Genomic DNA, 288,358 nt, shown 5'->3' with positions numbered 1-288,358 from the left:
TCAATTGAGATAACACTGTGTTTTTTTTCTTTCATTCTGTATAACATTAATTGTTTTCTTCTGTACAATCACCCTTACCAACCACAGATAAATCCTGTATGATAGTGGTTTATGATTCTTTTAATGAGCTATTGGATTTGGTTTGCTAGCATTTTGTTGATGAATTCTGAATCTATATTCATAAGAGATATTGGTCTGTAATTTTCTTTCTTTTTGGTATCCTTATCTGGCTTTGGTGTGAGGGTGATATTGGCCTTGTAAAATGAATTAGGGAAAATTTTCTACCCTTCAATTTTTGGAAGCATTGGAGCAGGGTTGAAATTAATTCTTGGAATGTTTGGAAAGATATCCCCATGAAACCCTCTAGTCTCAGACTTTCGTTTATTGGGAGGTTTTTGATTATTGATTCAATCTCTACCAGTTATTGGTTTGTTGAGATTTTTTTTTTCTTGAGTCAGTTTAGGTAATTTGTGTGTTTCTGTTTCTAGGAATATGTCCATTTGTTTTAGTTTCCTGGACTGCTTAAGTAAATATCATGAAATTGGTTGGGTTACACAATGGGAATTTATTTGCTCACAATTTTGAGGCTAAATGAAAGTCTAAGTCAAGGTGTAATCAATGTAATGCTTTATCCCTGAAAACTGGTATTCTGGGGTTGACTGCTGGCAATTCTTTGTCCTTAGCTTGCTACATGACAAGGCACATGGTAGTGCCTTTGGTCTCTCCCTTCTCTTCTGGGTTCTGTTGATGTTCATCTTCTTGCTTCCTGTGGCTTTTTTTCTCTCTCTCTGTATAAATTTCATTCCATTTATAAAGGACTCCAGTAGTAGGACTAAGACCCATCCTGAATGGGCTGGTCTCAGCCTTAACTGAAGTAATCTCATCAAAAAGTCTGACTTGCAATGGGTTCATAACCACAGGTTAGATTATATTTAATACCCTGTTTTGGGGATACATACAGCTACATACCACCACCCCATTTCATCTAAGTTGTCTAATTTGTTGGCATACAGTTGTTCATAGTACCCTCTTATAATCCTTTTCATTTCAGTGAAGTTGGTAATAATGTCCCCCTTTTCATTTCTGATTTTAATTATTTGTGTCCTCTATTTTTATTCCTCATCCTAGTTAAAGTGTTGTTGAAGTTATTGATTCTTCCTAGAAAAACTTTTGCTTTTATTTATTTTCTCTATTTTTTGTTTTGTTTTCTATTTCATTTACCTCCACTCTAGTCTTATTACTTCCTTTCTTCTGCTCACTTTGGGTTTAGTTTGTTCTTACTTTTCTAATTCTACCAGTATTGAGGTTAAGTCAGATTTGAAATCTTCCTTCCTTTTTAATGTAAGCATTTACAGGTAGAAATTTCCCTCTTAGCACTGCCTTTGCTTTATCACATAAGTTTTGGTATGCTATATTTTCTGTGTTGTTCAGATTGGGTAATTTCAATTTTTTGCTGATGGTTTTCTGCCCCCCTTGTCTTCTTGTTGTACCAGTGTAGTGGATATTTATTTCATTTGTTTTATTTTAACTTCCAAATTCTCCATTTTTAAATTTTCTTTCTTTGCTGAGACTTTCCATTGTTTCATTTGTTTCTCACACGCTTATTATTGTTCTTTGAAGTGCTTTAATGGTGACTGCTTAAAAGCCTTTGCCCAATAATTCTAACATGTCTTTCCCCTTAGTGTTATCTGTGGATTGTTCTACCTCATTCAATTTGAGATCAACCTTGTTCTTTTTATTGTGAGTGATTTTTGATCAAAATCTGGGGGATCTGTTTTTCTGGAGAGTCCTGATTAATACATTGCACAAGGTAGGAGGCCCAGCTTCCCTCTAGACTCCCAGTTATACTTCCCTTCTAGGAGGGGTAGGAAAGGCTCGTGACTGCTCTCCATATGGCCTCCATTGACACCAAAGAAGAGGTGACCATGTTACCACTGGTTGGAGATGAAAATCTGGAGACTCCATTAGACCTCCTCTGGCACCAGCCCAGTGGGGAGAGGAAGTTGTGCTTCATTATAGCTGAGTGATGTGGAAGTCCAGGCTCCCCACATGGGCTCCATAACACTGTGGAGAGGGGATACTTTGTGATGGGATGAACTTTTGGCTTCCCTTTGGTCTAATCTGATATTACCTTAATGGAGAAGGAGTTGGGTGCCTCATTAGAGCCTCACAAAGACAGAAGCATAGGCATCCTCTCAGTCTGTGTTGGTGTGGGTGTTTGGCTAGACTGGAATGGTTATTTTCTAAAAGTACTCAATTTTGTGAGGTAGCCCCTTTCCTGGTCCTTCGGCTGGAGAGAATAGGCTTCTGTTGGGGCAATTTTGTCTGTCTGTGTTTCCAGATTTCTATCTCCTTTAATTCCAAGTATGGGATATATAAGGTAAAAAGGAAGCCATAGAAATCACTGCCATGTTGTTCCTAGGGACTCAAGACCCTTCACTGGTCTGTCTCCTTCTCTCCACATTTTAGAGTCTTCTAATGGTTGTTCATCTAATATCCATAGTTTTTAGCTGTACTTTGACAGAGGAATAGGAAAAAGCACGTCTATTACATCTTCCTGGAAGTGGAAGTCCTCTCATATGATTTTGGTATGGTGGTCTGCACAGCTCATGGATTTTAGCCAAAAAACATGGAGAAATCTTTGATTCTGTGTTTTATTTCATTCTAGCTATATTAGTTTCCTGTGGCTTCTGTGACAAATTACCACAAACTTAGAGGCTTACAGCAACACAAATGCATTCTCTTATAGTTCTGCAAAGCAGAAGTTTAGAATCAAGGTCTTAGCATGGCTAATTTACTTCTGGAGGCTTTAGGGGAGAATATTTTCCTTTGCTTTTTTCAGCTTCTGGAGGCCATCTTCATTTCTTGGCTGATGGCCCCTTCCTCTTATCACTTTAAGCTCTCGCTTCCACCATCACATCTCCTTCCACTAACTCTGACCCTCTGGCCTCCCTCTTACAAAGACCCTGGGGATTGCATTGGGTCAACCTGGACAGTCCAGGATAATCTTCTCCTCTCAAGCTCCTCAACTTATTTCCATCTGTAAAGCCCCTTTTACTATCTAGGGTAACATGCACAGATTCCAGGGATTAGGATGTGGGCAACTTGGGGGGTGGGGAAGGAGGTTATTCAACCTACCACACCCTCTACCATTACCAAATCTCATAGACCATCCTCCACATATCAAAGTTTCCATTCTCCATCTTCATTTTTACCACCCTGATGCAAGCCATCACTTCTCACCTTGACTACCGCCACCAGAGGTTTTATACAGCAGTACATGTTACAAATTAGAAAACTGGAAGACTTTGGGAGCAGTTGAGATTAGAGATCAATTTAAAATGCTATTATAAGCATCTCATTGTATATAGTCATTTCAATTATTGGTCATTTGATGTAATTCAAATCACATTGAGTGTTTACTACAGGTCAGACCTTAACCTTGCAATAGATTTGAACAGGTAAAAATGGGAAGACAGCAGATGTGTTAAAACTTCTGGGAGGAAACTTGCATGGCTGTTATACTGGAATGTTTTATGAGGTGAGGGTTTGAGAGATGGGTAGACATTGATCAGAAAGAAAGGAAGAATGGCATTTTATGAAAAAGGAATTTAATTTAATTCCAGTAATCTTGATTGAGCATGCATTATATGTCAAAGTGTTGGCTAGGGGTAGATTCAAACATAGTAAGAAAATGATATAACACATATATAAATCAGATAAAATTTATAATTAATTTCAATAAATTCCCTAAAACATTTCTAGCATGATACTATAAATAATCTAGGAAAATTGTGTAGAAGTTCCTAAAGGATTTGCACACAGATCACCCTATCTAGTCATTTAGGGAGATATTAATTTTTCTGTTAGCAGAGAGATGGACAATGTGGGACATATATAGGAAGCAATGAAAAAGAATAGTTACTTGATTACCATAAAATTATAGTGAAAATCAGATATCAGTAGTGTGTATAAGTAGACAAGCTGACACTCCAAAACAGCCACCCCTACAACTTAGGAGATAAGGATGCAGAGGGTGAGGAATAAGAAGAGTTGAAGATAATTTAGACATTTTTATAATCAAAATTGTCTGTAATATTCTTCTTCAATTTAAAAAAAATGTAATTTTGGTTTCTTAGGAAGAGTGGTATGTGGAGATCCTTCTGAAGGAATTAGAAATGTGTCTGATTTTATTAATATTATATTGATACGAATTTTCAATTTTCCCAACCTTTTCCATCAAGGTATAGCTAAATTATGCTTTTGTGTCATAATATCAACTCCAACATCAGAAAATTAAAAGATCAGGTTTTAAATCAATTTTAAGTTGGTATAATGCAAATTATTGAGTCATAACCTATATTAAACTAATATTTGTCTACAGAACTGATATAAAAATTTCTAGTTTTTCCAAAAATGTGGTAATTTGTTTCCATGTGCACATTTTACTGTTTCCACAACCTTTTAAGTTCTAGGAAAGATGAGCAATTGATCAAAAAGTGCTTATAATCTGGAGGTTTGAGTGGTCCATTTTTGGTACAGAAATTGATGTAAGACTCATCAAATATCATATATATTAAAAATCTTCCTTTAAACTTTGATTTTATAGTCTTAACTACATTTGTCTATATATTGGATTTAGAAGTGAGCCATTTTCACCTGCTGGGAACTGGCAGGATGGATTGTCACTGGCACTGAATACTCTTAGGAACTGTAGTAATTTATGTTCCTTTGGCAGGGCATGTACCCTCCAGTAGCAAAAAAAATTATTGGATCTTAGCAGGAGAAAACTATTAACATTTTTTCTTCTTCAAGAGAACAAATTTATAATTTCAGTGTTTTAGTAGAGGGGAAGATTAAGAAAAAGCAATTAATTAGACCCAGAGAACTATACAAGTTCATTATACACTAAAACTGTTTTGCAAATTTCACAAATTGCAAAGTTGATTGATAATTAGAACTGATTACTATTGCCCTCTTTTTAAAAAAGAGTACTTTAATAAATCAGAGTGGTCTATTAAAATATAACACTCTTCCTGTCACACCACTAGGAAAATACCTGGTTTGATTCTTAATAAAGGTATATATTTGAAACTAAAGAGTATTTGGATAAGGAAATAACTGAATATTAAAATCTGAGAGATAAAGTTGCCAAAGTCTACACTTACCCCATGAGACCCAGGGCATCATTTGGCAAAGTGTATATTGAACTATTTAGCTGATATTGCACAGACCTACCTTGAAACTGTTGATTCCTTTTCTGGAATAAGAACCATGACAAAAGGAAGTGACAATGGATATAGAGATATCAATATGGATTGGTATAAAAAATTGCCATGGATATAGAAGCTTCACTGGCCTAGAAGCGTCACCTCACTCCTCGCCTAACAAAAAAAAAATCAGTCTCCTACAATAACTCCATAAGCATAGCTTCTAATGCCCCAACAAAGGACTTGCCCAGTCACAATATATCTCACACGAAAAAGCCCAAACATATGGCCATCCCATTCTGTAGTTATAGTTATCCCTGAAAAGAAGGAATTTACCTATCATGGGCAATTTTTATCATAAGCAACACTGTAACAAATGCTTATCAGTTTCCAGGGAAACAGAGGTAGGAAATTAATCAAAGGACACATTTTCGTGAAGAAGGAGAAAATTTTCCTTTATTATAAATGTGCTGAATTACATTCTTTGATTTCTTAATGTTAAATTAAACTTGCAATCATAATATGTCTCATTTTTGCTGTGATATATTATACTTCTTATTTAATGATAGTTTTGGTTTTATATCATTTTTGCCACTCTGTAAACGAGACATAATTAGTCTATAATATTTTTTTTTAAATGTCATTGTCAAATTCTTTTCTGAAAATTCTAAAATTTCTAAATTAGAGTTATGTTGGCATCAAAAATGAGGGGGAGCATATTTCTTTCTTTATATTCTAAAAGAGTTTATGCATTATTGAATTGTACTTTTAGTTTTTGATGGAATTTGTGCTTTGAGATTTTTTTTGTACCCATGAGAATGATTTACTTCCAAATTTCATTTCTTTAAGAGATAAATCCAATTAAAAAACCCAAATTCTTGTATTTATGAGTTTTGTTTTTTTTTTTTTAAAAAAAAAATTCATCTATATTTGTATTTAAGTTATCTAAGAATTTGGCAGAAGATGCCCAAAATACATTAGTGATACTGAATATCTTCTGATATTAGTGATTTTTATTTTATCTTTTTTAAACTTTCCTTTATCAAACTCATTAAGGGTTTACCAAATATTTTAATCCTCCCAAAGAACCAACTTTTGGGTTCTTTGATTTGCTTTGCTGTTAATCTGTTTTCTTTTATTTGATTTCTGCTGTTACTTCCATTATTTCTTCCTTTTGACAATATTTTGGTTTAAATTTCCTTGCTTTTAATAGCTTCTTAAGGTATGAACTTAGATACTGATTGTAAACCTATTTTGTTTTCTAGTATAAAGCTTAAAGCTGCATCCCACAAATTTTGATATAGTTTTCACTAATGAATTTTTTCAATATTAATAATTAATATTTTTCAATAACAATAACATTATTTTGCTGTACTTTCTAATTTCTTTTATGATTTTTCAGTGTTAAGTTCCAAATATTTAAGACTTTTTCAGTTGTTTTTTAGCTTTTAATTTTCTAAGTTAATTCCGTTATAGTATGAGGATTGTTCCAGTTTGCTAATGTTGCCATTACGCAAAATACCAGAAATGGATTGGCCTTTATAAAGGGGATTTATTAGGTCACAAATTTATGGTTATAAGGCCAGAAAAGTGTCTGAACTAAGGCATCAACCAGAGGATACCTTCACTGAAGGAAGGCTGATGGCATCTGGAATACCTCTGTCAGCTGGGAAGGCATAAGACTGGCATCTGCTGGTCCTTTGCTCCTAGGTTGTGTTTCAAAATGGCTTTCTCCAAAATGTCTCTGGACTTTGTCTTAGCAGCTCTCTTTCAGCTCCTGTATGTCATTGCTTCTTTCTCCCAGGGCATTTCTCTCTAAGCATCTGGGGGTCCTTTCTGCTTCTTCAGGGCAAACTCTGGGCTTCATCTCTTAGCATCTCCAGATGTCTTTCTGTCTGAATCTCCAAGTGTCTGGGTCTGTGTCTGCTCTTAGCTTCTCCTGGGGGCAAACTGTGGATTACATATCTTAGCTTCTCTCCAAAATGTCTCTCTCAGCTTCTCTTGGGGGCATTTTGTCTTCTCTGCTGTCTGTGAGCTCTCTTAAAGGATCACAGTGATCTAATTAAGACCCACCCTGAATGAGTAGAGTAATACCTCTGTGGAAATAATCTAGTCAAAAGGTCTTACCTACAGTTGCGTGAGTCACATCTCCATGGAAACAACCTAATCAAAAGGTTCCAACCTAGTGAAAAGACTAATAAGTCTGCCCCCACAAGATTTCATTAAAGAACATGGCTTTCTGGGGGGACATAATAGATTCAAACCAGCACAAGGATATACTCAATAATTGTTTCAATTATTTGAAATTTATTGAGAATTGTTTTCCAGCACAGCTTATAGCCCATCGTGGTGAATGTTCCATAGGCCAAAGATAGTGAATAGCCTATGTTTGTTCCAGGAAGTATTCCATAAATATCTATTAAATCAGTTTGGCTGAGAATTTTTCAGATTTTATACACATACACACATACACATGCATGCATTTAAGTATTGTCAGAAAAGTCTGATATAATAATGCAAATCAAGTGATATGTGAATGGGAAAAAGGAATAACTTTAATATTGATAAGATCATTAATATGAATCCTGCCTCATACTTAGCTTATTATCCCCCCTCCCAACACTGATGAACTGGTAGTTATATAGATAAATAACATCACAGATTTGTAGCCACACACCTCTTCTAGGCCTCAATGAGAGGCAAAGTTTGGTGGAGCCCAAGGGTGACATATGAGAATCATACAAGCTAGCACTGGGCTTTCTTTCACACTGCTTCCCTGTGGTTCAGTACAGTTATCATCCTTGAGAGGAAATGAACATGGCATTTGAGTTTTATGGATTTGGAGATTGTCCATAATTACCAAGTTAAACTAAGGGCAAAGAAAATGTTTCCATGGCAAGTATTGTCTATGGGTTATTTATTATCTTTTTTTCTGTTTGTTTTCAGGACAGAACTTGGAGAGATCCAAAAACAATGATGTTGCCCCAGCCACCCTCCCCACTAGTTGATGTCATGTCTTGGTCCTCTCTTCATCTTCAGTCCCTCCCACTGTGTCTGTCTAATAACTCAAACATTGCTTGAAGGAATAGCTATAGACTTAGGAGAAAACCCAGCATAAAATAGTGTCATATAAAAAGAGGGAAGGAGAAAAGAGTGGTTGTTAATATCAAATGAACAAGAAGGCTCCAGTAAGAAAAGACATGGAGACAGCTCATTGTCTTTGGCAATTTAGAGGTCATTGATGGCTCTTAAAGAATTAGTTTCAGTGTGGAAATAGAAAGCAACTCCAGTTAGAATGACCAGAGTTGTTGCCTCCAGGGCACCACCTCTTGGTGACTCAATTTCTGAGAGCACTCACTTGAATAAGTGAGAAAAAATGAATATGATTCTGCATTTAAAATGTATTCTATTTAGAAAAAAAATGAAACGAGGAAACAAAAAGATCAATTTTTGAAACTAACTTGGATATTGAGATGAATATATATGAATATAAATAAGAATAAATAAAATATACATGTATCTGTGGGGATCAAATACTTATTTACGCTACACATTTCTGTCTTATTTCTTATTCAGAACAATGTATTAGGAATATTATTCTATTTTAGAACCAGGCACACATAAAAAATTTTCAAAAGGTATTTCAGATTTTGGTGGACTGTATGATTGAGTTTCTGGTGATCTCTTCAAAAATTAACCTGTTCCTTCCATTCTTTTATGAGAGCCAAGACATTGTGGAAATGTTTGCAAGAATTATCTTGGAGTTATCATGTTGTTTAGCAAGCAGGAATGAGGGAGTGTATTAGAGATGAAGCAGAAAGCTATGGTTTTGAGCTTGGAGTTATGTGGATCCTATCCCTAAATGGGGATGTTCATTATTCAAAGATATAACAGATGTGAATTTTCTTCCACCATATTCAGAAATGTTCACTGTTACATGCATTTATTTTTAATTAAATTATATATGAATCTGAGTTCTCATTTAAAGATTGCACAAAATTCAATCTTAGACATTTTCTGGTTAACCTCTCTCAAGACTAACATATGGACAGAGGTGGCTTACTTGTCAGCCCTATGTTGGTCATTTTCAGTGCCTAGATTGTCTTTCTCAAAAGAAACAGTTCTCCAAACCTCTGAAGTTTGGACAATCGCTCACTTACTTCTGCAGCAATTCCACTGAAATCCATAAAAAAGGAAAACTAATGACACAGGTCTCAGAATTTTGGTAGACTTTTTGGAGAGAATGGAGGAATTTATGTCCATTTTTTTCCTGATTTTTTTTTAGCAGGGAGAAAAACACACACACCTCAATAAATTGTCTTGCATATTTATAAACTTTTACTAGTTACATTCTATGAGGACCATATTTAGCTTCCTGAATTTCCATAACGTCACCTTTAAATTTTTCAAGTAAGGTTATAAGCAGGGGGTATTTAATAGAACCAATATAGTACCTGAAAAATTATAAGTACACAGAAAGCATTAAAATTATCTTCTTTTCCCTGTACTCTTTCCTCTGGTACATTTAAAATCACTAGTGTATTCTCCTAGTAATTTGGTTTACATTATTCAAATGATGGAGTCACATATAATTCCAAACACAATATAGTTACATGTTATTAAATTAATACCACTTACAATTTTTAAATTAGTGGTAGGCACTAGGCAATATTTTAAGTATTTTGCATATATCATTTCACTTAATGTTTATATTAGCCCTGAAAGTCAGATTTTATAATCCCTATTTTGCAGATAAGAAAATTGAGTTTAGAGATGATAAGTAAATTTTCCAAGGTACTTCCTCAATGAAAATTGAATCTGAAATTTGAACTAACATAGAGATGTCTTCATTTAATAGCAGATAATGATTCTTAGTTGAATCAAAAGTAGCATGAGTTAATAAATTGCACAGCAAATAGAGCCTTAGATTAAAAAAAGAACTATAAAACTACATTAATAGTGGTAAGAATGTTTTGAATGTATTCTTCCAAATTAAGACATTTTTCACATGGGATCAAGTACACATTTATACATATATATTGTGCCTGCTAAATTCTATGCACTACCTATTAATTGGACAATCAATATGTTCTTTGGTCATAGACCTTTAAAACCTAGTGGGGATGGTAGAGAATATAAAATAATAAATGAATAATTTTATAATCAAAATGATAACAGCTATGAAAGATATAATCAAGATAATGTGCGGCTATAGAAGGGTATGAAATTAAAATAAAAAGAAAACAAGTAGTGTTTATTTATCCATTCATTTTTCACTCAACAAATCCTGCCCAATTACTAGAATTTAGGCAGTGTGGATGACTATTTAGAGGACAGCGAGAAGAAAAGACAGACTCTAGGGTCTTCAAGACCCCTCAAATATTGAAGAAGAGATAAATTCATTTGCAAATAAGAAGCAATCAATGTCATAAGAATATGGATGTAAATTTCTATTGGAGTCTAAGAAGAGAGAGATCCTTTTAGGTTTGCTTGATCAAGGAACTTCCAAGCAGAAAGAATAAAGACACACACACACACACACAGACACACAGACACACACACACAAATGTACATGTGAATACTCAGGTTTACCATAAACAACTGAGGGATAACTTAAGAAACATCAGTGCCAGATCTTGATCATGTTACATAGAGAACCACTGACTTCCCTCTGTTTTGATCTTACTTAATGCAAAAAATGAGACTCTGAATTTAGATAAATGATGATGGACTAAGGGACAGAGAACTGGTGAAAAATACTGAAAGAGAAAAACTAAGTAGTTTAAAATTTTGTGTGCACTGTCCTTTGGGAGTTTCAGTGTCAGATAAATTGGGAAAGAATTAGAGGGCATACAGTACTCAAGATTAGCTAACTGAGGCACTTACTCCTCCATCAGCTCTCACGCTATTGAAGGAAACCAAGCTATGAAAGATAACTGTTTTAAAATATTCCAAATCTCTTACATCTGAGGAATGACCCTTTCTTGGAATTTTTTTTCCTCTGGTGTCCATAAGGTGGATGACAGCCAGGATGGACTTCTAACCTTAACAGTATAATATGTGTATTTGTCCTCCAGAAAGTGATGGGACATTAAGAGAGTGCAAATGAGACATTTGACAAGTATGATCTCAGTTTTAAAATTTATTCATGAAAAATTGTATGTCCATAGAAATTGTCTTAACTTATATAAGGCAAATTACATAAGTTATTTAATTATTTTTGTAATACATTGTTCTCAGATTAGCAATTTAACATTAATTTGTCTCAAAATTCTCAACACTTCCTGGTTTAGTTTTCATGGCTAATTTTCTTTACTGACTTCTCTGATCTCTGCTTATGTTCTTAACACAGAAGGAATAACGGGGTTCTATCTGAGATGGTCAAATGAACACATATTTACTTCCTTGATCATAGTTTAAGGGTTTCCCTAGCACTTTGAAAAGTAAGTCAAACTTAATATTTTCTTTTCTGTGTTCTTAATCAAATATGCATAGGCAAAAAAATGCTTACAGCTATACTTTATAGTTAGCACTTTAGGGTACAAATATATGACTTGAACTATTATAAGTGCAATTTTATTTTGGTTCATTTTCAAGGTTTAACAAAAATAGTACATCTGCCCATAGAATGACAGCATGTTACTTTTTATCTCCACATACAGCAAAATTGCACACTATTAAGTTATAAATGGCTCAAAGCTCTTTCAGTGTTAACACATTACAGTTATAGTACTTTAAAAATTATCTACACAGCTTAAACATTGAAAGCATCTATTAATTACTTGTTGAAATTCAAAATCTCTTATTTGACCTACTGTGAGGAGAATAAAATCATACCAACTAAGTACTTACCACCTCCATGAGTCTATGCATTTTAAACAAATGTGTCATTATCTAAACGTGGATGTTTTTGGTTTCAATTTCAACACCATTGGTTTCAACTTCAAATCATTGAAAAAAAAAATTGGAAAAACTGAAAATAAATGAATTTTCTTGGACCTATCAAAGAACTAAAAACACAAGGCAAACTTACACCCCCAGATCTGGAGAGACAGGCAAATCCAGAAATCATAGCCAAGATCAGCTTGCATGCAGCAGAAGTCCGTGGAGCCACAAGCTGATAGGAATATGTAAATGGTAATGTTTATGAATGGCTGGGGTTTAAATGTGGACTCACAGGAGGATGGTAAACTCCTGGGAGCTGCAGTCTTACCGTGTCCCCCACATGTTCCTGGGCTTTACCTGAAAAGAGTCACACCAGATTCTCACAGTGAGGATCTAAGAGTATCCCCTGCTGACCCTGGCAGGGGAAAGGGAAGAGTAACCACTGTGAAATGTGCCAGAACCATCTCCATAACAAAGGCCTATTCTCCAGGGGCAGAGACTTTATCAGAGCCTTATCCCAGAGCTAAGGGGGAAGGGCACCTGTCACTCCAACTGCTTCTGGCTTTCTCATCATACCTAATGAGAGAGGGGAGGGTTGAGAGGCTATACAAGGGAAATATTTGTGCAGGTCAAAGGCCAGGAAATAGACTCACTAAAGGACTGAAATTTAACTGAAAGATTATAGAATGCTTCCTCTTCCCCACATCTTACCATCACACCAACAGGGACCAGGTAAAATAACAGTTAATTACAGTTGGAAGTAGAGTAAGACACAGACTCTGTGATGAGAATGAATTATGCAAGGCCAGAGGCAAGAATGCAAACAAAAACACTATAGGAATTTGAAATCTACAGTTACAGCAAAAAGTTATCAAAACCCAGCTCTTAACCGGTTTAACATAAATCCTCACACTAAAGGCTTATTTACCTCAGTTCTTATTAGCTGATACAAGATGTTTAGATTTCAACAAAAAATACAAGGGACTCCAAAAGGCAAGGAAAAGACTGTATGATGAAAAAACCAAGCATCACAAACAAATTCCAAATCAGCCCAAATGTTGGAATTATTGCACAGGGGATTTAATGTAACTATGCTTGAGTGACAGACTAGAAAAGGCAGAGTAGGGAGTTTCAAGAATTGGACCCTCCACAGAAAGAATTATTAAACAGACAAAAACTGCCAGTGTCAACTTTTTCAGAACCCTTGATAAAATTTAAAAAGAGAGAAAAATATAGCAACCAGGGGAGTGCTTAATGAAGAATGAGGCTGCAAATTTTCAGTAAGAAAGTGTTATAACGTCTTTGCTCACTTGCCCATCATGTTCTATTTGCAGCTTGGAGGCAGCCATGGGGATGACTGGTGTGGCTTGTGCTAGGGAACGGGGAAATAAAGACCTCAACCTCAAATAAACATGTGGTTATGCAGCATGATCTGTCTGGCAGTTCCCTGAGGGACCAGCATAGAGGTTTGATTTTGTTTCTCACCCTCAGACTCGCATGTCTTTCTGGGAAGCACTTGTTGCAAGCACTTAAAGAAATATATGATCTGGAGTGGCCTGGGGCAAGGGGAAATGGATGGGGCAATCATCAGACTTACTTAGAAGTCTGTGAAGGAGGAGTCTGAGGAGGAAGACACTTGAGAGAATAAGAGCAAGGAGGGTCTGTCGTGTGTACTGGTGATCTGAAAAGCAACATGAATGCCTAGGACCAAGTGTGTACACAAAAAAGACCTGATAATATCCTAAGCTTCTACTTCTGGCTGATCTTCAGGCTTCACAGAAGCATGAGGTGAAGGCTAAGACCAAGTTGTAGGTAACCAGGCTTAACATTGATGAAATACCCCAATGGAGAGCCAATCTGCAAGGCAATAGGCATTTCTCCTTTTTTGGTCCTTTTCACTCCCAAGTTTGGGAAAATCTTTGTCAGGTCTCTGGATATCTACTGAGATAATGGAACAGGGAATTTGGTGGCCACACACAACAATGAATACAGTCTTTGCAAAATAATAGGTTTGCAAAGTCACTACATAAATGAACAATTGCAGCCATCAATGAACAAGAACAGAAAACCTTGAGGAAAGGAGAGACTCTGATTTCTGGATTTATCATATTATTATATTCACAATGCCCAAATCCCCCCCCATTACAAAGCATACAAAGAAATCAGAATGTATGACCCATTCACAGGAAAAAGACATTGACAGAAACCATCACTGAGGAAGATCAGACATTGCACTTTCTAGAAAAGACTAAATCTATTGTCTTAAGTGTGCTAAAGAGAGCTAAGGAAACCACTGGCAAAAACTAAAAGAACCAGGAGAATGATGTTTCAACAAATAGATAATATCACTAAAGAGATAGAAATTATAAAAGTGAACCAAATAAAATTTTGGAGCTGAAAACTACAATAGCTTAAATAAAAATCATTAGTGTAGTGCATCAGCAGATTTGAGCGGGCAGAAGAAAGAATCAGTGAACTTGAAGATAATAGAATTGAAATTATCCAGTCCTAAGAGCAGAAAGGAAAAAGAATGCAAAACATTGAACAGAACTTGTGGTACATGTAGGACACCATCAAGTATGCATATATATATCTTATGGGAGTCCCAGAAGAGAAGAGAAAGACATGGAAAAAAACATTTAAAAAATAAGGGCCATAAACTTCCAAAATTTGACCAAATACATACATCTTCACATTCAAGAAGTTCAACATAATCCAAGTGGAATAAACTCAAGGATATCTACACCAAGATGTATTATAATAAAACTGTCAAAAGCAACAAAGGGGGAAATCTTGAAAGCAACAAAGAGACAGCTCATTAAGTACAAGGGATTGTAAATATGATTAACAGTCAATTTCTCATCAGAAACCATAGAGGTCAGAGGGAGTGGGATTATGTTTTTAGTCTTGAAATTAAAAAAAAAAAATTCACAAAGAATTATATAGCTGGCAAAACTATCCTTCAAAAACAAAGGAGAAATTAGAGAATTCTCAGATAAACAAAAGCTGAGGGAATTCATCACTAGTAGACCTGCCCATGAGAAATGATAAAGGGAGTCCTTCAGGTTAAAATGAAAGAAAGCTACATAGTTTCTAAACCATATGAAGGAACAAAGAATTCCACAAAAGTAACTACATAGTTAAACATGGAAGCCAGTATTATTGGATTTGCTTGTTTGTAAGTCTTTTTTCTTTTTTTTTTTTTTGTTTCTGATATGATTTGAAAGACAATGGTGTAAAACAACAATTACAAATCAATTTAATGGGTACAGAATATAAAGATGTAATTTGTGTCAATAACAACATAAATTTGAGGGACAGAGTTGTATAGTAAGAAAAATATTGTATATTATTGAATTTAAATTTATATCAATTCAAATTACATTGTTAAATATTTATGCTGTTAATTTTAATTTCCATGTTAACCACTAACAAATTGACTAAAAATATCCAGGAAAGGAAATGTGAAGTGAATCAAAAAGATACTCTAAAATAATATGTCAATCAGTATTGGAAATATTGAGGAAGAAGAAAGATATGCTATATTGTGGTAGTTTTAAGTTGTATGTCTCACAGAAAACATGCTATTAAATTTAATCCATTCCTTCAGTGCAAAACCATTGTAAGTAGAACCTTGTGATGAGGCTACTTCAGTTGAGAAAAGGAGATCAGAACGGGTTTTAACCTTATTACCAGATAAGCAGAATAAAATTCAGGCAGAGGGAAGAAAGCCACAGGAATTAATAAAACAAAAGAGAAGGAAGGTTCTAAAGAGAAGAAGATTCTAAAACAGAACCCAGAAGAGAAGGAAGAGATCAGGAGGCACTGTCATGTGTGTTGCCATCTGGCAGAGAGCCAAGAATTTGGGCAGCCAGCCCCAGAATGCCACCGTCTTTGGGAAGAAAGCATTGCCTTGATGACATCTTCATTTGGACTTTCTTTTAGACTCAAAACCATAAACCAATCCCTTCCCAGTGTTTAAGACAACCCATTTCATGGTATTTGCTTAAGCAGCCTAGAAAACCAAAACACATGTAGAAAATACATAGCAAAAGAGCAGAAGCTGGATCTTTTTAGCAGTAATCACTTTAAACGTTAATGAATTCAGTTTACCAATTAAAAGACAGAGAACAATTCAAGGATTTTTAAAAGATTCCACTATACACTTTCTTCAAAAGACTCAGAAAGACACAAATAGGTTGAACTTAAAAAAAAAAGATGTTCCATGCAAATAGTGATCAAAAGAGAAATGGGTGGTGATGCTAATATCAGAAAAAAATATGCTTCAGGTAAATAATTGTTAGAGAATGTAGAGAAGGACATCATATAATAATAAAAGGTCATTTGATCAGGAATATATAATGATTATATACATATTCACACCAAACAACAGAGTCATATCATATATGAAGAAAACAGTGGCAGACAGTCCTACAATAATAGTTGGAGACTTCAACACCACTTTCAATAATGGAATAAACATCTAGACAGAAGATTGATAGGGAAACCACCATATAACAATCTTAAAAGCCAGATGCTTTTTTTTTAAAATTTAAAAAGCGATGAAGGCTGGACTTTCTACTGTCCTTCCCACAGCCGGTCATCAGTTCCCCTCCATAAAGGGCCACCATTTTCTCAAATCTCAAGAGTCTTTCTACAGATCTTTCTTTCCAGCTTGATTTTCTTTTTAAAATTTTTGTTACACTTACCTTTATCACATTTTTTTTTTGTCAATTCACTGAATAACATTCTTTGTAGTAATACTTTCCTTCAGTACAGGATTTGATCAAGGATCAGATCTTCATCTGGTTGTCAGATCCTGTACTCCATTACTCTTTCCCCAGCTCTCTTCACCTTCATGCTTATTGCAGTGTGTGGGAATCTGTATCTTTGTTGGATTTTTGTTTGTTTGTTTCTACTTACAGGTAATTTGGAGATTGCAGTGTTCCCTATTTCCTGAAATTGTGAGTCACGTGCAACTTTACTTGTAGTCCCTGATGATTTTAAGGGTGTCTTTGGTTTTGTTGTTTCATTTGTTGGTTGTTTATTTGCATGTGTTTCTTTTTGAAGGCAGGAGCAGGGAGGAGGAAAGAGATTCAGAAGCAAGCACTGACCACGTGCAGTTTTTGAAAAAAAAATACTCTGCAATGTGAGCTAGTACTTGATATTCCTGTTTCATGCTGTTCTTATTACATTTCTGATGCCTTTGTGATTTTGGCTGAGTTCTACCAACTATTAAATAAATCTTCCCAATGACCTCTAATCAGTTATTTGTTGTATGTTATATTTACTGTATTTATTAATCATAGTTAGAGAAATATTACAGTGACTCAAAATTCATTCTGCTTCAAGTATATATGTTCCAAATCACTCACTTGCAAGAATTTTGTGCTTAGCTTGACTAATCTCTTTGCTAATTAACACTTTTCAGAACCCACTTGCTTCCCATGTGTCTCAAGGTTAATTCAAGGGTTATTTGTTTCTTTATGACCTGAGATGAAAACTTTATACACTTAATCTATTGTAACATAACTTTCTCATGTCAATTAAATGCCATTTATTGTGTGCTATACCTTGTACCAAGAGTTTTCCATACATGACTTCACTTAATTATTACACATTTTAATGAGATAAATGTTAGTACTGACATTGGGGTACAGATTAGAACTGAAAAAAGATTCAAAAATCCAAGCTCTTAGAACTTCTAATGTCTTCACTTCTTAATATTTTATTGTATATCTTGAGATTCATTTGATGGCACATTAATTATATTAATCATAATATTATTATATCAAAAGTGGAACCAGAAGACTGAATCAAAAGTCACATCCTTGACTAAAGATCACATAAGCCTTCTCTGGAAAATAATAGCTCAAAATCTTGAAATGGAATTATGGAGAAATTACAGTGTGCTAGCTTTCTTCTTGTCCTTTCAGATCTGCTCTTCTCCCAACTCCACTTGAGAGACTGAGCCATATAGATGACATCAGCAGGTTCTTCTGCTTCTGGCTGGATTTAACCAAAGGTAACATGTGATGGAGAGTGGAAGTGAGATTGAGATTTCTACTATCCAGGATCTTTTTTTCTGTGGAGTCATCCCAGGTTGACTGCATTCCTCAACCAAAAGTATCATCTTCTCTCAATATAGCCCTTCTCCTGACTTTTCATCTATATTCTGATAAAATCTCCTCTTCTTGTCTACAGGAGCCTACAGGATTTAACAGTCCCACTAACTCTAGGGAATTGCACTAGCTCTTGGGGTTTCCTTACATTCTGCTAACATCTTTGAACTGAGGGGTTTTATTAAATCCTCCCTGAATTAGAATAACCTGAGTATGCCAAACTTCACCTTGGTCTTTACAGAACCCCTTATGAGCGGTTAAGGGAGGAGGACAAAGCAGAACTACGGTTTATGAGTGGAACCATAGGGAAGCTTGCACTAATCTGGAGTGAATGGCTGCTGCACCAGAGGCCATATGCGGGGAGCCCTGAAGAAAGTGAGGAACTGCCTATTCAATTCCAATACTTTGCTATTTACTGTAATTACATAATGATTGCTGATATCTTATTGTATGTCATCTTCAACCTAGTTCTACTCAACATTGCCTTAGCTGTTCATTATTTGCATATAAATTTTAGAATCATCTTGTCAATTTACTCCCCCAAACACTGCTGAATAGGATTCCACTGAATATATTGTTAAATTTGGAGATAACTGATATTTTAACAATATTGAAGAATTTTGTGAAATAATGATAGTTTATCTTTAATATATTTTGATTTTATTCTGAAAATATTGACAATTTTGTTTTTTTCCAATACTTATAAATTTTGTTTATTTTCAAGACTTGTTGAATTGGCTAGGATGTCTAAGAAAATATTTATTAATCTAACAATCTAATTCTGTCATATTTATTAGGCTATGTTTGTCACCATGCTTGCCCAATATTCCTTCCAGAATCTGGCATGCAGTTTTCAAAATATTCTGCCATGCTAGTTCCTATTTGTCCTTTAAGACTCTAGACAAAGGACATTTCTTATGATACCCCCAATCTCATTCAAAAATACTATATGTAATTATGTGGGACAAGACAGATCTGCATATTGAAATAATTTGAAAATACTCTGTATGTACATGTATCCTGAAATATATGATGATGGCTTCAAGGTAGATGAATGCTGTTTCAGTTTTCTAAAGGTGCCAAAAGGCCAATTACCAAAATGGGTTGGCTTTTACAAAGGGGATTTATTAGCTTACAAATCTGCAATTCTCGGGCTATGAAAATGTCCAAATTAAGGCATCAACAGGATGATACCTTCTTTGAAGAAAGACCACCAGCATCTGGGACACCTCTGTCACCTGGGAGGGCACATGGCCAGCATCTTCTGGTTCTTCTTTCCCAGGTTTCATTGCTTTCAGCTTCTGGCTTCAGTGGCTCCCTTTCTCAGCTTCTGGGTTTTTTTCCTTGTCTCTTGGCTTCTCTCAGGCCTTTCTGAGCTTTCTGGGCTTTTTCTATGTCCTTTGACTCTTATAAAGGACACCAGTAAGGAGATTAAGACCCACCTTGAACAGAGTGGGTCACATTTCAATTGGAATAACCTAATCAAAGATCTTACCCATAGTAGGTCTGTACCCACAGGAATGGATTAAAAGAATATGGCCTTTTCTGGGGTACACAAGGGCTTCTAACTACCATGGATAGTAATAAAGAAGAGGAAACAGCTTGAGCTGTAACTGTTGAGAGACTTCATAGGACAGTTAAATTTTGGACTGGATTTGAAAACTGATGATCTGTATAGAAATAGAGATACCTTATGCTGCAGTTTAAAAAGCCAGTGCAGGCAAATCTACATATTGCAATTCTTCTACCTCTATCAGAACGATTTTAGACAAAATTTTTACTCTTTCTAAGACTCAATTTCCTCGTCTGTAAGTTGGGGATAATAATACATATAACACATAGTCTTTATGAAGATTAAATATGTTAATACTTGTAAAGAAGGCAACATTGAGCATGGAATCTGGTAAGTACTCAGAAAACCTTAGTTCTTACTGTTAGCTTATTACTACAGTGGGATTTATATTTGATGCTTGAACTTAACCTAAGAATTTAGACTCTGGAAAGTATGCTTCTGTTAACAATGGTGAAAGAAAACACATAAAAATGTAGTTGATCAAATGAGTCTTGGTTTGAAGGTAGGTGAATTTTCATGAGCACATTTTCTAAATATTATTTTTAAAAGAAAGTGCTGAGCTTCTATCATTTGCTTTCAAAAAATAAGCTTGCCTTGAATGATTGAGCACCATCTGTTTTATTTTATTTTATTTTTTTTTTATTTTTTTATTTTTATCATCATTTTATTGAGATATATTCACATACCACGCAGTCATACAAAACAAATTGTACTTTCGATTGTTTACAGTACCATTACATAGTTGTACATTCATCACCTAAATCAATCCCTGACACCTTCATTAGCACACACACAAAAATAACAAGAATAATAATTAGAGTGAAAAAGAGCAATTGAAGTAAAAAAGAACACTAGGTACCTTTGTCTGTTTGTTTGCTTCCCCTACTTTTCTACACATCCATCCATAAACTAGACAAAGTGGAGTTTGGTCCTTATGGCATTCCCAATCCCACTGTCACCCCTCATAAGCTACATTTTTATACAACTGTCTTCGAGATTCATGGGTTCTGGGTTGTAGTTTAATAGTTTCAGGTATCCACCACCAGCTACCCCAATTCTTTAGAACCTAAAAAAGGTTGTCTAAAGTGTGCGTAAGAGTGCCCACCAGAGTGATCTCTCGGCTCGTTTTGGAATCTCTCTGCCACTGAAGCTTATTTCATTTCCTTTCACATCCCCCTTTTGGTCAAGAAGATGTTCTCCATCCCACAATGCCGGGTCTACATTCCTCCCCGGGAGTCATATTCCACGTTGCCAGGGAGATTCACTTCCCTGGGTGTCTGATCCCACGTAGGGGGGAGGGCAGTGATTTCACCTTTCAAGTTGGCTTAGCCAGAGAGAGAGGGCCACATCTGAGCAACAAAGAGGCATTCAGGAGGAGACTCTTAGGCACAAATACAGGGAGGCTTAGCCTCTCCTTTGCAGCAACCGTCTTCCCAAGGGTAAAACTTATGGTAGAGGGCTCAACCCATCAAACCACCAGTCCCCTATGTCTGTGGTCATGTTAGCAACCATGGAGGTGGGGTAGGCGAATACCCCTGCATTCTCCACAGGCTCCTCAAGGGGGCACTACATCTTTTTTTTTTTTTTTCCTTGTTTGTCTTTTTTTTTTTTTTTTTTTTTTTTTAACTTTCCCTTCTTTTTTCAAATCAACTGTATGAAACAAAAAGTTAAAAAGAAAACAAACATACAATAAAAGAACATTTCAAAGAGACCATAGCAAGGGAGTAAGAAAAAGACAACTAACCTAAGATAACTGCTTAACTTCCAACATGTTCCTACTTTACCCCAAGAAAGTTACATAATATAGCAACATTTCAGTGAACTTGTTCCTACTACATCCATCAGAAATTAACAGACCATAGTCATTTCTGGGCATCCCCAGAATGTTAAATAGCTTATCTGTTCTTCTTGGATTATTGTTCCCCCTTCCTTAATTGCTCTCTACTGCTAGTTCCCCTACATTCTACATTATAAACCATTTGTTTTACATTTTTCAAAGTTCACATTAGTGGTAGCATATAATATTTCTCTTTTTGTGCCTGGCTTATTTCGCTCAGCATTATGTCTTCAAGGTTCATCCATGTTGTCATATGTTTCACCAGACCGTTCCTTCTTACTGCCGCGTAGTATTCCATCGTGTGTATATACCACATTTTATTTATCCACTCATCTGTTGAAGGACATTTGGGTTGTTTCCATCTCTTGGCAATTGTGAATAATGCTGCTATGAACATTGGCGTGCAGATATCTGTTCGTGTCACTGCTTTCCGATCTTCTGGGTATATACCGAGAAGTGCAATCGCTGGATCGAATGGTAGCTCTATATCTAGTTTTCTAAGGAACTGCCAGACTGACTTCCAGAGTGGCTGAACCATTATACAGTCCCACCAACAATGAATAAGAGTTCCAATTTCTCGACATCCCCTCCAGCATTTGTAGTTTCCTGTTTGTTTAATGGCAGCCATTCTAACCGGTGTTAGATGGTATCTCATTGTGGTCTTAATTTGCATCTCTCTAATAGCTAGTGAAGCTGAACATTTTTTCATGTGTTTCTTGGCCATTTGTATTTCCTCTTCAGAGAACTGTCTTTTCATATCTTTTGCCCATTTTATAATTGGGCTGTCTGTACTACTGTCATTGAGTTGTAGGATTTCTTTGTATATGCAAGATATCAGTCTTTTGTCAGATACATGGTTTCCAAAAATTTTTTCCCATTTTGTTGGCTGCCTCTTTACCTTTTTGAGAAATTCCTTTGAGGTGCAGAAACTTCTAAGCTTGAGGAGTTCCCATTTATCTATTTTCTCTTTTGTTGCTTGTGCTTTGGGTGTAAAGTCTAGGAAGTGGCCTCCTAATACAAGGTCTTGAAGATGTTTTCCTACATTATCTTCTAGGAGTTTTATGGTACTTTCTTTTATATTGAGATCTTTGGTCCATTTTGAGTTAATTTTTGTGTAGGGGGTGAGGTAGGGGTCCTCTTTCATTCTTTTGGATATGGATATCCAACTCTCCCAGCCCCATTTGTTGAAAAGACCATTATGGCTCAGTTCGGTGACTTTGGGGGCCTTATCAAAGATCAGTCGGCCATAGATCTGAGGGTCTATCTCTGAATTCTCATTTCGATTCCATTGATGTATATGTCTATCTTTGTGCCAGTACCATGCTGTTTTGGCAACTGTGGCTTTCTAATAAGCTTCAAAGTCAGGGAGTGTAAGTCCTCCCACTTCGTTTTTCTTTTTTAGAGTGTCTTTAGCAATTCGAGGCATCTTCCCTTTCCAAATAAATTTGATAACTAGCTTTTCCAAGTCTGCAAAGTAGGTTGTTGGAATTTTGATTGGGATTGCATTGAATCTGTAGATGAGTTTTGGTAGAATTGACATCTTAATGACATTTAGCCTTCCTATCCATGAACATGGAATATTTTTCCATCTTTTAAGGTCCCCTTCTATTTCTTTTAGTAGAGTTATGTAGTTTTCTTTGTATAGGTCTTTTACATCTTTGGTTAAGTTTATTCCTAGGTACTTGATTTTTTTAGTTGCTATTGAAAATGGTATCTTTTTCTTGAGTGTCTCTTCAGTTTGTTCATTTCTAGCATATAGAAACATTACTGACTTATGTGCATTAATCTTGTATCCCGCTACTTTGCTAAATTTGTTTATTAGCTCTAGTAGGTGTATCGTTGATTTCTCAGGGTTTTCTAGATATAAGATCATATCATCTGCAAACAATGACAGTTTTACTTCTTCTTTTCCAATTTGGATGCCTTTTATTTCTTTGTCTTGCCGGATTGTCCTGGCTAGCACTTCCAGCACAATGTTGAATAACAGTGGTGACAGCGGGCATCCTTGTCTTGTTCCTGATCTTAGAGGGAAGGCTTTCAGTCTCTCACCATTGAGTACTATGCTGGCTGTGGGTTTTTCATATATGCTCTTTATCATGTTGAGGAAGTTTCCTTCAATTCCTACCTTTTGAAGTGTTTTTATCAAAAACGGATGTTGGATTTTGTCAAATGCTTTTTCAGCATCTATTGAGATGATCAATTGATTTTTCCCTTTCCAGTTTTTAATGTGTTGTAATACATTGATTGTTTTTCTTATGTTGAACCATCCTTGCATGCCTGGAATGAACCCAACTTGGTCATGGTGTATGATTTTTTTAATGTGTCTTTGGATTCGATTTGCAAGTATTTTTTTGAGGATTTTTGCATCTATATTCATTAGGGAGATTGGCCGGTAGTTTTCCTTTTTTGTAGCATCTTTGCCTGGTTTTGGTATTAGATTGATGTTAGCTTCATAAAATGAGTTAGGTAGTGTTCCATTTTTTTCAATGTTTTGAAAGAGTTTGAGTAAGATTGGTGTCAGTTCTTTCTGGAAAGTTTGGTAGAATTCCCCTGTGAAGCCATCTGGCCCTGTGCATTTATTTGTGGGAAGATTTTTGATGACTGATTGGATCTCTTTGCTTGTGATGGGTTGGTTGAGGTCTTCTATTTCTTCTCTGGTCAGTCTAGGTTGTTCATATGTTTCCAGGAAATTGTCCATTTCTTCTACATTATCCAGTTTGTTGCCATACAGTTGTTCATAATATCCTCTTATAATTTTTTTAATTTCTTCAGGATCTGCAGTTATGTCACCTTTTTCATTCATTATTTTGTTTATATGGGTCTTCTCTCTTTTTGATTTTCTCAGTCTAGCTAGGGGCTCGTCAATCTTGTTGATCTTCTCAAAGAACCAACTTTTGGTGATATTTATCCTTTCTATTGTTTTTTTGTTCTCTATGTCATTTATTTCTGCTTTAATCCTTGTTATTTCTTTTCTTGTACTTGGTTTAGGATTGGTTTGCTGTTCATTTTCTAGCTTCTTCAGTTGATCCATTAGTTCTTTGATTTTGGCTCTTTCTTCCTTTTTAATATATGCGTTTAGTGCTATAAATTTCCCCCTTAGCACTGCTTTTGCTGCATCCCATAGGTTTTGGTATGTTGTGTTCTCATTTTCATTCGTCTCTATATATTTAGCAATTTCTCTTGCTATTTCTTCTTTAACCCACTGATTGTTTAGGAGTGTGTTGTTTAACCTCCAGGTATTTGTGAATTTTCTAAGTCTCTGATGGTTATTGACTTCTAATTGTATTCCATTGTGGTCAGAGAATGTGCTTTGAATAATTTCAATCTTTTTAAATTTATTGAGGCTTGTTTTATGTCCCAGCATATGATCTATTCTGGAGAAAGTTCCGTGAGCACTAGAAAAGTATGTGTATCCTGGTGATTTGGGATGTAATGTCCTGTAGATGTCTGTTAAATCTAATTCATTTATCAGATTGTTTAGGTTTTCAATTTCCTTATTGGTCTTCTGTCTGGTTGATCTATCTATAGGAGAGAGTGATGTGTTGAAGTCTCCCACAATTATTGTGGAAACATCAATTGCTTCCTTTAGTTTTGCCAATGTTTCTCTCATGTATTTTGTGGCACCTTGATTGGGTGCATAGACATTTACGATTGTTATTTCTTCTTGCTGAATTGCCCCTTTTATTAGTATGTAGTGGCCTTCTTTGTCTCTCAAAACATCCCTGCATTTGAAGTCTATTTTATCTGAGATTAATATTGCTACACCTGCTTTCTTTTGGCTGTAGCTTGCATGAAATATTTTTTTCCATCCTTTCACTTTCAGTTTCTTTGTGTCCCTGTGTCTAAGATGAGTCTCTTGTATGCAACATATTGATGGTTCATTTTTTTTGATCCATTCTGCGAATCTATATCTTTTAATTGGGGAGTTTAATCCATTTACATTCAACGTTAAAACCGTGAAGGCATTTCTTGAATCGGCCATCTTATCCTTTGGATTATGTTTGCCATATTTTTCCCTCTCTCTATTAATATCCTTTATTGTACCCATACCGAATCTCTTTAGTACTGAACCTTTCTCCAAGTCTCTCTGTCCTGTCTTTGTTTCTCTGTCTGTAGGGCTCCCTTTAGTATCTCCAGTAGGGCAGGTCTCTTGTTAGCAAATTCTCTCAGCATTTCTTTGTCTGTGAAAAATTTAAGCTCTCCCTCAAATTTGAAGGAGAGCTTTGCTGGATAAAGTATTCTTGGCTGGAAATTCCTCTCACTCAGAATTTTAAATATATCGTGCCACTGCCTTCTCGCCTCCATGGTGGCTGCTGAGTAGTCACTACTTAGTCTTATGCTGTTTCCTTTGTATGTGGTGAATTGCTTTTCTCTTGCTGCTTTCAGAACTTGCTCCTTCTCTTCTATGTTTGACAGTGTGATTAGTATATGTCTCGGAGTGGGTTTTTTTGGATTTATTCTATTTGGGGTTCGCTGAGCATTTATGATTTGTGTATTTATGTTGTTTAGAAGATTTGGGAAGTTTTCCCCAACAATTTCTTTGAATACTCTTCCTAGACCTTTACCCTTTTCTTCCCCTTCTGGGACACCAATGAGTCTTATATTCGGATGTTTCATATTATCTATCATATCCCTGAGGTCCATTTCGAGTTTTTCAATTTTTTTCCCCATTCTTTCTTTTATGCTTTCATTTTCCATTCTGTCATCTTCCAGGTCACTGATTCGTTGTTCAACTTCCTCTAGTCTTGTACTATGAGTGTCCAGAATCTTTTTAATTTGGTCAACAGTTTCTTTAATTTCCATAAGATCATCCATTTTTTATTTAGTCTTGCAATGTCTTCTTTATGCTCTTCTAGGGTCTTCTTGATTTCCTTCATATCCCGTACTATGGTCTCATTGTTCATCTTTAGTTCTTTGAGTAGCTGCTCTAGGTGTGTCTCTTCTGGTCTTTTGATTTGGGTGCTTGGGCTTGGGTTATCCATATCGTCTGGTTTTTTCATATGCTTTATAATTTTCTGTTGTTTTTGGCCTCGTGGCATTTGCTGAACTTGATAGGGTTCTTTTAGGGTTTGTAGACCAGTTGAAGTCCTTATCTCTAATTTATCAGATCTACAGCTTCGTGGAGTACACTTTCTCTAACTAACCAGCAGGTGGCGTCCACGAGCCACCTGTTCTCCACAAGCCAGATCTCCCCTGCTTAGCCTTTTTGGTGAGTGGGGGAGTGAGTCTTGTGGGGCCCAATTGGTGTACCAAGCTTGTGTGTGTAGTTGGTGTTGCCTGCCCTGTATGTGGGGCATGTTTCTGGGCAGTCGGGGAGGGGGGGTGGCCCTAACAATCAAATCTCCCTGATGATCCTAGAGTTTTAAAGCTACTGCAATAGTCTAATCCTTCAGTTCAGTCCTGCCACAGTTTGTCTCTGCTACTGACCCACAAGTCTTTGGTATTGGCGTATGGCTCCTGAGACTTGCAAGTGGGCCCCTCTTCCAGGCTGTGCACCCTGGGTCCTCTGTTGAGGGATGACTGTGCTATGTCACAGGTGAGTGCCGTCCCCCCAGGGCAGTTCTGGGCTGCTGGGCTGTGTTGGGAGGCTCCCAGTCTGCTCAAATGATGGCTGAATGGGGCTCTGTTAATTCACACTGCTCCCCCTTCCCAGCTCTGGGACATTCAGCTGAGGTTGCAGGGAAGGCTAATGTCCACGCCCAGTTTTGTGGTGTGTGCCTGTTATTTGAAGCACTTCCGTCACACTGGGTTGTCTGGGGCAGCTCTGGGCTATGGGGCTGGCGATGGGCAGGAGTGTTTCCTGTCCACCAGGATGGTGGCTGTGAGCGGACACCCCCCTTTTCTTGGGAAGTTGTGTTGTTTAGTGAATTTTCTCAGCCACTGGATTATTGCCTTTTGTCTCAGAGCTCTCTTAGTTCTGCTCTTGACTTGACGTGCCCAAATTTCAATTCTTTGAAGCTTTCTGTATTGAGCTTCTTAGAGTAATTGTTTTAGAAAAAGCAAAAAGGATTTAAAAAAAAAAAAAACAAAAAAAAAAAAACGGCCCTCCTCAGAGATCTAATGGGTTATTGAAATGCTAATAGACAAAGCAACCAGGGCCATTAAGGAAAGGTGCACAGGGCAGAGAGATCAGCCTTGCTTCTGGATTTGCATATGCGCCTCAAGGCCTGATCTCCACCCTTCCCCTTTCTGTGTTCACCAGAACTCCAAAAATCCTCTGCTTTTATTTTGGAGTTTTTCGTGTTGTTTTTTTTCTATGCCTGTCTCCTCTCTGCTGGGCTGGCTGCTCTCAGAGTCTCTGGTGTCTGGTCTCAGTCTATCTATGGTTGGAGTTTGAATCAGTAGAATGAGTTTCCGATAAGAGCAGCCACTGCAATTCTCCCTTCTCCTTCCTGGAGCTGACAGCCCCTCCTCCCCCGGGACTGAGCCTGGCAGGGAGGGGCGCGGGTCCCCTGGCCACAAAAACTTACAGATTTCGCTGATCTCAGCAGTTCCACGTTTTCATGAGTGTTGTATGAAGTATGCCCAAAGACAGATTGCTCTGTGGTGTCCAGTCCACGCAGTTCCTGGCTTTTTACCTACTTTCCTGGAGGAGTAACTAAAACATACAGCTCACCAGTCTGCCATCTTGCCCCGCCTCCCGAGCACCATCTGTTTTAAATTGTTAAAATGTTATCTGAAAAGTCAAAAGTCAACAAAGCTTGTCCATGTTTTAGAGAACCTAGGTTTTTTTTACAGTGCCATGACTCTGGTTCAGTGATGAGAAAACATTCAATAGAACATTGTGTCTATGCAGAGATTTAGAGTAGGAACAAAAATTCACCTTTGACAGTATTGTATGGGAATTTTGGTGGTGTTGGATTTGAATAATAGTTAACTTTAAAAAACATTTTTATTCATATTTATTCTCATTGATCTCATACAGGGAATTTGCTTTGTGTTTCGTTTCCTTCCTATTTATTCAAATAATGTGGATTGCAAGTATGTACACTAGAATATTCCACTAGAATATTCCACCTAATCATACCAATAATTAGGAAGTTGTGCTGTCATCAGTCTACAGAAGGACTTCCCACAATTTCAAGTTAATGTAGATGCCTTCCTACCACAAATAAACTATCATAAGATGAATTCTCCTGTCTCTATGCCCCTGAGGTCACTAAGGAGCAGGAAGGAAAAAAAATCATCTAAGTAAGTGATGAGAAATTGTATAATTGTATTAAATCAAACTGCCTTGGGGAATCAGAATTAGCAACAGTGAAGTCTACAATCCATGAGCCTTATAAATTCTATTAGAAATGTGCATCCAATGGTGCCACCCAAACAGGTGTTAGAAGAGAGTTTTTAAACTTTCTAATTTGTATCCAGATTTGTAATTGACTAGAGCAAGAAATCTTCAAATACAATATTTCATATTATTTATCATTTTATTTCTCCTTATTCACAATTTTCTTCATTTTTTCTTGAGTAACATATATCCAATTCTTCAAGTGTCAAATTCATTCATATTAATTACATTCAAAACATTGTACTAACATTGCCACTATCCATTACCCCAACTTTCATCACCTCAGACAGAGACTCTGCACCAATTAAGCAATAACTATCCTTTCCCCAAATCGGCCTTGGCCACTGGAAGCATATAATCTACATCCGTTTCCGTGAAATGTATTTACTCTACGTATTTCGTATAATCTAGATCATTCTGACTCATTTCACTCAACATGATTGTGCTGGTTTGCATATATTATGTCCCCCAGAAAAAGCCATATTCTTTAATGCATTCTTGTGGGGGCAGATGTATGTATTAGTGTGGATTAGGTTGGAACCTGTTGGTTCAGTGCCCATGGAGATGTGACCCACCCAGCTGTAGGTGATAACTCAGATTGGATAATTTCCATGGAGGTGTGGCCCCATCCATTCAGCATGGGCCTTGTTTAGTTTACTGGAGCACTATATAAGCTCAGACAGAAGGAACTCATAGCTAGCTGGAGCTGAGACAGACATATTGAAGATGGCCCTTGGAAGCTGATGCAGACATTTTGGAGAACGTCATTTTGAAATGCAAGCTGCGAGCAAGCAGACACCAGCCACATGCCTTCCCAGCTAACAGAGGTTTTCCAGATGCCCATGGCCTTTCTCCAGTGAAGGTACCCTTTGTTATGGACACTTTATGGTCTTAAGACTATAACTGTGTGTTCTAGTTTGCTAATGCTGCAGAATGCAAAACACCAGAGATGGATTGGCTTTTATAAAGGGGGTTTATTTGGTTACACAGTTACAGTCTTAAGGCCATAAAGTGTCCAAGAAAACACATCAGTAATCAGGTAGCTTCACTGAAGGATGGTCAATGGCGTCCGGAAAACCTCTGTTAGCTTGGAAGGCACGTGGCTGGCATCTGCTCCAAAGTTCTGGTTTCAAAATGGCTTTCTCCCAGGATGTTCCTCTCTAACAAGCTTGCTCCTCTTCAAAACATCACTCACAGCTGCCCTGAGTTCCTTCTCTTTGAGTCAGCTCATTTATATGGCTCCACTGATCAAGGCCTACCCTGAATGGGTGGGGCCATGCCTCCATGGGAATATCTCATCAGAGTCATCACCCACAGCTCGGTGGGGCACATTCCAAGCAAATCTAATCAGCACCAAAACGCCTGCCCCACAAGACTACATCAAAGGTAATGGCGTTTGGGGGACACAATACATTCAAACTGGCACACTGTGTAGCCAAATAACCCCCCTTTATAAAAGCCAGCCCATATCTGGTGATTTGCATTCTAGCAGCATTAGAAAACTAGAACAATGATGTACTCAAGGTCCAAGCTTCATCCACAATGTAATATGTATGAAACTTCATTCTTTTTATAAGTAATATTCCATACCACATTGTGTTTATCCATTCATCTATTGCTGGACATTAGGGTTGCTCCCACCTTTTGGCTGTTGTGAATAAGGGTGCTATAAACATTAGCTTGCAAATATCTTTTCAAGTCCCTGATTTCAATACTTTTGGATATATTCCAAAAAGCAGGATTGCCTGGTTATATGGCAATTTTATGTTCAGCTTTCTGAGGAGCTGACAAACTGATTACTGCAGTGGATTCATCTTTTTCATTCCTATTTCTCTGAATTCGCATCAACATTTAATTTATTTTCTTAAATAACCCACTAGTGAGTGTAAAGTAGTATTAATTTGTATTTCCCTGATAACTAATGATGTTGAACATCTTTTCATGTACTTATAGGTCATGTTTATATCATCTTTGGGAAAATGTTTACTAAAGTCCGTTGCCCATTTTTAAATTAGAATGTGTGTCTTTTTCCTATTGAGTTGTAACAGTGCTTTTTATATTCTGGATATTAAGCCATTATATGGGGAGTAATTATTTTCTCCCATTCTGAAAATTGTATTTTCACTTTCTCAGTAGTGTCCTTTGATGTACAAAAGTTTTCAGTTGTGATGGAAGTATGTTTAATCTATTTTACCTTTGTTTCTCATGCTTTTGATTTCATATCTGAGAAATCTCTACCAAATCAAAGTTCAGAAGTTTCCCCCTAAATTTTCTTCTGAATTTTATGTCTTTAGCTCTTATACGTAGGCCTTTGATCCAATTAGAGTTAATTTTATTTTTGTATATGGTGTTAGGTAGGGGTCCAAGTTCATTGTTTGACATGTAGATATACAGTTTTCCCAGCACCATTTATTGCAGAACCCATTTCCTGCACAATTAATGTATTTGGCACCCTTGTGAGAAATAGGTGGTGTATAGATGTATAGTTTTATTTATGAACTCTCAATTCTATTCCATTGGTCAATATGTCTATCTTCATGCCAGTGCCATAATGTTTTGATTACAGCGGCTTTGTAGTAAGTTTTGAAATTTGGAAATGTGATACCTCCAACTTCTTTTTTCCTATGCAATATAGATTTGGCTAATTGGGGACCTTTGCAATTCCATATAAATTTTAGGATTGACTTTTCCATTTCTGCAAAAAGGGCTGCTGGGATATTTATAGGTATTGTGCTGAATTTGCAGATCACTTTGGATAATATTCACATCTTGTTAATATCAAATAGTCCTATCTATGGACATAGAGGATCTTGACATTTATTTAGGTCTTCTTGAATTTCTTTCAGCAGTGTTTTCCAGTTTTCAGTGTACAAGTGCTTCAACATCTGTTCTGCTTTGCTAACGCTGCCCTTTTGCAAGACACCAGAAATGGATTGGCTTTCATAAAGGGGGTTTATTTAGTTACAAAGTTACAGTCTCAAGGCCATAAAGTGTCCAAGGTAAGGCATCAACAAAGGGTACCCTCACTGGAGAAAGGCCATTTTTTTCCCTCTATTTTATTTGTCTCTGCTCTAATCTATTTCTTTCCTTCTACTTGCTATTGAGTTTGACCTTTTTTTCCCTAGTTCCTCCAGATGTGAAGTTAATTTATTGATTTAAGATATCTCTTCTTTTTACAGAGGTCATTCATAGCTATAAATTTCCCTCTGAGCATTACCATCACTGCGTCCTATAAGTTTTGGTATGCTTGTTTTCATTTTCATTTGTCTCCTAATATTTCCTAATTTCTCTTGTGATTTCCACTTTCATCCATTGATTGTTTAAGACTGCATTGTTTAATATCCATTTATTTGTGAATTTTCCACTTTTCCTCATGTCATTGGTTTCTAGCTTCATTCCGTTGTGGCTGGAGAAGATGTTTTGTATAATTTCAATCTTTTATATTTATTGAAAATTGTTTTTTGGCCTAATATGTGGTTTATCTTGGAGAATGACTCCTGTGCACTTGAGAAGAATGTGCATTCTGCTGTTGTGCAAGGAATGTTCTGTATATGTTTGCTAGGTTGTTTGTTTGTAGTATTGTTCAAGTCCTATCTTTCTTTATTGATCTTCTGTCTCGATGTTCTAGCCAGTATTGAAAGTGGTGTATTTAAGTTTCTAATGATTGTAGAATTGTTTCTCCATTTAGTTTTGTCAATGTTTGCTTCATGTATTTTGAAGCACTGTGATTAGTTGCATATGTTTAAAATAGTTATATCTTATCATTGGATTGACCCTTTTAATAAAATATAATGTTCTTTCTTGTCAGATTTTTTTTTTTTTTTGGTTACTATTTATATGAAATATTTGTTTCCATCCATTCCCTCTCAATCTAGTTGTGTCTTTGGGTCTATGGAGAGCTTCTTGTAAATAACATATAATTGAATCATGCTTTTAATAGATTCTTCCAATAGTATATTTTGAATATGATTTTAATCTATTTATGTGCATAGCAATTATTGATAAGGCAGGACTTACTTCAGCCTTTTTGTCCTTTGTTTATTTTACATATTATACCATTTTGTTCCTCTTTTCCTGCATTGCAACCTTCTTTTGTGTGTAGTTGATCTTTTATAATGAAACATATTGACTCCATTCTGATTTCTTTTCTCTGTATATATTGTAAATGTTATCTTTGTGTCTCCTATGAAGTTTATTTTTAGCATCTTAAATAGAAAAAAAATACTATTTTGAAATGATAGCAACTTAACTTCAATAATATATGCAAATTTTGTGCCTATATCCTTCTGTAGCCTCTCTTTATGTTGTTCATACATTACTTCTGCATATTTTGTGGGCCCAATAACAAAGAAACATGATTATTTCTAATGCAATTGCATTCTAAATCTTGTATGAAATAAACAGTAGAGTTACATACTTTGAATACGTTAACACTGCAATTTGTATTTACTCATGTGGTCATTTTTAACTGAGATCATTATTTATGATTCCAACTTACTATCATCATTTTTTTTTTTTTTGAACCTGAAGAACCCCCTTTAGCATTTATTTTAGGAAGGACTAATTATGATGAACGCTCTGAACCTTTTTTGTTTTCTGGGAGTATCTTAAATTTTCCCTCATTTTTGAAGAAATGTTTTGCTGGATACAGAATTCTTGGCCCACAATATTTCTCATTCAGTTCTTTAGATATATCAGCCAACTGCCTTTTCAACTCTATTGTTTCTGATGAGAAATTGGACTTAAGACTGAATGATTTCAATCATGCTGCCTCCTTGTTTATTGATTCTTTCTTCTGACTTTTCAACTCTGCTATTTAAGTCCTCTAGTGTATTTTTAATCTCTGTTTATTGTGTTTTAATCCCCTAAATTCTGTTTGGTCCCTCTTTAAAACTTCTAATTCTGCTTTTTGTTCATGAACCATCTTCTTGATTTCTTTTAGTTCTACGTTAATGCATTGAACTTAATTAGGAAAATTGATTTAACATCTGTGATTAATTGTTCCAATGACTGTGCTTCCTCTGTTTTACTATGTTGTTCCTTTGAATGGGCCATTTCTTCCTGTTTCTTTGCATGTCATGTGATCTGTGGTTGAAGTCTGGGCATTTGACTATTTGGATATGCTAATTCCAGAAGTCAGATTCTCCTCCTCACCTAAGATTTTCCTGTAGATTGGCTCCATGTTGAAGTTCTTCTTAACACTTAACCAAGTTTTTACTGCTTGCCCTGGCCATGCACAATAAATTTCAAGAATTCCCCAGTTTGTGCAACTGTTTCCCTTCTAAGAAAGAAGTTACTCTCCTCAGAATCTCCTCCCAGGGCATAGGCTGTGACTTTTGTTTTAATTCCAGTTTTTCCTCCCCATCAGCTCTGGCCAGTTCAACTCCACTCTCCACACTCTGGTCTGCCTTTTCTCTCCAGCTTTCAGCACAGTTTCTGTTCTATTGCTTTGCAGATTAGCTTCCCCTTTCTGTGCTTGTTTTCTACCTCTGCTAACTTCTGATTTAGAGGTCCAATACCCATGCCCTGAGTCAGTTCTCCATGGAACTGGTTGGGGCCAATGTATAAAGACACCTGATATTTTCTTTTAGGTGCACCAGTAATTGGATCCCTGAGACCAGCTCTTAAACGTGCATGGGCCGCACCGCTGTTGCATTGAGTCAGTTAGGCCTCATGGACCTAAACTGGAGTGTGCATGGGCCAACAACCTGATCACTGCTGATTGATTGGGTCCCAGGGAACCACATTTGAATGCATGGGCCACTGAGCCACTGCTATGTGGTTCCAAGTGTGGGAGAGGGACCCAGACTGTTAAATTTGTTTCACAGCTTTTCTACTGCTTTTATATATTTTTTTCAGATTCAGCATTCATTGAGGGATTCTCTAGTCTCTATCATCTTCTAGAGTTCTGAGAAACTTTATTTGCCCCTTGTTCACTGTTTCTGAGGGGGAGTATTCACCAGAACGTCTTACATGGCTGAATTGATAACACCATTTCTTATTCATAATTTTTAAGAACATTTAGATGCTAAAAGTTTGCAAAAGCAAGTTATAAAATAATTTTCATTTTCCAATGAATTTACTACTCTTAGAATTTCCCAAGGGAAAGGAGAGAGGTAGTATATTACTATAAGAAAAATAGCAATATGGTCAAACTCTTATACCAGCATTTCTAGTTGGGTATTTAGTCACAGGGCTACCTTTCTTCTTAACTTTTGTAGATTAGCAAGAATAAAAATTATTAGTATTGATGATATTTACATGCTCATTTTATTTTAATTATGGTCCTCCTGTACCAAGATCAGACTATATAGCTTTTTAAAAAAAATTTTGACTTATTATTGCATCAATAAAATTAAATTAAGGTGAAGTAATCTATAAAACATAAGTGATTAAATAAATGTTACAAACAAATAGCCCCCCACTCTTGAAAAATGAACACTTAAATATCCTAATTTTTCTTCACCCAGCTTCATTAACAACGACAACAGCAACAAAAAAAAAAACACACTACTTCAGTATCTTCACTATACATTTTATTCCCACCATTTAAGAAGCTACATGGTCTATCCCAACTTTGCATTAATCCGTGATGCTTAACAGATCAGGAGTGTGGTTCACAGAAATTACTTTTATGTACACCAGGTTATATGGAAAAAGTGACAATTAAGAAGATACATGGTCTGTGGGTAGTAATAAAGATCACCATATATCCTCTATGATAAGCTCCATGAAGGCTTCTTTTAATTTCCTGATTCCCACTACAACGTCACATAGTGGACATTCAATCCATGCATGCTGAATGAATAACAGCAGAGAAGAGGGTCCAAGAACTTTCTTTCACTGCACTTTGATAAAAGGCCAGTGCAGAGAAAAAAATGTAATGAAACATAATACCTTATTCATAGCACTTAATGTTTCCTGACTATACTTATTTTCTGCCTATCTCACAGTAAAATGAGTCCCTAAGTGGGCAAGGCCATATTCTACTTTCCTCAGTGTTGCAATTTCATTTGTTAGAATAGTAGTATTCTTATGGCAATATATCTCCATGCTATGACAGGAGATAAAGAACTAAGGACTAAGGATTCTAATAACAATAATGTTAATAATAATATTAAGATGCTCATGAGGGAAGAGTAGAAATTATTGGATAGATTATTGAAATAAATTATTATGCATCAAGATGAATGCTTGTTGTCAAGTTAAGTTATTTTCTTTAATTTAAAGTTACAAGCTCTATATGATATGACTACAAGTATTAGGGTGGACTACCCTCCCGAAATCCACTCCCCCAATTGTGTAATTCTAATTGCCCGTGAAAGCACGATTTTCCACAAAATGCTGTCAGGAAGCCACCAATTGGAAATGATTAACATGTGAAATTTTAGTTTGGTGTTTACATACAGCAGACACTCCCTAAATATTGTTTCCCTTTTTTTTTTTTTACCCTTCTAAATTGCATTCAGTTAAAATATATTAGCAGAGTAGCTCATTTCCAAAGTTGATGACTTAATGTGAAAAGTAGATAGAAATTGTACTTGTGACTTGTGCATATATAAAATAAGCAATTTATAAGCCCCGTAATAATATACAACACAAAACATACAGCACAGGCTGAGGAATCAGACAGGCTTAGATATGAATATAGAGGCCATATTTATTAATTGATTAACCTTGGATGTTTTCATTCATAGTTTCTTAATATGCAAAATATTGATGATAATGTTATTGACATCATAGAGAACAAAAAGGAGTGGTGTGCATCTTGAATTATCCAATACAGTTAATACATTTTGGTCAACCTAAATAGTAGGAAGCCATTTCTAGAAATGTCACTAATTTGGCAAACATTTCTGTTTATTGCTGTTACTGAATGTGATCTTGATACACTAAGATATCCCTCATGTTACCAGGAAAGATCATATTTTTCAGTATTGCAATGCATTGACTCAAGAGGTAGATAACATGAGTGCTCTGTGTAGAAAGAGAATCTGTATCCAGATGGTAATATTGTTAACAAGGTCATATGTCATATAAAAGAGATGAAACAGGAACTGCATTTTCATGTCTAGGTAAAACATGGCTGCAAAATTCTTCAAATCAAATGCCCCATTGGGTTTGGCCATTCTAGTAAAAAATTTGGTAGGGATTGTCATGGCAAAAGTCAACAAAATAAGACAATTCCAGTTCTCAAATTATCCCTTAAGCAACAGTTTATGTTTATATAAAACTTTCTTTAAAAATGAATTTAAATATATTAAATACTGTTGTAGATTGCAGATTTGGAATATTCTTGCTGCATTAGCACTGTGCTTTATTAATCAAAGAAAATGTGTGAGGTATAGATTATCTCCCATTTTTATGTGGCACAAATGGCTGGAAATGAGTAACCATGTATATCCTGACAATGGTTCTCACTTGGCAAACTGTCTCAACAAGATACAAAAAAATTGTTATATAAGGTCCACTCATCCATAAGGTGCTAGTAATATTGTTATAATAACCATATGCAAATGCATAAGTTCAATAATAGCTCTCTCTTACATGATATGTCTGAGGAATAATGCAGTAATTCACTGTTAAACAGGATTCAGAAGAAAAAACAGCTTCTTGGAATTAAGTTGTAAGGAAAGAATAGGTAGAATACATGGGATTGGTTAGGAAGGAAGTGGGAGTGAAAATGTTTGTGAGCAATCACAAGAAGATGCACAGGTAGAAATACACTTTATGCATTTAAGAGCCGACAGGTAGATTGATCTAGAATGATGGTTGAGGTAGGGAAATGAGGAGCAGTGGGTTTGATGAAGATGGTTGGATGTTAAAATGCAAACAGAGAAATTTGAAAACCATGTTCAGTACTTTGTTTTGTCACCTTTAAAATTAATGAACAAAGGCATAGCACAAATAACTACATGTTTGTTCCCTTTAGAAGTTTATCCAGTGCCAAATGAATTGGAATAAGGCATGACAAAAACAGGAGGACTGACTGGGAGATGGTGACATAACAAAAGTGCCCTACTCCAATGCCCTCTGAGAAAGGAACCACCCAACTGCTAGCTCCATTCCCACACACTTAACCCCTCTAAAGGGAAGTCTTTGCTCTTGGACCCCCAGCGTACACTGGAAGGGATCCTGCCAGATCTGCAATGAAGTTGGATGGTTCCCACCACCCAATCATGTTTCATTCCATTTCCTTCGCAAGGTGTTACTTTCAAAATATCAGCAGCTTCTTCCCAAAGATTTCAGCCTACAATGTAGACTTTTGTTTCTAGGCATAAGGTCACTTAAAGGTTAAATTAGGGTGTTACTATGGAACTGGAAAAGGAGAAAGAAACTATATTTTGAAGCAAGAATGGACAGAACTTTAAGCTAGGATATGGGAAAATATCTAGCAATATTCAAGAATACGAAAGTATGCCTTGACCTTTTGTTGATAACAGGGAATTTTTGACTTTTCAGATGATTGCCGAAATAGATTTTACTAATGATCAGAAAGTAGAATTTTATCAGACCATAGCAGTTAAACAGTTCTTTCACAGAGAAAGCATTTTTATTAATATATTGAAAGAATAATATACTGGAAATTCTCTATTTTTTATACAGGTCATTACTTCTTGCTCCTTCGTAATAGGGGATAAAAGGCTATAGTATTTCTCTCTTGAACTGGAACTTATAATTCAAAAGTATGCAATTCACTTTATTGCTCAGTAAAATTGAATAGTTTTAAAATACCTTGAATTTGTTATTAAAGTATACAAATGCCACTTGCTGTGATTTTCTTTAGGAAGTCATCAATGAAAATACATTTATAATATATAATTTTACAGTATTTCAGGATCTTTCCACTGTATCTATATGGGAATTACTTTATAATAATATTCAGACCAAATGGATACAGTATTGAAATAATATGATTAATATAAAATACCTGCAAACAATGAAATGTAAAATGCACATTTACTTTTGGATTTTTTATTTTAAAATTCTCCGTACACATTTTTCAACTAGATGCTATGCTGGTTTGAAGCTGTTATGTACCCCAGAAAACATCATGTTCTTTTGGATGCAGACCTATTCTGGGTGGGACCCTTTGATTAAGTTGTCTCAATTGAGCTGTGACCTACCCAATTCAAGTTGGGTCTTAATCCTCTACTGGGGTCCTTTATTAGAGGATGAAAGACAGAAAAAGCCAAGAGAATTCAGAGAGAGCAACACCCAGAGAGGGTTGGAGAAAAATCAGAGAGAAAAAGCCCCCAGAAAAGCAGAGAGAGAAAGTCATTGAAGCCAGAAGGTAAAAGTAACAAAACCAAGGAAAGAAGGACCAGCAGATGCCAACCATGTGTCTTCTCATGTGACAGAGGTGTTCTGGATGCCAACTGCCTCTCTTCAGAGAAGGTATCTTCATTTTGATGCCTTAATTTAGACATTTCCATGAGTTTAAAACTGTAAATTTGTAAACTAATAAATTCCCATTATAAAAGTCAACCCATTTCCGGTATATTGCATCCTGGCAGCTTTTGGAAACTGAAATAGATTTAGATGCCAGAAGAGTGGGATGCTGTGATTTTCAAATCCCAAAAATGCTGGAATGATTTTATGAATGGATAAGGAGATGATTCTGGAAGAATTGTGAGATGCTTGATAGAAATGGCCTAGATCACTTTGAAGAGACTATTGGTAGAAATACGGATGCTAAAGGTACTTCTAATGAAGCCTTAGACAGATTTGATGAATGTGTCATTGCCAACTGGAAGAAAGGCAATTCTTGTTTTTCAGAGTATTTAGCAAAACTGAGTCCTGATGTAGGATGGAAGGTAGAATTTGAAAATGATGAGCTAGGATACTTAGCTGAGGAAATTTCCAAACTAAATGTGTAAAATGCAGCCTGGCTTCCTCCTTGTAGTTTATAGTAAAATGTGAGAGGAAAGGGATAAACTGAGACCTGAACTCAGGTACAAAGAAACTAGAAATTGATAGTTTGTATAATTCTGAGCTTTGGGGAAATGGGTCCCCAGAGAATACTGCCCCATGTGAGGATTTAACCAAACCTGGAACCAGTCAGTCATTTCAGGACAAGTCAAGATTGGAAATGCAGCTACCTAGAAAGGATTTGTGGAATGTCCCATTGTTTGATGCTTGGGAACACTGTGTGTTGCCTGTGAAACTGATGAGTTTTTGCAATATCTTTATGAACAGAACCACTGCCAGCCTAGACTAAAAGGAACAAAAAAGGGACAGGTTGAAGAGAAAATGACTTCAAAGGCAGAGCCACAGAAACTGAGGTCTGGAGCAAAGAAACCTCAGGCCAGGAGAGCGGACCTACCCGTGCACATGGAGAGGGTGAGTTTGCCCCAGAGTTTGCAGGGAGAGGCCTTCCTCTTCATTGCTCAGGAAGAGTGCTGCTGCCCCAGGGCTCTCAGATGTCTGGGGAATTGTTGGGAGCTCATCTGTCCTGTAGTTCAGGGGAAGTGCTGCTGCCCCAGGCTTCACAGTGGGTGAAGTGCATTCCTTGGGGACTGGGGAGAGCCTGGCCACCACCTCATTGTTCTAATGGCATGGGGCCTGTGCCCTGGAGATGGCAGAGAGTACAGCTGCCACCCAGCTGCTTGAGAAGTGTGGTACCAAGAATCCAATGCTTGGAGATATTGGAGCCTTCACCCTAGTGTTTGGAGAGAGCAGGGCTGCTGTGAGAGTCCCTGTAAAAGGTGGGACTCCTGCTCTCTCAGGCTCCAAGGACAAAACATTATTCTATATATGACTCTCAGATTTAAAATCTAATTAATTTGCCAGGAAGGATTTTGGAACTGTTTTGGGAACTTTGTCCCCTGTTTTCCTTCCAGTTTCTCCCTATGGAAACTGGAATGTTTATCCTATGACTGTCCCTCCTTTGTATATTGGAAGAAGATGACTTGTTCTAAGTTTCACAACTTAACAATCAGATGAGAATTTTGCCTTAAGATAGACCATGGCTGAAACTGATTTTGATTTAAGGCTTTTGTGATATTGTTATGGAATGAATGTATTTTGCATATGGAAAGAGCATGTCTTTTGGGGATCCAGAGGGTGGAGTGTGATGGTTTGAGGACCTTCCCATTTCTTTAGGTATAAAATGGTTCCCCTTTGCATGTCTACAAACATTTTGATAAAGTGTCATTCACAGAACTCTTCCCATATGACTTATATTATATTTATTGGCATATCCATCTATTTCCCATCAAAATGTCTAATTCAATTCTGGATTATGGTATATTCATATCCTGCCAGTTGACCTTGAGTTCTTTGCACATTTTCATTATGAGGTAAGTGCCAAATGCCCAGGCTATGTTGGAACAACTAACATTCTTTTATTCTTAAATTTAGACTTAAAATTTACTTCTAGATACTATTTAATACTGAATGTTATGCTTGCATTTACTATTAGACAGGAGTTGAGATTTAGATCTGTTTATTAGATTTCTCATTTCATATACTATTTTGCTAGTAAATTTTGCTTTCATGTTTTGCTAGCAAAATTTTGCTCTCTTGCTTATTTTGATTTCTTGTTTCGCTTAGAACTTTCATTGATTTTAATAACCAAAGGGCCTCAGAAGATAACAGCTGTACACAGAGAGAATTTAAAAATATTTGTAAGTACAGAAGCATGTCCTTTCCTTGATTTTGATAACATTAAAGGTTTTGAGGAGAACTGGTCAGGCATTTTGTAAAATACACCTCAATTAGGGCTTGTCTGATATTTTTCCTTCATGTTTGACTAGGGTTTTGTATTTTGGGGAGGAAAACTACAGAGGTAAGTGACATTCTCAACACATCATGCCAAAAGTACTTATTATTAGCACAACTTATTATTGATAATGTTGATTGGATCACCTAAGATACTTTTTACTAGATTCCTCCACTGTAAAATTATGATCCCACCCCCCAGTTCTGCACTATACTCTTTGGAATGATGTCAAAGGCACAGCCCACACTTAAAGGGCAGAGAGTTATGCTCCACCTCCTTGAGGCAGGGAATACCTGCATAAAAAATTTGGAGTTTTTCTCTGTAGGAGATTGGTCTTTTCTCCCCCATTTGTTTATTTATTCAATCATTTATTAGTGTCAGAATAGAATCTTTGTTATTTATTTTATAATTTGGGTTATAGTTCAATATACTTTACTTTCTTGCTCAAAATTTTCCAGCTTTGGTCATCGGGGGCTCTTTCATTTGGCTCTTGTGTCCCTTGGACATACAACCATCATTTTGTGTTTTGAGCACTTCCATAATTTCTGGCACTACAAGATGCCCCAAGCTCATTTTATATAATCCCTGGCTCATCCCTGGATTCAGTCAGTTATCAAAGGAGCCTTGATTTTTAAACTGGAGAATGGTATTAAAATCCAAGATCTGGGTTTTGGATGTTGCTACTGGGATGTTGTTTCTAGGACTTTTCAGTGGATACAACTAAAGAATGTATGTATTCAAAATAGTCATATATACACACATGTACACACAAACACAATTTCCACATATCCATTAGTATCTACTTAAGCTAAACATGAGTGCATATGGATGTCTCTGATTCTAATCTGGTATCCCATGGTTAATTCTAGCCTTTCCCCTTTCTCTCTCCACTGAGTGATCTTCTAAATACGTAATTCAGAAAATCCCTCTTCTATGCTTATAACCTACAAACTTTTCCACCTCAAGATAAAATCCAAATTTCTAACTGTGATCTATAAGGTGTTACAATACATTGGATGAGCTAAGTTCATCTCATGTTTTATTAGCAATTAAGGACTATACTTAAGAGACTAAAACACTTATTTACTTATATCTTCATGCATGTTATGAGAAAATTATCCCATGAATTGAAATAAAGAAAATATCATATCCTTTGTTTGAATTGCTCATTCCAGTGCCAAATATTAATTATTAATTGCACAGATAATTGTAAGTAATGGATTGAAGTAAAATTAAACTGATATTAAATTTGAAGTAATGTCTCTCAAACTTGTAGTCACCATCAATCAGTTATTAGTGTTTGCTCCAAACGTGAGACAGCAAATTTAAGGAAAATCAAACAACGGTTTAATATGTGTTTCAAATTGTGTGTGTGTTTGTGTATGGGGGGTATACACAAAATAAGTTATACTGCTTACAATATTTTTATAATATTTTTTTATTATAGAAGTTGTAGGTTTAGAGAACAATCATGCAGAAAATACAGCATTCCAATATAAATCCATTTTTTTTAAACTTTTGAATTAGTGTTGTGCCTTTTTACAACTGGTAAAATAACCTTATTATAATTGTAATATTAAGTGTAGTCCATGGCTTACATTAAGTGCCATTTTTTGTATTGTACAATTCTGTGATTAGTGTTTTTAAATTTTTATGGTAGTAACATAAGCACAGCGTGAAATTTCCCCTTCTGACACATTTAAACATGTAATTCACTTGTGTTAATTATATTCAGAATGTTGAGGTAGGGAATGGGTAGTGAATGCTTAATTGGTACACAATTTCTGTTTGGGGTGATGGCAAAGTTCTGATGATGGATGGTAGTGAAGGTAGCTTGCAATATTGAAACATGTACCTATAGAAAGCTAATAAGAGAGACTTAAGTAGTAAGTAAGGTTTAACATGCTATTAGTTTCTCTAATTGCTCATAATTTAAAGTAGACATTTCCAACACATAATTCTACTTTCATGAAAAAGAAAGGAGGATTTTAACACTTCAGGAAACAGTGCTGGAAACTCAGATTAGCCTTTGGTTCAGAAACTTTGAAGACATTTTTATGAGTGGCTATATTTAAAATTCTATCATATCCTCAGTGGATGAGTGAATAATGCACAGAAATTGGAAGCTTAAAATTTAAACTTGAAAAAGGAAAAGGAAGGATTTCCCAACACCTTTTTGATTGCATTATGGTCTGGAATACATTTCTCCATGTTTTGTTTTTGAATTTTGACCTGGGTTGAAAAGACAACAACTTGGGAAATCTCAGTGATTTAATTACCAAACAGCTGCACCTTTTGATTTCCTAAGAAATAATGATAGCTCTTCTTCAATATTAAAATCAAAACAAAAAATCAAACTTCCATTTCATCACTGAAGTGAGAAAGTCACTCTTTTCTGGGTACCCAACATACACTGAAAGATGGATCAAGTTATTTAAATTTGCACAACTGATACTTACTGCAATTATTACCCTTCTGAAGACACTTTTTAAGATTCTTCCTTTGCATTGATAAGTTTAGTGTGCACCTGTCTCCTGAACCAAGCACATGTTTAGCTGTGTGAAACAGACTTGAATTAAAGAGTCATGTATTTGGTTTGCCACCGCTCATACACTCTAACATTTCTTTCAACCATAAGTATGTTATTCATCCCCAATTGTTGTCTGTGAATAAGACAGGAGAGTGGATTAGCAGTGGCATCTTTTCCAACTGCACATAAAAATGGGGCTCTATCAAGGTGTTTGTATTGATTTTAAGATATTATTTTCAGTCTCCGCTATGGCTGACAAAATAATACCTCAATAAATTTTTTAAAATCCCATTCTCACTCAGTAATAAAACACTAAGCACTCTCCCTTAAATGATTACCAAATGTATGTCAAGAGCTGATTCATGTTTTCTCTTTGCTTCATCCAACTAAGTAAAAGTAATTATTCTTCCACTGATACACAATTTCTACAGTGTCATATGGTAGATTTGCCAACATTCATTCCAATTTTTTCCCAGTCATAAGATTTGTTTTATTAACTTTGGAACCAAAAACTTCTCAGTAAGAGCTTTAGTTGGACAAGTTTTTATGATGGCTAATAGAACTTTAAATGATACTTCTTTAGTTTCAGCCTCTTGTGAGTCTTCAGAGGCAACAATTAAGCCATTTGCTATAACATAATATGCTTTGAGACTATGCTAGAAAACCAGAATTTTCTGAAAATGACAATGATACAAGCTGGGATGGCTTTCTTCTATTTTTCTGACAAAATTTATAAAAGATAATGCATAGAAATGCAGAATATGACTCCCGGGGATGAATCCAGACCCAGTGTCATGGTATTGAGAACATCTTCTTGACCAAAAGGGGGATGTAAAATGAAACAACATAAAGGTTCAGTGGCTGAGAGATTTCAAATGGAGTCAAGAGGTCACTCTGGTGGGCAGTCTCATGCACTATATAGATAACACTGTTTAGGTTTTAATGTATTGGAATAGGTAGAAGTAAATACCTGAAACTACCAAACTCCAATCCAGTAGCCTTGACACTTGAAGACAACTGTATAACAATGTAGCTTACAAGGAGTGACAGTGTGATTGTGAAAACCTTTTGGATGGCACTCCCCTTATCCGGTGTATAGATGGATGAGTAGAGAAATAGGGACAAAAACTAAATGAGAAATAGGGTGGGATGGGGGGATGATTTGGGTGTTCTTTTTTATTTTTATTTTTTATTCTGATTCTTTCTGGTGGAAGGAAAATGTTCAAAAATAGAGTGGGTTGATGAATGCACAACTATATGATGGTACTGTAAACAGTTGATTGTACACCATGGATGATTGTATGCTATGTGAATATATCTCAATAAAACTGAATTTAAAAAAAAAACAATGAAAAAATATTCATACATAAGCATTCATTCATTTTGGGGTGGGGGAGGAAGGGATAAAGCATAGAGAACTAGAGATTTTTGACACAATGAAAACAATTTTTAGATAAATATTATTAGGCTTTCTACTTAATTTTATTTTTCAGCTGTCTGTGTGAAGTCATAACATTTAAATATTTGCTTCTAACCTCACATTCCATGAATCATGTTCTCCATTTATATTCATACTGTTTTCCTCATTCCCTTGTTTTTATATTTTATATTTTCTTTACAAGTAATTACTTATTTTGCTTAATGAATCCTGTTGAACTAGTGATCCACATTAGAGGAATGATGGGAAAATGAAACAATATTGCAATGAGAAAATGTAAATTTAACCAAAGTGAGACATGATGTGTGGCTAAAGTGAAATAGATTTCCCAGGATGAATGACATCTAAATAACTTAAGGTTGGCATGAACCAATTGAGTTACTAGTAATGATTAATACTCTCCTTATGTGAAAAATAAGGGGACAGCATGAAACAACTCAGCAATATACATAAATAAGATTTTAATGCAATATTTAAAAAAATAAAAATTATAATGCAAAAAGCCATCATGAACAAAATATTAAACATTTAAAGTAAAATGGGATCAGCACAGAAGATTTTTCTTTTTGGCTTTGTTCTCCTCTGTTGCTCGTTAGGGTATGGACAGACATAATAAATTCTATGTAAAACTGTTCACAAGACAGACATGCAGGTTGGATATGGTAAACAAATTGCCTGTGCCTTTTCTAAATGGGAAAAGGGGTTAAAACCATTTCATGGACAACAGGGGACCACAAGCAGATTATATTTTTTAAAACTCATTGAGAAAAATCTATCCCTTCCATGTTTGTGTTCTCTGGAAAGATGCACACTTTGTGATTTTTCTCGTAGTTAACCAGGGTAATGTTTGTGAGTATCTTCATTAACTGTGAAGCCGTGGCCACATGTAAGCTGTTTCCATTGTACTTAGGAAAGGATTTTACCTCCATTTGCAGAGATAACTAGGAATACCATAAAAATGGATTCAAATCCCCATCAACATATAAATAGACTTTTATTTGCCTTACCAGCCATAACCATGTGAAATGGAAAATGAAACATCAAAGTTGTATTTAAATTATCTTTACTTAGATTTGTTCCTAAGTGGATCCATCCATATCAAGGTGAAATAGGTGAGATTTTAATGGTAGAAGTGACCTAGGCCCTGTAACTTTGAAACAGCATACCGGTGTGATATACTCAAGTCTGGACTATATTCAGAAATGCTTTTTGGCATGTTCTAAAATATGTAGTAATAGATCAAACATTTTAACTTCAAGCTCTAGATTTCCTACATCAAAGGCAAAATATTTTTCAATAGCAAATGAAATGTTTATGATTCCTAAGCAAATGAAATTGGTTAAGAGATTATGTATGCAACCTAGTAAATGTGCTGGAAAAAGTACAGAGAAAAAAATACAATAAAGCATAAAAAAATCCCACATTATAAAAAATATGAGAGCTGTTTCAAAAATTCTTTCAGCTATGACAGGGGCTGGTGCACTTGCTTTAGAGCACATGGGGTGTTCTCACAGAGGTTAAACCACAACATTTCCTTACCTCCAACTCCACTTCACAGGAGCTCTGGGAGTTGCTTGAATATTGGGTAGCTACTTGCAGGCCTAGGTTTTGAAATGTGAAATGTTTATGGGAAGCCATCAGTTCCCTGATGTGAGGTTCCCTGCAACAGAAATAGAAGTGGGTCTGAGAAGACTATGTCAAAGCTCCTTACTTGTAAGTCAGAAATCCACTTTTCTAAACAAAAAGATGTATCCTTTCATTTGGATTAAATTTATAGAGCAGGCATGCTGAGAGCACTGAAGACACTTCTGCTTGAAATAATTTGGCGTATGTTTTCCCCTTTCAATTGGTTTATTGTCTTGAGGACATATCAATTCAATAAAAGGTTACTAACTCAATAAGCAATTAACATGACGGCACTGTGAACAGTTGATTGTACACCATGGATGATTGTATAGTATGTATGTGAATATATCTCAATAAAACTGAATAAAACAAGCAATTAGCATCAATTATCACCTGAAAAAGATGTCAATGCAAGGCACACATAATAATGTCAGCTGAAAAAATATAAGCACTTTGGCATAATTTGCAGATTAATATTTTGAGAGAAAACCGATTTCAGTGCTTCATTTTTAGCAGTTTTAATGTTGTCAAGCTAATTCAAAAGATGTATTTGCAATGCAAAAAAAAAGAAAATTAAAAAGATAAAGATTGATTATTTTTTTAAAGATAAAGTTTCTTTAGCTGCTTCATGCTTCCCAGGAAATCAGTGAGGAAGGTTGAATGGGAAGATTTTCTGGCTTTATTTCACTGATTTAATTTTAGTATTCTACTACCCTTTGAATGATGAATGAGAAACATAAACTTGGACTTGTTTACATCAGGGAGATAGAAACTAATAGAGGAAGAGAGATGATTTTCAGCTTTGTATGGAAAATTGTCAATGACCTTGAGGGAGACACAGACAACATGAACAAGAGGCTTAAAGTGGGCTGATAAACACCAGGTTTGGGAGATTTCAGTGGGGATACAGAAGAAATATATCTCTAATTAGTGAAGCAATGGTATGACAGGAACAAGTCCCTTTAAAGTGGATGGAATATAAATGATAATTATGTCTCTTTGGGAAGATAGAGTACTCAGTGCATGGTAAGTGGGCTTTTGTTTAAATCACTAGGTTTTTCAGTCAAGAAGAGAAGAGACAAAAACTCGATCAAAAGGAGTTTTATTGGCCAGCCATGCACAGATGGGCTGAAGCATAAGAAAATGGTGACAGCCCTGAACCAAGGGACAGCAGGGCTTATAAAGGATGGTAAAGGATGGTTGGTGGGAAGTCTTGGGAAAGGGAAGCTGGCTGGTCTAGGTTGGCCGTTTCTCAGTGGCTAATTTGGGGAAAGGGGTTAGCTGGCAGGTTTCCATTGGCCAGTTTGAAAGCAGGGGCCTGGGAGCAGGAAAGTTTAAAATTGTAACATTCCAGATTCCTAAGGGTGGGTGTAGTGGCTTATTGCAGGCCCACAATGTTCCTGGGGTGGGGGCAGTGACTTATTGCAGATCTGCAGGGTTCCTAGGGAGGGGCAAGAGGTGGTGGCTCTATAGCAAAATTCCTAAGGGGAGAGGTGGGGTGAGGGCCCAGGATCTAAACCTAACAACTACAAGCTGCTAGTCAACGAAACAAAACTAAGATTGCAGTTGATAGTTACTGATAATCAATTCAGGACCATTCTGAGAAGATGCATGAGCATATTAGAAGAAAACAAAACTCTGGTACATTATTTTGCATCAGCTTAATAAGGAGATAAGAACAAGAACATCAGTCTTCAGAATAAAGGTGAATAATAATAATAATGAAGTTTTATTTTGTTTTAGTTTTTTTGTTGTTGTTGTTCATACCAGAAAGAGATGTTTGGTGTAGGAGATTTATACATTTGTTTATTTACCTATTTTTTTCCAGAAGGCAATTGCTTCCTTTTTGTAATCTGCAGATTGTGTTGAGATATACTTACAACCCATATATTCATCCAAAGTATATAATCAATGTCTCACAGTATCTTCACTTAGTTGTATGATTACCATCACACTCAATTTTAGACCATTGTCATTGCTCCAAAAAGAAAAAATATCACATAGATTAAAAAAAAAAAAAAAAGAAATCCTCAAATACCCCATATCCCTTATCACCTGCATTATTGACTCCTATTACTGATGTGGAACAACAGTTACTGTTGATGAAATACTATTAAGGTATTACTGTTAACTACAGTCTGTAGCTTGCAATAGGTAAATTTTCCCCATATACCATGCTATTATTAACTGTTTGTACAAGTGTCATACATTTGTAGTAGTTCATGCAAAAGCCTATTTATATTTATAGTGCCAATCAGAGACATACATGACTCTAAAACAACTCCTTTCAACCAAATTCACCTACAATACAGCACTATTCTTTATATTCCCATTAATGCACTACCCTTGCCTCCATTCATTTCTAAACAGTTAACTTAAACCTTATTAAAAATTCTGTACATCATAGGCAACTGCTCCCCGTTCTCTAGATTCTGTCTATCTCCAGGTACCCTATACTCTATGTTTAAGACTGAGTTTACATATTCTAGTTAGTTCATACTGGTGAAATGATATAATAGCTGTCCTTTTGTGTCTGGCTTATTTCACTCAGCATTATGTCCCCAAGGTTCATCCACGTCGTCACATGCATGAGTACCTCATTCCTTCTCACTGCTGAATGATTTCCATCATATATATATATATACCCCTTTTTGTTTATCAGCTCATTTGTTGATGGACACTGGGATTGTTTCCATCTTTTGGGAATTGTGAATAATGCTGCTATGAACATTGGTATGCAAATGTCTGTCTGCGTCCCTGCTTCAGATCTTCTGGGTATATATTGAGTAGAATTTCCAAGTCATAAGGCAACTCAATATTTAATCTTCTGAGGAACCACCAAACCATCTTCCACAGTGGGTGTATCATTTTGCATTCCCACCAGCAGTGAATTAGTGCTCCAATTCCCCCACATCCTCTCCAACAGCTTTATTTTCCTGTTTGTTTAATAGTGGCCATTTTTTTTTATAGGTATGAGATGATATCTCATTGTGGTTTTGATTTTCATTTCCCTAATAGCTAATGAAGAGGAACATTTTTATGTGCTTTTTAGACATCTGTTATTTGGAGAAATGTCTGTTCATATATTTTGCCCATTTTATAATTGGGCTGTTTGTCCTTTCATTGTTGAGTTGTAGGATTTCTTCATAATAACTGGATATCAAACCCTTATCAGATAAATGGTTACCAAATATTCTCTCTGATTGAGTGGGCTGTGACTTCACCTTTATGACAAACTCCTTTGAAGCACAGAAGTGTTCAAACTTCAGGAGTTCCCACTTATCAATTTTTTCTTTCATTGTTTCTGCATTGGGTGTAAGATCTAAGAAACTATTCATTTTACTCAAGTGCTCATGGAGTATTCTCCAGTATAGACCACATATTGGGTCACACAGGAAGTCTCAATAAATTTAAAAATATTGATATTTATGCAAAACACTTTCTCAGATCATAATGGAATGAAGTTGGAAATCAATAAAAGGTAGAAGGCCAGAAAATTCACAAATAAATGGAGGTTAAACAATACACTCTTAAACAGCCAGTGGGTCATGGAAGAAATTAAAAGAGAACTAGTAAATGTCCTGACATAAATGAAAATGAAAACACAATATATCAAAACTTATGGGATATAGCAGAGGCAGTACTGAGAAGGAAATTCATTGCCCTAAATGTCTGTAATAAAAAAGAAGAAAGAGCAAAAATGAAGAAATTAACTATTCACCAGGAGGAAGTAGAGAAAGAACAGCAAACTAAACCCAAAGCAAATATGAGGAAAGAAATAACAAAGATTAGAGCAAAAATAAATGAAGTTTGGAAGATGAAAACAATAGAGACAATCAACAAAACCAGAAGTTGGTTCTTTGAGAAAATCAATAAAATCAATGGACCCTTAGCTAGGCTGACACAGAATAAAAGAGAGAGGATGCAAATAAATAAAATCATAAGGGGGGAAGGGGACATAACTACTGACCCCACAGAAATAAAAGTGATAATGTGAGGATATTATGAGCAACTATATACTAATAAACTAGAGATCTGAGACAAATGGACAGCTTCCCAGAAAAGCATGAACAACATTGGCCCAAGAAGAAATAGATGACCCCAACAAATCAATTACAAGTAAACAGATTGACTCAGTCATCAAAGAGCTCCCAAAAAAGAAAAGTCCAGGACCAGATGGCTTCACATGTGAATTCTACCAAGCATTCAAGAAAAAATTAGTACCAAACCTGCTCAAACTCTTCAAAAAAATTGAAAGGAGGGGAAGCTACCTAACTCATTCAATGAAGCCACTATCACCCTAATACCAAAGTCAGACAAAGATACTATGAGAAAAGAAAATTATAGACCAATCACTTTTATGAATATAGATGCAAATACCCTCAACAAAATTCTTGTATATCAAATCCAGAAGCACATTAAAAGAATTATACACCATGACCAGGTGTATATCCCATGTCAGAAAAATGGGATTTTTTCTAAGTATGCAAGACTGATTCAGCACAAGAAAATCAATTAATGTAATACACCACATCAATAAATCAAACAGGGAAAAAAAACACATGAAAGGGTATTGCTGACAGGGCGATGCTGAAATGAGACACAGACACAAAGTTAAGATTTAAGGGAGCAGGGGACCCACTGCATCATGTGCCAAGTGGGTGCTGATGCACCTGTGCTCCAGTTATTTATTCATTTGTTACACAAAGCTAAACTACACTACATGATCAAAAACATTCAGGGTCTCTCAGATATTAATCTTTACATCCTGCTGTGGATAAGAAGGAACAATCTGGGGTCAATGGTTAACGCTGCTGTCATAGTCACAAGACACACATCTTTACAGGGCGTGCCTACAATGGCATTCCATGTAGGCTTGTGACCCAGCTTTCTAGGTCACTACCCCGGACATGATCTAAGTGACATGAAAAGCTTGGTTCCCCACATGTCCCTCTTTTTGTTTCTTCAATGCAGACAGGATGGACCAAGTAGCTTCTTTCTGCTTTAGATCTGAGAGGGTTTTTCTTGGGCATCTGAGGACTAAACAAAGACATAAGATGATTAACAAAATTAGGAGAATACTACCTAGGAACCCACCACCAAGGGATTTAACCCATACTATAGGATTTAATTTTTCAAAGCCATTGGCAATACCTTGCATTGTCTCTGATTTTGATAGAACATTAAGATTAGCATTTTGGACATTATCTACTGTTTCCTGCAATTTTACAATATTCATGGTAAGATTACCATGATGTCTGATTAAATATCTCTTGACTCTATCCCATGTAAAATGGGTGTCATTATATTTATGGGGAGTGACACAAAATGTTGATGTATTCCAATCACACTGTAACTTAAACCGGTATCTTAAGTTCTCAACTTCCTCCCCTACAAGGAGAACAGCATTCTCTAGATCCAAGAGACAAGCATTAACTTCTTTGTCAATTTGTAACTGTTCCCCCCATGCTTTATTCGCATTTCTAAGCCATTTTTGAACAAATGCTGTAGTTTGAATAGATTGATGTAGTGCTGTTCCTGCAACAGCGGCTGTGGTTGCAATAGCTATTATGCCAATTAGAAATGCTATTAACAGTCCAAGAAATTTCTTTGTTCTTTTATATACCTTTTCTAAAATTTGTAGTAACATATGCATATCAGGTGACAATTCCCAAGGTCTGTGCTGTGAAACAGGGAGCCACAGGCCTTTGCATCATCTAAGAATTACAATAGTATTATTTTTAGAGTCTATGGTGTTATTCAAGCAAGTATAAAGTGAACATCTATTCTCCATACAATTAATTTCCTTAGTAATAATATTAATAGTGAGATTTCCTACCCAAAAGACATAAGGATCTCTAACACAGGCTTGTATTCCAAAAGTATCTATTTTTGTAAAATTTAGAGTATAATTAATCTTAACTGTATAATTCCCATTCCATCTGGAAATGTTATGCAAACTAATAGGGAGCCTCCAAAGTCTATCTTGAACATAAGAATTATTTAAAGTAGGTTTGGGTGGGGAACAGCCAATGCCATGCCAAATAATAGGATATCTTGCTGGGGTTTGAATACTATAAGAATGATTATAATTATGAACTTCCCATTTTAGTCTCTTGTAATCAGAGCACTTTGCATTAGTGCAATTCTGAACGGTATACCCCTTAGGGGACCAGTCAGTTACAATTCCATAGGAACCATTCTGCACCAACACTCCACTAACTGCTCTACAATTATCCCAATATACCCTTTGCATTTCTGGTGACCAATGTTTTGGTATGTAACAAATAGGGCATTGGGGAGCATGGTCCTGAATAGTAATATTTTCATTGTAGGCAAAACTATAGCCAGTTATTAGGAACAGGGATGCTTTGGAGACATTATTTCGCTTGGGTATGACTGATAACCATGCTTGCCAAGTCAGGGCCAGACATCCTTCACCCTGTCCCACACACAAAGGTAAATGTGTAAAAGCTAATGATTGAGAATAGTTCTTTCCTTCCTCCTCAGGAAACTGAGGAAGTCTTTCATCAATTGGAGGAGGCAGCCAAGTACCGTTGCTAAAATATACAGTGGGAGAGGGATGATCCCATTCTACAGGCTGTAGCAACAGAAGATTAGGAATGTAAGCCCAATAGGTATGATTTCCAGAATGAGCACATGCCAGAGATATACTCACAGCAATAGCAATTAAAGCCAACATTGCGGCCATCAGGTTAGGACCCGTCATAGGCAGCTGAGCTTGCTGAACTTGTTTTTCAGCATCCTGACACAGCTTTTTTATCTGTCCCCAAGTTGGGTGTCGGGCTTCCCTAGTTCGGGGTGTCGGCCCGATCACTGTCGTCTTCAGTGTCAGACCCTGGAACTGCATCACCGGTGGCTTGACGTCCCACAGGAATTCTCTTTTTCTTGTTGCTCCATGGTACGGCTTCAGTCGTCGGGCTGGTATCCAAAATGGGGTTTGTCCATCACCTGGGGAAACAAAAGCATAACCTCGTCCCCATGTTGGTAATTTTCCCATTGTCCATTCATTGATTAACACATCCTTCCACCATATGGGAGGTGCTTTCTGAGAGCGATGGTTTGGTGTTTTTTCAATTGGGAAATGCTGCTCTGCGGCAGTGCCGCCCAGTTTTTCATAAAAATTTAAAAAATTTAAAGTAAATAAGGCTTTTGATAATCTCTCATGGGGAGTTCCATCATCTCCCCCTTTTTGTTTCTGCAACTTAGTTTTTAATGTACTATTGGCACATTCAACAATTGCCTGTCCTTGAGGATTGTAAGGAATACCAGTAGTATGACAGATGCCCCAAGTTGTAGTAAAACTAGCAAATTTTGCAGATGTATAGGCTGGGCCATTATCAGTTTTTAAAGCATGGGGCAAGCCCATAGAGGCAAAACAGGCAAAGAGGTGAGCTCAAACATGACAAAATGTTTCACCTGTTTGTGCAGTGGCCCAAAGAAAGCCAGAGTATGTATCAATGCTGACATGAACAGCGGCTAAGTGGCCAAAGGAGGGAATAGGAGTAACATCCATTTGCCATAAATCATTAGGGGTTAAACCGCAAGGGTTGACACCAGGCTCCTGTAATGAAGGAGCAGTGAGAAGTTGACAATTTGGACAGGAAGAGACAATATCTTTAGCTTGTGCTCTAGTAAGGGGAAATCGAGACAGTAGTCCCTGTACATTAAGATAAGTAAGTGAGTGAAAGTGAGAAGCTTCTGAAATAACAGGTAGCAATAATTTATCTGCAGCATCATTACCAGCTGCTAGAGGGCCTGGAAGATTGGTATGAGAACGAATATGAGTGATATAAAAGGGAGTGATATGAGCACGCACAACTGATTGTAGCTCAAGAAAAAGGTTAAATAAACAAGGAGGCAACTGTTGCTTAATAGTTGCCATTTCAATTTTACTAGTTACATGAACAACATGGGCAGAATCAGATAAAATATTAACGGCTTCAGGAAAATCTGTTAAAACAGCTATTACTGCGGCCAGTTCAGCTTGCTGGGCAGAGAAATAAGGAAGATTTAAAACTTTGGACTTAGGGCCAGTATAGGCAGCTTGACCTTTAGATGATCCATCTGTGAACACAATGGGAGCATTAATCAAAGGTTCGCAAGAAGTATATTTTGGCAGTATGCATTGTGTATGGCGAATAAATTGGAAAAGGTCATTTTTTGGATAATGATTATCCAGTTGGCCAACATAGTCAGCTAGAGCAATTTGCCAAGCTAGATGTTGTTGCAAAATAACTGAGAGTTCTTTAGCTGTTACTGGGAGCACAATGAGGCAGAGGTCAAAACCATTAAGTTGCTTTGCTCTTTTCCTTGCTTGAGCAACCAAGGTGGCTAGAAGATCTGAATAAGGGGATATGGATTTTACTGAAGAATTAGGCAAAAATAGCCATTCTACAAGTTTTTCATTTTGCAAAAGCAAACCTGTGGGGTATTTTGGAGTAGAAAAGATAAGGAGAGACAAAGGTTGAGTGGGATCAACACGGGATATCTGGGCTTGTTGAACTTTAGCTTCCACTAATTGTAATTCCTTCTCTGCAGCTGAAGTTAAAGATCTAGGGCTGTTTAATTTAGAATCCCCAAAAAGGAGAGAAAATAGGTTGGAGAGCTCATAGTTAGCTACGCCTACTTTGGGGCAAAGCCAATTTATATCCCCTAGTAGTTTTTGTAAATCATTTAAGGTGGTAACAGCATCTCTGTGGAGTTGTACTTTTTGGGGTCGAATTGTAAGTCTGTCAATAGTGGAGCCCAAATACTGTACTGGTAAAATGCATTGCACCTTGTCAGCAGCAATATGCAATCCTACATCCTGTAAAGCCTTTTGAACAGCATAGAACAAAGCATCTACTTCAGTCTCCTGAGGTGCAGAGCACAAAATATCATCCATGTAATGGATGATGTAGGCTTTAGGAAATTTTGAATAGACCGGCTGTAAGGCACAGTCCACATAGTACTGACATATTGTAGGGCTATTCACCAAGCCCTGTGGTAAGACTTTCCACTGATATCATTTTGAAGGAGCTTTGTTGTTAAGTGACAAAATAGTAAATGCAAACTTTTCCTTGTCTTGGTTGGCTAAAGGGATGGAAAAGAAACAGTCTTTAATATCAATGATCACTAAGGCCCAGTTTTCAGGAATCATGCTAGGATTTGGGAGCCCAGGTTGTAAAGGTCCCATAGGCTGAATAACAGCATCAACACCTCTTAGGTCAGTTAACATTCTCCATATCCCAGATTTTTTATTTATTGGGAGCACAGGAGAATTCCAAGGACTAAAAGACTCTTCGATATGCTGCAAGGAAAATTGTTCTTGAACTAACTCATGCAAAGCCTCTGAACTATTAACCTGCTGGTGTATTGCTTCTTAGAGCTGGGCAATGAAATCTGGATATGATTCTTTTGGCCCTTGCAAAACCTTTTGAAAGGATTGTGCAGCTTGACCTTTAGCTTCAATTTTGTTCCAAGCTTGCAAACAACAACGGCGAATCTGCTCGATTGCCTGATCATTATAAACAGACTGTTTTTCAACAGTGGAATAATCTCCTTGGCCCAGTAACTGATCTAAATTTATATTTACCTTATTTTGCTGATTATGTGCAGCCTGTCATTCTGCATGCTCCACCCACCAAGTCCTAAATTGTAGATATTCGCCTGAGCCAAGGACTGTATGGGCTAACATGGTCCAATCTAGGGGAATTAGATGTGAATCTTCAGCTAAACTTTGCAATATGCCAACTGAAAAAGGGGAATGAACCCCATATGTTTGTACAGCTTTTTTCAATTCTTTAAGAACTGCAAATGGGACATGCTCATGGAAGTAAGTATAAAGTCCACCAGGATTATTAGCGTCTTGGCCAGGATGTACTTCAGGAATCGTAACAGGGAAGGCAACAGGACAACATATAGCCTCTAAATCTCCTTGCCACCTAGCCTCTGCCAGGCCCTGCTGCACGCCTGAAAGGTGAGGGCTTAAGTGCCTGGGTATTGCTAGGCACAGGAGGAAGTGGTGGAGGAGGAGGAGGCCATTCTTCTAAACAAGGAGCAGAAGGAGGTTGTGGGCATTGACAGGAATAAAAGACTTTAGCAGGTTTTATAGGATCTTTATCATCCTTCTCATCTTCAGAAAGAGGATTGGGACTAGGACTATCACTAGATTCCCTGTCCTCCTCCTCATCATCAGTTTTTAGAGGCTCAAGAACAGACTTAATTACAGACCATGTAGACCAAATAGTAACAGGTAAATCAACTCCTTGCATATGTTTTTGTTCCACTCCCAGTCATGCAATTCAAGAGAGCCAAAGGTAGGGAACCAAGAGCAGTATTTTTCAATAACCTGCAGCAATTCTAGGATTTGTGACTTCCCCACCTTGACACCGCCGGCCCGCAGCAGCTGCCACAAGAGGGAAATATATGGCACATATTTATTGTGTCCTTCAACATTACCCATTACCCTGCTTGAAATGCTTGGGGTCGTTCTACAAGGAACACATACAAAACACGGCCATTACCTTCCCCTCAGTCGTCCAAGCGATTCTTCTGTCAGGAACCAGGTCCTGTTCTTTGAGCCCCACGTTGGGCACCAGTTGTTGCTGATAGGGCGACACTGAAATGAGACACAGACACAAAGATTTAAGGGAGCAGGGGACCCACTGCATCATGTGCCAAGTGGGTGCTGATGCACCTGTGCTCCAGTAATTTATTCATTTGTTAGACAAAGCTAAACTATGCTACATGATCAAAAGCATTTAGAGTCTCTCAGATATTAATCTTTACATCCTGCTGTGGATAAGAAGGAACAATCTGGGGTCAATGGTTAACACTGCTGTCATAGTCACAAGACACACATCTTTACAGGGTGTGCCTACAATGGCGTTCCATGTAGGCTTGTGACCCAGCATTCCAGGTCACCACCCCGGACATGGTCTAAGTGACATGAAAAGCGTGGCTCCCCACAAAAGGGCATTTGACAAAATTCAACATCCATTCTTGATGAAAACACTCAAAAAGATAAGACTGGAAAGGACCTTTCTCAATATGGTAAAAGCAATATATGAAAAACCCACAGGTAGCATCATACTCAATGGGGAGAGACTGAAAGCTTTCCCTCTGAAATCACAAACAATACAAGGATGCCCACTGTCACCATTGTCATTCAGCATTGTGCTGGAAATTCTAGCTAGAGCAATTAGTCAAGGAAAAGAATTATAAGGCATCCAAATTGGAAAGCATGTAGTACAACTTTCACTGTTTGCAGATGACATGTTCCTATATGCAGACAATCCTGAAAAATATACATCAAAGCTACAGGAGCTAGTAAATCAATATAGCAAAGTGAAAGGGTACAAAATCAACATGCAAAAATCAGTAGTGTTCCTATACACTAATAATAAGCAACATGAGGAGGAAATCAAGGAAAAAATACCATTTATAATAGCAACCAAAAGAAACAAATATTTAGGAATAACTTAACCAAGACCACAAAAGACCACATAAAACTACAAGAAATTGCTAAAAGAAATCGAACAGGACCTAAATAAATGGAAGGACATACAATGTTCATGGTTTGGAAGACTAAATGTAGTTAAGATGTCAATTCTACCTAAACTGATTCATAGATTCAATGCAATTCCGATTAAAATCCCAACAACTTACTTTGCAGAAAGTGAAAAACCAATAAACAAATTTAATTAGAAGGGCAGGGTGGCCTGAATAGACAAAAATATCTTGCGAAAGAAGAATGAAGTGGGAGGTCTCACACTACCTGACTTTAAAGCATAGTACAAAACTACAGTGGTCAAAACAGCATGTTACTGGCATAAACATAATTATACTAACCAATGTTATCAAATTGAGTGTTCAGAAAAAGACCCTATAATCTATGGACAATTGATCTTTGATCAGGTGACCAAGCCATCACAACTGGGACAGAGTGGCCTCTACCATAAATGATGTTTGGAGAACTGGATATCCATACCCAAAAGAATGAAAGAGGACTCTTCTCTCACACTTTATACAAAAATTAACTTGAAGTGATCAAAGGCTTAAACATTAGTGCTTACTATAAGAATTTTAGAAGAAAATTTAGGGAAGTATCTTAAAGATATGATGATAAGAAGTGGTTTTCTAGATGTTACACCCAAAACACAAACAATGAAGGAAGAAATAGTTCAATGTGAACTCCTCAAAATTGAACACTTTTGTGTATCAAAGAATTGTCAAAAAAGTAAAAAGGCAGCCTATGCAATGGAGACAATATTTGGAAACTCCATATGAGATAAAGGCTTAATATCCAGAATATATAAAAAGATCCTACAACTCAACAACAAAATGACTAAGAACCCAATTAAAAAATGGGCAAAAGACATGTACAGACACTTTTCTGAAGAGGAAATACAAGTTGCTCAAAAACATGAAAAGATGCTCAACTTCACTGGCTATTAGGGGAATTCAAATCAAAACCACAATCAGACAACATCTCACACCTACTAGAATGGACATTATCAAAAAATAAAACAGAAAATTACATACGCTGGAGAGGATGTGGAGAAAGAGGTACACTTAGTCACTGTTCATGGGAATGTAGAATGGTGTAACCATTCTGGAAGTCAGTTTGTTGGTTGCTCAGGATGTCATATGATCCAGCAATCCCATTACTGGATATATACTTGGAGGAACTGAAAGCTAGGACTTTAACAGACATTTGTAAACCAATGTTTATAGTGGCATTATGCACAATTACTAATAAAATGGAAACAGCCCAAATGTCAAAACACAAGTAGATAAACAAACTGTGGTATATACATCTGACAGAATATTATGCAGCTGTAAGACAGAACAAAGTCACAGAGCATATAACAACATGGGTGGAACCTGAGCATGTTATGTTGAGTGAAATATTGTATGGTCTCACTAATAAGAACTAGCATTAATGAGCAAACTTTGAGAATTAAATCTGAGAACACAGGTTATCAGGAGATAGAAAGAGGGTAGAGATTGGGCGTTTGATGCTGAAGGAGTGTAGAATTTTCAAAAAGATCAATTGTATAGATCCAGTCATGGATAGCACAATACTGTGTGATGCTAACACACTATTTTAAGTACACTGGACAAAGATTGCTGTGAATATGGCTGAAAGTGGAAGGTTAGGGGCATATATGACACCAGAATGAGATAGAAGATGAAGACTGGGACTATGAAACGTAAGGAAAACTAGAGTTGTCAGGGATGGCAATGAAATGTACAAACATAAGAACATTTTTACAAAATGGGGAACAAATAAATGTCAACTTTGCAATGTGTTGAAAATGGGATAGTATTGGGGAAAAATGCAATCAATGTACACTAGAGTCTATAGTCAACAGTAACATAGTAATATGCTTCCATTAATTATAGCAAAGACAATATACCAAAGCTAAATGTCTCTAAGAGGGGGATATAAGGGAGGGGTATGGGATTCTTGGTAGTGGTGTTGTTAACTGACCTTTTTACTGTATTGTATTTTATTTTTATTTTTTCTTTTATTTTTTACTCACCATTTTTTCTTTTTCTTTTTTTTTTTTTTTCTTTTTTTCTTTTTTGTCCTCTTCCTCTTTCTTTGTGGAAGAAAGGGAAATGTCCTCATATAGATTGTGGTGGTGAATGCATAACTCTTATTACACTGGGAACCACCGATTATTTCCTTAGGAGGGAAAATGTGGTGTGTGAATGAACCTTAAAAAATAAACAGAGGGATACAAGTGCTGGAGAAAATGTGGAGAAAGGGATGTATCTAACCACAGTTGGTTGAGAAGTAGAATGGTGCAGCCCATCTGGAGGCCAGTGTGGTGTTTCCACAGGAAGCTAAGTATGGGGTTGCCGTATGGTCCTACAAACCTGTTTTGGGGTATATATGTGGAAGAACTGAGAGCAGAGACATGAATGGTCATTTGCACACTGATGTTTATGGTGGCAGTATTCATGATTTGCAATAGATGGAGGTGGCCTAAGGGTACATCAACTGATGAATGGAATAGTGAAATGTGGTGCATACATACAATGGAATATTGAGTGACTACAAGAAGGAATGAAGTTGTGAGGTATGCACCTAAATGAATGGAACTTGAGGACTGTATATTGAGTGAAATATACCAGAAATAAAAAGGCGAACATTACAAAGCCTCACTAATATAGACTAACTATAATATGCAAACTCTGAGAATTGAATTTGAGAGCATAAGTTATCAGGAGAAGGCTTATGGTAAATGTTCCTAGATGGTAAGCTCTTACAGCAGTTACATCTATTCCTGACTTGTAATGATTATTTCTAAATTCTAAGATTCTGAGCTCATTGTGTATAACCTGGTCATTCCCTGGAACTTTGGTTATCTGTGTGACACCTGGGATACAGAGCCAGAGTTCAGCATCTATGTATGTTAGCATTTTCACATACTGCAAATGTTAAAGAGGCTGTAAAGGATATCAGACTTCAATTACAGATATGAACAAAATGGATTTAGTTAGGAATAAGGTAAATCAGACTAAAGGGTAGAAGAATATATTGATGGTGTTCTAAAACTTAAACATCTGTGTGAGATCAAAGGAAGAAATGTTTATTTGTTGCAAAATCTATATTTTCTGTAGCACACTCTATAATTTAACTTGTATGGTCAGTTTATTCAAATGCCATAATTACACAGAATTTTAAATAGGGAGTGAGAGCTGGTTGGTTTGTACAGGTTAGCATCCAGTCCCAATACATCCCAGAGTAATTTGGGCAGAGAATAAAAATGTATTTGCAAAGTCCCCTTGAGGTACTGGGAAAAATGTGGAAATATTTAACTTCTCCACTTGGGGAATTACTGATATTCTCACAATCACTGGAGACTGCCAGTTTAGAAGACTGAGCCCTCAATCTTGAGGCTTGCCCTTATGAAGCTTGTTGCTGAAAGGAGAGGCTAAGCCTACTTATAATAGTGTCTAAGAGTCACCCCCAGAGAACCTCTTTTGTTTTTCAGATGTGGCCTCTCCCTCACTTCTCAGGTGAACTCACTGCCTTCTCCTTATGTGTGACATGACTGTCAGTGGTGTAAATCTCCCTGAAAACATGGTACATGACTCTCAGTGATGAGCCTGGACCTGGCATTATGGGATTGAGAAAGCCTTCTTGACCAAAAGGGGAAAGCAAAATGAAACATAAAATTTCAGTGGCTAAGAGATTTCAAATGGAATTGAGGGTTCATTCTGGAAATTATTCTTATGCATTATATAAATAATATAAATATCCCTTTTGAGTTTTTAGTTTATTGGAATAGCTAAGAGGAAATACCTTAAACTGTTTAAGTGCAACCCAGTAGCCTTGATTCTTGAAGATGATTGTATAACTATATAGGTGTGACTGTGTGATTGTGAAAACTTTGAGTCTCACATTCCCTTTATCCAGTATATGGACAGATGAGTAGAAAAATGGGGACAAGAATTTAAGTGAACAATAGGAGGGGATGGGGGATGGGATGTTTTGGGTGTTCTTTTTTACTTTAGCTCTTATTGTCTATTTTATTTATTTATTTATTTTGGAGTAATGAAAATTTTCAAAAGTTGATTGTGGTGATGAATGAACAACTATATGACGATGCTGTGAACAACTGATTGTACACTTTGGATGACTGATATGTGAATATACCTCAATAAAATTAAATTTAAAAAAATCTTGTATCCCACCACTTTGCTGAATTTGTTTATTAACTCAAGTAGCTTTGTTGTAGATTTCTCAGGATTTTCCAAATATAAGATCATGCCACCTGCAAATAATGAGAGTTTTACTTCTTCCTTTCCAATTTGAATGCATTTTATTTATTTTCCTTGCTAATTGCTCTAGCTAGAATGTCTAGCAGAATGTTGAATAACAGTGGTGACAGTGGGAATCCTTGTCTCTTTCCTGATCTTAGAGGGAAAGCTTACTTTTCTCACTGTTGCATATGGTATTGTCCTTGGGTTTTTCATTTATGCCCTTTATCGTATTGAGGAAGTTTCCTTAAATTCATTCCTTTTGAAATGTTTTTATCAAGACAGGATGCTGAATTTTGTCAAATGCCTTTTCCATGTCAATCAAGATTATCATTTGATTTTTCCCATTCAATTTGTTAATGTGTTGTGTTACATTAATTGATTTTCTTGTGTTGAATCCCCCTTGCATGCCTGGAATAAACCCCATTTGGTCATGGTGTATAATTATTTTAATGTGCCATTGGATTGGATTTGCAAGTATTTTGTTGAGAAATTTTGCATCTGTATGCATTGAGGGAATTGGCTCGTAGTTTTCCTTTCCTTTATCAGGTTTTGGTATCAGAGTGATGATAGCTTCATACAATGAATTAGGTAGTGTTCCATTATCTTCAATTTTTTTGAAAGAGCTTGAACAGGAATAGTAGCAATATTCTTGGAATGATTGGTAAAGTTGACTGAATCTCTTTACTTGTGATTGGTTTTTTGAGATCTTATTTCTTCTCATGTCAGTATAGGTTGTTCATGTGTTTCTAAGAAATTACCCATTTCATCTAAGTCATCTAGTCTTTTTTGGCATAAACTTGTTCCTAATATCCTTGTTCCAGTTTGCTAATTCTGCCCTTTTGCAGAAATTGGCTTTTATAAAGGGGAGTTATCTGGTTACAAAGTTACAGTCTTAAGGCATCAACAATCATGTACCTTCACTGAAGGATGGCCATTGGCAGCTGAAAAACCTCTGCTGGCTCAGAAGACATGTTGGCTGCTATCCATTTGCTCCCAGGTTGCATTTCAAAATGGCGTTCTCCAAAATGTCAGTGCCAGCTTCCAGTGGGTATCTTCAAACTGTGTCTTTCAACTGCAGATAGCTGTGAGCTTCTGTCTGAGCTTTTATAGGGCTCCAGTGAACTTTTCAAGGCCCATGCTGAGTGTGTGGGGCCATGTCTCCATGGAAATTATCTAATCAGAGTTATCATCTACAGTTGGATTGGTCACATCTCCATGGAAACAACCTAATCCAAAGGTTCCAACTTAATCAACACTAATAAGTCTGCCCCTACAAGAGTGCATTAAAGAATATGGCTTTTTCTGGGGGACATAATATATAGAAACAGGCACAATCCTCTTATAATTGTTTTTTTTATTTCTTTGGGGTCCTTGGTAATGACCCCCCCATCTCATTTCTGAGTTTATTTATTTGCAATTTCCCTCTTTTTGACTTTATTAACGTTGCTAAAGTTTTGTCTATATTGTTGATCTTCTCAAAGAACCAAATTTTGATTTTATTGATTTTCTATTTTTTTTGTTCTCCAATTCATTTATTTCTACTTTAATCTTTGTTATTTCTTTTATTCTACTTGCTTTAGGGTTATTTTGCTCCTCTTTCTCTAGTTTCTTCAGTTGTTCAGTTAGGTCTTTGGTTTTAGCTCTTTCTTCCTTTTAATACAGGCATTTAGAGTTATAAATTTCTTTCTCAGCACCACCTTTGCTGCATCCCATAGTTTTTAATGTGTTGTATTCTCATTTTCATTCATCTCCAGATATTTACTGATTTCTGTTGCAATTTCTTCTTTGACCCACTGATTGTTTCAGAGTGTGTTGTTCAACCTCCATAATTTGTGAAAGTTTCAGTTCTTCTGTTGTTATTAATTTCCAGCTTCATCCCATTGTGATCAGAGAAGGTGCTTTGAATAATTTCAATCTTTTAAAAATTATTAAGACCTATTTTGTGCGCTAGGTTGTGATATATCCTTGGGAATGTTCCATGAGCACTTGAGAACAATGTATATCCTGGTGTTCTGGGGTGCAATGAACTATACGTTTTTCTTAGGTCTAATTCATTTATCTTATTATTTACATTCTCTATTTCCTTATTAATCCTCTGGTTTTTCTATCTATTGAAGAGAGTGGGGGTGTTGAAGGCTCCTACACTATGGTAGAATCATCTGTTGCTCCCTTCAGTTTTGCCAGTGTTTGCCTCATGTACTTTGGAGCACCTTGACTGGGTGCATAAACATTTATGATTGTTGTTTCTGCTTGGTGAACTACTCCTTTTATTAATAGTGTCCTTCCTTGTCTCTTATGACATCTAATCATTTAAAGTCTACTTTCTCTGAAATTGGTATAGCTACCCCTGCTTTTTTTTTAACCCCTGCTTTTTTGAACACAGCTTGCATGGAATATCTATTTCCATCCCTTCACTTTCAACCTAGTTGTTTCCTTGGGTCTGAAATGAGTCTCATGTAAACAGCATGTAGATGGATCATATTGTTAAATCCATTCTGCCAATCTGTGCCTTTTGATTGGGGAGTTCAGTCCATTAATGCTCAAAGTTATTATTGGAAAGGTAATACTTACCTCAGCCAACATATCCTTTGGTTTTTATTTGTCAGATCTACTTATACTCCTTTAGTTATCCTTACTAATACACTTTAATTTTGTACCTTTCTCCAGACCTCTCTCTCCTGTCTTTTCTTTTCAACCAGTAGAACTCTCTTTAGTAGTTCTTTTACTGCTGGTCTCTTAATACTGATCTCTCTCAGCTTCCTTGTATATATGACTATGTAAAAGTCTTCCTCAGTTTTGAAGGCCATCTTTGCCATATAGCGAATTCTTGGCCAGCAACATTTTTCTTTCAGAATCTTAAATGTATCATACCACTGCCTTCTCTCCTCCATGGTGCCCAATAAGAAATCAGCACTTAACCCTACATGGCTTCAACCCTTTCATGGCTAGAGTAAAATATTACAACTAGGAAATTGGTGATAACACAATCCATTGGCTTTATCCAAATTTCATCAGTTTTACATGCCCTCATTTATATGTTTGTGTGTGTGTGTGCATATAGTTCTATGCAGTTTTTTCAAGTGTGTTTGTGTGAACATCACCACAGTCAGGATACAGGGCAATTCCCGAATAAGCATCCATTTATGTCCACTCCCCTTTACCCATTGTTAAGCCCTAGAAAGCTTCATGTTTGTAATCATCTTTTAAATAATATTATATAAATAAAATCAGAGTATATTACATTTGGGGATTGACTTTTTAACTCAGCAAAATACCCTTTAATATCCATCCAACTTGTCAAATGTCTCAATAGTTCCTTTCTTTTATTTGCTGAGTAATATTCCATGACATAGATGTAGCACAGTTTGTTTAAACATTTACTTCTTGAAGGGTGCATGGATTGTTTACAGTTTTAGGCTATTATGAATAAAGCTGCTATAAACATGCATGTACAAGTTGTTGTGTGTGAAGAAGTTTAATTTCTCTGGGATAAATGCCCAGAAGTGCAATTGCTGGGCCATATGGTAATCCCATGTTCAGTTTATAAGAAACTGTGAAATGTTTTCCAGAGTGGCTGTACCATTCTGCATTCCCAGCAAAATATATGTCTGATCCACCAGAATTTGGTGATATTATAATTGCCATTGTTGTTGTTATTACTATTATTTAGCCATTCTGATAAATGTGTCATAATATTTCATTATAGTTTTAAATTTTCATTTACCTTATGGCTAATGATATGAATCATCTTTTCATATGCTTAGTTTCCTTCTGCAAGTTCTCTTTAGGGGACTGACTGTCTGTTTATGCCTTTCACCCATTTTCTAATAGAACATTTTTTCTGCTTTCCTTCTGCTGAATTTTGAAAGCTCTTTATGTATTCTAGATATGAATACTTTGTGGAAGTGGGTCTTTTACAGAGTACAATTATTAATGTTTGATGACATCCAAATAAACAATTTTTCCTTTTATGATTGTGCTTTTGTTATCAAGTCTAAGAATTCTTTACCAATCTCTAGGTCACAAGGATTTTCTCCTATACTTTTTTCGTGCAACTTTCATAGTTGTCCATTTTGGATTAGCTTATTTATAAACTATGAGGTTTAGGACAATTTTGATGTTGTTGCTATTGTTATTTTTAATGTATGGAAATCCAATAGCTCCAGCACAATTTGTTGAAAATCTATTCTTTCTCTATTGAATTGCTTTGGCACCTTTTTAAAAATCAGTTGAACATGTTTCTGTGAATCTGTGCCCAGATTTTCTAGTCTGTTCCATTGATTGGTGTGTCTCTTTTTTCCTTTACCAGTATCACAGTATTGGTTACTGCAGATATACAGTAAGACTTCACACTCTGATTAAACCACTTTTATTTTTATTTTTAAAAACTATTTAACTGTTCAAGTATTATACCTTTCCATAAACATTTCAGGATAAATTGTCTATGCATGCAAAAAATTAAAAAAAAAAACTTTACCGGGATTTTGACAGAAATTTTACTGAACCAATAGATCAATTTGGAAGGAATTAAAATCTTTAATGTTGAGTATTCTGATCAATGAACATAGTTTTTTTTTCCATTTGGCTTATCTTTAATTTCTTTCATCAGAATTTTGTCTTTTCAGTATATAGATCCTGCACGTGTTTTGTTAGATTTATATCTAAGTATTTCAGACTTTTAGAATAATTATGAATGCTATTATTTTCATAATTTTTGTTCCATTTTTCTTTGTTAGTATATGCAAATGCAACTGAATTTTTAATAAACTTTTTATTTTGAAAAATTCTGAAGGCAGTTCAGAGAATTCCCACATTCCTCTCATGCATTTCACTCCACCATCAGTATCCCACAGTAGCATGGTACACTTGTGGAGTGATTTGTTATATGGTGCATTGTGGAAACACAGGCTCAGGCACAACAGAAACTTTCAGCAAATGATCCTTTTATTACTTACACAGCATAAAGTGTCCAAAAGAGCAGACCATCATGGCCAGTCTCCTAGAAAGCCCAATTGCTTGGATCAGGTTTGGTGAATGACAACCTCATGTGCCTCACTTTGCATCAGAGAGGAGTGCTGTTTGAGTCTTGAGTATTTATACATCCAAGGGGGTTGTCTGTGACTTCCCTGGCACTTTTCACCATCAATGATTCAAAATTAATACATTATTACCTACTAAATTCCAATCTTTACTTAAATTTCCTTAGTTTTTTCCTATGTTCCTGGATTTCATCCAGGATACTGCGCTACATATAGTTGTCTTGTCTCCTCAGGCTCCCACTACCCAACCCTTCCATTTTTGATGCTCTCGAGAGCTCTGAGGAAACCTGGTCAGGTGCTGTGATGGTTAGGTTCATGTGTCAACTTGGCCAGGTGACCCAGCTGTCTGGTCAAGCAAACACTGGCCTAACAATTGCTGTGAGGACGTTTGAGGATGGTTAATAAACCAACAGGCTGGTTTATTGGATCATCAGTCAATTGACTGCAGCTATGACTGATGACTCACCAAAGGGTGTGCCTTCCACAATGAGAGAATGCAATTGGCTGGATTTGATCCAATTAATCAGTTGAAGACTTATAAGCGAGACAGATAGAGGACCTTCGCTACTTCTTCGGCTGTCCAGTGAAGCATTTCTGAGGAGTTCGTCGAAGTTGCTGGTTCATTTCCTGAGGAGTTCATTGAACACATTCGTCAAAGATCCCAGTTCATTTCCTGAGGAATTCATTGAAGTTGCCGGTTTGTTTCCTGAGGAGTTCATTGGACATCTTCCTTGGAGTTGACAGTTCATTGATGGCTCCACAGAATTTGGACTCGTGCATACCCACAGTTGCGTGAGTCACTTTTACAATTTGATAATCAGAGACACCTCTCATTGATTCTGTTTCCCTAGAGAACCCTAACTAATACAACTTGGTACAGAATCTTAAAATGGGCTTTTATAATTTGTTTTCTACTCTGATTAGATTCAGAGGCACTAATGACTCTATTTCCAATAATCAAGAGGGCACTGACAGTCCATGGCATGAGTTGGCAAAGGAAATATGCAAAATAGCACCATTTGATTCTCCTAATCATACTCTAGCATGAAGCAAGGCTCTGGGTGACAGTGTTCTCAACACCATCACAGAGTTTTGCAGTATTAAGAGGTATAATGATGTTGGCTGGCTGCTCTTAGATACTTTGGATAAAGTTGTAAGAGAAAGGGATGAGCTAAAGGCTTCAAATTCAAAACTTCAATGCTGTATGACAGATGTAAAGGGTTCCATGTGTGCCCTGAAAGAAAATCTTATTTCCTGTGCCCGCAGACTCGAAGTTTCTGAAAACCAGACACAGTCTCTCATTGTGCGAGTAGCAAATTTACAACATAAACTAAAATCTCAACCTCTCAGGGTGTCTGCTGTTAAAGTAAAGGCATTGATTGGAAAAGAATGGGATCCGGAAACTTGGGATGGGGACATATGGATTGATAATAATGGCAGTGAGGACACTGGAACCCTGGATTCTGCTGGGTCATTGTTAGATTTACCTGTAGAGGGCTGTCCTGGGGAAACAGCTTCCCTACCTCCAGTCTGCCCTAAGGAGCCTGCCACCCAACCCGCACCTAAGGAGATTAACCCTTCAGTGCCTGCTAATCCTGTAATCACCTCCCCTGAGGAAGCAGCCCTCCCTCCTTTGTCTGGAGAGATTAATCCTGTTTTAAGAGATGAAAATGCAACAGAGTGTCCTGAGGTGAATGGCTTGAGAGATAATTCTAACTCTTTTCATGACCCACCCCTACCACCAGTTTTTGCTTCAAGACCTATAACTAGGCTCAAGTCCCAACAAGCCCCAAAGGGTGAGATACAAAGTGTGACCCATGAAGAGGTACGCTATACTCCAAAAGAACTGTATGAGTTTTCCAACTTATACTGACAGAAACCAGGGGAATACGTGTGGGAATGGATATTAAGAGTGTGGGATAATGGTAGAAGGAATATAAGGTTGGATCAGGCTGAATTTACTGATATGGGCCCACTAAGCAGAGATTCTGCATTTAATGTTGTAGCTCGAGGGGTCAGAAAGGGTGTTAACAGTTTGTTTGGGTGGCTGGCTGAAACATGGATCAAAAGGTGGCCAGCATTACCAGAGGTTGAAATGCCAGAACTGCCCTGGTACAATGTGGAGGAGGGGATTCAAAGGCTTAGAGAGATTGGAATGTTAGAGTGGATTTATCATGGAAGACCTGCTCACACAGCCCTGGAATGTCCAGAGGACACAACTTTACCAGGACTGTAAGTAATAAATTTGTGAAACTAGCTCCATCATCCCTGAAGAGCTCTGTAGTTGCCCTTCTCTGTAGGTCAGATATTACTGTGGGAACTGCTGTCACTGAGCTGGAATCCTTAAACACAATGGGGATAATCGGGTCCCGAGTCAGTAGAAGCCAAGTGGCTGCAGTTAATCGCCACAGACAAGGTGGGCATGGCTACCATAATGGAAAACAGGCTCAAAGCAGCAATCAAAATAATATGACTCCCAGAGACTTACGGCATTGGCTAGTGGATCATGGAGTACCAAGTAGTAAAATAGATGGGCAAACGACTAAATTCTTGTTTGAACTATATAGGCAGAAGAATTCTAGGTCACGTGAACAAAAGTCTCCCTTGAATTACAAAAACAGAGAGTCATGGCCCCTTAATCAATTCCCAGACTTGAGACAGTTTACAGATCCAGAGCCCCTTGAATGAAGAGAAGGCCAGGTACTCTTGGGGAAGGACCCTGTTAGACTGCCAAAAATTTATACTGTTAATCTTCCTTCCAGCCTTCCCCAGGGGGACCTACGGCCTTTTACCAGGGTGACTGTGCATTGGGGAAAAGGAAATGATCAGATATTTTGTGGATTATTAGACACTGGTTCAGAAGTGACATTAATTCCCAGAGACCCAGAACGTCATTCTGGTCCACCAGTCAGAGTTGGGGCTTATGGAGGTCAGGTGATTGATGGAGTTTTAGCTCAGGTCCATCTCACAGAGAGTCCAGTGGGTCCCTGGACCCATTCTGTGGTTATTTCCCCAGTGCCAGAATGCATAATTGGAATAGACATACTCAACAACAGTCAGATTCCTCACATTGGTTTCCTGACTCCTGGAGTGAGGGCTATTATGATGGGAAAGGCCAAGTGGAAGCCACTAGAACTGCCCCTGCCTAGCAAAATAGTGAACCAGAAGCAATACCAGATTCCTGGAGGGATTGCAGAGATTAATGTCACTCTTAAGGACTTGAAGGATGCAGGGGTGGTGATTCCCACCACATCCCCAGTCAACTCTCCTATTTGGCCTGTGCAGAAAACAGATGGGTCTTGGAGGATGACTGTGGATTATCGTAAGCTTAACCAGGTGGTGACTCCAATTACAGCTGCTGTCCCAGATGTGGTATCATTGCTTGAGCAAATCAACACATCCCCTGGTACCTGGTATGCAGCTATTGATCCGGCAAATGCTTTTTTCTCAATTGCTGTCAGCAAGGACCACCAGAAACAGTTCGCATTCAGCTGGCAAGGCCAGCAGTCTACATTCACTGTGCTACCTCAGGGTTATATCAACTCTCCAGCCCTATGTCAAAATATTGTCCACAGGATCTTGATCATTTTTCTCTCTCAAAGACATCACACTGATCCATTATATTGATATCATGTTGATTGAACTAGTAAGCAAGAAGTAGCAACTACTCTAGATTTGTTGGTGAGGTATTTGCATGGCAGAGGATGGGAGATAAATCCAACAAAAATACAGGGCCTTCCACCTCAGTAAAATTTCTAGGTGTCCAGTGGTGTGGGGCCTGTCGAGATATTCCTTCTAAGGTGAAGGATAAGCTGTTGCATCTGGCCCCTCCTACAACCAAAAAAGAGGCACAACGCCTAGTTGGCCTCTTTGGGTTTTGGAGACAACATATTCCTCATTTAGGTGTGCTACTCCGGCCCATTTACCGAGTGACCAGGAAAGCTTCTAGTTTTGAGTGGGGACCAGAGCAAGATGAGGCTCTGTGACAGGTCCAGGCTGCTGTGCAAGCTGCTCTGCTGCTTGGACCATATGATCCAGCTGACCCAATGGTGCTGGAAGTGTCAGTGGCAAATAGAGATGCTGTTTGGAGCCTTTGGCAGGAGCATCACAACGTAGGCCCTTAGGATTTTGGAGTAAAGCTTCACCATCCTCTGCAGATAACTACTCTCCATTTGAGAAACAGCTGTTGGCCTGTTACTGGGCCTTAGTAGAGACAGAACGCTTAACCATGGGCCACCAAGTTACCCTGAGACCTGAGTTACCTATCATGAGCTGGGTGTTGTCTGACCCACCGAGCCATAAAGTTGGGCGTGCACAGCAGCACTCCATCATAAAATGGAAATGGTATATACGAGATAGATCTCAAGCAGGTCCTGAAGGCACAAGTAAGTTACATGAGGAAGTGGCCCAACTGCCCATGGCCCCCACTCCTTCCACCTTACCTTCTCTTTCCCAGCCCATAGCTATGGCATCTTGGGGAGTTCCTTACAGTCAGTTGACTGAGGAAGAGAAGACTAGGGCCTGGTTTACAGATGGTTCTGCACGATATGCAGGCACCACCCAAAAGTGGACAGCTGCAGCACTGCAGCCCCTTTCTGGGATGTCCCTGAAGGACAGTGTTGAGGGGATATCCTCCCAATGGTCAGAACCTTGAGCAGTGCACCTGGTTGTTCACTTTGCTTGGAAGGAGAACTGGCCAGAGGTGCATCTGTATACTGATTCCTGGGCTGTTGCTAATGGTTTGGCTGGATGGTCAGGGACTTGGAAGGAACATGATTGGAAGATTGGTGACAAAGAAGTCTGGGGAAGGGGTATGTGGATAGACCTTTCTGAGTGGGCAAACATCATGAAGATATTTGTGTCCATGTGAATGCTCACCAGAGGGTGACTTCAGCAGAAGAAAGTTTTAATAACCAAGTGGATAAAATGACCCATTTGGTAGATACCAATCAGCTTCTTTCCCCAGCAACTCCTGTCACTGCCCAATGGGCTCATGAACAAAGTGGTCATGGTGGTAGGGATGGTGGTTATGCATGGGCTCAGCAACATGGACTTCCACTCACCAAGGCTGACCTGGCCTCAGCCACTGCTGAGTGTCCAATCTGCCAGCAGCAGAGACCCACACTCAGTCCCCAATATGGCACAATTCCTCGGGGTGATCAGCCTGCTACCTGGTGGCAGGTTGATTACATTGGACCAGTTCCATCATGGAAGGGGCAGTGATTTGTTCTTACTGGAATAGACACATACTACGGATATGGGTTTGCCTTCCCTGCACGACATGCTTCTGCCAAAACTACGATCTGTGGACTTACAGAATGCCTTATCCACCATCATGGTATTCCACACAGCATTGCTTTGGACCAAGGAACCCACTTCACAGCAAATGAAGTGAGGGAATGGGCACATGCTCATGGAATTCTTTGGTCTTATCATGTTCCCCATCATCCAGAGGCAGCTGGGTTGATAGAATGGTGGAATGGCCTGTTGAAGACTCAATTATAGCACCAACTAGGTGGCAATATCTTGCAGGGTTGGGGCAGTGTTCTTCAGGAGGCTGTGTATGCTCTGAATCAGCATCCACTCTATTGTGCTGTTTCTCCCATAGCCAGGATTCATGGGTCCAAGAATCAAGGGGTGGAAACAGGAGTGGCACCACTCACTATCACTCCCAGTGCTCCACTAGGTAAATTTTTGCTTCCTGTCCCTGCAAGCTTAAGCTCTGCTGGTCTACAGGTCTTAGTTCCAAAAGGAGGAGTGCTTCCACCAGGAAACACAACAATAATCCCATTGAACTGGAAGTTAAGACTGCCACCTGGCAACTTTGGTCTTCTTATGCCTCTGAATCAACAGGCAAGGAAGGGGATTACTCTACTGGCTGGGGTGATTGATCCTGACTATCAAGGGGAAATAGCACTGCAACTACACAATGGAAGTAAAGAACAGTTTTCCTGGAATACAGGCGATCCCCTAGGGTGTCTCTTAGTACTACCATGCCCCATGATTCAAGTCAATGGAAAACTGCAACAATCCAATCCAGGCAGGACTACCAATGGCCAAGAAACTTCAGGAATGAAGGTTTGGGTCACCCCACCAGGAAAAGAACCACGGCCAGCTGAAGTGCTTGCTGAGGGTAAAGGGAACATGGAATGGGTACTGGAAGAAGGTTGTGATAAATATGAACTATGGCCACGTGACCAGTTACAGAAATGAGGACTATGATGACATGAATATTTCCTCCTCATTTTGTGATGATTATGTTTGTATTTGTCTGTAAAGCAAATATCTTTGCTTTCTTCTCTGTCTTATCCCCTTATCATATGGCATAAGCTGTAATGTTCATTTTGAAGGTATGGTTTTAGGTGATGTGTATAACTGCCAAGTTGACAAGGGGTGGACTGTGATGGTTAGGTTCATGTGTCAACTTGGCCAGGTGACCCAGCTGTCTGGTCAAACACTGGTCTAACAATTGCTGTGAGGATGTTTGAGGCTGGTTGATAAACCAAGAGGCTGGTTTATTGGATCATCAGTCAATTGACTGCAGCTGTGACTGATGACTCATCAAAGGTTGTGCCTTCCACAATGAGAGAATGCAATTGGCTGGATTTGATCCAATTAATCAGTTGAAGACTTATAAGCGAGAGAGATCGAAGACCTTCACTTCTTCTTCGGCTGCCCAGTGAAGCATTTCTGAGGAGTTCGTCGAAGTTGCCGGATCGTTTCCCGAGGAGTTCATCGAACACTTCGTCGAAGATCCCAGTTCATTTCCTGAGGAGCTCATCGGACATCTTCCTTGGAGTTGACAGTTCATTGATGGCTCCACAGAATTTGAACTAGTGTATACCCACAGTTGCATGAGTCACTTTTACAATTTGATAATCACAGACACCTCTCATCGATTCTGTTTCCCTAGAGAACCCTAACTAATACAGGTACCATATTGATGTCTCCCAGCTAGAGGTAATGCATACAGGTATGGTGGTTTCAGAAATTTCAACCTCTACTCCCATAAAGAACTACTTCATCTCCTAGAATACAATGCTTATTCACAGTTCCTTTTGCCTTTAGTCTTACAGGCTCCACTCATTTCCAATGTTACCTTGGTCATCACACTTCCCCTAACCATTCAATGAGGTTGTTTAATATATTTATAATATATTCTGAATATTTTCACATTTTTCATTCCATCCTGGGACCTCTGACATCATAATCCTTTTAATTGCATGCACTAAAGTTCACTCTGTGTTGTAAAGTTTTATGGATTTAAAAAAATGTGTAGTTTCTTGTATGCATTTGAGTAGTCTCACACCTTAAAGCAATCCTCTGTTCTTCACCTATCAAGACTTCCCTTTCCTCATCTACTGGCAACCACTAATCTGTTTATCACCCCTATAGTTTTGCCTATTATGAGATTTATAAAGGGAATCATATAGTATATAGCCTTTTCTGACTGGCTTCTTTTACTTAGAAATATGGATTTATGATTATTGAATATTTTTGCATGGCCTGATAGGCTACTCTTTTTATCACTGAATAGTTGTATGAGGTACTCTGGACTGCATATCCATTCACCTATTGATGGACAGCTTGGGTGCTTCCAATTTTGGGTGATTATGAATAAAGCTGCGGCAAACACTAATGTGTGTGTTTCTGATTGGAGATAAGGTTTCAAATCAGTCAGGTAAATAACTAGGAACATCATTGCTGATTGTAAAGTAAGACTATGTTTAGCTTTGTAAGAAACTGTCAAATTGTCTTCTAATATGGCATTGCAATTTTGCATCCCTGTTAGCTGTGTATGAGCTTCCCTGTTGTTTGGTGTCGTTACGAACAATTGGAATAATCAGTTTGGGGACTTTAGTCATTCTAATAGGTGTGTAGTTGAGAAGTAAGGATCTTTATATGGGTAATAAGCTGAAACAAGAATGAGTGACACCAGAGATGTATGAGAGAGGTTTCTTAGTGCTCACAGTTCCTGGAACAGAGACGGCAGGCATGCCTTACAGGGTCACATGGGGAAACATGTCAACAGCATAGGTTCATCCAAGCAGGTGGGAAGGAAGGAACTATAGTGGTCTGTAAAATGAGGAGAGTTGAGAAGTTTGTATTTGACTCTCACAGGAGCATGAACCTCGGTAGGACATGAACAGGAGAGGGAATGGCTGTTTATCTTTTATTAGCAGGTTTTGGGGTGGTCTCTGCAGGACCTAACAACAGATGTTGTTAGCATCTTGGCAGTGTATTTTATTTCAATTCACTACAGTTGTGGAATTTCATTTTTTTAAAAAATTTGAGTTTCCCAAATGGTAACTGATGTTTAGCATCTTTTCACATGCTTATTTGCCATGTGTACATCTTCTTTGGTGGGTGTCTTTTGAGATGGTTGCTAATTATTTAAATTGGTTGCTTTCCTATTGTTAAGTTTCAAAATTTATTTCTATATTTTAGATTAAATTTGTTTATCAGATAAACATTTTTGCAAATATCTGGCTTGCATAATATTCTCAGTGTCTTTCATGTAGTAGAATGTTTAGTCTTAAGAAAGTTCAACTTTTCAAATTTTTCTTTCATGGATCATGTTTTTTGACATTGCTTCTAATAACTCATCAACCCAAAGTCACCTAGATTTTTTTCCTAAGATTTATTTTAAGAAATTTATTGGTTTATTCATATTTAGGTCTAGGATTCATTTTGGTAAGTTTTTGTTTATGGTGTGAAATAAGTTTCAGACTTTTTTCTTTTGCAAGTGGATGACCAGTTGTTCCCCAGCTTTTACTGGAAGATATCCTTTCTCCCTTGAACTGCATTTGTGCCTTTGCCAAAACTCATTTCTATATACTTGTGTGATCAATATCTGGGCTTTCTCCTCTGTCTTATTGATTTATGTGCCTAATCTTTCACCAATACCACAGTGCTAATTAATTTATAATCAGATTTATAACAAGTAGCATTACAATAAATCTTGATATCCAGTAGTATGAGTCCAATTTTGTTCTTCTGTATTGTATTTGTTATTCCAGGTATTTTGTCTTTCTTTATACATCTTAGAATCGGTTTGTTGACATCTACAAAAATTGGTCTGTTGATAGAATTTTGAGTAATATTGTGTTGAATATATTTATCAATTGAAAGATTTGAAATCTTAAAAATTTTGTCTCCCAAGCAATGAGTATTATTAGATCTTCTTTGGTTTCTTTTTTCAGTCTTTTTTTTCCCAGAGGTTATGACTAACTTTTTATTTGGTGTTATTATAAATTGTATTTAATTTTGAATTTCAAGTTTCAATTTTTTTGTTTCTAAATAGGAAAGCAATTTACTTTTGTATATTGAAATTGAATCCTTCAACATTGCTACATTTGCTATACTTCCAACAATGATTTGTAAATATATTGTGGTTTTCTACATAAACAGTCATGTCATCTGTGAATAAAAACAGTTTTATTTCTTATTTTTCAATCTGCACACTTTTATGTTTTCTTGTCCTATTGCACTAGTTAGGTTTAAAGTAAGATGTTAAATAGAAGAGGTAAGAGACACCATCTTTTCCTTTTCCCTGGTTGAAGGGAGAAATTGCCCATTCTCTCACCATCGACTGTGAATTTTTTTTTTTTTTTGCCATAAGTTTCCTGTGTATTTTTTTTTTTTTTTTTTTTTACCAAGTTGAGAATATCCCCTTTATTCCTATCTTGTTGAGGGTTTCCATGATGGAAAAGAGCCAGTTAGGTCTAATTGGTTCTCTGTGTCAGTTGTTATGACTATATGATTTTTCTTCTTTAGCTTGTTAATATTATTGATTACAATGTGTTTTCTTAAATGTTGAACCCATCTTGTGTAAGTGAAATAAATCCCACCTTGTATGGTATATAATTGTATTCACACATTGACAGATACAATTTGCTAATATCTTGTTCAGGATTTATGAATAGATGTTTATGAGAGCTATTGATCTGTAGTTTCCTTTCTTGTAATATTTTTATCTGGTTTTGGCATTAGGAAATGCTAGTCACATAGAACCGGTTCAGAAGTGGTCTATCCTTTTCTAATTTTTGGAAAGCAAGGAAGAGAATTGGTATTACTTCTTCCTTTAATGATTAGCATAATTCATTAGTCAAACTATTTGAGCATGATGCTTTATTTGGAGGAAGGATTTAAATTATTGAATCAATTTTGTTTTTAGCTATACGACTATTCATGTTATCTACTTTTCTTTGTGTGAGTTTCAAGACTTTGTGTCTTTCAAAGAAATGGCCAATTTTGTCTAAGTTATTAAAAATCTGGGCATATAATTGTGGTGTTCCATTATTATCCTCTATATATACATGAAATCAATCATGACTACCCCGCTTTTATTTTGATATTGGTAATTTGTGTCTCTTGTGTCTTCTTTCCCTCTCCCTCTCTCATTCTCTCCCCCTCTGTCTCTATCTTTCATTGGTTGCCCTGTCTGGGGGATTCTACTGATTTTGTTTTAAGAATCAGTTCTGGTTTAATTGATTATCTCTACTGGTTTCCTGTTTTAAATTTTATTAATTTATGTTATATTTTCTTCTGCTGGTGCTAGGATTAAATTTCTCTGTTCTCTCTAGATTCTTATGGTTAGTTGCAGTTTAAGATTATTTATTTTAGATAATTCTTATTTAATATATGAATTTAATGCTGTAAATTTCCTTCAAAGTACTTTTTTATGCATTCCCACATTTTAATTAGTCACTTTAATTTTTATTTGGCTCAAAATTTTTTTTTAATTTTTCTTGAGACTTTTGTTTGACCATTTATTATTTAGAAGTGTATTTTTAACCTCCAAAATTTTGTTGATTTTTCCACCTGCCTTTCTTTTATTGACTCTTAGTTTAATTCCATTGTGTTCTAAGAACATACCACATATGATTTCTGTACCTTTAAATTTGTTAATATAGGTTTTAAGTCCTAGAACATGTACAATAATTTTTTTGTGTTTTGATACTGTATATTGCAAACTTGCTGAATCACTATTTAGTTTTAGGGTATTTTTTTAGATTCTTTGGAGTTCTTTTTACTAGACAATCATATCATCTGCAAATAGAGGCAGTTTTATTCTTTCCTTTACAAATGCTATGCTTTTCATTTCTCTATCTTTCCTTCCTTGATGGCTAGACCTTCCAGTATTTCTTGAATAAGGGCAGTGAGAGTGCACATCTTTAACTTATTCCAGATCTTTGGAAAAACATTCAATCTTTAACCATTAAGTATGTAGTTAGGTGTAGGTTTTTAATAGATCCTTTTTCTTAATTTGGGGAAGTTCCCTTCTATACCTACTTTGCTGAGAGTTATCATCATGAATAGGTTTTGGACTTTCTCCCATGGTTTTCCCGCATGAGTTGGTATGATCATGTAATTTTTCTTCTTTAGCTTGTTGTTATGGTCAATTGCCTTCATTTAATTTCAATTATTTAACCTGTCTTCTGTAGGTGGAATACAATTCCCTTAGTAGTGGTTTATAAACATTTTAGAGATTCTGGCTTCAATTTGCTAATATGTTGTTGAAAAACTTTTGCTTCTCTGTTCATGAGTGATATTTGTAGTCTGTAGTTTTCTTTCTTTTTGTGTTCTTTCTTTTTATGATTTTGATTATGGGGTAAAGTAGCTTCATAAAAGGAATTGACAAGTGTTCCCTCATCTGAAGGCTTGTGTAAAATTGTCAATTCTTCTTCAAATTTTTGATAGAACTTCCAGTGAAACCAGATAGGTCTGATGATTTATTTTCTTTTTTGGAAGATTTTTAGTTATAAATTCAATGTCATTGTTCTAGTTTGCTAATGCTGCGGAATGCAAAACATCAGAGATGGATTGGCTTTTATAAAAAGGGGGTTTATTTGGCTACACAGTTACAGTCTTAAGGCCATAAAGTGTCCAAGGTAACACATCAGTAATCGGGTACCTTCACTGGAGGATGGTCAATGGCGTCTGGAAAACTTCTGTTAGCTGGGAAGGCACGTGGCTGGCATCTGCTCCAAAGTTCTGGTTTCAAAATGGCTTTCTCCCAGGACGTTCCTCTCTAGCAGGCTTGCTCCTCTTCGAAGCATCACTCAAAGATGCACTGAGTTCCTTCTCTTTGAGTCAGCTCATTTATATGGCTCCACTGATCAAGGCCCACCCTGAATGGGTGGGGCCATACCTCCATGGGAATATCTCATCAGAGTCATCACCCACAGCTGGGTGGGGCACATTCCAAGCAAATCTAATCAGCACCAAAACATCTGCCCCACAAGACTACATCAAAGTTAATGGCGTTTGGGGGACACAGTGCATTCAAACTGGCACATTCCACCCCCAGGACCCCAAAATGACATTATCTTTCCATATACAAAATACATTCATCCCACAACAATATCACAGAAACTTACATCATTTCAGTAAACAACAGTTAAGTACAAAATCCCATCAAAATCAATTTAGGTGTGGTCAATCCTAACGCATAACTCTCCTTTAGCTTTGGATCTGTGGACTTAGAACAAGTTATACGCTTCCAATATACAAAGGAGGGACATTCATTGGATAAACATTCCCATTGCCATAAGGAGATAGAGTAAGGAAAACAGGGTTAACAGGACCAAAACAGTTCCTAAAACTGCAGGACAAACTCCATTAGATTTCAAAGTCTGAGAGTCATTTACAGAACAACATTGCATCCTTGGGGCTTGAGAGAGTGGGAGCTAACACTTCCTAAGGGCCTTTGTGGCAGCCCTTTCCTCTCCAAATGCTTGGCTGAGTGCTCCAACATATCCACACACTGGGGAGACCACCTTCTCGGCCCCACCCTTCTCAAACATTGGGGCAGCTCCCGGATTCCCTTCTGTCTCCGGGGCACATGCTCAACCCCTTCAGAACAGTGTGGTGGCAGCCAGGCTCTCCCCAACTTCCTGGGAATGTGCTCCACCCTCTTTGGGACCTGAGGTGGCAGAACTTTTCCAGAGCATCGAGGTGGAAGGCCCACCCTCAACCTCCAGGGCAAACTCACCCTTTCCATGTGTGTGGGCCACTCTGCTCTCCCAGCCCAAGACCTCTTGACTCCCGACCTCAACCTCTATGGCTCTGTCTTTGAAGAAATTTTTCCTTCAGTTTGATCCTTGTCTGTCTTCTCCAGTCCGGACTGGCACATGGCTGGCGTCTGCTCCAAAGTTCTGGTTTCAGAATGGCTTTCTCCCAGGATGTTCCTCTCTAGCAAGCTTGCTCCTCTTCAAAATGTCACTCACAGCTGCACTCAGTTCCTTCTCTTTGAGTCAGCTCATTTATATGGCTCCACTGATCAAGGCCCACCCTGAATGGGTGGGGCCACACCTCCATGGGAGTATCTCATCAGAGTCATCACCCACAGCTGGGTGGGGCACATTCCAAGCAAATCTATCAGCACCAAAACATCTATCCCACAAGACTACATCAAAGATAATGGCATTTGGGGGACACAGTACATTCAAACTGGCACAGTCATTCATGTTTATAGGACTACTTAGGATGTCTATTTCATTTTAGCTGAGCTTTGGTAGTTTGTAGCTTTTGAGGAATTGATTCATTTCTTGTAAGTTGTCAGATTTATGACTATAAAATTTTTATTTTTTTAATTTTCTTTTTAAACTTTAGTGACTGCACAGTCTGTAATGGTATACCTTTTCTCATCCTGAAATCACAGATTTGTGTCTTCTCTATCATTGTCAGTATTGCTAGAGTTTCATCAATTTAATTTATTATGTTGAAGAACCAGATTTTGTTTCACTGATTTTCTTTATTATTTTCATATCAACCTTTTATTGATTTTTACTATTTTCATTATTTTCATCCTTTAATTTTCCTTGGTTTATTTTTCTCATTTCTCTGGTACCTTGCGTACAAATTTAGGTTTTTCATTTGAGGTCTTTCCTGACTTATAATATGAAAATTTAGTGCTGTGAATTTCACTCTAAGCACTGCTTTAGCTGCACCCTATATTTTTTGGCATGTCATATTTTAATTATATTTCAGCTCCATATATTTTTTTCCCTTGAGAATTCTTTGAATTTTGGATTAATAGATGTGTTTGGAGATGATCTGATTTTATTTCTGTTACTGATTTCTAGTTTGATTCCAATATTCTCAGAGAATATGTTCTCTATTATTTCATTTCTTTTAAGTTCATTTCTTTTTTTGTTTTTTAATTTTTTTTTCATTTTTATTGAGATTGTTCAGATACCATACAATTATCCAAAGATCCAAAGTGTACAATCAGTTGCCCCTGGGTATGCTCATACAGCTGTGCATCCATCACCACACTTAATTTTTGTTCAATTTTTAGAAACTTTTCATTACTCCAGATGAGAAATAAAGTGAAAGATAAAAAAAGAAAAAAAAAAAAGGAAACTTGAATCCTCCCCTATCCCTAACCAACCCCCCTCAATTGTTGACTCATGGTATTGGTATAGTACATTTATTACTGTTCATGAAAAAATGTTGAAATACTACTAACTGTAGTATATAGTTTGCAATAGGCATATATTTCTTCCCTATATGCCCCTCTATTATTAACCTCTAATTGTATTGTCATACATTTGTTCTGGTTCATGGAAGTGATTTCTAGCATTTGTACAATTGATCATGGACATTGCCCACCAAAGGATTCAGTTTTATACATTCCCATCTTTTGACCTCCAACTTTCCTTCTGGTGACATATATGACTCTGAGCTTCCCCTTTCCACTTCATTCACACACCATTCGGCACTGTTAGTTATTCTCACATCTTGCTACCAACACCCCTGTTCATTTCCAAACATTTAAGTTCATCCTAATTGAACATTCTGCTCATACTAAGCAACCATTCCCCATTCTTAAGCCTCGTTCTATGTCTTGGTACCTTATATTTCATGTCTATGAGTTTACATATTATAATTAGTTCCTATCAGTGAGACCCTGCAATAATTGTCCCTATGTGTCTGGCTTATTTCACTCAGTATATTGCCCTTGAGGTTTTGCCATCAACCCATTTTTTTTTTTAATATAGTTTTGTTCACTCACCATACATTCCATTCCAAGTAAATAATTGATGGTTCTCTGCATGGTCATACATTTATGTGTTCACCACCTTCACCACTATCTATATAAGGGCATCTACATTTCTTCCACAAGGCAGGAGGGAGAGTCAAAGAAGGTAGAGAGGCAAAAGAAAGAGGAAAAAAAATGGCAGCTAGGAAGCAGCAAAAGGAAAAATAACCTTAAATCAAAGTAGAATAAAGAATTAGACAATACCACCAATGTCAAGTGTCTAACATGCCTCCCCTATCCCCCCTCTTGTCTGCATTTACCTTGGTATTTCACCTTTGTTACATTAAAGGAAGCATAATACAATGATTCTGTTACAGTCTCTAGTTTATGCTGATTGCATCCCTCCCCCAATGCCTCCCCATTTTTAACACCTTGCAAGGTTGACATTTGCTTGTTATCCCTTGTAAAAGAACATATTTGTACATTTTATCAGAATTGTTGAATACTCTAGATTTCACCAAGTTACACAGTCCCAGTCTTTATCTTTCCTCCTTTCTTGTGGTGTCTCACGTGCTCCCCACCTTCCTCTCTCAACCGAATTCATCGTTATCTTTGTTCAGTGTACATACATTGTTGTGCTACCATCTCCCAAAATTGTGTTCTAAACCATGCACTCCTGTCTTCTATCACTCTGTAGTGCTCCCTTTAGTATTTCCTGTAGGGCAGGTGTCTTGTTCACAAAGTCTCTCATTGTCTGTTTTATCAGAAAATATTTTGAGCTCTCCCTCATATTTGAAGGACAGCTTTGCTGGATATAGATTCTTGGTTGGTGTTTTTTCTCTTTCAGTATCTTATATATATCACACCACTTCCTTGTTGCCTCCATGGTTTCTGCTGAAAGATCTGCATGTAGTCTTATTAAGCTTCCTTTGTATGTAATGGATCGCTTTTCTCTTGCTGCTTTTGGGATTCTCTCATTGTCTTTGACATTTGATAATCTGATTATTAAGTGTCTTGGCGTGGGGTTATTCATATCTCTTCTGTTTGGAGTACGCTGCACTTCTTGGATGTGTAACTTTATGTCTTTCATAAGAGATGGGAAATTTTCATTAATTATTTCCTCTGTTACTGCTTCTTCCCCTTTTCCCTCCTCTTCTCCTTCTGGGACACCAATGATACGTACATTATTGTACTTTGTTTCATCCTTGAGTTCCCAGAGATGTTGCTCATGTTTTTTCATTCTTTTCTCCATCTGCTCCTTTGCATGTAGACTTTCAGGTGTTTTGTTCTCCAGTTCCTGAGTGTTTTCTTTTGTGTCTTGAGATCTGCTGTTGTATGTTTCCATTGTCTTTCATCTCTTGTATTGTGCCTTTCATTTCCATAGATTCTACTAGTTGTTTTTTTTGAACTTTCAATTTCTGCCTTATATATGCCCAGTGTTTCCTTTACAGCCTCTATCTCTTTTGCAATATCTTCTCTAAACTTTTTTGAATTGATTTAGCATTAGTTGTTTAAATTCCTGTTGAAGTGTATGTTTGTTCCTTTGACTGGTCCATAACTTTGTTTTTCTTAGTGTAGGGTGTAATTTTCTGTTGTCTAGGCATGGTTTCCTTGGTTATCCAAATCAGGTTTTCCCAAACCAGAACAGGCTCAGGTCCCAGAGGGAAGAAATATTCAGTATCTGGTTTCCCTGTGGGTGTGTCTTAAAAAATTGCTCCACCCTGTGATGCCTCAGGTCACTGTGCTTTTCTGCCCAGCAGGTGACACCTGTTAGCCTATAATTCTTGACTGGTGTGAGGAGGTATGGCCCTGTTCCCCCAGGCTCTGGGGTCTGGTTCTGAATGGAAAGGGCCCCACCCCTTTCCTCTTAGAGAAGACAGACCCCCCAGGTGGAGGTCATTAGCATTTCAATGGTCTCACTCTCTGCTTGTGCTGTCTCCACCCTTCCCTGAGTCACAGCCCTGGAAACTGAAAATGACTGGCGCTTTCTCCCCTGAGCCGAAAAAGAAACAGTCCCCTTCAGACCCTGTCCAATGTGACCCTCTGGCTCTCCCAGGTCAGTCATCACCCAAAGCCTCTGTTTTTTGGGGATTCATACCTGTAGTGAGCAGTTCACACTTGCTACTTAAAACCCCAGTTGGAGCTCAGCTGAGCTATATTCGCTTGCTGGGAGAGAGCTTCTCTCTGGCACCACGAGGCTCTGCAGCTCAGACTATGGGGGAGGGGGTCTCACGACTTGGATCCGCAGGTTTTACTTACGGATTTTATGCTGTGTTCTTGGGCATTCCTCCCAATTCAGGTTGGTGTATGATGAGTGGATGGTCTCGTTTGTCCCCCCACGGTTATTCTGGATTATTTACTAGCTGTTTCTGGTTTTTTGTAGTTGTTCCAGGGGGACTACTTAGTTTCCACTCCTCTCTATGCTGCTATCTTGCCCAACTCTCTTAAGTTCATTTCTTTTAAGTTCATTTTTTTTTTTTAAGCTTGTCTGCTGTTTTGGGTGGTTCATATATGCTAATTACCTCTTGTTGGTTAGTTGGCTGGTTATGTTTTTCAGTTCTATATACTTGCTGATTTTTTGTCTAACAATTTTCTCAATTACTGAGTTGTTGAGTTACCAATTATAATTGCGCATTCATCTGTTCCTTCTTTTTGTGCTATCAGTTCTTGTTTATGTATTTTACAGTTCTATTTAGAGCATACCCATGTATGATTATTATGTACTCTGTTTGATCCCTTTGTTTTTTTCTATGTTATATACCCATTTGTGTTTATTAATTTTGTTGGCTTTGAAATATATTTTATCTGTATAACTATTCCTGCTTTTTTTTCCTTGCTGCTGGTTTTAATTTTCATATGGTATATTTTTATCTACCCTTTTATTTTCATTTACCTATGTAATCATATTTGAAGTGAGTCACTTGAGGACAGCATGTTGTTGGATATATTTTAACCCACTCTTAATATATGGCTTTTGATTAATGTTTGTTAATGGCTGCTATGACAAACGTCACAAGCTGTTTGACTCAAACAACAGGAATTTATTGTCTTATAGAGTTTTGAAGGTTGGAAATCTATCATCAAGATATCAGCAAGGCTTGCTTTCTGCCAGAAGCTGCAGCATTCTGGCAATCCTCTAACACATGGGAATCTCTCTTTCTCCTCTTTTCTGTTCTTCAGGTTTCACTAACTTCTGGTTTCTGCTGTCAAGTACATCTGAAATGTTTCTGCTTATAAGGATTCCATTCACGTGGATTGAGGCCCACCCTGATTCAAATTGGCCTCATCTAAATAGGATCTTCTGGGATTCTATTCACAAATGGGCCCACAGTTTAACTAATAATAATATCTTCAAAGGTCCTATTTACAAATGAATGTGCATACATACCCTGCCTCATCTTAACACATACAAAGATATTATTTATAAATGGGTTCACACCCACATGACCAGGGCTTAGAACTTGAATTTGTTTTGTGGGGAACATGATTTAACCATCAACAGTATATTTATATCATTTACATTTAATGTAACTATTGATATGTTATGGATTGTTTGTCATTTTATTTGTTTTCTGTTTGTTTCTTCTGTTTCTCATTCCTGTATTTCTCTTTTATTATCTTCAATTGAGTTGCTTGAAATTTTAAAACACAAAATCTTAATTTATATAGTTTTTAGATGTATCACTTTTTGTATAATTTTCCTAATGATTGGTATATATATTAAAATATACATGTGTATCCCAGTGTACTGGTATTGATGTTTTACCATTTTGACTCAAATTAGAAAGATTATTTCAATTTAAGACCTCTTACCATCCCAACTTTTTAATATAATTGTTTTAAGTATTTCATTTATATGTAATTAGTATCACTTCAGATGATGTTATCATTTTTACTTTGGCCATGAAACAATATGGAAACAATGCATTAAATATATATTTTTAAATATTTACTCCAATTTTTCCATTTCTATGTTCTTCTTTCCTTTCTGAGATTTTATCTCTTCTTCCTTTAAAATTTCTTTTCTGTTTCGAGAACTTCCTTTATACAGCTTTAAGATAAGGTTTTTTAGAAAAAAAAATCTTAGTTCTCCAATGTCTGATAGTATGTTTATTTTCAATGTATTCCCAAAGGAGTTTTTCCATGGTGTAGAATTCACAGTTGACAGTTTTTCTTTCAGTTCTTAAAAAATTTTGTACCAGAAGCATATTTGGAATGGCAACATAAGGAGCTCTTTGGATCCTCTTCCCAAAAAAAGAAAAAACTATATATATAAGTGAAAAAACTATTTTCAAAAACACAAGTCTCTTGAAATTGTTGTACAGCATATGGCAAAATATTTTTTAAGATAGTCCAGAAATCTCATTAACAACAATAAGAACCCACACCAACACCTGCTCCCACACTCTCCTCCATCCTCAGTTAAGTGTGATGAAAGCTCTTCTCCAGTTTCTCCCTGGAAAAGGCAGTTTACAGCAAGTCTCATTCCCCCTACTCTGGGTTGCTGAAGCTATATGTTCTGGTTTGCTAATGCTGCCATTTTGCAAAATACCAGAAATGGATTGGCATTTATAAAGGGGATTTATTTGGTTACAAAGTTAAACTTTCACAGCCATAAAGGTGTCCAAGGTAAGGCATCAACAATAGGGTACCTTCACAGAAGAAAGGCCATTGGCCTCTGGAAAACCTCTGTTAGCTGGGAAGACACATGGCTGGGGTCTGCGTGCTTCCAAGTTGTGTTTCAAAATGGCATTCTTCAAAATGTCAGCATCACCGTTAATGGCCATCTTCAAAATATCTATCTCAACTGCAGCTCTGAGTATCTGGGCCTGTGTAGCCCTTTTTAAAGTACTTCAGTAAACCAGTCAAGACCCGTCCTGAATGGGCAGGCCCAAACCTCCATGGAAACATTAAATCAGGGTTATCACCTACAGTTGGGTAGGTCACATCTCCATGGAAACACTCAATCAAAGGATTCCAACCTAATCAACACTTATACATCTGCCCCCACAAGATTGCATTAAAGAACGTGGCTTTTCCTGGGGGACATAATATATTCAAATTGGCACACTATACTCCAGGTAAGAGTGACCATAGGTCTGGGTCTCCCATTCTCCACTCTGTCCCCACTCATGCAGCACAAAATAAAAAGGTCAAAAATACTGAGCTCTGGTGATCCCACTCCCAGTCACATGAAGGGCAAGGTTCATCATTGGGAAAGGAAAGCTAACAAGATCCGGAACCATCACAATGACCCAGTTCCTTGCTCATAGAGCAAGGATATCTCTCTGTGGGGCTGGGACACTGTCCCCCAGTGGGAGAAGAAGGCCACCGGAACAGAGAGTTCTATAGCTCTTCTCAAGAGGGTTGCATTATTTAGATCAGGACTAGGATAAGTTGAAGCTTAAGGGTATTATTAAAAACAATGAAGAACAGTGAAGAGGAAGTTTGTATCTTCATTAGAGCAATAAGCTAAACCATAAACCAGCTAGAAGTTTACCAGAGTGTACCAAGGAAGGAAATAACTAAAAAGACCCCTCCTGGGTCCCAGCAAACCTCAAGGACTGACCTCAAAATCTATCCCTGTAAAAGGCCCCAACTTTAATTGGGTTGAATTGTGGAGCAACTCATGCCTATGATATTGTTAAAGACAATAAAGCAATCAGCTATCAACTAGAGGAGGCTAACAGCTGGGTGCCATATCCACAGTGGCCATCAAGACAGAAACTTAACAGAGAAATCAAAGGAAGGCCAATCCAAGAGATGCCAGCTAAAACCACCCTCATTCTTGTGAGGATCAGAGTAAGTGGGCACAAAACTAAGGCTCTGCCCTCTGAGGGCTGCTAAGGAGCAGCATCCAAGAAGGCACACTGGGGAAACAGACTTCACTGACCCTGTCCAGGAAAGCCACTAAACAAATCAACAAGCATTCCTAGATCAACAAGAACTGAGAGAATTGTTGCTACAAGACCTGCCTTCCAAGATAGTAAAGGAAGTTTTTCAGGCTGAGAGTAGGTAATTATGGAAAATAATTTAAAGCTACAATTAAAAATCAAGAAACAAAGAGTGCCAGTAAAGATAATTATGTAGGTTATTGTGCTGTTGTGTATATTTATGTCCCCCAGAAAAAGCCATATTCTTTAATGCATTTTTGTAGGGGCAGACATATTAGTGTGGATTGGGTTGGGACCTATTGGTTCAGTGTCCATAGAGATTTGACACACCCAACTGTAGGTGATAACTCTGATTGGATAATTTCCATGGAGGCATGGCCCCACCCATTCAGCATGGGCCTTGTTTAGTTTACTGGATCACTATATAAGCTCACACAGGAGCTCATAGTTAGCTGGACCTGAGACAGACATTTTGAAGATGGCCTTTCGAAGCTGATGCAGATATATTGGAGAACGCCATTTTGAAATGCAACCTGGGATCAAGCAGACACCAGCCAACAGCTAACAGAGGTTTTCTGGATGGCATTGGCCATTCTCCAGTGAAGGTACCCTTTGTTGATGGACACTTTATGGCCTTAAAACTGTAACTGTGTAACCAAATAAACCCCCTTTATAAAAGCCACTCAATCTCTCATATTTTGCATTCTGCAGCGTTAGCAAACTAGAACAGTTATTATAAAAGACAATTAACTACCCATTTCCCCTTCTTTATTCTCTTGGCTAATTTTTAAAGCACTTTGCATAATACAATTTGTTTATAATTGGTTGGATCTATAACATAAAGAAGTGTAATATTTTTGACAAAACAAGACAAAGAAGGAGATGGGAATAAGCTGTAACTGAGTAAGGAAATGATACCAAAGGAGAGCTCAAATACCCAGGAAGAAATGAAGAGAACTCAGAATGGTGAATTGGAGCATTAATAGAATAAGGACAATAAATATATGTTTGCTATCCAGGAGAACTGCATTATAAGAAATACTAAAGGAATTACAAGAGTATGAAGCTGATGGCATCAGATAGGAAAACAATTTCATACCCCAAAAATATATAAATAAAGATAATTATAACATATAGTTAAATTAAATATTTCTTCTCTCATCTTCTCTTACCTTAAGTAAAAATCAATTGCATACTGAAAATGGCAGTCAGTAGCACCAAAGACCTATCCCTTCACAGAAATAACAACAAACAAATCAAGCAAAAACTGCCAGAATAAACTTTCTCAGGACTCTGGAAAGCAGTCAATCATTTACAATAACTAAGCAGGAGTAGAATCAAGAAAAGGCAACTTAAAAATGGTAGGAAAGCTGTGTGTCACTTTTACTTTTTCCCACCCTCTCCCCAGCTGAGTAGTGGTCTTGAATACAGCCACCTGAATTCCTGGTATGGGACTCGAGTTCTGATTCTGCAGGGAGCAGAGCAGATGCCATTCTCAAAGAATTTTGTTCCTCTGTTCAAACCTATATGGAGGCTACATGAAGCAATGATGCAAGCCTCTTGATTTTATTTAATCTCACTCAGAATTTAGACTGGGAAAGTGACAGGCATTCTTGAACACATTGTAAGGTCAATGAAAACCCACAGCCATGTGTTGAGGAAAACCACAGAGTGCCTAAAGCCTGGGAAGAAACACTGGAGAGAGTGTTTCCTTTGACAATTTGGGCATTCCAAGGCACCAACATATACTGGGAAATTAGACAACCATGGGCATTGGAAGGGCAGGATGCATGTTCAGAAAAGACATGAGAAGTCCCTAAGCTTTCACCTCTGTCTGACCTCTAGGCTCAGCCTAAGCAAGGAGGAAAGGGTGAGTTATAAATGGCATGACTGAGGTGAAGGCATGAGCCAGCATGGAGGTAACCCTTTTTTCCTCTCTCTTACTTTTGGATCTTTAGGATACTGACATTAAATGTAATCTCTGTCAAAACAATAGCTGATCAAAAGGTGAGGGAGCAGAGACTTCAGAGACATCCTATGACCAGAAATACAGAGTTTGCAAAAGTGGTTTAGAACAGTCACTGAACAAATGGCTACATTCCACAAAGTAAGATATTATGGGATAAATTAAAGCTTAGGGAATTCTTTGATAGTCAATCTGCCTTACAAGAAATGCTAAAGGGAGTCCTTCAAGCTGAAATGAAAGGACATGAGACAGTTACCGAAAGCCATACAAACAAATAAGGAACACCAGGAATGGTAACTCTATAGAAAGATATAAAAGCCAGTTTGTTTTACTTTTGGCTGACTGCTCCTTTTGTTTTCTGTATGTTTTAATAACAAATGAATAAAATAATTATTATAAATCTTGGTTAATGGGCACAAGATGCAGAAAGATGCAATTTGTGATGACAACAACATGATGGGGTAGGGTTGACCTGTACAGGGGAGAAGGTTTTGTATGCTAATGAGGCTAAGTTGGTATCTGTTCTAGTTGCTAATGTTGCCAGGATGCAAAACACCAGAGAAGGATTGGCTTTTATAAACAGGGTTTATTTGGTTACACAGTTACAGTCTTAAAGCCATCAAGTGTCCAAGGTAACACATCAGCAATCGGGTACCTTCACTGGAGGATGGCCAATGGTGTCGGGAAAACCTCTGTTAGCTGGGAAGGCATGTGGCTGGTGTCTGCTCCAAAGTTCTGGTTTCAAAATGGCTTTCTCCCAGGATGTTCCTCTCTAGGCTGCAGTTCCTCAAAAATGTCACTCTTAGTTGTACTTGGGGTATTTGTCCTCTCTTAGCTTCTCTTGAGCAAGAGTCTGCTTTCAACGTCCATCTTCAAAATGTCTCTCATCTGCAGCTCCTGTGCTTTCTTCAGTGTCCCTCTTGGCGGTAGCTCCTCTTCAAAATGTTGCTGTCAGCTGCACTGAGTCCCCTCTGCCCATAAGCTCATTTATATGGCTCCACTGATCAAGGCCCACCCTGAATGGGTGGGGCCACACCTCCATAGAAATATCTCACACAGTTATCACCTACAGTTGGGTGGGGCGCATTTCCATGCAAATCTAATTAGCACCAAAACGTCTGCCCCACAAGACTGCATCTAAGGATATGGCTTTTTCTGGGGGACATAATACATTCAAACTGGCACAGTATGTATTTGTCCTCTCTTAGCTTCTCTGGAGCAAGAGTCTGCTTTCAATGGCTGTCTTCAAACTGCCTCTCATCTGCAGCTTCTGTGCTTTCTTCAAAGTGTCCCTTTTGGCTGTAGCTCCTCTTCAAAATGTCCCTTTTGGCTGTGGCTCCTTTTAAAAATGTCACTGTCAGCTGCACTGAGTTCCTTCTGTTTGTCAGCTCATTCATATGGCTCCACTGATCGAGGCCACCCTGAATGGGTGAGGCCACGCCTCCATGGACATTATCTCATCAGAGTCATCACCCACAGTTGGGTGGGGTGCATTTCCATGGAAACATTCAAAGAATTACAATCTAATTAACACTGATAGGTCTGCCCACACAAGATTACATAAAAGATAATGGTGTTTGGGGGACATAATACATTCAAACTGGCACATTCCACCCGCTGGACACCAAAATAGCATTATCTTTCCATATACAAAATACATTCATCCCACAATATCACAGAAACTTAAATCATTTCAGTAACAATAGTTAAGTACAATATTCCATCAAAATCAATTATAGGCATGGTCAGTCCTAAGGCATAATTTTCCTTTAGCTGTGGATCTGTGAACTTAGAACAAGTTATGTGCTTCCAATATACAAAGGAGGGACATTCATAGGATAAACATTCCCATTGTCATAAGGAGAAGCAGTAAGGAAAACAGGGTTAACAGGACTAAAACAGTTCCTAAAACCCAAAGGACAAACTCCATAAGATTTCAAAGTCTGAGAGTCACTTACAGAATGACGTTGCATCCTTGGGGCTTGAGGAAGTGGGAGTCTAACCCTTCCTAAGAGCCTTTGTGGCAGCCCTTTCCTCTCCAAACACTTAGGTGAGTGCTCCAACATATCCACACATTGGGGCAACCACCTTCTCGGCCCCACCCTCCTCAAACATTGGGGTAGCACCCGGATTCCCTTCCATCTCCAGGGCACATGCTCAACCCTTTCAGAACAGTGGGGTGGCAGCCAGGCTCTCCCCAATTCCCTGGGAATGTGCTCCACCCTCTTTGGGGCTTGGGGTGGCAGGACACTTCTTGTGCATTGAGGCGGAAGGCCTGCCCTTGACCTCCAGGGCAAACTCACCCTTTCCATGTGTGTGGGCTGCTCTGCTCTCCCAGCCCTAGACCTCCTGACTCCAGACCTCAACCTCCATGGCTCTGTCTCTGAAGAAATTTTTCCTTCAATTTGTTCCTTATCTGTCTCCTCCAGTCCAGACCAGCAATGGCCCTGTCTGTAAAGATCTCACAAAAATTCTGTTGGCTTCACATGAAGCACACAGGGGTCAAAGCTGTCAGACAGTAGGACTTTCCAGAAATCCTTTCTGCTTAACTCCTTTTCCAATCTTGGCTTGTACTGAAATGGTGGCAGGGTTCCATGTTTGGATACATCCTCACGTTGGGCTGTAGCTTCTGGGATTCCATCCCCTGGAAGCTCATAATTTTCAAAGCCATCAGCTTCTGGTTTCTTTGAACCCAACAGTTCAGTTCTAATTTTATCTCTCTCTGCTCACATTTTACTATAAGCTGCAAGGAGAAGCCAGGGTACTTCCTCCACACGTAGTCTGGAGATCTCCTCAGCTAAGTATTCCAGGTTGTCGCTGTCAACTTTTTCCTTCCATCTGACACCAGGACTCAATTTTGCCAAATTCTCTGCCACTTTAAAACAAGGATCACCTTTCTTCCAGTTCAAAACAACACATTCATCATTTCTGTTCAAGGCCTCGTCAGAAGTATCTTTAGAGTCCATATTTCCACAAATAGTCTCTTCAAAGCAGTTTAGGCCTTTTCTATCAAGCTCCTCACAATTCTTCCAGAATTTTCCCCTTATCCATTTAAAAAGCCACTCCAACATGTTTGGTATTTGCAAACTCAGCAGCAAAAGCACCCCACTTCTCTGGTTCCAAAATCTGTTCTAGTTTGCTAATGCTGCTGGAATGCAAAACACCAGAGATGGATTGGCTTTTATAAACAGGGTTTATTTGGTTACACAGTTACAGTCTTAAGGTCATAAAGTGTCCAAGGTAACACATCAGCAATCAGGTACCTTCACTGGAGGATGGCCAATGGTGTCCGGAAAACCTCTGTTAGCTGAGAAGGCATCTGCTCCAAAGTTCTGGTTTCCAAATGGCTTTCTCCCAGGACATTCCTCTCTAGGCTGCAGTTCCTCAAAAATGTCACTCTTAGTTGCACTTGGGATATTTGTCCTCTCTCAGCTTCTCCGGAGCAAGAGTCTGCTTTCAATGGCCGTCTTCAAACTGTCTCTCATCTGCAGCTCCTGTGCTTTCTTCAAAGTTTCCCTTTTGGCTGTGGCTCCTCTTAAAAATGTCACTATCAGCTGCACTGAGTTCCTTCTGTTTGTCAGCTCATTCATATGGCTCCACTGATCAAGGCCACCCTGAATGGGTGAAGCCACGCCTCCATGGACATTATCTCATTAGAGTTATCACCCACAGTTGGGTGGGGTGCATCTCCATGGAAACACTCAAAGAATTACAATCTAATTAACACTGATAGGTCTGCCCACACACGATTACATCAAAGATAATGGAGTTTGAGGGGACAGAATATATTCAAACTGGCACAGTATCCATTGAACTAAATTATTATAAGTTCAAGATAGTAATTGTAATCTCCAAGGTAACCACTAAGAAAATATCTAAAAAATATATATAAAAGGAAATGAGAAAAGAACCAAAATAGTGCACTAAAAACTCAAACATGAAAGAAGGCAGTAAAGGAAGAAATGAGGAACAATGGATGTATAAAACATGCAGAAAACAAATGATAAACAGGAAGAAGTACTCTTCCATATCAATAATTACTTTAAATTAAATGGATTAAACTCCCCAATAAATAATCAGAGAATGTCAGAATTCATTTAAAAAAAAAGGATGTCCAACCATATGCTGTCCACAAAGAACTCACTTTAGATCCAAGGAAACAAATAGGTTGAAAGATATTCCAAGCAAATTGTAACCAAAAGAGAGTTGAAATGCCTATACTATCCAACAAAATAGAGTTTAAAACAAAAATTGTTAAAAGAGTCAAGGATATTATATGCTGATAAAGGGTCAGTTCTGTAAGAAATGTATCAAAAATCCAATAGTCAAAGATACCACAAGAAAAGAAAAGTACAGATCAATATCATTTATCAATATAAATGCAAAAATCCTCAAAAAACACTAGCAAATCAAAGATGATATTACAATGAATATTACCCAATAACCAAATGAATTTACCCAGGCATGCAACTGTGGTTCAACATAATAAAATCAATCAGTGTAATAGTCCACATTAATAGAATAAAGAACAAAACCATATATGCATCTCAACTGAAGCAAAACAGAACAAAACAAAACAAAACCTGCAAAACATTTGACAAATCCCAGCAGCATTTCAGGATAAAAACATTCAAAAAACTAGAAATAGAAGGGACTATCCCAAACATGATGAAGGCCATGTATGAAAAATCTGTCACTAACATAATACCCAGTGGTAAAAGACAAAAAGCTTTTTGCCTAAATTAGGACCAAATTAAGGATGTCCACTTTCACCATTGCTATTCAAGATTGCATTGGGTGTTCTAGCTAGAGAAATTAGGCAAAAAAGACTTTAAAGATGTGCAAACTTGAAAAGAAGTAGTAAAATGATCTCTGTTCATAGATCTTTTATACAGAAAATCCCTGAGAATTCATTTTAAAAACTACTAGAACTAATAAACAAATCCAACAAAGTTAAAGGATACAAGATCAGTACACAAAAATAAATTTCTATATACATCATGAACAATCCAGAAAAGAAATTAAGAACACAATTCAATTTACAAAGGCACCCAAAATAATAAATTACTAGGAATAACTTAACTAAGGAAATGGAAGACTTTATACTGAAAATTATAAAAAAAAAAACTTTTTAAAGACCTAAATAAATGGAATGATATTCCGAGTTCATGAATTAGAAGACATATATTGTTAAGACAACAATATTCCCCTAAACATACTACAGATTCAATGCAATTGCTGTTAAAATTGCAATGGCCTATTTTCTCAAAAATAGAAATGCTTACCCTAAATTTCATATGGAATTTTAGGTACAGACACACATACACACACACACACACACACACACACACACACACACACAAATTATCTTTCTATCTACATACATACATATATATTTATACATAATTTCTTGAGATCGAACAAGCTATAACTGATTAGTTCCCAGAAAATTATCATCAGCATATGTTTGCAAATAAGAATTGCTTATTTTTAGCTTTAAATAGCAAGCATCTGCTAAAATTATTTGTGGGAGAACAAGTCATTTAAAGGGCAAGTAGATAATAAATCTTTCAGAAAAATAAAGTCATTGATTTCTAAATGGTGCAAATTTTATCTTACTTTGCTTTCCCCATTGAAGCAGTGATTCATACTATGTGAATTGGTTTTGTTTTGTTTTGTTTTGTTTTGTTTTTGAGGCATATACCTAGCCTCCTTTGCTAGAGGACTTTTTTTCTTTCATCGGTGGTAACATGGGTAAATAACCTTTTAACTCTTGTCCTACTCTTGGATTCTGTAAGGCAAAGCTTTGTGCTGGGTTCTTCACTGCAATGGCTTGCTAAAGCTATCACCCAAAAGAAGCACAAATTGCTAAACCAAACTGAACTGGCTATGAACCACAGGAACTCATCTGAAAATTAGAACACTAGCCCCAAAATAAGTTTTGGAGTAAGGTGCTTTATTTGTGTCAATGTGTGCAGTTCTTTTCTCCCCTAATGACACCCCACTACACCAGTTTAGCCTTAACCCTAACAGAAACCCTCACCAAAGAATCACAGTGTTGATTTTTCCAATGAAAGTGACTATACACCCCACACTTGGCTATATGGCCCTTCTCAGAAGTGTTGGAATTTTCAGTCTATTTAAAAAAATCATAGTCATTGCCATGACACATGAGCATCAAAGTTAATAATTACATGAAATAATGGACCTTGATTTCATATAAATTCAATCCATAATTTTGCCTGGACTGCTAGCAGTAAAGTATTTTCATTTGTACCTTGAGGCAATTCATCTTTAGATAACTAATTCCCATGACCAGCTACATAATTCTAAGAACATAATGGATTATTTAGGCATTGGCTAGGTGAAAAGCATTTATTTATGTATATTTTATTTATTCTCCCCCTAGTAAGGCTTTCTTTAGAAAACTTAGTTTTATTTTGTTTCATTCCAGTGTAGACCCAAAAATGAATTTATCAATTTTTGGTCTTTATAGAAATCCATTCTTTTCCTAAATGACAGAATGAGGAAAAGAAGAATTAACTTGTATTGCACTAAAGTGCCTTCATATTCTCAGACCATATTGTTCAAATCTTCTGTTATGTTTTGAATCATTAAAATAATCGCTTTGATAGTCCATCAGGCACAGCACGTTTATAGGTTTGTTCCAAAGACATCCTCAAAACAATGTCATATCATAAAATAATCAAATGGAACCTGAGCTGAACCTGGTTTAATTAGTTTTGCCTATTGGAAATCACCCGGGAGACTTGTAAGGAGCCTCTAATTTCTTCCTTCAAGGAAATATTACTTGGCCTTTGCACACAAGGAATTTTCTGTATCAAGTTATTAAAAATAGAAATGTAACTAGTAAGGATCACACTGTTTCTAGGGGATGCTCAAGTGTCATTTTAGAGGAGAGGTAATGGCTCACAGCAAGAAGAAACATTTTATAATGTTGATCTTCTGCACAACAGTTGAAAAGAGCACAGGCAGTGGTTGCTTCCTGAATACTCCTTCTGTTGAACATTTTATCTTAATCATCTCTGGCACTCCACACAATAAGGATTTTTGAGATCTATTTGGCAAGAGACAGATTTTAGGCATAAAGTAACTAGCACTTTATATTCTGCTTCTTCCATAGAAAGAAAAAAAAGTGTCCCTGCCATCCGGTCATAGCAGTTTTACTCCACCAAAATAATCATTTTATTCATTCCATGTGTATATTTCCAGAAATTTCCTATAGCTATGTGTGGTAAGATATACAAATTTACCATGTTTGCATTCATTTAGGAAAAATTATCTAAACAACCTTCTGAAATTTGTTTTCCTTTTCAAACAATAAATTTTGTCATTTAAAAATTATTTACATATAGATGTATTACATTAAAAATATATATGTATTTATATATTTAATACATATTAATGTTTAATAATATACATATATTACATATGCCAATGCACACATAATAATCTATACATGTATATTTGTGTGTCTGTATGTATATCAATATATACACATATATTTATATGTGTGTATATATATATACATATATATTTATATATGTGTGTGTATATATATATATGTGTGTGTGTGTGTGTGTGTGTGTGTGTGTGTGTGTGTGTGTGTATATATATTCTCCGTTATATAAGAGAAAGCGTATTTCTGTATCACTTTTCTACAAGTGAATATTTACGCTGGTTTTTAGATTTTTTGCTTTTAATAAATATTGTTTTAGTGAAATTATTGCACATTTTGTAAATTATATTGTAGGATAAATTTATAGAATGCAAATTGTTAGGTCAAAGAACATATACATTTATAGGTGAATAAATATGAGTGAATTGCCCTCTTAAAATTTTATATAACACATTTCCCAAAACATAGGGTTTCTCCATATATGTGCCAAAATTTGTTATGGCAAAGTGCTTTAAAATTATTTATTATCAATATATGTGAAATATCGTACTGTTTTGATTTAATTTTTTGAGATTACTACAAAGGCTTAACATTTTTCATGTTTATTGAACAAGCATTTTTTTGTGAGCTAAGAATTTTTCCCATTTTTAGAAAAACATATTGCAAAAGTAATTGGTGTGTAAAATAAATTAGTTCTATACCAATCCTATGTATTGCAAATATTGCACCATGTTCCAATTTGGTTAGTATGCAATTTTTATGGACTATCTAAAATATTTTATGCTATTAGCATTATAATATTTTTCATAAATTCTTGGTTTCTGCCATTCTAAGAAAATGATTATTTCATTCAAGGATTTTTAAAAATTATAACTTTCATACTATTTCATGTATATTTATATCTTTTATATGTATAATTTATTTAATATAAAAAGTGAAAAAATATTGTTTTATAAATCAATTTTGTTCACTAAGTTATTACTACATGATTCTACAAACTACTTTTTAAAATAATTTAGTTAAATTTTAGTATGTGGCATTTCTTTGCTCCTCCGTTTTTCCACTACTATATATTTTCAGCATTTTACTGGCTATTCTTCTTCATTTAAAATTAAATTTTAGAATAATTTAAATAACACTCACAAAAGGAACACTATGTTACTTTATTGAAATTGCATTTCTGAGTTAAGCAATTGTTATTCCAGAGCTCCTACATGGTTGTCCTGGCTTGGCTGGAGCTCCACTGCAGTTTGACTCTTCCTTCACCCATTTTGCCCCAGACACTTCCTTCTACAGGGGCTGAATGCTAGCAAACATTTTGTGACCTGCGGTCAGCAGCATAATGGCCCCTGAAGAAGTCATATCCTAATCCCTGTGGTCTTTGAATATGTCAGATTTTCTGTCAAAATGGACTTTGTGGATGTGATCAGATTGAAGGTTTTGAGATCGAGAGGTCATCCTGAACTAGCTGGCTGGGCCCAGTGCAATGGCAAGAGTCCTTATAAGGGAAAGGGGGAAGCAGAAGAGTCAGAAGAGGAGAAGATGGAAGTGAGAGCAAGTGAAGAGGTTGTGGTCTGAGGACTGGGAGCCAAGGAATGGTGGCAGGCTCTAGAAGCTGAAAAAGGCATGGAAACAGATTTCCCCAGGAGCCTCAAGAAAGAACACAGCCCTACTAATCCATTTCAGACTTGTGAACATGAGAACTGTAAGATAACTAATTTGTGTCACTTCAAGCCACCAACTTTGTGGTGATTTGTTACAGCAGGAGACAGAAACTGAGACACATCCCAAATTCGATGTCAGCATCTGCTTCCCAAGAACCCAGCCTATAGCAACATTGTATAGGGGCCTTAGCCAATGCACTGATTCATAGAAAATAGTAAGGATTGGGGAGGAGAAAAATAAAATGTCAGGATGAGTACATACATAGAAACAAAATCCACAAATAAACAACTTCAATTTAAGTGTGTTTACCAAGATTTGTGCCTACAAAACCAGTAGGAAAAAAAAACCCATCAATTGCATTTCTAAATAACATCAAAAATTTGAAAATACAGGTTTATAAAATGATACTAGGACCATTAAACAACAAATACCTAAAGCAAAGCATAGGAAAACCTATTGCAAAGGAATTTGAAAAACATTTCAGAGGAATTTTGCAGTAATTGAAGGACTTACTAGGCACATGAATTGAAAGACTCAACATTTATAAAATGTTATTTCTACTCATCAGTGCAATCTCAATGAAAATGTCAGCAGAATTTTCTCTGCATTTCATTAACTTTATTCTAAAATGTTTAAGGAAATGCAAAGGTCAAGAATAGGCAAATAAATCTTGAGGAAGGAGAAAAAGTTTGGAGTTCTTGCACTATCAAATATCAAGCCTATTTTAAAGCTAGATTAACCAGTGTGGTAGACCAGAAGACTAGGGGAAGAAGGAGAGACATTTTCATACAATGGATCCTGAGTGAATTTGCTATCCATATGGAAAAAAAATTACTTAGTCCTACCTCACATTGCACAAAAACTTCAATTACAATCGAAATATAAAAGGCATAAAAATTAAGTTTCTAAAATAAAATATCATGGAAGGATATCTCTATAATGGATTTTGTAAAACTATTTCTTGAGAGAACTTAAAGAGGCTTTAATTATTAAGAAAAGATTGGTAAAGTACTACATCAAAATTAAAATTAATTACTTCTGTTAATCAATATGTCACATAGAGAATATATTTTCACAATGAAATATGTTAATGCAAAATGAGAATAAATTATTTTCTAAGCAACAAAAAACATGAATCTCATGAACATAATGTAGACTGAAAAAAGCCAGACATAAAAGATAAAATGGACTCTAATTCCATTGATGTTAACTTTGACAACTAGCCAATGTAATCTTTGGATTTAGAAGTCAACATAGCAATTACCTTTGGGGAGCAGTGAGGATGGAGATCTGGGGTTTGTTTAAATGCTTACATTCCCTTTGTGATAATTCGTTTGTGTACTTTTCTTTTATGTATGGTATATATCAATCAAGAATAAGGTAGCCATTTGTTTCCTTATCTTTTAGAGCAGCAATTCAACTGTCAGTCTAAGTTAAAAGAGCAGAAAATAGAAATTGCACTATATCATCCAGAGTTATTAATCATCAGAGGAACTAAAAACAAAGAGTGGTATAGTACAAAGAGGAAAACATACTTGATATGCTAAAAGAAACATTATAAAGTAAAACATAATATAAAGAAATATATAACTAAAAGTAGACTGTATTATATTTAACAATGCTAAATGGAGTGAAATCTCAAAATAGGAAAAATAAATCTCTCAGGTTTGTTTTATAATGCATATACAGTACATGAGAAAAATAAATGTAAACATATACTGACTCAAAGTGTTGTAGAAAAAGTATAAGCAGTTACATTATATAAATGCAAACAAAGAACACAGTATTGACCATTAAAATTAATACAACTTAACATTTATACAAAAAAAATGGACAAAGTATACTAATAAAGGTTAAATTCCCATGTTAATAAAGATATTATTGCTATGAATTTAAATGTATCACATAAAATGCCCCAAAACACAAAAAGAAACTTCAGACATATAAATGAGAAATATAAACAGAATAATAGTGCAAAATTTTCATTCTCAAAGTGCAGTAGGCTTGCTTTAATCTACAGAAGTAGGTTGCTTGGATTGAACAATATTGTAAAAGATGATTGGTTTGAGACAAATTTTTAAATTTCATTTCTTTCTTTGCTTTGCTATTTGAAAGTCAACTTTTGGAGAAGAGAGAAAGTCATGTTAATATTTCAGAATAAATACTAGTTCCACAAATAGGAACACCTCAAATCCATGACATGTCACCAGCTGCACACGAGTTTCTATTTCTCCAAGGCCCCCTCTAATATTTTGTGTTATTAGTCTTCTAATTTGTCTTCATAATGAGTGTAATTTTTTTCATTTACCTGAAAAGTTTTTCATACATTTTTGGTGACTTTTGTTCATTTCAAGCCTGTCCTTGTCTGTAGAAATTGTTTATATGATTCAGATATGAATTATGTTTAAGTTATAAATGTGAATATACTTCATAAATTTTAAAAGTGGTAGACTGCTTTTTATCTTTTTAGTACTGTCATTTGGTGAGTAATAAAGTTTTAATTCATTGTGTTCTAATTTATTGGTCATATATATTATAATTGTTGCTTATTTATCTTATTTAACAGATTTGCTGGGCTAACAAAGATATTATCAGGTGTTTTCTTTTGGTTCAAAAGTTTATAATTCTTTATTTCTATGTCTAAATCTGTAAACCATCTCTAATTCATTTCTTTCCTAATTTATTTTTAGGTATGATATGAAAGAGTGCTTCAATTCTTTTGGTTTTCCAAATGAAATATTTTCAGAGCACAAGTTGAGCCTTTTCCCACTGACCTCCAATGTTACCTGCATCACAGAACAAGCTTGGATCTGTTTCTGGATCACTGAGCTTTACAAGAAATAGTATACCTTAGAGCAGAGATCACACCTGTTATCTTTCTGCAGGATTATGTTGGCTATTTTTCGCCTTCGACTTCTCCAACTACTGATTTCGTTTCTTTAATCATTTCAAGTTATTTCCAATTTCTGTTTCTTTTTTTGTCAACAGCAAAAAGTGATTATTTTTAGGAAATTTCCCAATTATTTAGAGTTTAGAGAAGATTGGTAATGTATTTTTTCTACTATATTTTTTATATTTTAAGCACTGTTGATTCTATGATTTTGCCATTTTTTTCATTTCCCCAAGTTGTTTATTCTATTTTTATTGATTTGTCTTGCTAGACATTGTTCTGCTTAATTACTCTTTTCAAGCAACTTTCGGATATTCTATATGGAGTGTATTATTTTCCTACATTAACTGTTCTTGTTTTTATTATATCTTTCTTCTGTTATGGGCCTATACTGATACACTGTTTGTTAAATTATTAGGCTGAAAATTTATTAACTTAAGTCCATACATAACTCAGATTTCCTTAGAATTTACCTGTCTTTTTCCAATTTCAGGATCTTATCCAGGATACAACACTAGTGGAGGTGCCAGTTTTTCAGTCTTTCCTTGTTTTTGATAATGCTAAGAGTTTTGAGGATCACTGGACAATTATTTTGTAGGATGTTCCTCAACTGAGATTAGTCTGATTTTTTTTTTTTTTTCAGGATTACATTGGGGTAATGCATTTGGGGGAGAAGGACTACAGAGGTAAAGTGCCCCTTCATCAAATCTTATTTAGGGTACATGCTATCAGCACAGTATAGTTCTGATAATGTTGACCGTGATCACCTGATTCAGGTAGTTTTGTCAGGATTTTTCATTGAAAATGTATCTTTTTCCTCCCTTTTCATAGAGTAATAATTTGAAGGATGTTTCTATGTGTAGCTCACACTTAAGGTATGTGGAGTTATGCTCCACTATCTTGAGAATGAAGTATCTATACACATTATTTGCAAGTTTTCCAAAGAGAAGATTTTAATTTTCTCCCCATTTAATTACTCAGTCATTTATTTATCTCAGCATAAACTCCTGGGTGGTTGCTTTATACTTTGAGCTATAATCCACTATTACATTATACATTTCTTTTGGTCAAATTGCTCCAGAATTGCCCATTGGGAGTTCTTTCAGCTAGATCCTACTGGAACATTTCAAGCACTTAATGACTTGTTGCCAAAAGATATTCCAGGCCCATCTTTTACATTTCCTACACTTTCTCTAAGGAATCTGACTCCTTTTATTAGACAATAGTATTGGAAAGCAGTTCTTGAATAGCACATAACCTTGTTGCTATGGAGGGTCATTGTTCTGGGTCCTCTCATTTGACAGAGCCAAGGCATGTATGTTTAAGTGCTAACCCATGGATATATACAACTCTATAAATATATTATATGTAATCATCTGTAATGATATTAAGCTAACATGAGCTCATGATGTCTCCAACTCTTATCGATTACCATATGAATAATTCTAGCCTTCTATCCTTGTTTATTGTAAATGTGCAATCAAATTGTAAGAAACTTGGGTCCCAACATCCACCTTGCATTTATTTAGGTTTTCAAATCCAGTGTACATGCATAGCAGTATCAGAAATGTTTACCCATATCCTTTATCTACTAAATTTTATCAACTAGAGTACTTATGTATAGATTATTTTGCTTTTAGTCATATAGACTCCACTCATTTCCAAAGTTTCTTATGTCAGCACCTTTCTCCTATACCCACTTTAGTGTGGTTGTGTTATACATTGTAGTACAGCCAGATAGTTCTAGTTTTTTTCACATTCTGCATAGAATTCTGCAATTCCCCCAAACTGCTACATGATTATTTAAATTTGCATACATCAGGGTTCACTGTTTGTGCTATGTTTTGACAAATGCATAGCATCATCTATTTAACAGTACAGTGTCATTACAGGCTAGTTCCACTGCCCTGAAAATCCCCTTTGCTTCAACAATTCAACCTTTCCCCAAGTCCTTGCCTACCCCCAGACAACTACTGACCTCTTTACTACTACTACAGTTTTGCTTTTTCCAGAATCTCATATATTTGAAATTATATGATATGCAGTCTTTTCAGATAGGCTTCTTTCAATTGGCAATATACATGTAAGATTCAACTGTGTCTTTTTGTGGCTCTATAAAATTTCTTTTTATTATGGAATAATATCACAATGTATAGATATGCCACAGTTTGTTTATCAATTCACCTATTGAAGGGCATCTCATTCACTTTCAATTTTGGGTGATTATAAATAAAGCTGCTATAAGCAATCATGTGCATTATTTTATGTGGTCTTACATCAAATAAATTGGATTAATACAGTTGATTCTCAATTTTCATGGTAATTATGTTCTATAAAGCCTCCAGGAATGCTGAATTAGCAAATGCTGAGCTATTGTTCATAGGGGAAATACACAGTTTGGTTCCTGCAAGCTTCTACTCACAACATATCCATTAACAGATCAATATATAGCCTTATTTTATGTGTTTCCTTTTATGTGTTTGATATATATTTTTGAAACATTAACATTGAACTCACACCCCACAGAACTGTAACTCATGCCTGAACAAGTTGAGAAGGTCTCCCTCTATTCCTAGTTTACTGAGAGTTTTTTTTTTTTTATCATGAACACGTTTTGGATTTTGTCAAAAACCTCTTTCTGAACTAATTAATATGAACATACGATATTTCTTCTTTAGCTTAATGAGGCAGTAGGATCCTTGGATTATATTTTCATATTTTCAAAACTTTTTTTTGTAGTAACAAATATACAACCGTAATTTTCACTGTTAACCACATTCACATATACAATTAAGTAGTATAAATTACATTCATAATATTGTACTACCATCATCAATATCCATCACCCCTAATTTTTTATCATCTGAAACAGAAACTCTTCACCCATCTAGCTATAACTCTCTCCTCTTGTGTCCCAAGCTGGCCTTGTCAGCCTATGAACTACTGTCTGTCTCAAAGAAATTTCCTTCTTGTAGTGAGACCACGCAATTTCCGTCTTCTTGTATCTGGCTTATTTCATTATGTCGTCAAGTTTCACATGACATGTGAAAAACCCCATTCCTGTTTATGGATGCATAATTTTCAACTGAGTATATATAATACATTTTTTATCCACTCATCTGTTGATGGACACTTGGGCGGCTTCTGCCATTTGGCTATTGTAAATAATGCTGCTATGAGCTCTAAACATCTCACTTTGGCCCTCTGTGCTCTCTCCTAAATGTCTCTGCCTTTTATCCCCTCATAGAGGACTCCAGCAAGGAGATTAAGACCCACGTTGAATGGGGAGGGTCACATCTCCCTGGAATAAAACTAATCAAAAGTTCGCCCCACAATAGGTCTGCCCTCACAAATCTGGATTAAAAGATAGTCTTTTCTGGGGTACATAATAGATCCAAACCAGCACATGGGTCATATGGTAATACTATATTGACTTTCATAGCAACCACCAAACTGATTTCCACAGAGGCTTCACCAGTCTACAATACAACCAGTGATGAATAAGGTTCATATTTGCACCAGTTTGGATGTATTATGTCCTCCAGAAAAAGCCATGTTTGTTAATGCAGTCTTGTGGGGACAGACATTTTAGTGCTGATTAGGTTGGAACCTTTTGATTGACTCGTGGAGATGCGACTAATAACACTTTTGATTAGGGTGTGACCTGTTGATAGGATTGTTTCCATGGAGGTGTGGCCCCACCCATTCAGCTTGGGTCTTGATTTAATTACTGGGGCCATATAAAAGCTCAGAAATAGAAGGACTTCAGAAGAGCTGCAGCTAAGAGAGGACAAAACACCCCAAGAGTGACATTTTGGAGAATGCCATTTTGAAATGCAACCTGGATTAAGCAGACACCAACCATGTGCCTTCCAAGCTAATGGTTTTCTGAATGCCAATGGCCATCCTTCAGTGAAAGTACCCTGTTGTTGATGGATTACCTTGGACACTTTATGGCCTTAAGATTCTAACTTTGTAACCAAATAAACCCCCTTTATAAAAGACAATCTGGGGAAGAAACTAAGATGGTGGTTAGGAGAGACAGGGCAAAAAGCACCTCCATTAAAAATACTAGATAAAAGCCAGAAAGTGACCCAGAACACCAGTTCCAGTGATGCACCAACTGGAAAAGTTCTGCTAAATCCACAGGGATGTGCATTTGGTAAAACCGGGAGTCTGTGATCTGAAATGAGTGAGTAAACCTGCTAAATATCTGGTGGCCACACTGCAGTGTGGGGAAACTGTGGGTTGGTGTTTGGAGTCAGACTAGTTGTTTTTTAAAAAACCCAAAAGAGGCTGCAGATATGGCAGCGAGAACCACATAGTGAAGCATGGCAGGAAAGGGCTGTGCGAACGCCTCAATATCTGGCATGGAAGATAGCCTTTCGCACACCTGCTGCTAATTGTCTCACAGCTAGTGTTCTAGTTTGCTAATGCTGCCAGAATGCAACACACCAGAGATGGATTGGCTTTTATAAAAGGGGGTTTATTTGGTTACACAGTTACAGTCTTAAGGCCATAAAGTGTCCAAGGTAACACATCAGCAATTGGGTACCTTCACTGGAGGATGGCCAGTGGTGTCTGGAAAACCTCTGTTAGCTGGGAAGGCACATGGCTGGCATCTGCTCCAAAGTTCTGGTTTCAAAATAGCTTTCTCCCAGGACGTTCCTCTCTAGGCTGCAGTTCCTCAAAAATGTCACTCGTAATTGCACTTGGGGTATTTGTCCTCTATTAGCTTCTCTGGAGTAAGAGTCTGCTTTCAATGGCTATCTTCAAAATCTCTCTTATCTGCAGCTCCTGTGCTTTCTTCAAAGTGTCCCTCTTGGCTCTAGCTCCTCTTCAAAATGTCACTCTCAGCTGCACTGAGTTCCTTCTGTTTGTCAGCCCATTTATATGGCTCCACTGATCAAGGCCCACCCTGAATGGGTGGGGCCACACCTCCATGGAAATTATCTCATCAGGGTTATCACCCACAGTTGGGTGGGGCACATTCCATGGAAACACTCAAAGAATTACAATCTAACTAACACTGATAGGTCTGCCCACACAAGATTACATCAAAGATAATGGCATTTGGGGGACATAATACATTCAAACTGGCACAGTGAGGAAGGCAGAGGTGAGTGCAAAGGGAAAAAAAATGATGCCCCTTGCAACCATCTTCCTGGAGGGCTGGGAATGCTCCTGCCTGGTGCAGGTGCCAAAGCCCAGAGCTGTGCAAAAAATCCCAGGGTGACAGGAAGTGTTTCCAGCAACACATGCACACACCCCAATAATTGGGTGTGGACCATAGCTTTTCATGCACCCGCAGCTAATTGTCCCAGAGCTGGGAAGGTGGAGCTGTGTGAAAAGGGGGAAATTAACACACCCCATTCAGCCATCCTTACAGCAGGCTGGAAATGTCCCTATACAGCCCAGCAGCCCAGAAATTCCCTTGAGGGATGGTGCACACTTGTGATGTAGCACAACCTTCCCTCAGCTGAGGCCCTAGAAGGGCACGCCTTGGAAGAGGGACCCACTCAGAAATCCCAGGGACCATACACCAATACCAAGGACTTGTGGGTCAGTGGCAGAGGCAATCTGTGACAAGACTGAAATGAAGGTTTAGACTCTTGCAACAGCCTTAAATCTCCAGGAACACCTGGGAGGTTTGATTATTAAAGCTGCCCTCCCTCCCCAACCACTCTGACACATGCCCCACATTCAGGGCAGACAGCACCAACAACACACCCAAACTTGGTGCACCAATTGGACCCCACAAGAATAAGACTCCCACACACCACAAAGTAAAAGTAGGGGAGAACAGATTTGAGGGGAATAGGAGACTCACGGATGCCATCTGCTGGTTAGTTAGAGAAAGTGTACACCACCAAGCTGTAGATGTGACAAATTAGAATTAGTCTTTGAATAATTCTACATATCTGAAAAGAACCCTATCAAGTAAAGAAAATGCCAAGAGCCCCAAAACAACAAAATTTTAAAGCATATGAAAAAACCAGATAATATGAATAACCCAAACCCAAACAACCAAATCAAAAGATAAGCGGAGACACAGTACTTGGAGGAATTAATCAAAGAACTAAAGACAATGAGAGCATGGCACAGGATATAAAGGAGATGAAGAAGACCCTAGAAGAGCATAAAGAAGAAATTGCAAGAGTAAATTTAAAAAGAAATAGATGATCTTATGGAAATAAAAGAAACTGTCGACCAAATTAAAAAGATTCTTGATACTCGTAGTACAAGACTAGAGGAAACTGAACAATGAATCAGCGGCCTTGAAGATGACAGAATGGAAAGATGAAAGAAGAAAAGAAAGAATGGGGAAAAAATTGAAAAAATCAAAATGGACCTCAGGGATATGATAGATAAAATAAAAGATCCAAATATAAGACTCATTGGTGTCCTGAAAGGGGAAGAGAAGGGGGAAGAGAAGGGTAAAGGTCTAGAAAGTGTATTCAAAGAAATTATTGGGGAAAACTTCCCAAACCTTCTACATGATAATAAATACACAAAGCATAAATGCCCAGCAAACTCCAAATAGAATAAATTCAAATAAACCCACTCCAAGACACGTTCTGATCAGACTGTCAAATACTGAAGAGAAGGAGCAAGCTCTGAAAGCAGCAAGAGAAAAGAAATTCACCACATACAAAGGAAGCAACATAAGACCAAGTAGTGACTACTCAGTGGCCACCATGGAAGTGAGAAGGCAGTGGTATGACATGTTTAATATTCTGAGAGAGAAAAGTTTCTAACCAAGAATACTTTATACAGCAAAGCTCTCCTTCAAATTTGAGGGAGAGCTTATATTTTTCACAGGCAAACAAATGCTGAGAGATTTTGCTAATAAAAGACCTGCCCTAACTTCAGATACTAAATGGAGCCCTACTGACAGAGAAACGAAGAGGGGAGAGAGAGATATAGAGAAAGGTGCAGTACTAAAGGGATTCAATATTGGTTCCTTAAAGGACAATAAGAGAGAGAGGAAAAAAATATATCTGACAAACATAAACCAAAGGATAGATGGCTGATTCAAGAAATGCCTTCACAGTAATAACATTGAATGTAAATGGATTAAACTCCCCAATTAAAAGATATAGATTCGCAGAATGGATCAAAAAATATGAACCATCAATATGTTGCATGCAAGAGACTCATAGAAACAGGGACACAAAGAAATTGAAAGTGAAAGGATGGGAAAAAAATATTTCATGCAAGCTACAGCCAAAAGAAAGCAGGAGTAGCAATATTAATCTCAGTTAAAATAGACTTTAAATGCAAGGATGTTATGAGAGACAAAGAAGGCCACTACATGGTAACAAAAGGGACAATTCAACAAGAAGAAATACAATCATAAATGTTTATGCACCCAATCAAGGTGCCATAAAATACATGAAACAAACACTGGCAAAACTAAAGGAAGCAATCGATGTTTCCACAATAATTGTGGGAGACTTCAACACATCACTGTCTCCTATAGATAGATCAACGAGACAGAAGACCAATAAGGAAATTGATAACCTAAACAACCTGATAAATGAATTGGATTTAATAGACATATATAGAACCTTACATCCCAAATCACCAGGGTGCACATTCTTCTCTAGTGATCATGGAACTTTCTCCAGAATAGACCATATGCTGGGACATAAAACAAGCCTCAATAAATTAAAAAAAAAAAATTGAAATTATTCAAAGCACATTCTCTGACCACAATGGAATACAATTAGAAGTCAATAACCATCAGAGACTTAGAAAATTCACAAATACCTGGAGGTTAAAAATGAGGGGGAGATGAAAACATTCCTGGATAATCAGAAGCTGAGGGACTTTATCACCAGTAGATCAGTCCTATAAGAAATGCTAAAGGGAATTATGCAGGCTGAACGGAAGGGACACTAGACAATTGACTGAAACTACATGAAGAAATAAAGATTTCCAGTAAAGATCACATGGTAAATATAAATACCAATACTACTGTATTTTTTATTTGTAACTCCACTATTTACTTCCTACAGGATCTAAAATACATAAAGTGTGATGATAAATCAGTGGTTTTGGACTCAATGTAAAATATGTAATTTTTGACAAGAACTACATAAAGGTGGGGGAATGGAGGAGTATAGGAACATAGTTTATGTGTCCTATTGAGGATAAGTTGGTATCAAAGAAAACAAGATTATTATAGATTTAGGATGTTAAATTTGAGACCCATGGTGAACACCAAGAAAGTATCAGAGAATATGATCATAGAGATGGAAAGTAAAATATGGGTTATGAGAAGTGAGGTAAGGGGCAATGGGGATTTAATAAGAAACGAGTGTAGGGCTTCTGGGGTGAACGGAAATTTCTAGTAATGGATGGTGGGAAGTTGATGGCATTGCAACATTGTGAATGTGATTAATCCCACTAAATGGAATGCTTGGGAGGGGTTGGAATGGCAAGATTTATGCTGTATATATGTTTCCACAATTGAAAAAAAAAGTCTAAATAGATAATGACAATTAAATGCCATAGATGATCCTAGATGAGATCAAAGAAGAAAAAAGGTTCAAAAGGTCACAACTGGGACATAAGAAAAGAATGAAATATAGAATGTAAGCTTTATATCAATGTTAAATTTCTTGAATATCTTAACTACACTTAATGTGACTGCATAAATGAATATTCTTGTTCATAGGAAGTGTGTATGTGAATTACATTATTTGTTAAAGGATGTGTGCAACTTGCTCTCATATGTTTAGAAGACAGAGCAATAGATGATGGATGATAGGGAGGGAGGGGGGTAAAAAAAATGGTACAGTGACAAAATATTAAAGTTGGTATCAGTGGAGGGTATTGGGGGTAGGCTGGACTTCTGTGTATGGGATTTGTATTATTTTTGCAACTGTCCTGTAAGTTTGAATTTATTCCAAAATAAAAAGTAAAAAAAAAAAAAATTAAAAAAAATAAATAAATCATTCCAGAAATATTAAAAAAAAAAAAAAGCGAATCCATTTCTGGTATTTTGCAAAATGACAGCATTGGCAAACCGGAACACTTTTCATTTTGTGCTATTTTTTTCAACATAGCCACCCCAGTGGATTTGAAGTTGTTTATCATTGTGGTTTTGAATTGCATTTCACTGATGATCAATAATTTTGAGAATCTTTTTATGTGTTTTTTGGCTATTCATATATCTTTGGAGAAATATCTTTTCAAGTTTTTCCATTTTAATTGGGTTATTTGTCTTTTGTTGTTGACTTGTAGTAATTATTTATATATTTTGGACATTAAAATATTTTTATGCATTTTTTGAGATATAATCACATAATATACAATCATTCAAAGTTTACAATCAGTTGTTCACAGTATCGTCGTATAGTTGTGCTTTCATCACTGCAATCAAATGTTGAACATATTCATTACTCCAAAAGGTAAAATAAAAAACATCCAAATCATCTCATTCCACTTCTTCCTCCATTGTTCATTTACTTATTTTTTAAATTTTATTTTATTGAGATTGTTCACAAACCATACAATTATCCAAAGATCCAAAGTTCACAGTCAATTGCCAATGGAAACATTATACAGCTGTGCAACCATCACCACAATTATTTTTTTCAGGTTTTAGAACATTTTCATTACTGAAGAAAAGAAATAAAGACAAAAAAGAAAAATCAATTCCTCCCCTACCCCTAACTACCCCCCCCCTCCATGTTGACCATTGTATTAGTACAGTACATTTGTTACTGTTGGTGGACAAATGTTAAAATATTGTTAACTGTAGAACATAGGTTTCAATAGGTATACATTTTTCCCTATATGTCCCTCTATTATTAGCTTCTAGCTATAGTGTCATACATTTGTTCTAGTTCATGAGATGTCTAATATTTGTACAGTTAATCATGGACATTGTTCATCACAAAATTCACTGTTTTATACATTCCCATCTTTTAACCTTCAACTTTCCTTCTGGTGACATACATTACTCTGAGCTTCCCCTTTGACCACATTCACACACCATTCAGCACTGTTAGTTATTCTCACAATAACATGCCACCATCACCTCTGTCCACTTCCAAACACTTAGGTTCAACCTAGTTGAACATTCTGCTCATAATAAACAACTGCTCCTCATTCTTTATCCTCATGCTATATGCTGTTAACTTGTATTTCATGTCTATGTGTTTAATATTATAATTAGTTCATATCAGTGAGACCATGCAATATTTGTCCTTATGTATCTGACTTATTTCACTCAATGTAGTGCCTTCAAATTTTCTTCATCAGCCTTTTTATTTTAAGACAGTTTTGTTCATCCACCATACTTTCCATCCTAAGCAAACAATCAATGGTTCAGTGTATAGTTGCATATTTATGTATTCACCATCATCACCACTATCTATATAAGGAAATCTCCATTTCTTCCACAAAGAAGGAGAAAGAGTCAAAGAAGGTAGAGACACAAAAGAAGAAGACAAAGAAGAAATGAAAAAAACATGACAGCTAAAAAGCAATGAAAGGAAAGATAGAATTAAACTAAAGTTGAATAAAAGAGTCAGACAATATCACCAATGCCAAGATTCACATACCCCTCCCTTATGTCCCCCTCTTACAGGCATTTAGCTTTGGTATATTGCCTTTTTTACATTAAGGGAAGCTAATATAAAGTTTCTGTTAACTATAGTCTCTAGTTTGCATTGATTGTATTTTTCTCCAATACCACTCTATTTTTTACACCTTGCAAGGTTGACATTCATTTGTTCTCCCTCATATAAAAACATATTTGTACACTTTATCACAATTGTTGAGCACTCTAGGTTTCACTGAATTATACAGTACCACGTTTTATCTTACCTCTTTCCTTCTGGTGACTCATGTGCTCCTAAACTTCCTCTTTCAACCATACTCAAAGTCATCTTTGTTCAGCATACTTACATTGCTGTGCTACCATCACCCAAAATTGTGTTCCAAACCTCTCACTCCTGTCTATAGTGTTCTCTGTAGTATTTCCTGTAGTATAGGTATCTTGTTCACAAACTCTCTCATTGTCTGCTTGTCAGAGAATATTTTAAACTCTCCCTCATATTTAAAGGACAGTTTTGCCAGATACAGGATTCTCGGTTGGCAGTTTTTCTCTTTCAGTATCTTAAATATATCACACCACTTCCTTCTTGCCTCCCTGGTTTCTACTGAGAAATCTGCACATAGTCCTATCAAGCTTCCTTTGTATGTAATGGGTCGCTTTTCTCTTGCCAATTTCAGGATTCTCTCTTTGTCTTTGACATCTGATAATCTGATTATTAAGTGTCTTAGCATAGGTCTATTCAGATCTATTCTGTTTGGGGTATGTTGCATTTCTTGAATCTGTAATTTTTGCCTTTCATAATCAAATTTTCATTGATTATTTCCTCTATTATTGCTTCTGCCCCTTTTCCCATCTCTTCTCTTTCTGGGACACCCATGATACATATGTTTGTGTGCTTCATGTTGTCATTTAATTCCCTGAAACACTGCTCATATTTTTCCATTCTTTTCACTATCTGTTCTTTTGTGTATATGATTTCAGATGTCTTGTTCTCCAGTCTTGAGTGTTTTCTTCTGCCTCTTGAGATCTGCTGTTGTATGTCTCCATTGTGTTTGTCACCTCTTGTGTTGTGCCTTTCATTTCCACAGGTTCTGCCAGTTGTTTTTTCAAACTTTAGCTTTCTACCTTATGTCCACTGAGTATTTTCTTTGTAGCCTTCATCTCCTTTTTTTATATCTTCCCTGAATTTGTTGATTTGGTTTTTGATTTGATTTAGCATATTTCTTTGAAAATCTTTAATAGGTTGTTTCATTAAATTGAAACAATATCTCAACTGTATCTTGATTGAGGTGTATGTTTGTTCCTTTGGGCCATATCTTCATTTTTCCTAGTATAGATTGTAGTTTTCTCTTGTCTGGGCATCTGGTTTCCTTGGTTACCCCAGCCAGATTTTCCCAGACCAGAATGGGTTCAGGTCTCAGAATGGGGTTATATTCAGGGTGTGTCTTAGAGGAATGACAGAATTTTCTGTGAGCTTTACAGTCACTGTGCTTTTCCCAACCTGCCCAGCAGGTGGTGCCTGGCAGCCTGTCACTCCCAACTGATGTAAGGAGATGTGGCCCCTTCAGTTTCTGGTTTGGCTGTTTCCCCCAGGCTCTGGGGTCTGGTTCTGAAGGGAAAGCTGGGCCCTACCTCCTCACTCTTAGGGAAGACACACTGCCTAGGGAGTTATCATCTGCATTTGAATAGTCTCTCTCACTCTGTCTCCACCCCATCTATGTCAGAGTACTGCAAACTGAAAAATGGCTGCAACTCTCCCTACTGAGCCCCTCTAGTTGAGAGAGATAAAAAGGGAGAGAAAGCCCCCTTTTGGAGCCAGTACACAGCCCCCCAATTCACTCATTGGCCTGAGGTAATAACCGGTCTACTGGGCTCCCCCTCCCAGAACAGAGGAGTCTTCTGTCTCTTTAAGGTCAGTCATCACTAAAAGCCTGTCTGCTTGTTGGGGGTTTGTAGCTTGTATTCAGCAGTCCACATTTGTTTATTAAAACAGCAGTTGGAGCTCAGCTGAGCTATATGCACTTGCTTGGAGATTGCTGCTAGTTTCTACCACAGTGAGGTTTTGCAGCTCAGCCTGCTATGGGGGAAGGGGCTCTTGGCACAGTTACACAGCTTTTACTTACAGCTTCTTTGCTGTGTTCTCAGGCCTTCCTCCCAATCCAGGGTGTTGTATGATGTGTGGACTGTCATGGTTGTTCCCAGCAGTTATTCCAAAGTATTTACTGGTTGTTCCTTTTTGTTTATTAGTTGTTCCAGAGGACTGACTAAATTCCACTCCTCTCTATGCCACCATCTTACCCCATCCCATTTACATATTTTAAAAATACAGTTCAATTGAGATACATTCACACACCCTACAGTCATCCACAGTGTACATTCAAGTATTCACAGTACCATCATACAGTTGTGTGCTCATCACCAGAATCAATCTTTGAACCTTTTCCCCACTCCAAAATTAAATTAAAATAAAAGCAAAAAAGAACCCCTAATGCTTTCCATTCCCTTCATCCCACCCTATTCTTCATCTAATTTTTGTCCCCATTTTTCCACCCATCTGTCCGTACTCTGGATAAAAGTAGTGTGAGCCATAAGGTTTTCACCGTCACACAGTCACAGTATGCAATCTTCATAGTTATGCAACTGTCCCTAAGAATCAAGGTCACTGGGTTGCAGTGTGACAACTTCAGGTGTTTCCCTCTAGCCATTCCAACACACCAAAGACTAAAAGGTGATATCTCTGTAGTATGTAAGAATACCCTCCAGAGTGACCTCTCAACTCCATCCCAAATCTCTCAGCCACTGGAACCTCATTCTTCTTCATCTGTCTTCCCCCTCCCAGTCAAGAAGACCTGCTCAATCCCACAGTCCTGGGTCAAGGCTCATCTCCAGGAGTAATTTCCCATGTTGCCAGAGGGATTCATACCCCTGGGAATCATGTCCCATGCAGAGGAGAGCTCAGCAAGCCCACCCACTGAGTGAGAAAGGGGGCCACATCCAAGCAACAAGGATGCTCTCTGGGGAGGACTCCTAGGCACAATTGTAAGAGGGCTTAGATTCTCCCCTGCAGTAACTAGGGGAAAGCCCCTTGATTGAGGACATGGCCCACCAAATTGGCAGTACTCAAGATTTGTTGGAAAATCAGCAATAGCCCAGGTGGGGAAGTCCAACACTTCTGCATTTCTCCCCAGTTCCTGGAGGGTGCAAAATACACTTAAACTCTCTGCCCATATCACTCTGGGATGTGTCAGTACCTCACCCCAACCTGCACAAACCCACCAAATCCCACTTCCCATTCACCACTCCCTGAATCTATGGTGTTCAAAGTGATCATACAGGTTAAATTATCTAGTATGCTAGATCCTGCACCAGATAAACACCTCCTCCCTTGGTCTAACACATAAGCTGTAGCCCTAAAACCCAGTCAGTATCAGCCTCCACCCCTTGGCCTGATTTTCCTTAGTCCCAATCATATCCACTTCATTCATATGTCTAATTGAGGTCTGAACTCTTTTTCAGCAATTTCAACAGTTGCCTTATGGGGTAATATTGAGATTCATTGCTGCCAAGTTCTAGCTCCAAGTCTCATGTGTCACACAGATATCCAAAGTTCCAAAGACCAACAAGGTTACACACAAGGAGCTCAGCATCTCAGGATCTAGAAATAAGAATTACAACTCAGGAATAGATGTGACTGCTGTAAGAGTTTACAATCCCGGGACCACCACAACAAACATTTCCCCAATAAGCTGTGCTCTAAGATTCAGTTCTCAGAGTTTACACACCATAGTCAGTCCAACCAGCATGGCATTATAATGCCTGTCCTCTAGCCTCTGGAGTGCTTCCCTCAAAATGTTGTACTCAAGATCCATTCACCCAGTTGCATGCCTCACAACCCCACTTCCTCCTGTAGGTGCTCAACTTTCCATTGTATGCACACACCACAGTTCGCTATTCCATTTACCAGTCAGTGCATTCCCAGGTCACCCCCATCTATCGCAATAGTGAATACTACCTCCACATACACTGGTGCACAAATGTCCACCCATGTCCCCACTCTCTGATCTTCCAAGCATCTACCCCATACTGAGGTTGCAGGACCTTAAAACCCCCACATACCCAGCTTCCTGTGGGACCACTGCACTGTCTTCCAGATAGGCTACATGATTTCACCTCCTCAACAATATGAATACACACATCTCTCTCCAAGTTCCCTCCAGCATCTGTGTCCCTACATTCACTTTTTTCCCTGCAATTTCACAGGGATATATTCAAATACCATACAATCATCCATTGTGTACAATCAATTGTTTACAGTAGCATTATTTGGTTGTGCATTCATCACCACAAATAGCACTTACACATGTTCATTACTCCAAAAAAGAGAATTGAAACAAAAGAATAATAAAAAAGATAAAAGGAAAGCTAAACATAAAATACAGCAATAAGGTCAGTAATAAAAAGCATAAAAGGAAAAGTAAAAATGAGATAAAATACAGACACAAAGAAAGAGGAAGAGGTGAAAAAGTGAAAAAAGAAAAAGGAAAAGAAAGAAAAACTGGCAACTAAACAGCCACAAAAGAAAATATTTAAATAAAATAAAATATCATTAAAAAGTGAGACAACAATCTTAATGACACGAATCCCATACCCCTCCCTTACATCCCCATCTTATAGGCATTCAGCCTTGGTTATTGCCTTTGTTACAATCAAAGAAAGTAAACTGCAATGTTACTGTTAACTATAAACTCTAGTTTGCATTGATTGTGTTTCCCCCTCAGTACCACCCCCTTTTCAACACCTTGCAAAGTTGACATTTGTTTGTTCTCCCTCATGCAAAAACATATTTGTGTATTTTATTCCAATCATTGGCCACTCTAGGTTTCACTAAGTCACACAGTCCCAGTCCTTATCTTCTATCTTTCCTTCTGGTGTCCTGCCTGCCCCTAACCTTTCCCTTTCAACTGAACTCACAGTCATCTTTGTTCAATGTACTTACATTATTGTGCTACCACCTCGCAACATTGTGCTCCAAACCTCTCTCTCCAGTCTTTTCCTATCTGTCTGTAGAGGAGGTATCTTGCTCACAAACTCTACCATTGTCTGTCTGAGAATATTTTAAACTGTCCCAAATATTTAAAGGACATTTTTGCCAGATATAAAATTCTTGGTTGGTGGTTTTTCTCTTTCAGTATCTTAAATGTATCATACCACTGCCTTTTGCCTCCATAGTTTCTACTGGGAAATCTGCACATTGTCTTATTGATCTTCTCGTATGTGATACATCACTTTTCTCTTGCTGCTTCCAGAATTCTCCCTTTGATAATCTGATTATGAAGTGTCTTGGTGTCAGTCTATTCACATCTATTCTGTTTGGAATTTGCTGCTCTTCTTGATTTATAATTTTATGTATTTCATAGGAGAGGTGAAGTCTTCAGTGACTATTTTCTCCATTATTGCCTCTGCCCCTTTTCCTTTCTCTTCCCCTTCCAGGACACTCATGACATGTACATTCATGTGCTTCATATTGCCACTCAGTTCCCTGAGATATTGCTCTTATCCCTCCATTCTTTTCCCCATCTGTTCTTTTGTGTGTAGGGTTTTAAATTTCCTGTTCTCCAATTCATCAATCTTTTCTTCTTCTTCTTGAAATCTGCTGCTGTGTCACCATTGTGTCCTTCATCTTTCATGTTGTGCTTTTTATTCCCATAAGTTCTGCCAATTGTTTTTTCAAACTTTTGATTTCTTCCTTATGTTCACCCAATCACTGAATTGATTTTGGATTGATTTTTTAATTGATTTAGGAGATTTGATTAATAAGTAGTTGTCTAAATTCCTGTATCTTAGTTGAAGTATAAGTTTATTCCTTTGACTTGACCATATCTTCATTTTTCCTAGTGTGATTTTTCATTTTATGTTGTCTAAGCATCTGGTTTCCTTGAATGCCCCAATCAGACTTTCCCAGACCAGAGGGGCTCAGGTATCAGCAGGAGAGAATATATTCAGTATTAGGTTTCCCTGAGGGTGGGTCCTAGAAGATTGACAGACTTTCATGTGGGGCCTCTATACTCTGTGCTATCCCTATCCAGCCTGGCAGGTGGCTCTTGTCAGCCCACAGCTCCCCGCTCCAGTGTAAAGAGGTGTGGTCCCATTAATTCACAGTGGATTCTGACCTGGTAAGGGGCAGAGAGTGTCAGAAGCAAAGCTTAAGTTGTTTCTTGTTTGTTTTTTTGTTTTCCCCCTAGACCTGAGGTCTGAATTCTCAGGGAAGGCAGCCACTTGAGCTAGTCCCACCCCTGTTTTCTTAGGGAACATACATCCCCAAGGGAGTTATCTTCTCCATTTGAATTCCTCCTTTGTATTTCTGGATCTATTAACCCCACACTTGCCTGGATCAGCACAGAATTGAAGATGCCTGAGGCTTTCTCTAATGGGCTGCTTAGAATGAGAGAAAAAAAATGGAAAAAGAGCAAAAGCCCCTTTTCAGAGCCAGTCCCCAGTCCCTCAGTTTTCTTGGGACACAGCTGTTTTCCAGTATTCTGAGGTCAGCCATCTCCAAAAGGCTCTGTTTTTATTTATTTATGTATTCTTTTTCCTGTCATGTCTGCCTCCTCCCTCCTGGGAGGAGTCTGCTTCCCTTCCTACTCCCTGTTTCTAGCTTGTATTTAGTAGTCCCAACGTGTTAATTAAAACCACAGTTGGAGCTTGGTTGAGTTACTTTCTCTGTAACCTGTTTCTTTTTTCCACATGGCAGTGTTTCAGCTTGGCCTGCCCTGTCTGAGAGGGAAGGGCATTCAGCTCCAGGTTTGTGGAGCTTTCCTTATGATTCTGTGCTACAGTCTCAGCCACTCCACCCATTCCAGACTAGTGTATGATGTGTGTGCATTCATGGATTCTCCCAAAAGTTGTTCCAGATTATTTACTAGTTGTTCCTGATTATTTACTAGTTGCTCTAGAGGACTGTGCCAGTTTGAATGTATTATGTCTCCCAAACACCATTATTTTTGATGTAATCTTGTGTCGGCATACCTATTAGTGTTAATTAGATTGAAATTCTTTGAGTGTTTCCATGGAGATGCACCCCATCCAACTGTGGGTGATGACTCCGATTGGATAATTTCCATGGAGGTGTTGGCCTGCCCATTGGGTGGGTCTGAATTAAATTACTGGAGCACTATATAAGATCAGACAGAAGGAGCAAGCTTGCTACAGCCAAGAGGGACACTTTGAAGAAAGCACAGGAGCTGCAGATGAGAGACAGTTTGAAAACAGCCGTTGAAAGCAGACTCTTGCTCTGGAGAAGCTGAGAGAGGACAAATATCCCAAGTGCAACCAAGAGTGACATTTTTGAGGAACTGCAGCCTAGAGAGGAATGTCCTGGGAGAAAGCCATTTTGAAACCAGAACTTTGGAGCAGATGCCAGCCACATGCCTTCCCAGCTAACAGAGGTTTTCCGGACACCATTGGCCATCCTCCAGTGAAGTGTCACCTTGGACACTTTATGACCTTAAGACTGTAACTGTGTAACCAAGTGTGATGGTTGGGTTCATGTGTCAACTTGGCTAGGTGGCCTAGCTGTCTGGTCAAGCGGGCACTGGCCTGACGATTGCTGTGAGGCTATTTGAGGCTGGTTAATAAACCAACAGGCTGGTTTGTTGGATCATCAGTCAATTGACTGCAGCTGACTGATGACTCATCAAGGGGCGTGCTTCCACAGTGAGAGAATGCAATTGGCTGGATTTGGTCCGGGTGATCAGTTGGAGGCTTATAAGCCGGACGGTTAGAGAAACCTTCACTTCTTCTTCAGCTGCTCAGTGAAGCTTTTCCTGGGGAGCTCGTCGAAGTTGCCAGTTCGTTTCCTGAGGAGTTCGTCAAAGTTGTCGGTTCGTTTCCTGAGGAGTTCTTCAAAGTTGCCGGTTCGTTTCCTGAGGAGTTCGTCAAAGTTGTCGGTTCATTTCCCGAGGAGTTTGTCGGACGTCTTCCTTGGAGTTGACAGCTTGTTGACGGCTCTGCAGAATTTGGACTCGTGCGCTCCCGCAGTTGCATGAGTCACTTTTACAATTTGATAATAAGAGACATCTCTTATTGATTCTGTTTCCAAGGAGAACCCTAACTAATACACCAAGTAAACCCCCTTTTATAAAAGCCAATCCGTCTCTGGTGTTTTGCATTCCAGCAGCATTAGCAAACTAGAACAAGGACTAACTAAATTCCACACCTTTCTATGCCACCATCATGCTGTACCCTCTCTAGATATTAAACTTTTATTGGATATATGGTTCACAGCTATTTTCTCCTATTGTGTAGATTGCCTTTTCACTTTCTTGTTTGTGTCCTTTGATGCACAAGTTTTTTTTTTTTATTTTGAGGAAGTCCATATTATCAATTTTTTCTTTGCTGCTCATGCTTTTAGTGTCATATCTAAGAAATCACCGCCAAATTCAAAATTATGAAAGTTCTTCCCTATGTTTCTCATAGGAGTTTTATGGTTTGGGCTCTTATGTATAAGTCCTTGACCAAGTTATAATTAATTTTTTATATGGTGTGGGGTAGTGGTACAAATTCCTTTTTTTGCAAGTAGATATCCAGTTTTTCCAGCACCATTTGTTGAAGAAATCCTTTTTTCCCAGTTAATGTACTTGGAGCACTCATCAGTAATCAGTTGGCCATAGATGTGTGGGTTCATTTCTGAACTCTCAATTTGATCCGTCAGTCTATATGTCTACCTGTCAGAATCATGCTGTTTCAATTATGTGGCCTTGTAGGAAGTTTTTAAATTGAGAAGTGTGAAACCTCCCACATTGTTCTTCCTTTGCAATATTGAATTTGCTATTTGGGGCTTTTTGCAATTCTATATAAATTTGAGGATTGATTTTCATTTCTGTTAAAAAGGACTGCTTTAATTTAGATAGGTATTGTGTTGAATCTGTACAACGTTTATGATACTTTTGACATCTCACTAATATTTATTCTTCCTATCCGTTAAAATAGTATGTCTAGGAAGTTTCAATTCTTTTTGCATAAATGCCTAGGAATGAGTTTGCTGAGTCAGTCATATTGTAAATGTATGTGTATATTATACATAATGGCCAAAATATTTTCCAAAGTCACTGTACCACTTTATATTCCCACTTGTTATCTTGGTACTGTCAGGTTGTTGTTGTTGTTGTTGTTGTTGTTGTCCTCTTTTGTTTTTAACATTGTAATAGATATGTAGTAAAATCCCATTGTGGTTTTAAAATGCATTTTCTTAATGACTAATCTGTGGAACATCTTTTTTATTTGCTCATTTGCCACCCATATATTTTCTTTGGTAAAATATCTGTGCAAATCTTCAGTCTATTTTTATATTGGGTGTTTTATTTTCTTATAATTGCTTGTTTTGAGAGTTGTTTCATATTTTGTTTAAAAGTACTTTTTCAGATAAATATTTTAAAAATATTTTTCCTAGTCTATTGTTTCTATTCTTTTCTCCTAGTGGTGTATTTTGAAAAGCATAAATTCTCAGTTAAGTCTAGCTTATTATTATTATTTTAAATGTTTATCCTTTTGGTATTGTACCTAATGAATCTTTGCTTAAACCAAGGTACAAATATTTTATCCTATGGTTTCTTTCAGAGATATATTAATTTGTATTAGATTTAGATGTGTGGTACACAGATATTTAATTATATTGGTAAATATGCCTTTCTTTTGTTCTTTCTTTCCCTCTTTAGTAGTTATGTCTTCAATAATGATATTTGAATATTTAGTATTTCATTGTTTTGGAAGACTATCCTTTATCTATTTAATTGCTATTTTTCACTTGTTAAAAATCAATTTACTGTGTATTCATGGTTATAGTTGTGGATTGTCTGTTCCACTACATTGTATCTATATTTTAGCTAATACTGCATGTCTGATCAGAGCTTGAAATCACACAGTGTAATCCAAATTTGTTCTTCCTTTTCAAAATTATTTTGATTACTCCAGTTCTCTTGCATTTCTATAAAAATTTTACAATAATCTTGTCCATTTCTACAAAAATAATGTGCAGTGATTTTTATTGAGATAGCATTGGTTCTCAGTAATTTATCCTTTATAAAGGTTGAGATTTCCTGTTCACAAAGGTGGAGTCTATCTATTCATATTCACTTAATTCTTCTTTGAATTTTTCATCAATATTTTATAGGCTTCAGCTTACATAATGTAAATATTTTGATACATACTATTTCCTCTTTTTAGTGTTACTATCAATAATCCTGTATTTAAAATATCAAGTTTCAATTGTCCATTTGTAATGTATGGACTATAATTTATTAATTTAATATTTATATAGTGTCCTGTGGCCTTGATAAACCCACTTGTCAGTTCTAGAGCTTTTTTTTGTATATGTTCTGTGATATTCTAAGTAGAGAATTATGTCATACGTGAATAGAGAAAATGTCATTTCTTCATTTCCAAATTGCATGCCTTTAATTTCTTTTTCTTGTGTTCTTTCAGTGCTTACAAACACTACCATGACGTTGAGTAAGAGTGGTGAGAGAGGACATACGTGCCTTGTTCCTGATTTTATGATGAGGAGGAAAATACTCAGTTATTCAAAAGTAAGTATGATATTATATATAGCTTTTTTTTTTGTAAATGTCCTTTATTAGGTTGCTAAAGTTTCCTTCTATTAAAAGTTTGCAGAGGGTTTTTATCACAAATGGCAGTTAGGGTTTTATTTCACATTTTAATTGCATTTATTGATACAATTAATCATATTTTAAATAAAAATGGCTCAAACTGGAAATACCTTTCTTCCTTCCTTATTGAACACCATAAGCACCCATTTTCACATACATTTCTCAGTTCTTTATAAATCTTAATTAACAAAAATTCCCAATTATTTTGATGTGTGAGCCTTTGACTTATACATTGGATCCCTGAGGTATAATATAATATTTATCTAGATTGAGGTCTACTGGGATTAGAATTTTACAAAGCAGTTTAAGGAAAATTACCATTGTTCTGCTCAGCAAATACCTCAGGTGCAGTCATCACAGGCTCTCTAATAAAGGCAGATACAAAATGAAGGACTTCAGTGACAGATCTGGAGGTTCAATGTGTTTGGTAATGTGCTAAGAGTCAACCAAATTTTCCTGAATATCATCATTTCTTGTCAGGATCCCAACTTGTCCCATCTTTCCTTAAATGTCACATGAGACAAGATAAGCTATATATTTAGCAATATCCAGGACCAAATTCTGTGACCAATTCTCTTTCTTTGTCCTGACACAAATATTTTAAATCATTTTGAGGCAGTTATAGAAACTTGGTCATTCTCTGATAATTATAGTCAAGAATTTAAGATTAAAACTTGCCATTTTTACTTATTTACCACTATGATACAGATAGAAATGGTCAGCCTATCCTACATTCCTGTATTGCACATTACCATCTTAATGATTAGTGGAACCAGTCACAGTCCAAACAAAGCCTTCTCTTTAAATGACACTTCATTCTAAGTACTGTTTCCCTACTGGCAAACAGAGCTTTGGGATATCTTATCACTCAATACTAATTTTTACTGGATTTAAATCACTTAGGCCTAATATGAAATCCCAGCTTCTAATACCAGTTACTGTACTGATCAAGTTTCTAAATGTAGACTACAAAATTTTCTTGTTGGATTAATCAGGAAGGAATTTCTTATTATTTTAATATACAAGAATGCTAAACCTTATGTATATATCAAATACAGATGAAATGATCAGGTTACTATTCATTTGTAAAAGTTGAAGAGGTATTACATGTAGGCATATGAATTTCATGTAATCAAAAAGATATTTTAGACATTTTAAATGAAACAAGTAGAACCATGGAAGGAAACTTACTTGTCAGTGCCTCTATAAGAAGGAATGCATCTCTGGCTTATAATGAATAGAAAATTGTAGTATATTTGTTTATTATTATATTTATTTTTGAAATATTTTTTGCTAGGAACTTTCATCACAAAATTATATTCAGGACTCTTTGTTTGAATTTTGGGTGACAAAGCATTTCAGAAACTGTACAAAGGATACGTTTTTATAGCATGGATACACACTGAAATCACTTACAGACACTAGCTGCAGCTAGCACACTGAAGATTTTAAAGCTTCATATTTATATTTGTTATTTCTTTCTTGGTTGAAATAGCTGAAACTGATGCTCTTTGATGTTGTCAAACAAACCTACCAACTTCCAGCATTAGTAAGTTTTCATTTTGTTCTGTTTCCTACTAACTCAGTTGATTATGCCTACTATCAAATATCTTATCAGTCTTTCTTTTTGACAGGGACATGGGTCAAATAAACACCCTCACCCAGGAATACTAAAAAAAAAGCAAGAGGAATAGTTGTTGTTGATCTTGATGAGAGAATATCTTTAGATCTCCCCATATAACAATGTTAAAAAATGCCTTGATGATTAAAGCTTAAGTATGTCATCTCTATGGTAAGAGAATAATTAACTCAAAATGTTCTATGTCCTTTTAAGGCTAAAATACTGTAAAGAGCAATAAATCATTCTAAATAATTTGAAAGAGAAAGATAAATGTGAATATTCTGGTGAAGTCACTTAAGCTACAAATGTCATCACGAAATAACAGAAAGGTGTAAAAAATTGATTTTTGAAACATATGGCCTTGTCAAAGAGGAACTGACATCACTCCTAGTGCTTCTAACTGAATAATTCAAGCAAACATGATAAGCTGAATAGGTTGAAAAATGCTGAACATTTGTACAAGCTCAAAATTTAGCTCTGGGCTGTCATCTAAAAAAGTTCAAATGTTAATGTTGGTATATGGAGTAGTGCTTCATGTGAGTAAGAATGTTTCAATCTTTGATTCTTGATAAAGTTTCTTAGAAACACAGTGCAAAATAGGGAAGGATATCATTTTTTTACTTTGCAGAAAACTTGAGTTGATCCCAGCTTGCTAAAAAGTGAGCTTCTACCATAGCAGAATGGGCTTTATATGTTCTCGTCAATCAAGAGACTCTTCAGTGTGTTAGAATTAATTTTACATGGGAAAGTTCTGAAGTTTAGATCATGTAAGACTACTATTTGAGTGTCATACATTATAGCAGCACATGTACAACCTATATAACTACTGCATTGTGATATTTAGTTATTAAAATTTTCTCTTCCAGTTTTCAAGAAAATCTTGGTTTCTATTGTTCATACTAAAAAAAGGCAAGAATAAGAAAATGCATTCTACTTGAATGTACTTTAAGTACATTTAAAATAGAGAAATAATACTACTCCTGGGTGATGTAGTTTATTTCTTGCGTAAGATGCTTAGTATTAACCATCCAAAAGAAAAACTGTCATAACTTACAGGTGTAAACCATCATGGTGTAAAACAGAAAACATAGAAATTAATCAAAGAATATCTTCACTGTGAGTTCTACTCCACACATAAATTTAATTTTTTCTTATTTTAAATTGAGGCTAAATTCACATACCACAAGTTAAATCATTTTAAAGTGTGAAATTAAGAGGTACTTTTATAGTCAAAATATTGTGCATCCACTACTTCTATCTAGTTCCAAAACATTTTAATTACCCCAAAAGAAAAACTTGTGCCCATTAAGTAGTTATCCCCTATTCCCCCCTCCCCAAGATTTTTAAGTCTGGCTTCTTTCTCTTAGCATAATATTTTGAAAGTTCATCTTCATTGTAGTATGTATCAGTACTTCATTGCCATTTATGGTGTGTAATAATTTATTGCATGTATATACTCCAATTTATATATCCATCATTCTTCAGGCATTTGCACAGTTCCTACCTTTTGGCTATTAGGAACAATGCTGCTATAAATATCTGTGTATAAATATTTGTTTGAGTACTGTCTTAAAATATTTTGGATAAATACTGAAGAGTAGAATTGTTGGTTCATATGGTAATCCTACGTTTAAACTTTTGAGGAACACTCAAACTGTTTTCCACAGTGGCTGAATGCTTTTATATTCCCACCAGTAATGCATGAGTGTTCCAATGTCTCCATATTCTTCCCAACACTTGTTAGTTTTCATATTTTTATTATTATTATAGCCATTCTAGAGGCTGTAAAGTATTATCTCATTGGTATTCTGATCTGCATTTCCCTAATGACTAAATATATTGAGCATCTTTACATGTGCTTATTTGCCTTTTGATTCTAATGCAAGATCTTGTCCATTTTTAATTGGATTACTTGCGTTTTTGCTAGTTTATAATATATTCTGAAGAGCAGAACCTTATAAGACTTATAATTTGAAAATATTTTCGTACATTTCCTACACAGTCTTTTTGTTTTCTCGATAATGTTATTCATTCAGATAAGTTTTAAAATTTTTATCAAGTCAATTTTATCTGTTTGTTGTTGCTTGTGTTTCTTGTTGCAGATATTTTTCTTTCCCCCATTGAATGGTCCTGGTGTGTGTTAAAAAAAAAATGGCCTTAGACATGGGAGTTTATTTATGGATACTCAATTCTATTCCTTTGGTTTGTATGTCTATCATTATGCCAGTACCACACTTTTTTAATTACTATAGCTTTGTAATAAGTTTTGAAATTGTTCCAGTACAAAGTGGTGAAAGCAGGAATCTTTATTTTGTTCCTTATCTTAATGGCAAAGCTTTCTGTCTTTCACCATTGAGTAAAATGTTAGCTGTGAGTTTTTCACAAATGCCCTTTATCAAGTAAGTTATCTTCTATTCTTAATTATCTCCATGTTTTTATCATTTTTTATTCATTCCAAGGTATTTTCTAATTTAATTTGTGATTTCCTCTTTGACACCTGGATGGTTTAGTTTCTACATATTTGTGAATTTTTGAGTTTCCCTTCTATTTTTGATTTCTAGCAGCATTCCATTGTGGTATGAGAATATACTTTGTATAACTTAAATATTTTAAAATTTATTGACATTATTTTGTGGCATGATTTATGGTTTATTCTGGGGAATGGTCCTTGTTCACTTGAGAAGACAGTGTATTATGCTATTCTTTGGTGACATGTTCTACATATATTGGGTTTGGTTGTTTTATAGTGTTGTTCAAGTCCTCTATTTCCTTAAAGATATCCTGTCTATATGTACTATCCATTACTGATATATTGAAATATCCAAGTGTTATTGTAGAAACATTTGCCCTTCAATTCTAGCAATGTTGGCTCCATATATTTTATTTTGTTTGCAAATGTTTAAAAATATTATATCTTATTGAACAAATTTAGTTTTAAAATCTATGTCTGGAGACAGAAGATGGTGGCATGGAGAGGAGTGGAAGTTAGCCCCGCTGGAGCAACAAATAAACATCCAGGAACAACTAGAAAATGATCTGGAATAACTGCTGGGGGACAACTGTGACTATCCACACATCATGCACCAGCTGGATTGGGAGGAATGCCTGAGACCACAGCATAGAATTTGTGAGTAGAAACTGCAGACCCAAACTGGGAGCCCCTCCCTCATGGCAGCCCAAACTGGAAAGCCATGCTGTGATAGAGAGCAGCCCTCTCTGAATAAGCAAATATAGCTGAGTCCAGCTCCAACTAGGGTTTTAATTAACAAATGTGGGCTGCTCAATGCAAGCTGCAAATCCCAAAGCAGACAGACACTTTTAGTGATGTCTGACCTTGAAGAGCCAGGGGACTTCTGTTTCCTGGAAGGGGAAGCGTTGAGGACTGGGTACTATCTCTGGCCAATGGGTAAAACAAGGACATGGACTGACCCTGAAAGGGGGCTTTCTCTGCTTTTTCTCTCTCCCAACCTGAGCAGCTCAGTGGAGAAAGTCTCAGCCATTTTCAGTTCACAGGGCTCAGACTCAGACAATGGTGGAGATAGCAGAGTCAGAGAGACAAAGAACCTATTTAAATGCAAATGAAAACTCTTTGGGGAGCTGTATCTTCCCTAAGAGGACAGAGGTGGTGCCCAGCTTTACTACCAGCCTTCCATTCAATACCAAACCCCAGGGCATGGGGGAAAACAATCAAACTAGAAACAACCTAAGCTGAGAAATAAAGGAGAGAGTTGGGAGCAACAGGCTGATGGGTACCACATGCTGGGCTGGTAAGGAAGAGCACAGCAACTTGAGGCATCACAGGGTGTGTTAATCTTCTAAGACAGGGAAACCTGGGGCTGAATATTTCCTTCTTCTGACACCTGAGCCAGTTCTGGTCTGGGAAAACCTAATTAGGGTAACCAAGGAAACCAGATGCCTAGATAACAGAAAACTGTTACATATACTAAGAAAAAACAAAGGTATGGCCCAGTAAAAGAAACAAACTTATGCTTCAACTGAGATACAGGAATTGAAACAACTAATTCTAGGTTAATTCAAAAAGTTTAGGAAAAGTATAGCACAAGAGACGAAGCATATAATGAAAACACTGGGCATATATGAGGTAGAAATCGAAAGTTCAAAAAAACAACTGGCAGAATCTATGGAAATGAAGGGCACAATACAAGAGATGAAAGACACAGTGGAGACATACAACATCAGCTCTCAAGAGGCAGAAGAAAACATTCAGGAACTGGAGAACAAGACACCTGAAAGCCTACACACAAAAGAACAGCTAGGAAAAAGAATGGAAAAACATGAGCAAAACGTCTCAGGGAATTGAATGACAACATGAAACACTTGAATTTACAGGTCATGGGTGTCCCAGAAGGAGAAGAGAAGGGGAAAGGGGCAGAAGCAATAACAGAGGAAATAATCAATCAAAATTTCCCATCTCTTATGAAAGACATAAAATTACAGATCCAAGAAGCACACACATACGCCGAAACAGAATAGATCCGAATAGGCCTATGCCAAGACACTTAATAACCAGATTATCAAACATCAAAGACAGAGAATCCTGAAAGCAGCAAGAGAAAAGTGGTCCATCACATACAAAGGAAGCTTGGTAAGACTATGTGCGGATTTCTCAGCAGAAACCACGGAGGCAAGAAGGAAGTGGTGTGATACATTTAAGATACTGAAAGAGAAAAACCACCAACCAAGAATCCCATATCTGGCAAAACTGTCCTTCAAATATAATGGATGTTTTAAAATGTTCTCTGACAAACAGACAATGAGAGAGATTGTGAACAAGATACCTGCTTTGCAGGAAACCCTAAAGGGAGCACTACAGACAGATAGTAAAAGACAGGAGTGAGAAGTTTGGAACTCAATTTTGGGTGATGGTAGCACAGCAATGTAAGCACACTGAACAAAGATGACTTGGAGTATGGTTGAAAGAGGAGGGTTAGGAGCATGTAGGACACCAGAAGGAAAGAGGAAAGATAAAGACTGGGACTGTATAACTCAGTGAAACCTAGAGTGCTTAATAATTGTGATAAAATGTATAATTTTCTTTCATGAGGGAGAACAAATGAATGTCAACCTTGCAAGATGTTAAAAATAGGGAGGTACTGGGGGAAAAATATAATCAATGCAAACTAGAGACTATAATTAACAGAAACATTGTATTATGCTTCCTTTTATGTAACAAAGGCAATATACCAAATCTAAATGCATATAAGAGGGGGACATAAGGGGGTGGGTATGAGACTCTTGGCATTGGTAATGTTGTCTGACTCTTTATTCTACTTTAGTTGGATGCTGTTTTTCCTTTTGTTGCTTCCCAGCTGTCATGTTTTTTTTTTCTCTTCCTTTTTCCTTTTTCTTTTGTCTCTCTGCTTTCTTTGACTCTTCCTCCTGCTTTTTTGGAGGTAATGGAAATGTCCTTTCATAGATAGTGGTGATGGTGGTGAATGCCTAAATAAGTTACTATACAGGGAACCATCAGTTGTTTACTTAGGAAGGAATGTATGGTGTGTGAACAAATCTGTCTTAAAAAAAATAGGTTGATGAAGAAACCTTGAAGGCACTATATTGAGTGTTGTAAGGCAGAAGCATAAGGACAAATATTGTATAATCTCACTTATATGAACTAATTATAGCATGTAAACACATAGACATGAAATATAAGTTAACAAGATGTAGAATGAGGCTAAATAATGGGGAACAGTTGCTTATTATGAACAGAATGTTCAACTAGGTTGAAATTAAATGTTTAGAAATGAACAGAGATGATGGTACCACATTGTGAGAATAAGTAACAGTGCCAAATAGTTCATCAATGTGGTGGAAAGACTTAAAATCAAATTTCTTAAATATGCTCAAATAGTTAAAAGAAACCATTGACAAGGAACTAAAATAACCTATGATAATGTTGTCTCAATAAATACAGAATATGAATAAAGAAATGGAAATTATAAAAAGCAAGAAAATAGAAACTTTGGAAGTGAAAAATAAAATAGATGAAATCAAAAATTTACTAGAGGGTTTAAGCAGAAAATTTGAGCAGGCAGAAGAAAGAGATTATCACTCTGAATATGGGATAATTGAAATTATCAAGACTGCTTAAGAGGAAGAAACAAAAAAAATGAAGAAAAATGTACAGAGCCTAAGAGAACTGTGAGACACTGCCAATTGTATTAACATAAGGATTATAGAAGTCCCAGAAGAGAAGAGAAAATACAGAAGTGATATTTGAATAAATAGTGGCCAAAAAAAATCCCAAATTTAATGAAAGTCATGAAGCCACACATTGATTTCAATGTCTGTTATATTTATTATTTTCCTCAGTTCCTCCATTATTGCTTTTTTTGTTGTTTGAACAATTTTTCTGATGTTTTTTTGATTCCTTCCTCATTTCATTTTCTGCATATTTTTTCGTTATTTTATTAGTGGTTACCCTTTGGATTACAATGATCACCCTATTTTTATAACAATCTTGTTTAAATTGATACCAACTTAGCCTCAATATCATACAAAAAGCCCAATCCTATACAGATCCACCTCACCCTTATGTTGTTATTTTGCAAATTATATTTTTGTATATCATGTGCCCACTGGTATAGATTTATAAATATTGCTTGCTTTTAAAACATGTAGGAACCAAAAAGAAGTGTGACAAACCCAAAATAAAATAATGGTTTTTATATTTACCTATGTACTCACCTTTATAGTGTTCTTTATTTCTTCAAATATCTTCACCCTATGTGTTATTTAATTTCATCCTGAAGGACTCCCTTCAGCATTTCTTGTAGGGCAGCTCTACTATTTACAAATTCCTTCAGCTTTTATGTTTGTGGGAAAGTCTTAATATCTTTCATTTTTGATAGATAGTTTTACTGGATACAGAATTTGTGGTTGGCATTTGTTTTTCTTTTAAGCACTTTAAATATGTCATTTTATTCTCGTCTGGCCTCCATGGCTTCTCGTGAGAACTCAGCCATTCATCATATTCAGACTTTTTATGTATAATGATTCACTTCTCTCTTGCTGCTTTCAAAATTCCTTCTTTCTCTTTGGTTTCCAACAGCTGGATTATCTTGCATGTTGGCATAGATTTATTTGTTTTTTTCCTACTTTGACTATGTTGTGCTTCTTGGATGTGTGGTTTCAGGTCTTTCATTAAATTTGGGATTGTTTTTTGGCCACTATTTATTCAAATATCATTTCTGTATTTTCTCTTCTCTTCTTCTGGGACTTCCATAATCCTTATGTTAATACAATTGGCAGTGTCTCACAGTTCTCTTAGGCTCTGTTCATTTTTCTTCATTTTTTATTTCTTCCTCTTAAGCAGTCTTGATAATTTCAATTATCCCATATTCAGAGTGATTAACTCTTTATTCTTCATGCTAAAATTTTCTGTTTAAACCCTCTAATAAATTTTTGATTTTATCTACTTATTTTTCACTTCCAAAGTTTCCATTTTTTTTCTTTTTATAATTTCCATTTCTTTATTCATATTCTCTATTTGTTGAGACAACATTATCATGGGTTATTTTAGTTTTTTGACCATGGTTTCTTCTAAGTCTTTGAGAATATTTAAGAAAATTGATTTTAAGTCTTTGAATAGTAAGTCCAATATACTGGCTTCCTCAGGGATGTTTTATATCAATTTATTTTTCCTTGTGAATGGACAATATGTTCCTATTTCTTTGTATACCTTGCAAATTTTGTTGAAAGCTGAACATTTTGATTCATATAATGTGTTAACTCTGGAAATTAGAGTCTCCTGTATCATTAGGGTTCACTGTTGTTGCCTATTGAGTGTTGCAGTTGTCATTTATTTAGTGACTTTTCCAGTCTGTTGTTTTGCAAAGAATGTCTTCTTTGCTGTTAATAGTCACTGAAGTCCCTACTTGATTTCTCTTTTCAACTTAGCGCTTGACTGAGAAGTTCTTAATGCCTGAAGTTAAAAAGAAAAAAAAAATGGAAACGGAAAACCTCCCCTAGGGTTTGCAGATTGGCTCTGAGCTGGGACAATCTTTTAATGCTTAGCCTGACTGCCTGCAATTCTGCCTTGGTCTCTTTTCCCTTCTCCTCTCACTTGGATGGAGCCCAAAGATGAGTCAGCAGTGCCAACCTAGGGTCCTTTCCTGGGCATGCTTGTTGCACTCTGGATTCCCTGGTAAATGCAGTGGTTCTTCTAAGCCTTTATTCCCTCTGTTGCCTTTCTAGATTTTTCAGTCTTTCTGCTACTTTTTCCATTCATCATCTCTTACCTCAGGCGGCTATATGTATCACACCTTTGAATGCTTTTGACAAATGCTGGTCCAGGAAGCCATTACAGCCTCAGAGTAGAGAAACAAAGGTAAGCCTCTTTGTCAGTCCCTCAGGGAACTGCCATCCAAGTCAAAATGCACAGACATAATCTTTTTTTTTTTTTTTTTGCCTTGAAGGAGCAAATTTATTTTCTCACAGTTCTGGAATCCCAAAGTCCAAAGTCAAGGGATTAGCAGGGCTGTGCTCCCTTTGACTGTGCTGGAGTTCTATTGACCAATGTCACCCTTGGCTTTGCTATGTTATGGAAAAATTCTCTTTTTTTAATTCACTTTTATTGAAATATATTCACAAACCATACAATCATCCATGGTATACAATCAACTGTTCACAGTATGATCACATAGCTATGCATTCATCACCACAATCTATTTCTGAACATTTTCCTTACATCAGAAAGAATCAGAATAAGAATAAAAAATAAAAGTAAAAAAAGAACACCCAAACCATCCCCCCATCCCACCCTATTTGTCATTTGGTTTTTGTCCCCATTTTTCTGCTCATCCATCCATTATAAGGCATGATAGTGTTTGCCTTTATTTCTGGCGTACTTCACTCAAATACTGTGTACAGGATCCATTCACCTTGTTGTGTCTCACAGCTTCACAACTTCTCTTAGTTGCTCAATATTCCATTGTATGCATACACCACAGTTCACCATTCTGTTCCTCAGTCTATGGACCCTTAGGTCACCTCCACCCATTGCAAATCATGATTACTGCTTCCATAAACACCAGTTTGCAAATGTCCATTCATGTCTCTGCTCTCAGATCTTCAAATGACATACCCCATAATGGGTTTGCAGGACCTTATGGTCCCCACATACTTACCTTTTTGTGGAACCACCACACTGAACTTCAGAAAGGCTACACCATTCTACATGCTCATCAACAGTAGATAGGTGCATCCCTCTCACCATGTTTTCTCCAACACTTTTAATCCTATATATATTTTTTCCTACAATTTTATAGAGTTATATTCATATACCATACATTTATCCACAGTGTACAATCAGTTGTTCATGATCTCATCATAAAGTTGTACATTTATCACCACAATCAGCACTTGAACATATTGATTACTACAAGAAAAACTGTTTGTTTTAGCAATAATAAAAAAGATGATAAAAAGAAAAATAACATGTAGTATAATACAATAGTAAGGACATAAAATAACACCACTACCAAGAATCCCATATTCCTCCCCTATATCCCCCTCTCATATACACTTAGCATTTGCATATTGCCTTTGTTACATTTAATGGAGGTATATTACAATGTTACTGTTGACCATAGACTCCAGTTTGCTTTGATTATGTTTTTTTCCAAATACCATCCCTTTTTCAACACTCTACATGGTTGACATTTATTTGCTCTCCCATATGCAAGAACATTTTTATATTTGTATGTTTAGTAACAGTCATTGGCCACTCTAGTTTTTGCTACCTTATACAGCCCAGTCTTTATCATCTCTCTTTACCTCTGGTGTCATACATTCTCCTATCCCACTTCTTTCCACTTTACTCACAGACATCGTTGTTCAGTGTACTTACAATGCTGTGCTTCCATCACACAGTGTTATGCTATCTATTTCTGGATCTATACAGCCAATCCTGCTAAATATTCTGTAGTCCTTCAGTATCAAATGCCTGATCTCTACCCTTTCTATCTCCTGGTCACCTGTGTTGTCAGCTTTTAACTCGCAAAGTTTGTTCATTAATGTCTGTTCATATTAGTGAGACCATACAGAATCTGTCCTTTTGTTTCTGGCTAACTTCACTCAACATAATGTCCTCAAGTTTCATCCATATTATTATATGATCCATGTCTTTGTTCTGTCTTAAAGCTGCATAATATTCCATCATGTGTATACACCACAGTGTGTTTATCCACTTGTCCATTGATGGACATTTGGATTGTTTCCATCTCTTGGCAATCATGAATAATGCTGCAATAAACATTGGTTTACAAATGTCTGTTTGTGTCTTAAGTTTTAGTTCCTCTGAGTATATACCTAGCAATGGAATTGCTGGGTCATACGACAAATCTATATTTAGCCTCCTGAGGAACCTCCACACTGTCTTCCAGAGTGGTTGCACCATTCTACATTCCCACCAACAATGAATAAGTGTGCCTCTTTCTCCACATCCTCTCCAGCACTTGTCATTTTCTGTTTTTTGGATAATGGCCATTCTGGTAGGTGTGAGATGATATCTCATTGTGGTTTTGATTTGCATTTCCTTAATAGCCATTGAAGTTGAGCATTTTTTCATGTTTTTGAGACATTTGTATTTACTCTTCAGAAAAATGTCTGTCCATGTCTTTTGCCCATTATTAAATTGATTGTTTGTCTTTCTGTTATTGAGTTGTAGGATTCCTTTATATTTTCAGGCTATTAAACCCTTATCTGATATGTGGTTTCCAAATATCATCTCCCATTGTGTAGACTGCCTTTTGACTTTTCTGACAAAGTCCTTTGATGTACAAAATGGTTTAATTTTGAGGAGATCCCATTTGTCTATTTGTTCTTTGGTTGCTCACGCCTTGGGTGTGAGGTCTAAGAAACCACCTCCTTTCACAAGATCTTTAAGATATTGCCCTGCATTTTCTTCTAAGAGTTTTATGGTCTTGGTGCTCATATTTAGGTCTTTGATCCATTTCAAGTTAATTTTTGTATAAGGTGTGAGATAGGCATCCTCTTTCATTCTTTTGGAGATGGGTATCCAGTTCTCCAAACACCATTTATTGAAGAGGCCACTCTTTCCCAGTTGCTTTAGCTTGACTGCCTTATCAAAGATCAGTTGTCTGTAGATGTGAGGGTCTACTTCTGAACACTCAATTCAATCCCATTGGTTGGTATATCTGTCCTTATACCAATACTATGCTGTTTTGAGCACTGTCGCTTTGTAATGTGCTTCAAAGTCGGGTAGTGTGAGACCTCCCACTTCGTTCCTCTTTCTCAAGATATTTTTGGCTATTCGGGGTACCTTGCCTTTCCAAATAAATTCAGTTATTGGTTTTTCTATTTCTGTAAAGTAAGATGATGGGACTTGAATTGCTATTGCATTGCATCTATAAATCAGTTTCGGTAAAATTGCCATCTTAACTATATTTAGTGTTCCAATCCATGAACATGGTATGTTATTCCATTTTTTTAAGGTCTTGTTCAATTTCTTTTAGCAGTTTCTTATACTTTTCTGTGTAAAGGTATTTTGTGTCCTTGGTTAAGTTTATTCCTAAATACTTGATCCATTTGGTTGCTATTGTAAATGGGATTTTTTTCTTGATTTCCTCCCCTTGTTGCACATTACTTGTATATAGGAACACTACAGATTTCTGCGTGTTGATCTTGTAGCTTGCCATTTGCTGTATTCATTGACTAGTTCTAGTAGCTTTGCTGTAGATTTTTCTGGATTTCCTGCATATAGAATTACATCATCTGCAAATAGTGAAAGTTTTACTTCTTCCTCTCCAATTTGGATGCCTTTTATTTCTTTTTCATGCCTAATTTCTCTGGCTAGAGCTTCCAGCACAACGTTGATAGTGGGCATCCCTGTCTTCTTCCTGATTTTAGAGAAAAAGCTTTCAGTCTCTCCCCATTGAGTGTGATGTTAGCTGTGGGTTTTTCATATATCACCTTTATAATATTGAAAAAGTTCCCTTCTATTCCTATCCTTTGAAGTGTTTTCATCAGGAAAGGATGTTGAGTTTTGTCGAATGCCTTTCTGCATTGATCAAGATGATCATGTGGTTCTTCTGCTTTGATTTATTGATGTGGTGTATTACAATAATTGATTTTCTTGTGTTGAACCAGCCTTGCATACCTGGAATAAATCCCACCTGGTCATGATGTGTAATTCTTTTAATGTGTTGCTGGATTTGATTTCAAATATTTTGTTGAGGATTTTTGTGTCTATATTCATTAAAGAAATTGGTGCATAATTTTCTTTTTTTTGTAGTATCTTTGTCTGATTTTGGTATTAGGGTGATGTTGGCTTATGGAATGAGCTAGGTAGTGTTCCCTCTTCTTCAATTGTTTTGAAGAGTTTGAGCAGGATTGGTACTAATTCTTTCTTGAATGCTTGGTAGAATTCATGTGTGAAACCATCTGGTCCTTGGCTTTTCCTTTTTGGGAGCTTTTGATGACTGACTCAATCTCTTACTTGTGATTGGTTTGTTGAGGTCATCTATTTCTTCTTGAGTCAATGTTGGTTGTTTATGCTTTTCTAGGAAGTTGTCCATTTCATCTAAGTTGTCTAGTATATTTGCATATATTTGCTCATAGTATCTTCACATTATCTCCTTAATTTCTGCAGGGTCAGTAGTTATATTTCCTTTACCATTTCTGATTGCATTTATTTGCATCCACTCTCTCTCTTTTTTTTTGTTAGCCTAGCCAGTGGTCCATCAATTTTATTGATTTTCTCAAAGAACCAACTTCTGATTTTGTTGATTCTCTCTATTGTTTTCCTGTTCTTAATTGCATTTATTTCTGCTCTAATCTTTGTTATTTCTTCCCTTCTGCTTGCTTGGGGTTAGTTTTCTGTTCTTTCTCTTATTCTTCCAGGTGAACAGTTAACTTCAATTTTTGCTCTCTCTTCTCTTTTAATATAGGCATTTAGGCAATAAATTTCCCTCTCAGCACCGCCTTTGCTGCATCCCATAAGTTTTGATAAGTTGTGTCTTCATTGTCATTTGCCTCGAGGTATTTACTAATTTCTCTTGTAATTTCTTCCTTTACCCACTGGTTTTCTAAGAGAGTGTTGTTTAGCCTCCATATGTTTGTGAATTTTATGACCTTCTGCCTTTTATTTATTTCCAACTTTATTCCATTATGGTCTGAGAAAGTGTTTTGCAAATATCAATATTTTTAAATTTGTTGAGATTTGCTTTGTAACCCAACATGTGGTCAATCCTAGAGAATATTCCATGAGCACTTGAGAAAAAAGTGTATCCTGCTGTTGTTGGATGTAGGGTTCTATAAATGTCTGTCAAGTCTAGTTCATTTGTCATAAAATTCAACATCTCCATTTCTTTAGTGATCCTCTGTCTAGATGTTCTATCCATTGATGAGAGCTGTGTACTGAAGTCTCCAACTATTATTGTAGAGGTGTCTACTTTTCCTTTCAGTGATCTCAGTGTTTGCCTCATGAATTTTGTGACATTCTGTCTTGGTGAATAAATATTTATGATTGTTATGTTTTCTTGATGAATTGATTCTTTTATTAATATATAGTGTCCAACTTTGTCTCTTTCAATAGTTTTACTTTTGAAGTCTAATTTGTCTGATATTAATATAGCTACTCCCACTTTTTTTCTGGTTGTTGTTTGTGTGAAATATCTTTTTCTAGTCTTTCACTTTCAGTCTATTTTTGTCCTTGTGTCTAAAGTGAGTTTCTTGTAGACAGCATATAGATGATTCCTGTTTTCTAATCCATTCTGCCAGTCTGTGTCTTTTTATTGGGGAGTTTAATCCATTTATATTTAGTGTTATTACTGTGAGGGCAGTACTTTCTACTACCATTTTGGCTTTTGGAATTTTTATGTCCTATCTTATTTTTTCCTCTCTCTCCTTTTACCTTTCCTGATAATCTTCATTTCTGCACTCTTCTCCAACTCTCTCTCTCCTGTCTTTTCCTATCAGCCTGTAGCACTCCCTTTAGTATTTCTTGTAGTTCACAAACTCTCTCAGTGTATGTTTGTCTGAAAATGTTTTAATCTCTCCCTCATTTTTGAAGGAAAGTTTTGCTGGATATAGAATTCTTGGTTGGCAGTTTTTCTCTTTCAGTATCTTAAATATATCATGCCACTGTCTTCTTGCCTCCATGGTTTCTGCAGAGAAATCTGTACATGGTCTTATTGACCTTCCCTTGTATATGATGGATCACTTTTCTCTTGCTGCTTTCAGAATTCTCTCTTTGTCTTTGACATTGGACAATCTGATCAGTAAGTGTCTTGGAGTAGGTCTATTGGGATCTATTCTATTTGGGGTACACTATACTTCTTGAATCTCTAATTTTCTATCTTTTATAAGAGTTGGAAAATTTTCAGTGAATATTTCTTCTATTACTCTTTCTGCCCCCTTTCCCCTCTCTTCTCCTTCTGGGATACCCATAACATATATTTGTGCATTTCATATTGTCACTCAGCTCCCTAAGACCTGCTCATATTTTTCCAGTTTTTTCACCATCTGTTCTTTTGTGTGTATGAGTTCAAATGTTTTGTCTTCCAGTTCACTGATCCTTTCTTCTGCCTGTTCAAATCTACTGCTGTCTTCCTCCATTGTGTTTTTCATCTCCTCCATTGTGGCCTTCATTCCCATGACTTCTGCCATTTGCTTTTCAAGTTTATGAATTCTTCTTTATGGTCATCTAGTGTCTTCTTTATATCCTTCATCTCTTTCACTTTATCTTCCTTCAGTTCACTGAATTTATTTAACATTAGTTGCCTCAAATCCTGTATCTTGGTTGAACTATTAGTTTGTTCCTTTGGCTGGTCCATATTTTCATGTTTCCTGGTATGGCTTGTTATCTTAAGTTGTCTCGGCATCTGATTTTCTTGATTATTTTATTCTGAAGCTTGTTTTCACTCTTTTACCGAGAGGTTTCTTGTTGGTTGGCTTTGTATCCTGGCCTCTATTATTCAGTTCAACTTATTCTAGACCTCTAACTTGTTTTCTATTTAGTTGATCAGAATTTTTCACCTCTTGTTTTTTCTGTTTCTTGCCCTGCCTCTATGTAGCCTTTTTGTGAGACGGTCTCCTCAGATATGGTCAACCCAAGTCAAATTTTCCAAGTCTAGAGAGACCCAAGTCTCATTGGGAGGGTATGGAGTTTTCCTGAGAATGAGACCCTCCTATGAGGCCTTTAGAATTGGTGCTTTTCCTCTCCTGTCCAGCAGGTTGCACTTGCCAGCCTGTAGCTCCCTCACCAGTGTAAGGGGGTATGGAAACTTTAGTTCTCCTCCTGACTCTGATCCTGTAGGGAGTGTGACTGACTGAAGCTGTAATCTGAATTCCAGCCCCTGGGGTCTGAGTTCCCAGATGGGGGACTACCAGTTGAGCTGGACCTCCCTCCACTCTCCCAATCCTAGGAACACCAGTTGTCTTTCAGGGGCACTATTCCTTTCTCCCCTCTCCTCTTTGGGGCATCTCCAGCTAGATTCCTTGGTCAGCCTGAGTTGCCAATTAAAGATGAGGGTGGAGAACTTCTTCAGAAGTGAATCTAGAACTCAAAGACCCTGTGGATACTCTGTCTGCCCCCAAGTCCAGCCTAGTCCCTCAACCTGGGCTTTTCTGATAGAAAATAACACATATGTTACTTTTACATTAAAAAAATAGAAAAGAAAAACAAGAAAAAGAAAAAAGAAAAAAAAAGGAGTCCCTTTTAAAAGTCTTTCCCCAGCCTGGAAGTTTTGTCAGTGTCAGAATAGAGCATTTAAAGATGTACTTTGGGCTATTGTCTGATAATTACTCTCCAACAGCTTCAATTCCACCCCTGCCTGGGGCTATTGCAATGCAAAAAGATAAAGAGTCAGTGAGAAGCCAGATGGAACAAAATGTAGCAGAAAAAAATGGCTTTTTTGGAGCCTGGGAATGGGTGCCCATTTTTATGTGCAACTCCTTCTTGGAGCCCAGCTCTTCTTTAGCACCCCCAGCTTCCAAAGTTAGTTAATTAATTTGTTAATTAATTCTGCAGTTGAGGCTGGGTTGAGCCCTCCTTCTTGCCCTCAGCAGATTGCTGTTTTCTGGTTTATTTTTCCCCCTTTCAGGGCATCAGCAGCAAGACAGTCTGTGAGGTCTGGGTGGGGAGGGGCGCCAGACCCCTGGTCTGGGGAACTTAAAATGTTCGCTGCAATCTCAGCTTTTCCTCCAATTCCAAGCTTGTGTCCACTGTTTCATATAGTTCTTGGGTAATTGCCAGCTGCTCTAGGAGAAAGACGAAATTCTGCCCCTCACTACTCTGCCATCTTGCCCCGCCCCCTCAGACATAATCTTTTGAGAAGAAGCTCCATGTTGACTCCTGGCACCAGCAAGTTTGACAGCGAATACTATCCACAATTGCATGGGGCTGCCAACCTGGAGAATAATAACGGTGGAAGAATAAGCAACAATACCACAGCACATTCTCATTGAAATTTAGCAGTCTCTCCCTCTATTAACCACTCTCTTGGTTATCATATGATTTTATTAGTATCTACAGTTCCAAAAACAGTTGTTTCTGTCCATTTTTGCCAGATTATTGGTTATTTCAATGGAGGGACCAATTCTTCATGCTGCCATTTTCCATAACATTACTTTTCCACCCCTAAGTTTTTGTTATGCAATACTTCTTGAATATAATGGTACTATTCAAAAATAATGATAATAAAATAATACTGATTATATAGGTTTTTAATGTTTTTTAATTTTTAATCTCTAAGTCAATGTAGCTTTGAATAATTAAATATCTACTTGCTCTCAGTGGATAGGCATCGTTCATAGCTTCTTATTTCTGGATCTTATTGAATTTTCAAGAGATCAATATGAGACATACATCTATCAATAATAGTATGTTGCTTAATATATTATAATTTCAGAATAAGGTAAATTGTCATGCACTGATTGGCTTTTCTGTATTTAAATATAGACAACTCACAACAAAGCAACAAACAGCGAAGTTCACAATAGTGAACTTTTCTATGCTTAATGTTAAAATAATTCATGATCTTGCACAGGGAAAAATTCCTCTTATTAGTATCAATTTTATTTTCCTGGCAGAAATTAAAGTTAAAATTAAATTCTGTCTGATAGAATGCCTAAAATATTTACTGACTCATGAAAAATAATTTTGAATCAGTTTTAAATCAAGTAATACACAGAAATTCAAGAAATACTATAATTTATTATTTGTCAAGCCCTCTGTTTTCTCCCACTGCTAAAAAGCTTGCATCTTTGCTATTATTTAAGCTAGCCTTAGAAATAGAAATATGAACAACTATATCACCAAATATATTAATCAGCATTACCAAATTGCATTATATATAAGTGCAGTGATGAATTTATTACCAAGATTTGGCAAATTTGAAGAATATAAAGCCAAGGAAACCTTTGTTAATAAGTGATATATGGTGGTTAGGATGTTTGGAAAAATGAAAACAAAGTTTTGACCTGAATAAAATATTTGGAGAGATTTTTTATATAAATAAACTAGTTAAACTTTATATATGCAAGTGTCTTAAAATGGGAATGACATTGTGTGTTGTGGTTGTTTAAGATAAGAGCAAAACAAACCAAAAATTCCTTTTTTGAGCAAGGCCATATTTTATCAAAGCTACTTTTTCTCATATCTATTCAAGTCTTTATAATAAGTATATTAATCAAAAAGAATTTTAAGATGCTTGAGGATTCACTTTTATGGGAAATGGAAAATCACCAGAACATCTTATAATATGTTCAATTTTAAAACTTCATAATGCTCTTAAGAATTTACAGACAAATCATGAAGAGATATGACATTTAAAAGAAAATAAAAATGTTGCTTACTATTTAATACATGTAAGAGTGGAAACTGGTAAGAACACAAAGAAATCATGCTAGGTTTCAAAAAAAGAGGAATGCCAAAGGGGTGCTGGGTGTGATAATATAAAAAACTGATTCAGAGGTGGTATTAGATGTATAAGACTATTTTCCCATCAGCCTGTTTTACTTACAGAATCAGAATATAAATGGAAACATAAAATTTTAATTTCTGCTAGTTCTCTGCATCTCTATCCCTGAATAAAGTAACTTTCAAGTAAGTATAAGGATGATTTTAACGAGGTGTTGTGTAGGAGTTCCTGAAAACCTGTTTTGGCACTTCTCATTGAAAACCTGCTGAAACAGTTATTTCCTACTTCATGTAATAATAATGGCCATCTGTACCTGATACCACCACTTTTTTCCCTTCTACTCCTAAAATACAAGAGTCCATCAAAATAGCTAAGTCTTAAGGGTTCTGTTGAAAGCTTATAAGAAAACTTCCCTTTTTATGTTACCTTTTGATAGAGGTACTTTAGTCATGCTATTTGAATCTCAGTTCCTAGTTGTGTGTGTGTGTGTGTGTGTGTGTGTGTGTGTATGTGTGTGTTTATATATAAAGTTAGTTTTTCTAATTTTGTTTACAGTCCCTTCAGTCAGACAGGGGTGTGGTGGTGAGCTCTGGATAGGAGATACATGAAATGAGAGGCACTGTACTTAGAACTGCTCCTCCTTTCCTATGCTAGGGCCCCCTTATTGAGTAGAGTTTATTGTTCCTTATCCTTTCCTCCCTTTGATAAGTTCACTTCAGTGAGGCTTTCTGGTTCCTTTGAAAATAAGTTTAAGGAGCAAGCTTGACCTGGAAGCTTGCCAGACATATTTGAATCAAACTGGGTTTTCTACTTCAAATGCTTTGGCAAGAAAGTGCTTCAATAAAATATCTGGACTTATATAATCTGTTAAAAACATTAAAATTTTGCTTTAAATTTTCTTAATGTAAAGAGAACACTTTTCAAAAAAATCTTCCTATGATTTTTATCAGCCAAATAATTACAGGGGTCAATAAATCTGTGTTCTCTCCTACCAGCTTTTCTAATGGGAACAGAACATACCTGTTCATATCAGTGTCATTTTCAAACCAGTTTCACCTTCATGCTTTATAATCAATCATCCCATCACTTCTAGGAGCATTTTAAGGAAAGATCAAGCAAAAATTACCATAATTTTGTTGAAAATAAACTGAGTTGCATTTATTTAGATAAGAATTGCTTCACTTATATTTTACTCAACTAGAGCTCTATAATGTTCCTTTGCTATGAAAGTTAAAGACTGATAGTAAAGTGAATGCTTCTCTTTAACAAAAAACAATCCCTATGTACTATTAAAGTCACATTTATTATACAGTAGTTTATTTGCATTCTTTGCTGTGATATACACATTATGGTTTCCTCATTCTTTTAATACCTTAAGTGGTTATAGAATCATTTGCTGACAGCCCTGGCTCCAGAACACAAAGACAATTCTTGTGAGGCTTAAAAGCATATTTTACCTTGTATCGCTGTTCCGTTTCTCCTTGAATCTCCATTACAAGTGTAATTTGGTACATGTTCTACTCATTCACAGGCTAATGGAGACTGTTACATTTTCATGTACTGAATAGTTAGCCCCATTTCAGTGGTTATGGATTTCCATTTGTGAGGTAGTTAAAATAATACCCTTGCTTTCCACAATCTCCAGTTGAATAATAGTTAAGCACTGATATAAAGTCATTTAATGGGGATGTTATTCAATATCTGATTTTTAAAAATGTAGGCTTTGTGAACATTTTTGGTGTGTATTCACTTTGATTTTAAAGCAAAAACAGTCATCTAAGAGCATGTTGGCACTTTCATTTTCCTATATTTTCCTGAAAGTCTTAATTTTGTGAAATCAATCAAAAAATGAGAAAGAACTTGAAGTCTGGTACTGAATTCCCTTGTGGTAACTTTGCATTACCCTATAATGGAGCCTTTCGTCTTCCATGTTTCCAGCTGAGGAAATGACAGAGGTAGAGGAAGTTATAAACCTCTCCTAGCAGTCTAGGCAACTCAGGCTAACACAATCATAAGCAAGACAAGTAGGAGGACCGTAAATTTGTTTATTAGCTTACACACAAATGGATCAGATTGGAGATTAACTCCCACTAACTAAACTAGCTGTATCCTATTAGGAATTAGAATGTCCCTGGTTGCTCAAGTTGACATTATGTAAATGTTGAAGTAAATAGAAAGATGCTATGATTTTCTCTGTGTTGTGTTACAATTATTTAACAATAATTATGTATAGAATACAAATTGTCTTTTGTAAGGCTTTTAAAATATAAATATAAGTTTTTAAAATATAAATTGTCTTTTATATAGCTTTTACAGCTGCAAAGCTGTAAGGTAGTATGTTTATGGAACAGAGAAGAAAGATATAAAAGAAATTCTCCCAAATACTTTGTAGACTTATAGATCCTTGTAGTCCAAAATTTCTGTGATGTACCTTGATTTCTGAGGCTGCAAACACAAAATCAGTGTTTCTTTTTTTTATTTAAGAAATGCTGAACAGGATTTCCAAATAATTAGGTAATTCATTGAGCATTTATAAATCAAGATTATTTTAAAACTAATTTATACTGGTATTTCATTTTTATATTATCCAATAATAGCTGAAATAGAATATAAAGCAGCTCTAGATGTCTTTGTTTGACCTGGTTTCTATAACAGATACCTCAACCTCATTGACTTGAACAACAGGAATTTACTCTTTCTCAGTTTGGGAGAATAGGAATCTAACATCAGTGTGTCCATAGGAATCAGTTTTCTCTAACACCTTTTCTGTAGTGTTCCAGTGATGGCTTGCTGATCTAAGTCAGTCTCTACCTTTGTCACATGGCCATCTTTCTCCTCCCATCTCTTCCTCCCTCCTACTCCTGACTGTCAGGGTTACCTCTGTTTATAAAGGAGATTGGATGAAGGCCCACCCTCATCCAGTTTGGCCTCACCTCAGGGACACCTTCAAAGGTAGGATTTGCAAATGGGTCCACATCCACAGGACTAGGGGTTTAGCACTTGAAAATGTCTTCTTGGGACACACGATTCAATCCATAACAAAAGACTGAAATTAAGATACTATTAATTAGTAGTCAATTGGCAGAACCAGCCTTTTTTAGTCTCCTAGGCTGCTGAAAGCAGATACCATAAAATGGGTTAGCTTTTAACAATGGGAAGTTATTAACTTGCAGTTTTAAGACATTGAAAATGTCCAAATCGAGGCATCCGCAAGATGATGTCTTCTTCCCAAAGACTGTCAGCTGATGATTCTTCTGCTACACAGCAATGCACATGACGGCATCTGCTGATTTCTCCCTTCTCTTTGAGTATTCATTGCTTTCACCTTCCTGCTTCCCTGGTTCTCTCTCTCTCTCTCCATTCATTCTCTTTGAAAAGGACTCCAATAAGAGGATTAAGATCCATCCTGATTGGGCTGATCACACCTTAACTGAAGTAGCCTTATCAAAAGGTCCTACTTACAATGGGTCCACACCCACTGGAATAGATTACATTCAAGAACATGCTTTTCTCAGGTACATACAGCTTCAAATCACACCACAACCCAGAGAAACTTGTACCATTTTTAATGAGTTTTAAATTCCCCTATAGTATGAACAAAGACCTCTTATGGGATATTTTGAAAAGAAGTAGTTAATTCTTGAGGGTTAGTCATATCTGAAAATGATAAATTATATTATAATTTCACTTTTCAATGCCATAGTTGTAGAACAAATCACATCTAGTTCTCTCTCAGGTACAGGAAACTAATAATGGTATATTGAATCTTATTCAGGGAGCAAAACTGGATTACCTAGTGGACAAAAAAAGCACAAGCCTAGAGAGTCAGAAAGTTGCATTTAATAATGTGTTAATGCATTTCTTTAAAAAAGCATTGCTAGTTGTCATGGGAAAAAGAGGTTTTTCTTTACATTTTACTTTCTTACACTGAAGTTAGTAGCATTATTTCTATTTAAAATTATATATAGTGTCACCAAAATCTTTTCAGCTTCTAAAGGTCTTAATTGGGCTCTACTAGAGAGATAGCTGTATGACCAGATCACTGACTATCAGTTTTAAGTCCTAAGACCTCCCCTCAAGAAACCTGGATCCTTTCCAAAATTCTCTTTCCTCTTTTTGGTGGACAGACTTTAGGGAGACACACATGCTTCTGTTCCCTGGTTTTCACAACCTGTATGGTCCACTGAAAGTGTGCTGGTTTGGATGTATTATTTCCCCCAAAATGCCATTATCTTTGATGCAGTCTTGTGTGGGCAGGAAATGTATTGGTGTTGATTGGGTTGGAGACTCTTGATTGGATGTTTCTGTGGAGATATGATCACTCAACTGTGGGTGAGCTCTTTTTTTGGATAATTTCCATTGAGGTGTGGCCCCACCCATTCAGCATGGTGTTTGATTAGTTTACTAGAGCACTATGTGAGCTGGGACAGAAGGAGCAAGCTTGCTACAGCCAAGATGGACACTTTGAAGAATACATGGGAGTTGAGAAAGGAGCTGCAGATGACAGTTTGAAGATGGCTGTTGTAAGCAGACTCTTGCTCCGAAGAAGCTAAGAGAAGAAAAATGCCCCAAGAGCAACTAAGAGTGACATTTTTGAGGAATTGCAGCCTAGAGAGGAATGTCCTGGGAGAAAGCCATTTTGAAACCAGAACTCCAGATTAGACACCAGCCACATGCCTTCCCAGCTAACAGAGGTTTTCTGGACACCATTGGCCATCCTCCAGTGAAGGTACCTGATTGTTGATGACTTACCTTGGACACTTTATATCCTTAAGACTGTAACTGTGTAAGCAAATAAACCCCCTTTAATAAAAGCCAATCCATTTCTGGTATTTTGCATTCCAGCAGCATTAGCAAACCAGAACAGAAGAGATTGAATCACCTTCCCCAGTCTTAATTCCTGTTCCTGTGGTGTGAACCCATTCATAAATAGTATCTCTGAATGTGTCAAAGTGAGTCAGGGTGAGGACTCCTGTGACTAGGATCTTCAAAGGTCTTATTTAGGAGTGGCCAACTGAATCAGGGTGGGCCTTGGTCTGTAAGACTGGAGGCCTGATACCTAGAGGAAATTCTGACACAGTCTGAAACCAGAGACCAGTAGAAGCCAGAGGGGAGGGAGAAATTCTCAGCTGCCAGAGGACCAGCTTCATGGGAACACTGCCAACACCGGAAGAAAGCACGGCCTCTCTAAAGTCTCCATTTTGGAGTTCTAGCCTTCAAAACAATGAGACAAAAAATGATTGCTGCTTAAGCCAACACATTGGATGGTATTTTTCATGGGAGCCCTGGCAGACCAAGACAAATTCTGCCCTCCTGAATGTGGAGAGGAACTGTGATTTTCTTCTAGCTAATAGCATATGGCAAAGGTGAATTTTGCAGATGTAATTAAGGTCAGAAATCAGTTGATACTGAGTTAATCCAAAGGGAATTTATCCTTGGTGGTTATGACTTAATCAGGAAAAAGTCCTTAAAAGGGTGACTGGATGGGACTTCTGTGGAAAATAGCAGAGTTGGAAGCCCCAGGACCCAGTCTTTCCAGCAGAACAACTACTAAACAGGTGGTAACTGTTTGAAGCAACTATCTTGAAACCCTGGAGGCCAGAAGAACACTGTCAGCATCCAGGGAAGAGTGGGAAGAAGGGGCAAATAAATTGCAGTAAAGAACTGTAAATTGCTTTGTCTGCAGTGGCTATCAGCAACCATCCTGCCCTCTCATGGCAGGCTGTGTGGGGTCCAGTCCCTGGCTAGCTGCTGACAGAAAGGGACAATTAAACCTTCTTCCCCAAGAACAAGGGTGGGCAGAGATGATGACTGGCCATGGCTTTTGATTAGTGAATTTGGATCACTGGGTCCAGGCTCTGAGGGCAGCTGTGGTTTCAACCCACTGTGGACAAGAGTAGCAGCAGCCATTGTTTCAACAATGGAGGTGGTGGAGATTTAATGATGTACATCTTCCTAAGGGCTGTGGAGGAGAGTTAGCTGAAGGGTAAGGAAAACTCAGCTTCAGGGAGTTCTCAGAAACTTTTTGGTGGCCTTCCTGATCCTCTCCCAGGGGTACTTTAGAACCAGTCTTCACCCCCTTCATAAGTCTGTGGCTCTGCTTTGGCTGGGGCATTCTGAGTTGGAAAAGCCCTCTCTGGAGTGACCCTCTTCCCAGAATTTGCCAGCTCTGCAAAAGCAGCTAGAGCCAATGAAAGGAATTAAAAAAAAAAAAGAAAAAGAACTATAGAGGCAAACAGTCTAGGACAAAGGCCTGCTGGTATAAAATACCTGAGAGGAAAATCTATCTTCTGAAAACAGATGGGACAACCAAACTCCTATAAACAGCAGAGCTCCAAAACAAATAACAAGCAAAAATTCAGGATAAGACAGAGGTCCAGAAAGACAGGGAAATCTCTGAGTATTGCATTTGCTATGGGCAACCTTCCTGATAAGAGAACTGAAGCTCAGTAAAATCTGCATTGTCACAAGCTGGTTACAAAATCAAGACACAGAAATCCCAAGAGTAATTCCCATAATTAACATTTTAAAATATTAAAATATACAGTGTGCAACTAAAGAGTAAAAGACAAAGAAACAGGAAATGATGGCCCATCTTAAGGAAGAGGATGAAAATGCAGAAAACACCAGCAAAGAAGATGAGAATGTGGACATACTGAATAAAGCCTTTTAAAAAATGATCTTAAAAATTATCAAGAAGATGAAGGAAAATACAGAGAACTAAAGGATATAGGAAAACCACAAATGAACAATATGAGATTCCTAGTAAAGAGATAGTAATTTAAAGAGTGAACCAAACAGAACTATGGGAGTTGGAGACCACAACAACTGGAATGAAAAATACTAAGGAGTGTTTCAAGAGCAGATTGGAGCAGGAAGAAGAATCAGTGAACTTGAAGACAAGACATTTGAAGAGTCAGGCTGAAGATCAGAAAGAAAAAAGAAAAAAATTAAAATGGCCTAAGCTACAGCTATGCAACCCAGTCAAGCATACCAATGTATGCATTATTGGAATCCCAGAAGTAAAAGAAAGAAAGTGGCAAAAGGAATAGTCAAAGAAATAATGACAGAGAACTTTCCAAACCCAGCAGAAGACATAACTATGCACACCCAAGAAACGCAGAGAACACCAAACAGGATAAAAATGGAGAAAAATATGCCTGCCCTACATTGATTACACTATGAAAAGCAAAGGACTAGGAGAGGGTGCTGAAAACTGCAAGAGAAAGAGTATTTTATGAACAAGGAAGTCCCAACTAGATTAAGTGCCAATTTCTCATCAGAAACAATGGTGGAAATAAGGCAATGGATGGAAATACTTAAAGTGCTGGAGGAAAACGACTACCAGCCAAGAATTTTATATCCAACAAGACTCTCCATCCAAAATGAGCGGGAGACAAAGACATTCCCAGATAAACAAAAACTGAGTGAGTTCATCACCACTAAACTGGACCTACAAGCAATGCTAAATGGAGTTCTTCAGATTGAAAGAAAAGGACACTAGACAGTGGTTCAAGGTAGCATAAAGAAATAAAGACCTGTGGTAATGCTAACATTTTTGGTAATTATAAATGCCAGTATTATTGTGTTGAGTTGTTTGGTATCAAACTGCACTTCTTAATATCTACAGATGCTAAAATGCAAGTGCATAAAAAGTAGTGATAAATCCATGTTTCTGGACATATGATGTACAAATATATAAGTGGTAAAAAGTACCAAAATATGGTGGGAGGCAGAGGGATATAGGAAAAATATATGTGTATGTTATTGAAGTTAATTTGGTACCAAACAATATGTGATTGTTATGTATTAAGGGCGTTGAGCTTCAATCCCATTATAACTACAAAAAAAAATAGAGGAAAAAAGTATTCAGATAGAAGTTAGAAGTCACTCAATATGGTTCAACACACAAAAAGCCAAAAATTAGCCTTTATGGAACTGACTAAAAGGGCATAAGACTTACAAAGACTAAATAGCAAAATGGTAGAAGAAAGTCCTGCATTATCAGTAGTGATTTTCAATGTAAAGTGATTAAACATGCCAGTCAAAATGCAGGTTGACAAATGGTTAAAAAACATAAACCAACTATATGCTTTCTAGTAGAGACTAACATTAAACTCAAAGACACAAATAGGTTGAAGGTGAAAGGATGTAAAAAAATATACCATGCAAGTAGCAAGCAAAAGAGCTGGAGTGGCTATACTAATATTGGATAAAATAGACTTTAAGTCAAAAACAGTTACAAGGGACAAAAAAGGTCATAACATACTGATAAAGAGGACAATTCAACAGGAAGATGTAACAATTCTCTCTGTCTCTCTCTCTCTGTCTCTCTTTGTCTCTGTCTCTCGTGTGTGTGTGTGTGTGTGTGTGTGTATAAACAGCATAGCCCCAAAATATATGAGGCATATACTGATAAATTTGAAAGGAGAAATTGATGGTTCTACGTTAATAGGAGATTTTAGCACACTGCTCTCAATAATGTATAGAACAACTAGTCAGTAAATCAATAAGGAAGCCCAGTACTTGAATAAAATACTAATCCAACTAGACCTAACAGACATATGTAGACTACTTCACTCAATGAAAATAGAATGCACATTCTATTCGAGTGCACATGGGTCATTTTCCAGGTAAATCATATGATGGGCCAGAAAGTGAGACTCAATAAATCCAAAAATTATGGAAATCAAACAATATGTATTCTCAGACCACAGTGGAATGAAGTTAGAAATTAATGACAGAGGGAGAGATGGAAAATTAACAAATATGTGAAAGATAAACAGTATACTCTTACACAACCAATGGGTTAAAGAGGAAAACAGAAGTGAAATTAGGAAATATCTTGAGGCAAATGAAAATTAATATGCAACATACCAAAACATATGGGATGCTGCAAAGGCAGTACTGAGATGGAAATTTATAGCACTAAATGCTTACATTAAAAAAGAATAAAAACTTCATATCAGAGACCTAACATCAAAACTGGGGGGCTAGAAAAAGTAGAGCAAATTAAACCCAAAGAGAGCAGGAGGAAGGAAATAACTAAGATTATAGCTGAGATAAATGAAATAGAACATGAAACAAAACAAAAATAAGCAGTAGAGATAATCAAAAAGACAAAAAGTTGGTTCTTTGAAAAGAGCAATAAAATTGACAAAACTTCCATGTAGGCAGTCAAGGAATGAAAGAGATAGGATACAAATAATGAAAATCAGAAATGAAAAAGGAGATGTTACTACCAACCCTCCTGAAATAAAAAGAACTATAAGAAGATACTATGAAAAAATGTATGCCAATAAATTAGATACTAGAGGAAATGGAGAATTTCTTAGAAACACAAAACCAACCTACATTGACTCAAGAAAAAATGTCTTAGCAAACCAATTGCTAGAGAGGTAAGTGAATCAGTCATTAAAGGCCTCTCAAAAAAGAAAAGACCAGCATCAGGTGGCTTCACAGTGGAATTCTGTTAAATCATCAAAGAAGACCACACTCCAATTTTGCTCAAATTCTTCTAAAACACTGAAGAGGTGGGAATACTCCCTAATTCATTCTACATGACCAACATCACCCTCATACCAAAGCTGGATAATAATACCTCAAGAAAAGAAAACTACAGGCCAATAACTCATATGAGCATAGATGCAAAAATCCTCAACAAATACTAGCAAGCCAAACCCAATAGAATATTAAAAGAATTAAACACCATGACCAAGTGGTATTTGTCCCTGGTATTCAAGGTTGGTTCAATATAAGTAAATGAACAAATTGTGCTCAGAAAATTGGATATACATTTGCAAATGAATGCCAACCTCATACAATACACAAAAATCAACCCAAAGTGAATCACAAATTAACATTTGCACACTGGTGTTTATGGTGGCAGTATTCTTGATTCACAATGGATGGAGGTGGCCTAAGGATACATTGACTGATGAACAGAAAGGCAAACTGTTGTGGTATATATACAATGGAATATTGAGCAGCTGCAGGAAGGAATGAAGTTGTGTGGTTGGCAACTAGATGAACAGACCTTGAAGACAATTTATTGAGGGAAATAAACCAGAAATGAAAATATAAACATTATAATGCCTTACTAATATAGATTAACTATAATGTGCAACTCTGAGAATTGAATCTGAGAGCATACATTATCTGGGGAAGGCTTATGGTAAATGTTCCTAGATTGTAATGACTTACAGTAGTCACGTATATTCCTGACTTGTAATGGTTATTTCTAAGTTCTGAGATGCTGAGGTCTTTGTATATAACCTGGTCATTCCTTTGAACTTTGGGTATCTGTGTGACACCAGAGACTCAGAGCTAGAGTTTGGCAGCTGTGAATGTCAGCAATATCCCATACAGCAAATGTTAAAGAAGCTGGAAAAGAATCAGACTACAGTTAAAGATATGAACAAAATGGATTTGGTTAGGACTAAGATAAATCAGCTAAAGGTTAAAGGATGATATTGATAATGTTTTAAAACTTCAAATTCTGTGTGAGACCAAAGGAAGAATTGTGTGTTTGGTGCAAAATCTATATTTTCTCTAGCACACTGTACAATTTAACTTGTGTGATCAGTTTTTTCAAACACCATAATTACATGGAACTTTTACTAAGGAATGAGATTTTGTTGGTTTGTACAGGATAATGTGAACACCAATACTTCCCATAGTAATTCTGGAAGAGAATAAAAATGTATTTGCAAAGCCACCTTGAAGGGTTGGGGGAAAATGTGGAAAAATTAAACTGCCCCTCCTGGGGAATTATTGATATTCTCACAAGCATTGGGGACTACAAATTTAGAAGACCAAGCCCTAGATCTTGGGGCTTACTCTTAGGAAGCTTGTTACTGTAAAAGAGAGGCTAAGCTTACTTATAATTGTGCCTAAGAGTCACCCATCCCAGAGAACCTCTTTTGTTGCTCAGATGTGGTCTCTTTCTCTAAGACAACTCTGCAGGTAAACTCACTGCCCTCCCTCCTGAGTGGGACATGACTCCCAGAGGTGTAAATCTCCTGGAAACATGGGACATGACTCATGGAGATGAGCCTGGACCTGGTTTCATGGGATTGAGAAAGCCTTCTTGACCAAAAGGGGGAAGAGAAATGAAGCAAAATAAAATTTCAGTTGCTGAGAGATTTCAAATGGAGTCAAGAGGTCACTCTGGAGATAATTCATATGCATTATATAGACATTCCTTTTTACTTTATAGTATATTGGAATTATTCAAAGGAAATACCTGAAACTTTTGAACTGCAACCCAGTAGCCTAGATTCTTGAAGATGATTGTTCAACTATATAGCTTACATGGTGTGACTCTGTGATTGTGAAAATCTTGTGGCTCATACTCCCTTTATCCTGTGTATGGACAGATGAGTTTAAAAATGGGAAGAAAAATTAAATTAATTATGGGGGGATGGGGGATGAAATGTTTTGGGTAGTCTTTTTTACTTTTAATTTTATTCTTATTTTGGGGGGGAGTAATGAAAATTCAAAAATTGATTTTGGTGATGAATGCACAACTATATGAAGGTACTATGAACATTGATTGTACACTTTGGATGATTGTATAGTATTCAAATATATCTCAAAAATTGAAAAAAAAAAAAAGAAAAAATGGATCAAATACCTTAATATAAGAGCTAGAACTATCAAAATCCTAGGAGAAAATATAAGGATGCATCATTAGAACTTGTGTTAGGCAATGGTTTCTTAGACTTTACACTGAAAGCACAAGCAACAAAAGAAACAATAGATAAATGGAACCTCATCAAATTAAAAACCTTTGTTCCTCAAAGGACTTTATCATGAAAGTAATATGACAGCCTACACAATGAAGTGAAAATATTTAGAAATCACATATCTGATAAAGGATTAATATCAAAACTATATAAAGAAATTCTTCACTTTACCAAAAAAAAAAAAAAAAAAAAAAAAACTCCAAAACAATCCAATTTAAAAACGGTCAAAAGGTTTGAAATTACATTTCTGCAAAGAAGATATGCAAATTGTCAGAAAACACAGGCAAAGATGCTCTACATCATTAGCTGTCAGGGAAATGCAAAACAAAACCACGATGAGATACCATTTCACACCCATCATCTAAGGCTGCTATTAAAGAAAGAAAAATTAACCAGTGCTGGAGAGGATGTGGAGAAACAGGAATGCTCATTAATTGCTGGTGGCAGTGTAAGATGGTGCAGGCACTGTGGAAGATAGTTTGGCCGTTCCTCAGAAAGCTAAGTATACAACTACCATGTGACTGAACAATCTGCTAGGTATATACCCAAAAAAATTCAAAGCAGGACTTGGACAAATATGTTCACACTGATGTTCACAGCAGCATTATTTATGATTGCCAAAAGATGGACGCAATCCAAGCATTCAATGAATGTATAAAGAAAATTTTGTTTATACATATAATGGAATATTATTCAGCCATAAAAAACTGAAGTCTTGACTCATGCCACAACATAGATGAACCTTGAAGACATCATATTAAATGAAATAAGTGAGACACAAAAGGAAAAATATTGTGTTATTTCACTGATTTGAAACAACTAGAATTAAGTAAACTCATAGAGTCAGAATCTTGAGTATGTTTTGGTAATAGATGGTGGTGATAGTACACAACATTGTGTAAATAACTAACAGCACTGAAATATTTATCTGAATGTGATTAAAAGGGGAAATACTAGATTGTATATATGGTAGCAGGATAATAAAAAAAATACATGTAACTACACTACACAGTGAGCACTAAGTTAAACCATGGACTTTAATTAATAGTACAATTATGAAAATGTGCTATCATAAATTATAGCAAATGTCCAGAAGGGTGTTGATGGTAGGGTGGCATATGGGAATCCTGTATTTTTTTTCATGAATGTTCTGTAAATAACATTTTTTTAATTTAATTAAATAAAGGTGGCTGGGCCATCTCTTGTGGTGGAAATTCCATGCTGGATTGATTTGGCATGTTGGGAAGTCCATGTGGTAAGGTATAGTGGGCAACTTTTAGGAACTCTGGACAGCCTCCAGAACAGGAGGATAGCCTTTAACCAAAAACAAATCATGAGAAAATGAATTTTTCCTGTAGTCTGGATGAGCTTGGAAGCAGATTCTTCCCATATCAAAGCTCTAGATGAGAATGCTGTCCAGCCAGCAACTTGATTGTAGCTTCATTAGACTTTGAGCAGAAGAATCAACTAATCTGTCCCTGGAATGTTGACTAAGGAAATTGTGGGGAAATAAACATTTGTTGGTTTAAGCAATAAATGTTGCAGAAATTAGTAATGAAGCAATAGAAAACCAACACACTCTTTCTTTTTGTTGCCAGCCCTAGAAACAATCTACTTTTCCTTTTCAGTTTAACTTTAATTTGGCCTTCTGGTTTCCTGTCTGACATATGAAAAACTTGCAAGTCATCCCTCCCATCCTCACAACAAAGATGAAAATGGAACAAACTGAAAATCAACAACTCTCCTTAGTTCCTTCACAGAATTGAGGCCACAGGGGAAATTTCCACCTGGAGAACTGGAGAGGCAGGTGAATGCAGAGAATCACAGACAGCTGTAAACTGAAGCTGCCACTAAAGCCAATAAATGACAGAAATACTTAAATGGTAATTGACTAGTTGCTGAAGATTGACCCTAGGCAGTTCCCACACTATTGTAAGTTTTACTTCTAGGAGCTCCACCTGGTTTTCAGGGTGAAGATCAATGAGAAATTCCCTCATGCTTCCCACAGGGATAGGTAAAAGCTAACCATTTTGAAATATACCAAGAATATTCTGCTCTCCTTTAAAATAGCCTGCCACCAGGGGAAGAAATTTTACCAGAGCCTAACATGCTTGGCTTTTACAAGAGCCTAACTGATCTGGGAGAAGGGAAATACCCAACCCCAGCCCTCTATAGCTTTCCTGTCTCACATAAGGGGAGACAATAAAACTGAAATAATTGTGAAGGGCATAGCCCAGTGCACAGGATCACTAAAAGACTGAGACCTAATCATAGGATTATAAAATGCTTCCCCTCCCTGACACCTTATCACAACACCAGTAGGGCTCCTAAGTAATAACAGGCAGTTAGAGATGGAAGAACTGTAAAACCCATACTCTATTTAAGAAGGAGTCTCTGGGGAAACCTAAAGACAAAAGGAGAGACAAAACAAAGATGCTAGAGAAACTTTTAGCCCCTGATACCTACAGCTACAGCTGCCTGCTAGCCATATAAACCTAACACCTGACATTAAATGCCTATTTACCTTGGTTTCTTTTACCCAATACATCATTTCTTACTTTGAACTAAAAAATTATTTTTGAAATGGCAAAAAGCACAGTCTGAAGAGATAAGGCAAGCATTGAACTAGACTCAGATGTGGCAGAGATTTTTTAATTATAAAGCTAAGAATTTAAAATAACTATCATAGTGTGTGACTTAGTTCACTCAACATGATATCTTCAAGGCTCAGCCACTTTGTTGCATGTATCAGAGCTTCTTTCCTTTTAAGGGCAAAATAACACTCCATTGTATGTGTATACCACATTTTGTTTATTCATTCATCCCTTGATGGAAATTTGGGTTGCTTCCATCTTTGACTATTTTGAATAATGACACTAGGAAGATAGTTGTGTAAATATCTGTTTGAGTCCCTGCTTTTGATTCTAAATGTGGAATTGGTAAGTCATGGGTAAATTCTATACTTAACTTTATGAGAAACTGCAAAACTGCTTTCCACAGCAGTTGAACCATTTTACATTCCCACCACATCCTCTGCAATACTTGTTATTTTCATTTTTTCATGGTAGCCATTCTAGTGGCTACTGTGAAAAGATATCTCATTGTGGTTTTGATTTGCATTTCCCTAATGACTAATGATATTGAGCATCTTTCCATGTGATTTTTGTCCACTTGTACATCTTCTTTGGAGAAATGCCTCTTCAAGTCTTTTGTCCTTTTTTAATTGGGTTATTTTTCTCTTTTGTTGATGGGTTGTAGAATTTCTTTACAAATTCTAGTTATTAAATCCTTATCACATATGTGCTTTCCAAATATTGTCTCCCATTCTGTAGATTGACTTTTTTTTTTTAAATTCAGTTTTATTGAGATATATTCACATTACCATTCAATCCATCCATGGTCTACAATCAACTGTTCACAGTGCACTCATCACCCCAATCTATTTTTGAACATTTTCCTTATACCAGAAAGAATCATAATCAGAATAAAAAATTTAAAAAAGAAGACCCAAGTCATCCCCCCATCCCACCCTATTTTTCATTTAGTTTTTGTCCCCGTTTATCTACTCATCCATCCATAAACTGGATAAAGGGAGTGTGATCCACAAGGTTTTCACAATCACACTGTCACCACTTGTATTCTACATTGTTATGTAATCATCTTCAAGAGTCAAGGCTACTGGGTTGGAGTTTGGTAGATCCAGGTATTTACTTCTAGCTATTTGAATATGGTAAAACATAAAAAATGTCATCTATATAGTGCATAAAAGTGTCCACAAGAGTGACTGCTCAACTCCATTTGGAATATCTCAGCCACTGAAGCTTTATTTTATTTCATTCCACATCCCCCTTTTGGTCAGGAAGATGTTGTAGATTAACTTTTACTTTCATGATAAAGCCTTTTGATGCAAATGTTTTTAATTTTCATGAAATCTTATTTACTTATTTGTGAAGTTTTTTTTTTTTTGTTATTTAATGCATTTGGTATAAAGTCTAAGAAACCTTTACCTAACACAAGATCCTGAAGATGCTTGCCTATGTCTTCTGCTAGAAATTTAACCATCCTGATACTTATATTTAGGTCTTTGATCCATTTTCAGTTAATGTATGCATATGAAGATTCAGTCTTCATTCTTTTGCAAGTAGATATCTGGTTTTTCTAGCACTATTTGTTGAAGATACCATTCTTTCCAAAATGAGTAGAATTGGAACCCTTGTTGAAAATCAATTGGTTATAGATAAGAAGTTCTATTTTTGAACTGTCAATTATATTCCATCAATATATATGTCTTTCATGTGCCATACCATGCTGTTTTGATTACAGTGACTTTGGAATAAGTTTTAAGATTGGGAAGTGTGAATCCTCCAAATTTATTCTTCTTTTTCACAAATAGTGTGAATATTCTGAAAATATTGCATAATCTCACTGATACAAAATAATTAGTATAAGCAAATTCATAGATTCACAAACCAGAATTCAAGTTACCAGGAGCAAGAATGGGGGTAGGAAATGGGGATTTAATGCTTTATCTGTGCATCATTTCTATTCGTGGTGATGGAAATTTTGCGTAATGGACAGTGGTGATGGTAGCAAAACATTGCAAATATAATTAATACCACTGTATTAAAGATCTTAACATGGTTAAATTTTAGATTGTATATATGTTACCAGCATAAAAAAAAAAAAAAACAAAAACAAAAAGAACCAAAAAAGAAAAGAAAAACAAACAAACAAAAAAAACAACCATAGGACTGTACAACACAGTGAGCCCTAATGTGAAATATGGACTAAATTCAAAGTATAATTGTAGTAATATTGTCTCATCAATTGTAGCAAAGCTACTGTTCTAGTTTGCTAATGCTGTGGAATGCAAAACACCAGAGATGGATTGGCTTTTATAAAAAGGGGGTTTATTAGGCTACACAGTTACAGTCTTAAGGCCATAAAGTGTCCAAGGTAACACATCAGTAATCAGGTACCTTCACTGGAGGATGGCCAATGGCGTCCGGAAAACCTCTGTTAGCCAGGAAGGCACATGGCTGGTGTCTGCTCCAAAGTTCTGGTTTCAGAATGGCTTTCTCCCAGGATGTTCCTCTCTAGCAAGCTTGTTCCTCTTCAAAACGTCACTCACAGCTGCACTGAGTTCCTTCTCTTTGAGTCAGCTCATTTATATGGCTCCACTGATCAAGGCCCACCCTGAATGGGGGGGGGGCATGCCTCCATGGGAATATCTCATCAGAGTCATCACCCACAGCTGGGTGGGGCACATTCCAAGCAAATCTAATCAGCACCAAAATGTCTGCCCCCCAAGACTACATCAAAGATAATGGCATTTGGGGGACACAATACATTCAAACCGGCACATTCCACCCCCTGGACCCCAAAATGACATTATCTTTCCAAGTACAAAATACATTCATTCCATCACAATATCACAAAAACTTAAATCATTTCAGTAACAAAAGTTAAGTACAAGATCCTATCAAAATCAATTACAGGCATGGTGGGTCCTAAGGTATAATTCTCCTTTAGCTTTGGATCTGTGGACTTAGAACAAGTTATATGCTTCCAACATACAAAGGAGGGACATTCATAGGATAAACATTCCCATTGCCATAAGGAGAAAGAGTAAGGAAAACAGGGTTAACAGGACCAAAACAGTTCCTAAAACCTGCAGGACAAACTCCATTAGATTTCAAAGTCTGAGAGTCATTTACAGAACAATGTTGTATCCTTGGGGCTTGAGAGAGTGGGAGCTAACCCTTCCTAAGGGCCTTTGTGGCAGCCCTTTCCTCTCCAAATGCTTAGGTGAGTGCTCCAACATATCCACACACTGGGGAGACCACCTTCTCGGCCCCACCCTCCTCAAACATCGGGGCAGCACCCGGATTCCCTTCCACCTCCGGGGCACACGCTCAACCCCTTCAGAACAGTGTGGTGGCAGCCAGGCTCTCCCCAATTCCCTGGGAATGTGCTCCACCCTCTTTGGGGCTTCGGGTGGCAGGATATTTCCTGAGCATCAAGGTGGAAGGCCCACCCTCGACCTCCAGGGCAAACTCACCCTTTCCATGTGTGTGGGCCACTCTGTTCTCCCAGCCCAAGACCTCTTGACTCCAGACCTCAACCTCCATGGCTCTTTCTTTGAAGAAATTTTTCCTTCAGTTTGTTCCTTGTCTGTCCCCTCCAGTCCAGACCGGCAGCGGCTCTGTCTATAAAGATCTCGCAAAAATTCTGTTGGCTTCGCATGAAGCACACAGGGGTCAAAGCCGTCAGACAATAGAACTTTCCACAAATCCTTTCTGCTTAACTCCTTTTCCAATCTTGGCTTGTACTGAAATGGTGGCTGGGTTCCATGTTTGGTTACATCCTCACGTTGGGCTGTAGCTTCTGGGATTCCACCCCCTGGAAGCTCGTAATTTTCCAAGCCATCAGCTTCTGGTTTCTTTGAACCCAAGCGTTCAGTTCTAAGTTTGTCTCTCTCCACTCACATTTTACTATAAGCTGCAAGAAGAAGCCACAGTACATCCTCCACAGGTAGTCTGGAGATCTCCTCAGCTAAGTATTCCAGGTTGTCGCTTTCAAATTCTTCCTTCCATCCAACACCAGGACTCAATTTTGCCAAATTCTCAGCCACTTTAAAACAAGAATCACTTTTCTTCCAGTTCACAACAACACATTCATCATTTCTGTTCAAGGCCTCAGCAGAAGTATCTTTAGAGTCCATATTTCCACAAACAGTCTCTTCAAAGCAGTTTAGGCCTTTTCTATCAAGCTCCTCACAATTCTTCCAGACTCTTCCCCTTATCCATTTAAAAAGCCGCTCCAACATGTTTGGCCTTTGCAAACTCCGCAGCAAAAGCACCCCACTCCTCTGGTACCAAAATCTGTTCTAGTTTGCTAATGCTGTGGAATGCAAAACACCAGAGATGGATTGGCTTTTACAAAAAGGGGGTTTATTTGGCTACACAGTTACAGTCTTAAGGCCATAAAGTGTCCAAGGTAACACATCAGTAATCAGGTACCTTCACTGGAGGATGGCCAATGGTGTCCGGAAAACCTCTGTTAGCTGGGAAGGCATGTCGCTGGTGTCTGCTCCAAAGTTCTGGTTTCAGAATGGCTTTCTCCCAGGATGTTACTCTCTAGCAAGCTTGCTCCTCTTCAAAACGTCACTCACAGCTGCACCGAGTTCCTTCTCTATAAGTCAGCTCATTTATATGGCTCCACTGATCAAGGCCCACCTGAATGGGTGGGGCCATGCCTCCATGGGAATATCTCATCAGAGTCATCACCCACAGCTGGGTGGGGCACATTCCAAGCAAATCTAATCAGCACCAAAATGTCTGTCCCCCAAGACTACATCAAAGATAATGGCGTTTGGGGGACACAATGCATTCTAACTGGCACAGCTCCTATGCTAATTCAAAATTTTAATAATGGCTGTGGGTTATGGGAATTCTGTTTTTTTTCTGCATGATTTTTTTCTGTAAACCTACAACTTCTCTAATAAAAATGTATAAAAATTATTATTAATATGATAAACGTAGTCTACTGGAAAATAGACAACATTGGACAGATATGTGATGCAATCAGAGAGATAGAAACTCTAAGAAAGAATAAAATGAAAATGCTAGAAATTAAAAATGCAGTCATAAAAATGAAGAATGATTTTGACTGCTAAAAAAAAAAATCAGTGAGCCTTAAAATACATCAATAGAAACTTCCAAAACTGAAAAGCAAAGAAAAAGAAAGAAAAAAAAATAGAAAAGAATATCTAAGAACTGCACAGAAATTACAAAAGTTGCCAGATACACACAATAGGAATACTGGAAGGTGAAGAAAGAAAGATAGGAACAGAAGAAATATTTGAAGTAATAATGGCTGAAAATTTTTCATAATTAATGACAGACACCAAACCACTGATCTGGAAGCTCAGAGGACACCAAGAAGGATAAATATCCAAAACTGTACACCTACACAACTCACATTCCAACTGCAGAAATCAAAGACAGAGAAAACCTTGCAACAAGCTGTGAAGTGGGCAATTCTTATGTACAGAGGAATAGGGATAAGAATTACATCAGACTTCTTTCCAGAAACCATGCAAGCAAAATGAAGGTGGAGTAAATTACTTAAAGTGTTAAAGAAAAAAAAAAAAGAACATTAGCCAAGAACTCTGTATCCAGAAAATTTCTAATTTGCAAGTGAAGGAGAAATGAAGACTTTCAAACAAAACTTGAGGGAATTTGCTGCCATTAAACCTGCCTTGCAAGAATCATTAAAGAAAGTCCTTCAGAGAGAATGGAAAATTATATAGGTCAGAAACTCAGATCTATATAAAGAAAGGAAGATTGTTAGAGAAGAAATTAAAGAAGGTAAAATAAAATGTTATTTTTCTTATTCTTAACTGATCTAACTGCTAACAGTTTGTTCAGAATATAACAGGAGTGCATTGGGTGATTATAGCTTATGGAAAAGTTAAACAAATGATGGCAATTTTCTAAGGGATATGAAGGAGCAATTGGGAATATTCTAAGTTATCTGAACTACAAATGAGGTGGTGTACTGTTATTTGAAAGTGGACTTAGATTAGTTGTAAATGTATACTGCAGACCCAACAGCAATCCCTAAAACATTTAAAAATGAAAGATAATTAATTTTCAAATTTGAATTTGCCAAAATAATTACATCCCAGGATGTAAACCATTTACTTATAGCAATTACTAAAGAAAAGAATCCTACATCTGTTGAACCATACCAAATCTTCTTCTCTGTGAATATTCCTATTTTTTATTTAGTTATTTCCTCCATTTTGCCACCACCACCATGACCAATGAAAATCAGCAGTCTCCCAGTTTGCTCTTGTTGAGTTCACCAGTGACATCATTATTTTGCTAAATGCAATTAATAATAAATAAACAATAAATTACATTTCCCTTAACTATGCATTAGATTTCAATTTAGCTATGGAAAATTTCAACAATACATCAGTTGACCAATTCTCAAGAACAAAATCATCCATAGCTTGGGATTACACACAAATAAACCTTTCATTACAGTAAAATATAATTCTCAATAATCACTATAGTTTTAGTAGGCTTTCTTCCTCTTTGGAGTCTTTTTCTGAAGTAAGTCTATGTCTTTAAGCAAAGTTTTTCAATACTGATTTTATTTTTCTTTTGCAACCCAAGGAAAATGAAGCCCATTCTCCAAGTACCCTTCAATCATACACACACACGGAATTAATGAAGTCATTGTGACTTTCTTGATGTCTACAGAAGCTGCCACTATGAAACAAGATTGACAGAAACATTCTCATCCTGGATCATCATGATAAGGGGAATGTTTCTACAAGTAGTGTCAGACTGGGAGTGAGAGAGCCAGACTAACTCCAGAGCTCCTGCTCCCTCAGCCACAGCAGGGACATTGACTCATTTCAACAACTCCACTGAGCTCCAATTGTCATTTTCTTGTTCCAGTCCAGTAATGATTTTGCTTCTCCCTTTTTAACTAAAGTTATTTACAAGGCAAAATCATGTCTGCATGATTTTTCCTTGTAAATAATGGTCATGTTTTTGGTTTATTTGCTGATTTCCACTGGATTTTTCTCATTTACTGAAAAGAAAAAAAAATATGGTTTTTAGGACTAGAAATTTCTATTTGTATTGCTTTTTTCAATTGATTATCAATTACACATGGTATGTTGTTAGTCATGTTCTACAATTTCCCCATATAACTTGATAATCTTGCATAAGGAGATAAATGTCCAGATTCATTTATTTGACAGAATATGTAACGCACAACAAATCGGATTCTATTGCCCAAGCTATTCCATGATATAAAAGTTATACAATATTAACCTTATCATATGAATATCAAATGTTTCTGATTATTTCTTGTTTAAGTACAATAAATATTAGAGAGAAAAGAGGAAGAAAGAGAATGAACACATGTACATATTGAAGCAAAATACATGCCAAGCTTCTCTAGTCATTATCTCATCAAATATTAATAATTAATCATTAAAGTGGTTATAATTATTCCACTTTGAGGTTACCAAAACTGAAACTCTGATAAGTAAAATAATTGCATTAACCAAATGTGTATTGAGCACCTTCCAAAAGTCAGATGCTGTAGTAGCTTCTGAATATTTCAAAGTCATATGACACACAAAAAATTAGAAATTTGACTCTAAATATACCTAATTCTAAAAATCCTTGTCCTTTGTTCTGGTTTGTTAAAGCTGCTGAAATGCAATATACCAGAAAGGATTTGGCTTTTTCAATGGAGATTATTATGTTGCAAACTTAAAGTCCTAAGACCATGAAAATGTCCAAATTAAGGCATCAAGAAGTAGATACCTTCTGTGAGGAAAGGCCAATGGCATCTGGGCTTCCTCTGTCACATGAGAAGGCAAGATGGTGACATCTGCTGTTCAATGGTTCTCTCTCTCAGTTCCTATTTATTTGCTTGTTTCCCCTGTGGCATTTCTCTTTAATCATCTGAGGGTTCCTCTCTTAACTTATCCAGGGAAAATTCTGGATTTCATCTCTTAGCTTCTCTCCTCATTCTGGTTTCAGTGGTTGTCTCCAAAATGTCCCTGGGCATTTTCTCTCTAAGCATCTCTGAGCTCTCTCCAAAATGTCTCTGTCTTTTATTTTCTCATAGACGACTCCAGCAAGGCAGATGACACCACTTTGAATGGGCAGGGTTACATCTCCATGGAAACAAACTAATTAAAAGTTCTGATCCCCAATGGGTCTACCTCCACAAGATTGGATTAAAAGAATGTAGTGTTTTCTGGGGGTAGTAAATGGACCCAAACCACTACATACCACCCTCTGGGCCCCAAAATATCATATTCTTTCTATATACATAATACATTCATTCCATCACAATATCACAAAAGCTTAAATCATTTCATTAACAATTAACAAGTATAAAGTCTTATCAAAATCAGTTACAAGCATGCCTTCCCTGAGGCAAAATCCCCCTCCAGCTGTGGACCTGTGAAACTTAGAACAAGTTACCTGCAAAGGACGTTTTCCAAAGAGGGACAGTCATAGGGCAAACATTTCCATTGCCATAGGGAGAAATTGGAAGGAAAACAGGGATCACAGGACCCAAACAGTTCCTAAAACCCACAGGGCAAACTCCATTAGATTTCAAGGTCTGAGAGTCACCTACAGAAAGACATTTTATCCTCAGGGCTTGGGAGAGCCACAGCCCTACCCTTTCTGAAGGCTTTGCACTAGCCCTGTTCTCTCCAAATGCTGGGGTGATTGCTTCACATATCTAAGAATTGGGAAGATCACCTTGTTCATTGCCCTAACCTCTTCAAATATTGGGGACCCACCTGGACACTCTGCCATCTCCTGTCAAAGGCTTTCCCCTCTCTGAACAGTGGGGTGGTGTCCAGGCTCTCCTCAAACCCCAGAGAATGTGCTTCACCCTCTTTGAACTTCAGGGCAAACTCATCCTCTCCACACGCATGGATGGGTCTGTTCTCCTGACCTGGTGTCTTAGCAACAGACCTTGGCTTCCATGGTTCTGCCTTTGAAGTAATTTTTCCTTCAATCTGTCCATTTACTGTCACTTTTAGTCAGTACTGGCAGTAGTTCTGTTTATACAGCTCTCACAAAAAAAATTGCTGACTTGGCATGCAGCACACAGGGGTCAAAACTGTCAGACAATAGGACTTCCCACAAATACTTCCTGGAGTATTCCATCTCCAAGTCTGGCTCATCCTGACATGGCTGATCAGTTCCCTGTTTGGTTAACTCCTCTTGTGGGGCACTATTCTCTGGGGTCTCACTTTCTGGAAGACCAGGATCTTCTAAACCATCATTTTCTTGTTTCTTTGTCCCCAAGAGTTCAGTTCTCAGCTTATCTCTTTCCTTTTGAACTTTACTATAAGTTTCAAGGAGAAGCCAGGCTACACTTTCCACATTTAATTTGGAAATCTCTTCAGCTAAGTATCCCAGCTCATCGCTTTCACATTCTGCCTTCCATCCCACACCAGTACTCAATTTTGCCAAATTCTCTGCCACTTTAAAACAAAGATCACCTTTCCTCCAGTCAGCAATGACACATTCATCATTTCTATATGAGACCTCATTAGAAGTAATTTTAACATCCATATTTCTATTCAAAGAAATCTAGGTCTTTTCTGTGAAACATGTCATAATTCTTCCAGAATCTTCCCCTTATGTATTTACAAAGCCATTCCAGCATTTTTGATATTTGCAAATCACAGCATCCCACTTCTCTTGCACTAAAATCTGTTCTGGTTTGCTAAAGCTGCCAAAATGCAACATAACAGAAATGGTTCAGATTTTTCAATGGGGATCTATTAGATTGCAAATTTATAGTCCTAAAGCCATAAAAATGTCCAAATTAAGGCATCAAGAAGTAGATACCTTCTGTAAGGAAAGGCCATTGGCATTCATGGTTCCTCTGTCACATGTGAAGGCACATGGTGACATCTGCTGTTCAATGGCTCTCTCAGTTCCTGTGCATCCTTGCTTGTTTCTTCTGGGGCATTTATCTCTAAGAATCTGAGGGTTCCTCTCTTAGCTTCTCTGGGACAACTTCTCAATTTCATCTCTTAGCTTTTCTCCTGGTTCTGGTTTCAATGGTTATCTCCAAAATGTCTCTGAACACCTTCTCTCTAAGCATCTCTGAACTCTCTCCAAAATGTCTCTGCTTTTTATCTTCTCATAGAGGACTCCAGCAAGGGGATTAAGACCCACCTTAAATGGGTGGGATCACATCTCCATGAAAACAACCTAACCAAAAGTTCCAATGCCCAAGGGTCTGTCCCCAAAAGATTGGATTAAAAGAACATATTCTTTTATGGGGTACATAGCCGATCTAAACCAGCACATCTTTTCACTATGACAGGTTCATAAAATAAGAAACAAAAACATGGTTTTGGGAGCAGGCGAGGCTAGTTTTGAATGTCTGCTCTGCCATTTTACAGGATTTAGAACCATTGTTTTGATATTCAGTTTCTTCTCTCAGTTCCTGAAGGTGATGGCATCTTCCTGTCATTGCACTGCCGTAAGGGTTGGAGGGATGTTGCTAGAAACCCTAGCCTAGGGTTTGGGCTCTGAGTGTTATCAGTGTTATTATCACTGCCCACCAACTTAGAGATCTAAGTATGCTCACAATTGCATCTCCACAAAGTACGTACTAACTTAAATGCTGACTTCCCAATAGTAAATATGGTGATTGATATAATGCCTGCCCTACTGCATGGAGAAATTATTCAGAGTCCTTGACATTCCCCACATAATTTCTTGAAGAGTTGCCAGGGAACATTCAGCCCACTGCTGTCGTACTTGAACAACTTTCAAATTTTGAGGGAGTTCTCTACTTCTCTGTTAGATAATTCTTCCACCAACAAATTAATTTCCAGAGTTCATTTGACAAAGTCCCATTTTGCAAATCTATGAAAGGAAAGCCAGAATGTAAGTTAGGGAGGTTTGTGTAAGAAACCATGAGGACCTTTCCCAGGACTCAAGAGAAAGGTTGTATGTTAGATTTGCAGTTTGATAAGGAAAAAGATACCCTCAGTTTTTTTCTCCCATTAGCAAGTTCAAGTTCTGAGGTTTGATAGTTTACCACAGACTATACTAGAAGCCCCTTACATTCTTGTTCAAAGGGAAATGCAATTGCCCTTTAGAAATTGCGGTCCTGGTCCTGATCTGGGGAGTGCTAAAGAGCAGAACGCTGCTCACTTGGAGCAGTGGTTTATTCTAGTGGCTGGATGCAAGCCATGCACCAGCGGACATAAACATTTTCCATAATGAAAAGCATAAGAAGGTTATGAGCAGAGCCTCACCACCTCCCTAAGGTCTACTTTTTCAGAAAGACGAGACCAGCTAAGTTTACCAAGCTAAGACCTTGCTTTCCATCTCAGAAGAAACATTTACACTGCCTTGAGAGTGTGGTGAGAAACTGGGGTCAGCCCCTCTGGGGTCCCCTTCTCTCTGGCCAATAGTACAGATAGAAGAGCCAGAGGAAAGGAGTCTGGGCCCCTCTTATGGGGCCCTGGGAGTGCTACCAGATTGGGAGAATTATAGAGTGTGTTCAGTTGAGAGAGGAATTCTTATTTCACCATTTCTAGTCGACGGCCTAAAAGATCTCAGAAGATAGCATGCATCTCCAAGGCTCAAGTAATTACTTAGGATTTCCGTTCTCATTTTAGGCAAATACTTATGTTTGGGCCTAATTTTGTGCTTTTTTCCCCCCCTGAAAGTGGATTCCCCAAATCATACAAACTTAAGGTGCCATAAAACCTGGACCTTCCTGTGGGGAGGGATCCAGCCTTTTAGTCATACTATAAATATCCCCAGGGAAGTAATTTGATTCAAAGGCGATTCTGAATTTGTTCTCCTGCTTAAACAGTTTCAGGTGCCCCTCCCTGCAGAAAGCTTGAGGTCTAACACCCAGGGCAGCTGTGAAAGGTCCCACAGGGTCAGCTGCTCCCAATCCCCCACCTCCTTCCTTTCTTGGGCTCCACCCTGGTGGCGCACCCTTAGGGATACCCCTGCCCCAGGTTCCAATCTTTGCTGTCACCACCTCTGCCTTTTACCAAGATCACCTTCCCAGTAATGATGAATAACAGGGAGGTCCAGCCCGGCGCCCTTTGGAAACCTTCCCTGGCCACCTCAGGGTGACATGGGTATCACCGGGGCTTGACCCCTGGCACCATCCTTTTGTGCTTCTATCAAGGACCCTGAGACCCGTAGGTGCAGTCGCTGCTCCTGTCAGTCTGTCCGGTAGATATCTGTCCTGGCCTCAGGACCATGCATGGCACATGAGAGATGCAATTGCTGTTTTCTAAACACATGGAAGGTGGTGACCGGGATGTTATACTGATGACACAGGATTTAGCAAAAAATTCTCTTCACGATTTTAATGATTTTTCTCTAGTCTCTGTTTGTCTTCTTACTTCCTTGAGGAAAGCATCTGGAAGCGGCTCTAGTTTAGTTTGCACTTATCTCGGGATTTTACCCATGGTGGATACTAGCTATAGACAAGAGCTTTCTGCTCTTGCTTAAATGACAATCCCAAAACAAGCCTTCTGATTTTATCTTCATGTTAGTCAGTTGTGTGTCTGTATTCTAGAATGTGTTTTGTTTTGTAATTTTTTACTGTTACATGGCATAAATTTATATATTAAAAGCACATTTTAGTTTTTTAATAAAGGAAAAGGTTGACTAAAGCCAATTATCAGGCTAATGTCAATGATAAATATTTATTCATAAATATAATTTAACTTTGTTCACTTCTTTTCATTAAATTAGATAATCAAGTGTTTACATATGATATATGAAAATGATATTTATATTTCATATAACAATCAATATGGTGTTTCACTAGAGGATTACTAATTTACTTTTTTTTTAATTAAATTCAGTTTTATTGAAATACATTCGCACACCATACAATCATCCATGGTATACAATCCACTGTCCACAGTATGATAACATAGTTATGCGTTCATCACCACAATCTATCTCTGAACATTTTCCTTACATCAGAAAGATCCAAAACAAGAATAAAAAATAAAAGTGAAAAAAGAGCACCAAAATCATCCCCCCATCTTGTCCTTTCGTTTTTATCCCCATTTTTCTACTCATCCATGCACTAGATAAAGGGGGTGTGATCCACAAGGTCTTCACAATCACACTGTCACCCCTTGTAATCTACATTCTTATATAATTGTCTTCAGGAGTCCAGACTGCTGGGTTGGAGTTTGGTAGTTTCAGGTATTTACTTCTAGCTATTCCAATACATTAAAACCTAAGAGGTGTTATCTATATAGTGCATAAGAATGTCCAGCAGAGTGACCTCTCGACTCCATTTGGAATCTCTCAGCCACTGAAACTATTTTGTCTCATTTTGCATCCCCCTTTTGGTCAAGAAGATACTCTCAGTCCCACGATGCCGGGTCCACATTCATCCCCAGGAGTCATATTCTGCATTGCCAGGGAGATTTACAACCCTGGGAGTCGGGTCCCACGTAGGGGGGAGGGTAGCAAGTTCACCTGTCGAGATGGCTCAGTTAGAAAGAGAGAGGGCCACATCTGAGCAACAAAGAGGTACTCAGGGGGAGACTCTTAGGCACAACTACATGCAAGTTTAGGCTCTCCTTTGTGGTAACGAGCTTCATAAGGGCAAGTCCCATGATCGAGGGCTCAGCACATCAAACCGCCAGTTCCAATATTTGTGACAACATCAACACCAGTCCAGGTGAGGATGTCCAACACATCTGCACCTTCCCCCAGATCCTCGGGGCTGGGGAGGGGGAGGCTGTAAATATATTTTTTATTATCTGCCCAAATTACTCTGGGATGTGTCACTATTTCACTCCAGCCTATACTAACCTACCGTATCTCACTTCCTATTCAAAGTTCCATGCAATTGTGATGTTTGAACAAATCGACTGTAGAGTTGTACCGTTTAGAAAATTTAGATCCTGTACCAAATAGATATCTCTTCCCTTGGTCTCACACAGAAGTTGAAGTTTTAAAACACAATCAGTTTCAACCTTTACCTTTTGGCCTGGCTTGCCCTGGTCTTAACCAGACTTGCTTCATTCATACGGCTAATTGAAGTCTGGGCTCTTTATCAGCTTTTTTTTTTTTTTGACAGTGGCTGTATGCACTAATACTGACATTCATATCTGCCGAGTTCTAGCTCTGAGTTTCAGGTGTCTCAGAGATATGCATTGTTCCAGAGACCAATCAGGTTGTACGCTAAGGGATCAGCATCTCAAAGTTTAGAGACAGGCATTACAATTCAGGGATAGAGTTAACTGCTGTTAGAGCTTACAATCTAGGGATTATTACAATTATTATGTCCATGTTAGGCTATGTTCTAAGATTCAATTCTGAGTTTACACATTGTAGTTAGTCCATATTGGAGAGGCATCATCCCTCTCACCATGTTTTCTCCAACACTTTTACTCCTATATATATATTTTCCTACAATTTTATAGAGTTATATTCACATACCATACATTTATCCACAGTGTACAATCAGTTGTTCATGGTATCATCATAAAGTTGTATGTTTATCACCACAATCAGCACTTGAACATATTGATTACTACAAGAAAAATTGTTTTTTTTTTTAGCAATAAGAAAAAAAATGATAAAAAGAAAAATAACATGCCATACAATACAATATACTAGTAAGGACAGCAAATAACACCACTACCAAGAATCCCATATTCCTCCCCTATATCCCCCTCATATACATTTAGCATTGGCATAATGTTACTGTTGACCATAGATTCCAGTTTGCTTTGATTATGTTTTTTCCTGAATACCATCCCCTTTTCAATTCTCTACATGGTTGACATTCATTTGCTTTCCCACATGCAAAAACATTTTCATATTTGTATATTTAGTAACAGTCATTGGCCACTCCAGTTTTTGCCAAGTTATGCAGTCTCAGTCTTTATCATCTATCTTTACCTCTGGTGTCATACATTCTCCTATCCCACCTCTTTCAGCTTTACTCACAGACATCTTTGTTCAGTGTACTTACAATACTGTGCTACCATCACACAGTATTAAGCTATCTATTTCTGGATCTATGCAATCAATCCTAAACATTCTGTAGTCCTTCAGCATCAAATGGCTGGTCTCTGCCCGCTTTCTATCTCCTGGTCACCTGTGTTGTCAACTTTTAACTCCCAAAGTTTGTTCATTAATGTCTGTTCATATTAGTGAGACCATACAGAATCTGTCCTTTTGTTTCTGGCTAACTTAACGCAACATAATGTCCTCAAGGTTCATCCACATTATTACATGATCCATGTCTTTGTTCTGTCTTACAGCTGCATAATATTCCATCATGTGTATATACCACAGTTTGTTTATCCACCCGTCCTTTGATGGACATTTGGGCTGTTTCCATCTCTTGGCAATTGTGAATAATGCTGCAATAAACATTGGTTTACAAATGTCTGTTTGTGTCTTAAGTTTTAGTTCCTCTGAGTATATACCTAGGAATGGAATTGCTGGGTCATATGGCAAATCTATATTTAGCCTCCTGAGGAAACTCCACACTGTCTTCCAGAGTGGTTGCACCATTCTACATTCCCACCAACAATGAATAAGTGTGACTCTTTCTCCACATCCTCTCCAGCACCTGTCATTTTCTGTTTTTTGGATAATGGCCATTCTGGTAGGTGTGAGATGATATCTCATTGTGGTTTTGATTTGCATTTCCTTAATAGCCAATGAAGCTGAGCATTTTTTCATATGTTTTTGAGCCATTTGTATTTCCTCTTCCGAAAAATGTCTGTTCATGTCCTTTGCCCATTTTTTAATTGGGTTGTTTGTCTTTCTGTTATTGTGATGCAGGATTCCTTTATATATTCAGGATATTAAACCCTTATCTGATATGTGGTTTCCAAATATCATCTCCCATTGTGTAGGTTACCTTTTGACTTTTCTGACAAAGTCCTTTGATGTACAAAAGTGTTTAATTTTGAGGAGATCCCATTTGTCTATTTGTTCTTTGGTTGCTCGTGCCTTGGGTGTGAGTTCTAAGAAGCCACCTCCTATCACAAGATCTTTAAGACATTGCCCTACATTTTCTTCTAAGAGTTTTATGATATTGGTGCTAATGTTTAGGTCTTTGATCCACTTTGAGTTAATTTTGGTATAAGGTGTGAGATGGACATCCTCTTTCATTCTTTTGGAAATGGATATCCAGTTCTCCAGACACCATTTATTGAACAGGCTGCTCTTTCCCAGTTGCTTCGGCTTCACTGCCTTATCAAAGATCAGTTGTCCATAGATGCGAGGGTCTACTTCTGAATACTCAATTCGATTCCATTGATCAGTGTATCTGTCCTTATGCCAGTACCATGCTGTTTTGATCACTGTAGCTTTGTAATATGCTTCAAAGTCAGGTAGTGTGAGACCTCCCACTTCATTCCTCTTTCTCAAGATATTTTTGGCTATTCGGGGCAACTTACCCTTCCAAATAAATTTAGTTATTGGTTTTTCTATTTCTGTAAAGTAAGTTGTTGGGATTTGAATTGGTATTGCATTGAATCTGTAAATCAGTTTAGGTAAAATTGCCATCTTAACTGTATTTAGTCTTCCAATCCATGATCATGGTATGTTCTTCCATTTTTTTAGGTCTTATTCAATTACTTTTAGCAGTTTCTTATAGTTTTCTATGTAAAGGTCTTTTGTGTCCTTGGTTAAGTTTATTCCTCAATACTTGATTCTTTTGGTTGCTATTGTAAATGGGATTTTTTTCTTGATTTCCTCCTCTTGTTGCACATTACTTGTGTATAGGAACACTACAGATTTTTGCGTGTTGATCTTGTAGCCTGCTACTTTGCTGTATTCATTGACTAGTTCTAGTAGCTTTGCTGCACATTTTTCTGGATTTCCTACATAGAGAATCATGTCATCTGCAAATAGTGAAAGTTTTACTTCTTCCTCTCCAATTTGGATGACTTTTATTTCTTTTTCTTGCCTAATTGCTCTAGCTAGAACTTCCAGCACAATGTTGAATAGCAATGGTGATAGTGGGCATCCCTGTCTTGTTCCTGATCTTAGAGGAAAAGCTTTCAGTCTCTCCCCATTGAGTGTGATGTTAGCTGTTGGTTTTTCGTATATTGCCTTTATCATATTGAAAAAGTTCCCTTCTATTCGTATCCTTTGAAGTGTTTTCATCAGGAAAGGATGCTGAATTTTGTCAAATGCCTTTTCTGCATCAATTGAGATGATCCTGTGGTTCTTCTGCTTTGATTTATTGATGTGGTGTATTACATTAATTGATTTTCTTGTGTTGAACCAGCCTTACATACCCGGAATAAATCCCACCTTGTCGTGGTGTATAATTCTTTTAATGTGCTGCTGGATTCGATTTGTGAGTATTTTATTGAGTGCGGGACACTGTTATCGAGTTCTGACTTGGCGGGCCTGGGCCAGGGGAACTGATCAGCCCCTAGGAAAGGTAGTGGGGCACGGGTGGTAGCGCCCTCCACGGCCCCCCGGGCCTGAGAAAGTGGAGCCGAATGCAGGCCCCATTTCCTCACCCCAAAGTACAACCGTTGGGGAGGGCTTGCCGGAGAAAACCCCCCCCCCGTGCCTTACCCGCACCCTCCACCCTCTTCGTTACCGGAGCAACTCCCGCCCCTTTTCAAACAACCTCCGTGCCCTCTCAGAACCAATCCAAGCCTTTAACCTCTACAGCTACCCCGCCCTCTATACCGCCCGATATAAGCTTGTACTCTCCCCTAATAAACTCTCTTGGCTTCTTCACCCTAAAAGAAACGTGTCCCGCCTGTTCCTTCTCGCCGCCCTCCACACCTTGCACGCCTCCGCCGGGGACCGGGCCCAGTTCCCCACCTCGCCCTCGCCTCCGGGAAAGAGCCCCCGCCGCCGGTACCCTCCGAGCAATCCCGAGAGCCTAGGATTTAGCAACCGGCCGCCACCCCCCCCAGACGAGTCAACTGCGACCGCAATTGAGGATTTTTGCATCTATATTCATTAAAGAAATTGGTGCATAATTTTCTTTTTTTGGAGTATCTTTGTCTGGTTTTGCTATTAGGGTGATGTTGGCTTCATAGAAAGAGTTATGTAGCTTTCCCTCTTCTTCAATTGTTTTGAAGAGTTTGAGCAGGATTGGTACCAATTTGTTCCTGAATGCTTGGTAGAATTCACATGTGAAACCATCTGGTCCTGGGCTTTTCCTTTTTGGGAGCTTTTTGATGACTGACTCAACCTCTTTACTTGTGATTGGTTTGTTGAGGTCATCTATTTCTTCTTGAGTTAATGTTGGTTGTTTATGCTTTTCTAGGAAGTTGTCCATTTCATCTAAGTTGTCTAGTTTATTAGCATATAGTTGCTCATAGTATCTTCTGATTATCTCCTTAATTTCTGCAGGGTCAGTGGTTATATTTCCTTTCCCATTTCTGATTGCGTTTATTTGCATCTGCACTCTCTTTTTTTTTGTTAGCCTAGCCAGTGGTCCATCAATTTTATTGATTTTCTCAAAGAACCAACTTCTGGTTTTGTTGATTCTCTCTATTGTTTTCCTGTTCTCAATTGCATTTATTTCTGCTCTAATCTCTGTTATTTCTTCCCTTCTGCTTGCTTTGGGGTTAGTTTGCTGTTCTTTCTCTAATTCCTCCAGGTGAGCAGTTAACTCTTTAATTTTTGCTCTCTCTTCTCTTTTAATATAGGCATTTAGGGCAATAAATTTCCCTCTCAGCTCTGCCTTTGCTGCATCTCATAAGTTTTGATAAGTTGTGTTTTCATTGTCATTTTCCTCGAGGTATTTACTAATTTCTCTTGTAATTTCTTCCTTTACCGACTGGTTTTCTAAGAGGGTGTTGTTTAGCCCCCATATGTTTGTGAATTTTATGACCTTCTGCCTTTTATTTATTTCCAACTTCATTCCATTGTGGTCTGAGAAAGTGTTTTGTATAATATCAATATTTTTAAATTTGTTGAGACTTGCTTGGTGACCCAACATGTGGTCTATCCTAGAGAATGTTCCATGAGCACTTGAGAAAAAAGTGTATCCTGCTGTTGTTGGATGTAGTGTTCTGTAGATGTCTGTCAAGTCTAGTTCATTTATCATACAATTCAACATTTCTGTTTCTTTAGTGATCCTCTGTCTACATGTTCTATCCATTGATGAGAGCTGTGTATTGAAGTCTCCAACTATTATTGTAGAGGTATCTATTTTTCCTTTCAGTGATCGCAATGTTTGCCTCATTAATTTTGGGGCATTCTGGCTTGGTGCACAAATATTTATGATTGTTATGTTTTCTTTATGAATTGACCCTTTTATTAATATATAGTGTCCTTCTTTGTCTCTCTTAATTGTTTCACTTTTGAAGTCTAACTTGTCTGATATTAATATAGCTACTCCCGCTTTTTTCTGGTTGTTGTTTGCATGAAATATCTTTTTCCAACCTTTCACTTTCAGTCTATGTTTGTCCTTGTGTCTAAAGTGAGTTTCTTGTAGACAGCATACAGATGGGTCCTGTTTTTTAATCCATTCTGCCAGTCTGTGTCTTTTTATTGGGGAGTTTAATCCATTTACATTTAGTGTTATTACTGTAAGGGCAGTACTTTCTACTACCATTTTGTTTTTTGGAATTTATATGTCATATCTTATTTTTTCCTCTCCTTTTACCTTTCCTGATAATCTTCATTTCTGCACTCTTCTCCAACTCTCTCTCTCCTGTCTTTTCCTATCAGCCTGTAGCACTCCCTTTAGTATTTCTTGTAGTTCACAAACTCTCTCAGTGTCTGTTTGTCTGAAAATGTTTTAATCTCTCCCTCATTTTTGAAGGAAAGTTTTGCTGGATATAGAATTCTTGGTTGGCAGTTTTTCTCTTTCAGTATCTTAAATATATCATGCCACTGTCTTCTTGCCTCCATGGTTTCCACAGAGAAATCTGTACATAGTCTTATTAACCTTCCCTTGTATGTGATGGATCACTTTTCTCTTGCTGCTTTCAGAATCCTTTCTTTGTCTTTGACATTGGACAATCTGACCAATAAGTGTCTTGGAGTAGGTCTATTGGGATCTATTCTATTTGGTGTATGTTGTATTTCTTGAATCTCTAATTTTCTGTCTTTTATAAGAGTTGGAATATTTTCAGTGAATATGTCTTCTATTACTCTTTCTGCCCCTTTTGCCCTCTCTTCTCCTTCTGGGATACCCATGACATGTATATTTGTGCGTTTCATGTTGTCACTCAGCTCCCTAAGACCCTGCTCATATTTTTCCATTTTTTTCACCATCTGTTCTTTTGTGTGTATGAATTTGAATGACCTGTCTGCCAGGTCATTGATCCTTTCTTCTGCCTGTTCAAATCTACTGTTGTGTCCCTCCATTGTGTTTTTCATCTCCTCCATTGTGGCCTTCATTCCCATGAGTTCTGTCATTTGTTTTTTTAAATTTATGAATTCTTCTTTATGGTCAGCCAGTGTCTTCTTTATATCCTTCAGCTCTTTTGCTATATCTTCCTTCATTTCGTCAAATTTATTTAGCATTAGTTGCCTCCAATCCTGTATCTCAGCTGAGCTATTAGTTTGTTCCTTTGGCTGGTCCATGTTTTTGTGTTTCCTGGTATGGCTTGTTATCTTAAGTTGTCTAGGCATCTGATTTTCTTGATTAGTTTATTTTGGAGCTTGTTTTCTATCTTTTACCTAGTGGTTTTCTTTTTGGTTGGCTTTGTTCTCTGGCCTCTGTTACTCAGTTCAATTTATTCTAGACCTCTAACTTAGGTTCTATTTAGTTGATCAGAATTTTTCCCCTCTTGTTTTTTCTGTTTCTTGCTCTGCCTCTATGTAACCTTTCTGTGAGTGGGTCTCCTCAGATATGGTCGACTCTAGTCAGATTTTCCCAGTCTAGTGAGGCCCAGGTCTCATTGGGAGGGTATGGAGTTTTCCTGAGAATGAGGCCTTTAGAATTGGTGCTTTTCCTCTCCTGTCCAGCAGGTGGTGCTTGCCAGCCCGCAGCTCCCCAAGCACTGTAGGGAGGTATGTAGACTTTAGTTCTCCTGGGGACTCTGATCCTGTTGGGGGTGTGGCTGACTGAAGCCAGAATCTGAATTCCAGCCCCTGGGGTCTGAGTTTCCAAAAGGAGGACTGCCAGTTGAGCTGGACCTCCCTCCACTCTCCCAATCCTCAGAACTCCAGTTATCTCTCAGGGGCACTATTCCCTTCTCCCCTCTCCTCTTTGGACCCTCTCCAGGTAGATTCCTTGGTCAGCCTGAGTTGCCAATTAAAGATGGGGGTGGAGGCCTTCAGTAGTGAATACGGAACTCAAAGACACTGTGGGTACTCTGTCTCCCCCCAAGCCCAGCCTAGTCCCTCAACCAGGGCTTTCCGATAGAAAATAACCACATATATTACTTTTAGATTAAAAAAAAAATAGAAAAGAAAAACAAGAAAAAGAAAAAAGAAAAAAAAAAAGAGTCTCTATTAAAAGTCTTTCCCCAGCCTGGAAATTTTGTCAGTGTCAGAATAGAGCATTTAAAGATATGCTTTGGGCTGTTGTCTGATAATAACTCTCCAACAGCTTCAGTTCCACCCCTGCCAGGGGCTATTGAAATGCAAAAAGATAAGGGATCAGTGAGAAGCCAGAAGGGACAAAATGTAGGGGAAAAAAAATGGCTTTTTTGGAGTCTGGGAATGGGTGCCTGCTTTTACGGGCCCCCACTTCTAGGAGCCCAGCCTTTCTTTAGCACCCCAGCTCCCAAAATTAGTTAATTAATTTGTTAATTAATTCTGCAGTTGAGGCTGGGTTGAGCCTCCCTTCTTGCCCTCAGCAGATTGCTGTTTTTTGTTTTTTTTTCCCCCTCCCTTTCAGGGAGCTGGCAGCAAGACAGTCTGTGAGGTCTGGGTGGGGAGGGGCGCCAGACCCCTGGTCCGGGGAATTTACAATGTTCGCTGCGATCTCAGCTTTTCCTCCAATTCCAAACTTGCATCGATGTGTGACTGGTTACTGGAGACCCCGAAAGCACTGTTTCATATAGTTCTTGGGTAATTGCCAGCTGCTCTAGGGGAGAGACGAAATTCTGCTCCTCACCACTCCACCATCTTTCCCCGCCTCACTAATTTACTTTTAACTCTGGCATTTTTTGTGACTAATGGTGATGTTTCCATATGAGTTTCATTATAAAAACTTCTTTAGACAAGTGAGATTTGATTGTCTTTTCCAAGGAAATAACCACACTAAACCCATCTATCTATAGTGTAGATATCTTTTATAGCAAATACAGCAGCATTTTTGATGATATCTTAAAAAAGTATATCCATAGTTTTGAACTATGCTTTAGTAAAATAGTGTGTGAGCAATAGCAGATAGCAAGAAATAAAATTCATTTTCATATTTCTTATAATCCTCTAACATTATAAAATGTGTCAATTTTGGAGAAAGAAGGACAGCATTCATAATGAGAGAAATTAATGCAAAATCATTGTGAAATCATTTAATATCTGCTCTTTCCAAGGGTCTGCTCTCTACCTGGCCCCCTAGAATTCTTTACCGAAGGGTCCATAAGCATCAGGTCCAAGGTTGACTCATGATGATATTTTTCATTTTTTTATGTTCATATTCCCACTGGCCTTGCCCAACAAAGGCAAATAAAAACCTGTTAATCCCAATTTACTTTCTCTTTTGTCTCCTTAATCATCAGCTATTAATGGTTATTATTAGTGATTATCATTTCCATCTCAACATGCTTATACAGAATTTGTATTTGCACACATTTTCTGCTTCATAATTAGGTAATCATTTCAATGATTAGCAAAATATCTATTCCCATTTTGTAGCCTCCTTTGGTTTAAAAGACTTTTCACAATTTGAATTCTTCTCACTCCAATTGGAATTATATTTGACAATTTACCTTAACTCATTTTAGTTCCAGTTATATCCCAATCTAAACACACTTTAACCGTCTGGTGTCAATGACAGTTGAGTGTAAATTGCTAGTCATCTGAATATTCCTCTGTTGTTCTTATTCTAATAATATCATTAACATGTGTTTCAGTGCTAATAAATATCATTCACATCATAAAAATCTCAGCTATGTAATGTGCATGAAACTAATTAGCTTGCCAACCTTTGCCAGTGGTAGTAGATTAACACAAGTGATAGAAGAATATTACATTTACCCAAGACTGACCATGTTAATTATCAACTCTAAGGTCTTTAAAAATGATAAATGCCAGCACTAGATTCAATACAAATTGTTAGCAATATATTTAATTCAATGATCCCCAGGTTTTTTGTTTTGATTTTGTTTTTGTTTTGAATGTTTAGGACACTTTGGCTGTATTCTTCTATGTAGAATTCTTTGAAATATTTGGTTTTCAAACTGCGTTAAGTATTTACCTGTAATGTTTTATTAATGTTTATCTTAGCCTTTTTGAAAATTACAAAAAAGCTTAAAAGTCCGTTATTCATACTCATGAGGCAGGAGATACCAAACTAAATCATTATCCTAATACACTGTTTACGATTCTTGGAACCAGACTTTTTGTGGCCAATCTACCAACAGTCTTTCAAAGAACTTGTGCCTGCAATGCAGAAGCTGACAGAAGACAGAAAGAATGCCTTTCCTGAAGCACAGACAGAAAGCTTCTGTGTAGACTGAGAACTGTATTGTCCCCATTTAGAACCTATATCCTCTGCAACAAATTTAGGGACTACAACATGAAAAATAAAACTCTATCAGTTTGGCATTAACACAGTCATGACAGAAATAAAATAACCTGATTGCATAGCAGTACTGAAATGAGAAGCTTTGGGAATGATCCAGAATCAGTACTTGTATACATGTGCATGTACACACACACACACGTACGTGTACACACATGTGCACACACCTAAGAGATCAGTAACAAAGTAAGCAAATAAACAAAAATCTTACAGAATTCTTAGACCACTAAGAATATATTCACAGGTGCCAAGATGAGAAAACCTGATGAATATAAATGGAAAACAATTAAAAAGTCACAAAATTTAGGAGTCTTATGTTTACTTTGTTTCATAGGCTTATGTTTTTAAATGGCTTTTTGATGACAGTTGTTTTGGCATTGGCAGGCTTGGAAGAACGGGCCAGGTCAGGCTCTGCCCACCACCTCTGTTTGGCTGCTACTGCTGAAACTTTCTGTTGCAAATGTTCAACTTATTAAGCTAAGCTGTTGTTCATTCAATTCTTTCTAAAGCTGTCGTGTCTAATAAGGGCAGATTCAAAAAGTGTTTTATCTACAACTTTTCCTTCTAGAGTTTACCTTGGCTCCCTGCTTGTCTTTACTGTTTATTTGATGTGAAAGATCATTTGTATAAATGAGTTACACATATTAGGGTTAATAAATAATACACGGTTGCCTTTTGTTTAAGAAAGCCAAATGCAGAAAGATTGATTTTACATCTAGTTAAATTCAGTTAAATATTTAGTTAGCATCTATGTTTCTTTCAGTCACTTGGGTGAGCAAGAATATTTATTACATAGTGTTTATAATGTTAAAATAGTAAATTTTGCTAGTGTAGTGAACAGCAGTATCCCATTCTATTGCCGTCCCCTCACCCAAATTTTCCAGATAACATAGACACTGAGTTCAATTTGAGTTTCACATATGAAAAGAAAAAGTAAAAAGCAATTTTCTAGGTCTACGTATGTTCTAAATATTGCATGCTGCACGTACATTAAAAATGAATCGTTTATCTGAAATTTGTATTGAACTGGGTCCCTTGTGTTTTTATTTCTACAACTCAAAAACTTCCTCCAGAAGACTAAAACACTTATTCCCTCAGCAGTTGGGAGTACTGGTGGCTGAAAGCTCTCAGCTGATCCTTTTTCAAGGACATGCCCTCAGCCGAGTAGAGTCTTCTTGCCCAAGATCATGTCCCCACTGCAGAGCCAACTGGCTTACATTGACTCTCAATATAAAAATACACAGGCCAGGACCGCTTGCTCTAATTTGAGTCTGAAAGTTTATACCAGACCCACAGCTCCCTGTCAGCTCAGCTGAGGGCTTCCTTGCAACTGCAATCATAGTTCAACTTCTCTCTCTCTTCCTAATCCTGCTTTTCTCACTCCCTCAAAGATGTTGACCCCAGTACAATTCCCTACTGTAAACTACTTATATGCAAATCTCCATCTTAGTGCCTGCATCCTGGGAACCAGACCCATTTACTGGGTTACCCAAGGGCTGATAATGTTGAGTGGGACACAAAGAATAAAACGGCCCTGGAAAAGATCCAGGCTACACTGCAACCAGTCCTGCCACCTGGACCACATGACCCATCAACCATTGGCACAAAGTTCTAATGTGCTAACCATTCCACAGTGGGAAAAGGCTATATGGAGATTGAAATAGGCAAGCCCCAATAGGAAAATTTCAACACGAACCCCTAGGGTATTGAAGCAAGGTTATGCCATCTACCAAAGAGAACTGCATGTAAAACACAACAAAACACAACAGTTTTTGTCATGCTGCTGGACCTTGCAGATGTGTCTGACCATGGGAAATTGAATTATCTTGTGGCTAGAACTGCCCACCATGAATTAGATATATCAGAGTCACTGCATGATAAGATCATTTGGGCCCCACATGACCCCAGATCAGGAATTAGCAGGTCCAGGGGCTGAGTACGATGCATTGGCATAAGTCCAAGATGCTGTCTGCTCCACTGCTGCACCAGGACTCATCTCACAGGAGAGTCACTTAGGAGTCATGTAGGATGTGTGGAGGGATGAGAATATGGCTGAACTTGTGTGGTGGTTTGTAGCTATGTACCCCAGAAATACACATTCTTAAATTTAATCCATTCCTGTGGATGTGACCCCCATTCTAAGTAGGATCTTTTGTTGAGGTTACTTCAGTTAAAGTGTGGCCCAGCTCAATCATGATGGGTATTAATCATATTACTGGAGTCCTTTATAAGAAAATGAGAGGGAGGGAGGGAGGGAGGGAGAAAGAGAGAGAGAGAGAGAGAGAGAGAGAGAGAGAGAGAGAGAGAAGTTGACCTGAAAGAGAAGGGAGACACCAACAGACCCAGCTATGTGACAGAGGAGCCAGGATTGCTGGAAGTCAGTCCCAGAACTCCAGTCTTCAGGAATAAATTGTTGCCTTGATGATGCTTTGACTTGTTCATTTTCCAAATGAGTGAATAAATTCCTATTGTTTAAGCTGAATCATTTCATAGTATTCTCTTAAGCAGCCTAGGAAATTAAAACAGCTTGGTTCACAGATAGTCCAGCTGGGAAACTGAACAGAAGCCCAGAATTGAATGTGCAAACATTTTAACGCCACCCAGGGGTTCCCTGAAAGACCTGGAGAGGGAAAATCTGCCAAACAGCATTAGAGTATGTCACAGCTTTTAATCCACCATGTGTGGAAAGAGAAGTGTTGTGACGTACGGATAGAGATGTACACATAGTTTGTCTTGCTGTCCAAGGACCCAGGAAAAAGAAAAATGGAAAAGTGAGAAGGGAGGTCTGGGAAATAACAATATTGATGACTCACCCAGAATGGCACAGAACTTGATGACATACCTGGCCCATATGGATATTCTGTGGAAGACATCTACATTAATCAAATGGAAACTATCCCCTGCTGTTGGTGAGATGTCCTGATTATCTGTTCCCTGCCTTTCCTCAGTCCTTGTGTAATGGATTTATACTTGCATCAGTGCAGGGAAGGGTGTAGACCATGCATTGGTTCAAAGTCATAGACCTTTTCTCACCAGAATACTCTTGCAAAGTGTCCAACTTTCTACCAGCAGAGACTGGAAGTGTGGGGAGGACTAAGGAAGGCACCACCTGGGAGACAGGAGATGGTATTGGGGATCCTCTAGGAAAAAGGCTGAAGCAGAGTTTAATGTCTGGTATGTATCCCAGTGAGTGCCTTTGGGATCAATACCTCGAGAAGCATGATTGGATGGAGAAAGAAACCAATCTCTGATTATAGCCTGATAGTCTCAGCAACCCCACAAGGTATTCTGAATCTGAAATGGCCTAGGGTCCTTCCACATTGGGCCAAAATAGCCAGAACTTTAAAATCTGCCTCAATTAATGATTGTAAATGGGCTGCACAGGGAAAGGAGATGGCCTTGGGTAAAGCATTCTCCAGAGAAAGATAGATCCTGAAGGGACTGACCAGTGACAACTGCCTGCTGACAATAATCTCAGCAACGGGGCAGCCGATTTTCCTTGAAATGGGACCTTGGTTGTGCGTCTCCTTGTCTACTACCATCTGCCTTTCAAGTTTAGGATACGGGGATTGAACATGTCTTCCTCAAAGACATGCTCTTCATCTTAATCCACGTTCCTGTGGGTGTGAACTCATTTGTGAATAGGACTGTTGAAAATATTATTATTAGTTAAGGTATGAATAAGAACTTCAAAGATCCTATTTGTGAATAGGATCTTCATGTGGGAATAACATCTTCATTTCTGAATAGGATCTTCAAAGGTCCTATTTGGATGAGACCAAATCGAGTCAGGGTGGGCCTCTATCCATAGGACTGCAGACCTTATAAACAAAGGGAATTCAGATGCTGTCAATCAGTAGAATCCAGAAGCCAGAAGTCAGCAGAAATCAGAGGATCAGACACAAGAAGAGAGAGACTGCCATGTGACGGAGGGAGAGATGCAAGCCAAGGAACTCCGATGGCAGCAAGCCAGCACCAGACCTCTACAGACTCCAGGAAAAAAGCATGGCCTATGCAGACCTTGATTTTGGACTTCCAGCCTCCAAAACGAGGAGACAATGAGTTTCCATGTTTTAAGCCAACACAGTATGTGGTATTTGTCATAGCAGCTCTGGATACAGTATTTTCTTTAAACATTCAACCAATATGTAGTGCTGCTTCCCGATGCCAGAATACAGTAGCCCAGAGGCAGGGGCAGTAGAGGAGGGTTTAATTCTGAGCACCCCTCACTATTTCATCTTTCAGTCCCTGAAGGGGTTTCTGTTTCTTTTCTCAGCCTTGGATTTGATGGCTTTGGAGGTTCTGGTTCCCAAACACAAACCTCTTCCACCAAGAAAGGCAGCATAGATATGGAAACCTAGACATGCTGTAAGCCATTTTGGGTACTCCAAAACTCAGACATGGCAGGCAAAGAAGGAGGCTCTATTGACTAAGTAAATGCAACCATCTCAATAGGGATAAGAACCCTAAGGGCTCAGGTCCTTCAGAATTAAAAATGTGCATCACTTCAGCTAGAATGGAACCCACCTGGTCAAAGTGTAGGCACAGAGTAAGAAGAATATAAAATGGTGGTGAAGGGAAGAAGTTAGGGTTGCAAACTTAGGCCTAGGGATCATTTATGGAAGCTACCATTGTCGCAACTCTGCATAGTTTCTCCACATTGTTTCTTCCCACTCCCCCTTCAATATTCTAGTCATGTACAAGTGGAGTCTAATGTTATAATGTAGGTTCCAAGAAGAGGGATAATGTCATTTGTGTCCCACCATGATGAACAGTGGCCAATGACATCTGCGGCTCCCTTATATTGAGGATAAGATTTCCTTCACGTGAACAAAAGTCAAGGAAGAATGCTGAATAAATAAATGGTTGAGATGTGCTAGTTTTTCTTCATTTTCCTCTCCCAAATATCTTCTCTGCCATCCTCTTCCCTGTTCTATGGCCCTGAGGCACTGCCATCAGTCCAGATCCTTTGCCATCGGCCTTCTGATTGGGTAAGACTAATGGAAGATACCCACATGCTATCAGGATGTGGTGGAAGAGAGAGGTCCGGGTATTTCTTCCTGATCACTCCGTACCGTAGTGTCAAACCGTTGCTGCCTTTAGATATCTCAGCATACCTTGTTGTTTTCCTTAAATCTGACCATACTCCATTAGTAGTCCCTTAAATACAGTCCTAACATTTAATCCATCTTGGGTGGATTCTGTTTCCTGTTGGCACTCCAATTGTTACAGATTACTTGAATTATTGGTACCACTATAGTCTAACGCAAACATGTTACCTTTAAATCAATTAATCCCCTTTATACCCAAGTGTGCGTGGCCTCATTTAGGCATGTGCACACGGATGGTGACTCTGAATAGTGACTGTTGTCTCTACATTTGCCTGGAGGTGTTTGTCAAAGTCAATCATGGGCTCCTCTTTACTTTGGTTTTGTTGACCCTACAAGAATTCAATCAATAGTCAGCAGGTTGTAACCACTTTTGAAGGAGTTTTCAACTGAAGAAAACCACTGGAAACGTGGCTTCTTAATTGAATAGGAAGGGGAGACAAACAAGTGCCTGTGACAAGTCCATGCAACAGTTTATCATGATCTATTGGAGTATTGTACCAAGGCCCACACAGCCTGCCAACAGCCCCAGGTAATAAAAGCAGCCTGCCTACAACCCTGTGTAATAAGCAAAGCCTGCCTACAGCTCCGGGTTATAAAAACAGCCTGCCTACAGCCCTGGGTAATAAGCACAGCCTGCCTACAGCCCCCGGTCAAAGTCCTGTCCCCAGTGTCATTCCCCAGGGACAGTAAGCACCATATCTGCCATTTCTGTACTTCAACTGACCTTGGGGATCTTTCACTGCCATCTACAATTTCTGATTAAGAATTCAAGAAGCGGGATCCGGGTGATGTTCACTGATTAAATTGGCCTCCTTGCTTAACTTTTACCAAAGTTCAATTCTGAGCTTTTGGAATCACAGGTATTTAGTATTGATATTTTTTAAGTGCTTTGGGCCAGTACTGGGTACATATGTGCTCAATGAAAAGTCTTCCTTGACATTAAAGTGGGCATTGTGACAGATAACAGGGATTTGGGGAAAAAAAAATCTCAGATCTCTACTGTGTTAACCAAGCCATGGAAAGTATATGGGATTCGTAATCTCTCATGCCATCAATCATTTTTATTAAATGCATCGGCTACATCCTCAGGCATCTAGCTCCTCTTCACAAAGTTATTATTTCTTTACTCGGGGTGACAGGAGATTGATCAAAGCTCCTGTAGAAATCTAAATAACATAACATCACTAACAACACTGTTGTTATTTTGATCATGTTATTTTGAACCTGTCTAGAGTATTTTTCCAGAACTAATGTCTGTAAATCAAATTTTAAAAAGTAACTTAGATTGATATTTTCAATGAACAGAAATGTCATGTTACTTTAAGACTGTGGGATAAAACCCAATAATTCTAAAATGGGACATTTTTGTAAAGCACTTTAGTTTTGTAATTATATATTTATATTGCTTATAAAATGTACTAATATATTATATATAAGTTATGGCATACAGAAAGGCATTTAAAACTGTTTATTCTGTTACATTGAGAAACCATTTAAAAATACCAACCATAATTGTTTTCCAGGAATATATTTACCTGGGTGTCAAGCTCAACTTTATGTGCATGAGGAAGTCTTGCTTTTTCCTCTCGGGAGTTGTCGTAAATTTTAAAACATGCTGTTGAAATGGAGAAATGTGAAATACTCAAAACAGCTTTGTACTTTCTAATATTCTAAGTTTTGATGTCATTAGCATAGTGAAATAGCTATTCAAAAGGATTCACTTAATATATATTTTTAAAAATCTTCCATTTATTACATATTTCTTTAATATCTACTTTGTGCAATGTAGATATAAAAAGTACAATTTTTGTGCTCCTACTGAGAAACTAGGTCCAGTGCCAAATACTGCATGTAAGCATGAAAGTCGTACTGCAAAATGTCCAGTATATATATGGTTGTTTTAAATCTAAATCTGTATTTCCTGTATAGTTGTAACTCTAACCTGTTCCTCACTTAGATTTTTTTTCCTTCTTATAAAACAAACACACAAAAAATATCAGATGGTATTTAACTTGCTCCATGTAGCAGGCACTGTAGATTATGAACAGTATATGTAAGTGATGTCAACAAATATATCCATTTTCAGAATGCTTTCCTTCTGACAGGAACTGGGACTTAACACCGGCTTAATTTAATTCCAATAACCCAAGTTCTGCAGTTGTCTTCTTTTTACAAATGAGGAAACTAAGGCTGAGAGACGATGGGTAGTTTGTCCGGAGCCACAGACTGGTGATGTACCGATCTAAGCCCAACCGTTTGATTTCAAAGCCGATGTGGCGCAGGGAACCCAGGGGTTCCGTCCACGTTTCTTCCCTGCTCACACCCAACAGAGGCCGAGGACCTGGTTGGCCGGGGCTTGCCTTGTCACAGCCTCACAGTGATGGTGCTATTGTGTAGATCTGCAGGAACAAGAAGGAAAACTCCAAAGTGAAATAGGGATTTGCACGTGAGAATCACCTCAAAGTGTGATGCTCCTATACTGAGTTGTGTCTGCAGCAGTGATCAGGTATCTAGCCTCAACCCCAATGTCACTTCTTTTACTGTTGGTTTGTCTGCAATCCAAAAGAAGAAAATTCAGCCTGACCTCCATCCCCCAAATCAATACACTCCAAAAGAAAACAACATTCCATCAGTGATTTTTCCATAAACTTCAGGCAATTATAAAAGAGTACATTTATTAATATTCATTTTTATTATCAAAAAGAAATAGCTTTATTTTACTGAAGGCTAGAATTTAAGATTAAAAGATGTTCCCTTCAACCACTCTGAATTAACAGCATGATAGCACAATCACTAAGTGGCTTGTAATTATTTTGTAATGAATTTTAATCATAAGTAATTTCCCAAAGAGAAAGTTAAGTACTCATTAGAAACAAGTAATCATTATTAATTGCATTAATCATTTCAATTAAAAGGCAGAAAATGCATTTTTATGTGAATCTGGGGTTTATTTTCGTTTTCATGTCAAGTCTCTCATTCTCTGGATTTTTAAAATAAAGACACAGCTGAGCACATGGATACTCATAGGATCCGCCTGGAGACTGCCTGCACTGATTCCTCCGTCTGTGGCCTTTGCTTATTCTGCACACATTTCAAGTTGGAGAGTCCAGAAACCCAAATCAATGTATAGAAACCATGTAAAATACTTTTCTATGCCACACCTCAATTTACATGGTGCATCTCTCCTATTGAAACATTGAAAGCCTCCATGTTGAGTTGCATTCTAATTTTCCTCCACCCCAGTATTAGGGCACCAGCCTACAACTATCATTATTGTCAGAGTGCCGTGGGCTGAAGAATGCCACTTCCCCTCCTCAAAAAATAAAAGTAAATAAATATAAAAACAAAAGGTATCCATGCCTGAATCCTGGAACCTGTGGATGTTACCTTGCATGGCATGAAAGAGTCTTTGCAGAGCTGATTAAGTTAAGGACTGTGTCATGGGGGGATTATCCAGGATTATCTCGGTGGGCCCGGAAGGCAATCACTAGGGTCCTTATATGAGAGAGGCAGCGGAGACCACACACACAAAAGAGGAGAAGGCCCATGTAGGGGTGGAGGTAGGGGCTGGAGTGATGTGGCCAAAAGCCAGGGATAGTGGGAGGGAAGGGGCAAGAACAGATTCTCACCTAGAGCCTCCAGAGCAAGCATGAACCTGCCAACACTCAGATTTCAGCTCAGAGTTACTAATTTTGAACATGTATATGCCAGAAAGGCGAGAAAATAAATTTTGTTGTTTTAAGTCCCTAAATTTGTGGCAATTTGTTCAGCACCCACAGAAACTAATACAATTAGAATTACCTTTTCAGAATTATTTTACATTATTCCTCCTCATTCATTACATGTTCCAGTAAAACCAGCTGTTCACCAGGTCTCAGATACTGCTGGTGCTTTCCTGTTCTATAACTTAGCTTGTGTTATTCCTTTGATATGAAATGCTTTTTCTCTGCTTTAAGTATTTAATTGCTGTCTTCGTTTTAAGCTTCACCCAATCTGAACTGTAGTCTTGTTATCCTGTCCCTCCAGCCAGCAGTTTGTTAGTCCTGTCCATCTTAGGAAGCAGTAACTCTTCTGGTTTTATTTGTTTATCATCTGCCTGAGTCACTGGAATGGAAGCCATGATATCAAGACTTCTGCTTCGTTCAATGCTATCTGTCTTAGCTTTAGAAGACATTGTAGCTGCTCAATAAACATTTGTTGAATACATGCCAGATTATATTGACTTTCCATAAATTTTTACCTGAATCCCCAGTATGAATAAATTACTTCCTGTTTAGCTGTAGTTTATCTATCTTTTATTGTGATTCAATTACAATATGCCTCATTCTGCAGTTGTTTATTTAACTCTATTTGCTATTCTTCTATAAATGCTTGAGAATGAGGCATGTTTTATTTGCTAAATATAGTCCCCTGCCAAGAAGAGATGCTCAGCTACTTTGAATGAGTTTTGAATCCCCAGGTGGATTCTAAAGGCCAAAAAGAAGGGTCATTTGCAGGAAAGCCATGACTCTTTATCATATAAATCACACTGCTTTGTCCTCTGGAAAGCTGAGGTGGGTTTCTGTTCATCATTTCCAGTTAATATATGATTTTTTATTATGCAATTTTATTGAGATATACTCAACACTATATAATCATCCAAAGTACACAATCAATGGCTCATATATCATTGTATACTTGCGCATTCATTGCCACAATCAATTTTCAAACAAACAAAAAAAAGAAATGAAAAATAACACCCAAACCATCCCATATCCCTTATCCTCCTCTTATTACTGATATATTTTTGTCATTATTTTATTACTCATATGCTCATATACTGGTTAAAGAGAGTGTCAGTTACAAGGTTTTCACTATCACATGGTCACACCATAAAAGCTATATAGTTACACAGTTATCATCAAGAGTCAAGTCTTCTGGTTTACCATTCACCAGATTCAGGTATTTCCTTCCAGCTATTCTAATACACTAGAAACTAAAAAGGAGTATCCATATAGTGCATAAGAATAACCTCCGGATTGACTTCTTGACTCCATTTGAGATCTTTCAGCCACTGAAGCTTTATTTAGTTTCATATCTTTTCCCCCATTTGGTCAAGAAAGCTTTCTCAATCCCATGATGCCAGGGCCAGGCTCATCCCCAGGAGTCCTGTTCCTTCTTGCCAGGGAGACTCGAACCCCTGGAAGTCACGTCCCATGTAGGGGCAGGGCAGTAAGTTGATTTGCAGAGTTGGCCAAGAGAGAGAGGCCACATCTGAGCAACAAAAGAGGTTCTCTGGGGGTGACTCTTTGGCATAATTGATAGCAGGCTTAGCTTCTCTTTTGCAGGAATGAGTTTCATAAGGGCAAGCCCCAAGATCTGGGGCTGGACATAAGAAACTGGGATTCCCTAATGCTTATGGGAATATCAGGAATTCCCCAGGTGAGAAAGTTTAATATTTCCTCATTTTTCCCCAGTCCTTCAAGGATATTTTACAAATACTTTATTATTTTGCACCAGGGTATCATATTAACCTGTACGGAATAACAAGATCTCATTTCCCATTGTAGGCTCCATGCAACCATGTTGTTTATATAAACTGACCATACAGGTTCTATTAGAAAGCGTGCTATACAGAATATAAATTCTGCACCAAATAAATGTCTCTTAAATAACAGTCAAAACTCAGGACTAGATGCAACTGCTGTAAGAGCTTACAACAATCCACGAACCTTTACAACAAGCCTCATTGAACACTCCACACTCCTGCATCGTCGATTGCCCAGAATACTTCACTCAAAGAGAGCAGAATACAATTCTTTTAAAGTGGACACAGAATATATACTAAGGTAAACAATATTCTTGACCAGAAAACCAACCTCAAAAAATGCAAAATAATTTATATTACACAGTGTATTTTCTGACTACAATGAAATCAAACTAGAAATCAACAGCTGAAAGGTAAGAAGAAAATATCTAAACACCTGGGAACTAAACACACTTCTAAACAGCCCATGGATCAAAGAAGCATACTCATGTGAAAGAAAAGAAATTTAATGAAAATGAAAAAACAACATATTACAATTTGTGGCACATGGCTAAAGCAGTGCTGAGAGGGAAATTTATAGCATAAAAAGCTTAACTGGGAAAGAATAAAAGCTTCAAAGCTATAATCTAGGGTCCTACTAGAAGATACTAGAAGAAGAGCAAAATAAAAACAAAAGCAAGCAGAAGGACAGAAAAAATAAAGGAAAGAGTAGAAATCAATGAAACTGAAATCAGGGAGACAATAGAGGAAATCAATAGAGCAAAAAGATGATTCTTTGAAAGCATCAATAAAAATAACATACCTCTAGCAAGACTGACAAAGAAAAAATAGAGAACACAGCTTACTATTTTCAGGATTTAAATAGGGAATATCACTACAGAACTTCAGACAAAACCTGTAATAAAGAATACAACAAACAGCTTTTCTTACATAAATTTGAGAATTTACATTAAGTGGTCCAATTCTTTGAAAAATACAAACTACCACAATGCTACAAAATGAAAGAGGTAACATGAATAACCTTATAACCATTAAGGGGATTGCTTTCACAATTTGAAAACTCCAAAAAGAAATCTCCAGGTCCAGATTGTTTCACTTGAGAATTCCACAACCTGTTTAAAGAAGAATTAATACAAATTCTGCACAATATCTTCCAGAAAATAGACTAGGGGGGAACACTTCCCAATTAATTTTCTGAAGCTATTATGACTCTGAAACTACTTTTAATATAAAAGCAGAGGATGATAGGACAAACAGAAAACTACAGACCAATATCACCTATCGAAAATAGATGCAAAAATCCTTAACAAATTAGGAGCAAATAGAATTCAGCAAGATATAACAAGAACTATTTGCCCTGACTGAATGGGGTTTATTCCAGAGATGACAGGCTGGTGCAATATTTGGAATTCAATCAATGCAATCCACCATATTATTAGGCTTAAGCACAAACATTATATAATCACATCAATTAATGAAGGGAAAAATTTGAAAAAATCCACCACCTATTCCTGTTAAAATTTTTCAGGAAAATAGAAATTCAGGGGAATTTTTTCAACTTGATAAAGATCATCTACCAAAACACCTGCCACTCTCATTGTACCTAATTGTAATAAGACAAGAATGCCCACTTCTCAGCACTCCAATTCAACATAGTGCTGGAGTTCTAGCCAGTGTATTATGGAGAGCAAAAGAAGTAAAGGCATAAAGTTCAGAAAGGAGGGAAATAAAGCTTTTTTTGTTGCTTATATGATTGCCTACTTAGAAAATCTCGAGAGTCTTCCAAAAATCTCCAAGAACAAATATGTCAGTTCATTAAGGTTGCAACGTATAAGGAAAACATACAAAAATCAACTGTACTTTAATACACTAGCAATAAGCTCATGGCCACTGAAACTATACATAAAATGCCATTTAAAATTGTTCCCCACAAAATGAAATATATGTACAGGACTTGTATGTTGAAAACTACAAAATATTGATGAAATAAATCAAAGATTTAAATATATAGGAAACTCATGGTTTGAAACACAACACAGTACAGATGTCAATGTTGCCCAAATTGACACACAGTTTTAAAAATTCCTACCAAAATCTCAGCATGATTTTTAAAAAAAATTATTATAGAGAATTTTATTCTAAAATTTATACAGGAAAGCAAAGAAAGTATAAAAGCTAAAAACATTTTTATAAAGAAGAAAAAAGTGGGAGGAACAAATCAACCTAATTCCACATCTTATATATTTACAGGAATCAAAATTGTGTGGTTTTGGAAGAGGGATAGACACATGGACCAATGTAACAGAATAGAGAACCCAGAAATAGATCCATATAAATAGGCCCAACTGAACTTTGACAGAGGTGCAAATGTAATTCAACAGAGGAAATACAGCCCTTAGATTGAAGCAATTAGATATCCATAGGCAAAAAAAATGAAACTCAACCTATGTCTCACTTCTTATACAGAAATTAATTCAAAATTGTTGATGGGCTTAAATGTAAAATGTATGACTACTTTGGGAAAAAATCATAAGAGTAAACCTTTGGGACCTAGAGTTAGGTGAAGAGCTCCTATACTGGACACTATGATTCATAACATGGTAAACTGAAATTGATAAACTGAACATCAAAATAAAGAACTTTTTTTTCTGCAAAAGACATTATTGAGAGGATTAGAAGACAAACTACAGACTGGGAGACAATAGCTGCAAACTGCATATCTGACAAGAGAAAACTAGGTAGAATATAAAGAATTCTCGTGACAACCCAAGGAAACAAACAATCCAATGAGGAAGTGGTAAAGACATAAACAGACATTTCACCAAAGAGGACTTAAAGGTGGCAAATAATCCTATGAAAATATGTTCAACATAATTAGCCATTAGGGAAATGCAAATTAAAATTATGACCATGTATCACTACACAACTATCATAATGGCTAAAAAAAATAAATACCAATTGACACACCAAATGCTGGAGAAGATGCCAAGAAACTGGATCACTCATACATTGGTGGTGTGAGCATAAAATGGTATAGCTGTCCTGAAAAACAGCTTGGCAGTTTCTTAGAAAAAAATTCATAGAACTCCATATGACCCAGCAACTGTGCATTTGGGTATTCACCCAACAGTCACACAAAATCCTGTACACAAATGTTTATAACAGCTTTATTTGTAATGAACAGAAACTGGGAACAACGGCAAATGTTCTTCAATGGGTGAATGGTTAAGGAAACTAGTGCATCCTTACCATGGAATACTACTCAGCAATGAAAAGGAATGAGCCATTGATCACATTACAACTTGGGTAAGGATTGGCTGAATGAAAAAAGCCAATCCCCAAATGTTACAAATTATATGATTCTATTTACGTAACATTCTTGAAATGATGGAACTTTAGAAATGGAGAAAGAACAGATTGGTGGTGACAAGAGTCAAGCACTGGGAGGGTAGTAGCAGGAGGGAGATGGCATGGTTATAAAAGGATAAAAGGAGACTCTTTGTGTTGATGGAATGTGCTGCATCTTTTTTCTATCAAAGTCAATATCCCAGCTGTGATACTGTACTATAGTTTTGCAAAGATGTTCCCATTGGTAAAATATGTATGGGATATATCAGTATTATTTCTTATAATTGCATGCAAATTTAAAATATCTCAAATAAAAAGTTTAATAAATAGAAGGTGTTTGGGATCTGAAATCAGTGGACATATGTTCCAACCCTTTAAAATCTGGTAATTATGGAACAATAAGAACTTTACTTAAGCTCTTCAAGTCTGAATTTATAATGTGTAAACTGAGGATGTTTTAACACTTCTTGGGGGACAGTTGAAATGATGCATCAGATTATCTATGTAAAAAATACATTTAAAAATTCATAAAATTGTGTAAATTCTAGGTATATATATTTCAAAGTAATTTCTTTAAGAAAATCCAACACTTTTTCAATGTATAAATATTTAAATATCCATAATTCCACAAGACACAATAATTTTTAATGAATTATTAGCACTTAGTAGCAGGAAACAATTTTTGCAGAACTCTGATGTGGCTGAATAATTATGCAGAACTCCAATAAGGCTGAATGTGGGCTTTAGTCAACTTCTCCTCCCCCGACCTTGGCAGTCCTGAGGCTCTAAAATGATCACCTTAAAAATTACTGACTTGTAATATATATAGTTACAGTTTTGAAAATATATGAAGAATGCTATTTAAAATCATTTAAGCCCATGTAAAATATTGGGTTGATGCAAGGGTAAGATAATACATAATCTGAGCTTTTACATGTATTGCAAAAGTCACTTTACATGGATTATCTCATTTAAAACTCATAGTCACTGTATAACATCTTTATTATCCATAAGTCCATTATATAAAGTTACAAAATCAATCCAGAGAGGATAGATAACTTTTCCAGGTGAATAAGAAGTAATGTTTTAAATAGCAGTCTTAGGCTTTAGTTATCTGGATGCAGTTTTAAAGGCTAAGAATAGAAGATGATTCAATGATCTTTAAAGCTCTAATTCTTATCTCAGTAATTAAAATATCTTTATTAACTGAGAAGTGTACCCCTACGCTACCCTTGATTTACTCAGGCTAATGTCTTCAGTGGAGGGTTTTGAAAAAGGGCTCACAGTTCTACCTATTTCTGGAGTTTCATGAAACTTCTATGGCTCCAAGTGATAACATTCCCATACCCAGGGTAAATTATTGAGCAGCATTGAAAGATACTAGAATGTTTACTTGGCTATATAGTGGCAGACAGGTCAGTGTGAAGCTTCAGGGTGTCCTCCTCCACTCTATCTGGGGAATTGTCCGCCTTGGTGGAGACTTTGCTGACTTTGTCATGCTAAGTGGACCACTTCTAGAGGGAGTCCCCTGTAGAATTTCTGTTTCCATAAAATTGAACTGCCTAACATTTGTGGAGAAACTATGGGTTACCAGGCACTCTTATTGATTATCCTGCAGGGCATTCCTTTTTTTACGTGTTTCTTTCCCAGTTCACTGGAAATATCTGAAAGCAGAAATAGCATCATTTTCACCTCTTTGTTGCTAATCTCAACACCCACTGCCTGGTAGACAGTAGTTTCTCTTTGAGCATTTATTATATTCAATGGAAATTTTAGAGCACTTTATTATTTTACACTTTTATTTTGTCTGATGAGCCAGTCTACTTGCCCTGTTATGACTCTTTTCACATTGTGCTAGACACATGGGAAGACTTATTATTCTTCTGCCCAGTTCCTATGTATTTCAGATATATCTGATCTAGCTCAGAACAGTCTGACGCTATTCAATGAACTGATGAAGTACCATTAATTTAAAAGTCATTACTAATTCTTCTACCTAAAGAGAAGCACAATCTCCCAAAAAGGTTTGTCGGTAGACCATTTGAACAAATGAGACTTCATCAAATCATTGCCCATGACCTAGGTACAATGTCGTGGGTACTTGTGCAAATCATCCAATCAACCTATTTTCGGTGGTTTTGCTCTCTAGGAAATGTCATCACTATTGATTAGTCATCAGGATCCCAGCAGGGAATTCTAGTCAACTATTTTTAACTGCCTAAATCTTTCAGATAAATCTCACACAATTGCACCATCTCTATGCAATCACAGTTACAATAAGTAATTGCTGTATATAGATGTTATTTTCTTCTATTTCTAATCTAAAGTGGTATCCCCAGGTGAATCGATGATAAACATTTCATACATGAATATGAAAATACAGTGAGACATTTCAAGGGCAAGATTTAATTCATTAACAGTTAAGAATAAATTTAAACAACCTGAAAAATGTTCATGACATTTCCTAACTAGTCTCCGAACATTCATCATTTATGAATTATTAAACTCAAATTTAAAACCACTGTTCCTAAGACTAGAACAAAAATATCTGACCAAACAAAACCCTACACTTTAAAAAAGACAATTTAAGACAGTGCAAAGACAGTCTCATAACAAAGATTTGTCACTGACTACCAAGAAAAAGAATATAAATTCTCATAAAATATCTCACTCATTCAATTGAAAATATAAAATCAGCTGGCAGGTCTTTTACATGAAAAACATGCATATTCCAGAGTAAAGATGTATTCTATTGATGATCAATATCAAGACCTTCTTATTAAATGAGTTTAATGAACTTTCAAAGCTCCAATACAATAAGCAAGGGCTGAGAGGTTCTTATCTTTCAGATAAAGTGCTTTTAGAAAAATCTTATAAAATGCTAATTTTACCTTCTTTTTTCTTGAAAATGCTTTAATAATGAGATCAACAAAAGAGAAGAATGTTCTTGTTATATTCATGAATTTGTCGTTGGGAATAAGTAGTTTTAAAGGACATTGTTAAAGAATTGGAGGCTGTAGGCAGTCATTTATTTTAGAGGGCAGGAAGGGATGGAACAGGGAGGGGAGAAAAGGACAGGAAGAAACAGAAAGGGACTGGATTTATCTTTAGGCAGAGGTGAAAGATCCAAGAAAGCAGAACAGGTAAGAATGCTAAAAAAAGAATTAATTGATGCATGTATTGGAAGTGATATGGATCAAATTCATGGACTTAAGCTTAGTAAATAACTAAATTATACTTTCACTTTCCTTGGGAATACGGGGCAGATTAATCTTTAACAATTATCAAAGAGTAGTACAGATGGAAGGAAAAGTACTCTAGCTTCTTGAAAAGGATGCAGCCACACAATAAAGAGATGGCTGCTCAATTTTCTGATTACTATCGTCCTTGGATGTTTGAGCCCAGGACAGCCAGTGAAGGGACAATCATATCCCCACTTGCTTTAAGAGAGACAAAGTAAACATGACTATAAGTTTTATTTTATTAATCCAATTCCACTGACCTTGTAAACACCAAAATGTTTTCTGAATTCCAATGACAAGTGAACGTGCATTCTGGCTTTCACTGTTCTCATAAATTTGGCAATTATCTTTTGGTCTAGAAGCCCCAAGATTTATAAACTCATTATATTACACTCTGGGCCACCAGAAAATAAGTGGAATTTGAATCTGCACTCCTAGAAGTAAAGGCATTAAAGAGCAGTAAAGAACCTGCTGGCAGCAGCACATGCCCCGGGGAAGGGCTGTTTACCTGTTTCAGGTGTGACATCTGTAGATTGTGCCAAGAGCCAGGTGTGATGGGATCAAAACCATGTCAGTGAGGAAATATGGATTGAAACCAGGGACTGGGACAGGAGTTAGAGAGGAAACAGGAGTGAATAAAAGCCTAATCTAGGGTGGGCCTGAGGGAGATCTTTGAAGTAAATCAAAAATGGCACACTAAAGAAAGCATTTCTGCCTTGAAAACAGGACTGAGTGTTCTGAACAATTCTCACTGATTTGTAGGCAAAATCAGCCTAGAAAGGACTTCTGTAAACATACCCTTGCAAACATTTTGAAATAGGAAGTTAAAGAAAAATTCGCAAGTATCCAGACAGAAGAAACGGGTCACAAAGAAGGAAACAAATGTCCCAATGGACTCAGAATCTTGGGTAGTAGTAAATTCCATTCTGCGGTGCAACGTGTATAGAGTGCTGAGTTAAAAGACCTTCGCTTTCAGCAATGTCTGTTTAACGACTGGAATCAAAAGAAAGATATTCTTGGATATGGAGGGACTCGGAAATGAGTCCTATTTTAAAACAAGTGTTTAAAAAGTTATTCCTGATGGGCATATAATGAATCTAGAAGAAGGTATTACAGCTCCTCCTGAGTGGTGAGTTCCTCTGCTAAGCTCTGCAGTGGGGTCTCCTGGCTTATTTAGAGAAAACCCACTCATTACCCCCCAGAGGTTGCTTTCAGTCAGAGTCTCTTCCCCGTCCTCACATCTGGGCAAACCACACATTTCTAAAGCAGTATATTTTTTGGAAATCTGTGTGACTCAGAAAAGGAAAGAGAGCGCTGGTGAGTGAAATAGTCCAGGAGGAACCTCGAGGTACCTCCGTTTGCCACATTCAAAGATTCATCTCTTAGACTGAGGGGACGAATTTCTTCAAATCCATACTAAGGGCTCTTCTTGGACAAAATGTAAGTACACACACCTCCCTCATAAAGACAAAACAGAATTTTCACTGACTATATCTAAAGCCATAATAAAGACAAAAAAAAAAAAAAAAAAAAAAAAACCCACAAGTATTTTCCTAACGGCACCATAATGTGCAAACATTTCCTGAGCCAGCAAGGCGCCTTGTGGACAACACAGGAAGCTCTGGAATCAGTTTTCTTTATCCTGATGGTATTATTCTATTTTTGCATGTGTTATTTATTTGAAATTCAAGCTCCTCTGTGGCCTATCAACCTATGTGTCTATCTCCTACCCTGAACCTGAACACAACTTGCATCTTATTAAATTTTGGTCAGAAGAACCCAGTTATGTTTCTATACTGACAAAGAAACAAAACAAAACAAAACGAAACAAGAAACTATGAACTACACTTATTAAGCTGGAGGCAAAAAGAAAAAGAAACTATGAGCTATTTACTTATTAAGATGGAGGCAAAAATGGTAAATATTTTTTTCCAAATAGAATGATATTTTATAAAGATAATAATATACAAAAACTACATTCTGTATATTTTGTACAATGTACAAAAAAAACAGTAGCTTTTTTCTACAGAACCAAAGATTTTGCAAGGACAAAATTCTTTACTTTAGTGCATATAAAAATGGTGAAGGAGGAAAACATTTATTTTGTTGTTCCTGAAATGGCATTTGAAATCATTCAACATCTGTTCTTAATATAATCTCATCATGAACAAAAAATAAAAGGACATTTAATTAACAGAATATATAATACTTAAAACAGCCACCAACATCATGTATAGCAGTGAAATCATCTTAGGAAGTAATTTCAGTTATCAATGATCAACTTAAAAAAATCAATAAAATTACTTATACCCTCTTCCAAAAATAACAAGAAAAACAAAAGCAATAACAACAATCCATAGAAAGAGTAAAGGATCTTGGCCCAATTCCCATTTGAAATTCTAGGAAGAGATTACTCGAAATCTTTTTTGTTTTCTTTTTTTCTTTAAGAATTTGAGTTGGCCTTTAACATAACTTCGACTCTTTAGTACTAAATCCAAATGTAATTTCACAACATCCAGAATTGTTTTCTATCAGTAGTTCAGAATAAATACTTGGAATGAGGTTGTTCACATTTTAAGGAAATACTACTTATCCTCGTCCAGTGGAATCTATGCTCTGCCAGTTTAAAGACAAAAGTGAAATTTATTTTATGCAAAGTGTATTTGCCCGAAGGCGGTTTTCTTCTCTCTCACTTATTTAGCATCCGTTTTTTAATACCCTTGTTAAGATACAATGATTGCTTACGACCTATAAAAATACCTTGGAACGTTTGGAAGTGGAGGAGGTAGAAATCCTGGAGTTTTAAGTATTGCATCAGCAGAATTAGCTAGTGTTCCTCAAGCTCTCTTTCCATTACTATACCCATTAAGAATGCATAACGTAAAGCAAGTCTTTGTATGTTCCCATTCTCAGTAGAACTTCCCTTAACTTCTATGTTTTATGGAATGGATACAGAAGTTTGCACATGTCCAAGAAGGGAATGGGGGAAATGATTAAGGATCATGATGGGTGGGGAAAAGTTACCACAGTGGAAGGGAATCAAATCCCCAAATGAATGAGTTATCCAAAATAGATCATTTAAATTGACAGAGACACATAAAATACAGCAATAGGGCTAATGGGTCATGTTAAGTAAATAATATGCAATAAAGACACCTTTTCTTTGAACATTAGGATAGAGAAACAATAATTTAAACAAAGTAGATAGTTTAAAAATTTAATATATTCAATTTTTCTGTACTCCAGCAGAAGATAAATGGAGACATAGATCATGTATCTGGATATGACTTCCTATTAAAAAATTATAACTCTCTCACACAATTTCTTATATTTAAATTAATCCATTCATAATCAGAAAAATATTTAAGCAGAAGTTCAATAATTCATATCCTTAATAAGGGGAATCTCAATAATTTCCAATGTTTATCTGAATACATAAAATGAAAAATCTGAAAAATAAAATAATGGTTTTTTAAAAAATATATACATATATATATTCTTTACAGTAGACAGACCAAACTTAGAGAAAAAACAAAGTCTAAAAATAGCTCCAAGTATAGATAAAAATTTGACCATTCAAATATGTGAAGAGTAGACAATGTGAGGTGGTGTACATTTGTTGTTAAAAGATTCAATTTTGGGTGTCAGTTGCTCAGATTTGAATAATGGCTCTACAACTTAATAGCTGCATGATTTTATACCTCTGCAGCTCAGTCTTTATGCCTCTATGCTTCAGTTTCCTAATATTAAAAATGTAAATAATAATAGTATGATCCACCTCCTAATAGGGTTGTTTAGAGAATAAAATGATTGCATGTGTGTGCATGAGTGTGTGAACATGTGTGTGTGTGTGTGTGTGTGTGTGTGTGTTGCAACCATGGCTGATGCATACTAAGCACTCCGAGCATATCAGCTATTCCTGGTGGGTACTCAGTTACTACTGGGCAGAAATTAATTTTTAGAGAATGTTTAAAAATTGTTCTGCTGGGGTCACAAAAAGTAAATCTTACTAAGTACAGCATTTGAGATGGTTTGGGCTCTACATATGTTATGGGTGTGCATATTTTGAGAACATATCTCAAAAGAAAAAAAAAAGAGGGAAGGGAAATACAACTGGAAAACCAAGACCCTGGGATTAAAAATATAAATAAATATTAAAATTGGAGAACATTTGTCTATATCTACCAATATCTATCTATGTATCTATCTATTCATTTATGTATGTATCCATCTATCCATCTATCCATGATAATTCCATAATTTTTCCAAACTGTTAATTTGTCCCCACACATTTCACCCCAACATTCCAGCCACTAACTCGAAGAGCTTCATATCCTGGTGCTATTTCAGCAGTGAACAGTCTCCTGTCTCCTGGAAATTAAATTCTATTGGCGAACACTTGAGAGAAGGCAAATAATATGCTATTGAGTAATTCTACATAGATGGAAGGGAAACAAAACAAAACAAAACAAAACAACAACATCAGGGTGAAGGAACAGGACTTGAGCTAAGACTGCCCGTCAGGCATCTCTCATAGGTGACCGGATGGAGACAGCCACTTGCAAAGCCATAAGATGCTCCTGACGCTTCAGTGGCCTGGGGGACGTGGACCGCGTTTGTTTTTCCACCTCTCTACCGTGGGTGAGTCCCACTTCCATGCACGCGGTTGGTGCTCAGCACACTGTAGCCAATGCAGTGACTCGCTGTGCCCTCTCTGAAGGTCCTCCTCGTTCAGCCGTAGCTAACACGTCTGTGTGACTTGCGCCTGTGCACACACCATGGAGAGACCGCAGGGCTTGGGGGCGCAGACCCGCGCTCGGGTGGGAAGTGGCAGCTGCTCGCCTCCCCGTCTTCCTCTTGCATAAGGCATGGCTATGCCACCCAGTCCGGAAGTAGGGGGTGTCGATGGCGGGCTTCTGGAAAAGGTCTGGACCCCTCACCTGCACCTGCCCGGTCAATAGAACGAGAACGAGAGAAGGGAGCCACCTAGGGCATTGCCCTATCAGAGCAGGGTCCCTGGTGCTGCTTCCATCATCCTGAAAGCAGGGCTGGAAGGCTGGTAAAATTACGTGAAACAGACCCAAAGTTCTGACCACGAGTCTCTGAACAGCCCTTGGATTGCCTAACCTGCACTTCTTGTTATACGGAAGAAATGGAAAAATATTGGCCGTCTTTATTCAGTTGTTCCGCCAGAAGCAGGCTAATGTAGTTCATAGCTGCGTCTGGAGAACTGCTTCATTAGTCTGATTTGCTGTTCTTTTTCCCGTGTGTAATTTTAGGATCTGCTAGAGGAGCTTATGGTTATTTATCTCGATAGCCTATAACTGTGATTGTTGAGGGAACGAATACACACATTTTCTCTGTGGGGGATTTTCTCATCCTAATTTTTTCTGTCAAATCAAATTTCTCTCCTGTAAAATTTGTTTTAAGACTTAAATATTTCCTGCAGCATAGACTGACTAGCCTTCCTATGCCATCAGCAGGTTCATAAATATGCTGTATAGCTACTTGTTAAATTGTAATTTGAAAGTTATCACCATTTTGTATGTATGTTTTATTTCACAATAAGGAAATAACTGAAACTGTGGAACTGTAATCCATAACATTCTCTGAAATTTGCTCTGTAACTACTTGTTAAATTGCACTTGGAATGTTTTCACTTTGACGTAAATATGTTATATTCCACAATTTAAAAAATGCATCTCCTTTGCATAAAGCTTGGAGTCATTGAGGTTTCCTCATGTGTTTCCAATCCAGATCGCAAATTAGGGAAGAAAATTGTTATGGAGGAAGTAGTAGGGGCCACTTAGGGAGAACATTATTTTTCACTCATTCACAAATATTGAATAAGACAAATACTGAACAAACCAAACATTTTCTGCCTTTAGGGGATCTGCTTTTTTTTAAAAAATGTAATTACATTGAGGTAAATTCATACACCATATAATCCATCCAAAGTATACAATCAGTGGCTCACAGTATCATCATATAGTTGTGCATTCATTGTCACAATAAATTTTAGAACATTTTCATTACTTCAAAATAAAAAAATAAATAAAAATAAAAAGAACACCCAAAACATCCCATACCCCTTATCCCCTCGTATTATTTATATATATTTTTGTCTTTATTTTATTATTAATCTGCCCATACACTTGATTAAAGGAGTGTCAGTCACAAGGTTTTCACAATTACATGGTCACACCATAAAAGCTATATAGTCATGCAATTATTATCAAGAATCAAGTCTACCAGATTCTTGTTTAACAGATTCAGGTATTACCTTCTAGCTATTCTAATGCAGTAGAAACTAAAAAGGAACTTCTCTATAATGCATAAGAATAACCTACAGAATGTCCTCTCTACTCTATGTGAAATCTCTTAGCCACTTAAATTTTTGTTTCATTTCTTTTTCCCCTTTGGTCAAGAAGGCATTCTCAATCCCATGATGCCAGGGCAAGGCTCATCCCTTGAAGTCACATCCTGCATTGCCAGAGAGACTTACACCTTTGGGACTCACGTCACATGTAGGGGGCAGGACAGCGAGTTTATTGGCAGAGTTGGTTGAGAGAGAGAGAACATATCTGAGCAACAAAAGAGATTCTCTAGGGGTGACCCTTAGGCATAGTTATTAGTTGGCTTAACTTCTCCTTTGCAGGAATAAGATTGATAAGGGCAAGTTCCAAGATTGAGGGTTTGACTTATTAAATTGGGAGACCCTAATGCTTGTGACAATATCAGGATTTCCCCAGGTGAGTAAGTTTAATATTTACACAGTTTTCCCCAGTCTCTCAAGGGGACTTTGCATATATATGTTTTTTTAGTTTCTGCCCAAAATACTCTGGGATGTATCAGGGTATTAAATTAATCTGCATAGAATTACAAGATCTCATTCTCTGTCCTAGGTTCCATATAATTATGTTTTTTTTTTTAAATAAACTGACCATACAGGTTAAATTAGATAGTGTGCTACAGAGAATATAAATTTTGTGCCAAATTAATATCTCTTAAGTAACAGTTAAAACTCAGGAATGGATGTGACCACTGTAAGAGTTTACAATCTAGGAACCTTTACAATAAGCCTTATTGAACACACTCCACTCCTGCATTATCAAATGCCCAAACCCTGCCCATGTTCTATCTGCTGATAGCCTATGCTCTCAAATTCAATTCTCAGCATTTCTCATTATAGTAAGTTTATAATAGTGAGGCCTTACAATAGTGTTCCTTTTGTCTCTGGCTTATTTCACTCAACGTAATGTCCTCAAGGTTCATTCACCTAGTTGCACACCTCACTACTTCATTCCTTCTTGCAGCTCCTCAATATTATGTTGTATGTATACACTACAGTTCACCCTTCCAGTCGCCTGGCGATATACCCTTAGGCCACCTCCATCCATTGCAAATCATGACTACTGCTGCCCTAAACACCAGCGTGCAAATACTTATTCATGTCCCTGATTTCAATTTTTCCAAGTACATACCAAATAATAGAGTTGCAGGATCATATGGCCACCCTATACTTAGTCTCCTATGGCACCACCACACTGCCCTCCAGAGGGGCTGCACCATTCTACTTCCCTGTAAACAGTGAATAGGTGTTTCTCCCTCTCCACATCTTCTACAGCACTTGTTTCTTTCTGTTTATTTTTTAAACAGTTTTATTCACACACCATACAATCCATCCTAAGTTACCAATCAGTAGCTCTGGGTATAATCACATAGTTATGTATTCACCACCACAATCTATATGAAAACATTTCCATTTCTTCCAAAATGCAAGAAGAACAGGAAAAAAATAAAAGAATAAAGAATTAAACAAAAATAAAAAAAGGACTAGCAAGAGCAACAACAATCTCATAAACCCCCCTGCCCCCTTATGTCCCCTTCTATAGACATTTAGCTTTGGTATCCTACCTTTGTTACAACTAATGGAAGAATATTACAATATTACTGTTAACTATAGGCCCTAGTTTTCATTGATTGTATTTTCCCATATACCTTCCTATTTTCAACAGCTTGCAATGTCGACATTGACTTGTTCTTAGGGGGTCTACTTTTAAGCCCACCTGAAAACCAGTCACCAAGGAACCCCCATGGTAAGGTCTACAGAACAGGGGAGAGAAGGGTAGAGGGAGTATATGAATAAGGTAGATGCAGAAACACCCCATCACCTTCAAGCTCATAGAAGGTTCTGTTCTGGTCTTCTATAACATTATGGAAAATTCAAATGCCCATTTTCACCTATGTAGATCACCTAGTTAATAGCCTACGATCATATACCCTGCCTTCCTCATTTCCAATGACATTCCCGTATTTTCTTTTTCAACAACCCACAGCCATGAGTTGTATTACTGTTTATAATAGTTTTCTGTCTTCCCACACTAGAAGGCAAGCTCCGTAGGAACAGGCATTTCTACCTACCTTGTTTAGTGCTTTACTGCCAGGGCTTAAAGAGTGGAAAGGGTGCCTTCCATGATCAGTAAGCATACATTGAAGAAAATTCTTTACTGGGAATGAAATAAGTAGAAAAATGCTTGTGTGGCATAGGAAGAAAGTAAAGTTTTGGAATACATGCTGAAGGTGGTGGAAAATATAAAATATAACTCACTACAACTTACAGACATAACTGTAGAGAGACATGGAGAGAGAAGCTGATATTTGGAAACACATATCTGTATTAATAATAATCCACCTTATTTCATAAAATTTTTTCACAGAACCAAGAAATCCGAGAACAATAAAGGAGACAAAGCATTTCAAATTTATTTAAAAAAAAAAAAAGATTTCTTTCCCTCTGGAAAATTGCAGAAAAGGGACAGAACTAGAAGATACTTGAGGACTTTGATGCCTATTTGGTTAAAGTAATCATTCTTAGAGTCCAGTCTGGTTGGAGAAAACAGTGATCTTACAAAGGTATTGAAAAGTATCAAGATAATGAAATATATAAATATTGAGGAATTCAAATTAGAGGCCACAAAGTCCTGCACCTGTGCAGGACAACCAAATGTAATGACCCTGGTTTAGTCTGAAAAAGAAAAAGGACATTGTTGGAGCAAGTGGCAAAATAGGAATAGGATCGATAGATTAGATAATAGCACTGTTTCAATAGTAATTTCCTTTTTTTGATTTTGGTACTGTGGTAGTTCTGTAAGTTGTTAGCATTTTGGAAAGTACTGTAGAGTGTATATGGGAAATCTTGGAATTATTTTTGCAACTTTTTTCTATCTGAAATTATTTCAAAATGAAAATTTTAAAAGAGGAAAAATGAAAGGTCTCAGAGATTCATGGAAGATAAAAGGATTAAGGAACTGGTTGTTTTTAAGAGAGCTCATGACGAGTATACTAATAGTAAATCAATGACATTTCAATCAGTATAAGAAGTTGGCGTAAGATAGTGTTTTATTTCCCTTAGCTGCTCAAGCAAATACCATGCCAAGGGATGGCTTAAACAATGACAATTTAATGTCTTGAGGTGTTGAGGCTAAAATGCAAGTCCAAATCAAAGCATCATCGAGGCAATGTTTTCTCCTAAGACTGGCATTCTGGGGTTGACTGCCAGTGCATGCTTATTACTTTTTTGAAGACTTCTGGGAATTTTATATGAAACATTGAAGAGGTTGTGGTTGATGTTCTCTTCCTTTCCAGTGGGTTTACCTTATGCTCTGGCAGTTTAAACTGGGAGCACTTGGTGGTTGAATTAATGCATGTGCTGCTCGTGGTCTTTGTCAGCCTCCACCCTCCTCTGGCTCACACTTCTGGGGTGTGGCCCTCCAGGCAGGATAACTGAGAGCCCAGTGCCCTTCCTCTTTACGAATCCTGGATTCCATTTTCCTTTAGCACGACAATACTGCCCCAAACAATACCCCTCTTTGCAGCTCTTTTTGCTTTGCTTCTTGTCTTCCTGCGCTCTGCAGATAATTGTGTCAATGGGGCAAATGGTGCTGAATGTTGATTTCACCCTTACCTCTTGGCTGTCTTGACCTACCAACTTTGATTTTTTTCTTTCTCCCCCATGATATTGCCCAAAGATCGACTGGCTCCCCTGTCTCTTTGGCATATGGGCAAACTTCTTATCCTGTTTCCCTGCACCAAGAATGGGCAAATGCCTGAGAGCAAAGTGGCTTGTTTAAACTCAAACTCATCTCCATAAGCTCCAGTTTTCTCTGGGATTTGGCTTCAAATGTACTGGGTACTGTAAAAGCTCTCTCACTACATCAACCAATATTTTCATATTTTATTTATCTTTTGTAATTGTTCTCTGTGGAAATACTTCTCTATTTCAAGCTACTCTTCTCCAGCCAAGAGTGTTATTTGCCAAAATATCATCTTGATTTCAGTTTTTGCTATGTCTTCCATGAATATCCCTTAGTAAGTGTTCTCCTTTTTTTTTCTCTCACCTCTATTTTTAACTTCTATCTCTTGGCTAGAACTTTTTCCTCTAGTTATAAACAGTATTACATATCTGTCAACCAAGGGAGTAAACAAAGCAAAACGAAACACTCAAGCTCTTGACCTTGCCTCACTCTTTAAAATAGCTCTTCTTCTTTACTGAGTCAAGTTTCCAAAAAAATGTTTCCTATCTGTTTATCTCCATTTTCTTATATCCAATTATCTCCTTAAACTTCTACCCTTATATTTTCCAGTCCCATCATTCTGCGAAAACTGCCCCAAAGTCCCTGGATATTTCCCTTCAATTAAATTCTTTTTACCTTACTGAAATTCCCAATTATATTTGGCAACATCTCATTTTCCTTTCTGAAACCCAACACCCTTTCAGATTTTTATTTCAAACCCTGACTATTGTTTTTATACCATGGTGGTCAAGAGTAAGGGGTCAGGGTTACCATGCCTAGATATGATTCTTCACCTTTATCAATATGAGTTGAGTAAATTTGGACAAAGTGATTGACCTCAATGCAGTGGGGAAAATGATAAAATACCTTGTGTGGTAACTACTGTTTTTTAAATGTTTGAGTTCTTCCTTATGTTCACCCAATACCTTCTTTATATACTTCATCATTTTTTCCATATCATTCCTCAACTCCTTGATTTGCTTTCTGAATTGATTTAGGATGTTTGTTTGAACATCTTTATTAGGTGTTTCAACCCCTGTGTCTTGTTTGACGTATTAGTTTATTCCTTTGACTGGGCCAAATCTTCATTTTCCATAGTGTGACTTGTAATTTTTTGTTGGTGTCTACACATCTTGCTTCCTTAATTAGTTTATTCTAGAGCTTGTTTTCACTCTTTTACCTAGGGTTTTCTTGTTAGTTGGCTTTGTTCTCTATCTTTTCTTTGGTGTTCAATTCAACTTATTCCAGATTTCTAGCATAGCTTCTGTTTAACTGATCAGAATTTTCAGCTCTTATTATTCTGGTTCTTGCCTTGCCTATTTGGAACATTTGTTTTTTTTTTTTTTGTTTTTGTTTTATTTTTTGTAGGAGGGTCCACCTACATATTATTGACCCCAATCAGATATTTGCAGACCAGACAGGCCCAGGTCTCAGGAGAAAGGTGTAATCAGTATCAAGTTCCCTGTTAATGAGACCCAGCAGATTGTCAGACTTTCCTGTCAGGCCTCTAAACTCTGGGCTTTTCCGATCCTGCTCAACAGGTGACACTTGCCAGCCTGTTTCTCCCCACTGGCATAAAGAAGTTTGGTACCTTTAATTCTCAGGAGATCTTGTCCATGCCAGGATTGAAGTTGAGACCAAAGTTGAGCAGAAGCCAGGCTAAAGCTGTCTGTTGTTTCTTTTTCCCAGCCCTTGGGTTCTGAATTTTCTGAAGGAGGGCCACCACTTGAGCTGGGCTCCAACCCCCTTTTCTTGGGGGAGAATATGCCCTATAGGGAATTATTTCTTCCCTTAACTCCTTACTTTGTCTCTCAGACCTATCTTAACTCCACCCTTGCCTGGGTCAGTGCGGACAATTGAAAATGCCTGAGGCTTTCTCTAATGAGTTACTCAGAATAGTTTTAAAAAAGGGAGAGAAAAAAAAATCCCCCTTTCAGAACCAGTCCCCAACCCCTCAGTTTCACCAGTCTAGAGACAGTGTTGGTACCCAGTTCTATGTGTCCCTTTTCTTGGGACACAGCCTTATTTCCAGTATTCTGAGGTGGTCCAATTCTAAAATCCTCTGTTTTTATTTTCTTTCTGTCACTCCCACCTCAGGGTTCCTTTCCTGCTTGCACTGGGTTTATCTGTGGTCATAGCTTGTATTCAGTAGTACAAATTTGTTAATTAAAACTGCTATTAGAGCCTGGTTGAGCAACCTTCTCTTGCTCCCAGCAAAGACCACTTCTTTTTCCCACAAGGAAGTGTTTCAACTCAGCCTGCCATGCCAGTGGGAGAGGGGCACTGCCTCCAAAGTTTGGGGGCTTTACTTCCAGTTCTTTGCTTCGGTCTTGGCCATTTCACACATTCCACACTAGTGCATAATGTGTGTCCAATCATGGATGTCCCCCAAACAGTTGTTTCAGTCTATTTGCTAGTTGTTCCTGGCTGTTTACTAACTAAATTCCACACCTTCCTATGCCACCATCTTGCCCCGCATCTAGACCAATACTTTTAAAAGTAGAATTGAATTTTGTATAAAATATATTGTCAAGAAATTTTATACTTAAAATATATATATATACTCAAATCCCACCAAAGTTAATTGTTTCAACATTTGTATGCATTCATTTCTGTATTTTCATTGGTATTGACTTTCCTGCATGAATGTACTTCTCTAGATGTAATTTTATTATTTTGTTGGATTTTTAAAACTAATAAGTAGCAGTTGAGAGAAAAGTTTTAGAAAGATATCCCAGGATAAAGTTCCAATTTATTTCCATAATGATGGGGGATAATTTGTGTGAAATTATTTCCTCTTATTTTTATGTCTTCTTTTGAAAGGAGATGTGAAAACTTTCATTCATTATAGTGCCTAGTTCATTGAAATGTGATTATCTGAGGTTCTAAATTTTGAGTCAGAATCTTTGCATAATAAGTCACACTGTACATAGAAAGTTAGGTCTTCTGTGGTAGCATCTCTGATCTGCCAAATCTTTATCTCAGTCAGAAAGGGACACCACCTTGCCAGTCAGGATTTGTTTGTTATTATTAAAATAATGTCTTTCTTTGCTTTTTCTAACTCTTGGGAGTAAAGTAATAGTTTTCCTTGCTTTGTCTATCTTCTTGTACTTAGGTGGAAGCAGAAAGAGAACAACAATATCCCTTTTAGTTTTGTCTTTGTTGTTTTCCCAAATTAAAAACAAATCAAGTATGTTTTTTTTAAAATACATTTTATTCTTATATTTATTTTTGTTTCCTTTCTAAGAGGTAATAGTTCTCTTTCTCTACATTTCATTTTTTTTGCATCTCCTTCTAATGAGTATAGTTCAAGAAATACTCTACCTATCTATCCATCCATCATCTGTCTATTTGACTCAGTATTAAAATATACATATACTATAATAACTTTGCAGTTATCTTTCAGAGAGTAACAAAGTAATTCCAGAAAATTTAAAATTTTCTTCCAAAGACAGATGCTAAATCTTTTTATAAAATATTCCTTACAGAAGCTGTTAAAGAAAACTTTTATTTTGTTTATCATGAATTACATTTTCAATTATTAAAAAAAATAAATTGTTCATATTTTTCTCTGTATAACTGAGACATTAAAATATCAAAAAATTCCTGTATCAATATACTCATGTAGAATAATTTACTCTGTATTTTTAGAAATAATGTTTGTTAAAGCAGAAAAGATATCAGTAATTGTAGGCATATGCTGGCTAACAAATTCTCCTGGGTAGATCATTAGACCTGTATCAAAAGCTGAGTTTTAATTTATTTTTCATCAATATTTGCACTGGTGTTGATGGGGGTGCTGCCAACTTCAGAGGCATTTATTTAATAGAGATCAAGACTTAAAAGACAGAATATATGATAGGGAGTTAATTCATTGCTCTCAATACCTTCAATTTTGACATCTTTATCATTCTTAATCACCTGGAAAATGGCCGTAGCATAAACACAGTAAATTCACCAGTATATGAGAGAGCTGATTTCATATATGAGGATTCACTAGTTTTGTACAATTAATTGACATTAGATATATAAATCACCCATGTAAGAATCAAACAAAAAATTTTAATACAGCATTTTACCAGTATAAAACTCCTAATATTGCCAAGGTATTTACTGGAATTTTAAAGTGTTATTAATGAAGTATTCTAAAATGCACAATGATTATGGTATGAACATAGGAGGTCATGTATTTGGGGTAAGAACAAGTAACTGGGAATGGTTCAAAATGATTATCTAGTCTCTGTTTTAAAGAAATCAATTATATTCTAACTTCTAAGAATACTAACAGAGAATAAAAGTATGCATAATTCAAAAGAAAAAATAACCATTTTTTTGAATGGATTTTATCAATAATTAAATTTGTTTCTAACACTACCTCTAAATCAAGTAATATTATTTTAATAAATAGTTTTATAAAGATATAATTCATATACCATAAAATTCATCCATTATAAAGTGCATGATTTAATGGATTTTAGAATATTCACAGACTTGTGCAACCATCACCGTAATCTAAATTTTAGAAAACTTTCAGTACTTAAAAAGAAATCTCATTAGGGGTCAATTCCTACTCCACCTCAACCCCTTTCCCTATTCAACAACTAATCTAATTTTCTGTCTTTTTCTCTCTACAATTTGGTTATGATATACTTGGTGTAGATCTTCAATAGAGTTTTTGGTATTTATTGGTTGGGTTCTCTCCATATTTCCTCAATCTCTGGCCTGGTGCCTCCCATTAGTTTTCAATAGTTATGATACATTATTCAAATATTTCTTCTTCTTCAGTCTGTTACTCCTTCTGCTATTCTAATTATCCATATGCTATATCTTTAGTAATTAGGTCACATTTACTGGATGTTCAATTTTTTGTTTGTTTTCATTCTTTTTTCCTTAGTTTTTCAGTTTGAGCAGTTTCTATGAGCCTGCCTTCAAGTTCACCCATTCTTTCTTCAGCCATGCTTAACCTACTGTTGAGATACAAAGGCATTTTTCATTTCTCACAGTTTTTTTTCCATTTATTTCTAACATTTCCTTTTGATTCTATGTTAGTTTCCATCCCTTTTCTTATATTACCCATCTGTTCTTACACTTTAAATACTTTTTACCTTAAACCTTTTATCATATTAATTATAATTCTTTCTTGCCTTTTTACATGCTTCACAATTTTTGATGAATGATGGACATGACATATTGGGAAATAGGAACTGAGGTAAAGGAGATCTTCAGTGTGGGGATCTGTGCAAGTCTGGCTAGGATGTGAGCTGTGTTTAATGTTTGCTTTAGCTGTAGACACCATTGGCTTCTCTTTCCTCTAGTCCTTGTTTCTGTCTCCCCTCTTGACTTTGGGTTTCCATACTAACTCCTTAGAAAGAGTTTGTCTTACAACTCTTTCTGCTGCAGGCCTGTATTCTTTTTTTTTTTGAAGCAAAAATTGGAATTTATTAGAAGGATATCTGGTGGCACCTCACAGAATTCAATGATCAAGGCATGAATAGAACAGAAGTGGATCTGAACATCAAGACAAGAAGCAGATACTGGATCACAATAAGGACTCTTTCTTAACTCTGCTTCCATGATGACTTCCTTCTTCTGTCTCACTACAGAGCATGCTTCTCCATGTGGTAGAAAACACAGCCACCGAGAGCTTCAAAATCTAAACCTTACAGCCTCAGCTGCTAAAACTCATTAACAAATGAGAGTCCCATCTTTCAAGATGCTTTCTAGTAGGAAAGTTAAACCTGCAATGATTATAGTACAGTGAGAAATATACGTACAGGTCCGTATAGGTTGGATAGGCATTATTGAGAAGAAACAGGGCTTTTGTCACTGTAGATTTGCAAAAGTATAAGATGAGAGATTGTACAAATCTCAAGGTACTGCTGTAGTTCAATGAGGCCAGAAAATATTGTGGAGTAATGATAAAGCACTCAAGAGATAGTGGTGAAGAGAGAGGCATGGGTTTGTATAAAAGTCCTTGCATACCATAATGAGTTTATGTTTTCATAACTCCACAGTGAACAAGCCTCACAATAGTTCAACAGGAGAGCGTACAGAGTTGCATTTTAAAATAATCACTATGTACAAGTGTGAAAAATGGACTAAAGAGGAAGAGTGAAAGGTCATAGATAAGTTTACCAGCATTTAGGCCAGGTTTACATGTTGGACACCAGAAGCCTCATTGGTACATTTGTAGACTAACGAGCCTAATAAATTTCACAACCTAGACTTAATATTGCTGAAATAATCAAATCACTGAGGACTGACGTGTAGATTCCAAATGCCTACTGATCCATTCTGCTATTAAACAAAAGGCATGTTAGATAAATCTGGTTTTATTTAGGTTCATTTCATCTTAGAATTCTGCAAGTGACGTTCTTGAAACCAAAATATCAGGAATGTGTTTATCCATACAGAGAAAACCTTGTCAGGAGATATCAAGAGTCCACAAAGCAAGGATGAACAAAAGGCACCCTCGGGACTGGTCTCAAAATTCAGACGGTGGCCTCCAGAAAATGCATTACTTGATAAAATAAATACAATGTAAACTATCCTCTCTAGAACTGTGCACAATTGCAGGTTAGGGAACCTGCATTGTGAAAGAGTAAGAAAAGGTGATAGTTCCTGTATTGGCCTCATTTAGTTTTCTAACTCTGTGTAACTCATGTTTCATGGAATCCTAAATAACTCAAGTCTAAACATTAAAACCAGATTCTCTTCTTGATGTGGGGTTTGTGCTAGGAAACAATAAGGGGAATTATGGGGATACATTTTTGAAGCTTACCAATGTAAATTTCAAAAGCTGACATTAAGAATCTGTAATCTCAGAATCAGAGCCCTCTACTGACACATCAGAAATTGCAGAGTTACCAGTGGGTGCGACACACTGGGCCCAACATCAGATATTCTGATAAATTAGAGTTCTGTTTTGTTAATAACAGTCCTCCTTTATGACTACACTGGCCCCATAAAAAAAACAAAACAAACCAACAAAAACTTTGCTGTTGGGTATTAAATGTATACAGTAGTGCCAAACTTCAATTACTTAAGAGAAGGAAGTATTAGGTTTAACTGCTTAGTAGTTAATGAAGTAACCTAGAATTGGAGTTAGGGAAAATGGGGAAATTTTAGAGAATAAAGACTCCTGAGATCTGAGCAAGACATAATGAATCAATCTCTTGGGCTAGGGAAGAGATTAACAATGGATGAAAAATGAGTAGAACAAAGAATATCATCCTGTAACTAATTGATCACTTATTGAGGTCCATTTCCCCCATCTGGTAAAATGATTTGGGGGTATTAGGAAGATAAAAAGGAAGTCTATAAATGTGAGTATGAATAAAAAACTGGATCCTTATAAAATTATCATGTAGAAGGAACAGGCTTATTTGCTTGTTGAAAATTCTGGTATGCTCTGGTTCAAAAATTATTCCCTTTTATTTAAATTCCCCACTTTTCAAAATGTTGCAAAACTGGCAATTAAAGGAAAAAATAGTGTTAGGACAAAGGTGCAATATACTATGCTCATACAATTTGTGCATGAGAAAAAGAAGCCTTGATTTTTGTTTGAATTCAGGCTCATTTTTGGACTCTTCTGAATATCATCACCATACAAATAGTATTGCTGATTTTACCAAACAACATTATACACAGAACACAACCAAATTCTCACTAAGTTAAGGGATACATCATGAATTTTCAAAGGGAAGTACACTTGTATAATGGTAAGCTCCCAATGGGATGTTCCCATGTGGATGACACAGTCCATGAAGGTAAGTCAAAGGCAAATATTTCAAATGAAATAAGGAAAATCTTTTCTCCTGATGCTTGTCCAGTAATCAAAGGAATTTGCAGGACAGCAAAACAGGCATCCTTGAATGTCAAAAATATATTTCTCATCACAAAATTCTCTATATTTTACATTTTTCTAAAATGATTCCTTAAGAGTGGGCTTCTCTGTGTGTTTTCACAAGACACATTATGAAACACTTGGAATATAACAGCAGCATACAGTATCCATATTTCATCATAGTAAATTAAAATACAAATTGTACTTGGGTTACATAGCACTTAAGATACACATACTTGAATGGATAAAGGTGTCTCACTAGAAGAGAAAAAGATGTTACACAGTAGGAATTTCTGTCCTTTAGTTGGCGTGCTGAGTAATATGGTTCACACACCTTTCTTTTGCCCGTTTGGTATCAAGTATCAGCACTGCTACTCTATGGTTCCTGCCTTTGCATACTTGTTAAAGGGGTTTTATACTGTGTCTCAGACTCTGAGGATGCATAAGGCTTTATATAATTTGGCTTCTATTACTGAATATAACAGTAACAATAGACCTCTTACATATGCCAACAAATAAGAAAAAAAAGAGATGTGGTATTATAACTTTGATCTTATAGCTTGGTATTATAAATTTAGCAATAAGCTATATTATCAGTTACCATTTTTGTAACATTATTAAAATACAGAAATCAGTGGTATGTAATGTGTCTTGGCAGACATCAGAGGCACTCTAAGGCATATGCATTCCAACCTCCCAATTACAATAAATTATCATGCAATTCCAAAATATGAAACATGTGGTACAAGAAAATAAACCATAAATACCTCTAAGAAATTTCTTATTCATAAGTTTGTTACAATGATTCAATTTATTCCATATTTTAACAAACTTCATACTTCAGAGAGAACATGTATCAACCATTTAGAATTGGGTACTTTTAGTACCCATGTTTATAAAGAGTGGATGGCTCCCCTTATAGCATTATATCTAAAGGATGTTTACAATGTTTTTAAATTGTTAGGTTTCTCTACAATACGAATTCCTCAATATGTAATATAACTGGATTACTTGCTGAAGATTATCCTATACTTAGTATTTTTGTAGAATTTTATTCCTGAGGGCATGTTCTTAAGTACAATGAACTATCATTTCTTGATAAAAACTTTCCCTCAATTGCTGCATTCATGGGGTTTTCCCTCATTCCCAGCACTGGGAAGTACCCTCAGTGGGAATTTTTCCAATGCTAATGAGATTTGACTTCTGGATGGCTTTATTTCTGTTAGCTGTGAATTTTGTAAGGTAGAAGGTCTGACTATGGTTTAAAAGGTTTTTGAAATCCACTGCATCCCTAGATTCACTCTACAAGTTCTAATATTTATGTATGTTTATCGGCTGAAAGGTTTGTCCAAACAACTTCATTTATAGAGTTTCTACAGTAAAAGAGTTCTCTGATACTTAAGCTCAAGTGACTATTATCTGAAAGATTGACCATAACTGCCTTTTCTGAAATACGACATATGATCTGAAAAACATTCATATTACTTGCATTCCTAGGACTTCTTTACTCTATGAGTTCTCTGATGATTAATGAGCTGTGACTTCTGGGAAAAGGCTTTCACACATTCATTACACTGAAAAGGTTTCTCTCCTGTATGAATTCTCTGATGGTTAACAAGCTGTGACTTCTGAGAAAAGGCCTTCTTACATTCACTGCATCCATAGGGTTTCTCACCTGTATGTGTCCTCTGATGTGGTATGAGGTGTGACTTCCGAGAGAAGGCTTTGCCACATTCACTGCATTCAAAGGGTTTCTCTCCTGTATGTATTCTGTGATGATTAATGAGACTTGACTTCTCCCTGAAGGCTTTTCTACATTCATTGCATTCATAAGGTTTTTCCCCTGTATGGGTTCTCTGATGTCTAATTAGCTCTGATTTCTCAAAGAAAGCTTTCCTACAAAGACTGCATACATAAGGTTTCTCCCCTGTGTGGATTCTCTGGTGAGTATTGAGTTGTGATTTCTGAGAGAAGGCTTTTTCACAGTCCCTACATTCATAGGGTTTTTCTCCTGTATGAGTTCTTTGATGAGTGGCAAGACTTGACTTCTCACCAAAGGCTTTCCCACACTCACTGCATTCATAGGGTTTCTCTCCTGTGTGAGTCCTCTGATGTGATGAGATGTGACTTCTGACAAAAGGCCTTCCCACATTCAGTACATACGTAAGGTTTTTCTCCTGTATGAATTTTCTGATGATTAGTGAGGCTTAATTTTTCACTGAAAGCTTTCCCACATTCACTGCATTCATAGGGCTTTTCTCCAGTGTGAGTTCTCTGATGCCTAACGAGCTGGGATTTCCTGCTGAAGGCTTTCCCACATTTACTGCATACAAAAGGTTTCTCTCCTGTGTGCGTCATATAATGCAATATAAGATGTGACTTCTGAGAGAAGGCTTTCCCACACTGAATGCATCCATGGGGTTTCTCTCCTGTATGGGTTCTCTGATGATTACTGAGACTCGATCTCTCTCTAAATGCTTTCCCACACTCACTGCATCCATACGGTTTCTCTCCAGTATGAATTGTCTGATGTCTACTGAGCTCTGACTTCTCAAAGAAGGCTTTTCGACAATCACTACATCCATACGGTTTTGTTCTTGTGTGTGTCCTATGGTGTGTAATGAGTTGTGACTTCCTGCTGAAAGCTTTCCCACATTCCCTACATTCAAAAGGTTTCTCTCCTGTATGAATTCTCTGATGATTAATAAGATTTGACTTTTCACTGAAGGCTCTTCCACAATCACTGCACTCATAAGGTTTTTCTCCTGTGTGTGTCCTCCAATGTGATATAAGATGTGATTTCCGGGAAAAGGCTTTCCCACATTCACCACATTCATAGGGTTTCTCTCCTGTATGTGTCCTCTTATGGGATGTAAGCTGTGACTTTTGGGAGAAGGCTTTACCACATTGGCTACAGTCATAGGATTTCTCTCCTGTATGAGTTCTATGATGTGTAATAAACTGTGACTTCTGGGGAAATGTTTTGCCACAGTTACCACAGCCAAAGGCTATTTCTCTTATATGCCTGCTTTGATGTTTCATGAGACTTGATTTCTTGTTGAAGCGTTTCCTACATTCACTGCATTCATACAGTTTCTCCCCTAAACGGGTTCTGTGATATATAACAATCTGTGACTTCTTGTAGATAACTTTGTCATATTTATCACATTCATAGTATTTTAACCATGTATCAGTTTCTTCAGGCTTGGTAAGGAGAAATAATTTATCAAATACATTAAAGTCATCTGGTTTTGGTTTTTCATAATCTGCTTTTGGAATAACCAAATCTAAATGATGCTTTAAAATTATTCCATCTAAGCCACCTTCCTTGCTTGCTTTCCTTAAAGGAACAAAGTTCATACTCAGATTGATTTTTTTCCCAACTGCATCACATTCGTGAACTCTTTTCATATTTTTAAGCATGCCTTGGTTATCCTGGTGCCACACCATGTGACCATCTACTTGCCAGATTTCTTCTGGAAAGTCTGAACTTGGGAATTCTCCATCTCTTATCCATGGCTCTTCTCCATGCTCCAACTTGAAGATCACATCTGGTTTCATAACTTCATACCCCAGTGATACTAGGCTGCTATAGCTCTCCAACATGACGTCCTTGTATAAGTCTTTCTGATAGGGGTCCAGTAGCTGCCATTCCTTCTGGGTGAAGTCCACAGATAAATCTTCAAATGATAATGACTCATGGTGGTAAGGCTTCTCCATTCCATCTGTAATGTATTCATTTTCTGTTTTCCTTGGGAGATGATCAGCAAATCTGAAATCTGTTCTATCCTATGTCTCTTCCTGCTTGGCCTCAATGTTCCGGGGTGAGGTCCTGACTAGGTCTTCTCCATTGGGATTAAATTCCTGGCTCCAGGACCTTCTTTCTTATACCACGTGAGCAGGATTATTTCCAGTGAACCAGGACCTTGGCAGCTCCTGCTGAATGCTGCAGCTCTCCCTTTACCAGCTCTTACATTTTTCTTCAGAAGGAAGTTCCCGTGGCTCCACTCTGTCAAATTCTCTTTGCATTCCCTAGTTTTCGATGGAAAACTTCAGGTCTCCCAGGAACCGAATGGACTGTCCACAGTAAGTGGTGGAGCCCCACAGGCCTCGGATCCGCAGTCAAAGCCAACCGAGCCCCTCGACAGGCACCCGGCAGGGCCGCCCCCGCCCCGCAAACACCACCCGGCGCCGGCCGCCGCGCGCCGGCCTTTGTCGGATCCGAACGGTGCCACGCCGACCAGCACCGGGGCGGGGCGGGGCGGGGTCGGTAGGCCTGTATTCTTATATTGGATCTCTGCTGGAATTGTTGTTAGGTATAGGGAGGGGAGGATATCTATATAATCTTAGATTAAATCTCAACCTCAGTGAGCCTGAGACTCTGGGCTGTCATTTTCATGAGTATCTCTCCACTTGTATAGATTTATTATTCTCCTCCTTAGGTGAGACTGACAGGCTAGAGTGAGATGGACTTTGAGGAATAGATTTCCCCTAGTTGGGATAAGGCTCTGCTAAAATATTTCCTGGGTAAGTGGGCCTTTGTTGAGGAAATCACTATGGGCACAAGGGGATCTTTCTGGGCTCTTTACCATGAGAACCTGGTGAAGTTCTTGGAGACACATCCATGGAAATGTGGGGCCCCATTAAGATGCACACTCAGAGTATCTCACTCTCTCACTGGTCCACACTCAGCCTTCAGTGATTCATCAAAATTACTTTTTGTGTCCAGTATATGGTCTCCATTTTTCAGCTTCAGGTAATTAGTTCTTGGCTTCCATATCTCCCTGGATGTCTCTTCAGATTTCAGGATATTGTTTAGCCTCCAACATCAGTTGTCTGATGGGTTCAAGAAAAGTCACTGAATTTCAATTTGTTCACTTTTTTCTTGTAATTACAGTAGGGAAAACTTCTAAGATCTTTATGTGTCAAAGCTGAAACAAGAAGTCCATGGGCACACTCTTTCAATTATCTTGTTCTTTTTGCTAATGTATTATTTTTGTTTGTTTTTTCTTGGTGGTTTCCCTGGATTTTTATTTAAAATTACCAAAAGAACTTTTTCTTCCTTCATACACATATTTGTTAAATAAGATAAAAATCTGGCTGTCTTAAAAATAATGAAGTCATTACAAAGATGAGTATGTTAATTATTAGATTATACTAGAGGTTAATATAATAGTTTATGCTTATTTATAGTTTATTCCATTTAATATCATAAGTTAATTATTTACAATATGATACAAGTTTTCAAGACTCAATCTACAACCTAAAAATTATGAAAAATGTAGAGTCAAGCCTTAAAGTTTTGTTGTTTTTGACAAGAGCCACCTACCTCTTTTTCTCTTTCAAAGGTTTCAGTTTTCGCTTTGCTCCACTGGTTTAAGCAATGTAATTTATATTTCTGGGCATAGTTATCATTAAATATTTAACATACATTTTTAAATTTGTATATTCTTAAGAGTCATATTAACCAGTAGCTTTACTTTCTTATAGAATAAGAAAAATGTCCCTTTTTAGGTTTACTTCCCTTCAAATTATTCTCTTCCTTTCAACTTCTATGATATTATTCTTGTCTAGTACTTTTTTAAAACACACACAAACACAAAACACACCCACACTTTCTCACACACACACATGAAGGACCACTAGCAATACTATGATTATTTTCAGCAATGTTTTTAGCACTAGTTATATGCTTTATGCACTATTGCTTTCTGGGTTCATTTTTCTTCTTGATTTATTATAGCAGGTGAGTAACTACTTTGATGATCATCTATAATTATAATGTTCTCTTTGCTCTTTTATATCTGAAGATCTTTCTATTTTATTCTCACTTTTGGAGTATGGTTTGGTGTAGAATAAAGCCATATGATTTTTGATATAGAGGAATTTTTCCTAGGTATTTTGAAGATATTAGTAACTTTTCTTATAGTATTTTGTCACTGTTGAAATATCTGCTGCTATTCTGGTTTTACCCTTTATAGTTTGTAAAGCTTTTCTTTAGTCTTTCAAATTATGCAGATTTCTTATGTTATTTTGCAGGCCTGTTGTCCTGACTCATAGAGACTTTGCATATCAAATTATTTTTCTCATTTTGCAGGCTAGAGTTCAGGACTGTTAGCTGTGGAAGGTGGAGGATGATGCAATAGGTCCATGTTGATATCTGCAAATGCTGGTCAGAATGAACCCCATCATCATATTTTATGTTTTATATCTTCAAGGTTAATGAGGCCATGAGAGTTATCTCTAACTCTTATCCAGACTAGACTACCCAGAGAGTTTCTCAAGCCATGTGTGCCTGGGTGTATGTGAATATGACTATGCCTTGAGAGGGAAAATTGAACTTTTTGATTGTCTGAAGTGACCATCTCTTACTCAGAAGTCATTTTCAATCAAGCATCTATGTATACCTTGTAGACATTTTAGGGTCTGAAAGATTGTACTTCGGTCTCTCCAAGATAATTTTGTTGGCCTTTCTGACATAAATCCTTGCTAAGCTGGCTTCTTTTTCTTTCCTGAAGATTAATGAATGTACTTTAATTTACCAAATACTGTCGACAGTAGGTCTCCCTGTCAACAAAAGCCAACTCTTGATATTTTGCCTGTAGAGTTAGCTTCCACAGAGTTTTGTTTTCATTTATGATTTATCCCAATCATTAGCTGCATTCATCTTTCAAGCTGAAGATTCAAGTCTTTCTTAATTTCTGAACACTTCTGGGAATATCCATTAAATATTGCCTCTTCACCATGCTCTCTATTTTTGTTTCCTTAGAAATCTTGCTTGATAAATGCTAGAATTTCTCAATCTGCATCTTGTGTTTTTAATTTCTTATTCATAGCTTCTAGCTCTTATTTTCTATGTATCCAAAATTGTATTTTCCAATCCACTATTTTTTTTTTCTTAGCTAATGTCCTGTTCACTAATTTTTCTTAGGCAATGCTACTTTTATTGTATAATTTTTATTTTATGGGTGACATTTTTATTTCTAAAATACCCACTTGGTTATTTTTCATAGTTAGTTTTCTTGGTTTATATCTGTTCTTTTTCATAATTTGCTGCTCTTATTTCATGGAGTCTACTTTTTCCTTTATCTTTTGAATGATGTTCAATGCACTAATTTTAGCATCCTTTTTAGATAGCTTGATTGATTCTTGACATTCAATAAATATTTCTGGTGTCCTTTATCCCTTATGGTAGATCTATATTCCTCCTTTTGTTTTATTTTTCATGTGGGGTGAAGTGTTGATATGAGTCTAAAATTAATATTAACTGACAATTTCATAGCATTTGCCATGTAATTGCTTGTAATAATACATTTAATCCTCATTCAAACCACATGAGGTAGATATTATTATTAAACTCATTTTACAAATGGGGAAATCCAGGAAGGGAGAGGTTAAATTGAGTGCTCAAATTCACTCAGCAGTAGGCAGAAGAATCATGAATGCAAGCCTAGGCAACATTGCTACAAAGTCTGGTTTGTGTGTGTGTGTGTATGTGTGTTTGTATGTGTGTGTTTAGTTTGCAAGGTTTGTAACTGAGAAATCTGGATGAATATTGATACATAATTGAGATTAGAATTTCAAGAACAAAAGTAGTTCTGTATATACTAAGCTTAAATGTGCATCTCTTTTCAATACGTATTACTTACATGGCACTCAGTCTGGGAAGTTTGCCGGGTAGTTGCAGATATAAGCATGCTACTTAGGAGATATATATATATATATATATATATATATATATATATAACAAAATTTACTGTATTCTGGAAAATATTAATAAATTGCAATGATTTCTAATGAGTTATCTAGAGTCATACATTGTGCATAATGTTATTTTATTGTATTTAGAAAGTTAATTTATTTTGTGAGAGACAGTATAGTGATTTAAAGTCTTTCTTTGCTTTCAAACTTTGACTTTCTAGTTAAAAGTTTTTGAATAATTAAAATTGTACAACTAGAAGTAGAAGCAATGTGATCATAAAAGAATGAATCTTGAAGGTTGATGTTGGCCAAAGGCAAAACTCTGGCATTTGCAGTATCTGTGTTATGATCCTGTGATGGAATCTACTCTACCCAAAATTCTGGGGGCCACATTTATAATATTTCCCTTCATTCCAAGGTAGACAAGTCCATAGGTATTTTACTTTTATAAACTTGCCTCTAATTTATGCATAGCTTATATACAGTGAAATGCACAGGCATTATATGGTTTGAGTGTTGACAAATGTATACGCCCATATTATGTCCCTACCAAGGCATAGAGCAAGATGAATTTTCACTATTCTAGAGCTAAATGAAATGCACAGCATGTATTCCCTTGTGTCTGGAATGTCTGAATATCTGTGACATTCATTCAGCCTGTTGTGTGTATCATTTGACCATTCCTATTTATTGAGAAATTGTGTTCCAATCTCTTCTTTCTGGACACTTGGATTGTTTCCAGATTGAAGATATCATTAATAAAACTTTTCTATATGTACTTAACTTTGTGTGAACATATATGTTGATTTCTCTTGAGTAAATACAAAGGAGTAAAATTACTAGGTCATAAGGTACATGTTTTGCTTTATAAGAAAACACCAAACCATCAGCAATGCCTGTCTCAGTTTCTCTACAATGTTGCCAACATTTACTGTTGTCATTTCTATTTAATTTCAACCATTCCAGTAGTGCACTATTGTGATTTTAATTTGTGTTTTTCCACTAATTATATTAAACACCTTTTTCTCATTGGCTGTTCTATTCCATACCTCTGTTAGTAAAGGGTCTGCTTCTCTTTTACTCTTAATTTTGCAATTTCATTATTATTTTACAAAATTTCACATTACCTTTGAATGCAAGTTCTTTGTCATCTAGCTGTATTGCAAATATTTTCTCCTAGACTGTGGCTTGCCTTGTCATTTCTAAATGATTTTTTTTTTATGAACAGATTTTAAATGGATTAAAGTCTAATTTATAGTTTATTTGACTCCATGGTTATGATTTTTGTGATCAGTTTAAGAAATCTTTACATCAAAGTCTCAAAGTTTCCCTCTTATGTTTCCTCATAGGTGCTTTATAATTTTAACTCATATGTTTGAAAGCAGCCCATTAAATCAAAGATACAGGCTCCAAATCTATTACTTCCCAAACCCACTAATGGAAAATATACTTATTGGAGATCCAGCTGTTAGTGGGGTTTGTTCTCTTAAAATGAATTAGTAAGTTATGCAATAAACTAATTCACATTCGAGTTAATAATTCTCACCTTTTGGATGGAGATTTTGGAGTGAAACTCTAAGCCAACAGTAATTGTTTGTTAACTGCAGGCTTTCAGGCTCCCTGTTGATTTAGCAAGGAAGATATCTGAAGGCATTTCAGTATTCCCAATGCCATTAATTATAATACTAGAGGGAAAACGTTAAGTAAGGCCAGAGCAGACCTCTTCAATATCTCATCCTCCTAAAGAAATACTTATGCACCATTTGTAAGTCCCTGGGAGCTCATGGGTTAGCTGTGAGCTGAAAGCCAAATTGTTAACAAAACAGTAAACTCATCTAGTAAATTGATAGGGATTAGAGAGTGTTATACTCTTAGTTTTCTAGGGTTGCTGCAACAAATACTACAAACTGAGTGGCTTAAAACAACAGAAGTTTATTGCCTCAGATCTGGAGGGTATAGAATCCTCCTTTCCTCTTTCTAACTCCTGGTGGATTGTGTTGCCAGCAATCCTTGGGATTCAATCTCTGTCTCAATGACCCAATGGGCTGTTTCTCTCCTTCTCCCCTTCTTATGAGGATACCAGTCACATTGGATTAGGGCCCATCCTAACGCAGTTTGGCTTCTTTTAGCTAATAACAGCTTCAAGACCTCATTTCCAAATAAGATCACATTCACAAGATAGAGTTAGGACTTAAGCATGTCTTTTGGGAGACATAAATTAATGCATCAGAGTTACTATTTAATTTGAGATCATAAAGCCATGTACTGGCCTTTTAGGGTTTTAGCACCTAATTTGAAAGCAGATTTCTGGAAAGTATATTTTTGTTTTCTATTTCTTTTACTCTGCTCTCCTCACCATTCTGTACACCCAACATTCTGAATAGGCCATAACCAGGGACCTTGGTGATTTTTCATCACCACTACTCGCCATTGCCAGTATATTCTGTCATATAAATGTCCGCTGCTACAACATGCATATATCGTAAAAATGACTTCCTTTTTTTTTTCCTCTCTCACTTACTTTTTCCTCATTTGGCTCCTCAAATGGCATACTGGAAATACAGCTTCAAGACTAATGGTCAAGGAGCATGTTTAAATCAAAGCCCAAGTTACAATCAAAACTCATTGCTTCCCACAAAAGAGAGGATATGGCCATCAATATAGGGTTTTCTTTAACATTATGAGCAATTTTTCATGCATTCATCTTCAACTCTAATACGTGTGCAGCACTTGTATTTTTTTTAATTCACCTAAGTTAAAATATATCATCTGGGGAGTCTGTTTACATCGAGGAAGTCATAAAATACAGATCACTCTTGCTGATTAAAACATGTTTAATATTGTCCTCTGCTGAATTTCTCTAAATTCTACAAATATTTCTGAGGGGACCAATGAAAATTACATGTTCAGCTGTGTTCACTGAGGTGGAATAGTTGGGGGGAAAGTTCAGATTGTCATTTTTCTTCTTTACTGTGAATCTAAAAATACATGTTTTGTTTTTTCTCCCGTATTGACAAAGGTGAATTTCACTAGTTAGCTGGTCAAGGAGTACATACCCCAACCATTATGGGATCATGCTTTTATTCTAAGCAATTTTATAGTGAAGAAGTCCATTAGTACATAATACTCGCTGTCTAAAACTTGTGTTTTCATTGAGCAAAAACCTGAGAGTACAGATACTTCAGAGCAAAATGTAATGAGCTCACAAGTACCTAAATTTGTAAGTACCACATAGAGTGAAATGTAATGAGACTGTTTAAGGTTCATTACACTGACTACGACAATGAAAAGTTAAGTACAAGTCTTACATTGTGCATTCAACATCTTAGACTAGATTTTACCACATTGGTTATGCTGGTTATCTTTCAGATGATGTTTCTTATTAGCAGTCCTAGATTATGGGTGAGGAGTTTTCATTTGCTAAGCAGAATGTTTTGTTTTAGTAATGATAGTTGAAAAATAAAGCCATTGCTTATTGGACAAATAAAATGGTCAATGTTAAAGTTACACTATTTCCATAGCCCTGGATTTTCTCCCCAAGAAGGTTCCAAGCCCAGTGTCATATCCAAGGACCAAGATGTGAAGGTCACCAAAGTTGACCCCTTGACATCGTTTGGTCCTCACTTTACGGCATTATTCCTAACCCCTTTCTCCTGGATCACGATTTCTTTAGGAATGACCAAATGACTTGAAACCATGAAGGGGACTCGTTCCCAGCCACCTGTGGATATGATGCCTGGAACCACAAACATCTTCTGGCCATGAGACCAGGAGACAGCCCCAGGCATCGAGGTCCCCGGAGCCATGGCTCTGGAGCTCTGCTGTACAGTCTTTCCAGCCATCTTATTTGGGAGACAATAGTGTCCTATTGTCCAAACCTAATGAGTTTTACTTTTCCTTACAGTCAAGGGTATCCCACCTGATATATTAGTTAAATATTTTATTTCAACTAACATTGTGAGCTTTTTTAATTATTTGAAAATCATTAAATGATTTTGTTACAGAATTGTTTTCACAGGTAGCAGATTTTTTTCACCATATTAAAAATACAAGATCTGAGGAAATCAAAGTGAAAGCTGAAAACATAGTTTCTGTGAGTTCATCTAGATATGACAATCATAATTTTGCTGCCTTTTGCTGTTTTCAACAATCTTTTAGGAATTATTTTATGGAAAAAAAAAAGCAACACCCTTTTCTTTTCTATACATATTTCATATTCCTGATCATTCAAATTTTCTGATTGTTAGAACATCACTTTCCAATAATTCATATGGAGAGAGAATTAACATTTATTGTCCAGATATGAAATCCAGTTTCAGAAACAGGACCAACCTTAATAATATGATTGACACAAAGGTTAGGGAAAAATCCACATCCACATCTTGTTGAATACTTGCCTTGCTTGACTTTTTTCATTTTCCTGTGGGTGAACTGATCTTAAAATTTTTAATTAAACTATTCGTAGGTAAATTTAATTACAGATTAAAAGATTTAAAAAAATTAATCTTTTATATTCAAATATTAAGCCTTGATTTTCAAAGACTGTATGAATATGCTTTCTATTTCCTCTATTTTTTAAAAAACATTGAAATATAGTTCATGCCCTGGCAGCTGTATCTCTGACTCATATCCAGATTTCTCAATCATAATTCCAATATTGACACATAAGCTCACAAAATTTTAGCAAGTATCCTTAGAGGAAGGTAGAAATCGATGTTGTCTTTAGTACTATAGATAAGATGCTGCTCCACAGAGTCAAAATAAGCCACTCTCAGTATAGGTAATTGTATATGTTTACAATCTACATCAAGTCCAATTTATACATTCAAATGCTGAAATGTTGAAAAGAATGTTGTTATAAAAGTTATATAAAATTGTATAAAATTATATGTATATAAATATATAAAATAAAAAATATAAAAATATAAAATTGCTTTAAACTGCCTCCTCCAACCCCCAATCACACAACAGCTGTTTAAATGAGAAAAGACTAAAACAAGTTGATTGTTTTCTCCCTAAGATACACTAACATGAATTGCCTAATCACATTCTGGCTGCTTCTTTCTTGTAGGCACAGATTAGCCAGATGAAATCCCTTCCAAAAGAAAAAGTCCTATACATAGGTTTTGAACATGTATTTTTTTTTTTTTTTTTTGTCTTCACACCAAGTGGTGAAAACAAGTTGAAATTCATCTTGATCTTTAGGGCATAGAAAGCTGAACTGAGAATCAAGGCGGTAAGAACACAGCAAGCATACCACTCACATATATTATTCTTACTTTTCCCACTAAACACAAGCATTGTTGTCTGAATTCCCATCAACATAAGCCCCAAAAGGCTATGATTAAATGTAAAACCTATTAGCAGTAAAACTTATTCCCTGTCTTGGTAGGAGCTATTCTTTAAATTATTCAAACATGGGAACTTTTTCTATCACTGTATACTAACACTAAAAAAAGAACTTATGATTTGTCATCCAGCAGCTTCTTAGAATTCGCTAGGAATTATCAAGCCAGTCAGTCAGCTTAAGCAATTATTTTTTTTAAATTAATTTATTTTTTATTGAAATCATTCATATAGCATACAATTATCTAAAGATCCAAAGTGTACCATCATTTGCCCATGGTATCATCATACAGCTGTGCTTCATCACCACAATTAATTTTTTTTTCAAATTTTAGAATATTTTCATTACTCCAGAATAGAAATAAAGACAAAAAAAGGAAACCAAATCCTCCCATACCCCTGACCACCCCCCCCCTCCATTATTGATTCCTAGTTTTTGTACAGTACATTTGTTACTATTGATGAAAGAATGTCAAAACACTACTAACTGTAGTATATGTTTTACAATAGGTGTATATTTTTTCCTATATTCCCCTCTATTACTAACTTCTAGTTATAAAGTCATACATTTGTTCTAGTTCATGAGAGAGATTTCTATTATTTGTACAGTTAATCACAGACATCGTCCACCACAAGATTCACTGTTTTATACATTCCCATCTTTTAACCTCCAACTTTCCTTCTGGTGACATACGTGACTCTGAACTTACCCTTTCCACCATCTTCACACACCATTCATCACTGTTAGTTATTCTCACAACATGCTACCATCACCCCTGTCCAATTCCAAATGTTTAAGTTCACCCTAGTTGAACATTCTGCTCATAATAAGCAACCGCTCCCCATTCTTGAGCCTCATTCTATATCTATACATTCCATTTTAAGTAAACAATCATTGGTTCCATGTACAGTCACATATTTATGGATTCAGCACCATCACCACTATCTATATAAGAACATCTGTATTTCTTCCACAAAGAAGGAGGAAGAATCAAATAGAGAGACAGAAGAAAAAGAAAAAAGAAAGGGAAAGAGAGAAAAAAAATGACAGCTCAAAGCAGCAAAAGGAAAGATAGCATTAAACTTAAGTAGAGTAAAGAGTCAGACAACATCACCAGTGCCAGGAGTCCCATATCCTTCCCCTGTGTCTCTCCCCATAAGCATTTAGCTTTGGTATATTGTCTTTGTTTCATTAAAGGAAGCATAATGCAATGTTTCTATTAATTATAGTCTCTAGTTTGTATTGATCTCATTTCCCCCCAATCCCACCCTATTTTTAACACCTTGAAATGTTGACATTCATTTGTTCTACCTCATGTAAAAACATATTTGTACCTTTTAGTACAATTGTTGAACACCCTAGGTTTCACTGAATTATACAGTCCCAGTCCTTATCTTTTGTTTTTTTTGTTCTGGTGTCCCACATAGTCCTAACCTTCCTCTTTCAACCATACTCACAGTCATCTTTGTTCAGTGTACTTACATTGCTGTGCTACTGTCTCCCAAAATTGTGTTCCAAACCTCTCACTCCTGTCTTTTCCTTTCTGTCTCCAGTGCTTCCTTTAGTGTTTCCTGTAGAGGAGGTATCTTGTTCACAAACTTGTCATTGTCTGTTTGTCACATAATATTTTTAGCTCTCTCTCATATTTGAAGGACAATTTTGCCACATGTGGCAGCCCATGGCCTAAGCAAAACAGGCCTGCAGATCTTGGTGCACAGCAGTCTGCATGACCTAGGCAGCTAATGTTTAACCTATTGTCTTTGTAAGCCAGTAAAGAGAAAAAGGGTAAATTGACCTTAAAATGTAACTATATGGGAAGCAGGCAGGAGATGAGAGGCTCTTAGTCTCACAAAAAGCAAAATATAATTGTTCAAATGTTATTCTAGTCCTTCCTGCACCCCTCCCCTCACTTCAGGTCAGAGTGACCTGTTCCTGCATCTATGCTCCCCCACCCTTAGGAATGCCTTTCTCTTAAACCCTTACAAATGGCTTGCTGTCCTCTTTGCATTGCATGGTCGACTTCCCTTTGAATGTGATGCCCACCCAGCCTGGAAAGCAATCATGATCTGTCCATGACTTCTCACCCTGTAAGCAAGCCCTGAACAAAAGTTCATGAATCAGAAAATGCTCCTTGTCTTCTTTGGCATCTGAACTGGCATGACCCTCGTGGGCTGTGACACTGGATGTAGGATTCTTGGTTGGTGGTTTTTCTCTTTCAATATCTTAAATTTATCACACCACTTCTTTCTTGCCTTCATGGTTTCTATCGAGAAATCCACAAGTAATCTTATCAAACTTCCTTTGTAGGTGATAGATCACTTTTCTCTTGCTGCTTTCAGGATTATCTCTTTGTATTTGATGTTTGATAAATTGATTATTAAGTATCTTGGCATAGGCCTATTCAGATCTATTCTGTTTGGACTATGCTGTACTTCTTGGATCCATAATTTTGTCTTTCATAAGAGATGGGAAATTTTCATTGATATTTCCTCTATTATTGCTTCTCTCCCTTTTCCCTTCTCTTCTCCTTCTGGGACACCAATGACACATACATTCCTGCATTTCATGTTGTCCTTCAATTCCCGGAGGCATTCCTCATATTTTTCCATTCTTTTCTCTATCCATTCTTTTTTGTGTTGGCTTTCAGGTATCTTGTTCTCCAGTTCAAGTGTTTTCTTCTGTCTCCTGAGATCTGCTGTTATATGTCTCCATTGTGTCCTTCATCTCGTGTGTTGTACCTTTCATTTCCATAGATTCTGCCAGTAGTTTTTTCAAACTTTTGATTTCTACCTTATGTACGCTCAACGTTTTCCTTATATGCTTCATCTCTTTTGCCATATCTTCCCTAAACTTTTGAATTGGTTTAGTATTAGTTGTTTAAGTTCCTATGTCTCAGTTGAAGTGTAAGTTTGTTCCTTTGACTGGGTCATAACTTTGTCTTTCTTAGTGTAGGTTGGAGTTTTCTGTTGTCTAGGCATCTGGTTTCCTTGGTTACACCAGTCAGCTTTTCCCAGACCATATGGTCTCAGGTCTTGGAAGGAGGGAATAGTATTCAGTTTCCCTGAGGGTGTTTTAGAAGATTTATACACACTGTGAGGACTCAAGTCACTGTGTTTTTCTGCCCAGCAGGTGGCACCTGTCAGCCTGTAGCTCCCAACTGGTATAAGGAGGTGTGGCCTGTGGCTGTTTTCCTCTGGGCTCTTGAGTCTGTTTCTGAATGGAAGGTGGGTAGTAGATCCTGCCACCACCTTCTTCCTCTTAAAGAAGATATACCCCCTATGAAGTAGTCATTTGCATTTGAATAGTCTGTCTGCCTTTGCTATCTCCACCCTTGTCTGGGTCAGAGTGCTGGGAACTGAAAATGGCTGAGGCTTTCTCCACTGAGCTGAAAAAGTGACAGAAAGCCCTCTTCAGGGCCAGTCTACAGCCACCCTCTGGCTCTCCAAGGTCAGTCATCACCAAAAGCCTCTGCCTGCTTGTTGGAGATTCATAGCTTGTATTGAGCAGTCCACATTTGTCAATTAAAACCCCAGTTGGAGCTCAGCTAAGCTATATTTGCTTGTTGGGAGAGTGCTGCTGTCTAGTACTGCAAGGCTTTGCAGATTGAGCCATGGGGGGAGGGGGCTCCCTGCTTGGATCTGCAGTTTTTACTTACAGATTTTATGCTGCAATCTCAGGCATTCCTCCCAATCCAGGTTGGTGTATGATGAGTGGGCAGTCACATCCCCCCTCCAGTTATTCCAGATTATTTACTAGTTGTTCCTTGTTGTTTGCTAGCTTTTCCAGGAGGACTAACTAGCTTCCACTACTCTGTGTGCCACCATCTTCTTCCATATCCTCAAAGCAACATTTTGAAGTACAGAGAATGGGACAAACAATTTCCTAGGAATAGTTTGTCATCTTTCTTAGTTTTTGCATGAATATCCAGAATGATTTCCAGATCTTGCACATTGGTGGCTGAAATGTCAAAATTCCACCTTTCCCCTATGGTGTGCTCTGTTTTTGATTGATAGTGAGAAGATGAGGAAATATAATGACCTTGGCCTCATTCTTCATGTATTTCAATTTTCAGCAGTTATCCATTCTCAAGCATATACACTAACGGGGTCTTGTCTAAATTAAAGTTAGATGATATCAACATTCCTGAGAAGTCATGTGTACTAAAATAAGTATATCCATAATAATGCATTTTTTGTAATCTTATTACTTTTAGAGAATAAATTTGAGACATAGTCTTTGTAGGTCTATAGCAGGTTTCCCCCAGAATTTTTGGAAAATATAAACAACACCTACATACTTGAAATCAAAGAGGAACAAGAGATACTATAAAATTACCACTTGTAAAAGGAATCTATTTATAGAAATAGACACAAATTAAACATTTTTGTATTAAAAGGACAATTATAATTTACTTGATGTTTATATTTTTCCTGGCCTGAGCCAATGGCCCTGTTACAATAGATAACAAAGACCATGAGAAAGTTAGAATGTTTTAGTGTTTTTTCAGCCCAATTGGAATGCAAGACAATATCTTATGTTCCAGTCTCTTAGATATACAGGTAATAGTGTTCATATATTTAACATAAAATTGGAAGTATTGTTTCTAATTTGTGATTTAAAAATATTAAAGGACTAACGGATTGAATATTTGAAATTAGTAATACACTTTAAGTTCAGACACATGTTGACTCTATTATAAGGTGCACATATACAAAATCATGATATCAGATGGAAGTGTTAATTCACATGCCTTTCTATTGCTTAGTAACCATTTTTTAAACAATGTAAACACTAATATGCCTGGCAGTGTGATTTTATTCAATTAAGGTATAACTAGTCTTTTTTTTTTTTTTACATATGAGAAATCTTAAAGCCCAGAAAAGTTTAATCCTCCTGGGAACACATCTTGGAAGGAGAGCAATTAGCTGGGATGGTAAATTAACACTGTTAATACAGAAGATGAATGCTATTTCCATTATGCCATTTTTTATCATAACCAGAGTAGAACTTTAGAAAATGTGTATGTTCTCATAACTGGGAAAATATAAATTGCTATAAATTTCTTTGTATTTCTGGTTTCCTTATTTAGCCATGTTCAGTTCCCTTTAACAGAATGAATTGTGCCTCCTTGTATAATTTCACAGTAGATCATGTACCTTGCTTTGACAGTTATTTTCTGATTATTATTTATTCTTCTGGAGGCAGACTGCCTGGGTTCATATTCTAGATCTAAGTTACCAGCTTTTTAGCTTGGACAAATTATTTAATCCCTGCCTTATATTCTTCTTCTGAAATGGTTACAATAACAATGTAGTTACCTCATCAGACCTGTAACAAAGAAATTTAACTAATGTAGGTAAAGGACTGGCACACATAAAAGCACTGACTAATTTTATTAGTTATACTGCCTCTATATAACAAAATATATTTATATTAACAATTACATAGCAATATATTATACAATTTAATTATATTATTAATAGCATTTGTATTATGAGCAAGGTTATACCTAATATATTGTATAATTTTTTTAATTGTTGAATGAATCCACAAGTGTGAAATGACTCTTCAGAATCTGATAACATAAGATTGCACATGTCTGTTTTTAGTAATTGAAAGGTAACACCCTTAGTACATCAGCATCTTTAAAGCTGTGATGAAATTTTTTCATTGCACCTGGCAAAGTGACTGACACCAAGTGGTACCAAAAACTCATGCATAATTTAACTGAAATACATACTTTTCAGGTGTGCTGGTTTGAATGTATTATGTCCCCCAGAAAAAACCATATTCTTTGATGTAATCTTGTGTGGGTGGATGTTATCAGCGTTGATTAGATTATAATTCTTTGAGTGTTTTTTTGGAATGCGCCCCACACAGCTGTGGGTGATGACTCTGATTAGATATTTCCATGGAGGCATGGCCCCACCCATTCAGGGTGGGCCTTGATCAGTGGAGTTATATAAATGAGCTGACAGGCAGAGGGAACTCAGTGCAGCTGTGAGTGACACTTTGAAGAGGAGTTACAGCCAAGAGGGACACTTTGAAGAAAGCACAGGAGCTGCAGATGAGAGACAGTTTGAAGACGGCCATCAAAAGCAGACTCTTGCTCCAGACAAGCTAAGAGAGGTTAAACACCCCAAGTGCAACTAAGAGTGACATTTTTGAGGAACTGCAGCCTAGAGAGGAATATCCTGGGAGAAAGCCATTTTGAAGCCGAAACTTTGGAGCAGACACCAGCCATGTGTCTTCCCAGCTAACAGAGGTTTTCCGGACACCATTGGCCATCTTCCAGTGAAGGTACCTGATTGCTGATGCATTAACTTGGACACTTTATGGCCTTAAGACTGTAACTGTGTAACCAAATAACCCCCCTTTTATAAAAGCCAATCCATCTCTGGTGTTTTGCATTCCGGCAGCATTAGCAAACTAGAACAGATTTTGGTACCAGAGAAGTGGGGTGCTTTTGCTGCTGAGTTTGCAAATACCAAACATGTTGGAACAGCTTTTTAAATGGATAAGGGGAAGATTCTGGAAGAATTGTGAGGAGCTTAATGGAAAAGGCCTAAACTGCTTTGAAGAGACTGTTTGTGGAAATATGGACTCTAAAGATACTTCTGATGAGGCCTTGAACAGAAATGATAAATGTGTTGTTTTGAACTGGAAGAAAGGTGATCCTTGTTTTAAAGTGGCAGAGAATTTGGCAAAATTGAGTCCTGGTGTCAGGTGGAAGGAAGAATTTGAAAGCAACAACCTGGAATACTTAGCTGAGGAGATCTCTAGACTACATGTGGAGGCTGTAGCCTGGCTTCTCCTTGTAGCTCATAGTAAAATGTGAGCAGAGAGAGATAAACTTAGAACTGAACTCTTGGGTTCAAAGAAACCAGAAGCTGATGGCTTGGAAAATTATGAGCTTCCAAGGGGTGGAATCCCAGAAGCTACAGCCCAATGTGAGGATTTAACCAAACATGGAACCCAGCCACCATTTCAGTACAAGCCAAGATTGGAAAAGGAGTTAAGCAGAAAAGATTTGTGGAAATTCCTATTGTCTGACGGCTTTAACCCCTGTGTGCTTCATGCAAAGCCAACAGAATTTTTGTGAGATCTTTACAGATGGAGCCATTGCCAGTCTGGACTGGAGGGGACAGACAAGGAACAAACTGAAGGAGAAATTTCTTCAAAGACAGAGCCATGGAGGTTGAGGTCTGGAGTCAAGAGGTCTCAGGCAGGGAGAGCAGAGTAGCCCACATGCATGGAAAGGGTGAGTTTGCCCCAGAGGTCAAGGGTGGGCATTCCGCCTCGATGCTCTGGAAGAGTTTTGCTCCCCCAGGTCCCAAAGAGGGTTGAGCACATTCCCAGGAAATTAGGGAGAGCCTGGCTGCCACCACACTGTTCTGAAGGGGTTGAGCTTGTGCCCTGGAGATGGAAGGGAATCCGTGTGCTTCCCTGATGTTTGAGGAGGGTGGGGCCAAGAAGGTGGTCTCCCCAGTGTGTGGATATGTTGGAGCACTCACCCAAGCATTTGGAGAGGAAAGGGCTGCTGCAAAGGCCCTTAGGAAGGGTTAGATTCCAGCTCTCTCAAGCCCCAAGGATGCAACGTTGTTCTGTAAATGACTCTCAGACTTTGAAATCTAGTGGAGTTTGTCCTGCGGGTTTTAGGAACTGTTTTTGTCCTGTTAACCCTGTTTTCCTTACTGTTTTTCCTTATGGCAATGCAAATGTTTATCCAATGAATGTCCCTCCTTTGTATATTGGAAGCATATAACTTGTTCTAAGTCCACAGATCCAAAGCTAAAGGAAAATTATGCCTTAGGACAGATCATGCTTATAGTTGATTTTGACGGAATTTTGTACTTAGCTATTGTTACTGAAATGATTTAAGTTTCTGTGATGTTGTGAGATGAATGTATTTTGTATTTGGAAAGAATATGTTTTTCTGGGGTCCAGGGGGTAGAATGTGCTGGTTTGAATGTATTATGTCGCCCTGAAAAAGCCATATTCTTTGATGCAATCTTGTGTGGGCAGATGTTATCAGTGTTGATTAGATTATAATTCTTTGAGTGTTTCCATGGAATGCACCCCATCCAACTGTAGGTGATAACTCTGATTAGATATTTCCATGGAGGCATGGCCCCACCCATTTGGGGTGGGCCTTGATCAGTGGAGCCATATAAATGAGCTGACAGGCAGAGGGAACTCAGTGCAGTTGTGAGTGACATTTTGAAGAGGAGTTACAGCCAAGAGGGACACCTTGAAGAAAGCACAGGAGCTGCAGATGAGAGACAGTTTGAAGACGGCTGTTGAAAGCAGACTCTTGTTCCAGAGGAGCTAAGAGAGGTTAAATACCCCAAGTGCAACTAAGAGTGACATTTTAGAGGAACTGCAGCCTAGAGAGGAACATCCTGGGAGAAAGCCATTTTGAAGCCAGATCTTTGGAGCAGATGCCAGCCACGTGCCTTCCTAGCTAACAATGGTTTTCTGGACAACATTGGCCATCCTCCAGTGAAGGTACCTGATTGCTGATGCATTAACTTGGACACTTTATAGCCTTAAGACTGTAACTGTGTAACCAAGTAACCCCCCTTTTATAAAAGCCGATTCATCTCTGGTGTTTTGCATTCCGCCAGCATTAGCAAACTAGAACATCAGGTTTGGAGAACCACTTTTTAACTCTTTTGAATTCAGTAATAGCAATTGATGTAAACAATCATAAAAGCTAAATTTAAATATTGTTCATGCCATTTGAGAAAATATTTAATAAAAAGAATGAAAAATGCCATATCAACTAATTTCAACTCATGGAATAAAAGAAATGGCCTCAAAAAGTCAACCAGTAGCAGCAAGCCAGTTACTACAGTGGTACATGTGGGAACGCCACAGAAACTTTCATGAAATGATACCTTCATTGTGCAGAATAAAGAGTTCAGAAAGGGCAAATCTCCTTGTTACTTACATAGTCCATACTAACTTCTGGTCAAAGCAGACAGGAAATTTCTGACACATTAATGAAACAATCACTCATTAGTCATGAGTTAGTCACTCCTTGTTTTGAATTTCTCAAATATGTTCTAAAGAATTTGGCAATCCTTTTCTCACCTTCATTCACATTGGTTGCTATATTATAGGCAATCTTTGCAGCATCTTCATATCAAAAAAAGTAACATGGCTCCAATTATTTGCAATTGTCTTCTTAGATTCCTTAGAGCACTTGTTTTATGGTTCACAAGCCAAAGTACAATGGATGCTTCTCCAAATGATGAGTATTTACACAAGTAATGATTGTATACTTTATTTGGATACTTTTTGCTTCCACATTGCCTTTAGCTAAATGCTGAATTTCACTGTAATTTTAAAGATATTTTAAATGACAATTAGGCTGAATATATGTAGAACCAATAATGCACGTTTATCATAATAAATGATAATATGTGCACAGTATGCACATTTGCCTGTGTATATGCAATGCCAAGTAGCTCATGATTGCTGCTTGGCTGACAGTGATCATCAGGCACATTGACTGAAATATATCTTTTAGCTAGATAAACTTACTTTTAAAAGGAAATTTCCTGTCATTACACTATATAAGGAAAATAAATGGAAAAACAGTGTTGCTTACCATAAAGTGGAAGACACTTTGATAACTTTAAAATAATGAAAACAAAATGTTACTAATTTCCAATTAAAGAGATGCTAGATGGTGAAATCTTCATCTTAAAATAAATAAAATGTAAACTTTTCTAATCCTATATGTTTGAGATTGACATGGCCTGTAATTTATTTCCAGAATTCACAATGGTAATGTATGCCCAACACAAGAATGGATTTTGGATGCAGTATAAATATCCATGAGAAAATCATGATGGATTTTGTGCCAGTGCAACCCAAGACTTTTAAAGTTATGGACTTTTAGCATAATATTGGAAGTGAGATCATGGCTTTTTGACTGAAAATATTTCTACAAATCCCCAAAATATTAATTAGAAAATTCAAAGAGATAAGATATCATCACTGAAAAATACACACTGAAACTATGTGAAACTCCCTGTGTAAAATACATTTATATGCACAAAGCACAAGCCCTATGTTTTTCTCTGAATTGGTAAAAGATGAATTTTCTTAAGGAGAGACCATCTAGTGACACAGAATATTGGATTACTTAACTGAAAAATCAAGGAGAGCTGTCAAAAAGAATTACCAAAGCTATACCTCTTTCTTTAAATCTCAGATGTAGTTAATTTTTAAAAATAGTAATTTCCATTGTCAACATTGACTTCTCAACCAAAGTAAAGCTAAAAGATAGATCCAGTTCAGTTTCTGTGACAAAACACCTGCAAACATGAGTTCTTGAGAGGCCAGCCTCACTGGGGAGAACTAAATCTTCTCGTTGTGTTTTTAAGAAGTCAATTAAGGTGAAGCCATCTAAACTATATTGTATTCCTTATGCAGTTAGGTATTATAACAATTAGAGTAAAATTTGTGTAAACAATATTATCAAAGAATACTTTTATAGCAACTTGATTAAGGTAATGAGATGTATGTGTTTGACAGGATTAATTAATCAGACTCTAGGTTACCTAAGTATTTTGTTACATATCTGTGTGTGTGTGTGTGTGTGTGTGTTTAGAAAGCATTTGAAACAACAGAGTGTTTTTACTATGGAAAACAAAAATGCATTTTCTTTGTTGTAGATGGAAAAATATTCAGTAGAATAATAATCAGAAAAATCAGAAATGTAGACACATTTAAAATAAAATATCAAAGTGGTATGTGCTCTTTTCACTATTTCACCACTCATTCAAGGTACAAAACCCTTCCAATGATTATTTTTCAAACTGGAATGACAATTGCTAGATCATTTGGCATTACCCTATGGTACACACAAAATTATATGGCAACTTCAATTTATTAAATTCTGATGTGTATTCTTGGTAGCTGAATAGGTACAGCAATTCAAAAAAACATTTTTCCTGCATTGTAGGTTTGAGAAATTTAGTAAATATGCCAACATTCTTGGGAATAAGGGTTGTCAGCATGAGAGAAGAGGAGCAGGAAGCCTACAGTGGTGATGAAGAAATATTACCCTAGTGTTAAATCAAATCTAGCAGTAGTAAAATAATAATGTATCATGACCAAATGGAATCTGTCCCAGTAATACAAGATTGGTTTAACATCTGAAAATCTTTCAATGAAATACATCCACTAGCAGAACAGATAAAAAAGAAAAGAAAAATACATAATCATCTTTTGCCAGAGTTGGCCAACTAGAGCCCAAAGACCAAACTCAAACCACCACCTGCTTTTGTAAGTAAGATTTTTACTCATGGCTGCATTCAAGCTTACTATGATCTGTTAACTATTGTTACTGTTATTGTAGATTTTCATAGTACAACAGCAGTGTTGACTGGATGCAATAGAGACTGTATGACCCAGAAAGCATGTTAAGTCAACTCTATAAATAAGTTCAATGACCTAAAGAAAAACATAGACACAAATCTAAAGGAAATTAGAAAAAAATGATGCATGAAAAAAGAAGGGATTAGAAATTTTAAAATAGGACCAAAACACCTTTTGAGGATGAAAAACCCAGTATTGGAGAGGCATTCAACACCAGATTTGCACATGCAGAGGAAAGAATCAACAAAATAGATGAGAGGACAATTGAAGTCACTGGGTTGAAAGAGTAGATGGAAAAAAAATAAAAATAAAAGTGGGAAGAGCCCATGGGGCTTATAGGACAACATGAATGCAACATATATACATTATGGGCATCCCAGAAAGAGAAGAGAAAGGAAAGGCACAGAAAGCATTTGAAGAATTAATGGCTGAAAATCACCCAAACTGACAAAAAAAAAAGCATGAGTATATGTGGTACATGACTATCTAAGGAACCTAAATAAACTCCAAATAGAATAAACCAAATAGATATGCTTTAAAGTATATCATAATCAAACTATCAAATGCCAGAGATAAAGAGAAAATTCTGAAAGCAGCAAGAGAGAAGGATTTATTACATATGATAGATTCTCAATAACAATAAGTGCTAATTTCTCATCAGAAACCATGGAAGCAAGAAAGCAGTGGTACAACATATTTAAAGTACTGAAAGCAAAAACATTGCCAGCTATAGTGAATTGTGCTGTGTACCACGGTTTGGACACGTTCTTGGTTTTGGTCTACAGTCTGTTAGGTGTGGGCCATTGTAAATAAGGTCTTCTTACAATATTACTTCCATTAAGGTATATCTCACTGAACTAAATTGGGCTTTAATACAGATTACTGGAGTCCTTTGTAATTAGAGTGAAAGTGTACCGCCTTACTGATGCCTCAATTTTGGACTTCTCTTAGCCTTAAAACCTTGAGCCAGTAATTTCCCATTGTTTATGTGTGACAGAAACAACATAAAGAGGCAGGCTGTAAGGGTACGAACAGAGATTGCTATGTTATTGAAGTTAATTTGGTACCACTTGAAACTAGTTTTTTTAAATAGATTTAGGATATTAGATACAAACCTCATCATAACCACAAAGAAAGTATTTAGAATATATGCATAAACGGAACTGAGAAGAGGATCAATCAAAATATCAACTGTACATAAAGAAGCCTGCAGCAGAAGAAATGAATGACAAAAATGGCATGAAATACAAAAAACAAAGGACAAAGGGCTGATATAGGTCCTGCCTTATCAGTATTTACTCTGAATGTAAATGGATTAAATTCTCCAATCAATTACACATATTTGCAGAATGGATAAAAAGCAATATCCATCTATAAATAGTTTATTGTTTAAAAGAGACTCACTTAAACCTAAGGCACAGAAAGACTGAATGTGAAAGGATGGAAAATATGCCATGTAAATAGTAGCCAAGAGATGGCTGCAGTAGCTATACCAACATTGGAAAAAATGGACTTTAAGTTAAAATCTATTAAAAGAAACAAAGAGGGGCACTATATATTAATAAAGGAGTTAATCCATCAAGAAGATGTAACAATTATAAACCTTTATGCACTTAATCAGAGCCCCAAAATTTAAGTAGCAGACATTGACAAAATTGAAGGGAGAAATATACAATTCCATGAAGATAGTTTAAGACTTCAATACATCACTTTCAATAATGGTAAAATCTCTAAACAGAAGATCAGTAAAGAAGCATTGGAATTGAACAATACTGTAAAAGAACTAAACCTAATGAAATGAGACAGATACAGAACACTCCACCCAACACATGCACATGGAACAATCTTTAGGATAGATCACATGTTAAGTTACAAAATAAGTCTCAATAAATTTAAGAAGACTGAAATCACACATAGCATCTCTCAGACCACAATGTGATGAAGGTAGAAACCAATACAGACATCACAACAAATGAAAGTCCAGCACAAGGTGGGTATACTGAAGCATCCTAGCAAACATTTAAAGAAGGATTAATGACAATCCTTCTCAAACTCTTTCCAAAAATTGAAGAGAAGGGGACTCTTCATAGCTCATTCTATGAGGTCAACATTATCCTAAAACCAAAGTCAGATATAGACATCACAAGAAAAATACATACCAATCTCCAAGGCAAAAGGCAATGCAACTTTGTACCAATTTCCCAGTGTAACAATGATCAATAAAATATGAGCAAATAGAACCCAAAAGCATAGGTATGCAAATGACTAAATGTGATTTGTCCCAGGAATAAAAGGGTAGTTCACCATAAGAAAATTGATCAGTGTAATACACTACATAAAGAGAATGAAGGTAAAAAAATCACACAATCATTTCAATTGATGTAGAAACTGAATTGGATGAAATTCAATACCCTTTCATGGTAAAAACATTCAGTAAGGAGGAAGAGAAGGTAACTTCCTCAACATGATAAAGGGCATATATGAAAAACCCACAGATAACACAGTACTCACTGGTGAAAGACTGAAAGCCTTCCCCTGAGGTCAGGAACAAGAGAGAGATGTCTGCTTCACCACTGGTATTCAACATTTTATTGAAAGTTTTTGCCAGAGCAATTAGGCAAGAAAAAGAAATAAAAGAAATTCAAATTAGAAAGTGTGATACGTTCATGTGTCAAATTGGCCAGGTGATGGTGTCCAGATCTCTGATTAAGCAACTACTGGCCTGTTACTGCAAGGGCATTTGTGGCTGGTTAATAAACCAGAAGGCTGGTTTATTAAATCATCAGTCAATTGGCTGCCACTGTGACTGATTACATTAATGAAGGGTGTGTCTTCCTCAATGAGAGAATGCAATAAGCTGGATTTAATCCATTCAGTTGAAGACTTTTAAGCAAGACAGATAGAGGACCTTCACTTCTTCTTCAACTAACCACTGAAGCATTTCCTGAGGAGTTCATTGAAGTTGCCAGCTTGTTTCCTGAGGAGTTCATCAAACACATTTATTGTAGTTGCCTGTTCACTGCCTGAGGAGTTCATTGAACATCTTCATTGGTGTTGCCAGTTTGCTGCCTGCCCTATGGAATTTGGACTTGTGCATACCCACAGTTGCATGAGACACTTTTATAAAATCTTATATTTATAGATACCTCTTTTTGATTCTGTTTCCCTAGAGAACCCTAACTAATATGGAAGGCAAGAAGTAACAGCACCTCTGTTTGCAAATGACATGATCTTTTACATAGAAAATCCCAGAGAATCTGCAAGAGGACTATTAGAATGCACCAAATTTTAAGTTTACATATTAGTCTTCAAAAATCAATTGTGATTCTAAATATCAACAAAGAACATTCCAAAATGGAAATGTAAGAAAAAATCCATTTACAATAGCTCGTAAAAGCATCAAATACATAAGAATACGTTTAGTGAAGAGGGTGAAGGAATTTTTGTAATGTAAACTGCGAAACATTTCAGAAGGAAAAAAAAATACCTGTGTAAATTATAAGACATTCTTATTAAGATGTCAGTGCTACAGATAGGAAGACAATATTATTAAGATGTCAGTGTTACCCAAAGTGATCCACAGATTCAAAACAGTAACTTTCAACATCCCAGCAGCATTTTTTTAGAAATGGAAAAGCTGTTCCTCAAATTAATATGGAATTCAAAAAGACCTAAAAGAGCTAAATCAGTATTGCCAAGGAAGAACAAAGTCGGAGGTAGTGATTTCTTAGATATGACACCAAAGTACGAGCAACAAATGAAAATTAGGTAAAAAGACTCCATCAAAATTGAAAACTTTTGTATGTCAAAAGTAACTGCCAATTAAGTGAATAGACAACCTACAGAATGGGGGAAAAATAATTGCTAACCAAACACTTGATAAGGGCTTACTATCCAGAATATATAAAGAAATGTTATATCTCAACAACTCAAAGACAAATAACACAATCAAAAAAATGGGCAAAACACTTGAATAGGCATTTCTCCAAGAGAACAAAAAAATGGTCAACAGGAATGTGAGATGCCCAACATCATGGTCATCAGGAAAATGCAAATCAAAGCCAAAATGTGATACCTGTTCACACCCATGAGGAGGATTATTGCTAACAGAAACAAAATAATATTTTGACAAAAATGCAAAGAAGTAGGAACACTTCAGTGTTGCTGTATAATGTATAATGGTGTAAACTTATGGAAAACAATTTGGGATTCCTCAAAAAGTTAAACATCAAACTGTAACGTAACCTGGAAAACTCACTTCTTGGTATACGCCCAAAACAATTGAAAGCAAGACAGTTGGGACCCCTTTGTGTTGCATGCTAAAGTGACAAGTTTTTGTTTGTTTGTTTGTTTTTCTATTTTTGCAAGATCTGTATGAATGGAACCACTGCCAGCTGAGTTAAAATGGACAGAAAAAGGACAGATTGAAGGAAAAATGACCTCAAAGGGAGAACCACAGAAGCTTAAGCGTGAAGTCAGGAAACCTCAGGCCAGGAGAGTGGACCTATCCATTCTCATGGAGAGGGTGAGTTTGCCCCAGAGTTTGTGGAGGTTGAGCCTTCCTACCCTTTGTTCAGGAAAAGTGTTACCGTCACAGGGCTACCAGATGCCAGGGGAATTGAGAGGAGCTTGGTTGCTCTGTTGTCCAGGAAGAATGCTGCTGCCCCAGGCCTCAGAGAGGGTGGAGCATATTCACTGGGCATTGGGAGAGCCTGGCCACCACCCCCACTCTTCTGAGGGGGTTGAGAGTGTGCCCTGGAGATGGCAGAGATTCCAGATGCAACCCAGATGCTTGAAGAGGGTGGAACAGAGAATAATTCAGTCTCCCCAATTCTTGGAGATGTTGTAGCCCTCACCCCAGTGTTTGGAGAGAGCAGGGTTTCTGTGCAAGCCCTTGGAAAGGATGGGACTGCCACTCTCTCAAGCCCCAAGGATCAAATGTCTTTCTGTCGATGGCTCTCAGACTTTGAAATCTAATGAAGTTTGCCCTGAATGTTTTCAAACTGTTTGGGCCTGGTGACCCCTGTTTTCCTTCAAATTACCCCCATATGGAAATGGGAATGTTTATCTGTGACTGTCCCTCCTTTGTATATTGGAAACAGGTAATGAATTCTAAGTTTCACAACTCCACAGCCAGAGGGGAATTTTACCTCAGGACAAAGCACACCAATAACTGATTTTGGTGAGAGTTTGCACTTAATATTGTTGCTGAAATGATTTAAGGCTTTTGTGATATTGCGATGGAATGAATGTATTTTGCATATGGGAAGAACATAACATGTCTCTTTAGGGTCCAAAGAATGAAGTGTGCTGACTTGGCGCTGTTGTATATCCCACAAAAGATGGTGTTCTTTTAATCCATTCTTGTGGGGCCCGACCTATTGTGGATGGGACCTTTTGGTTAGGCTATTTCAACTGACATTTGACTCAGCCCATTCAAGGTGGGCCTTAATCCACTACTGGAACCCTTTGTGAAGAGGATAAAAGACAGTAAAAGCCCATGGAGCTTAGAGAGAAATGCCCAAGTAAACAAGCATGGACCCACAGGAACTGAGAGAGAGAAAGCCATTGAAACTAGAACCCAGGAGAGAAGGATCAGCAGACATTGCCATATGCCTTCCCATACGTGGAGGAACTCAAGATTCCAGCAGCCTTTCCTCAGAGAAAGTATCTTCTTTAATGCCTTGATTTGGACATTTTCATGATCTTAGAACAATAAATTTGTAATCTATTAAATCCTCATTTGAAAAAGCCAACACATTTCTGGTACGTTGCATTCCAGTAGCTTCAGCAAACCAAAACACTAACCCATATATTTAAACATGTTTATTACTCTAAGTAAACATATGTAACCAAATTAAACTAAACATGAATTCATACAGATTTTCCAGTTCTATTATATCACTACGTGGATTGTTTTAGCATACACTCCTTGCTTTTCTGTAATTTCCCATCCCAATAGTGAGAAAGATACTCCCACCATTCATTTTCCATTTCTTTATATTTCCAATTTAAGAATGCATGTATAGTGGTATACCAGATTATGTCGTACTAGAGTTACACTATTTACATACAGATTCCTTTTTATTTATCATAGAAATTCCACATTTTTCCAAAGTTATTTAGGTCAGTAACCTTTTCCCCAACCACTATTCATTAAGTTGTTTAAAACATATGTAATACAGTTAGATTTTTTCAATATTCAGTATTTCGTCCAGTCAATACCTGGCCCCAAGAATGCTTTTTTATATTTGCATACATTAAAGTTCACTGTGTCTGCTGTGTAACTTATGGGTTTTGACAAATGATAAGTGTCACATATTCAGTGTTACAGTATTATATAGAATAATTTAACTCACCTAAAAATTTCTTGTGCTCATCTTCCCTAACTCATGAAAGCTGCTGAAATTTATAGTCTCTATAGTTTAGCTTTTTACAGAGTGTCATGCAACTGGAATCATGCAGTGTACATACATAAGTAACATCAATCATATAGCCTTTTACCTGGCTTCTTTATCTTAGCAATACACATTTAAAATTCTTTATTGCCTTTCAAAGGTTTGATAGCTGAATAATATTTTTTTAATTTTTATTGCTGAATAGTGTTACATTGTATGTATGTGCCTATTTTTTTTATCCAGTCAATTATTGGAGGCAACCTGGGTTGCATCAATTGTTTGGTGATTTTCAATGAAATTGCTACAAATATCATATGCATTTTTGTGGGGCATAAGTTTTCAAATTAGTGGGTAACTACTTAGGAGAATGATTGCTGGCAAGTATGGTAAGAATCCTCTCAGCTTTTAAGGGAACTGCAAGCTCTCTAGAAAACTGGCTGTACCATTTTCTATTCCTACCAGCAACGAATGAAAGTTGTTCTTGCTTTGACTCCTTGACAGCAGTTGGTATGATCAGGTTTTTTTCCTTCCTTCCTTCCTTCCTTCCTTCCTTCCTTCCTTCCTTCCTCCCTCCCTCCCTCCCTCCCTCCCTTCCTTCCTTCCTTCCTTCCTTCCTTCCTTCCTCCCTCCCTCCCTCCCTTCATATTGCATTGCTGTTTTAATTTGCAATATCTTAATGATAAATTATGTTGAACACATTACCAAAATGCTTGTTTCCAATATTTATAACTTATTTGGTGATACGTCTGTTCAGATCTTTTGCCCATTTTTAAATTGTGTTGGTTTCCTTATTGTTGAGTTTTATGAGTTCTTTGTACATTTTTGATAGAAATCCTTTATTTGATAGAAGTTTTGAGAATATTTTATCCCAGGCTGTGGCTTGTTTTTTCACTCTTAACAGTGTCTTCTGCAGAAGAGAAGTTTTTGATTTTAATAAATTCCAACATCACTTTTTCTAATATTGAATATGCTATTAGTGTTGGATCTAAGATCTCATAACCAAATTTAAATTCACATAATTTTCCTATGTTTTATTCTAGAAGTTTTGCCTTTTACATTTAACATTTAGGTCTATGATCCATTTTGAGTTATTTTTTGTGAAAGATATAAGATCTGTGTATGTTTTTAAAAATGTGGATGATGTCCAATAGTACTAACACATCTTTTTGAAAAATCAATACTTTCCCCATTGAATTGCCTTTATTTCTTTTTAATAGAATCATTGACCATAAATGTATGGGTTTAATTCTGAGACTCTATTCTGTTTGATTCATCTATGTGTCTATTATTACCAAATGCCATTCTGTCTTGATTACCACAGCATTATAGTAAGTCTTGAAATTTGGTAATATGAGTCTTCAAAATTTGATCTTTTTCTCCATTACTGTATGAGCTATCCTAGATTCTTTGAGTTTTGATATAAACTTGTAATAAGTTTATCAATAGCTATCTTCAAATTAACTTTGTGGGATTTTGATTTGTCATGCATTTAGTCTACATGTCAAGTTGGAAAAATTGACATTTTAGCAGTTTTGAATCTTCTAATCCATGAAAACATATTAACTCTCCATTTATTAAGATTATGTTTTACTTCCTTACTTCTTTCTTTTTCATAGTGTTTTGCCTATATGCTATATACATATTTTTTGAGATTTATATACTTGTGTATTTATTTTGAGAGAATGTTATTGTAAATGTCTTTTTTTAAGTTTCAAATATCAGTTGTTTATTGGTAGCATACAGGAGAGAAATTGAGGTTTGCATATTAACCTGTATCCTGAAACCTTGTGATAATTCCTTAGTTCTCTGTTTCCTGTTTTTTGTTTCTTAATCAATACTTTGGAATTTTCTTTGTAGACAATTATGTCTTCTTCTAATAAAGACTATTTTATTTCTTTTTCAATCTGAAAGTCTTTAATTTCCTCATGTTGCCTTGTTGCACTAGAAAGGACTTCAAGCAACATGTTGAATAGAAATGGTGAGAGGCTACATCATGGCTATGTTCTGAATCTTAGAAGAAAAGCATCCAGTTGCTCACTCTTAAGTATGATGTCACTTGCATTTGTTTTTGTGTATGTTCCTTACTGAGTTGAGAAATTCTTCCCTATTCCAATTTTGCCAAGCATTTTTAAAATATAGGAGTATTGGATTTTTTTGGTAACAACTTTATTGAGATATAATTCATATACCATACAATTCATCAGTTAAAATTGTGCAATTCAATAGCTTTGGTATATTCACAGAGATTGAAACTCTTAGCATGATCAGTTTTAGAACACTTTCATTACCTCCAAAAGAAATCCTATACACTTTATCTGTCAACCCCTAATACCCTCTATTTCCCAGCCATATGAAAGCACTAATTTAATTTCTGTCTCCATACATTTGCTTATTCTTCACACTTCATGAAAATGAAATCAAATAATATGTGGTTTTGTGACTTCTTCCACTTATCGTAATATTTTCAAGGTTCATTCACGTTACGGCATGGATGGAATACTATGTCATTTCTTTATGTGACCAAATGATATTTCATTGCCTGGATTTCCCAAAACTTGTTTATTCATTCATCAGTTGATGAACATTTGGGTTAGGTTCAACTTTTGACTATTATAAATGCTGCTATGAACATTTGTTACAAGTTTTTGCATGAGGATAGGTTTTTTGTTTTCTTGTTTTTTTTTCTCCTGGACGTAGACTGAAAAATGGAATTGCTGGGTCATATGGTAACACTATGTTTAATGTTTAATAATATGAAGACAAGCCAGGAAGTTTCACAAAAGCCATATTACTTAACTGCCAGAGGTCTATAAGGGTTCTGATTTTTATACATCCTCAACAATGCTTGTTATTATGTACTGTTTGATTCCAGTCCTGTTACTGGGTGTGAAGTATTGTATCATTGTCGTTTTGAGTTCCATTACCCTGATGACTAATAATGTTGTGCACCTTATTGTGTATTTATTGGTCATTTGCATTTGTTCCTTAGAGAAACATCTATTCCGATCCTTTGCATATTTTTAAATTGGGTTATTTTTCTTTTAATTGTTGAGTTTTAAGAGTTCTCCATGTACTCTTGATACATATCCATATTGGCTATGCAAATATTTTCTCCCATTCTGTGGATTTTCTTTTCATTTTCTTGATAAGGTCATTTAAAGCACAAAAGTTTTTACTTTTGTTGAAGACCAGTTTATCTAATTTTTTTTTTCATTGCTCAGGCTTTTGGTGACATATCTAAGAATTCAGTGCCAAAAACAAGGCCATGAAAATTCATGTCTCTGTTTTGTTCTAAAATTTTTATAGTTTTAGCCCTTGCATATAGTCTTGATTACATTTTGAGTTAAATTTTATAAGTAGGATAAGTTTATGGGTTGATATTCATTATTTTACCTGTGGCTATCCAATTGTCTCAGCACCACTCATTGAAAATTCTGTTCTTTTGCCATTGAATGGTCATAACTTGTGTCAAAAACAACTGACCACATATATATGGGTTCACTTCTGAAATCTCAATTCAATTCCCTTGATCCTCAAGCCAGTTCACATTTTTTTGTGATTATTATGGCTTTACAGTAACTTTTAGAATGAGGAGGTGTTAATCCTCTATTTTTCTTCTTTTCTGAGATCATTTTGATTGTTCTGATCCCCTTGAGTTTTCATATATATTTAGGATCAATCTATTAATTCATACAAAGACTCCACTGGAATTCTAATATAGATTGCATTGAGTCTATATATAAACTTTTGGAGTACTGTCATGTTAACAATACTAAGTCTTCTGATGGATGAAAATGGGATATATTTCCATTTATTTATGTCTTTAATTTTTCAACAATGTTTTGTAGTTTTCAGAGTATTCACTTTATACCTTTTTTAATAAATTTGTTCCTAAGTATTTTTATTCTTTTGATGCTATTGTAAACGGAATTGTTTTCTTCATTTCATTTTGGATTATTAATTTCTAGGGCATAGACGTACTTCATTTATGTACGCTGATCTTTTATCTGCAAACTTGCTGAACTCAAGGTAACAACCATTGAAGTGTATAAGGAAGAGCTGGATGAAATAAAGGAGAAACTATGACTGAGAAACTGTGGTGAGTGAACTCAATCACAGCATCTGGTGCCCCTCTCCACCCCTGAGGCTGATAGCTGTTGGATGGCTTGGTTCTCACTGGCTGGCAAGTCAACGTGTAGTCCTGTTACAAATGTTGGGTCAGCATAGTTTACCTTCTTGGTCCCACAGCCTAGAGCCTTTCCACACAGGAGCTTGGAAGCTCATGGCTCCATTAAGCCCACAAACTGAGAGGCTATGGCAAGAGACTAATCTCCACTGCAGTCCTCGGTACCCATCCCTCACCCCCAAGGCTGGCAGCTGTGGGACAGCCAGATGAGGTGCAGTCCTGGCAAGTTATTGACTGGCAAAGTTATTCTCAAGCTCACAACCTAGAGACTTTCCATTCAGGAGCTCAAGAGCCTGCAGCTCCATTAGTGCCACAATCAGAGAGTTGGAGTAAAAGACTGATCTGCACCAACGTTCCTGGCACCCATGTCCCTACCCTGATGCCAGCAGATCCTGATGCATCTGGTTCTTGTCTGGATGGTTTCAGTGAGTTGGGAGAGGCAGGCAGGCCCTCTCCTCAGGAAAGTGGGGGATGCGGTACAGTCCTGTTCCAAATGCTGGCTGGAGAAGGTGACCCTCTGGGTCCTGCAACCTTGAACCTTTCCATGCAGAAAAGTGACTAGGGCACTCACACCCCACCATTTCCACAAACAAAGAAGCAACAGAGAGTGACTGAGCCCCATGGTGGCCTCAGGTGCCTATCCCTCACCCCTGAGGCTTGTGGGCTGCAGCAGGTCAGGAGAAACAGGGACAACCCCCTTCAGGGAAAGAGGGGAAAATGGAATAATCCTAATGTTCTGGTTTGCTAATGCTGCCAGAATGCAAAACACCAGAGATGGATTGGCTTTTATAAAAGGGGGTTTATTTGGTTACACAGTTACAGTCTTAAAGCCATAAAGTGTCCAAGGTAACACATCAGCAATCAGGTACCTTCACTGGAGGATGGCCAATGGCATCCAGAAAACTTCTGTTAGCTGGGAAGGCATGTGGCTGGCACCTGCACCAAAGTTTTGGCTTCAAAATGGCTTTCTCCCAGGACCTTTCTCTCTAGGCTGCAGTTCCTCAAAAACGTCACTGTCAGTTGCTCTTGGGGCGTTTGTCCTCTCTTAGCTTCTCCAGAGCAAAAGTCTGCTTTCAACAGCCGTCTCCAAACTGTATCTCATCTGCAGCTCCTCTCTCAGCTCCTGGGCATTCTTCCAAGTGTCCCTCTTGGCTATAGCTCTTCTTCAAAACATCACTCACAGCTACACTGAGTTCCCTCTGCCGGTCAGCTCATTTATATGGCTCCACTGATCCGGCCCACCCTGAATGGGTGGGGCCATGTCTCCATGGAAATATCTCATCAGAGTTATCACCTACAGTTGGGTGGGGTATATTTCCATGCAAATCTAATCAGCACCAAAACATCTGCCCCACAAGACTGCATCAAAGAATATGGCTTTTTTCTGGGGGTCATAATACATTCAAACTGGCACACCTAACTCAACTGTTGAATGGTGAAATAGGACCACAGGGGCCCACAGCCTTGGTCCTTTCTGGACAGTTGTCTGCAGCACCATGGGGCCATTATCCCAGTGTAGAAATAGAGGAGTCAGAGAGACAAAATGAACTTATCTTTGTAAGGCAATGGAGAATAGGCTGTCAAAGATTGCCATGTGCTGTGAAGGCTTGAACGTGCAATCTGAGAAGCTACTTTCCTGACCCTTTCTCTAGGGCTCTTTGGTATGGGTCTGTAACCTCTGTGTGGGATCACCACCCTGGTTTGGCTGTGAAATACCAATGAACTGATTGCCAAAGGAAACCTTCAAGATGAAACCAATCAAAATCTTAGATGAGAGAGGGAAACCAACTTTCAAAAAACTTGTATTGAGATAAGCAGATGCCCAGAAAACAGCAAAAATTACAAGGCACATTGAAAAATAAGAAGATATGGCCAAGTCAAATGATCAAATTAACAAGGCACAGGAAATGCAGAATTTGGAAGACCTAATCAAAGATGGTCAAACAAATCTAAATAATTTCAATGAGGGGTTAAAGAGATAAAGGACATTAAGAAGACACTAGAAGACCATAAAGAAGAATTTGAAAGTATAGTTAGAAGACAGCAGATCTTACAGAAATGAAAGATAATACAGATGGAATTATAAATATACTGGAGTCATACAACAGCAGATTTGAAGAGGCAGAAGAAAGGATAAGCAAACTAGAGGAGAGAGCAACTGAATTTGAAATGCAAAACAACAAATGGAGAAAAAATAGAAAAATTTGATCAGGGTCTCAGGGAAATTATTGACAGTACAAAGCACACAAATATCTACATCATGGTTATCTCAGGAGAAGAGAAGGGTAAATGGCTGAAATTTTCCCAACCCTTATAAAAGACATAAATATGCAAATCAAATAATACCAGCATACTCTAGATAGAATAAATCCAAACAGACCCATTCTAAGACACATACTAATCAGAGTGTCAAATCCAAAGAGCAGGGGAGAATTCTGAAAGCAACACATACAAGGGAAGCCACATAAGTCTCAGCACTGGCTTCTCACCAGACACCATGGAGGTGGGAAGACGGTTGTACTACATATTTAAGATACTGAAAGAGAAAAAATGTCAGTCAAGAATTCATTACCCAGCAAAGATGTCCTTCAAAAGTGAGGAAAGCTTAAAATTTTCATAGATTAAAAAAAAAAAATTCTGAGAGAGTTTGTTTACAGGAGACCTGCTCTGCAAGAAATAAAAAGGCATTTTGCCAGCTGAAAAAAGAAAGGACAGGAAAAGCAGGCTTGGATTAGAGTACAGAAGTGATGATAATAAGGAAGGGCAATTAAAAGGATAAAAAGAGAAAAATAATAGATCTGACAAATAAAAATCAAAGGATAAAATGGTCAAAGATAGGATGGCACTTACATTATAAAATTGAATGTTAATCGATTAAACATACCAGTCCAAAGACACAGATTGGCAGAATAGATTTTTAAAAAATGATCAAACTATGTGCTCTTTACAAGAGACTCATTTTAGACCCAAAGATACAAATACATTGAAAGTGAAAGGTTGGAAAATGATATTCCATGCAGGCAGTAACAACAAAAAACCTGGAGTAGCTACACTCATATCAGACGAAATAGACTTTAAATGCTAAAGTGTTGTGAGACAAAATGACATAGTACTGAAAGAAAATGCAAATACAATGTTTCAAAATATGTGGGATGTTGCTAAAGCAGTGCTAAATACATGGCACTAAAATAGGAAAGGTCTAAAATAGGTAATTTAAACTCATACTTTAAGAAATTTGAAATAAAAGAGCAAAATAAACCCAAGTAAGCAGAAGTAAGGGTATAATGGAGAGAAGATCAGAAATCAATGCAACTGAAAACAAATCAATGGGAATAAAGGCTGAGTTATTTAAATAAAATTGGCAAACCTCTAGCAAGACTAACAGACATAAAAAAGAGTAGGCAGAATTCACCAATACCAATAAGGAATTAATTCCTGCTGCATGAGAATGGAAGCTGCACATTCATTTCTGGGAAGATGGAATATATATATATATATATATACACACACACACACACACACACACACACACACACACACACACACACACACATATACATATGTGTGTGTGTATGTGTGTGTTTTCCTTTCTCATTGCCTAAATGCAACTATGACAAAAATCTTAAAAGATGAGAGGAGATGACAGACTGTCTAGGGAAATAAAGAGCCGAGGAACAAGGTAGTGAGTTCCCTAGGTTTTCATTTTGCCTCGTGTACTCCCAAATTAGAGCTGAAGACATGCCCCTGTTCTCTCTAGCCAAAGGACCATTAAAGAAAGGAAACATTTTGTTAATATCTACTTTACTTTGGTCACATATCAGAAAAAAAATAATTGTTACCCCATCTCATCACACCAGTCAAAACTCAAACACTTGGCCAGAGCGGTTTCATAGACGAATAAGCAGACATCCTGAATTTGTATCCCTGTTGTTCAGTGATGAACCCCCTCCTATACCCTGAAGTATCACTGGTGAAAGCATGGGGATCCTTGACTTTCAATCCCATCCAAGAGTAACAAAGCTCCCCCACTTCCTGCTGGGGTGATGTCAGAGGAGACCAAGTAGAGAGCCAGGAACTTCACTATTGCCCACTAGTAATAAGGTTATCCTGACTGCGGTGTTGGTGGAGATTTCTTGGGGAGCTGGAAATCCCATCTCTGTTCAGCACTAATGAGGAGCATCTTTAGGTGTCAAAGAAAGCCAATGTGGAACCTGAATTCCTACCTCCAACTGGTAGTAATGGCAGCTCCCTTCCCTTGCTAGGCTCTTTCAGAGAGTCAACTAAAAGAGAAAGCTTAAATAAGACCCAGAACACATAAAAAGACCAAAAATTTCCAGATTTCAATTGAAAATCATTTGTTACACCAAGAACCAGAAAGATTTCCAATTGAATAAAAATAAGACAAAAAAATAGATGCCAACACCAAGAGGGCAGGGTAGAATTAGCTGACAAAGATTTTAAAGAAGTCAACATAAATATGCTTCACTGTACAATTATAAACATGCTGGAAATATTAGAAAGCCTCAGCAAATAAATAGAAAGTCTCAGCAAAGAAACAAGATGTAAAGAAAAAAATAATTGGAAATTTTGTAACCGAAAGATAAAATAAGTGAAGTTAAAAGCTCTGTGGAAAACATTGAGGACTGGCTATTTGATGTGCCAAGACTTCCATCATGGGACTTGCCCTTATGAAGCTCATCACTGAAAAAAGAGAGGCTAAATCTGCTTATAATTGTGCCTAAAAGTCTCCTCCTGAGTAACTCTTTGTTGCTCAGATGTGGCCCTCTCTCTCTAGCTAAGCCAACTCACTGCCCTCTCCCCTACATGGGACCTGACAGGCCACAGACTGGGAGAAAATATTTTCAAAACACATGTCCAACAAAGGATTTGTGTCTAGCCTCTGTCAAGAGCTCTCAAAACTCAACAGTGAAACAAACAAACAAACAAACAAAAGCCAACAAACACTCCAATTAGGAAAATGGAAAAATAAAAGAGGTCATCTACTGAAGAGGAGATAGAGAGGGAAAATAAGCACATGAAAAGATGTTTAATATCACTAGCCATCAGGAAAATGCAAATTAAATGAGAAATCAATACTATCACAATGGCTTAAAAAGAGAAAAAAAAAGGTAAAACAAAAAACCCTGGAATAAAATCTACCAGGTCACCATTAACCATGCTTCAGTTTTCGCACCACTCCAAATGGGTCTTCTACATTTGGAAAGGATGTCTAGTCTTCATAGAGCTTTAGCAAGAGGGGTCATCTGAAGTTCAGCTAATAATGAGAACAGTTGTTCAAATATGATTTTTCAAAGAGAGAGGAACTGTTTTTGTAGTTTAACATTGGTAGTTGGAGAATTGGGTTTATCAAGAGGGATGATGAAAAATAGCTGTGAATGTGAAGGTCACAATAGAAAAATGTCATTCCTTCAGGGTATCTCACCCAATAGCACAGTATTGCTGCCACTTCTAGTTTCACATGGGAAAATCAAGACAAAACACAGTCACAGAATTTGCAGAGTAATTCTAGAACTTGAGATTATTTGGAGAGTTTTCATTTCACTATTTAGCAGACTATACAAAAATTGCCCAGAAGCATCAATTTGTTCTTTTCACATTGTACATTGATGTTAACTCAGAGCTCTATCCTCCTCTGACATTCTTGAACCCTGATTTGAAATAACTTATTTTTGAACAATTGAACATTTTTTCAGCTGACGAATATGGTGGTATTTGTGTAAAGCTAATTTGGAAACTGAAATCGGTGGAGGAGGTTTCAGTCTAGAGTTTTTGAAAGCAACAGTAATTCCTTTCTGTGATGAATGCCCAAACTTTTTGTTTTGCAATTTCTAACCAAATAGAATAAAAGTTCTTTTGAATCAAATCCTAAAGCGTTGTGGCAACCCATGGCCTGAGCAAAACAGGCCTGCAGATCTTTGGTGCACAGCAGTCTGCATGACCTAGGCAGCTAAATGTTTAACCTATTGTCTTTCTAAGCCAGTAAAGAGAAAAAGGGTAAATTGACCTTAAAATGTAACTTTATGCAAGCAGGCAGGAAGTGAGATGGTCTCAGTCTCACAAAAAGAGTAAAATGTAATTGTTCAAGTGTTATTCTAGTCCTGCTGGCATCACCCCCCAGGTCAAAGTAACCTGTTCCTGCATCTATGCTCCCCCCACCATTAGGAAGGCCTTTGTCTTAAACCCTTATAAAAGGGTTTCTGCCCTTTTTGTATTGCTCAGTCATCTTCCCTGCTAACATGATGTCTGCCTGGCCTGAGAGAGCGATCATGATCTTTCTACGACTTCTCACCCTGTAAGTAAGCCCTGAATAAAAGTTCATGTGTCAGAAAATGCTCATTGTCTTCTTTGGACTCTGGACTGGCATGGCCCTCATGGGCTGTGACAAGTGTTCTGCAAGTTGTGGATGATATTTTCTGCATTATTACACTGTACTATTGAAGTATGGATCATATGGGACTATAACAAAGTCACTGATGGAACCATAAAAATAGAAGTTTCAGAATAAAACTACTGGGATATATGTCCAGAAACATGAACCTAAACTGCAATTATATCCTACCAATAGTGAATTTTGTATTCAATAAACTGATTAAGAGGCATTGTGGCAGGTGTTAGCAATTTGATGAGCAATAAGACACAATCCTCACTTTCAAGAATCTCTTATTCTAATAGGGCAGGGAGAACATAAAGTCAATTTTGAGGCTTTTGAAATTCTGAGATTACAATAAGAATGCATCTTTATTCCTACCAGTCCTGGCTCTTATCTCTGTCTCCCTATGATGATCATGTGCATGTCACTGCTGAGGTAGGCAACTGTGTGTGCGCAAGCTGTGGTTCTGGAAGGGCCCAATGTGGACCCCTGGTTCTCCATAGATGGCACAGCACTGGCACTAGACAAATGTTATTGGTCTTCTTAGCTCCTAAAAATCTAGGTGAAGACGAACAGGCAATCTGAGTGTTTCAAGAGACTAGGGAGGATGAGCTCAGCAAGTCTAATTGAGACTATGATGTTCCAGGGAAAATTAATTCTGGATGAAATAAAAATTCACTTTCATAACTTTTACCTTGGGAAGCATAATTGACCAGTGACCCCAGTTCCTGTGCTCCAAAATTCATTCATCTCCATGATTCAAGCCAGAGGCCAATTTCCCAGGGACTTCCACCTGCCAAAGACAGCCCACCAGGGATATTGTCAGGGGTCTTCCTGGTTGATAGGGCCCCATCTGATGGGAGATGTTGCCTTGAGAAACCCTCAGCCTTACCAATGTTCTTAGACCTGCACCACAGTCAAAAAATCTCCCACCCAATGTTCTTTTCTCCCAGGGCCTTTGCAATGGCTAGGTCTGCATCAAGGTTTGTCAGCTCCCCCAGCCTCCTCTAGCTCCTTCACAGATGCCCTCTTCCAGGCATTTCCCCTGATAAATCTCTTGAACATCTAGTCTCATCTGCTTCTCTGAGCACCTGGATTAACACATGATTTTTTTTTTTCACTCACGTTCAGGGCTGCTGGCCTGGTGCACCAACAGCTGATGCTCCTCACCATGAGCTTATATCCTAACACCCAGCTAAAGGAACACAGGGTCCAGGCAGAAGTCAAAGGAAGAAGGTGACCAAAAGAAAAGAGTTTCTTGAGGAGATGTAACTTGTTCTGTAAATCAATTATAATGAGATACTAAAAGCACTTAAGGAGATCTTAGCACAGTAATTTTAAAAATTACAACTGAATCTTCAAATTTAAAATATAGAATTCAGCAGACATACATAATGGTCACCATTAAGGTGAATGTTTTCCCATCATATTACTTTTTTTTCTTTATTAGAGAGGTTGTGGGTTTATGGAACAATCATTCATAAAATACATGATTCCCATACACCACCATATTATAACACTTTCCATTGGTGTGGATCATTTGTCGCAATTGATGAAAACACATTTCATACTTAAGTCCTGCAAGATCAAGTGGAAGAAACATTCAAAGCCCAGGATAAACATACAAGGCAGACCTCACAATGGAGAAGATAAGAGTCTCTGAATGTAGATTCAGGAGATCTTATGTGTAAATAATAAGGCACACAAAAAGTGGAGAGGCAGCTGATAAAAGAGGGAAAATTATTAAATTGATAATGTAATGCAATTTCTCTGAGCTGGGGAAAGAAAGGAAATTTCAGATTCAAAGAGTTCGCCAAGTTCTAAGGTATAATGATTAGAGGAGAAAATCACCATGGCTTAGCATGAGTGATTCCTAAACATTTTCAAATTCCTAAATTTCAAGTTAAAGATGATATTCTACAAGTTCTCTTAGAAAGAACATTCTACTATTAAAGAATCAATTAGACTTTTATCAGAGTTCTCATCCTGAAATATCACTGCCTAGACATCCCTGAAGATCCGGAAAGTGGTTAAACTACAGGAAGGGGTAGCAACAGACAAGATGGAATTTAACAAAGGATTATGAATATTGAATCTCTGTATAATTTTCTTTTTCTTAGTTGCTAGGGCATTAGAATAGCTAGAAGGAAAGAACTGAAATAGTGGAACTGTAACACATAGCATCCTTTGAAATTTGTTCTATAGCTACCTGTTAAATCATAGTTTGAAAGTTATACATTTTTGTATATATGTTATATTTTCACAATAAGGAAATAACTGAAACTATGGTACTATAACTCATAACAACTTTGGAAATTTCCCATATATCTACTTGTTAAACCATACTTTGAAAGATATTACCTTTTTATATATGTTATATTTCATAATAAGAAAATAACCGAAACTGTGGAACTATAACTATAATATTCTTTGAAATCTGCTCTCTACTTGTTAAATTACACTTGGAAAGTTAACATTCTTATGCATATATATTATATCCTACAATAAAAATATGGTAAGAAATTTAAAAAATAGACTGAAGTAACATCTACAGAATGCTGAGAGTAACAAATTGCACCCAATTAATGATATATACAGGCAACATAGCATCTCTGCTGGGATGGCAGGTAGCACAGGTATGTACAAATTCTGAACGTATAGCATCCATATAACAAGTGTAAAGCCATCTTCATTGAACTTTCCCATGTAACCATATTTTTGCTAGCACTTTACATTTTATTTGATCTTTACAACTCTGTTTATAGACATCCTGTTTTCATATGAAGATCTGTAACTCAAAAGGTTATCAAATTTGTACAAAGCACACAACTAGCATGCTATTCCAGGATGAAAATTAAGTGGTTCAATCCTAAGACTTTTTAGAAAATTGTATGTTTTCATGTGGCTGAGGTTTGGCTGAAGTGAAAATGTGTTTTGTTTTGTTTTTTCCTGGTAAGAAAGAGAGATATCCTATTAAGCAATGAGCATCTATAAAACTGCATTTTGCATAAATTGCTTCTGATTTTTAACTTTAAAATAAAGAGTATACATGTGTGTTTCATATGCATGTATTTGAATCCTATATATAAGGGAAAAAACAATTTTAAGTTTTCTGTTTATGTTCACATATTTATACCTGGAAAATCTTTGGGATCCCGTTAACAAAAAAGGGAAGCAAAGCAGTTGTTTTACAGATCTTGAAATGCTAAGGCAGACTTCTTAGCAAACCAGGAGGAGTTACTGAGATGCTGAGATATAGATTTAGTCTGCAGTGATTTTATAGATGTAGTTTATGTCACCTTGTAACAGTATGTCAGCCTTTGAAGAGGAGATACTAAGAATGTAGCACACCATAGTATAATGTAAAAAACTGCAATAGAAAGATATTAAATAGCTCCCAAAAAGCTAAAAATGTTAATCCAATTCTGATACTTACCGACATAGCCAGAGAGTGCACTGGGCACTGGAAGAAGCCAGCACAGTGTATTTCCTCTGAGCATACTTGTAATGAAAGAACTGGACCTTGACCTTTAAATTTTCATAAAACAAAAATTCCAGTCCCATTCTGTGCAATCATGCCTCTGTATGACCGTTCACTGTAGCCTGTTCCGTGTATGAGTTCTGCATTATGCAGCCTTAGTTTAAATGGCAAACTTCAGGATGTCTGGGAGTCAGAAATTTGTGCTATTTTTCTGCCAAGTACAGCAAAAAAAAAAAAAAAAAAAAAAAAAAAATGGCACCTTAAGAAACTTAAGAAGGTGTCATTGTTTTAAGGATCATTTCATAGAAAATTGCCTAACCTATTTTGGCAGAAAAAGTAGGCTTGCCAAAAGAATAGCATCATATCAGTGGACACTAAAGAGAAAAAATTAAAAGGAAAAAAATGAGAATCATGCACCATTCCTTTAAAATAATAATTGAATATATTCAAAGTCAATGTCTTAATTTATGAGGGATGGAAATTATTTCTAATGAGAACACTGAAACACACGTTAGGTGTTGAACACATTTTTCATGCTAATTGTTAAATTAATGTGATTAAAACATTCACGGTATTGATAGCCTCTTGTTTGACTGCTTAAATGTTTTCTTTTTAATTAGCATTGGTTATGGGCTACTATAAATATGACACTAAAGAAATGTTCCAGTGAGTTATATGCCAGGCAGTTTTATTACACTCTGGCTACAGATACTGGCAATGCACCTTTGTTTGAAAGAGATATAACTTTTCATTGATTTTAATGCTTGGACCCTATGACTTACCGAATAAAACAAACAGGTCAAGGTTTTATAAGACTCCAAATATTATAATAATGCCTATGACCTTTCAATGTTGTATCAGAGACTAAATCCTCCATAAGTCTACATCATACCATACACATTAACTTGTTCTTACAGTGGATTATGTTACTGCCTTTTTAAGAGTTTATTCAATGCAAACATGGGATTTAAATGCTTTTAATGTAGCTATCAATCACTGAAATGAATTGCATTGACTGTGTTTCTTGAAAAGCATTTGAAATTCCCAACAGCTAAATGCTGATTCAGTAGTCAGCACCTTCATTTAAGGATAGACAATAAGGCATTGAATTTATACCACATGGAATAATCATGGAGCAGCTTGTTCATAAATGGTATCCATAGTTACTCAAACATAAGTACATGTGCAAATGCAATCACATGGTGCTTTAGTTTGGTGAAGCTGACAAAATGCAATATACCAGAAATGAGTTAGCTTTTAAAATGGGATTTATTAACTTACAAGCTTACAGTTCTTAGGCTGTGAAAAATGCCCAAATCAAGGCATCATCAGATGGTATCTGGACTCCTCTGTCACATGGGAAGGCACATGGTTGGCATCTGCTGGTCCTTCTCTGTCAGGTTTTGTTGCTTCAGCTTCTGGCTTCAGTGACTTCCTCTCTCAGCTTCTCTGTTTTCTTTTTCTGTCTTTTACCTCTTATAAAACGACTCCAGTAAGAAGATTAAGACCCATCTTGAATGAGGTGGGTCATTTCTCAAGTAAAATAACCTAATCAGAAGGTTGTCCCACCTATAATAGGTCTGCACACTCTGGAATGGATAAAAGAACATGATTTTTTCTGGGGTATACACAGCTTCAAACCATCACACATGCACACATGCCTGCACACCCACACACATGGACATGGACATATATAAACACTTGAATGCAGAGATAAGCATGTACTCATGTGTGTCACACTCACACAAACACACATGCATAGATGCACTTTCATGCTTGCACACTCATAAGCATGCACACATGCACACACAGACACACTCATAAGGAACAGTCCTATCACAGGTGAATGTCTCTTTCCTCCATCGTGTGCACAGATGATGTTTAGCTAATGCCCCATTGTGTTTTAGAGTGGTGAGGGTCCCTCATTCTGTGCTAAACTGTCCTGAAGTTATCCTGTCCTAAAGGCTTTGTGGTGGGCATTTGTGCACTCACAGATAAAGTAAAGGGATCTACAGGGATAAGAGCTGCTTCTAAACCTATTACCTAAAAAGAGATTTCACAACACACCAAGTATTAGAAATGAATGTACTTTTATAAATGCATACATTTGTTCTTTACAACTTTTAATTTATTTTTTTTGGTTTTTCTTTGGGGAAGACTTTGACTTCCTCAAATTCCCTTCCATTATATAATTTCTCTATAACACAAATTGAATCAAAATATACATGCTTCTTAACATCGTATATTCTTATTCAAAATGTCTTGTGGCAGAACTCTAAGTGATCTGAGACAGTTTGAATATATTCTTTTAAACTGTTATTTTCCTTTGTTGTTTCCACTTCTTTTGCTGCTTTTGTCATTAATTTGAATAGTCTGATATGATTTTCCATTTCCTTAATGATTACCTTTCCATTTCCATCAGTATTATCAGATGCATATTTCTTAACTGTTCTATGAAAAAAAGAACCAATTGCTATTCCACCAATCTGTTTTCATACCTCATACCCCTCTGTCAGAACAAATACCATTGCAATATTTTCCTTCACTACTTTCCTTTCCCCATACCCTCATATATGTCCTTTTGGGCACTTTTACCTCCCCCAACCCTAACTGTTGTATTTTACTCAGATAGTTTGGGGTATTTGGTCCCAGACTGCCTTACTCTTGCAGTATAATTATTATGAGGACAGTTCATCATGATAAACTATATATTTGTTCATCATTCATAACTATTGACTTCTCTTCATCTCTCTTAAATTTCTTGGGATCCATTAGACAAAATGGACACATTTTTCTCAGCTATTGCTCCTTAAGTGGTATGTGACTGATCCAGTCTCAGATTACCTGGAGTTCTGTAAAATTTCTCTTAATTTTTTTGTCATCTGCAACTATTTCCCCTCCTTTGGTTATTCTCTAATAGATCTATCTCCCAAATCTGCTATTTTCTTGTTTTGTTTTTTATACATTTTTTTTTTTCTATATGGTCTGGAAATTTCTCGTTTTGACATTCAGAGCGCTTATTTGAGACTCAAAGGTATTATTCTTTAATGGTGACCTTAGTTTCTCTTCTTCCTTCCTCCCTCCCTCCCTTCCTTCCTTCCTCCCTTCCTTTCTTCCTTCCTTTTCCTTGTCTTCTTATTCTTCCCCTTCTCCTCCTTCTTCTTTTTCCTCTTCTTTACCTTCTCCTTCTCTTCCTCCTCCCCTTCTTCTCTTCCTCCTCCTCCTCCTTCTCCTCCTCCTCCTCTCCCTGATCTCTTCTTTCTCTCTCTCTTGCCTACCTGCATTTTCCATGCACCCACTCCAATCACTACTAGGCATGGTTAAAATTCAAGGGTTCCATTCAAAGTATTTGTTTGTTCTTACCCATTCTGTTTACTAGGCTCCTCTTTGTGCTTGCACATTAATTTTAGGTCCAGTTCCTGGGGTCTTCAAAGTGGCAGTAATCCTAGGATAATTCAATGATATAGGGGTCTGCCTAAGTTGTCAGCTGAAGAAACAAACTCATTGTGAGTTTCTTGTCAAGACATCTAGGAAAACTCCCTCTGCTCCAAGGTTTCTTTATGCTTCCTTTTTCTTGGGGGTGGAGAGGTGTTTTAGCTTTCTATTACTGCCAAGAAACAAATACCACACATTTAGCAGATTAAGCAACACGGATGTATTATCTTACAATTCTCTGTGTCAGAAAGTTGATCCCTTCACCTTCGTGGTCATTACTGCCAGGAAGTCCACAAGGTTCGCACAGGAAAGATTCAATAAAGATCTCCCTGTGGCTTTGGCTGGGGGGAAGGGATGAGTAATGCTTGTGAAATGTGCTTGCAGTGTTCAGCATGGCAAAGGCTACTCCCCAGAGAAAAGACTCCCCAGAGCTTTATCCCACTCTCGCCATCCTTTCTCACATGAGGGGAAAAGCTATATCACTATAGAAACACTTTTGAAGGCCAACACCTGTGAGACAAAAGCACACAGAAGACTCAGATTTACTCATAAGATTTCAGAATGCATTCTCTCCTTGACAACCACCACCACACCAGCCGGGTTCCAGTATGACAATAATGGAATAGAGCTAAGAGAACCAAAAGGTCTGTAAGGCACACACACTCTCTGAGGAGAAGGATTTGTGGAATTCCAAGTCTAGAGGGAAAACAAAACAAGTACACAAAAGACATTGAAATCAATGTCTCCTACAGTTGTAGCAAACAGTAAACGCAGCTTAACTCCTAATCTGATTAACAAATTCTCTGACTAACGGCCTATTACCCAGTGCAATGTATCTAGATTTGAACCACAAAATTAGAAGTCATCTTAAAGGCAAGGGAAGAAAAAAATCTGAAGAGATATCATGCATCAGAACTGAACAGAGGTTTGTTAGTGATTTAGAAATCACAAGACAAGAAAACAGCTTTGATTAATATATTAATGATGTTAATGGGAACTACAGACAAAAGGGAAGAATAGATGGGCAATGTAAGCAGAGAGATGGAGATTCTAAGAAAGAATCAAAAGGAAATGCTAGAAATAAAGAAAAAAAAGACTGCAGCAGAAATGAAGAATGACCCAAGTGGACAGGAAATAGCCAAGGGAAGAATCAGTGACCTTGAATATATGTTAATGGAAATCTCTAAAACTGTAATGCAAAGAGAACAGAAGGATGTCAAAAGTAAAACAATATCCAAAACCTGTGGGACAATATTAAAAGATGTAACATAAGCACAATTGAAATGCCAGAAGGAAAATAAAGGAAAAAAAGCAGGTGAAGAAATACTTGAAGAAATAAAGGCTGAGAAGTTTTCCAGAATTATTGCCTGATACAAGACCAGAGATGCAGGAAGCTCAGAGAATAACAATTAGAATAAATACCAAAACAGCTGCATCTACTAATCAAAAATTCAAACGTCAGAAAACTAAAGACAAATAAAAAACATGAAAGAAATCAGAGGAAAAAATTCACCTTCCATATAGAGAAACAACTATAAGAATTGCATCAAATTTCTCATCAGATATCATGCAAACAAGAAGAGAGTGGAATGAAATATATGATATTGAAATAAGAAACAACACGCAGACCTAGGGTTCTCTATTCATCTATTTATTGATGTTGTCATTCAAAAGTGAGGGAGTATTGCAGAAATCTTCAGACAAACAAAAGCCAAGAGAATTCATCACCAACAGACCTGCCCTACAAGACATGTTAAAAGGAGTTCTTCAGGGAGAAGTAAAATGATATTCGTCAGAAACTAGTATCTACATAAAGAAGAGAGAGTGTTGGAAAAGAAATAAATGAAGACACAATAAATTATTTTATCTTTATTATTCTTAATTGATTTCCTAGACAGTTGTTAGTTTGAAATAACAAGATCAGGAATGTATTAAGTGATTCTAGTACACAGATAAGTGAAATAGATGACAACAATGTTATAAGGGATTAATGAGAGTAATCAGGAATTCTCAAAGTCCCAGCACTACTTGTGAAGTGGTGTACTGTTATTGAAAGTAGACTTAAGTTTGTCGTAAAAATATATTGTAAGTTTAAAAATTGATATGCTAAGAGAGGTGAGAAAGTTGAAGCCTATGAAATGTTGAATTAAAACTGAAGAAGACAGAAAATAGGGGAAGGAAACAAAGGATATAAGTAACAGTGTAACAAACAGAAAACATCTGTAAGCATGGAAGATATTAATCCAACTATATCAATAATCACTTTAAATACTAATGGTTGATATATACAAATTCAAAGAGAGATTTTCAGAACATAAATTACAAAGAAAAAAAACAAGAAACCCCCTTTAAATATAAGTAACCAGGTAGATTAAAAAGGGATGGAGAAAGAGATACCATGCTAATGCTAATGAAAAGAAAGTTGGAGAAGCAATAGCTCAGACAAAGCAGACTTCAGAACAAGGAAAATAATCAGGAAAAGAAGGACATGACATTATAAAAGGGTTAATATTCAAAGAAGATGTAACGGTTCTTAACATGCATATACCTAACAGCAGAAGACATATCCATTGTTATAGTTGGAGACTCCAAAAGCCCTCTTTCTTTAGAGATCAAGCAGGCAGTTACTCAGTAAGGCTATAATTGACCGGAGCAGCACTACCAACCAACTTGCTCTAATTGATGTTTATAATAAGTCAACCAATACCAACAGAATGTACAATCTTCTCAAGCTCACTTGGGACATTCACAAAGATAGACCACATTTGGACCCCAAGAAACCCAAAAACCAAAACCAAAACCCATATACTAAAAAATATGGTAGAACAGAAATCAGAAAATGTTTTCAAACCATGATGGAATTACACAATAAATTAACAGAAAGACAGCAAGAAAAGACTCAAAAATATGGAAATTAAAACACATCTAAATAATACATTGGTTACAGAGGAAGTCTTAAGAGAAACTTAAAATATTGTGAATTAACTGCTAAAGAAAAAAGTATTTTATCAAAATTTGTGGGATGCAATTAAAACAGTGTTTGAAGAATATTTATAGCAATTAATTCATATATTAGAAAATAAGATAGATCTAGAAATCAATAACCTAACTTCCACCTAGAAAATTGAGATGGAAGAGCAATTGAAGTTTAAACAAAGAGAAAGAAAGAATCCATATTATTGATTAATCAAATTGGAAACAGGAAATACAAAAGCTCAACAAAACCAAGGTACAGTTTTCATAAAAGATCAATAAAATTCATAATCCTTTGACTAGGTTTGCAGTGGAAAAAAAACACACAGAAAATGAAAATAATCAGATGAAATTCAGATTAATTATTATTTATCCCATGGACAGTGAAAGTATAGCAAAAGAATGCTATGAAGTTCACTAATTTTATAACAGATAAAATAGATCAACTCTTTGAAAGACCCAAACTACAAAATTTGACACAAAGAGAAATAGATAATCCAAATAGGTGTATATATAATAAAGAAATTGAATCAATAATTAATCATCACTCCAAGAATACTGTACAAAGGCCTGATGATTTCACTGGTGAAGTTGACCAAATATTTAAGGAAGAGACAATAGAAATTCTCCACAATCTTTTCCAAAAAATAGAAGCTGAAGGAACACTTCTTTATTTATTTTATGAGGAGAGTATTACCCTAATACCAAACAACATAAGGCCATATAAGAAAGGAAAACTGCAGACCAATGTCTCTAACAAACATAGATGTAAAAACAAAATATTAAAAAAATCAAATACAACAATGTTTTTTTTTATGAGATTTTCCAGGAATGCAAGACTGTCTCATCATTCTAAAATCAGTCAGTGTAACCTACCACATCAACCTATTAAGAAAAAACAATATGGTAATATGAATTGAGAAAGAATAAACTTTTGATAAACTCCAATGCCCATTCATGATAAATTCTTTCAGCAAACTAGGAATAGAGGGAAACTCCAACAATTTGATTAAGAATGTCTAAAAGACACTACAGATAAGATCATATGCAATAAGAAATACTAGGTGCTTTCCTTCTAAGGTAAGAACATAGCAAGTATGTCCTCTTTCACCACCCCTTTGCAACATTGTATTGGAAGTACTAGCTAGTGTGATAAGACAAGAAAAGTAAATAAAAGTTACACAAATGAGAAAGAAAAATAAAACATTTTAATTGGCAGATAACCTGATTACCTATATAGAAAGTTGCAAATAATTGAAATAAATAAATAAAATGCATAAATTCATAAATACATAAATAAATAAATCTCCTGGGACTAATGAGCAAGAACAGAAAAATAACAAAATGTAAATGTAAATTTCTTTCCTACGTATCAGCTAATAAACAATTAAATTTGAATTAAAAAATGCCATTTACTATACCATGCTCCCAAGGTAAAAATAGAAGAAATACTGAAGGAAAATCTAACAAAATTTATAATGATCTATATATGGGGAATTGCAAAACTCTAATGAAAGAAATAAAGAACATCTAAATAAATGGAGAGGGATTCTGTTTCACAGTTTAGAATACTCTTATATTATTAAGATGTCAGTTTTCCCCAACTTTATTTATAGATTCAAAGCAATCCCAATGAAATCCCATCAAACTATTTTGTAGATACCAGCATACTGATTGTTTTAAGCTTTAGTTTTTTTTTTTAATTTTATTACAGAATTTGTGGATTTATAGAACTATCATGCATAAAAAACAATATTCCCATATACCACTCCACCATCAACACCTTTCACTGGTGTGGAACATTTGTTGTAATTGATGATAGCACTTTTTTTTATAGTAGGAGTTACCATTAAAACAACTGATGAAAGATTATTAAAATAGTACTATTAACTATTGTCCCTATTTTACATTAGATGTATTTTCTATATACTACCCTATTATAAATACCTTGCATTAGTGTCACACACTTGTTATAATTCATGAAAGAACATTCTTATGCTTGTTCTATTAACTATAGTCTGTCTACAATAGGATCCACTGGGTTCTACAGTCCAAAGGCAAAAGACTTAGAAGACTCAATGCAAGCCTGAAGAAGAACCAACTCAGAGGACTCACACTGCCTGATTACAAAGTTTACTTTAAATCTATACTAAGCAAGATAGCATGGTATTTGTGAAAAAATAGACATGAATCAGCGGAACAAGATACAAAGCCAAGAAGGAGGCCAACTCATCTACAAAGAGCGAAGGCAATTAATGAAGACTGGAGAGTCTTTACAACAATGGTGCTGGAATAATTGGACATCCCTTTGCAAAAAGTGAACCTACACACAGACTTTATACCTTTTGCAAGATTAACTCAAAATTGACTGCATATCTAAAAGTACAACACAAACTATAAAACTTCTAGATTAAACTGTAGTCAGAAATCTAGGTGACATAGGATTTGGAGATGAGTTATTAGATAAACACAAGAAGCACAAGTATGACAATCCAGTAAAAGTGTCATACTTTATTGAATTTCAAAAATGCTGCTCTGCAAAAGAGAATGGAAAAGCAAGTCACAGAATGGGAGAAAATACTTGCAAAACAACTATCTGATAAAGAATTTGTATCCAAAAGACAGAATGAACTCTAAAACACAGCAATAAGAAATCAAACAACACAATTAAAAAGTGGGCAAATGATCTGAACAAACACTTCACCAAGAAGATCTATAGTTGGCAAATATGCATATTAAAAATTGCACAGCATTGATTGTCATTAGGTAATTGCAAAATAAATCTATAATGATACCCTAACCTTATAACCAAAAACTGACAAAACCAATTGCTGGAGACAATGTGGAGTAAGAGGAATGCATATGCATTACTGGTGGGAATGCAAAATGGTACAGTCACTTTCAAAGAGCTTGTGGTAGTTTCTTACAAAGCTATACACAGTATTACCATCTGACACAGCAAAAACATGCCACTAGGTAAATGTCCAACTACTTTGAAAAATTATACAAACACAAAAATTTGTGTCTCAATTTTTATAACAGCTTTATTCATAATTACCAAAGACTGGAAGCAATTACAGTGTTCCTTGATATGTCAAAGGATAAACAAACTGTGAATGGTTAATTCACTAATATAAAGAAATGCTTTATCAGGTCAAAAAAGACATGGAAAATTCTGAAATGCATATTGCAAAGTAAAAGATATCAGTCTGAAAAGTCCTCATACACTGTGATTCCAACTAAGTGGCATTCTTGGAAAGATGAATCTACAGAGAAAGTAAAATGATCACGGTTTCCAGGGATTAGGAGAGGATGATAGTTGAATAGGTGAGTCACAGGGGGCCTTTTAGTGTGGTGAAATTATTCCATGTGACACTAGTGATGAACACATGACACTATGCATTTATCAAAACCCATTCAATTTACAATACAAAGAGTGAATCTTTTAGTTGGACAGTTACAAATAATCATTTAGGCAATAAGGAGATCCCAGCATGGAATATAGAGTACAAAAAAAAATCCACCTGTATTACAAATGTATGGATCAGCCTCACTGAAGGAAGTGAGGGTGGGTGTCTTCACTTACTATCTTCTAAAACAAATACCAGACAATGGGTGGGCTTAACAACAGGAATTTATTGACTTACGATTTCAGAGGCTAGAAGGCTTGCTTCCTCCTGAGGTCTCATTTTGTGGCTATTGAAAATCTTGAAATTCCTTTGCTTTTGCATCACATGGCAATACACATGGCATCTTCCCCTTTCTCTTCTGGGTTCCATTGATGTCCAGCTTCTGGCTGCTCCCCATTGCTTCTTTTTCCTGTGTCCAATTTCCCTTATTTGTCTATTTTGGATTAAGGCCCAGCCTCATTCAGTTTGGGCACACCTTACCTATTAACATCTTCAAATACCCTATTTACAAAAGAGGTCACCCATAGGACCAGGGATGGGAACCTAAGCATGCCTTTGTGTGGGACATAATTCAATCCCAACAACAGGGGAAGGTGCTGACTTAAGCAACTTTGGAAATGAGTAGAGTCCGTAAGACTAGAGGCAAAAGAAATTGAAATAAATATTGTAATCTATTTGATAAAATACTTTCTTCCCAAGGTGGTGCAGTTTAACAAATTTGTTACTATATTTATATATGCTGCAATTGAAAAAATTGAGTGGATGGTAGGTGGTGGGAGCAACTGCTATAATGGGAGTTTGCAGATGACTAAGGAGATGAGGCTAGAATGATTCACATAGTAATGGATTAGAGTTGGGAACATCAGAATGAGCTCAATTTATCTTACTATATATAGAAATGGTTATACGTAGAAATATTTACAAATCTGTGTATATGTAGGGCTTAGTATACAAACATGTGTGTCCTCGCTCTGATAGCCTAGATGCCCCAGAAGCAATGATAAACTGCAAAATCTGAGATGCTGTCCCAGCCAAGAAGAGCCTGAGGAGACATGACGACTAAATGCAGTGAGGTGTCACAGATGGGATCCTGGAACCCATCTGTGGACATTAGGAGAAACCTAAGAAATCTGAAGAAGGTATGGACTTTAGTTAGTAAGGATATATCAATATTGATTCTTTAATGTTGACGTATACCACACTAATATGAGCTCTTAATGGTAAGGGAATCTGCATGTGGGTATATAGGAATTCTCTGCACTATATTCAAAGTTTTTCTGTAAATCTAAAACTGTTCTAAATACAAATTTTTTTTTAAAAAAGATACCATAAACTTGTAGTGCCTTGCTACAGATGGGTCTCAAAATCTCTACATTTTCTCTTGGCAAACCCCAAATGAAAATCTTGTCTCTTAAAAAATTCACAGTGACAATTAAAAAAAAAAAAGATTAACGACACTTTCCCAGACCAATTAAATCAAAATTCTTACGAGTGAGATGTAAGAATTTTTTTAAAATTGAGTGCTCCTAATGAGTGGACAGGGTTAAATGTTGTAAATATTGATGACGTAGAGAATAGCTTAGAGGAAAGAACCTGTCAGTGAGAACATTGATTAGGAACGACAATAACAATCTAAAAACTTTGGGATTGAATAATAGTAGTGGGATTAGAATGAGGGGGTGTTGAATGCATGTCTAGAATAAAACAGCATGGTCTTTTAATGAATTGGATGGGCAGGACAAGGGCTCAGAATTGACATCACTGTTAAGGGTTTTCATGCATGGTTATAATGCTGACATGGAGAGGCATCTTAGATGCAAAGCAAACTTTGTGGAAATTAAAATGAGACTTCTTGGATACATGCATAGGAAGTTGTGATCCTCCACCATTCCAAGGATGTTGAGAAAAAAAATATTCGATTGAAATTTTATTTATATTGCTACAACTCATTAAGTTAATTTCCTTAGTTAATTCTAAGCTATATTTAATTATTTGATCATTTTCCTGAATATAGTCTTATTGTTTTCTACTAAGTTTTTCCAGCTCAAATATTTTAATCAGATATTTTTACAAAACCAGATCTTAACTTTCCATGTAAAATTTCTCAGGTTATGGTGACAATCACTATTAATCTATTATCATAGCCATTATTTTTATCAAATCCAACACTTCATAAACTAAATATTCTCTCTGAAATTTTGTCATGATCTTAGTTTAGTCCCCTTTCAATTTTGACTTAACTAATTTTACTATTTACAGTTTTAGGCATGATTAGTTTTAACTTGGGGATGTTTAGTTCTACCCTGATGTTCCTCATTATTAGAAATAATTGCACAATGTATATTAAGACAAAAGTATGGACAGTCAAGGAAGGGACAACAGTTCTGGGGAACTGAATGCCAGAATAAGTACACACATATATACACCACATTTTAGAAAAGAAAATAACATTGATAATATCTACCCTAAATTTATGTAGAGCACATCTATATAAATATGTGGTTTCTACATATTTCCTCCCGTCCTTAGATTGTCTTTTTATTTTCATGATAAAGTCCTTTGAAGCACAAAAGTTTTTAATATTGATGAATGGAATATGTATTACTGCACAGTAACTTAAGAGTCCATTTGTTGTGCTTTGTAAAAATCTACCTATACATATTTTTTGGTTATGAGTTAATCTTGGATCATGAGCATCAATGTGAGATTAAGTCTTTGCATCAGTAAACATGGCAGGAAAAGATCCTCTCTCATGACTTTCAAAAATATTTTGTATATTTTATAACCATTCTTTGAAATTGTGAACTCTAGTGTGATTCTTTCTTCTGCCTGTGTAATTCTGTGGAAAGTTTCTAAAGATTTAGTCCTAGGTTCCATGTAGATTGCTATGTAGTTTTTATCTCTATATACCATTTTATTTTCCAATTCATTATTTCCCTTTGACCCTCACATACCATTTTGACTATTCTTCAGTTACAACAGATGCAATGGTAATCACTAGGACTTTTCAGACAGAGGGGTGTTAGAAAAATAACAACTTATCTCTATATCCCACCACTTTTACACTCCTGAGTTAAACTATATGTATATAATATATGTATATATATTATATGTATAAAATATATATATGTATGTGTATATATGTATATATATATAAAATACCTTTCCTTATTATTGTTCATACTTATAAAATATATAAATCCTTAATTTGTTCTCAAATAATGTCTATTATATTTCAACTATTCATAATCTACGTAGAACAATGAATATAATTAACAAGTCAAGGAGATCTTCCTAAGTCATCATAAAGTCATTTCATGCCTTTTTAAGAAAACAAAAAGTCATTTAGACCCTTTAAAACACTTAAACTTTACTGGAATTCATTATTACATCATATTTTATATAACAATCAGGCTGAGGTCTTCTCTATATATATGCATTGTTTTAGAGATTCATAAGGCAGTATTGTATCAATGAATCTTGGAAATACCTGATCGACTTAACTTTCCCATTAATCTATTTAATTTTACCCCAGGCTTTTCAAAATTTATTTGACAAAAAAACTCTTTTTTGCAGATTACTTATTTACAATTCTCAAAAAAAATAATCCTCAGAAATGCTTCAGAGAGATCTACTTGGTGTTGTAATTCATGAATTAAAGATTTACCACACTTTATTCAGTTCAATTATTAGATTATAGGAATCCATGAATAAACAAGCCATGGTTCTTGCCTTTATAGTCTGTGCATAGATACACAGAAATAGGAGAGATACACATAGATCACTTTATTCACTATTCTAAAGAAGAATATAAATATATATATAAATATATATAAATATATATAAATATATATAAATATATATATATCAGATCCTAGATCCTCTGGGAACAGAAATGAGGCAACTGTGATGAGCGCATGGGAAGCCATCAAAGTCTTCCTGCAAGATGTGCTACCTTCACTAATCCTTTAAAAATGAGTAGGAATATTTCAATAAATCAGTGACGCTGACTGGAGAGGCGTGCATGAACAGAAAGTGCAGAAGCAGCACATATTCATTTGTGTGGATAGAAACTAACAAAAGTAAACTGAGAAATACGTAGAGCACGAGATGAAATTGGAGAGGTGAGCAGGGGTTACACTGGGGAGACCTCGTGTGTCCTGGGGATACGGGGCCATCTTTTAAGGTTTGAAGCAAGGGAGTCATGTGGAGAAATTTCTAATTTATTTGACATGGACATTTTTGAAAGATTGATTTAAAGGAAAATTTCTGAAGTGAAAAGACAAGGCGATGACTGGAGCTATCCAGGCAAAACAGGATGAAAGCCTGGAATTATCAAGGGTTTGCGACAGGAAGAGTGGGAGGCAGAGTTAAGATTAGTCTAATAAATAAAATCAGTAGAACCTGGCTCTTGATTGGCTTGGGGGGTGAAAAACCTAGTGATACCACGTTCTCACTGCAACAATGAGACTGAGAATCCAGGATGCAGGTGAGGAAGGAAAACACAATGAATTCAGGGTTGACCCTGCTGAGTTTGAGATGTCCTGTAGGTGATTTGATGGAAAAGTCACATCTGTAGATGCAGATTGAGGTCTCTTTAATCTGGTGAATTCTGCCTGATAACTCACCCCTCTGCCCCTCACTACAAGAATGTGTGGAAAAAGAGGGGATGGAGGAGGGACATCTAACTCCCTCTTTCTGTTAAGGAGAAGACAAGAATGGTGTTCATAAGATGCTAAAGCATAAAATTTTAATCAGTAAGGATGCTTTAACACTGTGGATAAAATATAAGAATTAAGAGAATGGCCCTAAAATTCTATTGATCTGTGGCCACTCTACTCAGACACAAATTATATGACCACGAGCAAGTTTCTAAGCTTTGTGAGCATCATTCTTTCATAAGTAAAATACGTTTGATGGCATATATCTAACATAGGTGTTGTGAAAATCAAATTACATAACGAACATACAGCGTTTAGCATATTACATAATTTAAAATGAATATGGTAACCATGATGATAAAAATAATTCCAGTGGTTTTCTATTGGATTTGATATTCATATTATCATTGATGGCTTTAAGAAGATTAGTTTCAGAAGAATGGTAGGGTCAGAAATCAAAACGAAGGAAACTGAGCCATGAATGAGAGGTGGGGATGTGGAGACAGGACATGCAAACTATGCCTTCAAGAAGAAGAAATCAATTTGGAAATTGATAATTAAGGCTCAAGAGGTGAGCTTATTTATTTTATTTGTTTTGAGCTGGGAGAGACTTGATCATAGGCTTCCTGGAAAATGCTAGGAGGAGAGGTTGATGCTGCAGCAGAGAGGCATCAGGGGAGTGGACATCTTGCTGTAAACAGTCCCAGGCACACAGCAGCCCCTGATGTATATTTACATTGATGGAATTGATGGATTTGGTAGAAACAGGATACACGTCGTGTGTTGACTTTGGGCTGGTGGCAGATGAAGGAGATGATTTTGCTCAGTGTTGTCTTTTAGAGTGAGTGTTCATTTGCTTCTTTAAAATACAAAGAGGATTGCTATTTTCTTCAAATAATGTCCAAACAGAATCACCTTTATCCATCACTAGAATGTTCAATTAGATTGCCAAAATTGAAAACATGATAAATAAGTAGGTATCAGACAAAAAATGTGCTTGTTTTTGTTCTTTATAAGAGCCATTTAATGAAGAAAATACCATATGAGAGAAAATCATGGTAAGCCTAAGTTAGAAAGCAAACCCTTCCCTTCTGCTTAGAAATTCCACATACTTACATATTTGAAGAATAATAGTCCTGACTTCCAGGGAATGTTTTTTATAAATATCAGAGGTTTCATATAAAAGAAACATTTCTTAAAACTAATTATAAAATAATTAGCATGTGGCATTTTGACTTAAAATGCTAATGTGTTACATATTGTCTAAACATTTATGAATTCATGTTGAAATATGTCTTCATTTTTGGCATTAATGCAAGATGTGCCTTGCTCCAATAAGTGTGTATCAAGAGGTAATATTTTATTTAAATACTTGCATAAATATTGTACACAATTTGGGTTCCATTTGATTTCTTCTTTGAAGTTGCTATTTTCATTTTCCCAGCTAAATCACTGTTATCTTTCCTAGTTTGGTTTCTATGAACCATACCCCGGGCTCTTTCTTAAAAGTGGATGAGTAAGATAAATGATACCATTTTCTACAATAATCAAAACTAAAAGAGGCTACATCAGAAGTAAGCTTTCCTTGTTCCCCTGCTGTCCCTGATTACCACGTCGGTACTCTCATAAATAATGGTGTCTGCAACTGTAAGCTACAGCAGTTTCACCTTAGATACATCACACTGGGAACTGATCATATTACATCCTGCAGACCCAGGGAATTTCTTTTGTCACCTCTGCAGTGGACTTTATGCTTTTTCTTTTTCCTGCAAGTTTCCAAATGAGGGGTTGGTTTATTATTCCAAAGGGCTTGTTAGGTAACTTGACATTTTAAGCATTTTCATTGGGACTGGATATGGGGAAACGGGGAGAACAATTTTATTCATGGACTTTCTGCAGGGAAGACAGCTGGCTTGCTTGTTCCTGGCCACGGCAGTGCCCATATGGAATGCACACACATACACCTGTGCACACAATACACACAGGCACACATGAACACACAGGGCACACACACATGCACAATGCACATTTACACATGCACACCACAGATGCACATGAACACATGGGACACACACATGCACACCTGGGACATGCACCGTACATACCACACACACCATAGACGTACACACAGTTCACATGCATGCACCCACACAGTACACATACATACACACACAGCACACACCACACATGTTCACACAGGTAAGTGCACACACATGCACACACATATATACCACAGAATAGGCAAATGTGTAAGAAGAAAATACCTCATTATCTTTTTTTCTATAAACTTTTTATTTTGAGATGATTTCAAACTTCCAGGGCAGTTACAAAAATAATGCAAACCCCATACAGAACTCCGGCATTCCCCTCCATCCCAGATACCCAGACTCACCAATTTTAACATTTTACAACATTTGATGTTTGTTCTATCATCTATCTCTTCGCCTATCATTCCATCTATATATCCAGCTATCTCTGTGTCTGTCTGGCTGTTTGTCCATCTATGTATATAACTATCTATTCATTTCCTATATTATCTTTCCCATGTATTTTCTTCCAGTAAGTCATTTGGGATTCATCTTGAAGACATGTTATTTGATTTGAATGAGGGTTTTTGGATTTTTGATAAAGAACTGTCTTTGTTACTTTGGTTTGGGATGTTTTGATCAGAAGTAATTGAGATGTTTGAACAATAGAGAGATGAGGGAATCAGTGAATTAGTAGAATTGAATTACTTTTGCAGAGAATTAACTAGAATAAGATGTGAAACAGTATTTATTTGGACTACTACCTAGTAGCATGTGCAAACAGCTTCTATAATTATCACCATTGCTTGGGTAAAGTGATGGCCTTGATTACCTGGGAAGGGCAACCATTTGTAGTGCTATCTGTAGGGGAGAGTGTCAATTGTTCTGAAGTCCTGGTAGAGTTTGCAGGTGATCATCACACTCTGTAGGCAAGGAAAGTCCTGCCAGAAGTAAGGAGAGAAATCCATCCCACACATCTCACTGTTTGTCTTAGTTTCCTTGGGCTTTCTTAACAAAATTCCAGAACGTGGTTGGCTTAAGACAGCAGGAATTTATTGTCTTGAGTTTCTGGAGTCTAGCAGTCTGAATTTAGGTGTGCACAAGGCCGTGCTCCCTCTGAAACCTGCAGAGAAGACTCTTCCCTGGCCTCTTCCTTGCTTCTGGTGCTTGCCAAGAACCCCTGCATCCTTGGCTTTCAGGACCTCAATCTCCGCCTCAGTCCTTGCATGGCCACCCTCCCCATTTCTTTACGTGTGTCCAAATATGTTATTTTTACAGGGACGCTAGTCATACTGGATTAGGGACCACACTCATCCAGTTTGGACTCCTCTTAACTAGCCACAATTTCAAAGACCCTATTTCCAGGTATGGTCACACTGTCAGGACTGTCCCCTTGAGGGAGAACAATTCAAACCATAACAGTCCACCCTCTGCCCTCCCCCCTCGCCAATATTCCTGTCCTCTCCACATGAAAAATGCATTCCCCCCATCCCAACATCCCAAAAGCCTTTACCATTCCAGCCTCAACTCCAATTGCAAAATCTCACCTAAATCAGTTATAGAGGAGATGTGGGGTGTGGTCCATCCTGGGGCAAAATCCCTTCCCACCTGTGGACCCATGAAACTATAAAAAAAATTATATGGAAGAAGCATGGGATGGAGATTAGCCTTCCCAAAGGGAGAGATTGACAGGTTAAAAGGGGTTACAGGTTCTATGCAGGTCTGAATCCAGCAGGGCAAATTCCACTATATCTCAAGGCCTGAGAGAGATCCTCGAGGCTCGACACTATCCTTGGAGCCTGCTGGCATGGCAGTTCCACCCCTAAGCCTAAACAGGGGTCTGTGCAGGTCCCACCATTCAGGCGTCTGCATGTGAAAGTCACATACCTCCTTTCTTTGGCAAATGATTGACCAGCCACATCCTTGGCGCTGTCTACAGAGCACATTATCACAATAGGCTGAGAAGTTCCCAAATCATCAAATAAGGTTCTGTTCTGCATAACAGCTTATTTCTCAGTATAGCTCTTTCTTCTCCCATTTTACTATTGGCAGCAAGGAGAAACCAGGCTGCATGTGCCAAACTTTATTTGGAAATCTCCTCAATTAAACATCCAAGTTCATCATTTACAAGTTCTGATTTCCACCTAAGAAAACACAATTCTGCCAGGTTCTCTGATATTTTATAGCCAGGACCACCTCTCCTCCAGTGTCCAAAACGTGTTACTCATTTTTCTCAGAGTTCTCATCTGAAACAACTTTAATGTTCATATTTCTAGCAAATTCTGTTCATGACAATCTCTATATTCTCTAATATGATAGAAGCCTTCTCTACAGTGCTCTGCACTTTTCTGTAGCCCTTGCTGCATTTGTCTTAACATCCATTTTTTTACTGAGTTTCTTCAAGGCAATCTAGTTTCTATCAAATGCTTCATAACTCTCCCAGCCTCAACCCATTACCCAATTTCAAAGCCACTTCCACCTTTTAGGTATTTGTTACAACAGCCCTCCTGGGACCCAAAACTGTCCTAGTTCCCTAGAGCTGCCATATCAAATTACCACAGACTGGTTGGCTTGGAACACAGAAATGTATTGTCTCACAGTTCAGGGGGCTAGAGATAAAAACTCAAGGTGCCCTGCTCCCTCTACAACTTCTACAGGAGCGTCCTGCCTCGCTTATTCTAGATTCTGGAGCTGGCCAGCACAGATGGGATGACTGGTGCTCCTTGGCTTGTAAATCATCTCTGCCCCCTTCTTCACATGGCCTTCTCCCCTGGGCCCCTCTGTGTTTGTATCCAAACATCCTCTTATACGGATTCTATGTAATAGGCTAGGACCCAGCCTAACCCAGTATGGCCTCGTCTTAACTAATCACTCCCTAAAGACTCTATTTCCAAATGAGGCCACATTTCCAGGACCAGGTGATAGGACCTGACCATATCTTTCTTGAGCACACAATTCAAGCCATTACACGCGGCTCCTCACCATCCCAAAAAATGAATTGTAACAATGACCCGCTTCCATGGAAGAGGGAATTTTCACATGTAAGGCACTGTGGAAATAATGAAATGACATAATCTCATAATGCAAATCAACTTTAAAATAAATTGAACTGTATTATAAAATTGAATTAAGCATATTTTTATTTTTTTAATTTAATTTAAGGTTTTGTATTACTGTGAACCATAAATATCTTTTGAAGACCTGTGCTAGTCTGCAGGCCAGCATCAGTGAAACTATGTAGTATCTGATATCTTTGCCTTTAAAATATTTTTTACACCAAAGGTGTATTTTTTATGGTTGGGGTAATTTGCCATTACAGTTATATGTACGTGTATGATATACACCCACACATATATGACTCATCTTCTAAAGTAATATAGTTAATGAAAAATTCTCTTAAGTGTTTACTTTTTTAATTGAATAATTAACATTATCTAAGTAGGACTTTTGTGAACACTTTGCCTTTAGGCCCAGAATTAAGGTTTTTCAAAGTTAATGACCTTGTTTTTGGTTCAGATTTCAATTAAGGACAGTCTTCCATACTGACTTTTCTCTAAAGTGGATTTAAGTGAATATATTTATTCTGGATATGTGTAGTTCCTTTTAGTGCAGTAACAACAGATGCTTCTTAACTAGAGTTCAAAATGAATATAAATAATGTTCTTCTTTTCACATGGATCTTATGAAACATTAGTGTAAGCTGATTAGATAGCCAGAACATCATTATATTTATTTTAATTACAATATGTTAAAACACAGATGGGATGACTAAGTGAAACTATCATTAATATAAAAATGGTTTCAGCAATTACATGTTCTTAGAAGTAAAAATACCTGTATCGCATTACAGTTCCATGATCTAATTTTCTCATTGAATCGCAATTCTTTTAAAAATGCAAATGTCTCCACCATTGACATAAACAAAATTTAATTTTTTTGGATTTTTTTTAAATGGCCCTAGAAGGCTCAAAATGGGAGAAGGTGTCAGTCCTTTGGTTCTAGGGTTGATCACCTACATTCTTGGCTCTGACCTTATCCCACCTGTGATCATGTCACTGTAAATTAAATAACTTCCTTTTATTTCTGAAAATGAAGCTAGGACAGCTGTTCACCTGGCATAAGCAGAAAGCTGGAATTTTAGTACTGAAAAACAAATCATAAAGAAAACTTCAAGTGTTACTTTTTGTCCTCTGGTGGTAAAATTCCGGGAGGAAATGAGGGATACACAACCATATTTGCAAAGGCCAATGACCAGGTGTGCTGTTTTGAATTTATTATGTCCCCCAGAAAAAGGCATATTCTTTGATGCAATCTTGTGGGCAGACATATCAGTGTTAGTTAGACTGTAATTCTTTGAATGTTTCCGTGGAGATGCACCCCACCCAACTGTGGGTGATGACTCTGACTGGATAATTCCCATGGAGGTGTTACCCCACCATTCAGGGTGGGTCTAAATTAAATCACTGGAGCGATATGAATAAGCTGACAAACAGAAGGAACTCAGTGCAGCTGAGTCTGACATTTTGAAGAGGAGCTACAGCCAAGAGGGACACTTTGAAGAAAGCACAAGAGCTGCAGATGAGAGACATTTTGAAGATGGCCATTGAAAGCAGACTCTTGCTCCAGAGACACTAAGAGAGGACAAACACCCCAAGAGCAACTAAGAGTGACCATTTTGAGGAACTGCAGGTTAGAGAGGAACATCCTTGGAGAAAACCATTTTGAACCCAGAACTTTGGAGCAGACGCCAGCCATGTGCCTTCCCAGCTAACGGAGGTTTTCTGGACACCATTGGCCATCCTCCAGTGAAGGTACCTGATTGTTGATGACTTATCTTGGACACTCCATGGCTGTAAAACTGTAACTTTGTAACCTAATAAACCCCCTTTATAAAGGCCAATCCATTTCTGGTGTTTTGCATTCCAGCAGCATTAGCAAACTAGAACACCGTGAAAGCGCTGGGTAAAGGACTCAGGTGTAACTGGGAGAGGAGCTGGTGTTTAAGTCCATGATGCTGAGCTGAATTTACTAGATGGAAGGAGTTCTTGAATCTGAGAACACGAGACTCGATGTAGGGAAGGACACCAGAAAGCACTACCTAGGAAAACCGAGAAAGCTCAGGACATTCAAAAGTGCCTTTACCTCAGCCCTAACCCTGGTCACAGATAAGATATGAGTTTTATAAGTCACTGCAAGACTCTTCAGAAGCACAAGCCTCTTCCACTGCCGTTTGCTACTCTTGGACCCAGGGAGCTCATTACGGAGCCCAAGTCCTAGCGGGGGTGTGTCCCACAGCTCCGCCGAGGACATTCATCCCAGGGGCCCACTGTCCTTAGGAGGAGTGTTCCAAAGCAAGATGGAGAGTACAGTGAGCTCAAAGTGAGCTCAGCCAGGCTGTCTCACATCTCAGACACACCTACCCGACTTCAGGAAAGAGTAGGCTCATAGCTAATGGGAAGCACTAGTCTGGATGAGGCGATCTTGGGCAAATTGTTCATCTTTCCTGCATGCAGTTTCCTAAGGTGTACAAAGAAGATGGCAACATTGCCTATATTCCAGGCTGTTATGAAGTTTGTAAAATGACTCCAGCAGGGCATGGAACGCAGTGAGCTGTACCGCAGCATTTGTGGCCCGGACCACTGTGCCTAGGAGTGCTGGCTATGGATGGTAGGAGAGAAGGTGGACTGAGACCAAAGGAAACTTGACCCAGTGAAGGCCATAGATGTGTTCCTGGACAGCAGCTGTTTCTCTTGGCCAAAGCCCCAACCTTCTATGAGGAATTCAGCTTATTATGGAGGTTTCCCCATATATGTTATCAGAGACAGGTTCTTGGTTTTGCTCGTTGGGGGGGGGGGGGAGCTAATTTTTCACTGACTATTGAACAATACACAAAGAAGAGCTTTTGGCAGTTTAATTCTGTTGTTTTAAAATAGCATTTTAGGCAAATAAAATAAAATAAAACCATATTACTCTCATTTCCCAGTGTGTCAAACTTATATGGAAAAAAAAAGCACTATAGAAATTTCTTAATTTCTTAAGGGAAGTCATATAAACCTCCAAAGAGAAACAAGGAAGTGGAGCATAAATTGGAATATTCTCTGTAAATGTTCAGTACCTCGTCTCTGCGATGTCATGAACTCAGGGTGAAAATGCGAGGCAAGGATGGAGCCATGCGGGGTTTCTATTCTCACTGGCCTCGAATGGGAGGCAGCCTCACCATCAGAACTCTTGCAACCACCTGGTTGTTTCCACCACCCTCACCATCACCATAACTTCTGCCCCAAGTAATATTTTGGACAGTGCACCACAAAGGCCAACAAGATTCTGTGATTCATGCAAAATTCGCAGGCCTGCAGCTACAAAGTGACAATTCACAGCAGATGTCCATGTACACGGATGCATGGTCACTTCTGTTGACCTGTGGTTCCCACCACCTAGCTCCATGGTCTCCATCCACTTGGGTGAGAGTGAACACCGCCATGCCCAAGGAAACAATCAGCACTTTGGCACCCAAGGTCTTTACTTTGAGTCCCTTGCCCAGAAATAATTTGTTAGAGAAAAGCCTTGCTTTACAAATCAAAATCAACATTTAGAGGTCTGCAAGTCAAAATTTTCTGTAAATCACAAACACAGAGTAGTAGGATATTATAAAAAGAAAATCCTTCTTGCATGGGGAGCCATTGGAGGGACTTTCAAGAAGAGGAAAGGAAGAAAATCAAGAGGGAGAAAGAAAAGGAGTTGAGCTTAGAGGGCCTGGCTAACCGCTCAGGAACAAGGGCCTGAATGTAGGATGGAGGTGGGTGCACTAGGAAACCCAGAGAGAGTAGGGTGGAGCTCCAAACTAAAGCATCAAGCATCACCTGGCTTGACAGTTTATAATCTGGAATATAACCTGCCAGTTGGAGAAAAGCTCATGCCAAGAATAGGCTCCTAAGGAGTAATTTTAGAAAAAGATGAGATCTCTGAGTTTCTATTGGACTTGTGCTTACAGAAGGCAGGAGCTTGAAACATGACGGTTTTCAGACCAGGTCCCAGAAATATGCCAGGCAATGATCCAAAGAATGGAACTCAGGACCAAGCACCTCTCCTCTTAACTACAGAGGCCCTGCAAGTTCCACTGCACTGGGTAATAAAGGGAGGAGGAAAGTAAGGAAGGGAAGGAGAGCCTTGGAAAGACATTACTCAGAATAGTTTGAGTTAAGTTGAAATAGACTCTCCTAAACTGAAAATAGCAGAGTTGATTTTAAGGCACAAGTTAAATTTTCCACACTTGAATAGTAGAATAGTAGGTCAGTTGCTGAAAACAAAGCTACACTCCCCTCCCTGAATATCTGAATATAAGGGGCTATTGGCAATCCGATACACAAGACCTCATCTGTTATCTCTATAGAAGGTGTTGAGGATGTCAAGAACACACTCAGACACGATTTCCCAGCCCTTGCCTATCCATTGCCTCCCCCTGCCCCCTTGCTGTTTGTATGCTGGTGTTTGTTATATTTCCACTCCTGTTTGCTTGCATGTAGGTGTTTGGTTTGCTTCTTTTTAGCAAGAGCCCACAGACAGCTGGGGGAGATATTAAATCTTAAGCAGCCCCAGCTGCTTGCCAGAGCACAAGGGTTGCTCCTTGGCAAAGCCCCCTTTCCCTGGAGTGTATAAAAGCTTGTTAGTCAGTGCAAGTGCCCCTCATCTCCAATGCAAAGAGAGGCTTGCAGACCTACTGAGCAGTTCCCCTCACCAGGGGACCAGCCACAATTGGTCTTTCATCTCTGATGCAAAGAGAGATGTGTGAAGCTGCCATTCACCAAAGCATCCACCCTCACCCAAGAAGTTGGCCACCCCAAGGAACCGCCTAAGGTGAGCTCTTTTCCCCTGCTTTTTTGGATCCTTTGTGCTGTGCAAGCAAAGTACTCATTTGCTAAAAGCCTCTGAGCCTGTGTTCCCATGATGCACCGTATAGCAACTCACTCTGCAGAAGGCATATGAAAAACATCAACCCAAGGGCCAATTAGAGAATACATGCATTTTGTTTGATCTTCAGTATGTTTAGCAGATGCCATGCTTGAAAAAATAAAGCATTCAAATTAATTGTCATCTTTAAAGTATCGTCTGACAACTTTAGTCCTTTATTGCAAGACTTATCAGGAGCTGAGTGACAATTGCCTTCTTTAAACAGGAAGCTCACACTTCAGCGCACACATCAGGCTCAGGTCTCTATTGTAATACATTCCCTGTCACCAGTAGGCACTTCAGTTTATGACCCATGCCTTGTAATCAAAAAGGTAGGACATGATGGTTAAGATCTCAGAGTAACTGCAAAGAAAATACTTTGATCTGGGAATGGGTAAGAAAAGTCATTCGCAAACAGGGGAGAAAGAGGGGTATATGCCCTTAGGTGACATTTGGAACATTTGCAGATATCTTTGGTTGTCACAATGCAGGGAGTGGTGCTACTGGCATCTAGCGGTTAGAAATCAGGGATGCTGCTAAATATACTACAGTGTGCAGAATACCTCACCCATCACCTGCCACAACAAATAATCATCAATAGTGCTGAGGCTGAGAAACCACAGTTTAGAGTGTAAAAGGTAGAAAAGATTTGCCTGGAATTGAAAGTTCTCCAGATATTAACATCATGCAGCTCCAATCAAGGATACGGGCCTCATGGATTTCTGTTATTTTGTAGATCCACAAAGGCTACTTTTATTATTCATTCAACAAACATTCATTGGTGGGTCCACATGTACTTATAATATTATTTCAACAATTGCAACAGTGATACCACACTAAGGCAATGTTAATCATAGGGGAAACTGCATGTGTGTTGTGGGGTGGGAGTGGTATATGTGAATTCTGTATTGCCTGCATGATTTTTCTGTAAAAAATAAACAAAGTTTTAAAAGAAATAAAAAATTTGTTTTATAAAATCTCTCATAACACCTTCAGGGTGTTTTTCAAGCAGAATGTATCACCAATTCTAAAATTAATAGACAGCATTTTTAACACACTTTTCCAAAACAAAACAAAAAAATCTTTCGTTATTCTAAAAGGAGACTTTCCTTCAGAACAATCTGGATATAAAATGGGTTTAATCCATCTTTTTTTCATTGGTTGCGTGTTAGAGAACCTGAGAGGCTTAGTCCTGTCATATTTAAGATGAGGAAACCAGACTAAATGAGTCATAACAACACACTCAGGGACCTACAGAAAGTTATTCAGACTTCAGAGTCTAACAAAGTTTCTCTGATTTCAAAGTTGATGACATTACTATGGTAGAACAAAGTACAAACAAAAGAATTTAATAATTATTGTTTATTATATTAAAAATCACCAAAATATTCTCATGTAATGAGGACACCTCCCCCAACTCAAAAAAAAAAAAAAAAAAAAATCCTTTTCTGGAACCAGAAAATGTTATCAATCCAATAGTTTGCATAGAACCTGGACTTGAATGTAGTATTTTGATAGTTCTAAAGCTCCAAACTTTCTTTCTTTAAAAAATCAAATTGTTTTCTCATACATGTCACCTTAAAAAGTAATGTAAGCCTTTTCCCTAATCATATGATACCTGCACTTACCGAAAGGGCTTTTCCAAGCCTCCTCCATCAGTTTCAGAGAGGCAGGGCTTAGGCTTCCTGGAGAGGGCTCAGAAAGACTTTTTCCTTCAGAGAGAGGATCCTTAAAGTTTTTGGAGATTTTTAAAATTAACATCCAGTTAACTATGGCTAAACGACTTTTTGTTTGTATCTCTACTAGAGAACATGATCACTTTAGCGAACAAAGCAGAACCAGCCTCCACTTAAGCAGTTATGAAAGGGTCCTTGTGAATTCCTGAATTACTGAGCACTGCATTTCCAACTTGATCCATTGATACTGTGCCAGCCTTTATAAATTATTGATTACTACTCCAGAAAACGTCTCCTTAGGTACCTCTTGGTCTAACTTTGTTTCTGTTCTGGCAAATGGCCTACTACCCCAGAAATAAATGCATTTGCTAATTAAAAACAATAAAGCCCTATTAAAACCAAATGTTATAACACAGCAAAGAGTTTCAGTTCTTTATAATATTTTTAAAATGCTTTTTAAAACTATAGAACTAATATGTGTTTATTTTTAAAGAGTCATGTGTAAGAGAGTTTGGTATTATATTCATGGTCAAGTGGAGCATTTAAATCTTTCTTA

At 37.0% G+C, this 288,358-nt stretch overlaps 1 pseudogene; it reads right to left on the bottom strand.

The window, feature by feature from the left end:
* Positions 1-218,253: 218,253 nt before the first annotated feature.
* On the bottom strand, positions 218,254-220,543 carry LOC119509079 (annotated as a pseudogene).
* Between the last annotated feature and the right edge of the window lie 67,815 nt (positions 220,544-288,358).

The sequence above is a fragment of the Choloepus didactylus genome, chromosome 14 (genome assembly GCF_015220235.1).
Source record: "Choloepus didactylus isolate mChoDid1 chromosome 14, mChoDid1.pri, whole genome shotgun sequence".
NCBI classification, from domain to species: Eukaryota; Metazoa; Chordata; class Mammalia; order Pilosa; family Megalonychidae; genus Choloepus; species Choloepus didactylus.
Note: the sequence above shows the minus strand (reverse complement) of the source record. Positions and strands in the feature narration are given on the sequence as shown.